We start from the raw sequence: 288,358 nt of genomic DNA, 5'->3' as shown, positions 1-288,358 counted from the left end.
CCACGCAAACTACAATTTAGGTTTGAGGATTATAGAATCTGTAGAGATTTTTTTGGGGGGGAGGTTGGAGGGGGCTTCAAAGAAACACTGTCATCTGGGCATCTGCTGTAGTTTTTTAAGTTATTTATTTGACTGAAGTCTTGCCTCTTTACCCTCCATTGTCAAACGAGTATACAGAAAAAATATTTCTAAAATCAAATCATCTCGTTATGGTTTATTTCCTCACATTTGTGGGTTATTGTTGATAGTGATGGTATTAGGTGTTGTTGAGTCAAATCTGACCCTTCGGGACCCCATCTAGCAGAGTAGAATTCCCTCACAGTGTTTCCAAGGCTATAATATTTACAAGAGTAGAAAATGCCAGCTCTATCTACAGTAGAGATTCTGAGTAGGTTTGAACCACCAACTCTTTGGTTAACAGCTGATTGTTTAACTCTTGCACCTAACATACATATTTGTATACTTGTATATAAGAGATGAAATCAGAGGCACTCTAATTAAAGCAAAGGTCAAACGTCTGTATCCCTGAATATTTTCCAACTCTCACTTTCTTGATAAATCAAGTGTTCTTACTCCTTCAATCTCTATAAGCTAGGTTTTAATGTAATAACAACCTCTATGACTCAGTAGTCCAAAAATAATGAAAGTTTATTTCTCACATTCTATTTATTTATTGCACATCATCAGGGGCTCTGTTCCACTTCACTTTACCTTTGAGATAAAGACTGACAGAACTTCCACCATCTAGTACATTTCCTTTCACTATGGGAAGAAAGCCTAGTGACTCTACCCTGACCATTGAATGTTTCTACTGAAAATTATAGGCATACATTTTGTTTATAATTAATAGGCCCTCTGTGATGGTTTACTGTTAAGTGTCAACTTGGCTAGGTCATGATTCTAAGTAGTTTAGCAGATATCATGTTATAATCATTTGGGAGCTGGTGTGCTGAGCAGCCAATCAGTTCAAAGGGGATTTTATTTGTGGGTGTGGCCTGCATCTAATACATATAGATGGACTGGCAAAGGACTCTGGCTTGCAACCCATTCATCAAGCAGCCTGAAATCTTCCTCCATATTTGGTGTTCATCAATCCCTAAAACCAAATGAATCCTGAAAAGCATTTACTTACCATGCTTCCTAGTTCATGGCTTTGGGACTAGTCAGCACCTGCCAATATGAGAGCCATTTCCTTGAAATAAATCTTTCTATATCTATTCATGTATGAACTTCAGTGGTTTTGCTCCTATAGAGACCTCAGCCTTAAATACTACCTTAGAACATAAAGGGGCCAGGAATTTCACTGGCCATATACCCAGAATAATGACCATAAACCCTGAATAATGTGGTGGGGTGAAATAATATTCTCTCTTACACATATATATGAGTGTCAAGTTTCTCTAGTCTACCCTAACTAGCACACACACAAAACAAACTTTCTGGACTAGAGTAGGAATTGAAGCTGAAAACTGCCCCCTACTGTGGGCTAAAAACAGGCCCAGAAAAGGAAGAGATGACATTTGAAACTTAAGCTACATTTATGAGTTAATTCTGAGACACATACCCCCTTGAGCATGTTAACTATGGCTAATGAAGAAAAAAGGCTATTCCGACAGTTTTATGTTCACTAAGTGAAAAATGCCACCAAATTGAGACTTTCTCTTTAACCAGCTGTTAAGGGCACACTAGCAGTCAAAAGACACCTGATTTGAACTATAGATTTGAAACTGATATTCAGACCTCTTGTTGTCTAGGCTTTCAGAGATTTCTTTGCAAATTGGACATTAGGCATCTAGACACTGTGCTTGCTTTTAGTTAAGGATGCGCATTGCATACGCTACTTAGAGCATTTGTTAGGGCATCTCTACTAGTATCTGGATTTCATTTTTATAAAACTACATGAAGAAGAACACTTTATCAGACTATTAACTACATAGGTGTTGCAAATGGGACATCTTACTTGCAGAAAGTGAAGAAGACTTGAAACACTTACTATAAAGATCATAAGGCAAAGAAGGGGGTGAAGGGAGACTCCGGATAGGGCAAGATATGACAAAATAACAATCTATAAATTATCAAGGGCTCATGATGGAGGGGGGAGCAGGGAGGGAGGGGGAAAAAGAGGACCTGATGCAAAGGGCTTAAGTGGAGAGTAAATGCTTTGAAAATGATTAGGGCAAAGAATTTACGGATGTGCTTTATACAATTGATGTATGTATATGTATGGATTGTGATAAGAGTTGTATGAGCCCCTAATAAAATATAAAACAAAACAAAAACAAACAAACAAACAAAAAGATCATAAGGCTGCAGCATTCCATAGGGATGACACCTCAACATAAAGAAAATAAAAATATTCCCAACCTGACCAAGAAGTAACATCACACTAAATGGAGAAAATACAGAAATCGTCAAGGATTTGTAGCCACAATCAAACCCATGGGAGCAGTAGTCAGAAAATGAAATGATGTTTCATATTTGACAAACCTGCTGTAAAAGATCTCATTAAAATTTTGGAGAAAGGGATGAGTCGAAGAAGGTGCAGTTGAGCACCAATGAAACGCACAATATTCCTCTGGTTCCTTGAGGCTTCCTCAGCCCCACCACCATGACCCCAGTGATGCCTCTCACTGTGGGCTAGACTGGTGCACGTGCACAGGTACAGATAAGAGAGTATGCTCCTGACAGATAATTCAGGAATGGGAGTAGTGATACCAGGAGAAGCGGAGGAAGGTGCAAAGAGGAGGGGAGGAAGGGGTAATCATTCAAAATGATCAGCGCACAATCACCCCCCTTGGGTGGGCATAAACAAAAGAATACGTGAGGGAATGGAGACAGCAGTGGTGTAAGATATGAAAATAATAATCTAAAATTTATCAGGGGGAATAAAGAAGAGCTGATACAAAGGGATCAACAGAAAGCACATGTTTACAAAAATAATGATAGAAACATATGCACAAATACACTTCATATCATTAATGTATGGATTGTTATAAGAGTTGTAAGACCACCCCCCCCGAAGAATTTATTTCAGAAGATGGCACTGAATCTGCACCTCCGGGAGAGGGACATGTCTGATCAGAGCACACAGGAGTGGATGAAGGGGGAGGAGGAGAGAGTGGAGCACATCCTGGCCCACCAGGTCTTGAGGACGATAATCCCACTCAGAGAAGCCAGTCCAGAGAGAGGACAACATGGTTCGACCCACTATAAGACACGATGTACATCACTAACCCATAGCCCTATAGGGGATAAAACTGGAGACACAGTGTGGGACTTGCACCTGATCTGATCATGCCACACTGAGGCAAAACAATAAGCAGGTGCAACAGAACAGCAAGAGTACGGAGGAATGAGGTCCCCAGAGAATGCCAAAGGTGGATTTTGGGACCAGGGCATGGTCCCCCAACAGATTGGACAGGAAAACACTTCTCAAAGCCAACAAACAGTCCTTGAACTAACTACAAGCTTTTCTTTCTTGTTGTGGTTTGTTTTGATTTTTATTGTCATTGGTTTGTTGTGGTTGTTGTTTTGCTTTATATTGTTGCTCGGTTTTGCTCTGTCTTGGTTTTGTGCATGTTATTATCTTCGCAGGTCTGTCTAAATAAAATAGGCTGGATGAATATAATCTGTAGGAGAAAACAATGGGATGGGAAATAGATCTATGTGGCTATATTTATAGGTTTAGTATTAAGGTAGCAGGTGGACATTGGGCCTCCACTCAAGTACTCCCTCAATGTAAGAATACTTTGTTCTATTAAACTGGCATTCCATGATGCTCACCTTCCCGACACGATCACTGAAGACAAGGCAGGTGCATAAGTAAATGTGGTGAAGAAAGCTGATTGTGCCTGGCTATCAAAAGGTATAGTGTCTATGGCCTTAAAGGCTTGAAGGTAAACAAGTAGCCATCTAGCTCAGAAGCAACAAAGCCCACATAGAAGAAGCACACCAACCTGTGTGATCACAAGTTGCTGAAGGGATTAGTTATCAGGCATCAAAGAACAAAAATCATATCATTGTGTGTTCACTTCCCTGATACGATTGCTGAAAACAAATTGGTGCATAAGCAAATGTGGCAAAGAAAGCTGATGGTGTCCAGCTATCATAAGATATAGCGTCTGGGGTCTTCAAGGCTTGAAGGTAAACAAGCAGCCATCTAACTCAGAAGCAACAAAGCCCACTTGGAAGAAGCACACCAACCTGTGCGATCACATGGTGTCAAAGGGATCAGGGATCAGGCATCATCAGAACAAAAAAATCATATCATTGTGAATGAGGCGGGGGGAGTACACAGTGGAGACCCAAAGCCCATTTGTAGGCCACTGGACATCCCCTGACAGAAGGGTCTTAGAGAGGAGATGAGCCAGTCAGGGTGTGATGTAGTAGCAATGAAACATACAACTTTCCTGTAGTTACTCAATGCTTCCTCTCCCCCCACTGTCATGATCATAATTCTACCTTACAAATCTGGGTAGACCAGAGGATGTACACTGGTACAGATAGGAACTAGAAACACAGGGCATCTAAGACAGATGATCTCTTCAGGACCAGTGGTGAGAGTGGTGATACTGGGAGGCTGGAGGGAGGGTGGGGTGGAAAGGGGGAACCGATGACAAGAATCTACATATAACTTCCTCCCTGGGGGATGGACAACAGAAAAGTGGGTGAAGGGAGACATTGGACAGTGTAAGGTGTGACAAAATAATAATTTACAAATTATGAAGAGTTCATGAGGGAGGGGGTATTGGGAAAGGAGGGGAAAAATGAGGAGCCTGTGCCTGGGGCTTAGGTGGAGAGCAAATGTTTTGAGAATAATAAGGGCAATGAAGGTACAAATGTGCTTTACACAATTGATGTATGTGTGGATTGTGATAAGAGTTGTATGAGGCCCTAATAAAATGATTTTTAAAAGGGGAGAAAAAAAGATTTACAGCTTTAGAAACCCTGAGACAATTCTTTAAAAAAGTTGTAAGAACCTAAATAAAATAATTGTTTTTAAAATAAAATAATATTTTAATAAAATAAATAAATAAAATGTTTTGGGTTTATTTTTAAGCAAAGATGTCACTTGAAGGACTAAGGTGCATCTGATCTAAGCCCTGGTATTTTAAACTGAGTGATATGTATCTGGCGGAGAGGTGTCAGACCAGATAGAGAAACTTGAGATAGAGAAGTGTTGCTGTGGACCAATGAGTGTACCTTTACTGTTTACTGATCATGACTTATGGTAACCTGTTACCTCCCCTAATAAACAAACTTAATTTTGAGTATTTTGTGTGACCATTGCAATGAATTATGGAACCCAACATAGATGTAGAGTGGTGTGGGAAGTATGGTTGGTGCCAGAATAGGTAAAGAAGGATGGAAGGTGGAGGCATGTCTGACCTCAGCTATCTCAATGCACCCGTTTTTGGCAAAAACAGCATGCCTTTCTTGCTCCATGCACATTACTCAACTGACCTTGTTCCATGCAACTTTTGTTTGTTTTCTAGAATGAAGAGGGACATGAAAGATCAGCAATTTGATGATATAGAAGAGGTGAAGAAAAAAAAGAGGGAGGTGCTGTCAGCCATCCAAACATGAGTTTGAAAAATGTTTCCAAGTACGGAATTGCATATTTGAAAAATGTATTAAGTGTAATAGAGCATACTATGAAGGTGATAAGATTGTTTTGTAGAAAAAATGTAAATACATAACCCTGAAAAAATTTATGTTTTTTTTCTGGGTACCTCTCATATATCATATCATTATAGTTCAATCACATGAAGCAGTATTGTAAAATTGCTACCACAGTTTTCAAACATTGTTTTCCTCCTGAACTCCTTGACATGGTCTACCTTTTACCGCCCCACCACCACCACCACTGTACACCCCCCCCAGTCAGATACCCTTATTCTACTTGCTGTCCTTATAGCTTCATCAATCCTGGGTTTCATATACCGAAAAACATAAAAATATATAACACAAATTCAAGAGTGTGATCCCCAATGACATAACACATTTGAGCTATACCCCAATATGAATAAACAAACAAAATGTTGAAAACCAGATCAGGTCCAGGATACATCAAAAGGGGAATCAACTGACAAGGTTTTACCCATTCAAGTCTGATTTAGCCCTTTGAACTTCTACATTCATCTATCCAATGCACTCTGCTTAGTAACCAAAATAGAGGGAGGTCACTGGAGGCTTATTTTCTATGTAGCTTCCACAATTGTTTGGGGTTTTATTTTGGGGTATACTTTTCTGTATATGAAATCCAGGATAGGTAATTCTAAAGAGACAGTAACTGAATTAATGGTTTCTTGGAGGTTTGGTAGAGGAGATTGGGGGAAATGGGGAGTTAGTAATAATAAATATTGCTGTGATTATTGTACAACTCTTTAATATGATTGAGCTGTTGAATTGTATGATGTGTAAATTATATGCCAATAAAACTTTAAAGAACATTCTGACTGTACACATTCATATAAGGCAATTGAATATGCACGCAAAATGAAATCTTACCTCTGCTTATCATGATGTTGTCTTTTGGTCCAGTTGTTTGGGTTTTCTATACATCAAGTTGTCATTCATACTCAAGTATGCAGATGTGTCAAGTAAGGTTTGTCATTTGCACATCACAGGTTGTTAATAAGCCTTCTTCCTCCAGATGTCAACTTCTTCTTCGTATAGTCCAGCTTCTCTGATTATTTTCTCAGCATAGAGATTGAATAGGGATGGTGAAAGTATACACTCCTGAAACACCCCTCCCCTGATTTTAAACCATGTTGTATTCCTTGTTCTGTTCTTATGAATGCCTCTTGGTCCATGGACAGGTCCCACATGAGCACAAAGAAGTGTTCTAAAACTTTCAAATGGTGGATTTATGTTGACCATAGTTTATTATGGCTCACAAAGTCAAATGCATTTGCATAATCAATAAAGCATCTTTGGGGTATTCTCTAGTTTCAGCCCAGAGCCATCTGACAGCAGCAATGATATCCCTCATGGATGTCCTCTTCTGAATTCAGTTTGAATTTCTGGCAGCTCCCTGTTGATGCACGGCTGCAACCACTGTTGAATGACTGTCAGCAAAAGTTTGCTTGCATGTGCCATTAATGATATTTTAAAAATAATTTCTGCATTCTCTTGGGTCATCTTCCTTTGGAACGGGCCCAAATATGGATACCTTCTGGTTGGTTGGTCAGGTAGTTGTCTTCCAAATTTCCCGGCATAGAAAATTAAGTTTTTCCGGGGCTTCATTAGTTTGTTGAAATATTTCAATTGGCATTCTGTCATTTCCTGGGGAACTTGCTCTTATGCTAATGCTGCTTGGACTACTTTCTTTCAGTATCATTGGTTCTTGATCATATACTACCTTTTGAAATCGCTGAATGTTGAATAATTATTTTTGGTACAGTGACTCTGTATTCCTTCTATTGTCTTTGGATGCTTCATGCACCAATCAATAGTTTGCCTATAGAACCCTTCAATATTGTAACTCAAGGTTTGAATTGTTTTCTTTAGTTTTGTCAGCTTGAGTTATGCTGAGTCAGCTTGAGTTATGCTTGAGTCAGCTTGAGTTATGCTTGAGTCAGCTTGAGTTATGCTCCTACCTTTTGGCTTTCTAACTCAAGATCTGTGCATATTTCATGATAATACTTTAATTTCTATTCTTCAGTAGACTTTAAAATTTTCTGTTCAACTGTTTGACTTCATCATTTCTTCTGTTTGCCTTAGCTACTCTATTTTCGGAGTCTCTTCTGACATCTACTTTGATCTTGTCCTTCCTTCTTCTCTTTTAATGATCTTTTGCCTCCTTGATTATGATATTCTGGATGTAATAATACTACTTATCAGGTTTTCTATCATTAGTGGTCAATGTGTTGGTTCTCTAAATTCGGGTAAAATATACTCAAAGTTTTATGTTGGCTCTCATGGACATGGTTTCAATTGTATTCAACTTCAACATGACCTTTTATATAAGTAATTGATCTGTTTGTTCTATGGTAAGCCATGGCCTCATTTTGGAAGAAATTCTTCAGGATCTTGATTCCTTTTCTTTAAAATTTCCATTACAAGCTCTGCTCTTGTCTACAGCTGATCTCATGGAAGAATTCTGGCACTCATTAAGCTAAAAGTTTGCTCAATTTTAATTTTTCAGTCAGAATTATGTAAACTGAACCAATTGAAATGTTTATGGGTTGGCTATTGTCTCTGCTGTTAATCATTGGTTCTTTTCAAGTGCTGCATGAACAGGATTAATTTTTCCCCTCAAACATTGATGTGGATTGTCTGTCATGGGAGGCTTCATCTTCACCATCATCTTATCCCTTCTTAAAATGAATTTTTTATTTGTAAATTGCTGACTTCTATAAGATATTGCCATCACAAACTTTGTAAAGTATCACTAATTTCACCATTCTTCCAGCCAAAGAATTTTAAACAAAACCCACTGCCATCAAGCCAATACTGACTCGGAATGACCCTATCAGGCAGGGTAAACTGCCCTGGTGAGTTTCTAAGACTATAACTCTTCATGGGAATAGAAAGCGTCTTCTTTCTCTAGTGGAGAGGCTGATTGTTCCATACTGCTGACTTTGGGGTTAGCAGTCCAATACATAGCCACTATGCCACTAGGGTTCCTCTGTCAGCCATGCTCCTCATAGATCTGATGTTTGTTCTTGCTTCAATTCTAGCAGCATTCATGTTTTTCTAATGGTTTTCTTAAGTTTTTTTTATTGTGAACTGGGATAAGTTTTAAAGAACAGATCATATGTCTATATTCAAAAATTCATACAATGCTGACTCAACTCATCATCCCTCATCCCACTTCCTTCCTCAATTTCCTATTTCCATTCTTTCTCCTTTCCTCTGAATTTTGTCTTCAGGAAAATGCTGCCCTCTTTATCTCAAATGGTTGATTATTCTAATGCTGATCTGAGTTTTTTTCTAGACTCAGTCCCTATCTGATCAATAAGCCTGGATTTTTTTATTTTGAGTTCCATCCCCCATTTTTCTCGCACTCTATCCAGGACCTTCCAATGTGCTCTTTTTCAGAGTAGTTGGTAGTAGTAACTGAGCATCATGTAGTTCTGGTCTCAGGGTTGTGAGGATTGATGTCTGTGTGGGTCATGAGTCCATTGGACTAATTATTTCCACTTGCCTTTCAATTGTAATTACCCCCCCCCCTTTCCCTCTGCATGGGAGAGATCAATTGTTGCACCTTAAATGGATGCTCATGTGTTTTTAATACACTGGTCACTACTCATCAAATTAAGATGTAGAATGCTGCCTTTGTGAACCATGTTATGCCAAATGACCTTGGTGTCCCCTGAGACTATGATCCTAATCCCCCAAACACAGTGACTCATTCAATAGGGGCTCTTTTCAAAGTGATGTCATATTCTTTGCAGTGTCTCAAACTAGGTCCTGTTCAGACACGTTATAACAAGTTAGTACAAGTTTATTTTACTGTAACATTTTTCAAAACCACACATAACTTGGTTTAATATACATGTCCATGACCTTTTTCAGAGCCCGTGTGTGTGTGTGTGTGTGTCATGAGTTCTCTTATGATAGGGAATCCCAACTAAAACAGAAGGTTAGCATGATTGCTGTGAATTCTTCCCCGAGGGAGTGAATAGATACAATGTGGTGAAAGCATGACATAGAGTATTTTGTGCCAATAAGAAATAAGAGATTAAATAAACACACAAAATATATATTGACCTAGAAACATAATGCTCAGTGAAAAAGTAAGAAACAAAGAGGTATATTGCATAGTGTCACTTATATAAGTTAAGAATATGAGTACATAAAAATAAAACAACAGTACAAAGAAAAGACCAAATTCAAATGAAAAACACATGCGTTAAAATAGCAATCACAGGATAAGAGGAAGGAAAAAGAACATGAGATATGGGGTTAAAAATAATAACATGAGCATAGCCCACTATATGGATTGGTGTTTTAGGGAATCCAGCGTGCCATGGAGCTTCCAGAAATGTGTTTCTAAACTGACCCCACTGCTCAAATCACTTGCCTCACCTGGGCTGTAGTTTCCTCAGCTTTCAAACAAAGAATCCTATCCTGACTTATGCTTCGTGGTTCTTTATACCCATCTGGTTTCTTCCTTATGAACCACCATGAAACCTTGGAACTTATAAAAACTAGCATGAAAACGAGTGGTTGGATTGGCATACGTCTCTCTACACAGGGTGGAAATGTCCCCAGGAAGTGTTATGAGAAGGATCGCTTATGTTTTTCAGCAGTTCCATACTGTAAATGACATCAGTGCCTTTTATTTTGAATGAGGAAAAAAGATATCCATTTTCATGTATTTGATTCCTGACCTGTGATTGACAAGAGAGAGGATTCTGGAAATAAAATTGTCCCAGGTGCCGGATGAGTCCTATACTTCAGCCACATGTGATGAGATGGAAACTTTGGTTAGAGAAGAATGCCCCACCAGAGGATGGTGGGCTTCAAAATTGGATGCCTTGAGGAAGCACAAGGGACCTCAGTCCACAGTGTCCTCTTCTCAGCACAGTTCTTTTGATTCCCCAAGGCTGAGTCTATAGAGCCAATGTTTTGGGAATGGTACAGTAGCCAAAATACTCACATAAAGAGTTCCATTTATCATGCAAATTGCTATTTCCCTTCAGTGGCCTTGTCTTCTAACATGTCCCTCTCCCCTACCATGCTTTGTACAGTTGGATTGTGAAGATTTTCCCAGATTTGGAAGAGGTTGGGAGGAGGAAGGAGAAAACAAGCTTCTGGAATGGCAGCTCTTATGTGTCAAAAACATCACCAGACTTTGTCTGATCATAAGTCATCCCTGCACTTACCAAAGATGATTAAGAATCCTGAAATTTGGGACTTGAATCCTGACCGTATTAACAGCATGTTTAATTAGCAGCACAGGAAATGTGGTGTCTCTCATTATGTTCCCTCAGGAAACCTCAAATATCACTTCTGCAAAGATGTCGTCTCTGGTCAAATCACTCAAAGTTTCATCCTTTTGTAGCACTTACTGCACTTATACTTTACATTTGTTTGTATGCTTTTGTTGTAATAATTATTAAAATTCATCTCACCCATTAAAAATTCAATTTCATAAAGGCAAAGATGGTGTCAGTTTTGAATATTATGAATCAAAATCAACTTGATGGCAGTGAGTTTGTTTTTTTTTGGTTTATACAGTTTTAAGGAGCCCTGGTATAGTAGTGAGTTATGCAAGGTTAGCAGTTCAAATCCATTAGCCACTCCAAAAGAGAAAGATGTGGACATGGAAGCCCCAAGAGGAAATTTTTCTGTGTTCCATAGTGTCACTACAGCTTGGAATAGACGCAATGGTAGTGTTTTTTTTTAATACAGACTTTACTATACCAGATACTTTTCCCAATGTTTTACAAATATTGTCTTTTATTTATAATAGAAATGCCATAAGACATTGACATCATCCTATATATGGAGGAAACCCAAAGTGGCACAGTAATTTGTCCCAGCTTATGGAACAAATAAGAGAGAGTATCAGGATTCAAACCCAGAGTCTTAATCCCAATGCAATATTTTCAGTCATTATGCTATGTTATATGCCCACCATTGTATCCCCAGTACTTAACACGATGTCTGGTAAGCATTATGTGTTCAATAGACATTTGTAAAATGAATTCCTGGATAGTGACCTTTTTATTCCTAAGTCAAGCAACTCGAAAAAATTTTAATTCTCTTATCTTGGCCTATAACTCATATCACACTACTTATTTATAAGAAAGGACCTAGACCTGGTGGCATAATGGGCTACACACTGAACTGCTAACCACAGGATAATAGTTGGAAACCACCAGTTGCTCTATGAAAGAAAGACGAGGCTGTCTTTACCCCAAAAGATGTAAAGTGTCTGAAACCCAAAGAGGCAGTTGTACACTTTCCTATAAATTTTCTTTGAGTCAGAATTGACTTGATGGTAGTGAATTTGTTTTACATATGATATGATGGTTATAAGCCCCTTGGTGCTTTTTTGTTTGCATTGTTTTGGTGTCTTCTTCCTAATCTGTTTCAGTCTAGAAGTCCCACTCAAACATGCCTGCCATGGTTAACCGTGCTGATGTTTTCAGCATTGGGGCACAGCTTCCAGCAGCCTCACAGTGGGCAACATATTACAGTATAGCAAATGGAGAGACAATTAGTGAGAACAAGCTCTAAGTAATATAAATAGAGAAAAAATGCATGGACACATATAGTAATATTATTTCTTTAAATTAGAGATAAAAAGAAAATCTTAAGATGGAAAAGAAATATCAAAGGAAATTAGAAATCTTTTTTGAATATTATATAATCAAAGTAATGAAGAAAATCATAGATACCTGAGTAAATGCAATAGACAGTTTTTCTCCTCTTAAGTGCTTTAAAATATGGTATAATGGTTGAAAGGAAATTTATAACATTGTCAGGAGGGTCTTTCAATGTGTGTGTGTGCAATTCTATATTACAAATCTGGCTACCAGAGGATGCACACTGGTACATATAGGAACTGGAAACACAGGGTATCCAGAACAGATGATCCCTTCAGGACCAGTGCTGAGAGTGGTGATACCAGGAGGTGGAAGGAAGGTGGGGTACAAAGGGGGAATCAATTATGAGGATCTATATATAACTCCCTCCCTGGGGTACCGACAGCAAAAAAGTGGGTGAAGGGAGACATCAGACAGTATAAGATATGACTAAATAATAATAATTTATAAATTATCAAGGGCTCATGAGGGAGGGGGCAGCAGAGAGGTAGGGGGAAAATGAGGAGCTGATATCAAGGGCTCAAGCAGAAAGCAAATGTTTTGAGAATGACGAGGGCAATGCATGTACAAATGTGCTTGACACAATGGATGGATGTATGGATTGTGATACAAATTGTCCGAGTCCCCAATAAAATGATTTAAAAAAATTTTTAAATGGCTTACTTTTGTGGGAAAATGTAATTGAAATATAATGGAATTTTATCATGAATTTTCGGAAGCATCTCCAAGTATGTGTGTGTGTGTACACAGACGGAAATGGAAATATAAAGGGATATATTGGATGGTAACCGCCATTTGGCTGCCAGTTTGTCACACTGTGGTGGCTTGTGTGTTGATGTGATGCTGGGAGCTATGTTCCTTATATTTCAAATACCAACAGGGTCACTCAAAGTGAACAGGTTTCTTCAGAGCTTTCAGACTAAGAATAGACTAGGAAGAAGGAATAGGCTTGTCTGTTTCTGATGACTTAGTCTCAAAAAGCCATTTGTACAAAATAGAAACATTGTTAGGTACTACAAACTTCATGGAAAGAAACAGGACATTATTAGACATAGTGCCAGCAGATGAGCCCTTCAGGTCAGAATACACTCAAAATAAGACTGAGGAAGATCTACCTTCTCAAAGTAGAGTCCACCATAATGATGTGAATGCAGTAAAGCCAGTAAGAATAAAGCCTTTGAGACCTTAATTTTCAGATGGTGAACAACTCAAAATAAGAAGAAATAGCTTCAAATATAAATTAATCATCAGAAATTGGAATCTATGAAATATGAATCTAAGGAAAATTGGAAGTCATGCAAAATGAAATGGAATGCACAAAAACTAAATTCTAGGCACTCTTGACCTAAAATGTTGCCATTTTTAATCAGAAAATCACATGGTTACTATGATGGGATTGATACAATCAAGAGGAATGGCATGGCATTCTTACACAAAAAAGACATTTCAAGATCGATCTTGAAGTTCAATGCTGTTGGTGATGGGTTTTCTATCTGACTTCAAGGAAATACAATTAATACAACTATTATTCAAATGTATGCACCAACCATCATAGTTAGTGGTGCAGAGAGTGAAGAATTTTACCAAGATCTTCAGTCTGAAATTGATCAAACATGGGATTGAAATTCATTGTTAATTATTAGTGATTAAAATGAAAATGTTGGAAACAAAGTAGATAGCATAGTAATTGGAAAAATACAAACTTTGAGATAAAAATGAAGCCAGAGAAGGCATGGTAGAATTTTTCAAGACCAATGACTTCTTCCCATGTATCTTTTTTTTTTTACACAATAAAAGGCAATAATAAACTTGGACTTCTCCATATAGAATGCACAGAAATAAAATGGACTGAATCTGGGGGAATAGACTATGGAAAAGGTCAATATCAGCTGCTAAAACCAGACCAGGGTCTGACTATGGAACAGATTATCAATTGCTTTTATGTAAGTTCAGGATAAAGGGGAAGAAAATTAAAACAAGTCCATGAGATCCAATCTACAACGTTGAGCCTATCCCACCTGAATTTCGAGAACATCTCAAAAACACAGTTTACACATTGAACACTAATGACAGTAGATTTGATGAGCTTTGGGAGGACATCAAGAGCATCATTCATGAAGGAAGCAAAGGGTCATTACAAAGAGAGGAAAGAGAGAAAAGGTCACAGTGGATGTCAGAAGAGGCCCTGAAATTTGCTCTGAATCACAGAGTAGCTAAAGCAAATGGAAGAAATTATGAAGTAAATGAGTTGGATAGAAAAATTCAAAGGGCAGCTTGAGAAGACAAAGGTAACGATAATGAAATGTGCAAAGATATAAAGTTAGAAAACCAAAAAGGAAGAACACCCTCAACATATCATAAACTAACAGAAAGGAAAATAAAATTCAAGCCTCTAGTTGCAATACTGAAATATTTTTATGGGCAAACTATTGAATGATGCAAGAAGTACCCAAAAAAGATGGAAAGAATACACTGATTCACTGTACCAAAAAGAACTAGTAGATATTCAACCATCTCATTAGGTAGCATATGATCAAGGACCAATGGTGCTAAACGGATAAATTTAAGCTGCACTGACAGCATTAGGCAAAAACAAGACTCCAGGTATTGATGGAATACCAATTAAAAATGTTTCAGCAAGCTAATGCTGCACTGGATTCAGCATTGGTCTATGCCAAGAAATTTGGAAGACCTCGCCAAGTGACTGCAAGACATACATCCAAAGCTCCAGGAATGGATGGAATACCAATTGAATTGTTTCAATAACCTGATGAGGCTCTGGAAGCACTCAGTCATCCACGCCAGGGAATTCGGAAGACGGCTACTTGTCCAAATGATGGGTAGAGATCCATATCTGTACCCATTCTAAAGAAAGGAGCCCCAACAGAATGTTTACATTATAGAACAATGTCATTAATATCACATGCCAGTAAAATTTTGCTGTAGATCATGCAACAATGGTTACACATTGACAGGGATCTTTCAGGGGTTCAGGTCAGATTCAGAACACATGGAACAAGGTATACCATTGCTGACATCAGATGGATCTTGACTGAAAGTAGAGAATATTAGAAATATGTATACTTGTATTTTATTGATTATGCTAAGACATTCAACTATATGGATAACCTTGAGAAGAATGAGAGTTCCAAAACACTTTCTTGTCTCATGTGGATCCTGGACATGGATCAAGAGGCAGTTGGGCAAGCAGAACAAGGGTACACTACATGGTTTAAAATTAGAAAAGGTGTGCATCAAGGTTCAATTGGTATGCTGAGCAAATAATCAGAGAAACTGGATTAAATGAAGAAGAATGTGGCATCAAGATTGGAGAAAGGCTTATTAACAACCCATGTTTTGCAAAAGACACAACCTTCTTGCTGAAAGTGAGGAGCACTTGAAGCACTTGGTGCTGAAGATCAATGATTGTAGCCTTCAGTATGGATTACAATTCAATATTAAGAAAGCCCCAATATTTAAAACTAGATCAATAGTTAGCATTATGATAAATGGAGAAAAGGTTGATGTTGTCAAGGATTTCATGTTGCTTGGACCCAGAATCAATGCTCATGGAAGCAGCAGTGAAGAGATCAAACAACACAGCACTGAGTAAATCTGCTGCACATGACCTCTGTAAAGTGTCATAAAGCAAGGATGGCACAGTATTATTCCCAAGGTATTTTTAATCACCTCATATACATGTGAAAGTTGGATCTTACATAAGGAAGCCTAAAGAAGAATCAATGTATTTGAAGTATGGTGCTGATGAAGAATATTGAAAGTGCCATGGACTGCCAAAAGAACAAACAAAATTTATTGGATTCCAGGTACAGCCAGAATACCCCTTAGTGGCAAGGATGGATAGACCTAGTCTCACATACTTTGATCATGTTGTCAGGAGAGACCAGTCTCTGGAGAAGGACACCATGCTTGGTAAAGTAGAAGGGCAGCAAAAAAAAGAAGCCATTTGGTAAGATACATTGACAATGTAGCTTCATCCAATAGGCTTAAGCATAGTGTAAGAATAATACAGGACCGGGCAGTGTTTCGTTCTGCTGTACACAGGGTCACTATGAGTGAGAGCCAACTTGAAGGCACCTAAAAAGATGATGGTAAAGTCTCTATAGTCACTTGAAATAATATAATGTCAACCCCAACATTAATGTAAAAAATAAGCTCATAGTTTAATCACTAGTACAATCACTAAAAATATTACACGAAGAATTTTTCTCAGAAAAATTTAACAGAGGTTTTCGTCAGAAATTCCTGGAATATGGACGTGTGAGCATATCTATTATCCAAGGAAAAGCAACCAGATATTGGTAGATTCAACTTTGTAAGAACTGCAAAGCAGTTGGAGTGTTGGAACAAGAGAATGCTGTATCAAATAAATAGAAACAAATTCTATATCAGGACCCCCCAAATATGAAAAGCAAACACTGAAAAAATTAAAGAGGGATATAGATAATTCTGAGACCATAGTTGGAGATTTCAATGTACTACTTTCAATAATGGGTAGTAGTTCTAGAACTACGATCATTAATGAAATAGAGGATTTGAACAGTACTATAAACAAAGAAGACTGAACAGATTTGGAGAGAGCATGGCATTCAACAACAGGACAGTGCATATTCTTTTCCAGTGCACAAAGATCATGTACCAGGAGTGAGTACTTCCTAGGTTATGAAACAAGTCTCAATAATTTTTGGAAGATTGATAGAATCTATTTTGATACATCCAGATATCTATTTTGATCACAATGGAGTAAAACAAGAAAATAATAACAGAAGGGAAATATGGAAATTACACATATGGTGGAAATTAAAAACACACTATTAAACAACCAATGGGTAATAGAAAATTTAAAAGGGAAATTTGAAAAAAAAATTACTGAGTGATGTGTGAAAATGAAAGCAGAACATAGGAAAACATAAAAGCTTCAGCTAAGGCAGTGCTCATAGGGATTGTTTTATCTCATTCTTCATTTCTGGTACATTTATTTGAAAAGTTTTATGAATAATTTCACATATCATACATTTCAATAGTGCAATCATATTCAAAAGTTGTATAATCATAAGCATAATCAATATTAGGGCATTTCTTCTGCCTTGTACTCATTTTTCTTAGCTTCCCATTTGCTACCAACCTCCCCTGCCACCCCCCTAGGAAAACTATTAATCCAGTTTTCTCTCTCTTGATTTGCCTATTCATATACAGAAAAATATACAAAATAGAAAATATATATACAACAGTGATGACAGAAAAAAAAACAACAAAAAGCCTCGAGAGAAAAAGAAACAAAGTATTAAAAACTGGAACAATTATACTTGGATCAAGAGGGAGATTAAATGTCAAGGTGTCACATTTTGACCTAATTACAACTGTAGTCATCCACCCTGCAGTGCACTCTGTCTGACAACAAAACCATTTCCTTCCCTCTGTATAAAAAGAAAGCCATTCACCTCCCCAGAAAAAGATTCACTGGAAGTTTAATCATGATGTTGCAAATGGATTTGGGGTTTTCACTGGTTATTGAAAATTTAAGCTCTAATGTCATTCCTTCCTCCAGATTTGGAATTTATTACTTATATTTGGATCACACAGGTTGGTGTGTTTCTTCCAGGTGGACTTAGTTGATGTCTCCTCTGGATGACTGCTTATTTTAAGACAAGCCTTTAAGCTCCCAGATGATATTCTTTCTCTTAACTGGGCAACATCTAATTTCTTAACTATGCTTTGCTATAGAATCCATATCTTTAGAGATCTCTTCATGAAGGTAATTATTGATCAGAGCAATGTTATAAGACTAATTGTTCTTAGATTGAGGCTACAATTATGTGTGAGTTCAGAATCCATTCATATACCTATGGTTTATATATGTCCCTGGTTCACTTTAAAGACATTGTTGTGGAGGACTTCCAGGAAGATGGTGACGGACTGACATATACCAGAGGGTCTCCACAGAATCCAGCCTAGGAGAGTTGCTAAGAAGGAAATTCAACACTGCTGAATGTAGGAGGAGCATCATAAAGATAAGTAGGCAAAGGCCCACGGGGTTTTGAGGGAATAGGGGCTTTGGGCTTACCTTAGTGGAGGCTGGCTGGAGCTTGACCTTGGCCCTTCCACTCTCTCTGCTGGAGCCAGGACAATTTGGAGTCTGTAGGGGGGCTTGGTTCAAACACAGCCACAGTTTGACGCTGCCTGCCTCGGGGCAGGGACTGGACACTTGCAGTTCCATGGGCAGGGATTGGGTTCAGCTACATGTTACTTTTGTTTTCCTCTCTTCACTATATCCCCGCACAGTCTCAGGGGGCTTCCTTTTTAACTTTTTCCCTCCTCTTTGTCTCTTTCCTGTTCTCTCACACTCCACTGCTGACCTCCAGAACACTCCCCTTAACTTAGGGCATTTATGCCTGTGCCACACCCAGCTAGGTGAGCTCTACCCTGTGCAGCTAGCCCGAGGCTGAGGAAAGCTCTGCTGACCTCCACCAGGGGATACTCTGCACAACATCTTACGAGGGAATTCCTGCCTGTGGCCTGGGAGTCTAAGGCAGCTTGGCCAACACTTGTCAACATTCCAAGCTGCTGCAGGAACCCCTGTGCAACCTCTGTAACACTAAAAAGGCAACCCACTAGCCTTTTGGGACACTCCTCTGAAAGGGAGGCCACAGGAGGATACACTGGTAGGTCAAATTCCATAGTGACATTAGCTGTAGGAAGTTTGAAGAAGCATTCCTACAAGTCATCCAGAGAACCAATGCTCTTCGATTCCCTGGAAAATGGCACCTGGCTCCTCTAAAACAACACAACACAGACAGCCTTCAGCCCCAATGACTTCAACGAAAAACAGAAGAAGCAAAAGACAATGGCAGAAGATGTCCTGAATATAATGACATGTATAGAAGAAGCAGATATTGAGCTGCCACAGAAAGAAATTTTCAGAATGCTGCTTGGAGTCATACAGGATGTGAGTGACACAACATAGAATTAGGATGAATTGATAGAGGAGATAAAGGCCAGGGCTTAGGGAGGAGATAACAAAAACCAGTAGCAGAAACATGGACCTCGAGAATCGACTGGAGGAAGCAGAGACCCGCATCAGTGACTTGGAGGACAATCAAGCAGACTTTAACAAGAGTGAGAAAACATCTAATAAGATCATCAGATAAGCTGAAGAAAATCTAAGAGATATGTCTGGTGCTATGAAGCAGAACAACATTAGACTTATTGGCTTACTGGAGGAAGACACAACAAAGAAGTCATCTGCAACAATACTGAGAGAATTCTGGGAAGAAAACTTCCCCCCGCTTAATGAATGAAAACCAGGCAACCATTCAGGAGGCTGAAAGAACACCAGCTATACTGAATTCCAAGAAGAACTCACCAAGGCACATAATAGCTAAACTATCCAACATTCAGGAAAAGGAGAAAATCATGAGAGCAGCTAGGGAAAAACAAGAAATCACATATAAAGTTTCCCAAATAAGAATATGCTCAGACCTATCAGCAGAAACTATGAAGAAGAGGAGAGAGTGGAGTAACCCAAGAATACTCTACCCAGCCAAATTATCAATCAAGAAAGATGGAAAAGTAAGAGTCTTCCCAGTCAAGGAAAAACTCAAAGAATATGTTAGAAGAAACCCAGCCCTGCAAAAGATCCTTGCAGACCCAGTATGAGCAGAAGAACAACACTCATCAAGCAAAAATAAGAGACCGCCACATAGAACAACCTCACCCAGAGGGCAAAAATAGAAAAAAGACCCCAAGATAGCATTGGCTTAAGGATGGAAAGAAGTCAAGAATGATGCACACACACACACACACATGCACAACACACTAATGAGAAAGGAAAGCAAGCAAAACCCAACACAAAAGATATAAGATGACATCAAAAAGTCCACAGATGGAGATAATAGCCTTGAATATCAATGGCCTGAACTCAGGTATTAAAAGACTGAGACTAGCATACTGGCTTAGAATACACAACCCATCAATCTGCTGCCTACAGGAGACACATCTCAAGCCTACAGACAAAAACAGACTAAAAATCAAAGATTGCAGAAAGACATACTAAACAAACAGCAATTCAAAATAAACAGGGGTTGCAATCCTAATCTCGGATAAAATGGACCCCAACGTGCAAACCATAAAAAGAAACAAGGAGGGACACAATATAAGGGAGTGGTAGACAAAGAACCACTAAGCAATGTAAACATATATTTCTGGAATGAGAGACCTGCTGAACATGTCAACCAAACACTCCAAAAGATGAAAAAAGAAATCACAGCCTCAACAGTTATATTGGGTGACTTTAATACACCACTCTCTGAGAAAGATAGATCACAGGGAGAGAAATCCATCAAGGAGGCTAGAGATCTAAACACTACAATTAGACAATTTGACCTGATAGATATTTGCAGTTTTTCATCCAAATACAAAAAGTTCACATTCTTCTCAAGCCCACATATCACATATTCAAAGGGCATAAGGCGAATCTCCATAATTTAAGCACATTGATATCATACAGACCTCTCTCTTTGACTACTGTGCCATAAGGCTGGAAATCAACAAAAGGAAGATGATGAAAACAAGCGCAAACAATTGGAGGATAAATAACTCTCTACTGCAAAAGGAGTGCATACTGGCACAGATCAGACATGAATTAGGAAATTTCTAGAAACCAATGAGAATGAGAACATGACGTATCCAAACTATGGGACACAGCAAAGGCAGTTCTCAGAGGAAGTTTTATAGCACTACATGCACACCTGAGAAAGGAAGAGAGACTCATGATTGATATGTTGGCACAAAATTCACAACAACTAGAGCAGTCAGCAGGACAATCCTACTAACAGCAAAAGAAAAGAAATAATAAAAATCAGGGCTGAGACTCAGGAGAGGGAAAATAAGGAAACTATGGAAAAAGTTAATGCTGTTAAAACTTGGCTCTTTGAAAGGATAAATAGAATCGACAGACAACTGGTAAACCTAAGCAAAGAAAGGAGGGAACAAATTTCAATAGCAAGAATGAGGATTGAAAGAGGGGACATTACTATAGACCCTAATAAGATCAAAAGGATAATTACACAGTACTATGAAGGATTGTACTTCAATGAATTCAACAATTTGGAAGACATGGACAAATTCTTGGATAAACAATCCCTCCCTAGACTATCCTCAATAGACATCAAGAATCTCAACATACCCATAGCAGTAGAAGAAATAGACAAGGCGATCAAGGGATTACCAACAAAAAATCCCCTGGACCAGATGGATTCACTAGAGAATTCTACCAAGCATTTAGGGAAGAACTAACACCAATCCTACACAAACTCTTCCAGGACATCGAAAAAGATGGCAAACTCCGGAACACCTTCTATGAAGCTAGCATAACTCTGATACCAAAACCGGGCAAGGATACCTCAAGAACTGAGAACTACAGACCACTATCCCTAATGAACATAGATGCAAAAATCCTTAACTAAATATTGGCCAATAGAATACAAAAGTATATAAAATGAATCATTCACCATGACCAAGTGGGATTCATACCAGGGATTCAGGGATGGTTCAACATACGAAAGACCATTAGTATTATTCATCACATTGACATGAAAAACTATAAGAAACACATGATAATATTGATAGATGCAGAAAAAGCATTTGACAACATCCAACACCAATTTCTGTTTAAGACATTTGAGAAGATAAGAATGGAAGTAAAATTCCTCAAGACAATATAAGCTATATATGAACAACCAACAGCCAACGTGGTAGTTAATGGAGAAAAAACTAACACAAACCCACTGAAAAAGGGGAGCAAACAAGGATGTCCCTTTCCCCACTCTCGTTTAATACCATGCTGGAGGTTTTAGTTAACAGCATAAGGCAAAGAAAAGTCATAAAAGGTATTCATCCCAGGAAGAAAGGGGTGAAACTATCGTTATTTGCAGATGATATTTTATATATAGAAAATCCCAAAATTTCCACAAGGGGATTATTGGAAGCAATAGAATTTGGCAGAGTGGCAGGATACAAGATCAACAAAGAGAAGTCCATCGGACTGTTATTTATACACGTCGGATAAGACCACAGAAGAGGAGATCAAAAAGGTGGTAACCTTCACAATAGCCAAACACAAATTGAAATATCTAGGTATATACCTGACTAAAAGTACAACAGATCTATATGGGGAAAACTACAGAACACTATTACAAGAAACAAAGAGCAACCTCAACAAATGGAAGGATATCCCAATGCTCGTGGATTGGAAGATTCAATATAGTCAAGATGTCAGTTCTGCCAAAGCCACTAAATACATTTAATGCAATCCTGCTACAATTACCCTCATCTTTCTTCAATGAAATGGAAAAACTGATTATGAACTTCATATGGAGAGGGAAGAAGCCCAGAATTAGCAGAGAATTCTTCAAGAAAAAGGACACAGTGGTCAAAACTGCATGGTATTGGTTCAATGACAGATACACAGACCAATGGAAAAGAACTGAAAACCCAGATATAAAATCATCACCATACAGACAACTGATCTTTCATAAGAGCCCCCAAAATATCCAATGGGAGGCAGATGTCCTCTTTAACAAGTGGTGCTGGAATAAATGGATATCTACCTGCAGAAAAATGAAGCAAGACCCTTAACTCACTCCATGCACAAGAATAAACTCAAGGTGGACCACAGACCTTGAAGTTAAACCCCAAACTATTAGGGCCATCAATGAGGGAATTGGGACCAACTTGAAAACTTTGGCACAGGGAATACATAGGCTATCAGAAATAGGGAAGGACACAAACACAGAGGAGGCACAGATGGACAAATGGGATATACTGAAGAAAAAACACCTGTGTACATCGAAAGAATTCACCAAGAGAGTAATAACAGAGTCCATGGACTGGGAAAACATCTGTAGCAATGACACATCAGACAAAGGCCTTATTACTAAAATCTACAACATTCTACTAGCTTCCAAAGAGAAACAAACTAATTGCCCACTGATGCGGTGGGCAAAGGACATGAACAGAAGTTTCACATGGGCAGAAATTCGAATGGCCAACAAACATATGAGAAAATGTTCCCGATCTTTAGCTATAAGAGAAATGCAAATTAAAACAACAATGAGGTACCACCTAACACCCTCAAAGGCAGCCCAATTCAAAAAACCAGGAAGCAACAAGTGTTGGAGGGGCTGTGAGGAGACAGAAACTCTCATTCACTGCTGGTGGACCTGTAAATATGTAGAGCCACCATGGAAATTGATCTGGCGATATCTAAAACAGATGGAAATCACGTTCCCATACGACCCAGCAATCCCCCTACTGGGCATATACCCAGAGGAGGCAAGAAACAAACCAAGGCCAGACATCTGTGCTCCAATGTTCATTGTGGCACAGTTCACAATTGCAAGGAGTTGGCAACAACCCAAATTTCCATCAACTGACGATTGGATTAAAAAGCTGTGATATATAGAAACAATGGAGCACTACACATTGATAAAAAGCAGTGATGAACGTATGTAGCACATCGCTGCATGGGAAGAATGGGAGGAAATCATGCTATGCAAAGTAAGTCGAGCACAAAAAGGACAAGTACAACATGGATCCGCTGAGGTAAGCTTTAAAAAAAAAAGGCAAAAGGGGCATAGGGGAAAAGCTAATGTATAAACATTCCTAGGGTGAAGACCAGGTAATATGGCAGGGACCAGACCAAATACAGGGATACACATGGTAGACAACTAAAAAGGAGGTGGGGAAAGGAAAAAAATAATAAAAAAGAACGAGGTAACGGGGGCACGGTAAACTAACCCACCCAAAGGGAGGGTATTGTTTATATCTCCACAGGGAAAGAAGGACCAGATTTCAACTCAGTGCTCCAAGATGTGAATGCAACCTGTAGGCGTGGAGTAGGAAACCAGTGGAGCGGTCAGGGGAAACAGCCCAAATCCCAACTAGTATGTGGACACTTGGCCCTCCCCCAGAAGAATTTATTTTAAAGGACGGCATTGAATCTGCTGCTCCAGGAGAGGGACATATAAGATAGGAGCACACGGAAGCAGATGAAGTGGGAGGAGGAGAGAGTGGAGCACATCCTGACCCACCAGGCCAGTATGGACGATGTTCCCGGTTAGAGCAACCAGTCCACAGAGAGGACCACATGGCCAGCCCCACTATGAGGCATGACGTCCCTCACTGACCATAGCCCTACAGAGTACAATACTGGAGACACAGTGTGGTTACTGCACCCGATCTGATCCCGCCACATGGAGGCAAAGCACTAAGGGGGTGCAACAGAACAGTAAGGGAATGGAGCAGCGAGGTCCTCAGGGAATGCTGAAGGTGGACTTTGGGGGGAGGGACCAGGGCATGGTACCCCAACATACTGGACTGGAAAATACTCCTAAAGGCCAACAAAAAGTCCTTGAACTAACTATAAGCTTTTCTTTCTTTGTTGTCTTTTGTCTTGTTTTTTTGGTCATTGTTTTGTTGTATATTGTTGCTTGGTTTATCTCTGTCTTGTTTTTGTGTATGTTATTATCTCCACAGGTCTGTTTAAATAAGATAGGCTGGATGAACAATCCGGAGGAGAAAACAATGGGACCAACAGTTCCCAGGGGACATGTGAGAGGGGGAGGTGGTGGGAAAGGTAGTGGTGTTAACAAACCCAGGGACAAGGGAACAACAAGTGTTCCAAATCGGTGGTGAGGAGGGTGTGGGAAGCCTGGTAGGGCAAGATCAAGGGTAATGTAACCAAAAGGAATTGCTGAAACCCAGGTGGGGACTGAGCATGATAGTTGGACAGGAAGAAAGTCAAAGGAAATAGAGGAAAGAGCTGGGAGGGAAAGGGCATTTATACAGTTCTAGATAAAGACATGTACATATGCAAATATATTTATATATGAGGATTGGGAAATAGATCTATGTGGCTATATTTATAGGTTTAGTATTAAGGTAGCAGAAGAACATTGGACCTCCACTCATGTACTTCCTCAATGCAAGAATACTTTCTTCTATTAAATTGGCATTCTATAATGCTCACCTTCCCGACACAACCACTGAAGACAAAGCGGGCGAATAAACAAATGTGGTGAAGAAAGCTGATGGTGCCAGGCTATCAAAAGATATAGTGTCTGTGGTCTTAAAGGCTTGAAGGTAAACAAGCAGCCATCTAGCTCAGACGCAACAAAGCCCACATAGGAGAAGCAGACCAGATTGTGTGATCATGAGGTTTAGAAGGGATCAGGTATCAGGCATCATCAGAACAAAAAATCATATCATTGTGAATGAGGGGGGGGAGTGTAGAGTGGAGATCCAAAGTCCATTTGTAGGCCACTGGACATCCCCTTACGGAAAAGCCTCAGGGAAGAGATGAGCCAGTCAGGGCGCAATGTAGCAGTGATGAAAAATACAACTGTCCTCTATTTCCTAAATGCTTCCTCCCCCACCCACCCACACACACTATCATGATCCAAATTATCCCCTGCAAATCTGGCTAGACCAGAGGATGTACACTGGTGCAGATAGGAACTGGAAACACAGGGAATCTAGGGCAGATGATCCCTTCAGGACCAGTGATGTGAGTGGTGATACTGTGAGGGTAGAGGGGGGAACCAGTACAATGATCTACATGTGACCTCCTCCCTGGGGGACGAACAACAGAAAAGTGAATGAAGGGAGATGTCGAACAGGGCAAGATATGACAAAATAATAATTTATAAATTATCAAGGGTTCATGAGGGAGGGGATAGCAGGGAGAGAGGGGAAAAATGAAGAGCTAATGCCAGGGGTTAGGTGGAGATCAAATATTTTGAGAATGATGAGGACAATGAATGTACAAATGTGCTTTACACAATGTATGTATGTACGGATTGTGCATGTATGTATGTACACAATGTATGTATTTACAGATTGTGATAAGAGTTGTCTGAGCCCCTAATAAAATGATTTTAAAAAGAAAAAAAATGATAAAAACAAGAATAGTTTTGTTGTAAGAGCCCCTAATAAAATGATTTTTTTAAAACGAAAAAAAAAGACTTTATTGTTATTTTATTGGTGAGCATTATTAAACCATTGGGTATATGGTAGTTCTATTGATATTAATTTAGTCAACAGTATGGAATTTAAAATACTATTGATAAAAAGAAAGTATACACGTATAGGGCATATTTTTAGATCAAACTACATGAAATGTTGTTTTGTACAAATTAATAACTTAGGTGACTGGATACTGTTTACAAAATGAGGGTTGAAGATAGGCAAAATTTTCTATAATGCTCATCCACAAAGGCAAAAAGAGGTCTGCAAGAAGAAAATATGTCACAAAAAGGCAAGGAGTGTCTGAAAATATCAAGTATACAGCTGTCTGGACTTGCAATTTATTGGGCAGCCTCAAAGCAAGAATTTTGAACCCAAACCCAGTGACTTCCACATCTATATCCTTGGGATAGTAGTCCTTGATTCCTCTTGTGTTTTAGTCTTAAGGCCTTAAAAGGACATTTATAGAAAAAAAGGACTACAGGAGAAAAACAAGAAATATTTCAAATGAATAACCTAACCTTACAAACTGTGGTAACCAAAAAATAAGGTTCAACTGAGCTCAAATCTCCCAGAAAGAAACAATGACCAAAGGAAAATGTTGATATAAATCAAGAATAGAAAAACAATAGAGAGAATAAATGAAACCATAAATTGTTTCTTTGAGAACATTAATAAGATCATGAATCTTTATCTAGAGTGACAAAAAAGATACAAATAACAAAATCTGAAAAGAAAATAAGATTATTATTGACCTTACAGAAATAAAAAAGAATTCTAGCAGATTACTATGAATTGCATGCCAACAAATTAGATAATCTAGAAGTGCAGACATTTCTAGCAGTACATACAGGACCTAAATTGACTCAAGAAGAAATAATACATCTCAACAGTCTCATGAGAAGTGAAAAGAATTCATCAGTTATCAAAAACTTTCTAAAAATAAAAGTCCCAAACCAGATGATTTCATTGGAGAATTCTTTCAAAAATGTAAAGAAAAATTGACTCCAAGCCTTCTTAAACATTAGAAAATTCCAAGAGGAAATAATCCTTTTTTGTTCATTTTAGTTGTTTTTTAACATATATATTTGTAAAGGTTCACAATTATCACCACAATCAAGTTCAGATCATTTTCTTCATTTTTGTATCCATTGTTGTTAGCTCCCCAATTTCCTTGTCACCTTCCGTGTTATAACCCTAAGGAGCTATTAATGTATTAATTTAGTCACTATCTCTATAGCATTGCTTACCCTGTATTTTACGTACAGAAAAAACTCAGCAGCAACATCAAAATAAAACAGATAAACTTAATTTGAAAAGAAAGCAGAAAATTGTAAAACCTAGAACAAGTTAAAGTGGGCCAAAAGGAAAAGCAAGTCATAAAATGTTAAACTTAAAGCTAAGTATTTATGGAGTAGTGTGGTGTAGTGGTTGGGCTTCAATCGCATACTCGGCAGGAAAAAAACTATCCGCATCTCTGGTCAACAGTACTAGGAAGCTCAATGGAGACATAATCCACAGGGGGACTCTAGAAATGGATTTTGATCTTTCTCTGTCATTCATAATCTTCTACGAACTGGGTGCTCAAAATTTAAGCTTCAATACAATTTCCTCCTCTGGTCTTGGATTTTATTATTTACATGGGTTTGTGTTCTCCTTCCATTCCAATTTAGCTGATACCTCACTTAGATAGTTGCTTCTTTAAGACAAGTCTTTAAGGCTTCAGATAATATTCTTTCTGTTTTCATCAAAGGCCACAAGAAAAACAAAACAAAACTATATACCAATATCATTTCTGAATATAGTTGGGGAAAATCAATAAAAAACTAGCAAATCAAATACAATATATTAAAAGGATTACATGCAACCGTCAAGTAGGAGTTATTCTAGGGATACATGATTTGTCAACATTACAAATCATTACAAAATGTCCATTAACATCTATTCAATTCCTACTCACAACACCCTTATATAGGGTTTCCAAATCTTATATCACCCTTTTATAGGTTTCATAACTCTCTATAGGAGTAGGTACCTTCGTCCACTGAGTTTGAACTGCCAATAATATGTTGAGCAGTCTAATGATTACCTGACAGTGATACCAGAGCTCCTTAGTCAATGTATTATACCACATTAATATAGTGAAGCGCTGTCATTTCAATCAGTGGTAGAGAGGCATTTGATAAAATCTAATACTCTTCCATGGTAAAAGCACTCAATATCCAGCAATATAAGTGAAATTTCTAAATATTATAAAGGAATTTATTTTTAAAATCTTAGTGTGGTAGTTACATAATCTGATGTTAATTTGAGGATTAAGATTATAGGGGTGGAGTATAGTATATATGTCAATATATAACAAAATGAGGCCTCTGTGTAGGTCTGGCCTTCTCCTGAGAATTCTAGGAACTCCAGGATTTCCTTGTTGGAGGCAGGAGACACTGTCATTCTCAGCTCTCTCCCTGAGAGACTCTCTACTTCAAGACACAGGGGGTTATGCTGATGGAAGCCAGAGCATCGGAGATGCAGAAGCCACATGGAGACCCTGCCCAGCACTGAGATGCTTATACCGCCAGTGGATCCACAAGACTTCCCACCCACTGGTCTGTCATCTTCCTGCATTCAGCATCATTGCATGTGCTTCGTGAGTTTGAAGATGACTTTATAGAATGGTATCAGACATGTGGGATAATATTAGGCTTATGGACTTGATGTGGATTGTTCTGGGATGTTTTATCAATATTCAAATGATCTTGTATATAAAATGATTATATACATATGAGTGTGTATGAATTTGTTTCTCTAGTCAACCCAGACTAACACACACAGCTTATATAATAATCAAGAGAGTAAGACCAAAAGCTTTGTCTTTAAGATCTAGAACTAGGCAAGAATGCCCGTTTCCACTACCGCTATTTAATATTGTACTAGAAATTCTAGAAGAATCTTGGCCTGTACAGGTTTGTGTAGATGGATTCTTGGTTTAACTACCAAGTAAAGTTCAAACACCAAGCAGATTTTTTTCTAACTTTGCTGTTCTGGTACTGGAAACTTTGAGCTTGGAAACATACTACCCAAAATGATCGACAAATTCAATGCCATCCCTATAAAAATTCCAATACTCTCTTTTTTTTTTAACTGAAAAAAAAAAACGAACCCAAAATTCAGATCAAATCGTGAAGGGCCCTAACTCGTCAAATCACTCTAATCAAAAACAAAGGAGAATTCATACTTCCTGATCTCACAGCATATTATAGAGGTAGAAGAATCAATATAGTCTGATATTGGTATAATAAAGACATTATTCGGTGCAATAGATCTAAGAGTTTAGAAACAAACTCATAATCTGTGACCAATCCATTTTTAATAAGATGCAAAGCCCATTGAGTAGGAACCATTTCTTTAATAAAATGATTCACATACAAAAGAATGGTGTATCCTCAACTAACACCATATATGAATAAAACTGTGAAAGAAAAAAGATTCCAACCAAGAACTATACATCCAGAAAAACTGTCCATCAAACATGATGGTAAAATTAGGACATTTACAGCTAAACAGAAATGTGTAATCCCTTAGATCTACCTAACAAGAAATGCTAACACAAGTCCCTTGGGCAGAGAAATAAAAATGTCAGACAACTACCTGAGTTTAAGATACATGATAAAATCACTGAAAAACCAACCCAGAAAAAGAATTCTCAAAACTAAAATAAGCACACAAGACTGAAAATAACTAGAGGTGTCAATTTGTACAAGATGACAATTACAATGAAAAATGAGATTAAATATTATAAACATTCTAAATGAAGAGGAGGTCAGGATGATTCCAAGATAGAGCAGAAGGTTTTATACTCATGAAGATAAAATAAGTGAATAGATACTCAGGCTGCATAGATGCAGGAGAGAAAGATGGAATACACCCATGGATACATATAGGTTTAAAGAGGATATTTGTAGATGGATATTTACCTTTGTTGTAAATATGTCTATAAATGCAGTGGCACATAGAGGGAAAGTTACGAAAACTTAGACATAAACAAATACCTTGAGGACATGATTACTGAACTTCTGGGCTCAGGACCATAGTCTCCAGGGGCACCAAGATCAGCCGACATAATGGATTCCTTAAAGAGAATGTTCTATATCCTACTTTGGTGAGTAGGAATCGGGGTCTTCCATGCTTGTGAGCAGCGATCTAAAGTGCAACCATTGTTCTCTTTCTGTGGAGAAAGAGGAAGAATGATGAAAATGTTGAGAACATGAAAACAATTAGTTCAATGGACTAATGGACCATGAAAATAATCATTTCCATGGCCCTAAGACCAGAAGAACTAGATGGCATCCTGCTACCAAAGCTAATAGCTCTGAAAAGGCATCACAACAGAAGGTTCTGAATAGAGTAAAAAAAATGTGGGGCAGAACTCAAAATCAGAAAAGATCAGGATCACTGGTCTCACATAAACTGGAGGAACCCTTTAGACTAAGGCCTTTAATCATGTTCAAGTATGGAACATCAGTCACTCTCTTGGCTTAATTTTCAGGCAAACAATAGACATGTCTCTAAGGGGAACAATAACACTAGTGAGGTAAGAACATCTTAGAATAACCAATCATTTGAGATGACAAAGTCAGCGGACCCCCAAGGACACAGTTCAAAAGGGCTAGGAAAGAAGGAGGAATGGAAACAGGGAATACAGGAAGGACATGGGATCAATGATGAATACATCGAGGGGATTGAAACAAAATGTGTAGGAATTTCTTGACCTACCTTGGTATAGTATTGAAGAAGGCACCCAAAAACTTAGGGAAATTGGTATTTTGGAAGGATCTATCAGAATAATCCCATAGACCCAAAAAGGAAGTAGCTCGAGGACATACCTTTCACAACCATAACGAAGAAGTTTGTGAAGCGGACCCCAGCAACTCTGTAGACTCCTGTGATTGCTATTATATCTATACCAGGATGAACAGTGGGAACTTCCCTAGGGAAACTCTGACATTTGCTTACAATGGGGTTGATTGGGCCCCATGGTGGTAAAGGGCAGTTATCAGAACTGAATCAACTGAGAGAGGGTGGACATGGTTATCATAATGGACAGTGAGTTTTCCTTAACACGCAAAGCAACCTGTCTCATGTGGACTTATGGCATTAGCTACTTAGCCACGGTGCCCCTTGGGAAACCTGGGAAACCTACTAAATATTTATGTGATCTATACAGGCAGAAGAATGCTACATCAGGTGAACAGCAGAATAGAGAATCATGAGTACTCAATCATTTCCCAGACCTGAGCCAGTTTACAGACCCACAACCCCTTGGAATGAGAAGGCCAGGCCCCGTTGAAGGAGGACCCTGCTATATCACTGAAAGTCTTTACTGTTAGTCTTTCTTCTAGCCTTCCCCAAAGGGACCTACAGCCTTTCACAAGAGTAACTGTTCACCAGGGGAAAGAAAATAATCAAATTTTCCGGGGATTACTGGACACTGACTTTGAACTGACACTAAAGCAAGGAGACCCAACATGTTCCAAAGGCCCGCCAGTCAGACTGGGATATATACAGGTCAAGTTATCAATGGAATTTAAGCTCAGGTATACTTCATCGTGGGTCCAGTGGGTCCCAGAACCCATGCTGTTGTTATTTTCCCAGTTCCACAATGCATCATTGGAATAGACATACTTAGTAACTGGCAGAACCCCTATGTTGGATCCCTGAAATTTGCAATAAGGGCTATGATGGTAGGAAAGGCCAAGTGAACACCATTATAAGTACCATTGCCTAGGAAAATAGTAAACCAAAAGAAGTACCGCATTCCTGGAGGGATTGCAGAGATCATTGCCACCATCAAAAACTTGAAAGATGCAGGGGTGGTGATTCCTACCACATCCCCCCCGTTTAACTCACCTATTTGGGCTGTCAAGAAGACAGATGAATCCTGGAGAATGACAGTGGGTTATCGTAAACTTAACCAGGTGGTGACTCCAATTGCAGCTGCTGTTTCAGATGTGATTTCATTCCTTGAGCAACTTTATCTATCTATCTATCTATCTATCTATCTATCTATCTATCTATCATCTATCTACCTATCTAAAACATTTTATTAGGGGCTCATACAACTCTTATCACAATCCATGTAAACATCAATTGTGTAAAGCATATCTGTACATTCTTTGCCCTAATCATTTTGAAAGCATTTGCTCTCCACTTAAGGCATCAGGTCCCCCTTTTCCCCCCTCCCTCCCCGCTCCCCCTCCCTCATGAGCCCTTGATAATTTATAAATTATTATTTTGTCATATCTTGCCCTGTCTGACGTGTCCCTTCCCCCCCTTTTATGTTGTCCGTCCCCCAGGGAGGAGGTTGCATACAGATCCTTGTAATCGGTTCCTCTCCCTCTACCCTCCCAGCATCGCCACTCACACCCCTGGTCCTGAAGGTGTCATCGCCCTGGATTCCCTGTGCCTCCAGCTCCTATCTGCACCAGTGTACATCCTCTGCTTTATCCAGACTTGCAAGGTAGAATTTGGATCATGATACTTGGGTGGGTGTGGGGGGAATGAAGCATTTAGGAACTTGAGGAAAGCTGTATTCTTCATTGGTGCTACATTGCACCCTGACTGACTCATCTCCTCCCCTAGAACTCTCTGCAAGGGAATCTCCTGTGGCCGACAAAGGGGCTTTGGGTCTCCACTCTGCACTTCCCACTTCATTCACTATAGTAAGATTTTTTTTTGTTCTGATGGTGCCTTATACCTGATGCCTTCAACACCTCCTGATTGCACAGGCTGGTGTGTTCTTCCATGTGGGCTTGTTGCTTCTGAGCTAGATGGCCGCTTGTTTACCTTCAAGCCTTTAAGACCCCAGATGCTATCTCTTTTGATAGCCAGGTGCCATCAGCTTTCTTTGCCACATTTGCTTATGCACCCTTTTGTCTTCAGCGATCATATCCTGGAGGTGTGCACCCAATGATATGATTTTTTTTGTTGTTCTTTGATGCCTGATAACTGATCCCTTCAGAACCACGTGACCACACAGACTGGTGTGTTCTTACATGTGGGCTTTGTTGCTTCTGAGCTAGATGGCCGCTTGTTATCTTCAAGCCTTTAAGACCCCAGACACTGTATCTTTTGATAGCTGGCACCATCAGCTTTCTTCACAAAATTTGCTGTTCACCCCCTTTGTCTTCAGCGGTTGTGTCGGGAGGGTGAGCATCATAAAATGCCAATTTAGTAGAAGAAAGTATTCTTGCATTGAGGGAGTACATGAGTGGAGGTCAAATGTCCTCTGCCACCTTAATATTAATATAAATATATGCACATAGATCTATTTCCCCAACCTCATATATATTTGCATATGTACATGTCTTTGTCTAGACCTCTATAAATGCCATTTGCCTCCCAGCTCTTTCCTCTATTTCCCTTGACTTTCCTCTTGACCCACTATCATGCTCAGTCCTCACCTAGGTTTCAGCTATACCTCTTCATTACATTACCCTTAATCATACCCTACCTAGCCTGCCACACACACCTCAACACCAATTTGTATTACATGTTGTTCCCTTGCCCCTGGGTTTGTTAACACCACTTCCTTTCCCCCCACCTCCCCCTCTCCCATGTCCCCCCGGAACTGTCGGTCTCATTGTTTTTCCTCCAGATAGTTCATCCAGCCTATCTTATTTAGACAGACCTGCAGATAATAATACACACAAAAACAAGACAGAGCAAAACAACAACAAACCACTGACAAAGAACAAAACACAACAAGAAAGAAAAGCTTGTAGTTAGTTCAAGGATTGTTTGTTGGCCTTTAGGAGTGTTTTCTAGTCCTTGAGCAACTTAATACTTCTCCTGGTACTTGGTATGCAGCAACTATTGGTATGGTCAATGCCTTCTTCTCAATACTAGTCCCAAAGGAGCACCAGAAGCCGTTTGCCTTCAGCTGGCATGGATAACAATGCACTTTCATAACTTTCCCCCCAGGGGTACATCAACTCTTCCACCCTGTGCCATTTAGTAGTAGATCGCCTGTCTCTTCCACAAAATGTCACACTAGTTCATTATATTGATGGCATTATGCTGATTGGACCCAATAAGGAGGATGTATCAAAGACTCTAGATTCATTGGTGCAACATCTGTGTGCAAGAGGTTGGGAAAGCAACCTCACGAAGATGCAGGCACCTCCACCTCAGTAAAATTTCTAGGTGTCTAGTGGTGGGGCATGTCGAGATATTTCTACTAAAGTGAAGAATAAGCGATTTCATCTGCTCCCCAACCCCAACAACGAAACAGGGGGCACAACACCTAGTGGGCCTCTTAGGATTTTAGAGGAAACATATCCCTCACTTGGGTGTTCTTCTTTGACCTATTTATCAAGTGACAAAAAAGGCCTCCAATTTTGAGTGGGGTCCAGAACAAGAAAAGGCTCTTCAACAGGTTCAGGCTGTAGTGCATGCTGTTTTGCCACTGGGACCATATGATCCAGCTGAACCAATGGTGCTAGAGGTGTCAGTTGTAGATAGAGATGCAATGTGGAGTCTTTGGTAGGCCCCTATTGGTGAATCACAGCGTTGAGTATTGGGATTTTGGAGTAAAGTACTGTCATCTTCTGCAGAAAACTACTCCCCTTTTGAAAAACAGCTGTTGGTCTGCTACTGGGCCTTAGTGGAAACTGAATGCGCCACCATGAGCCACCAAGTCACCATGAGATCTGACTCAAAGAGTCATAAAGTTGTACGTGCACAGCAACATTCCATTGTTAAATGGAAGTGGCACATACCAGATCAGGTTAGAGCAGGACCCTAAGGTACAAGTAAGCTGCATGAAGAAGTGGCCCAAATGCCCACAGTCTCCACTCCTGTCACAGTACCTTCCTTCTCCCAGTCTGCACCTATGGCCTCCTGGGGAATTCCTTATGATAATTTAAGAACTGAAAAGTCATGCTTGGTTTACACATGGCTCTGCATGATATGCCACTCATAAGTTGACAGCAGCAGCACTACAGCCCCTTTTTGGGATCTCCCTAAAGGACAGTAGTGAAGGGAAATCCTCCCAATGGACAGAACTTCATGCAGTACTCCTGGCCGTTTAGTTTGCCTGGAAGGAGAAATGGCAAAATGTGATGTTGTATATTGATTCATGGCCTGTGGCTAATGGCTTGGCTGGATGGTCAGGCTGGATGATTGGAAAATTGGTGACAAGGAAGTGTGGGGAAGACGTATGTGGACGAACCACTCTGAATTGGGCCAAGGAAGTACAGATAATTGTATCTCATATGAACGCTGGTCAAAGGGTTACCTCTGAAGAGGAGGGCTTTAACAATCAAGTGGATAAGATGACACGCACTGTGAAGACTGATCCTCCTCTTTCCTCTGCCACTCCTGTTATCGCCCAATGGGCACATGAACAGAGTGGACATGGTGGCAGGGATGGAAGTTATGCAAGGGCACAGCAGCATGGACTTCCACTCACCAAGGCTGACCTGGTCACTGACACTGCTGAGTGTCACAATTGCCAGCAGCAGAAACCAACATTAAGTCCAAGATATGGGGCCATTCCTCAGGACGATGAGCCGACAACCTGATGGCAGGTTGATTACATAGGGCCACTTCTGCGCTATAAACCATTCACCCAATTCACAATAAAAGTTATTAAGTAACTAAATGGATAAACTACTCTAATTAAGAGAAAAGATTTCCCACAGATGGGCCCTGGGTCATCACTCCACACTCCCCCTCATTCATAATGCTATGACTTTGTGTGTGTGTGTGTGTGTGTGTGTCTTTGATGCCTGATACCTGATCCCTTTGACGTCTTGTAATCTCACAGGCTGGTGTGCTTCTTCCGCGTGGACTTTGTTATTTCTCAGTTAGATGGCCACTTATTTATCTTCCAGCCTATAGGACCCCAGATTCTATATCTTTTGATAGCTGGATACCATCAGCTTTCTTCACTGCATTTGTTTATGTACCCACTTTGTCTTCAGTGATCATGTTGGGGTAGGCTGGTGTAATTCTTCCATGTGGGCTTTGTTGTTTCTCAGCTAGATGGCTGCCTGTTTATCTTCATGCCTTTAAGACCCCAGGAGCTATATCTTTTGATAGCCGGCGACCATGAAAAAAAATGAGGAGCTGATACCAAGGCTCAAGTAGAAAGCAAAGTTTTTGAGAATGATGAAAGAAAGTAATGTAAAAAAGTGCTTGACACAATGAATGTATGCATGGATTATGATAAGAGTTTTATGAGCCCCCAATAAAATGATTTTTTAAAGAGAAAAAATTGTCAGAGGTGAGTAACAAAAAAGTCAATACACTCTTTAAAAGAGACACACTTATAAAGAGAAAAAGTACAATTAATAAATAAAGTTAACAAAATTTAAAATCACAGGGTAGCCACAAAGAAAATTAATAAACCCTTTCACCACAATAAGAAAGAAGAAAAATAAGCAGGAGTAATAAACAAAATCAACAACAATAGAAAACATTTTATTAGAATAAAGAACCTTTTAAACATATGATTAAAAATGAATTCAGCACAGAATTATCTAAAAATCAAAGAAAGCATCACACCAGAATTTAAAGCTCCCCAAAATGAAAGAATGAAAACAGTAAGTTCATGCATATCATTAGTTACCCTAGATAACATGCACCAGTGAAAAGAAAAAAAGTTGCAGAGTCGGTACGAATGCAATGTTCATCAATATACTACTTATAAGAGACTCGCTTGAGACACAAAGATAAAAATAAATAAAAAATCAAAGAATTAGAAAAAGATACCAAGCTATGGGCAACAAAAGAAGTAGGAGTGGTAATATAAACTTTTAACAAAATAGACTTCAAGGTAAAAACTGGTTTATAGAATGTTCTTTCTATATCCTACTTTGATAGCAACTGGAGTCTTAATAGCTCATGGCTGAGCATCTAAAATGCACCTCTTGGTCTCTCTCCATCCAGAGACATAAAGAATGGTGAGAATTTAAAAACACAAGGAACAATTAAGTCCAATGAACTAATGCATCACAAAATCATCAGCCTACATGACCCCCATACCAGAAGAACTAGATAATGTCTGGTTATAGCCACCACCCCCTCTATAAAGATTCACACTAGAAGACCTTGGACAGTGTGGGAGGAACATGTAGAACAAAATGAAGAGTTATAAAATAGATCAGGCTTCCCTGGTCTGATAGAGACTGGTGGAACTGCTGAGACTGGGACTACCCTTCAGCTCTAGAAATGAACTCACTCCCATGTTAGAATAATCATCCATTTAAGCAACAAAGCCCACATGGAAGAAGCACACCAGTCTGTGCGATCACGTGGTGCCAAAGGGATCAGGAATAAGGCATCATTCGAAAAAAATAATCTTACCATAGTGAATGAAGGGGGAAGTGCAGAGTGGAGACCCAAAGCCCATTTGTCGGCCACTGGAGATCCCCTCACAGAGGGGTCTAGGGGAGGAGATGAGTCAGTCAGGGTGTGATGTAGCACCGATGAAGAATACAGCTTTCCCCCAGATCCTGGATGCTTCCTCCCCCCAACTACCATGATCCAAATTCTACCTTGCAAGACTAGATAGAGCAGAGGTTGTACACTGGTGCATATAGGAGCTGGAGGCACATGGAATCCAGGGTGGATGATACCTTCAGGACCAGGGGTGTGAGGGGGGATGCTGGGAGGGTAGAGGGTGAGTGGGTTGGAAAGAGGGAACCGATTACAAGGATGCACATGTGACCTCCTCCCTGGGGGACGGACAACAGAAAAGGGGGTAAAGAGAGGCACCGGATAGGGCAAGATATGACAAGACAATAATTTATAAATTACCAAGGGCTCATGAGGGAGGGGAAAGAAAAGAAAGAGGACCTGACGCAAGGGGCTTAAGTGGAGAGCAAATGCTTTGAAAATGATTAGGGAAAAGTATGTACAGATGTGCTTTATACAATTGATGTATGTATATGTATGGACTGTGATAAGAGTTGTATGAGCCCCTAATAAAATGTTTTTTAAAAAAGGAATAAAAGTACAGCATTTTCTCTGTGTCAAAGTACAGAGAAAGGATTAGGAAAGAAGGGAGGATGGAAACAGGTAATATAGGGAGGAAGTGGGATAAGTAATGGGACATTGAGGGAATTGCAAGTGAATATATTGAAACAAAATGTTTGTGAACTATTGAATATAAAACTGATTATGTGTTTCATAAGCCTTCATCTAATTCACAATAAAACGTTTTTGGAAAGCAGCATAAGGGAAGGTGCGGTTTGGAGCACCATCTTCATTGCTCTTGCTCCCCAGTCACTCCCTCTAGGGGTCTGGAACTGTATTTGGAAATGCTGCCCCAGTCTTACCACACCATCTACACCTTCACCAGGAAGAACCACATTCCCTTTGAGCTACACATCATGGGCCTACTCAAAAGGCATCATGTGAGTAAGGAGTTCTTCTGGGATAGCAGTCTGCAGAGAGTGCCTACCCTCAAGGATGTGGACTTCATCTTGACAGAAAGTGTGGCCTTCTTGATCTACCTGAGCCTTGAGTACAAGGCGGAGGACCCCTGGTATTCTCCCGACCTGCAGGCATGGGCTCCTTCTGCAAGTATCGGAGCTGCCACATCAACTTTATCTGGAACACCTTTGGTGTGCTGCTGCGGTGGACATGGATACTGGGCTACTCATTGGGGCCCTGGTCCCTAAGGAAAAGTTGGGATGCAACTGGGCCTCCATGGACAAGGTACTGATGTAACAGGAGAACAGTTTATAGGGGACAAGCTTTTCCCTCAATGGCCACCAAGTCACCCTGGCTGACCTCCTGGCTCTGGGGGAGCTTTTGCAGCCAGGTGGATCTTGGCTATGATTTGTTTGAGGGGAGACTGTGACTGGTAGCCTAGTGTGAGTGTGGTGGGGGGGGGGTCTTCCTGGGTGCTTAGCTATGGCAGGAAGCCCAGAGCCATAGCCTGACCATACTGGAACAGGTGGGTAATTAGACTAATCCAGAAACCTTGCTAGAGACCCATCAGAGTTGCTGCCGCAGAGGACTGAAGGCTGACTGGTGCAGGCACTAATTGAGTCAACAAAGCAGCAAGGTACAAAATCAACATAAAAAATCAGTTGGAATCCTAGAGGAATGTATTCTAACAAAGGGAACTCTGAAAATGATAAACATTTGCCATAGATGCTGAAAAGACTAGGTACTTAGGGATAAACTTAAGAGATACAAACAACTTATAGTGAGAAAACTACAGAACATTACTGCAAGAAGCTAAAAGTGACCTACATATATGGAAGATGATACCTTGCTCATAGATAGGAAGATTTAACATTGTTAAGTGGAACTACTCAAGGTAATCTATAGACAGAATGCAATCACAATCCAGATCTCATATTTTTAAGGAGATGTAGAAAACTATCACTAACTATACGGAAAGGAAAGAGACTCAAGATATGGCAAGTACTACTGAAGAAAAAAAAATTGGACGTCTCACACTTGTCAATAGCGAAATCTAAGACTGGTAAAATGACAGATATATTGACTAAAAGAATAGAACTGAGAATCCAGAAGTGAAGACATCCATCTATGGGTAGCTGATCTTTGATGGAGGGCTTAAATGCATTAAATAAGGAAAAGATAGTCTCTTTAACAAATTATGGTGACAAAACTGGACTTCTATTTACAGAATATTAAAACAAGAGTCATACCTCATAACATATCAAATTCAATTAAAAACGGGACAGTGTTGAAACCTAACAGTATAAAGAACATTAAAGAAAAGATAGGAACACATTTGTGGGCTTTAATTTGTGGCATAAATAGATTATCAAACATGTAAAAGAACAAATAGAAGATAAACAAGATGGCTAGGACCTTCTAAAATTAATTATGTATGTTCGTCAAAAGATTTTCCCAAAAGAGTGAAAAGAAAACCTATAGATTGGGAGGGGGGGTTGGCAATGATATATAAAGCAAGAGACTGACCACTAAAATATATGGAAAATGTAAAACTCTTCAACAACAATTTTAAAAAGGGAAAAGTACACAAATAGATAAAAAATAAAATAGAAAACCTCGAATGCTTGTGAAAGTGTGGAAAATTGGAACTCTCATATACTGGTAATTAGATTATAAAATGGTGCAACCATTGTGGAAAATGGTATAGTGTTTTCTTTAAAAATTGGAATGGAGACTTCAGACAGGGCAAGATATGACAAAATAATAATTTATAAATTATTGAGGGCTCATGAGGGATGGGGGGTGGGGAGGGAGGGGAAATAAAAGAGGACCTGCTGCCAAGGGCTTAAGTGGAGAGCAAATGCTTTGAAAATGATGAGGACAATGAATGTACAGATGTGCTTTACACAATTGATGTTAAGTATGGATTGTGGTACGAGTTGTATGAGCCCCTAATAAAACGTTTTAAAAAATTGGAAATAGAAATTCCATTTGATCAAACAATCCCACTAGCAGGTATATATCCAAAAGTCATGAGAACACAGAAATGTATGCACAGATATTCATTTCAGCTTTATGCACATTAGGAAAGAGATGGAAACAACCTAAATATTTATGGGAGCAGAAAGCTGCCCAATATCTCACCTACAGTGTTATTTGGTCTCCTTGAACACCCAACAAGATGGCTGTTATCCAGGGGGAAAATGGAAAGTAACAGTGTTGGCACAGATACTGGTGGGGATGTTAAATGAGCAACTACTCTTGAAAATAGTTTGGCAGTCCCTAAAAAATTTAAACCTTAAATTCCCACAGGGCCCTGAAATTCTTCCCTTAGCATATGCTCTAGAAACTTTGATTCAACAACTCCAACAGATATTTGTGCATTGATGTTCATTACAGCTTTATTCACAACGATGAATGGATTAACACAGTGTGGTAAATCCATACAATGGAATGTTATTCAGTCATAAAATATAAATGAAATTTTTATATATGCTACCACATGGGTGAGCCTTTAAAATACTGCATTAAGTAAAACAAGTCTGACACAAAAGGATATTGTAAATACACACACAAAATATCAAGAATAGACAAATTCACAGAGACAAAATTTTACTAATAATTATCAGGGGGTGAGGGAGGTTGAAATGAGGAATTATTGCTTAAGGGGCATTGAGTTTTATTTGGGATGAAATTCTTATAGAACATCCCTTGCCACCCCCCAAAGAATACATCTGTGCTTTGTTGTGATGGGTAAAAATTCCCAGGCATAACTTTCCTGGTCCTTTCCTCACCAATTAAGTTTTTTATTTGCTTAAAATGTATTCCTAATAAGTTCCTATATTCTTCCTGGTGTGCTAGTTTAATTAATGTTCTCTAGTTTGCCACACTGTGTTGCAATATCCATGACCATGGCTACCAGAGGAACTCACAAATTTTATGATGAAAGATTAAGGAAGCTGACAAGTTGTCATGCTGACAAGAACTGCTCAGGTTGAGTTGTTCATCGGGACACGTTACAAGGTTCATTCAGTTCTGCTAATAAATGTCCAAAGGGATATACCACTCCAATGGAAGCTTCAACCTGAAGACCATCAGCTCAAGCTCCATGGGTCAGCAAACCCAGCTCCCTGAATTAAATGTCCAGAGGCATCCCACGCTGTAAGCCAACTCCTGCACAAAAGCACTCAGCTTTACTTGCTGCATGGGTTGGGAAGCCCACTACTTTGTTGCATGCTCTGGTTCCTGGTTCTGCTGCTGCTCCTGTGATGGTCTAGGTATCTTGTGGATCCAGGACGTTCAGTGTGCATGGTTCTCAGGTCAGAGGATGTGCTCCCCTCCTGGATCTGATTGGCAATGTGATCCTTCCTCCTGCTGATCAGAGGGCCCATTTTATACACAGCAGAATGAGATTCCAGGGAATTCTGGTCCCAAATATTCACCCACAAATCCGATCAGTATTCTCCCCCACCTTCTTACAAGCCATTTGGTGGGAGTAAGAGACTTTGGCTAGAAAGCCACATTAAATTATTCACTGTCCTTCCTGAAAATTGATCAAGAGTCCCTTTTGGAATCCCTCTTAAAAGGCAGTTGCCATAACCTTCCCAGCTGACCTCTCTATCTTGAATTTAATTTTCCCAGCAGATTCCCCTCAGAATCCCTTGTTTTGATTGGACCTCATCCTCTGGATCCTATTGGTAAATCCAAAATGTCCCCAGTTATGATTTGTTCTATAAAACAATCTCCATTAGCTTTGATTTTGCTTAAAAGACGTATGGAATGATCAATTATTTGAACCAGTTGATCTCTCACAAATTTTTTGGCACCCACAGAGTTGAAAGCTGAGTCCAAGATGTTCGTTCACCAAAATCACATAAAAAGTAAATTAATTGATGCCAAACCATATGAGATCCCAACTTCAGTGGCCATTGCATTTATGGTTCTGGTTCCTGGATTTCTGCCACAGTTTCTTCTTTTCATGATGGGTGGCAGTCTTCCATCTCTTGCAGAATTTTTTGAGGGTTTCCGGCTCTTAAAAGACTTAAGCCATCTAAAAATGGTCATTTTATCTGGGATATCATTCTCAAACACGTTGCAAACCTTCAATGATTGGGAAGTTGCCCACTTGAGTTTTGTTTTAAAAACATTTTTATATTAACTCTGACTTCAACTTCAGTATTTTCCATGACACTAAAAGTCTCCTTTCATTTGAAGGCACCCTAATGAGACTAAGGCAAGTGTATCACTGAGAAAACTTGTCTGCAGCCATCCACTGATTGCAGACTTGTTGAAACATTTCATTTGAAATAAACCCATGAATATATTAAATGAACCCCAGTGTCAATACGCTGTGATTTACCTTCATTTTTAGCATTCTTCACCAACATCATAATTCAAAATCATCAAATTTTCATTGACTTTTCTTATTAATTACACAACTTTCTCATACATATAAGGCAATTAAAAATACCCCAGATTAGGTCATCTTAAATCTCAAAATAGCATCTTTGTTGTTGTTATTGGTTTTTAACATTTTCAAGAGCTCTTTTTGCAGATCTGCTCAGTGTCATTTGATTTCTTGACTACTGATTCCGTTGACATTGATTGTGGATCCAAGTAAAATGAAATCCTTGTCAATAGTGTTTCTCTATTTATCATGTTGCTGCTTACTGATCAAGGTAAGAAGATTTTTGTTTTATTTATATTAAGATTTAATTAATACTGAAGGGTGTAGTCTTGGTCTTCTTCAGTAAGTACAAGTCCTCCTTGTTTTCAGCAAGTAAGGTAGTGTTATCTGTCTAAAACAGGTTGTTAATAAGTCTTCCTCCAATCATTCTGCGAAATTCTTCTATATTCAATATGTATGGTGAAAGAATTCAAAACCAATGCACATCTTTTCTGATTTTAAACCATGCACTATTCCTATAGTAGTTACATAATTTTGTGTCAACTTGAAGATGTAAGTGTAGGGGTGGAGTCTAGCCCGTCAATCAGGTCACAGCATGATAGTGCCTCCTTGTGGTGTGACCTTCTTCTATGGAGGGTCCTGGGAACCCCCTCCCCTCTCTCTTTGCCTTCACCTTCCTGTTGATAAGTCATGATGAGACCTTTGGGAACCCTGTAGATGCTTCCACAACCATTGGATCCACACAACTCTGTACCCACCAGCCTGTGACCTTCCTGCATTTGAAATATTCCATGTGGCTGGGTGAGTCTGAAGAGGGACTTATGGACTAGTATCAGACTTATGGACTTGAGTTGGACTGGGCTGGGTGGTTTTATTGGTACATTAGTACTTTTTAATATAAAGATTTTTCTTATATATATATAATTGGCTCTGTATTTTTTTTACTAGTGAACTAGGCCTAACACAATCCCCTTTATATGTTTAGCATATGATTCTTGATCGATGTATAAGCTCTGCAGAAACAAAACTAAGCATTTTGGAATTTCCATTCTTCACAATATTATCCATAATTAGTTATGATCCATGCAGTCAAATGCCTTTGCATGGTCAATAAAATATCAAGCAAATATCTTTCTGGTACTCTCTGCTTTTAGTAAAGATCTATCAGACATCAAAAATGGTATCCTTCATTGCACGTCTTCTGAATACACCTTGAATGTCTGGAAATTCCCTATAGATGTACTACTGCAACTACTTATGAATTTTCTTCAGCAAAACTCTACTCACATGTGATTTTAATGATATTGCTCAGGGATTTGCTCATTCTGTTAGAACTCTCACAAATATGGATCTCTTCCAGTTAGTTGACCAGGTAGTTCGCTTCTAAATGTCCTTGATGTGCAAGCGAGCACCTTCAGCATTTCATCTCAGTTGGTATTCCATTAATCTCTAGAACCTTGTTTTAGCCAATTCCTTCAGCATAGCTTAGATTTCTTCTTTCAATACCATCTATTCTTGATCATACCTCACTTCTTGAAGTGCTTGAACGTGTACCAATTCGTTTTGGCACAGTAACTCGGTGTATCCCTCCTGTCTTCGTTTGATTCTTCCTGCATTGCTCAATGTCTTGCCCATAGAATCCTCAATATTAAAACTTGAGATGACTTTTTTTCTTCAATTCTTTCAGCTTGAGACTTGCAAACCGTGTTCTTCCCTTTTGATTTTCTAACTCCCAGTCTTTGCATTGTTTTATAATATTTCTCTTTGTGTTCTTGAGCTGCACAATGAACTCTTCTGCTCAGTTCCTTGGCTTCATTTCTTATAGTTGCTTTAGCTTCTCAGAATTCTAAGGCCAAGTTTCATAGTCTCTTCTAACATCTGTTTTGATCTTTTCTGTCTTCTTAATTACCTTTTGGCTGCTACATGTATTAATTCATTGATGTCATCCTACAACATATTCAGTCATTATTATTCAATTTGCCACATGTATTCTTGAGATGATCTCTACATTCAGGCGATATATCCTCATGATTGTATTTTGACTCTCGTGGACTTTCTTCTATAGTCTTCAGCTTCTACATGAACTTGCATACAAGCAATTGATGGTCTGTTCTGCAATCAGTTCTTGGCCTTGGTCTGACTGAAGGTATTGAGCTTCTTCATTGTCTCTTTCCACAGATGTAGATTTGATTCCGGTGAGAGTTCTATACAGTACAGTCCACATATGTCATTGCCATTTTTGTTGAAAGTTTGGATTTACAATGGATAAGTCATAGATCTTATCCAATGGATAGTCAAAATTCTATCAAGCAATCTCAAGCACCATTTCTATCACTGAGGTCGTATTTTCCAACTACTTATCCTTTTTATTTCCAACTTTTATGTTCCAGTCAGCAGTAATATCAATGCATCTTGATTATATATTTGATCCATTTCAGACTGCAGAACTTGGTAAAAGTCTTCAGTGCCTTCATCGTTGGCATTAGAGGTTGGTGAGTCAATCTGAATAATATTTGTATTAATTTGTCTACTTTATAGGGGTATAGATATTATCCTATCACTAGCAGTGTTGTACTTGATTAGGCCTTCAAATGTTCTTTATGACAACAATTGCCTCACCACTCCTCTCCATTTGTCATTCCAAGCATAGTATCCCATATGAGTGTCTGATTCAAAATGACCAATACCAGTCTATTTCAACTCACCAATGCCTAGCCTACTGATCTTCATGGTTTTGATTTTATTTTTTGTGACTTCAAATTTTCCTAGATTTGTATTTGGTTCATCCCACCTTCAGATTTTTAGTGGATTTGTGCAGATGTTTCTTCTTATTTCGAGTTGTGCCTAAAAGCCTTACTCCACCCATGTCATTAAGGTCAAGTCTACTTTAAGGAGCCAGAGTTTTTAATCAAGTGTATTTGGAGTGCTTCCCAACTGGAGGCGCTTTTCTTCACAGTCAAGGAACTGATGCTATTCATGTTTGGGGCCAATTTTTTCAAAGGCCATCACCAGTTCCTTCTTCCTCGTCTGCCTGTCTGGTGAAGCTTATCCATATTGAGTGGCCCTACTGGTATTTGAAATATCAGTGGTATAACTTCCAGAATTACAAAAGCATAAACGCTACCACAGTATAGCGGACTAACTATTGGTAGCTTTATATGAATAGATCATATGAAAGCACCAGGATGTTCAATCTGTACTCCACAGCAATGTCATTGGTTTCTTGATCTAGAGCGGGTCCTCTGCTCAGTCATAAATTTATGTTATTACTTCAGGAAATATTGTCATTAAAAATGTAAAGTTGGGATTGCATCAAGCATATGATTTTAATATTGCATCAAGCATTTGATTTTATGATGTGTTGTTGCTTGCTTTGTTCATTACTAAAATCTTAATGAGGCAAAATTATATCTAAGACTTCCTTTTATAGTAATCTTGTATGGAGAGTGTAAAAGGGTAGCTAGACCGCACCATCTCAGAACTTCTTTACCAAGTAAGAGTTTTGCATAACCAATGAACTTTGCATTACCAAAGAACAGGTCAGTTTGCATAAACTAGATGTTATGCTAAGTATTTTGTATCCACTAACTCTTTTTCAAAACAATGTTAGGAGGCAGATACAAATAATATGGAAAAGTAGTAAAATGAGGTTCAGCGAGGTGAAATGACTTACACCTGGTCATACAGTGAGACCACAGTCCCAGGATATGATCCCAAAGTTAGTCTTTTAACTTACCCACTCCATGACCTGCTATTTTTCAGCTTCAGTTCTGCTAAGGGTGTACAATGGTCGTAAGATGATATCAAGAAGTTAGCGTTTTGTGGAGCAAAATACAGCTTGAATTTACAGGTCCAGCATATTGAAAGTATTTATATAAGAGATTCATATATAGGAAACTTAATATGGCAATCATGTTGACCTCAATTCCCTTGACACAATTTATTTATTTTAAATGCCAGCTTTACTCAGATAGAATTCATGTTTTGTATATAACAGTGATATAAACCAAAAAAGAAAAGTAAGTCAGAACCCATTGCCCTAAAGTTCCAGGTCACATACGCACGAGTTTATTGTAAACAAAATGTGTTTAAACATGTCTTGGTGATCAGTGACTGACTGCAAACAATTTGGTGAGAAAAAGGCAAGTTGTGTCATGAGGGAATTCTGTTCTTATCGCAATTCACCTGTTCATTATTTGAGTCAGTTTTGGGAGGGGGTGTCAAACTAAACTAATATTGGAAAGGAACACAATCTGGGTCCCTCAAGGTTGTCAAAATTGCCATTTTGATATGATATAGATCGAAGAGCTCAGAGTTCTTCAGGGATGGATTAGAGAATAGAGATGACAGCACCATCTTCAGAGAGTACATGCCTAGATGGAGGGTACATTAAGAAACAACAGTTTTGGTATTTTTTATTACGGCTTTTTATGATTTTATAGCAATACTTTTTATAAACTTATCTTTGTACCACAGGTGCATGGCTTTAAGGCATAGACATTCATTATCTCACAATTTAAGAGGCTGTTGTTAGATGCTGTTGAGTCGATTTTGACTCATAGTCCATAGACCCTATGTACAACAGAACAAAAACACTGCTCAGTACGGCTCCAGCCTCACAATTGTTAATATATATTTGAGCCCACTGGTCCAGTCACTACGCCGATCCATCTTGTTGTGGCTATTTCAGGGACTAGTCTCTCCTGATAACATGCCCAAAGTATGTGAGATTGAAGTCTTTCAATCCTCACTTCTAAGGAGCATTTTGGCTGTACTTCTTCTGAGACAGATTTGTTTGTTCTTTTGGCACTCCATGGTATTTTCAACATTCTCAGCAAGCACCATCATTCAAATGCATTGATTCTTCTTCAGTCTGCCCTTTCACATGTGTTAGGTTGTTAATCCTTCCTCTACTCATGCTTCTGAATTGTTCTTCATTAGCCCAGTTTCTTGGATGATTTGTCCAGCATCCAGACTGAACATGTTTGGTGAAAGGATACAACCCTGATGCACACTCCTCTGGATTTTACACCAAGCAGTAGTAAGAAGGCTCTTGCTGTTGTTAAGTGCCATAGAGTCGTGTCCTACTCACAGAATGCTTAGAAGAAGCCAGGGGACTTCTTAGAAGTGAGGATGATGAAACCTTGCCTCACATACTTTGGACATGTTAGCAGGAGAGACCAGTTACTGCTAGCTTCTTCTAAGACAGTTCTGTTGGTTTAAGAGTCTAAAAGGCCAAATTTGGGACACTAGCCCTAAGAGAAGGATTTCTCTCTCTGTGGACTCTGGGTCCTTGTTTCCTTGGAAATCTAAATATGGTGTGGCATTTATCTTTCCCCACCTCTGCTTCTTTCCTGTGTTCTTGTTCTATCCCCAGAGAGATTAACCCAAGATACACACTGAGCTACTGCTCTAACATTAGCCATACAAAGAAAACTCATTCCCTAATGGGATTGTAACTACAGGTTGTATTAGGATTTGCAAAACATATTTTTTGAGAAACACATTGCAATTCATAACAATTAACATACCATAAATATTCACCCTTTGAAAATGTCTACTTTGGTGACTTTTGATATATCCACAAAGTTATTCAGTTTGTCTCTTGAAGCCCTGTTTGTGGAACTAGATTCTTTGTGACAGCAGTCAATCATTGCTTAATGTATTACTATTTGACTGTTATGCTTCTAAAAATCAAACCCTGAATGTTCCCATAGCTGCTCTAGGGTTTCTCTTTGTGTGACTAATTCAAATGAGCATTTTGGTTGGCTCAACTCAAGCATGAACATTTCTTTGTATTTCTTTTATCAGGTATTAATTAACCCTGTTCAGACATCCTAGAGAAAATATAACTGTGAGGTACATGGGAGAAGCATCACCCATTCCTACTGGCACAAAACCATCACTATTACCAGATATCCTAATGATTAAACTTCCAGGTTCATTTTTTTTCTGATTAAGACAGTGGCTGTTAAATCTGGGACCACAACCCTCTGGTGAGTCAGCATTTTACCATGAGAGGCCTACAAATCTAAGTGTGGAGAAAGTATTATATTTATTTCAAAGAGCTATGTCCTCCCCATATATTTACCCCCTTTCTCAAATGTAGATGAGTGTTACTGTGATTAATATAGCACAGAAGTTTCAGAACATATGGCTATCCCTAGTGACTCTTTTTGTAATCTGTAGTTACTAAAAGTACAACTATGTACTATGATGTGATCATTGAAAGTGTTGATTGCCAAAAGGATGCTTGAGTGTACTAAAAAGACCGTTTAGAGACTATGAGTTACATAGTAGCCCCCACCCCCCACAGGGTACATATTTACCATTTGGTAGGGCATAAACGCATTAGCACACTTCATCACCACATATAATTTGATTGTTTCAGAGTAGACTACTGATGGTCAACTCAGAGATAGTTCTAAACAGGTTTAGATCCTGGTTCAGAGGCCAGCCTTGGAGGTGCCGTTCATTCTAGAGGAAATTAGCTTACTTTGTATTATGGCAGTGCTTAAACTTGAACAGATTTGTTTGACCAACACCACTTCAAAGAGCCAAACCCTGAATGTTCTTCAGCACTACGGCAAGACATTCGATGTGGAACTATAGGGCTCTGACCACCAGGGGTGGGGACAAAAGGCAGGCGGTTGACCAATATATGAACAATGACAAATTTGCCCACTTCTTGCCTGAGAAGGCATGGAGCTCATAATGTCTGCCCCCAAACTTTTTCATCATACAGTTTTGAGAAGACCTCCTTTTCTTGGAGGTTCTTACTTCCAATTGTTCTTTCCCTAAACTTCTTTGCCTTGCACTTGCCTGCAAACCTTGCCCACCCCATCCAGCAGAGCCCCACATTTGATCCAAAGTCATTCAATCAGCTTGGATTGTCTGTGTTTTTCTGGAGGGGTTCCCTCTCCAAAGTTGCCAGAATGTCTCAATATTCTTGGAGCTTGTCCTCCGTTTCCGAAACTTCAGGGCGTCCCATAGGCCACAGCCCTGACTTCAAATGCACATTGACCTTTTCCTTTCAACCAAACACCCTCCTCCTTCTCCACTGCATTGCACCAGAGCTTTCTCAAGCCAGTTGTCTTGCTCCAGGCATCCCCCTGCCTGTGGCTTGGGGTTAATCTCTGGTCCCTTCCAAACCCACCCCATGTGATTATGTCTTTGTTTCGGATCCAGGAGAGTAATCATGCTCAGACTGGGTCTCCACTAGCCAAAGCAAAGGAGACATTTGAAGAAACAATCAGTCAGTCCCTGCAGAAGGGAGATTTTGGTTGCTTTACAACCAACTGATTGCCTCAATTCTCCTTGCTGCTTGCCCTGACCTTAGGCCAGTAAGTGGCTACTTTCCCTAGCACTAACAAGGCAAGGGTACAATGACTTAGGCTGCTTCACAAAAGGCCAGACCCCAAGAGGTGCTTCAGAGAATTGATTTTCTTCACATTGTACAGTAAAGGCTCTTGAGAATCATGCTAAAACCTTTGGCTTTCTCTAACCTCTGCCTGACTGCCACCTAGTGGCACAAAGGAAGGGTAGGGTAGTAAGAGGGACCTTCCAGGGTACAAACAGTAAGTGAGAAGGTTAAAAACAATAATAAAACCAATGATACATTAGTCAGATTTATCATCTTGAGTGGATAATTAATAACCATGTCTGTGATAAGCTGTTCCTCTCTTTGGTGTGCCACTGACTCCAACTCCGCATTCATGTGGCTCCCTCAACCCCTTTGAAAGGACTATATTAAAGCTTGACTTTTTCTTCAAATTTCTATTCCCCTTTCTCAATCAAAATCTCCCTGTGCTTATAGAGGCTAATGTACATACTATTAAGTATTAAGTTAGCAGACAGACTTCGGGCCTCTACTCAAGTCCTTCCTAAACACAAGAACACTTCCCAACCCCCCCCCCCCCAATAACCTGGCATTCTTTGACACTCACCTTCCAGATACGATCACTGAAGACAAAATGGGTGCATAAGCAAATGTGGGGAAGAGAGTGGATGGTGCCCAACAATCAAAAGATATAGCATCTGGGGGTTTAAAGGCTTGACGATAAAGAATCGGCCATCTAGCAGGGAAGCAAATAAGCCCACATGGAAGAAGTACACCAGTCTGTGTGATCATGAGGTTTCGACAGGATCAGGTATCAGGTATCAAAAGATTCAAAATGAACAATTAGATCAATGAGAGGAGTTGGATTGGAGACCCAAAGCCCATCTGTAGACAATTGGACATCCTCCCCATGGAAGGGTTACAAGGAAGGGACAATTAAATCAGGGTTCAGTATAGCACTGACAAAACACACATCATTCTGCTAGTTCATGAATGAGTCCTCCCCCCACTACCATGACCCAGTTCTAACTTACAATTCTGACTAGACCAGAGAACACACATTGGTATAGATAAGAGGGTTCAACACATGGAATTCAGGACAGATAAAAGCCTCAGAAACAGTAGTGGGAGTAGCAATATCACAAGGGTAGGGGGATGGGGGGGTAGAGGGGAAGGGTACAAAGGGGGAACATATCACAAGGTTGGATATATAGCCCACCCCCCAGTGGGATGGGTAACAGAAATGTGGGTGAAGGGAGACAACAGACAGTGTAACACATGAAATAACAACAATATATTATTGATCAAGGGTTCATGAGGTTGGGAGGTGGGTGAGGAAGGGGGAAAAAGAGGAGCTGATATCAAGGGCTCAAGTAGGAAGAAAAGGTTTTGGATATGCTGATGGCAACATATGTACAAGTGTGCTTAATACAATTGAGTGATGGATTGTTAAAAGATTTATAAGAACCCCCAATAAAATGAGTAATAATAAAAAATATTCCCTGTTCATTGTTCTATCCACTTCAGGCTCTGCTTTCTATTTTCCATGATGAAATTTTATTATAGAAGGAAACCTTAGATTGGGGATCACTGAAGGATACAAAGGGTACATTACATGCACTTAACTGATAACTGAAAGTTTAATGGTTTCAATTCACCTAGAGTCCCCTCTGAAGACACGTTGGGCAATCTACTTCCGACAACTCGGCCATTGAAAACCCTATGTGGCCATGTGTTAGAAATGACTTGGTCGCTATCGGTTGGTTGGTTTTCTTAGAGTGAGTACCAAGCTCTCCCTTACAGGGGTACCTACATTGTAAGAGGTTCACTTGAAGAATCCCTGCTTTACTTAATGGGTTTTCAAACTCACTTAAAGCAGTGAAGCCCTGTTTTCAAATAAAATATTCCCCGAGACCCATTATACCTAAGGCCTCATCTTCACTGAAAACAAAAGTAACTAAAAATAACTAAAGCTTTTCCCCCTATTTACCCCCTAAAGAAGATACCTCATTACATTTATATCTGCATCCATACATTCTGAGTGTTCCCTTCAATGTTTTTTCCACTAGGAAATCTTTCCCGTCCCTCCTTGATTTAGACAAGTCCCCATGACCAACACTGCCATAGCGCCTTGGGTTTGCCCTTCCATATCATGCATCACACATGTGATTATTTGCTCAATGTCTATCTTGTTCATCTTCAGGACCCCGGAGGCAAACACAATGCCTGGCCTGCTGTAGGTGTTCCAGCCAGCTGCTGAATGAATGAACGCATTTCTGTTACAATAGCCCATTGTTTCCCAAGGGTGGGGGGGTACTGGAGCAATCAGATGAGGGGGCTGAAAAAACAGATTCCTACATTTTATCCTGGATTGTGGACTACAGTGCATGTTTTCACCAGCAGGGAGATGCAGCGTTGTTTGTTTCTTTCTGAAAGGGGTTGGTAGGACAAATAAGTTTGGGAACCTATGCTATAGCCTAAAAGTAAATGAACATTATAAATACCTATTTTCAGATGTCCTGTTTTATTAAAATGATGACCAACTCCCTTACATCATTAAAAAAAAGAGTGGAAAATAAGGACAATCCTACATGCAATTCAAATTTGCAATTTCATGCGGCAGCCACATCCTCGAGTTTCTCATTTCCAGAGGGCAGACTGCCTCCAGCCCCTTCGCTCCATGGTAATCATGATGGCTCTCCTGGATGATGCCTGCAGGTGCCAGTTCTCCTCTCTCTTTCACTACGGACCCCTAAACCATTCTCTGGTTTGGGCTATTTCATATTGACATTTCCTTCAAAGCCATGCCCACTCACGCAAACAGTTCACTTAAACACACACACACATAAACTTGGTGTTTACTAGTTCCTGGGTCTGTGCCAGTCATTATCACAAGCACTTTGCATTTTCTTACGTAAGCCTCATAGCATCCCTATGAGCTAGGACTTATTCTCATCGCCACTTTTATGGACAGGATAACTGAGATGCAAGAGAGGAAACAGAAGGGGAAAATAGATGCAAAATATTGGCATGTATTTAGTCCCTGTCTGTGCTTTATTTCATGATCTAGTAGAATTTTGCTAGATCTGACCCCAAACTTCTTTTATTATTTATTCGGAGTTTCCCTTGAACAGAGGAATACTTTGATTACAGGACTGAAAATAGTTGAAAGTTCTTCTGCAGTGCTTCCTTTTCCATTGATTTCCTTTTTTATCTTCAGCATTTTATTAAGGTGCTCTTACAAATCTTTTAAAAATCCATCATTCAATAGTATTAAGCACATTCGCTGCCAACGACATTTCCAAAACAATTTCTTTATACTTGAGCCCTTGTGTATCAGGTCCTCTTTTTCCCCCTCCCACCCTCATGAATCCTTGATCAATTATAATTATTATTGTTGATTATCTCTTGATGAAGATAAGCTCATCTCACTCACCCATTGCCATTGAGTCCCTGGTGACTCATAGGGACTGTGGAGCAACACTACAGGACAGGGTAGATCTGCCTGTGTGCGCTTCTGAGACTGTGACTCTTTATGGGATTAGAAACCTCCATCTATCTCCCATGGAGAAGCTGGTGGTTTTAAACAGCTGACCTCTGCAGATTACTAGCCCAGCATGTAACCACGATGCCACCAGGGCTCTTTCTAAGATAAATTCATAAGTTTCAAAATTTCCTTCTGAGCGTTCCCTACACTGTCAAGCACAAGGCTACAATAGTTCTCAACAGCGCATTTAGGTAAGCTGCCCCACCTGCCTCCCCCTCTCCACACCACGGCCACACTGGCAGAGAAGCTACTCCTTCCCACAGCAAACCACCAAAGCTGGGACTCCTCACGATTTAGCAGGTTCAGAAATGAAGGAAAAAATAACTCTTGAACAGCAGGCAATACTATTTCAATATTTACAAGGGGTAGATGTGGGGAGAGCAGCTACCAAGGCAGGAGCTGTAGGTGTGACCTGTGTGTTAGTTTGAGTAAACTAGAGAAACAAATGCACAGAAACTCATATGTATGTAAGAGAGAGTTTTATATAAAGAGTTAAGTGTACATTAAGAAAGCATTCCAACCCAGTCCAGTCCATAAGTCCAACATTTGCCCCAATGTCCGACACCAATCCACAAAGTCCTCTCACAAAAGTCCATCTCACAAAACACACACCATGACACTTACTGCAGGAGGAAAGCCGAATCAGTGAACGTGTAAGCATCTCAGTGCTGACAGGGGTCTCCACACGGCGGCTCCAGCACCCAGAGCTGCATCGGGGTAGGTCCATGTGGCTTCTCCTTAGGAATGTCTTGCAGGAAGTGATCCTTGGAAGCTGAAGCAGGGAACTGGCTAAGGCAGCTGCACCCTGGTCCGACCATCACAAAACAGGAGACCAGATAACTCGAAAGGCGAGGCTCACTGAGCCATTTATTTACCTCGCTGCCCTTCAATTAACCCCACATGTGTTTATCGGCCAGGTTGGCACAATAAACCTCAACTATCTCAACCTGCTTTCCTCCACGCCCTCAAATCCCAACCCCTCCCCACCTCACAACACTCCCCTACTGGCTCCACTGCCAGGTTTTCCCTCTCTTTCTCCCCCAGCCTCTAATTTTATAATTTAAAGAATTCTTTTAAGGGTTGTAAAATGTTGAGTTTAAAAATGAAAAGGTGTTGGAAGTTTAAGGAACTATCATTCCCTTCAGTAACCTTCCTTCCTTTCTGTTTCTGATCATGGAGAAAGGCGGCTAATGGTGAAGACTGAGCTTGGTACACCAGGCAGGCCTGGGCCTGCAGCTCAAGGTAGCTGGGGAGTATGACAGCACCAGGAACTCAGAGTGCTTGATGAAACAAAGAGAGGATGCTGCCAAAGGCAAACTCTGTGCACTTTCAATTTTTGCCGGAAGTCTCCCAACCTCCTCTCTCCCATCTCTCCCGCCAATCCTACCTAGGCCGGTGAAAGGAAACCCTCTGATGTCTCTTCACTCCCCATTATCTGACCAGGCCTCCAGGATCAAGCTTTATTTATCAAGGTGTGATTCATATGGAAGGTTGTGGTCTTAGCTCTTCATCACTAATCTCTTCAACCTTCCTCCTTAATTTCAGGAAGTATGTTTGCATCATCTGCACAAGGCAGGTTTTCAGTAGGCCTTGCTCCCATCCTGATGCCACATTCTCCTTCATCGAACCCAGCTTCTCTGATAATTTGCTCAGGATACAGATTAGATAGGCATGGTGAGAGGAGGTGACATTGATGCACACCGTTCATTATTTTAAGCCATGGGTATCTCCTAGTTCCATTCCGGTGACTGCCTCTCAATCCACGTTTAAGTTATGCATGAGCAGAACACAATGAAGTGTCCTGGAATTCCTATTTTTCTCAATCTTATCCACAAAGTGAAATGCCTCTGCATAGTTAACGAAACACACATAAATATCTCTTTCTGGTATTCTCTGCTTTCAGCAGGCTTAAGCAGGTACAAATTAGTACCACCAAATAATGGTCTGTTATCTCTTTAACGTGTTGGAAATCAACGATGTTACTTTGAGGACTAAGGTACACCTGACCCTAGCCATGGCATTTTCAATCACCTGATATGCATGTGAAAGTGGGACATGAATAAGGAAGATTGAAGAAGAATCGATGCACTTGAATTGTGGTGCTGGCAAACACAATTGAAAAGACCATGGACTGCTAAAAGGATCAACTGCTCTCTCATGGAAGAAATAAGCCCAGAGTGCTCATCAGAGGCAAGGATGGCAAGATTTTGTCTTACATACGTTGACATGTTGTCATAAGAGACCAGTCCCAGGAGAAGGGCATCATGCTTAGTCAAGTGGATGGATAGCGGAAGAGAGGAAGACCCTTGGCAAGATGGACTGGCACAGTGGCTGCAACAATCGATTTGAACATAGGAACAGTGGGGAGGATGTTGCAGGACTGGGCAATGTTTTGTTCTGTTGTGCACGGGGTCACTATGGGTTCTAACTGTTTAAATGGCACCACCAACAATAACAAAGTAGTACGTGACACTTAACGTCTGTGCAGTCCCCATTCACATATACGTCTGTAGGCTAGCAGTCTGAATGTCTGGACTACAGACCCTTTCCTTGAGGTCAGAGCTTACATTACACGAGGCTGCTGTACACAGACTGGACCGAGTCTGTAGCGATGGAGGGCCAGCTCCAAACTCCTAACTCAGGTGCCCGTCATCTCCTAAAACTCAGTGGGTCTATTCCCTATGTTTTCCCTGCTGGGGTCCTATCCTGATAGATAGTATCCACTAGGCTAGGAATCTGAGAATCACATAGAATGCACATAAGATAGTACATTTCTGTAAGAAAGCAGTTGCTCCATTTAATATTTTTGTCCAACATTGTATTCCTAGTCTGTGGGTTCCTTATAGTTGGGGACAACTCAGAACTCTTGTCTACAATAATTTGAAGTCAGGCCTTGAGTCTCTTGTATGATCCATTTGGGGAAGGCTCCATATACCCCGTTTTAGTATCTGATTATGCTCTCTTATACACACATATGTATAGCTTCATATAAATCTAACGACTATTGTTTAAAGGAGCTCTGGTGGTGCTGTGGGTTAGGCATTGAGTTGCTAACTGCAAGATCGGCAGTTCAAACCCACCAGCCGCTCCTCAGGAGAAAGATGAGGCTTTATGCTCAGAAAAAACTTTACAGTCTTGGAAACCCTACGTAGGTTTACTGTGAGTGGGAAACGACTCAATGTATGCGGGTTGAGTATTGCTGTTTATGTTATAGATAATTCCAATATTATCGGACACTGAGTACGACCGATGTGATAGATAGATGATAGATAGATAGATAGATAGATAGATAGATAGATACATGTCCACTACATATTGTGATGATTATGTTCTCTGTCATATTGGCTTGGCCAGAGTTCTCAGTGGTTTGGTAGTTAGGGCTTGGTAAGCTTCTATGATGTGAAGTAACACAGTGTATCAATGCCATCAGGGTGTCTACTGAGTAACCAGGCATTTGTAAGAAGATTATAATGGATTACAATCGAAGGGAAACTTCCTCAGGAGTGTGGCCTGTTCCTATATAATTTGATGTTTTGAAGAACTTCAATTCTTGTTGAACTGAATCCTGCATATTGCTCTTTGATCCCTAGCTCTTTAGACTTGAGCCAATGCCCCGTCATATTGTGTGCTAACCCTTGTAGTGATGAGAGCCTGCCATCTACCCTGCTGCCCTTGGACTAATCTGGCTCTGCAGCCATCAGCGGAGTGAGGGAAAGCCTTCGGTTCAACATCTGATCCAGTAACGTGAACTAGAATAGATTTACCAGGTTCTATCCTATAATGGTGGGAGCAAATTTATATATATGTATAATATATGTATATGTACATATGTATATGTACATATATATTATATATGTATATGTAAATATATATACAGAGAGAGAGAGACTGGGGTTTGAGTTTTTTGTTTTAGAAAACTCAGACTTTCAAACTTATCATTCATAATATTGAAGTCTTAGCAAGAATCTTTCACATTCGAGTGTTGCTATGAGCCCTAGGCTACAAATGAAGGTTGTTTTGCTTTAAGCGCTTCCAGAAATATATGTGAGTAGATCCAGCATTTGTCAGTATTTAACAGGCAAATTCTTTTGCAAAGCAAACAAACACCTTTTTCCTGTGTAACTGTAAACCCAGCATTTATTTCCTGGGTAGTTGAGTATTTTGTGAATTGCTTTCCAACTGGAGAAAGGACTTCATCATTATTGACGAAACACTGGGCATGTATTTATTGAATATTCGGTTATGCTGGACACTTTGCCTCTCAGAGCTCTCCATTCTAGTCAGGAGACACTGGCTGAGGCAATAATTCTCATTTTCCAAATACTCATATATAAAAGGTGAACATCTTCGATGCTAATTTCTCACAAAGGATCAATAAGGGTCCGCACTGCAAAGGGCCATGGTGAGGGTTAAATGAGAAAATACGCTTGTAAATGGATTACAACCGAGACAGTCTCAGAGTCAGTGCTCAAGGAAGCTCACGTGGATTGTCGTTTCTGCAGAGCACAATGGAGGGACAGACTGTGCCTTAATGAGCTGTACAAGTTCTCACCGATGAGTAAGCAGTATGAGTTGCGAAAGATGAGTAGGTGTTCATTAAGCAGAGACATGAGGGCATGAAGGCTCCAGAAAAAGGGATAGTGTGAAAAGGCATAAAAGCGCTAAGAACATGGCACCTTCTAGGAACTGTAGTTGTTTGGCATGCTGGAAAGACATAGAACATAAGGAAAAAGGGATTTTTGTAATGGTGGCCAAATTGGAAGGAGCTGGCAAAGCTCCACAGAGAAGGTGATGTTTGGGCAGGTTCTTTCTACATTTGTAAAAATTTGTCTGGCATATGCAAAGAAACAAAAAAGCATGGACAAAGGCACAACGGTGTAAATGTACATGAAATATTTGACAGACTGTTGGAGCCGGAGCTCTGTATTCAGGGAGTAATATCTCCCACGTGGAGGTTTCAGATGCCTCTGGTCATGCTTGGTAGAATAGTGGCGTGGAATCACTTAAAGGCCATTTTCAAAGGGACAATCTTGGTAGACTTTTTGAAGGGCACTGGCTGATCACAGGGGCTTATTAGGAAGACGTTTTAAGGAAAGAGAAAACGTCACTGGGGAGAACAAGTCTAGGGCAGTTGCACTGAGGATTTTCCCCCATCACAACAACGCACCTGCGCCTTGTTTGAGGGTACCAAGGACTGTCCCAGCAGAATTTCATTGAGACTTGATCCCATTCACAGGACAGCTTTGTTATTGCTCCTCCACCGACTTTTGTGTTGTCCCCAAACTCAAAGAACATTGAAAAGGAACATGATTTGAGTCACTTGAGGATACCAAACTACCGTATGACATTGAGGAAGGCCTATCGTACAACCTTGCTTGCTGAAAGTGAGGATGAATCGAGGCACTTGCTGATGAAGATCAAGGATTCTAGTCTTCAGCATGGATGAGAACCCATTGTAAGGAAGACCAAAAGCCTCACAACTGGACCAATAGTTAACATCATGATACAGAAGAACCCTGGTACGCGACCGCATCAGTACTCGAAAGAAAGAATCGGATTTCGACGCGAAATGTCGAGAAAAGTTTGCATCGATGCTCACCTTAAACATTGTTTAAAAAAAGCAGTTCGTGTTTTGGTCGCTCGGCGTTAGTTGGCATTGTTAGTATGCATTGCTTAAACCTTTTGCAGCTGTTTCAAGTATTTTGCTATATATTTTTTAAGTTTTTGTGGCTTTTTGTATTGTTTTTAGATAAAAACATGGGCCCTAAGGAAAAGTTTTTTTAAAAGAATCATCATGATAAGGAACTGGTTAGCCATGTTATCGATATTGTTGATGATCATTTAATAAACCCATTTAGAAAACAGTTAAGGAAACACCAAGAGCAGACCACATTAGACAGAGGTTTTTTTTTGTTTGTTTGTTTTTAGAGAAAGCCAGCCAGGTTCCAGTGAAAAAAGGCAAAGAAGGGAAAAAAAACTCCTGAAAAGCAGCTCCCAGTTGATTTGATGGAAGGGGTTTCCCTTCCAAACAATGCCTCTCTCCATCCCTCCTCTCCACATCCGTGTCCACAGACCCAGACCCTCATCGATCTCAAGGTATGGGCCATACTGTAGTTGTTAAACACTTTTTCAATGTTGTGTTTCTTATTTAAATTATATTATTTAACTCTGAACTTATTTACTTTGAAATTCCTGTCTAATGTTTTGTACAAAAAGGCAGTTAGGGTAAAAAGGTGATGGTCAATAACGGATTAATCCATTTTCTTATGGGGAAAACAGATTCAGAACTAAACTGCATCCCATCTCTATGCTCCTTCTAGAACATATTAGCGTCGAGGTCTGGGGTTCTATTATAAATGGAGAAAAAGGTTGAAGTTGTCAAGGATTTTTTTCTTACTTGAATCCATAATCAATTCTCATGGAAGCAACAGTCAAGAGATTAAAAAAATGTGTTGCATTAGGTGAATCTGCTGCACAAGATCTCTTTAGAGTATTGAAAAGCAAAGATATTACTCAGAGGACTAAGGTGCACCTCTGCATTGCATCATATGCATGTGAAAGTTGACCATTAAGTGAGGAAAACCGGAGAAGCATCGATGCATTCGAGCTGTGGTGCTGGAGAACACTGAAAGCACCTTGGACCTGCTCAAAGGACAAACCGGTCAATGTTGGAAGAAGTAAGGCCTTGCCTCCTTACAGGCAAGGACCGCAAGATTAGTCCCTAGAGGACATCATGTTTGGTAAAGTGGAGGGGCGGTGACAAAAAGACCCTTGATGAGATAGATTGACACTGTGGAGACATCAATGGGCTTCAGCAGAGGAACCACAGCGAGGATGGCGCCGCACTGGGAAGTGTTACATTTTGTTGTGCACATGGTCCCTATGAGTCAGAGTCTATTGCATGGCACCAAACAACAACTTGAAGAGTGGAGAAATCATCAGGGAAGAGCTGGAGAGATGGAACACACCACCTTCACAAGTATGCAGCCCTTGATGGTAGATATGTCAAGAAACATTTGCTTCAAATTTTGATATTTCTATTTATTCAAGGTTTCTATGATTTTGGGGGGTGATACTTTGTCTTGCCCTTGTATGTTATTTGACATATCAGTAGTACTTGACACATTCGACTACTTTCTTTCTGAAAATACTCTTATCTTGGCTTCTGTAAAAGCACAAACAGCTGATGTGGACATCTGAGGAATTTGTGTTTGGATCAATGTATGTGATAAAACTCTTACCCTCCTCCTTATACAAGTCTGTCACTGAACAGCAGGCCAAAATTGAGGTTCCTATTAAATGACCACGCCAATGGCCTCTGTCCTCAAAACTTTTAAAAGTCTTAACTTTAAGAGACCAGAAACCAATGACCAATTTCAATGCCACTTCATCCTTGAATATCCATGGTCATAAGTGATTGCTATGCAGCAGATTCTATTTTAGTGACTTTGCATGCATTGATCTATTCAATTTTTACAAGGTTGCAAACAAAGGAGAATAGACTATTGTTCCCATTTTATAGTTAGGGGCACTGACAAACACATCATGTTAGTGTAGAGTTGGGATTAAAAACTCAGGCAGTCTGATTCCAAAGTTAACCCTTCCTATGATATAGTGTGACAGGCATGTCAACATGAGTGTGAAATCGCCAAGCCTCACATATCACCTGAAGCTACCCAATGCAAGGACAATATTAAACAGAGGCAATCACTCACACAACACCAGTGTAGATGACATTTCAAAATTAATTTTAAGTTTATTAATTTAAAAATCTAGTAATACAGTGACTACATAAATAAGTACCCTAGGTAGGCACTTGTCCTGTGCAAGGAGTGAAATGGCAATCCTGTTATGTTATTCTTAACTTGCTTACAGATGTTAACTCTAAAATGGCTACAGCTGCTAAGTGATGCTTATGATACAAATAAATACACAAGAAGAACCACATCTATTCTTCTCTACTAACAAAAGGTGGCATGGCCTCTGCCGCTTCTCTCCTACTCCCTACCCAACACAAAACACCGGGGGCAGGATGGGAAGGGGAAGCTCCTGCTTCCAGCAGCACTTTGGAAAGGTGTGTCGTAGGACCTGGAGGCAACAGTCTAGCTCTCTGGGTGTTCCCTGAAGCTTGAGCTTTTCGAGAACACCAGGGTGGCAGGCCCTTGAAGTCCTCTTGATTTCCCCCTCCCAAAAGGAATCACTGCTTTAATTCACAATCTGATTACTAATCAGTACCATGGAGATACTGCCACCTCTGGTTGAGGTGGCACCAGCTGTTTAATATGCCTTCCCCTCCCCCAAACAATGTTCTCTGGTCTTTCAACTAAGATGATCTATCCCATTTTGAGAGGGCATGGGAGGGGCTGGGGAGAGAGAGGCTTGATCTCATGAAGGCCACAAGACTCTTGTGTTTCTTTCTAAAGACAGGCTCCCTTTTATTTCCAGCTTGTCAAAAAGATTAGGTCTTTTATGAGTTTTCCTAGTGGCGTAAAATACTCTAAGAAAAAGGTCTTTTCACAAGTGAGGGAATATGGAATTCTGATGTCCTTAGCACTTCTGTCCAAGCACTCATTCATTCCCTTCTGAGGCAACAGATCTAGAGAGCAGCCTTGAGATGCTGACTACGGAGCATATGTAGCTTTCTCACAGAGGTGATATCTCAAGCCAGACTTCAGAGTGGATAATGCTGTTCTGGTATTGGACTCCAAATAGACAGTTTAGGGGTCACCTTCTCTAAGATCCTTGGTTCAAATCCAGGCCTGGTCATTTAAGAGTGGGTGATAGGAAGGTTTAGGATAACAATCCCTACTTGAATTGCCAGCTCCTCCAACGAATAACTCTCTCACGTTATAATCCAACACACAGAAGCCCACGAGAAGGGAGTCACTTGGCAGAGGGAAAAAAAAAATCTACCTTTCTACTTACAGAAAGAAAACTGCCCCTTTATGGAGTTCTTAGATTTTAATTATTTAAACAAAAATTTCTAGCCACAAAACTCTGGCCTTGGGAAACATTAGTTATTATTGAGAAATAAGTGACAGTTTCACTGACAGGTATTCATGCCTTTCTTCAGTAATTATTTAATCTTATATGGAATCAAAATCCAAGTCTACCTTTTTTATGCAGCACCCACTCCCCCCAAGGTTAGTGGGGAAGAGGAGGAGGGATAGTGTCATTAGGGAAAAGTGATACACTACTTCACCCTAAAGCTGACTCTAAAATGGTCTTCTTCCTGCCACCATGGTTGGTAATATCAGCAACCACACCAAAATCTCAAAAGGCAGAACGTTCTGTTCTTAATTTCTTATTTATTCGCTTGGGTGTCCACAACATCCAAGCTACTTGGGATCTGGGCAAAGGAAAGGAGATAGAACCTAGGCTGTCCTTGCCTCCAAAGGGTAGTTCACTGTGTGTACATTTGTGTGTGTGTGTGTGTGTTAGGAAGCGGTGTGGTGGTGGTGGTAATATTTTTTAAACACAAGACGTTCTAAAATCCAAAAAGTATAATTTCATACAAATAATTATTTTGGACCCCCAAACTCCTACTCAAGCAATTTTCTTTCTCTCATTTTCATTCTAGACTAAAATCCCAGGGTCCGGTTTGCTCTGTAACCTGGAAAGAAATGTGCTTCTCTAAGAGACTAGAGTTGGGCTGTGGTGTTCTATCCCCTCTTCCTCCCACAAAAAACGTCAAGGGTCTTCTAGTCTCTTGAGAGGCGATGCTGAAGGACTGACGCGCCACCCCACACAAAGGAGCAAGTTATGCTGTGCATGGCATGAATAATGGACTGCTATTGAGTTGGAGATTTTAGAACACTGTTGACTTAAGCAAAATAAGCCTGCAGTCCAGCTGCAGCTTGAGTTTTCCGGCTTCACCCTCTCCACTCCTGGCTGTCGCCTCTAACAGTGGCCCTTTTCAGACTTCTCCAGGTATAAAACTTTGACCAAATCTTCAAGTTCTGTTCTGCACACACGACTTGAACACATCTGGCTGATCTGAGCTTCCCCTTCAGTGAATATCTTCCACTGGCCTGCAAGAAAAACACAGAGTAGCCAAGAGAATGTAAAAGGAGAGCGCTGAGCAAATCAAGAGTCAAACCAATATATTCAGTCCTTACCCACTCACTCATGCACCCATCAGGGACTTTGGAACACAAATGTGAGAGGGATCCAGAAAGGGGAGGGGGGGCCTGGGGCAGATAGAGAAAATGGGCCATGGGCTTTTCATTTCAACACATAGCATTGGTAAGAGGCCCAAGAATAATATGTAACTTGCTTCTTCAAGAGTAAAATGTAAGTATTATGCCTGGAATCTTGACAGTATATTTAGCATTTGCAAAATGCTCCCTTTTCCATTTGTTGGCGATTTCGGCAGCTCCCTCGACCTAACAAGGTACTGTGGGAAGGGATGCCTGGGATCTGACTGAGGCTTCACTAACTTACCCACGGCCATTGAGTCCAGTCTGACTCACAGCGCCCCGGCCGAGGGTTTCCCAGACTGTACATCTTTACGGGAACAGACAGCCTTCTCCTTCTCCTGAAGAATGGCTGGTGAGGTGGAACCATTGAGCTTTGGATTCGCAGGCCAATGCTTATCCCACAACTCCACCAGGGCTGCTTGTGCTAACCCTTTGGATCCCCAAGTATTGGCTTGGGCTACTTGATTCTGTACAGCTCTTGTCTCTGTTCCTGCCACCCAAAGGGGAATACACATGTATTAAGCCCCTGCTGAATCCTGCACCAGGGCGCTGAATGGCCTTGCTAGCAAGCGGAATGCATGGGGTTGTGAATGTTGCAGACACAATTAGGTTAAAACTTAGCACCCTATCATTTGATCTCCCTTAGGATCCATTGAAATTTGTTACAGTTTTTAATGTGTTCTACTTTCTTTTCCATTGAGGCTTTTATCAGTTTTACTTTGTTACTGTTGTTATTTTTTGTTGATTTTTTTCTTTTAATGTTTTTCTTTATATGCAACCCAGGACAGGTAAGTCTGTAGAGACAGTAGCGGAATTAATGGTCCCTTGGGGGTATGTCAGGAGAGGTTGTAGGGAAATGGCGAACTAATAATGATGAGTATAAGAATGAAGAAAATGTTCTGGGAACGATTGTGATGGTTTTACAACACTTCTTGACGTGATGGAACTATTGACTTGTGTGCTATGCTAACAATATATCAATACAACTTGGGGGGGGCTGCTTGCTCACCTCTGCTTTCACCCAAGTCTATGCTCTGTTCTTTAGCATCCCTAAATTCCCTCCACGGCTCCATATATAGTTCCATTCTCCTCTCCTGGGATCTGTTTCCATGCCGGGCCAATGCAGCTATATCCCTTCCATTATCTGTTATTTATGGTCGTGTTCTTTGCCCTTCCCTGTTTTCTCTGCTGCCTCCATGGAACTGTACCACTGCCAAAGTTTCCCTACCGATTTCCCCATTCTAGCCTGTTACATGAGCAAATATTTTTGCTTACAAGTTCTGTGCTGGACACTGGAAACCCCTTTAGGTCTTGGCCCGTCCCTTTTCTAACCCTCAAGGTCCTTGAAGGGCAAGATGTTCCTTCTCCTGCCATTCCCTGGCTGTGTTAAATAACCTTTGTCAGGAACTTCTCGCCCTAGGCATCTTCAGTTTTCTTATTGCTGTGCTCCCAGTGCTGTAACCAGGAGACCTCTGAGCCCAAGGAAAACCAGCGCCTCCTAATCAGGAGCCTCTTCTGAACCTCTTCTCTCTTCCTGCCTATATGGAGACCTGGCTACCTTCCCTGGGAGCTCCATTTTTTGGCTTCTTTATCCCTTGGTTCCTTCCCTCAGCCCATTCTCTCTGCAAGGCCCATGATATAAAGGAATGGTGCTTGTTCTTCTGATTGGCCAGATGAACCTGAACAACCACTTCATTTCCCACTTCCTTTAACTGCACACAGTTGGAGGTCTATCTCACATTCTGATGGCAATGGGCAAAGAGTCATGTCATTGATCCTGAGACCCCAGATTCTGCCTCCGTCATTCCTGGCTCACATGGAAGGATGTATCGCTCCTTCATCTGAGTTAGTTTTGGTTGCATGCACTGTATGTTCTCCTAGTCTCTGGCAGAAGAGAATAGAAGTGACCACGTCCACCCTATTGCCAGCTGCCTCTTGGCTATCTCTGCTCAACTAACTCTTAAGTAACTTACTCTAAACATGTTCCAAGTAACCCTCATTATTTTCACCAATATCTACCTAGCTTTGGGATTTTCCTTTGGTCAATGGGTATTACCATTCACCCAGTCTATAAAGCTGTTGAATCATTTCTCTGCTTGATACCTGATTTTGCGGACTTCACTTCAGAGCTGTCTCTCCCATGGACCTCTCCCCCTCTGTCTCATCGACTTAATACAATGCAAGAGCTTAGTATTCAAACCATCACCAGCCGCCTTCCTAGCGGCTTTCTTTTTAGTCTACACAACAAGAAGCACCTCTTCCTAAAACTTACACACACACACACACACACACACACACACACACACACACACAGAGCTTCTCAGTGCCTAGTGGTACCAAATACCAAGGCTCCATCTGGCGTGTGAAGTGGAAGAGCTGCAAGGACACTCCGGTATGAGAATACTTTTAAACATGCATGACCACCCAGGTGCAGTGCCCAAAGGGCCAAACAGAGTTTTGATGGAGCCAGGGATAAGATTGACATGCTCTTTCTCTCATCTCCAACACCCAATGCAAAGTTTCCACAACGATCAGAATTCTTGAGAGCTGTCTCCACCCCCTGGAAGCTCTGGGTTGGCTACTCCAGACCTCTTGACCTGAGCAGCATATACCCAGACTCCACCTGAGTTGGTACTCATCACTTCCAAGCCTTTCCATTCACATTTAGGCACCCCAGTCATGAAGGAAGTCACCCAGGGTAGAACTAGCACATCCGCTAAAGTTGCTTATGACTGTTGCTACAGTTCACCGAAGAAGCAGAGGGACTTTCTTCGGGAGGTGGGTGGGCTCTGCTCCATTCAAAACTGAATGCCATTGCCAGGGTGGAGGTAGTAAACAAAGATCAGTGGCACTTACTCAAGGTTGTCCTGGTCACCAGCTTGAAGTGATGGAGCTCCTCAAACATCCTCTTGGAGATCTTCTCAATATGGAAGTGCTGTAGGATGCCTGGAGTCAAGCAAAAAGTGGGGCAGGTGGTCAGGCGCGTCGCTCTGGAACCACCGACTCCCTTTTCTGCTTGGGCTGAGCATATCATCTCATTACTGGGGCTTAGGAGTATCGAGCTGGGCTGTGTAATGTGCTTAACCAAGAACTTGGATGGCTCAATACTTATAATTGACTCCATTTGTTTCCTTGGCTCGATGGCCTCCCCTTGGCTTTTCTAGGGGATGGAGATAAGGGAACTAGTGCTGTTGACTATGGGAACCCCACCCTACCCCCTTCCCAGGAAAAGCAACATGAAATCATGCATGGGTGCTGGTTGGAGCTTCTTCAGCCAAAGGCAGTATAAGAAACGCTGCCCTTGCCCTAAGTCTGGGTAACGTGCCTGCCAAACCACTGGGCAGCTCTCCTGGCTAAGCAATGGGAGCCAGCAGGAGAAGTGCAAGCAGGTAGTGTGTGTAAATGGAGAAGCCACCCCTGTTTTTAAACTCACGGAAAAGCGTATTTTCCTTTGGGAAATAACAGCTCCTTTACTCTTGTTAAAATAAAAAGTGAGGAAAGTTAAAGTGGTTTCTAAAGCCTCAATTTTGTCTGAGAAGGTCTATGTGTGTGTGTGTATGTGTGTGTGTGTGTGTGCGCTTAAATCCGACTACCAGATAAACAACTGAAAAATGCCTTGCAGTTAAAGAGCTGCATGCTACCAGCCCATTTCAATAACACTCAAGATGCCTATAGGGGGTGAAATCAATGAAGAGGAGGTTTTTCTCGGCACAGCAAGCACAAACCTTGACTGCCCAGCCCTGTGAGTAAGAGGCTACTCAGATGCTGTACTGAAGTCGAAACCCATCTGTGTGGGGAAAGAGATCAACAGTGAGCCCTACTGCTAGTAACGTCAACAGGACAGTCCTTTTCCTAGGTGGTCAGCTATGAATGAGCTAGGTAGGTAGATATAGAAAACTCAACATTCCTCAGGGTCGAGCAAAAATAAGCATGGAGGCAAAACATGCCATTTTTTAAAATGTTCTATCTTATTTTAAGGTACCCTGGTGGCACAGTAAGTTGTGTGTTGGACTGCTAAACACGAGGTCAGCAGTTTGAAACTACCAGCCACTACATGAGAGAGAGATGACGTTTCCTACTCTCACAAAAGTTTACAGCCTTGGAAACCCATAGGGGCAATTCAACTTTGGTGGTAGGGGGTGAGAGCAGTGTTTAGTGGCAGGGGGGGCAGGGGGGCGGAGATTCACACTGAAACAAACCCATTACCATTGAGTCCATTCTGATTCATAACAACCTTATAAGATCGAGTAGAATTCCTCGTTAAAATTTCTAAGACTGTGAATCTTGACAGAAACAGATAGTCTTGTTGTTCTCCTAGTGAGTGATCAGTGTGTTGCTTGAACCACCGACCTTGTGGTCAGCAGCCCCCAAATGCATCACCCAGAATGCCACCAGAATCAAAGACAGAAAGATGGTTAAGGGGTGACATGCTTCTCAACATATGATACCTGCATTAGAATCATTTGACTGTGTGTCTAAGATGCAAATGCTTAGAACTTACCCAAAGCCTACTCCATTCACAGCTCTTGAATGGGCAAAAGAATTGTATTTTCAAACACCTCTTTGTGTGGTTCTGATGCACCCTGAAACTTGAGGTGAGTGCCAGTTCATGAGGGATACAGAATCTCAGCTGGTGGTCACACGTTGGGCTGTGATCCACATGGTCAGCAGTTTGAAACCACCAGAAGGTTCGTAAGAAAAAGACTGGGCTTTCTAATCCTGTAAACAGTGTACAGTCTCGGAAACCCACAGGGGTCACTATGAGTCAGCATTGACTCAGCGGGTGTGAGTTTGGTTTGGGAGTTTTATGTCTATGGAATGGTTTAAATAGCAGAAAGATCTCACACAGAGTAAAGTGAATGAAGTTGCTTACGATGGTCAGTGGAATAATCAGGAAAGAAATGGAACAACAGGATTGAAATAATTTGTTCCGTGAGACTGTACTCTTCCTAGGGGCACAGATGATGCCCTCAAAATAAATAAATAAATAAAGGTGTCTTTCTTCAAGAATACATAGAATAATTCTAAAGATTTAACTTCACACTAAATCAACAGCTGCATGTTTGTTGAGCATCGTACAGTAAAGAAAGATAAAATCTAACACTTTGTCATTTATCTCCCCTTTCATCCATTTTAAATTAGTCCTAGTTCTATTTTCTGCTTCCTTTGCGATTGATGTTTTTCTGTTTTACTTTGTTATTGTTGCTAATTTTTATAACGTTTTCCAGGAGAGGTAAATCTGTAGGAACAGTAACTGGATTAATGATTTATTGGGGGTAAGGTAGGGGAAGTTGGGGGGAAATGGGGAGCTAATAACAATGAGGACAAGAAAGAGGAAAATGTTCTAAAATTGATGGTGGTGGTGATTGTACAACCCTTTTGATATGATTGCACTGCTGAATTGTATGATAAGTGATTTATATGGCATTAAAATTTTCCTTAAAAATTAAAGGATCGTGGCTTGCACTCAGGAAGCTCTCAAAGTTAACTGTTCATATTAAAATTACTCACAGAGCTTAAGAAAACACAACAGTACAAAACAGCACTGGTGCCCAGGCCCCATCCTAGGCCAGTTAGTCAGGCTCTTGCGCGGTGGGGCCCAGGCATTGGTGCTCTTTAAAACAAAGTCTACTAGATACCCACCTGTAGAGGAATGGAAAAATAACTCTGGTGCTCACATACAATGGGATATTATGTGTCTCTAAAAACAATGATGAAACAGTCAAACACCTCATGATAATGGAAAGTTTGGAAGACACTTTGCTCAGCAAAGTGAGTCAATCTTTTGAGGGCAAATATTGTATGAGACCACCATTGTAAAATAAACTGATAAAATGTTTTTCACACCCAAAGAAAGAGACTTAGAAGGCTATGAAGCACAGGGGAGGGAAAAGGTAGAAATTATGAGAAGGGAGGAAATATAAAGGGGGGTGTCTTTTAGATTATAGATGAGTCTGATACACAATCAGTGTTTGGTGAGGTGAAAAAGACAACAGTCTTCAAGGATGAATGAATACTTTGTAGCAAAATGCACAATTAAACTTAAAGGTAATAGTCACAAAATTTGTGGGCATATTTTAGTTCTAAGTAACCTGGAAAAGTTTTGACCCAAATAGAAGAATAAGCTGAAATAAAATTAAGGTGAGTCTTCCCATCATTCCTTGTGCCCTCTAATTGCTCACCTTTTCGAATGGTCCAAACATGGACCTCAACCTGAGGTGGTCTCTCAGTCTCCAGTGCTATTTTTCTGGTGGTCTCTCCATCCTCCATGAACACAGATGCATACACTGGCATCGTTTCTTCTCCACAGAAGTAGCCCTTGCTGTCAAAGCTTTGGCTTGGAAGTTCTTCTGGAAACAGGAGGCAGGGAGAGTTTTGTCATGATTTTCCAAAAGCAAAAGTGAATCTCATAGATGTGTGCATCTTACTGTTGTCAATGCCATGCATTTCTCAAGTGTGGAAAATGAACGAGAAGCTTCTGACGGACGTCCCACTCGTACTTCATTTGCCTAGCATTGACTCACCCTGAACGAGCCACCAAATCACAAAGGAGCACACTACAGTCTACAGGATGGCAGAACCCACAGTTCTGTAGAACACAGGCCCCCAAAGGAAATTGGTTTCACTTCCTGCCCTCACTAAGAACTGGACATTCATGAGGAGGAGGAAGAATGTGGCCAGGTACAACTCCCCCGGGCATGAAAATGAACATAGACTTTTCTACACGGGGTCAGGCTTATGGTCTGTCCAGTCCAGTGTTGCCAACAGCAGCTCAGGGCATGGGATGACAGAGGGCCTTGGTTAACTTCCCTGGCATCACTTAAATATATTTAGAAACCATGTATGACCCTCATTTATGTGCATATATTTACCCAAATGATCTATCCAAATTGGCTTGACATTTCTGAATGCTCTTTGATTTGTTTGTAAGGGGAATATTACTAGATCAACATTTGTGCCAGAACCTAGATGTCAGATTAGTCATATGTATGCTCTGTCAAATGAACAGCTCTGAGACACACCAAACATGGCCCAATCCCTCAACTGTGGATCATTTAGTATGCAAACTAGAATGTTGCATTTCAGCTCCCAGACAAAAAAGATATTAGCCCGGTGATCCTCCCTGTTCCCTCCACCTTCCTCTCCTGAACCCAAACAAAAATACCTCCCGGTTGGTTGTTAGTGAGTTCATGTCTTTGCTCGCCTCCAAATCAGCACCCTTCACAGCTACATATTTTAAATGGACATTGGGATCAGGGTCAGCCAAGAGAAGCCATAGACACTCCCCAAATTGGAACCTGTGCAGAAGCCCTCTGTAAGAAGATCCAAACGGCTGGGGATGAAGACATTGAACGCTGTGTACTTGGAATCTGTGCCTCTGATTAGGGAGTCTCGCTGTTCGCCAATCAGACACATTTGGATTAGACATCGTAAACAAATTGTTGTCTTCTGTCTTCTGTAGACTTGATTAACTTTTCCAGCCTGCCACCATTTGGCCACTACAGGGACAAAACCATAGTCTTCTCTGGCTCGATGGCTCAATTTGTCTATTCTCCAAGAATCCAACTGCCTTTTGTGTCTTGTCCTGCTTTTTAGCAATCCGGTGACTCAGTTGGCTAGTCTTTTTGACTCTATGTTAGGAAGTGAACGGCTGTGTGCTAACACATTTTGATTCGGGTGGGGAGGGGGCTGGGAAGAGAGGGAAGTAGGCCCTGACTGTACAGGGGTAACTATATATTCAGGAATCACCTTGAGAGTAAGATCTGGCTAAACTGTGCGATCATCAGCTCAATATTGGCCAGGACTATAAGCAGCATAGGAAATGGATGGTGGCACAAGAAATATTTATGTGCTACAAATTCATCCTGTCCCATAACATCCTCCCCTCCACGAGCTTAATTTCCTAGCCCAGAGAGCAAGACCCCTTAGTAACACAATCCTAACTGGCATTTGGAACTATTTCAAGTAAGTAAAATGTGTCCTCGGAGCTCCCTACTTGGGCACCATCTGCCTCATGGCACACTCTCCACCTCAATGATGGCCATTCGCCTTCTTAGGTTTCCTTCTGGAGAAGCATGCCATGCAGCTCACCTTCCATGAGAAAGCTTCTGTTCTGAGCTCCACTTGTTCTCGCCAATACTAAGAGGCCAGTCCACACATTGCCTGATGAAGGAGATGTACTAACCCAGACCAGGAGTGTTTTATGTTATCACAGGGACCTTTAAGACCATATCCCAACAAAGTACGGAAATTCATTGGCACTGAAGTGGTAGGTTAGGGGTTAGGGGGAGGTTCTACTTTAGAAAGTGGAAGTCTTACACAGCCCTGCAGGTAACTACTGATTTGCAAGGCAAGACCAGGCCAGCCTCTACCAGAGCAGGGTTTTTTTTTGGCCCAAATTTGTTATGGGAATAGCCTGCATTCATTTGTTACCACAAGAAACTTTTGTCTTGGTCAGCAGTGAATTTCATGTATTGCTTATGAGTCAGAATGGCCTCGATGACAGTGAGTTATCAACATGAAATAACTGAATATATTAGTCTTATTTTCTTCTACCATCTCTCCCCCTTCCTCCCTTGTTCCTTTGCCTTATGTCATTAAAATTTTTTTTGCCAAAATAGATATTTATTTATAAATTATGTAACTACTGTACCCATATATTATAAAACAGACATGGAAATATAAATTCTGAAAGGCTGAGAAAAATGAAATTCTAACATTTTTCATTCCATTTTCCTTGGCAAGCATCCTTCTTTGAAGAGGACCTGTATAAGCACTTCAAATTTTATGGTTGGTTTAAGGCAACTGTCTGTATTTGTGGCCGGCCTCCCCCTTATGTCATTTTTAAGAGTCCAATTATGACATGATCTTCCTCTTTTTCACCCCTTCACATCACTCAAGACAACACCCATATCATTTTCTTCAGACAAGTCTTCCCTGACCAGCCTTTCAAAAGTGCTCCCCTCCCCATTCTCTTGATTCAGCTTCATGTCAAACCCATCTCTTGCTCCTGCTCTATCTTTATTCACTGCACCCACCACAACCTAAAGGCATTTGATTGGTTTCTGTTGAGTTGTCTTCTCCCCCTAGAACAGAAGCACTCTAAGGACAAGTAGTCCTTGTCATGTTTGTCTCGATCTGAAGTGCCTGTAACAGTGTCTGACACAGAGTTGACATTAACTCCCTACTTCCAGATTGCATGTGTGACTGGGTACATGCCCTTTGAAGCTTGCTAGGTGCTGCCGGCCTGGAGGAGGTATGCTGGGCTGTGTGGACAGTGAGTCTCGTTAGGCCATCAGGACTATCAGGAATGACTAAATGTGTGCTCGTTTGGGTAGCACATATACTAAAAGTAGGAATGAGTCCACATGCAGACACTGAGAGACAGGTTCATAAAATGGGACAGAAACTCTTTTCTCATTGCAGGTTGCCCAAGGAGTCCTTCATCGCCACTCCCTGGACCAGGGGGGCAAGCAGGAAAGATGGCTCTTTCAGTGCAAGGTTCGTCCATCTTTAATGTATTGCCAACTGAGATTTTAGAGGGTGGTTTTTAACATACATTTATTATGTTTTCTAATTACAAAGGTAATAGAGGATTATGTTAAAAATGTAGGAAATACAGATATACAACAATAAGAGCATAAGAATTATCCTTAATTCAGACACTCAAAGATGGCCACTGTGAACATTCTGCCATACACCCTTCCAATCTTAACATCCTGATATATATCCTTCCAGTATTAAAAAAATATTGATTAAGCATATATAAACATTTACTTTTATTTCAGCTCGTGATATCATGTACATATTGTTTTGTAGCTTGCTTTTTTACTTAATATCTTGCAAACATCTTTCCTTGCCATTAAATCTTGGCCTACAATGATTTAACAGGGTTGTAGAACACTCCACAGGATAGATGTCATTAGATGCCATGAAGTCAATTCCAACTCATTGTGGCACGATGTACAACAGAACAAAACACCACCCAGTACTGAGCCATCCTCGTGATTGTTGTGTTTCAGCCCTTTGTTATAGTCACCCTGTCATTCCATCTCCAGGAGGGCCTTCCAATGTAACGCTGACCCTTGACTTCAACAAGCATGATGTCTTTTTCAAAGGACTGGTTTTCTCCTGATAACTTGTCCAAAGTATGTGTGACAAAGTCTTGCAATCCTCACTCCTAAAGGAAATTTATTTAACCATTCCCAAAATGACACTTTTATATTGGTTCCAAATTTTCATTGTTGTAAATAGTACTGCAACAAACATCCTTGTATTTATTTTGTGTGTGTGTGTGTGTGTGTCTGATCTCTTTCTTAGTATTGGAATGAAGATGCTGAGCCAACTAGTACATACATGAACGTTTTGATAAATATTACCAACTTCAAGGGGCAATTATTTAATAGATGATGCCCATTGTGTATCTGCTTTTTAAACTTTTAAAATTCTTTCTTATAAGAATCAGCTGGATCAATAGACCCTTAAGCACACAATGAAATAAGATTTAGCCTGAAGGTCTGAGATTCAAATTTAAGTATTTTGTAATTAGAAGATTTATCTTATCTGGTGAAAAATTTTTTTTAACTCTTGCACTGTTTTTATAGCCATGTATGTGTTTTAACTATGTTTCATTTTTTTTCAAGTTTTTGTGTTTTTGTTTTTCATGTTCTTAGTGTAAATTAGTGGAACGTTAAAATTTCAGATCATCAAATTTATATTCAATAGTATAAATAATTAATCAGATTACTAAAGTAAACTAATAACTTACCCTTTAATCCCTCCTTGATTTCTCTTCTTCCTCTAATGGGCTACTATCTTCCATTTCACCCACATTAACACTTATCAACAGTCTAGCCTGGCTATCTCATAGCAATTTTAAAAAGAATTTGATTTTCCCAAACAAATTAAACACCATGAGCTGAGGAAGCTCCTTTACAATGTTTCCATCTTACTGCAGAGCCACATATACCTACTGAAGGAATTGCACGTGGCTCACAAGGCACCGTTTCCTGACCCCTGGGCTAAACCATCATTTCTGGAGATGGGAAGCACTTCCTTTTAGAAGCTTTCTGGGTGAGAAATGTGCAGAGTTTTCAGAACCACTGTCCATTGCATCGAAGATGCTCAATGCCTTTCGCCTGCTTGGTCATGAGGAATTGCCTAAGATGAAGGAATCAATGATTTAACCCTCTGCTGACATGTAAGAATGTTTCGTTTTGCATCTGTGCTTTTAGAAACGCTTGGCAGGCAGGCAGAGTAATGATAAAGGCATGTTCCTGGAATTGATTGATTCACAGACTTCTAGCGCTAGACAGGCCCTGAGAAATCATCTCTTTGGATTCCTCTATTTTGCAGAAAAGTTAATGGAGGACACACAGAGAATCTGGCGGATCCAGGTCTTGAATCCTTGATTACAGAATCCAAAATCAACCCCAATACTGCCAACCTCCTGCCATCTAGTCCATTCTGACTCGCGGCAGCCCCATAGGGCAGAGTAGAACTGCTCCAGGGAGTCTCCAAAGCTATGAACCTGTGTGGAAGCCGACTGCCTCGTCTTTCTCTCATAGAATTGCTCCCTCTTCCAGTTAGCATCAGCGTTTGGGTTTTCCAAGGCTCCTTTCCAATACAATATCATTTTTAGCCATCATTGTAAGGCATTCATTCACCTTTTAAAAATGTCATTTTCTACTAGCCTAGAAAGTCACCTGGTTTCTAGGCCTTGGCTTTATTATCAATCAGTTATGTGCTCTGGGCAAGTCATTTTTACCTCCATTTTCTCATCTGTAAAAGAGAAACAATTATGAGCGGATAGAATTTTAGAATTTGAAGAGAATGTGGCAATGAATAATTCCAAACTTCTCATTGTACAGATGAGGTTTCTGAGGCTCAAAGTAGACAGGACATAGTTTTTGCAGTCACACAACAAACTAGAGAATTGGAAGAGTGGGAAGAGAATCCCACCTAATTTGAAATTAAAATTCCATTCAAATGTCATTAGTAACTGAATAAACTGAAACTTATGATCTATTCTATAAAAAATAAGAAAGAAAATTGGACAAGAACCCAGCTCCTTGCACAATAACTCAACCTGCGTCACACCCTACCGCCAGGTAATGTGCTTTCATGAGTGAAATGGTGATGTAATTTAAAAGTGCGACTGTTATTTCTGGTGATCGTGATAATCTCATTTCTCTACTACTTAGAAATGGGACTTGGAACAAATGGGTCGATGGCATGGTACACAAAAGCAAATTCCCCCGCCCCCCATTTTTCACACTAGTAAATTTCTTCCAAGCAACCATCTTATCAGCCTGTCAAGAGAGGAGAGAATTGTTTATTATCATTGGAAGTGTGGCCATTAAAATGATATGTCAGAATGATTATGCTTTTGATGCTCAACTGATATTGAAAACAACCATAGGAGGATCTTAGTCAACCAAAGGCAGGGCCTCCAACCAACGCACCTTTTGACTTTTTACCTGGACACACCTTGCAGCACTTCCCATCTATTTTTTGAGGATACTTGCAGGGGTATCGACTGGGGCAGTGGATTTTCTTACACTCCTGCTTGGTGACATTACAAGTGCACAGCACACACTCGACAATGCCAAATGCCCGGAGGTTTGGATGCCAGGACTCGCCATGGGAATAGGTCTTTCCATTGGAAACACACACTGGAAGAGAACACAGGACTGGAAATTAAAGACTAGTGAGCTGAAATAGACCCTTGTGCTCAGAACCCTCTGTAACCCAGGTGGTGGACTCTATAAGACATCAAGTTTTCTTTGGTCTTATCATTGGCTGTGGGGACATGGACAGAGCAGCCTCCGCACTCAAAACACAGGGTCAACAGCCATCTAGTTTGTTCACCAGCAGTCTCTGGATGCTCAGAAGCGATATATGAGGGAGCTTCAAAAAGGTCGTGGAAAAATTTTATAATTTTATTATAATTTTTCCACACACTTTTTGAAACCCCCTTATATAATAGACCTTCAATCAACATGTGTTTGGTTTTTAATGCATGTGTGTGACAGTGCGTTACTGTGAGTCGCAGATCTCTGACAAAGCATGTAGTGTTAATGCAACTCCATAGAGGATATATAGCCAAAGTCAAGGTCATTCCAGACATGAAAATTTATCAGAGAAATTTGCTGTCCAGTGAGGCTAGAGGCAAAAACTGCTGCTCTTCCCATAGGGTCTGTGTTGTTTTTTAACCCCAGATCCTGAGGAAAATCCATTCAGAATGTCAAATTCTATCAGCACAAGATATGCCAACATAGATGGGTATGGAGTTCAATGGTCCAGACCCACTTTCTAGAGTAGGAAAGAAGGTGTGCCAAATAGAACCTACTTTTTAAGAGACTGTGAAAGGGCAGACTTGTAAGTCTCAACGCAGGGCAGTTTAAATTTCTGTCCCATACCTCATCGCGGTTGTAGAGCTCCTGCTTCCGAGAGTCCTGCCTGCCTCACAGATACCCCTTTGCGATCTCACAGTTGTGGAATGGCAAGGGAAGTCGTGGGCTCCGTGTTTGCTGAGGGGCCTCGGAAAAGCAAGCATCTGAGCTGCATGCCTAGAGGCCAAGGAAGGGAAAGGGACCACAGGAGCATCCGCAATGCAAATCGACCCCAATGCATCTGGCCTCTGCTGCAAGGCATGGAGCTAGGCCCCAGGATCAGAAGCGCACAGGCGTGCAAATGAGAAAATCTGGGAATGAATCCTTTCCCCTTTTTGAAAGCATTAAGTGGTTCTGGAGATTTTGAGCCATGACTGGGGCTGGGCCTGGGACTGGGTGTGTTTCTCGTTAATCCCATCACCTCATCAAAGCCAGGGAGACCTGTCGGCATCCCCATCAACAACATCTCTAGGGTGGGTTGTATCACTTCAGGCGGGGCTAGGGTGGGAGAAAGAGTCCCACTTGGGGCATTTCTAGGAATTGACTGATTTGGCTGCAAGACAAGGGCCTCAGAAGGATGACTCATTGGGCAATTTCTTTCTCATCCAGTCCACTGGGCCATATTAGGAAACATGGACAATGTTGGCTGCCTTTTCTTATCCTCTGCAAGAACTGCTAGAGTTCTGGGCACTCTAACAGATCCATTTCCCACAAAGATTTCCAAGAACCTAAACCTGTAGGGAGGTTCCCAACCTTACAACGAGTCAGGCTAGGTACTTGATACCTAAACTGTAGGGCCCAGGCTATGTACACGATGAAAGGGTAAGAAATGACCAGAATCCACAGGCCAGAAGTGTTGCTCAGTGCCATGCCACGCCCTCCCCTGTTCTCTCTCATTCCCTTCTAGATGATGTGAACACAAGTGTGTGCAATAGGCTTCAAGCACATGTAGGCTGGACGCAAATGTTCAATGGTGGAGTCATGTCTCCAGTTCCAATGCTTTGACTTTAACAAGAAACCAAGTAGATGCATCTCAGAGGACTACATTATTGGTGACAAAGATGAAGGGAAGGCTAAGACATGCTGAGGAGCAGGCCAGGGCTTCTGATGTTGGATAACCGGCTCCTTCGTCCCTTAACAGACTGGGGGAGAGCCTACACTCTGAAGTGGAATGGGGTGATATGGAAATGCAGTCTACTCTCCACCAACCAATTCTGAAGATGATTTTTGAATCATCCAGCTTGGGAGCTGTGAGTTGAGAGTTGGGGGTGGAGGGTAAGGGATTCTCCAGAGAATTATAATAGAAAGGTCCAACGAGAAATACTGCCTCCAAGTCAGTCGGGGCAGGTGAACGAATGTCAACCAGCTGGCACTTTCGTAGGGCATGGAGAGAATCCAGGGATGAACCTCTGCCCCCACAAATGAAGAGGCCTGATGGACAAATCCATTGCCCCACATGTTTCTCTTCTTTAACGTTCTGAAATACTTTGGGAGCAAATGGAATCTATGGGAGGCAATTTAGGATAAAAAAAATCAAATCACATCTGTCCCTAACTCCTCCTCTTTTCACAAATTCCTATCACAATGCCTAGGAATTTACAAATAATACTTTTCAAATCAAACCCAAATCAGTGGTAAATATTTCCTATACTTGTAACAGACCACGGGTGGTTATTATTATTATTAAAACTTATATATTTAAGTGTATTTCTTTTAAGATTGGAAATGTCAAAGGCAGTTTAATTTTTTTTACTTATATTCTGCATTTTCATCTAACTGGCAACTGATATGATCCCCTCACTTTGGTTTGACTAGTGTTTCAGAGATTGATAGTCAGAGGTCTTTGTATCAGATTGTTTTTCAGCATGTTATTCAATCATTTGGTTTAACAAATGTATTGCTTTAACCCATCAGAGAACTGCCTTTGATTTGTTTTTCTTTTAAAGGAAACAAAACATGTTTCTGGTTTTATAAAAAGGAGCCAGCTGAGCTTTTGCTCCAAAGCGCTGGTTGACATGATGCCTGAATAAGTAAGCAGCTATCAATTGTTTGATTGAATTGCTCTTCCCTCCACCCCCACTAGCGGGAAGGGGGGAAAGGCCGGGGCATCTGGTATAGGGAGAAATGGGTCCATGGACAGAGGGAGGCGTGCATGCTACAGGCATTAGTCAGCTGAGGAGCTGCACATTAGGAGCTGCACCTGATCAATTCTCTTGGTGCCAGAGCAGGTTTTTTTATTTCTCACAGGATTACTCCTATGTAAAGACAGTCGCCTCAGATGCTTTCCATCATCTAGGCTGTGTTTCTATGGTGCCCCTTGGGCACAATGTGGGCCTATGTTGTCCTTGGGGGAAGCGTTGGTGGCTAAGTGATGAAGCACTTGGCAGCTGACATGCACTAGTGGATCCTCGGGAAAAGGGTGAGGTTCTCTTTGGTCCAACAGGGTCACCATGAGTCCTAATTGAAACCTCTGAGCGATGCAAACAGTTCACAAGGTTGTGTGCTAACCCAGAGGCTAGAGGTCTGAATCCACCTAGAGGGACTTCAGAAGGATAGCCTGGAGATGCCACCTGAAACATCAACCACTGAAAATCCTATGGAGTATAGGCCTTCCACTGAAGCACCTGGGCTTGCCTTGGGTTGGAACCGACATATGATATCTATTCATCTGTCTATTATTATTATTTTTGATTCCCAGGAATGGATGAGAGCTTCAAAAGAGTTTGACAATGACTACCTTCAGAACGTTGTGTGCCTAACTGGAAAGCAAACCTTCTGAGAAGAAACTCAACAAACGTTTGCAGCCCCCGTGGAAAATGCTGGAAGAGATGCTTCACAAACACAAAGGGGGCTGCCAAGGTCCCACAGATTATGGAATACAGGAAGCAGAGTCTTACTTGTGCTTAGTAATCTGTGTTGGATCGCTGCACATTTTATTTCTACCATATCAACGATCCGGCTTCCAACAGGCCATTCTGTCTTGCTCCCAACCCCTCAGCATCTCCCTATAAATGCTGAGCCTTTTCAAATTTATAATCTTTGGAAGGAATGGTACAAGCATGGGTTTACCTGTGTTTACTTATTAATCTGTCATGAACTGTTTCACATTATATGGTGAAAAACATGTGAGGCTGACTGCAGATTGGCAAATAAGCATATGAAGAGCCATGTCCAGCATGGGGCTTATGGCTAGCTGCTCTCTAGGCTTTTCCTAAATTAGGACCAGGTATAGTGATATATGGATTATGTTATCTGTATTTCGGACAGCCCTAAGCATCCACAGGAGTCACTTGTCCACACAGATTCTGTGGGCTCGAATGGTGGGATATGTGTGAGTATGGACAAGAGAAGGTCCTTTCCCAGTTCCAACCCACTAAAAACTCAGGCTATGGAAGTCCCAATATGGATGCCTCTTACCTTGGCCATGCTTGTGTCTGTTATTGATGACAATCTGTACGATGGTCCCTGATGCTTGCTGGGAATCCATCAGAGCTCCCCTGTGACTTCTGGCCCCAGGAAAACGGGGCAGACTTCCGGCCTGTCTGCTTGCTGGAGGGTCATAGTGAGACCGATGGTAAGAGTGTCTCTGAAAAATGACAAGGACAGTTTCAAGATCCAAACTCCACCAATGAGATGGCATCAAGGAAGTGAAATACCTAAGAAGCCATTAGGTAATTTTATTAACTTTGAAGGATACATTCTGAACTTAACGGCCCATTCACCAAGGCCAATTAAAAACAAAACAGAACAAAACAAAAAAACAACCCAGTGCCATCACATCAACTCCAATTCATAGGGACTAAATCTTTCTGAGAGCCAACAGCCCCATCCTTGCCCCACGCCGTGATTGATGGGTAACACTGTGGTTAGGAGCCCTAACATGTAATCCATTATGCCACCAAGCCTCCTTCCAGTTTACCTAGGGACGGGACCCTGCGAAAGTAGCACCAGACACATGCTGATGCTCTTCCGTCTTCTGATAGAAGATTGGACAAGATTCACAGCACAATTCCAGGGTGGGCAGCACAACCAAACAGACACACAAGGTAAAGTATCAGTCCTACATCCAACAATCACGCGTTTTGGTCTCGGAGTTAACAGGGGTTGAATATGACAAACAGTCAAATTAAAAGCTGTGCAAATTAAGAGGAAAAAGAGAGCTTGTCCTTGGGGCGGGTCCGTGCCTTGGCCCGTGAAGGGTGGATAGACTTTTTACAGGCAGAATTGGCAGTGAATGTTCCAGACAAACTTTTCCAGGTGGAGAAGATGTCGCAGAGAACAGCGTCCATAAAAGAAAATAGTGGAAGGATCCCATCCAGTGTCAGATTCACAATAAGCAAGGTAGGCACCAGTCTACATATGCTTACTGCTTAATCTGGAGTGACCACGTTCTCATTTTATCACCACATCAAAGATGCTGCTTTTCGGTCTGGCTGGCACTTGTCTTCTTCCGAACTCCATAGCACCTTCCTCCAGACTCAAAGTGTATCATGTTCATCAAGTGTTTAATCCTTGACAGGGACAGAGCAGCCATTAAGCAAGGTAAGCACACGTCTCCTTATGCTTACTTACTAATCTCTAGTGAACACTTTCACGTGGGTTTGATCATATGATGATGAAAAATGTGCAACTGATCACTACAGATTAGCAAGGCAGCACAAGGAAGCCCATGATTACCTTGCTCACTAGGTAATCTGCCCCCCGATGAACATTTCTAAAGCAGTTTGGAATCAGATCACAGAGGACACTGAATAACATGCTAAAGGGTGACGATCGTAGTTGGTAAGTAGTAGAGAGAGGGGTGTGGAAGCCTTTTAAGAATGTTTCTGTAAGTGGGGAACGGCTGAATCCCAACTGTATTTCCAAGCAGGGAATCCCCTGATGATGTGTAAGGTAAACTGTAGGGGAGAAAGCGACAGCAGTCAAGGTGCTGTTTCGATGCGATGTTCTGCCATCGTACGTGCAGGCAATGGTGGGAAAGCATACAGGAGGGCACAGGCCCGCTAGACATTGGAAAAGGAGAAGAGTCAGCAGTGCAAGGTAATACTGGAACCTAAGCGCTACAGAGTGGAGTATTTGGTTTTGTTCCATTACAGTTATCCGAAGAGTGTAGGTAGAAACCGTTCATGAAATATTTGCTGAATGGACGAGTGAAAGGTGTGGTCCCTAACAACAACGGGGATCCTTGGAGTACACACAATCCAATCATTGCTCTCTCTGTCAGTGGACACATAGTAAATCCTCTGTTCTGTTACCCACTCCTTTCCCAGGACCTGAGCTAGACTTGGGGTAGTGGAGGCTGAGATGAATGAAGAATGAAGCTATAAGCTCTCAGCCAAAAGACTCTGATGGCTACTAGTGAGGGTGTCCATTAAACAAAAATTATTTCCATTAAAAAGCAAAACCTTTATGTTTCATGATAGAAATAGTGTAGGAACTTTGGGAAGGTAACCATCGTGTCCCTTGACCACATCATCCCATAAAACATGTATCCAAAGCATTTGCCTTAGTTAGACCCATATGTTGCAAACTTGACTTTAAGAACTAGTATTGCTCTCTTGGGTCAGGGAGGGTAGGCACTTGGAGGGGAAGGGGAGAGAGAACAGGATCTGTATTTAAAAGGGGCCTGTGTTTAGCCTTTTGAGGAAGAACACTATGCTTTATAGCCACGGAGAGTCTATGCTACTGGGCAGTTGTCTGAATGTACACAAATAAGGATGGGCATCGGTTTGTTACGCACACCAACCCGATCCTCAATGGCAGTCTTTTTCATTCCCACAATGGCTCATATGTCTTTGTCTGCCCTCATCATCACTCGCAGTCCACAAAGGCCATTACAGACTGTTCTGTGCTTTCAGGAGTTTGGCAGGGTTTTGCTAAAGGAGCCCTGGAATACAGAAAGAACAGTTTGGCTGGTGGGTGTCCGACTACAGCTGAAAGAAAGAAGTTCTGCCTGGATAGAATTAGGGAGGGAAGACCACTTAACTAGGACAGGCTGCAAGTAAATAGAGTTTCCTGGTTCCTGGTGGGGAATACAGAATTAAAACACGATCCTTTGGTACCAGGGATTAGTATATGATTAAGAACCCAAATCAGAAGTACTGTCAGGGAGTTGATTCTGACTCACAGTTGACCCCAGGCAAAGGAAAACTGTACCAGAACATTTCACTTTACAGATAATCACAACTTTCTCCAACAGACTGGCTGGTGGGTTCGAACTGCTGATCTTTAGGTTAGCACCCAAGCACATTAACAACTATACCACTGCCAGGGATCCCTGGTCATTTGATAGCATGAGCAAAATTATTTAAGGGGTGGGGGCAGTCTTAAAGATTGTGAACATAGGTTCTTTACTGGACCAGTCAGTCCTCCAGAACTACATCTTATTTGGTTTTGTTTTACAGAAAGAGACAGGGAGGCCAGGGATGGGAGGAGATCTATTAAGGATCACAAGGAGCAATGGCAGGAGAGTGGCGTGGGGAGAAAGTGTGGAGAGAAGTACTTGGAGGGCAGAAGGCAGGAGAATGTAGGCGAGCTAATGTGTAGTCAAGCGCACGGGCCCAGAACCATCAGGCTAGAGGCAGATCAAAGAGAACCCCAAATCAAAGGAACAAACGAACTCACTGCTAGGGATTGAGTGCTTTCAGACTCACAGTGACCCTATATGGCAGGGTAGAACTGCCTTGTGGGTTTCTGAGACTGTAACTCTTTAAGAGAGTAGCAAGTCTCGTCTTTCTCCGGTGGGATCACAGGGAAGTTCTTTGGCTCCGGTATTCATAACCCCACACTGCTGCTTTTCAACTGCACCCGGAAGCACCCAGGTAGCATTTACAAAAGACCTATGCTTGGGTCCCACCTCTGGAGGTTCTGATGTAACTGGTTTGAAGTGCAGCCTGGGCATCAGGGTTTTTAGCCACGCCTCCAGAGAATTCGAATTGGCAGCTAAGGTTGTGAAGCACTGACACAAAGACTTCGGTGTTGCAGCGGCTGTGGTAGGGGTGGTGTGCGATTTCACTTGAAGAGACATGGCTCTTTGGGGACAGACACTTCTAAACACCTGAACGAGGCTGACCAGTGGCCATGATGATCTGGTCATTTGAAAGTCTTTGATTCATTTACTTGAAGGGCTGCAAAATAATTCAGGCTTTTAAGGTGGCTCTTCCATACCAGGAGGCCCCCGCTGATAAAGATCTGGAAGTCTATTATAGTAAACATTTCAGGTGCATCAAATGGTTTCTAAAATAAGCAGATGCTACTTTGTGAGGAACATTAAAACATTATTTCATATTATTTTGTTAAAGTTGGCTTAATGTTTCTGGAAGTATTTCTGTAGATTTTTTACCCACAGAAATGTATTCTAATAACGAAAACAAACATTTGACTAACTGAAGTTAGCTGTCGACCTAAATGTTTCTGTTTAACGTACCAATTTCACTGAAAGACACACTAAGGAACGGCTCAAGAGACTCCCTGTAGTTTTCGTTTTTCATGTGCTGGAACTCCCCACTATTGTAGAGATTCTCCAGTAATTTTTACTTTGCTTATTCTAAGGTCTAGGATATATTAGTTCTACCGAGGGAAACGAGAGAATACCAAATCTCAGAAAGGGCCCTAAATATCAATATCCTGGTGGTGATATGAGACGGCTTTAAAAATTTCCTATAAAAAAAGGCATTATCATTCTATTCCATTTTTCCATGAGCTTGTGGAAGCCTTCCTGTATGATACCATCATTTTTATAATTATACTATAATTTTGCTGGATGTTACCATTGAGTGAGACCATGTTAGGAGTTTCCCAACTCTGTTCTCCAATAGTTTTACTTGTATATAAATCACACATCATACAATTCAATAGTTCATTCCCATCAGGAAATGATGTACAATTATCACCACGATCCGTTGTAGATCATTTTCTTCACTCTTGTACTCATCATTATTAGCTCCCCATTTCCTCCCAACGTCCCCTGCCACATCCCCAAGGAAACATTAACTCAGTCACTGTCTCTGTAGATTTACCTATCCTGGATGTCATCTACAGGACACATTAAAAAAGGAAAAGAAAATCTAAAACTAACAACAGTAGCAAAGTAAAGCAGAAAAACCTCAATCAGAAAGAAATCAGAACACATTAAACACTAAAACAAATTTAAATGAATCATAAGGGAAATCAAATGATAGGGAGCTAAATTTTAACTAACTGTACCTGCAAAAATTACTTTCCAATGTATTCTACACAATAGCAAGGCTATTCAAATCCCTGGTCCATGGTCAGAGGGGATTTAGCAGGGGCTTAGTCTATGTGCATTTCCCCTTCACATTTTTTTGTAAACTGCAACAGTTTTAAAATGCACCAAAAGGGAGATCAAATGATAAGTTATTTCATTTTAACCTAACTATATCTGCCAGAACTGTCTTTACAGTGCTTTTCATCTGGTAACAGGGCCGTTCACATCCCTGAACTATGAGAGAGGAGATTCGAAAGCTTAATGCACTTTGGCCTTTCACAGTCTTCCATAGCATTCTGAAAACCAGGTGTTCACAATTTAAGCTTTGATGCCATTCTATCCTCTAGATTGGGATTAATTTTCTTTACAATCCTTGGTGTGCTTCTGCCATGTGGACTTAGTTGACACCTCATTTAGATGGCTGCTTGTTGGAAGATAAGCCTTTAAAATCCTAGACACTATTCTTTTTTAATGATTAACAGTTTATTAAGATTTTAAATAGTTATGAAGATAAAGCAATACAGTGAACTTTAGCAAATCTAAAACTTTAAAAATCCAAACCGGATACAATATAGTACGCATATCAATTTCCAGCAGACTCGTCTGTGTTCATCTTAGGGTGAAAGCAAAGGGAAGATTCATTTCTCAGGAATCACTGCCAGCAGGACCTAGTATAGACTGTTCAATAACCCAGGATAGAGAGGAGTCTCCTGTGAGTGAAGCCTACCAATTAAGTCACTGAGGAACAGTCCATGCAACTCAAGCTCAAGGCTTACACATAGGACCAAGGGTGATGTAACAGGGATTACAATGGTTTCCCTGGTATGCAACACGTAACACTATTCTTTCTGCTCATTGGGCACCATCTAGTTTTTTCACCATACTTTGCTATAGCACCCATATCTTCAGTGATCTCTTCATGAGGGTGAGCATCAATCAGGGCCATGCCATAGGAACTAATTATTCTTAGATTTGGGGTATAATTAAGTGCAAGTCCAAAGTACATTTATGCCTTTATGGTTTACCTATGTGTTCGGCTCACCTTGGAAATGTCATTGACATTTCATGTTAAAGAACATTAGCAATCATCCCCCTAGGGCATCACTTCCACTGACATCAAGTCATTGCTGATTCACAACAACCCTATAGGACAGGGCAGAACTGCAAATCGTCACGGGAGGAGGAAGCCTCGTCCTTCTTCTCCGGATTAATTCCGACAATTTCAAGTGAAATCTACAATTTTCTCAATGACTCGATTCCAACTCATCGCGACCCTATAGGACAGAGGAACACCACCCCTGGGTTTTCTGAGACTGTAAATGGTGACGAGGTCAGACAGCCTCAGCTTTCTTCCACTCGGTGGCCGGTGAATTAAAACCACTGGCATTGGGATTAGCAACCCAGTGTTCAACTTACTGTACCAGCAATTTCCCCAAATACAGGTCTCTACAATTATTTAAAAGTTGTATGGTTTTGAAGTACCTTCAGAACATGGTCTAATCGACATAGCCACAAAAACATTATATCTTACTCACTACTAACCAAGACCTATCCCTGTCTGAAGACATTAGTCCAATTTCCTTCCCAAAACATTGTTCTGTCGATGTAAATTAAACATGGATTTTAAAAAAAATCTGTTTCATATTGTTTCTATCCCAAACTCTTTTACTTCTTTAATGGTAAGTCTCTGTGTAATCTATTGGGGGCAAAAGCAGAGTTTGGCTGTGGTCCAAAACAAAATTATGCTTGCTTTAATGTTTGGGCTTTCTATCCCATGCTTATTCTCCCTCCCTACTCACATACCGGGTGCACACGCGTGCACACACACACACACACACACACACACTGGCAATAGGACCAGATCATGTGAAAATATGAACTGGATATCAAGCAAAAACTTTCTGATTTTGGAAAAAGAATCATATTTGAACCATTGGATTCCCATTAATTAAGCTGATGATTTTTAGCTCACTTGGCAAAAATAAACCAATCAGCTGTGTTTCTGCTGACGTGAGGATTTTGAGAGTCTGCGAGACTATCAAAGAGAAAAAGTCATGCAGGATGGTGGGGCTGCAAAGGATATTCAAAAGGGATACTCCTACCTCCTGGTTTCAGCTAGTCAGGAGAAAACACCAACTATGAAGCAATTTTTTTTCTGATTTTGGACATATTGTTTGTACATTAAAATGAATGGAATCCCTCTCCTTTTAATTTTACTCAACTTTCAACACCTGTCCATTCAACACATATTTATTGGATGCGTACTATGTGCCAGGTACATGCTTTTCCCTGACTTCAGATGCTATTTGTTATTCAAATCATATCCCACAATATCTACCCTTTTTAGAACAAAGGAAAATATTTATTTATAATAAAGTAGAACCATCTGGCCATTTTGGTCTACCAGGCTCAAATATTTGTTTCTAAAGATAGGTCTTGAATGCCTTTGAAAATCAATAACTATTTCAAGGCCTGAGATTCTGTTTCTGACCTCTTTTGCTAAGGGAAATGCTAGATTAAATTCAGCCCTATCACTGGCAATTTATGAATGGGAGGATGAAGGTAAAGTGGTGACGTTGGGGGAACTATAAGACAAAGTCAAGGTGGAAGGCTAATTAATGACATTGCCAATAAAACTTTTGAGATGGCCACGTGTTCAGTGTCGGGGTCCTGTTTGTTAGAAAACAAGGCAAACAGCTTAAAATGACTGCACCCTAAATTTCGGTTAGAATGGAATCTGGTTTTCAGCCACCAATTTATACTCTCTCAACATTTTACCTACAACTCAAACAAGGGAGGCAGGAGGTTAATTTAAAGAAGAAATTTACAACATAGACATCAACTCCTGTCAGGATTGGAAAAGAATCTGATTTTAAAGTTTGCTCTAGAAAACAATTAGAGCTGGATGCAGATCTCTTTCCTCAGAGTCTGTCAGCCAAATAACTGCAAAGCGAATGCATGCAAGGGAGCCACTTTTTCAAAATGTTCAGAATACTGTTCTCCATTCCACAATCATTTCAGAAACAACCATGACCAGAAAACATTACTACTAGAGGATACAGTGAATAGACCTCATTCCATCTCACTACTCTGGCTTTCGGTTGGGTGATGGATGGCAAGGTAGGGCCTACCATCCAGGGGCCCATGCGATGACTGAGAAGCACAGCCTAAGCAACACTTTGATGTTTGTATAGGCCTTCTGTTATATTCTTTACCTTCTTCCCACCCTTACTATCCTAGAGCCTGCCCTGTAATCCCCTAGACTTGTGCCTTAATTTTAGCTGATGTCTGCTCTGACGAGCTTTAGAAAATAATGTAGGCTGTGTTTATTGAGAAACTAGTTCATATTCACTGAAAAGTGAGATCACCCAGAAGTTACCAAAAAAGTAAAAGACAACCTTTCTCCTGCCTAATTCCACCCCTCTGAGATTTTCAACTCTAAACATTTTAATCCATGACCTTTCAGATGTATGCATTTACACACACACACACACACACACACACACACACAGATTTTTACCTGAGGAAATGGTAGTAGAATTGCTGTCTTACACCTTGCTTTGTTCACATAATAGCTCTTAGAGACCTCTCTATTTTAATATTTTTCAAAGTACTATATTCTTTGGTACAACTATGTGATAGCTACCCTATAGAATGGGTTAATTTAAGTAATCCCCTATTGATAGGCATTTACGTTGTTCCCATGCATAATGCTTCCATGGTCACCTCGGTACAAATTTTTGTGGAAAGGTGTGATACAGGTCCTCTTATGCGCAATGAACACCTCTATTATAAGCACACTACTATGAGTCCTTTCACATATTCTTTGAGCTGGAACATTTCCTTTTCAGCATTCAAGAAATTCAAAATATGACTCTGGCATGTGCATGTTTTTAAAGAAAAGGATTCTCTTTGGTTAACTACAGTGAACTACAAAGGCACCAGAGTGGCTGTGACCATATCTAGAGAGCTGCCTCCAAAAGTGAGATGAGTGCCGAGGATGGAAATGAGAAGAAGGCTTTGCAAGGTTGAGGAAAGGGAATCGGGCCTGCTACTTCTCCTTTCTCCAACCGCATGGCTGGAAGCTGAGACTTACGAGAGGGCTTCTGTCGATATGTCCAAAATACCTCTGCCCAAAGGGCTCAAAGGCTCTTCAGGATGGAGGACAGGGCAGTGCCCTCTATTCCTCATTGGCAAGGCATCTTGAAAGGGTACCAACTTCTCATCTAGATTAAGGGTTCCTTACGCCTAGAATTATGAGATTTTTGTGCGTGTTCTATATCTTGGCCCAAGTTACCAATTACACAGCGCCCTTAAATGGTTACAGCTTGGTAATAATGGCATTCAGAGTGCTGACAAAGGGGAAGAAACAATGGTGTTAGAAATAAACCCTTGCATTGCTTTGCTGGGATATTAGCCATGGGGAGAGGAAAGTTTGGCCTATTTCTGTGGGGTGTTGAAATTATTTGAGCGGTTCACACTTACTGCTTCTCTGTTGGCAGGTTGCCGGAAGATGTCAGCATCAGAGTGCTCCCATGACAATTCTCCTTCCCCTGTTTATTGAAAGGAAATAGAGAGGGATCACGTACATAAGAAGGAAAACGACCACCCTCGAGACCCAGCAACAATGTTGGTTCAATGGCCCAAAGTTCTCACGATGTTGTATCGCTCTCGTGGCTGTCCCTCACAACAGCGACGCTGCGCCGTTTCTCTGAGTATGCCTCCCTTGCTCGAAACAATTCTGAAGGAAGTTGCGGATTTCCAGCAGATGCCATCTAGAAGCATTATCCACAATGTGCAAAATAAACAGAGAAATGATCCCTTTCTGTGCTAAGAAACCCATCGTCATCATAATCGCTTTTGAGGAATTCATGCCAGTGCGCGGCAGTATTCTGCAGACCATATTTGGCACGGGTATTAAACCACCCTCAAGAGGGGAAATGTTGGAGGGTTTGGTCTGTCATGATTTAATAAATTAACCTTCTTCCGCTGGAGGTTATGATCTGATCTGAAAGTTAAGGTAAAACTTCTTGTGCTAAGGGTGTTCACCTGACAAATATGCATGGCCTTCCCCTCTGCTCCTATTTTTGCCTAAAACACTTTTCTCTGGGTGGACAGGACCCACTGTTTGGACAGTGAACCCCTATCCTTACTGTCTTCAAGAGTGGCTGCCTCTAGGAGGACGATTCTACTCTCATACTTGAGAGCAACACACATAAAACAGGTAAGGGATATCCCTTGGCTGATGAAAGAGTTAAAATGAGAAGAAACTGGATCAAATGGGACAAAGTGTAAAACAAAATTCCAAATGGTTAGGGAATCCAGATTTTCTGGATCCATGGAGACTGGATGAATTCCCAAAACTACTGCCCGAAATACCCTTTACATTTCAACCTAAAAATATCCCCTGAAATCTTTTTATATGAGACAATAGTTTAGCTCAATGATTAAAGAACACCTGCCTTGACCATTGGACTCTTCTGAGCCCTTTCTCTAGAGTGAGTTAAACTGACAACAGTACTCAAAGGGTTAGAAAGGAATCACCGGGGACAGTGAGCTTATGTTAATGCTGGAGAAGCAAACTGTAAAAGAAGGGTGAGGATGATGGCATCTGATTCATACATGTTGAAATGGTTGAATGGGTGTATGTTCGGCTGTGTATATTATCAATAACAGAACAAAAATTAAATATTTTAAAAACAAGAGAATATCTGCCAAGAATGATATCTTGTGTTATCTTTGACCAAACAAGCAGAAGGAGAAGAGCTTGGTCTTGCTAGCAACCCTTACGTGAGCACTTATTAAATGTTATGTTTCATATGTGTTCTGTGTGTGTGTTACACACATATTTCAAACATATAAAAAGACTTCTTCAAAAAGCTTCTTGAAAATGGACTTGAAAGGTAATTTCATTTTTATAGGATTTTTCTAAGCCATCACCTCCACCCGACCCAACATACATGTTTACCAATCTCTGGGAAAGATTAGTCTAAAAGTTGGCAGTTCAAGCCCACGCTGTGGTGCCTCTGAAGGAAGGCCTGTAAACCCGCATCTGAGAAAACACAGTCTTGAAAAGCCTACCAAACAGTTCGACTCGATAGTTTACATGTGCCATGATAATCTCAATCCAACCTGATATTTCAAGGGATAACAAGGATAGCAAGAGGACAAACATTAAGAATGTTCTACTCAAATCCACTGTCCAAACTTTCCAAAAAATTAAGATAAAACACAGTAACACATCCAACTATTCTTCAGAAAATTATGTAACCTCATTGGCATTTATGGCTTGAAAATGACCCCGGAATTAGTTTGATAGTAATATTATAATCAGACAGCCACATAACAAAGTATGGCTTCAACCCCTTCATAATTTAAAAAAAAGAAAAAACCATTTGCCTATGGATAAGGATGATGTTTGAACAACATGATTAACATTTTGATATTGAATAGTACTTACAAAGATTATTGAAATGTTAAATGTTTTGTTACACATGTATCAACCACAACAAAAATAATCTTATCAAAATGCAAATTTTGATGATTTCTCTGATTGCTAAGTTATCAATACTGAAACACCATTTTTGTGATCAAAGCTAGTAGTGGTTTTCCATTCAAGACAACAATCAGCTCTCACTTCACCTTAATAATTAGAACACCTACCCCATACTCCAGGGTAACTGGAGGATCAGTAATGCAATATTGCCTTACATGTGGAAGACCCTGGTTCAATTCCCCTTCAATGGAGGCTTTTGTGTTGTTATGAGGCTGAACAGATTTCTGTGGAGCTTACAGACTATGAGCTAGATAGAAAGGCCTGGCACCTTCCCTCAAAAGACAACGAGCGAAAACTCTATGGATCACAACAGTCAGATCTGTAGCCAATCATGGGACCAGCCCAGAATTGGATAGCATTGAGTTTCGTTGTGTACAAGACTCAACTCCACAGAACATGTTATTGGTTTAAGTACATCATAGTAATTCTCCGGAAAATCATTTAATGTCACCACCACTTACCCAACTTTAGCAGCTACTCTACCATCTAAATCCTTTGATCTCCTTATTCTTCATATTTTTGATCACATTATTCTGAAGTAACCTTTCCACTTCCCACACTCTGTAGTTCCCTGAAGCCTATGAAAATCATCAGCATTTCCATTTAAGATTTTCTTTCAACACGAAGTCTTCCTCAAGCACTTTTAAATGCTCCCCAAAGCCTGAAAAACTTAAAGCATCCTGTAACCTAACAGATAGTACAGAAATTTAGCTAGAAGAGGGATAATGACCACCCATAGTCACATGCTATCATATCATTAATATCAGAACCACAGGAGTTCTGATGTCTAAGTAAGTGTGTCTATTTTATATGTGTTCTGGTGTTATATGTTATTCATATATATATCGCTATCATCTAAAACAATATCTGACACACAGTATTATTTTTGCAAATAATGCTCATGTTCAAGATTTTGGCCCATGTACTCTCCCTCTGCAGGTATTGTTATAAGTGTGCTATGCTAATTTCTTACTGTATTTTCATGTTGCTGCAAAAAATTGCATAGTGTATTTATGAAGATTCTTGGGAGGCAGGAGAAGTGAGGTTAGTTTAAAAAAACCATTAACATGCTTTTTATTTTCCATAAATGTGGTAGTCATGCAGTACATATTTGCTAAAAGAAGCAATTGAGAGGTCGTCTCTGACTACCCTAGCAAATATTGCAATCGCACTGATATTTATTATTCCCCCTTCTATCCTTCCTCCCTGAGCAAATAATCAGAGCAGGCGCATTGTATGAAGAAGGTGGCATCAGAATTTGAGGAATGCGTATTAAAAACCTTCAATATGCACATGATACAAGCTTGTTTGCTGAAAATGAGGAGGGATTGGAGCACTCGCTGCTGAAGAGAAGCATTGCCATCTCCAGTCACAATGGGAGCGATAGGCAGCATCATCATGAATGGAGAAAAGATTGTCAAGGATTTCATCTTGCTTGAATCCTCAATCCATGCTCATGGAAAGCAGCGGTCGAGAGATAAAAAGACACAATGCATTGGATAAATCTGCTGCAAAAGACCTATTTGAAGTGGTGAAAAACAAAGAGGCAACTTTGAGGACTAGGGTGCATCTGACCCAAGCCATGGCATCTTTTAACCACCTCATATTGATGTAAAGGTTGAGCATAGAATAAAGAAGACAGCAGAAAAATTGATGCATTTGAATTATGGTGTTGGTAAAGAATATTGAAAATGGTGTTAACAAACCCAGGTACAAGGGAGCACCAAGTGATCCAAATTGGTGGTGAGGAGGGTGTAGGAGGCCTGGTAGGGCATGATCAAGGGTAATGTAACCAAGAGGAATTACTGAAACCCAAATGAAGACTTGGCATGATAGTGGGACAAGAGAAAAGTCAAAGGAAATAGAGGAAAGAGGTAGGAGCCAAAGGAAATTAATAGGGGTCTAAATAAAGGCATGTACATATGTAAATATATTTATATATGAAGATGGGGAAATAGATCTATGTGCATATATGTATAGGTTTAGTATTAAGGTAGCAAATGGACATTGGGCCTCCAATCAAGTACTCCCTCAATGTGAGAATACTTGGCACATTGTAAATTGGCATTCTATAATGCTCACCTTCCCAACACAATCACTGAAGACAAAGTGGGTGCATAAGCAAATGTGGTGAAGAAAGTTGATGGTGCCCGGCTATCAAAAGATATAGTGTCTGGGGTCTTAAAGGCTTTAAGGCAAACAAGCGGCCATCTAGCTCAAAAGCAACAAAGCCCACATGGAAGAAGCACACCAGCCTGTGTGATCACACGGTGCCAGGATCAGGGATCAGGCATCATCAGAACAAAAAAATCATATCATTGTGAATGATAGGGGGAGTGCAGAGTGGAGAGCCAAAGTCCATTTGTAGGCCATCGGACATTGCCTTACAGAAGGGTCTCAGAGAGGAGACGAGCCAGTCAGGATGGGATGTAGCAACAATGAAACATACAACTTTCCTGAAGTTCCTAAATGCTTCCTCTTCCCCCATTATCATAATCCCAAATCTACCTTACAAATCTGGTTAGACCAGAGGATGTACACTGGTGCAGATAGGAACTGGAAACACAGGGAATCCAGGGTAGATGATTCCTTTAGGACCAGTGCTGTGAGTGCTATTACTGGGAGGGTGGAGGGAGGGTGGGTTGGAAAGGTGGAACTGATTACAAGGATCTACATATAACCTCAGGGAGACGTTGGACAGTGCAAGATATGACAAAATAATAATTAGTAAATTATCAGGGGTTCATGAGGGAGAGGGGAGTGGGGAGGGAGGGGAACATGAGGAGCTCATGCCAGGGGCTTGGGTGGAAAGCGGATAGTTTGAGAATGATGAGGGCAATGAATGTACAAATGTACTTTACACAATTGATGTATGTATGGATTGTGATAAGAATTGTATGAGCCCCTAATAAAATGATTTAAAAAAAAGAATGTTGAAAGTGTCATGGACTGCCAAAAAACTAAAAAACAACAACAAAAAAAACCTCACTGCTAACAAGTTGATGCTGGATCCTGGCAACCCTGTTTAGGACAGGGTCAGATTGCTCCTATGAGTTTCTGGGACTATAACTCTTTACGGAAGAAACTAGAATGCCTTGTCTTTCTTCCACTGAGTGGCTTGTGATTTTGAACTGCAAGTATGGCAGGGGACAAACCCAATCCAGGAAGACATATGGCAGCCAACTAAAAAGAGGGGGAAAGAAAGAAAAAAAAGAAATTGTAGGGGGGGGGGCAGGGCACTGATACACCCAAGGGGAGGGTATTGTTTATGTCTCCACAGAAGGAACGAGATAGGTAGGATAAATAATTCAGAGATGAAAAGAACAGGACCAATGGTTTTGGGGGATACGGGAGAAGGGGAGGTGGGAGAAAGGAAATGGGGAGGGACCATCCCAGGGGCAAGGGAACCACAAGTGGACTAAAATCAATGGAAGAAAGGTGTGTAGGATGCCTAGTGGGGCTCCATCAAGGGCAATGTAGCAGCGAGGAATTAATAAATCTGAATGAAGGACAAACATGATGGTGAGACAAGAGGGAAGGAAATAGAGGAAAGAACCAGGAATCAAAGGACATTTACAGAGACCTAAATACAGACATGTACATATATAAATGCATATATATAATGAGAGGGGAATAGAACTATGTACTCATATCTATATGTTAAGAATTAAGGCTGCAGATGAACATTGGGCCTCAACTCAAGCACTCCCTTAACACAAGAACACTTTGTTTTAACAATCCGGCATTCTGTGATGCTCTCTTTCCTGACATAATCACTGAAGACAAAATGGGTGCATAAGCAAATGTGGTGAAGAAAGCTGTTGGTGTCCTGCTATCAAAAGATGTAGAGTCTGGGGACTTAAAGACTTGAAGATAAACAAGCGGCTATCTAGCTCAGAAACAACAAAACCCACATGGAAGAAGCACACTAGCTTGTGTGATCATGAAGTGTTGATAAGATCAGATATTAGGAATTTAAGACCCAAAATAAAACCATGCCCAAAGTGAATGAGGGGGTGTATGGAGTGAAAACCCAATGCCCATCTGTAGGTCATTGGACATCCCCTCACAAAGGCGTCACAGGGAAGAGATGAGCCAGTCAGGGTGCAGTATAGCACCGATGAAACACACAACTTTCCTCTAGTTCATTGGTGCTTCCTTCACCCCACTATCATGACCTGAATTGTACCTTACAAGTCAGATTAGACCAGTGCATGCACACTGCAACAGATAAGAGCCCGTAACATGGAGAATCTGGGATAGATAAAGCCCTCAGGGCCAACAAGGAGAGTAGAGATACCAGGAGGATTAGGGGAGGGTGGGCTGAGAAAAGGGGGAATTGATCACAAGGATTAATTTGAACCCCCTCAGGGGGACAAATAAAAGAAAATTGGGTGAGGGGTGACAGAGGACAATGTAAGATATGGAAAAAATAATCTATAACCTATCAAGGGTTCATGAGGCAGGGTGGACTGGGGAGGGGAGGGGAAGAAATGTGGAGCTGATATCCGGGGCTCAAGTGGGAAGAGAATGCTTTGAAAATGATGATGGTGGCATATGTACAAATGTACTTGACACGTTGGAGGAATGTATGGATTGTGATGAGATGTAAGAGCCCCTAATTAAAGTATTTTTTTAAAAAAAGAGTGTCGTAGTTATATAATCTGGTTTCAATTTGGAATTTGAGAGGATTATGAGTGAAGTGATGGTGTCTATAAGCCTATTAAGATATAGCCAATGAGACCTCTGTGTGGACTTGGCCTTCTTGTAAGGATTCTGGGAATTCCTGGATTTCTTCTTTGGAGGTGGGAGACACAGATTCTCTCTACTCACTCCCAGAGAGATGCTCTACTGACAAGGCACATGGCCCTGCACTGATAGATCCCGTGCTCTTAGAACTGGAGAAGCCATGTGGAGACCCCTTCCAGCGCTGAGAGGCAAAGACTTTCTATCCACTTTCCTGTGATCATCCTGTATTCAGTGTCATTGCATGTGTTTCGTGAGTCCAAAGAGGACTTTATAAACTGGTATCAGACATATGGGCTAATATTGGACTTATGGACTGGATCTGAACTGCGCTGGGATGTTTTCTCAATGTTCTACTGCTCTTGTATATAAAGTTCTTTCTCATACACATATGAGTGTCTATGTATTTGTTTCTCTAGTCTACCCAGAGTAACACTAAGAGCACTTAGCATATTGGTTAATGCACATTAAAAAAATCCACTGTCCCCAAGTCAATTCTGACTCCCAGCAACTCTATAGGAATGAGTAGAACTGTTCCACAAGATTTCAGAAGTGGTGCTATGGATTAAGTGTTGGGTTGAGGCCTGTAAGGCATGTGGTTTCGACTCGCCAGCTGCTTCTAAAGAGAAAGGCTATCTGCTGCTATAAAGATTTGCAGCTTCAGGAACTCTATATAGGGTCTCTATGAGTCAGAATGGACTCGATGACAGTGGGTCAGGTTAATCGTTAGAGAAGCAGACTGCCTCATCTTTCTCCCGAGGAATAGCTGGTGGGTTCAAACCACTGATCTCTGTGTTAGCATGCCAGTGCCTAGCACACTATGGCACCTGGGCTCTTTCAGCATGCCTCAGATGCTCAATACATGGTTCGCATTAAATTGTGGTAATAAAACAAAATTCTATCAAGTGCTTGTGCCGCAGTGTCACCTCTGTCAAGTGGCTACACATCTGAGATAGAATGGTAGGCAAAGATGGCATGAAGACCTACTTAACCCTGGTTAGCACGGGAAGGGTGAAGATGATCTCATTTTTGTCTAACACTGGACAACAGTGGCCAAAAGTCAGTTAATACACACTGAGGATCTCATGTTGGGGTGGAGATCCTGATATCAAGGCAAGACTTAGAGAAATCAGGCTTGGCTCTTGCCTTCAGGAGATTTAAAAACTGGTCAGAAGTGACAGCATATCAATATAAGAAGGACACACACACAGAGAGCACCAATCAAAAATGTAAATGAAATATATAATTAGATTTTGAGTAGCACCTTAGTCCTCAAAGTGTTATCTTTGAGACTTTAAAGATATGGTTTATCTCAGGTTTTTCCAAACTACTACATCATTTGATTTCTTTTTTTAGATCATTTTATTGGGGGCTCAGGTCATTTGATTTCTTGCCTGTGACTTCCATGGGCATTGTGGAGGATGTCCACCTTTTCTCCATTTATCAGGATGTTCCTCATCTAGCTCCTAGTGAGACTTTTTGTTTTGCTTATGTTGAAGGGTAATCCCTACTGAAGGCTACAGTCTTTGATTTTTACCAGTGAAGTGCCTTTAATCCTCTTCACTTTCAGCCAGCAAGTTGTGTCATTTGCATATTATAAATCTAAATCTGATGCCCTGTTCTTTTTCATGCAATCGACCTTCTTAAATGATTTTCTCAGCATACAGACTGAAGACATAAGATTGATTGATACAACTCTCTAATTGGCACCTTTACTCCTTTAAAGCATGCCCCCAAAGCCGGTCTCTTGGTCTAGGTACAGATTCCACATGAGTAAAATTGTGTTCTGAAATGCCCACTCTTCAAAATGTTGTCCACAGTTGACAATATTTAGTCGACACAAGTGAGTGCCTTTGAACAGTCCCTATCACCCAAGTACACATCTCTCAGGTAGTCTCTGCTCTCAGCCAAGATCCGTCTAATACCAGTAATGTTAGCCTTTATTCCATGCCCTTCTCTGAATCCAGCTTGATTATCTGTTGCTGTTCTGCTGCAACCATTTTTTAATAATCATCAGCAAAAAATTACTTGAGTGTGATATTAATGATACTGCTCAATAATTTTACACTGTTGAGAAAAGATCACCTTATTTCAGAAGGGGCACAGAGGTGGATCTCTTCCAATCAGTGGACCAGGTAGCTGTCTTCCAAATTTCTTTTTATAAATATCTATTTTTAATTGTTTTATTAGGGACTCATATAGCTCATCACAATCCATACATACATCAATTGTGTAAAGCACATTTGTACATTCATTGCCCTTATCATTCTCAAAACATTTGCTCTCCAGTTAAGCCCCTGGCATAAGCTCATTTCCCCCCTTTTTCCTCCCCCCTCCCTCATGAACCCTTGATAATTTATAAGTTATTATTTTGTCATACCTTACATTGTCTGATGTCTCCCTTCACCCACTTTTCTGCTGTCCGTCCCCCAGGGATGAGGTTATATGTAGATCCTTATAATCGGTTCTTGGCATAAATGAATACTTTCATATTGTGTCTGCTTATGGAAGCATCTTAATTGATATTCTATCAATTCCTGGCATCTTGTGTGTTACCAATGCCTTCAGTGCAAGTTGGACTTTTTCATCATATATGCTGCCTCCTAAAATGATTAAACATGGTCTAATTCTTCTTGCTACAGAATCTATATTTTCCTTCATCTTTTGATGTTTCTTTCATCATTCAATATTTTGCCCATGGAGTCCTTCAGTATTGTAACTTGTAATTAACATGTTTTTCAGCTCTTTGCACCTGAGAATTGCTGAATGTAAGCTTCTCTGATGGCTTTCTAATTCCAAGTCTTTGCATATTTCAGTGAAATGTTTTACCCTGTCTTCTTTGGCTGTGTTCTGGAATTTTCTGTTCAGTCTTATTATTCTCCACATATCCTCCATTCAGGCCTATGCACTTTTGATGTCTGTATTTGTAACTCTCTAGCACTCCCATGAAGAGCTCTGTACTCTTAGATTCTTACCACCTCAAAATGGCAGTTTGAGTATCTTAGAGGGGCTCACATCATGGAACTTTTCAATGATATTTGAGTTTGAAATTTGAAGGGGTAATATCAGACCTGAAGGGTTGATGAAGTCAGTTTTCACAATGGAACTCTCATATGACCATATGACAGTCCTTGATACTTTGAAGAATAAACAGGTGCATTTTTGTAATGAAAAAAATTCTTTTTAAAAATTTTAATTTAATTTTTTTAAACATTTTATTAGGGACTCATACAACTCTTATCACAATCCATACATACATCAATTGTATAAGGCACATCTGTGCATTCTTTGCCCTCAGCATTTTCAAAGCATTTGCTCTCCACTTAAGCCCTTGGCATGGAAAATAATTTCTTAGTGTAACTTTCCTGGCTTTGTTCCCACCAATAGAGTTTCTAATTTTCTTACTATAGCTTCATAATAACCCCGCATGATCATCTTGTGTCCTTTGAGAAAATCTACCATGATTATGTCTTTGGAATTCCACAAAACAGGTGCCAGAGCCTTCTGAGCTGAGCTCTCTTGCTTGAATTTCACTGGCCCAGCAGATCCCCTCCAACATCACTATTCTGGTTGTACCATTTTGGAGAGGTCAATACAAGTGTATTGCTTAGAGAACTTATTTGCAGTCACTCGCTCATCACAGAGACATGTCTACACATGTTTGGAACTGGAATTCTACTAGCAATCCCTTTTGACTTACTCTCGTGTATATAGAGTCACTTGTAAATTGCTGGTAGTATTTCCATTGGCTTACCAATTGCAAAGTAATCACAATGACATTCTCTAACCGTTAATGTTCTTGAAGTACCTGCAAAAAGTTTCCATATTTCAATTATGCTTTTCAACTTAGGAGAAATGGAAATGTCCTCTTGCAGTTCTGAGTGTTTTGCTTGACCTGGGAGAGTCTATCTGGAGAACTATCAGTTGGCCTATGTTAAAACATTAGTGATATCTAAGGGACAAGATGTGTAGGGAACAAAGAGTCTGAAAAAACCAGTTTCTTTTGTTTTTTCTCTTCTTCACTTCCCTCACCACCTCCCCCCATGCCCCACCCAACCCGATTCACTGGCCAAATTATCTTCGGTGAATGGGAACCTCTTTTTTCAGCCAAAGATTTTTTTTTCAAAAAAAAGTAAAACAAAAAAAATACAAACTAAAAAACAGTAATTCTAATGGAGACATATGGATTCTAGTTAATTCTGAGGAGCAACAAGATATAATTTAAACCAATTTTTGATAGCCAAATGTAAATCAAATCTCAAACACTGTATGTCAAACAATACTCATTTAACCTTAAAGGCTACATGTGTTGGTTATTCAAGCCTCAATTATACTGAGTGGTACCCTATGGAGTTGGAATGACTTGGCTTTCTGGTAATGGTAGGAAAGAAGAAAAAGTCTTTGAAAAATGGTCCGAGCTAGGCTAAAATTGAGACTGTTTATAACTCCCATGGTTTCCATTAATCTGAATGACCTGAGCAGGTCACACAAGTAAACTTTGTCCTCTCCAAAGGACTGAATGCACATTGAGATTAAGAGATACCCAGGGAGAAAAGCCACAGAGAGGTAAACGATGCCAGCATGCGGCCGTTTTTGAATCATGCAAGACATCATAAATATGGTAGCCGTGGGTTCTGATTTGTCTAGAACAGTCCCAGGTGTATGCTTATTTTTCTGGCAAGAGTTACGTTTAAGATTGCTTCCCTCATTTCCAAAAGTATCTTGGTTTGGCTGATAAATTATATGATCACTCTTACATTAAGGGCAAGACAAATTAGATGAGTTGCTGGGGTAGGGAAAGTGATCTCTGGGCCAAGAAGAGAAAGTGATATCTGTATTTTCATAGAAACAACTTGAAATCATCAACATCAAGGCAAATATTTAAAGGGCTTTTGAGAGAAAGTGGAAGGGAGCAGGGGAGAAGAAATCCATCACAATAACCCCATCTCTGATATGCCAGGTTCTATGGTGGGAAACTTCATAGCCAGGATTCTGTACCCAAACTGTGAGGAAAGAGAGCATGGAAGGAGATGACCATTGGAGGGCTCTACCAACCATCTATGCCTCCAAGTCCTGCTATAAGTTAGCAGACATATTGACACTTGAAGACGACTTCGATGGTGATATCGGATAAGCATTGGCCTGCTAACCACAAGGTTTGAGGTTCAAACCCACCTTGGCAGAATGTTGAGGTCCTCTGCTCCTAGAAAGATGTAAATCCTCCAAACTGCTGTGCATGACTCAAAAGGGACTCGATCATAGTGGGTTTATCTTTCTATCTATCTATCTATCTATCTATCTATCTATCTATCTATCTATCTATCTATCTATCTATTTGGTGCAGGGGTTTGAAGAACACTAGAGCGCCTCTGTGGCACAGGGGTGGAACAATTGAGTGTTCTCCAGCCACTGCCCTGGAGAAAGATGTGGCAGACTGCTTTCCGAGTGCAGACAGCCTTGGAAACCCAATGAGGGCTGTTGTACTCCATACTGTAAGGTCACTATGGTCAATGGGCTTCAAAATATACTGCGATAAGAATTCTACACCAATACACAGATATATGAGTGCCTGATCATATACAGAACTATACTGCATCCACCTGTTTATCTTGTAATGTGCACAGTCGCTTTTCTTTCTTAGCAAACACTTTCTTGTAAAAGAAGGCATTTTATTGCTTAGGCTATCGATATAAGTTCTTAGCATTTTTAACAACAACAAAAGATAATGCTTGAGACATCGTACAACCCACACCAGGGGAACTTCTTGCCAACAGTAGCAAACCAAATCTGAAGAGGACCACAAAAGCGTTTATACAGAAAAATCAAAAGTACTTCTTTAAGAAAAAAAACTGCACTGAGAGCACGTCTTTGTGTGTGTGTGTGCAGAGGAGAATCAAGAGAGAGGAAATACAGAAATCCTTTGTTCAATGGTGCCTCCTTATTTGCACCTTGAACATACATGTTCATTCATTTATTTTTTTCTCTCTTGACTTAAAATGTAGCTTAAGAGGGCAGATACATGCTTCATGTAGGAGCCAATACGACATTCATAGTTATAAAGTAGAACATTAAAAATCCAAGTACCTCCATAAATAAAGTAGAATCCTGTGCTACCCCATCCAGGAACTCAAAATCACCAGCAAGTCAGAGAAGGGAAAGTCAATATCCTACCAAGGCTTCTGCATGGTCAATCCAGTGAGGAAAAAGCTGGAAGGTCCTTCTCCCAGTCATAAGCCCCACATTGGCTTCCCGATGCTACATAATGAAAATGGCACTACTTGGTGGAAGTAGGGTACTTGGATCTGCTTTTAACAGCTAACACCAAGTGAAAAGTCATGCCATATCTTCGTCCGCTTGGAGGAGCCAACAATCTGGGTACTGGGCAAATAGGATTCCGTTGCCTAAAAGACACAGTAGTGCCTCTTTCTGTATATCTTTTTCCTTTGTGTATCCATCAGCCAAGGAAACAAATGAAATTCACTAAATGTTGAAGTCTAAGCTGATGAGTATTCTAGGGAGAATTGTGGGCTCATCCACTGGCTGGCGAGCTTCTGGACAGACCTGGCAATCCCTGGAGCAGTTGCGAGGACAGGGATGGGACTACACAGGAAGAAATAGCTGCTCCGAAGTGCTTCGCATGCATTATTTTTCATGTCCAACCAGACACACACACACACACACACACAAACACACACAATCACCACTCTACATACCAAGAACATGAAAAAAAAAGATATCCACTCCAACCTTTCCAACAGGACGGGGCATTATTGACCCTGAAAAGGTATCTCAGATGGCCAATTAGAAAGGGTCACCATTCATTTGTTAAGGTCAAAATGAAAGGCAATGCTGCCCAACTACGTTTGAAGGGCTTCTTTTTTTGTCTAAAAAGAAACATTCTAGCTGGAACTTGATGACCTCAGAGGGGTGGGGGTCTAGCAAGCATGTGGAGGTGAATTCAGAGCTCAAGGGATGGAAAGAGAATAAAAATAACCTGGAAAGTTTCCACAGATGGAGAAAGCTTCTAATTAGGATTTCAAAGAAGAGGAGAGGTAGGAAAGCCTTGGAGACTGTCCCGCATTTATAAAGAAGAATGATTCACTTTTGACAGGAATTCGTAATGGTAGTCAGACTCGTTCTGAAACGATGAAAAGATCAGAGTGCTTCAATACATCTTAAAGTCTAGGTGAGACCAAACCAACTAGCAATTATTGAGTGAGTTTTTGTTGCTTTAATTTTTTCCATTGCAGCATGCTACTTTGAGGGAAAAGGACGTGCTAAACAGTGATGATTTTTTAAGTGCATAAAAGTTGCTGGATGAAAAATTCTAATTTTCCCCCATTATATTGTCTCAATAGCTGGGCTTTCATCGATATACATAGATTTAGGCAGATGGATAAAAATCTCACAATCAGATCTTAATTGCTGTCCATTTATGAGGATTATTAATTGGCTTGACGACACCAAGTGTGAGTGAGGTAGGGGTGTCATAAGTTTGCACCTAGGATTGTAGTAAGGGGTACCCAGGAACAAGGGAGTTTGGGGTCAATGAATGCCAGTCAAAGACCATAGTGTCAAGGAAACCTCAAAGCAGTGCATCACTTAGAAACAATAACAGTGAGCCTACAGCACCCAGATTCCTTCTCCAGGTAAATGACAGCTTCCTTCAGATGATGGAAGTGCCTCTGTTTGGGGAAGATATAGTCCTTTCCTCCTTTTTGGTCAACCCCTCCCCTTCCAGGCAATCCATTGTCTTCCAATCTTAATACAAGGAATGTAAAAGAGATGGGTTTCTAAAACTGGGGAGAACTTCACTTTGTTAAATCCTCTGCTCCACCAAGCCCAGATATTTCCAATGCCTCAGGAAAGAGAACGCATGGGAGACAATAAGCTAGGAACAAGGATGTTTGGAATGGGAGTGAAGTACCCTAGTCCCTAACCTTTTGCTATTCCTTAACATTCTCTGGTTTCAATCCTAAAGTTATTAATATAATTACAGTTGTCTGAGCATTTGTTTATCCTACCTTTCAGAAGACTGTGCTGAGGCTAAGAACTCTGGCTAAATGCTCAGCTGTTACCTGAAACGTGAGTGGTTTAAATGTGGGTGTACCAGATGTGGCAGTCTGCTTCCATAAAGATTTAGTCTTCAATACGTTATGAGACAGTTCTACTCTGTCCTATAGGGTTGCTGTGAGCAAGAAGCTACTTAATGGAAATGGGTTTGGCTTTGATTTGTGTTTTGTGCTCAGATTGGTTCCAAATACATACAAACAAACAATCCTAGAGTCAATCAGGTAGTGGTTACACATTGAGTTGCTAACTGCAGGGTCGGCAGTTCGAAACCACCAACTGCTTCTCTCAAGGATGGGGCAATATACTTCTCTAAAGAGTTACCATCTCAGAAATGCCTAGGATCAGTTCTGCCTTGTCCCATAGGGTCGCTGTGAGTTGGCATCACCTTGTTGTAGTTGTTTAGGTGAAGGTACAGATCTCATAACAACAATAGAAAAAAAATTTTCTTTTGTTTCCTCCTCACTATTATACCCTTCTCACCCTCTTTCTGGCCCCTAATAATAGAACTAAAATTTGCAGGGGTGAAAATGAATTATTGGTATCCAAGTGAATTAGTGAGTTCCCTTACCATACTACTTTGAACACAATCACAGTATATTTAAATGTTTGTGCTTGTATTTCCTTTCGCTTTCCTCTCGTCCCACTACCATGTTCAGCCTTCATTCTGGTTTCAGTAACTCCTCTCAGTTACCTTGCTCTTGGTCACTCCCTACCAGTCCTCCCCTCCCCTCCCTCCTCTGGTTTTGAACCACTCACTGTTCCCTTGTCCCTGTGTTGAGTGATACCTCCTCCCTTCCCCTACCTCCCACACTCTCATGTCCCTCCAGGACCGCTGGTCCCATTATTTTCTTCTCTCATTATTTGTCCAGCCTGTCTTGTCTAGGTGGACCTGCTGACATAGTAATATGTGCATACACATGCAGATGGCTTTGACAGCACCCAAGTGCTGTCAAACCTTCCTCTAGTTCCTGAACGCTTCCTCCCCTCCCAATTATCATGACCCCAATTCTACCTTGCGGACCTGGTTAGACCAGAGGATGTACAGCGGTGCAGTAGGGATCTGGAGACACAGGGAATCTAAGGCGGAAGAACCCCTCAACACTAGCGGTAGGAGTGGCGACACCAGGAGGGAAGGGGGTGTAGAAAGGGAGGACTGATCTTGGAGATCTATGTGTAACCTCCTCTCTGGGAGCTGGGCAATGGGGAGGTGGGTGAGGGGAGACGCCGGGCAGTGTAAGATAAGATAAAATAATTATTTATAACCTATCAAGGGACCAGGGGGAAGGGAGGAGCGGGGAGGGAGGGGGAGGGGGAAAAAAGGGAAACCAAGCTGATTCCAGGAACCCAAGTGGAAGGTGAATTTTGAGAATGATGAGTGCAACAAATGTATAAGGGTGCTTTGCTCAATTGATGTATGTACGGATTGTGATAAGAGCTGTATGAGCCCCCCAAAAGATTTATTAATTAAAACAATGTTTGTGCTTGAATCAGATTGTGTGTGTATACAAATATACACACACGTATATATAAACACACACACAGAGTCTTCATGTCTTCCAAGTCTAATCTATGGGACTCAAGAATCTTTGTTCAACCATTCTCCAGTTCATTCTCATTTCTTTTGTACACACTCTTTGCTTCTAGACATCTACCATCTTTTCACCTTTATTTTCTTTACACCTGTATTTTCTTAATTGCTGATCTCATTCACCCTATGGCTTAGACCATCACTTTAATCTATTATGACAAAAACTAATTCTACCTTTAGCTCCAATCTCTCCTCTCTCCCTCTCCTCCTTTCTCTCTTCCTCTGCCTCTCTCTCAAGTTTCTGCGTTTCCATTTACATGATAAACATTCTGACCTGATGCTTACTGATATCTGAAATGTTCAGCATGCTCCAACCAGAATTAATCTCTTTTCCCAAGGCTTCTCCGATTTGTCTCTCCATCTCTGTCAATGGGGCCCCCATTTTCGGAGAGAGCTGAGTCACATGGAGCATGCATGAGTTTCTTGAGCTCTGTGACTCTCCTCATAGTCATAATATGCCAATTCCATCCTCTCCCTGATTTCTGCTAAATTTCACTATGTTCATCAAGAGGCTCCCAGATTATTGTGACCCTTTAGAAAAAGTGGTTTTATCTGGTAGGATATCACAGCTATATAGGTCAGAAGTCCAACATGGGTCTCCCAAGCTAAAATCAAGGTGTCTGCAGGACTGCATTCCTTTCTGAAGGCTCTGTGGGAGAATCCGTTTTCTTGCTTTCTCCTGTTTCTAGAAGAACCTACATTCCTTGCCTTGTGGATCCCTTATTCCATCCGCAAAGCCAGAAACATAGTATCTCTCTGCTCTTTTCTCATCCCATCTCACTCTGACCAATTTTAATCTTTAAAGTACTCTTTTTAATGAACAATATTTCCATCCTATCTTCATAACCAGGTGATGGTGGTTTTCTGCAGAAAATATTGGTCAGAACAAAAATAAATGACTGTGAGGACCTATATTCAAGGCTGCTGTTCTTCTCTGCAATTTTCATTGATTTTTATAGACTTCGAAAACATTGGGAAATTCTTATGACGTTCCAAAAATCAAAGTATCACACAAATCATCTCCTCAAATACCCCTTCATTCTATCCAAGATGGTATGAGAGCTGAAATTTTACTGCATTTGTGGACGGGAAATCAAAAGGCTTAGGGCTTCTTTTTCCTAAAACACACACACACAAAATCCAAGATTGGTAAATCTGTAGAGACAGTAACTGGACTAATGATTCCTTGGGGGGCACGGCAGGGGAGCTTAGGGGGGAAATGAAGAGCTAATAAGGATGATACAGAATGAAGAAACTGTCCTAAAACTCACTGTAGTGATGATTATGCAACTCTCCTTGATGTGATGAAACTATGGAATTGTATGATTTGTGAGTTATATACCAATAAAACTGTTGAAATTGGGTTTTTTTAGACTTAAAGGCCAAAGGGAAGTGGTCTTGAACACTGTCAGGTTTGCTTTAAAACATTTCTTTTGCAGTTCCAGTTACCTTGAAGGAAATAACAGAAATATATCAAGTTTACAAAAAGAATTTTCCATGTTTTATTTGGGTTCATTTGAGATGCTTTGGATAAATGTGTCTGCATTGAACAAGTTGTTGGCTCCATCATTTCTCTTACCTCTGTAGTCACATCTACACTTGGAACATTGTCTAGTAAAGACTGCCACCAGTCCCTAACTTATATGTGTTGGTCCTCTCTTACGCTGCTGCAGTAACAGAGAACAAGATTATAGTGTGAACTGAGGCTGGAGAGCGAGTTCTAAGAGTTTTCCTTCACCTCCTTGACTAGGTTGACCTTGACTCCCACAATGTTGGGCTCTGACGGTGCCAAGGACCTTTCCTTTGTAACATAGCATAGCTATTATTTTATACTTATTTGTATCATAATTTGGTACAGGTCTTTCGTCACCACTAAATTCCACGATGGATTCCCTGTCAACTTTGTTTTACACATGTATCTCTAGCACCAGTACAATATCAGGTACATGATGGGTGCTAATAAAATGCTTGCTGAATGAAAGACAGCACAGATTTCTACTTGGGCCTCTTTAGGCCTGGGGAAAGAGAAAGCTGTTGTTGGAGGTGGCTAGGTTGAAGCTTTGGGGAGCACTCTCATAAGATTATAGGTTTATGCCAAAGTACCAGACATAAAGAGCAGTCTTATTATACTTCTATGAATGGATTCCAATAGATATGGTCAAGGTTAAGAATTTGAGACTCTGGAGTCAAACAATCTAGGTTAAAATTCTAGTTCAGCTCCTGGCTACCTACTATGCATCACTTAACTTCGCTGTTGCAGATTCTTTATTTATAGAACCAAGATAATAGTCCCTACTCCTATGGTGAGAACCAAATGAACTATTATACATCAAAGGTTTAGAATCCTACCTGGAATGTAGTATATTGTCTACCAAATGCCAACCTACCTATATATACAGTCAATAAGAACAGACCACACCCACCTGCTATCCAGTCACATCCCACTCGATAATATGCCCTAGTGAATTGCCCCAGATGGTGTCCAAGGCTGTATATCTTAACAGCAGATTGCTGCATCTTTCTCCCCCAGAGAACTGATGGGTTCAAATCTCCAATCATTTAATTACTAGCAGAGGGCTTTTAACTACTGTGCCACCGAGCTCCTATGTCATCAACAGACTTCCCCAAATACTTCTCCCTTGCCTACTGTCCAAGTATATAGCTTTCCTTTCCCTTTGCTCTGGGAAGATAGGCAGGAGATAGGAAACAGAAATGACACAACAGTGGAGGGAGACTGGGTGTGGGTTTGGGCTTGAAGTCTGCCTGCCCAGCCTGTGTGCAGAAGTGCAATCTCCGAAGAGATGTTCTCTTCTGATAAACTTCCCTGGAGGTTCCAGTGGCTGTTTGCACTAAGCTTCCAGTCCCGATGAGGTTTGCTGAACTGCCAGCAATGACACGCACCCTGCCAACACTCTCCTGACTGTTCTAGCCTCAAAGACATGTGTCTAAACAACTGAGGCTGGGGGCTGAGATTCAATCCGTGTCTAAGAGAGGCACAAATTAGTGCTTGGTGACAGTGCAGAGAGGCTGTTTCAATGGGGCTCTTTATATTCAGGTTTGCAAGTTCAGCACTCAAAAGGTCATTTCTTCTCCAGCATTTTTGTCTGCAATTAGGGTGGCCAGAGTTATGGGGAGAAATGCGTTTGGGTTCGCAGCTTTAAGAGGCTTATGCTTATGCAAGAGATACCTTTGTAAAGAGGAAGAACAAAATCATTTCGCCAGGCAAAAACACAAAAACAAAGAGTGGGTGTTTCAAAAATGAGAACTTCAAAGGTGTTTAAATCACATTAGGTACAACAGAAAGATGTAAAGAAACTGGAGGCACGGGGGAAAAAACAACCATTTTTATAAAAGTGCAAGAGTTAGTCTTTATAAGGCAAGATGAAAGAAAATGGCTTATTTGGGCTAGAGAAGAAATGGCGAAGAAAGAATTTAATGAATCTTCCAAGTGTATGAAGGAACAATATGTGATCAGTAATAACCAGCTTTTATCTGCTTCTTCTGAGGAGATGATAAAAGAAATTTAAATTGGGCCAAGAAAATTGTAGAGTATGTAGTGAGTCCAAGGCTCTGTTACCACAATATGAACTAGAAATAGAGTTCTGTGTATGGAGATTAAATATAAAGGCAAGACTATTGGATACAGGGGAGAAGGTACAATTCTACTTCCCATTAATCAATAAAATAATTATAAAAGGAAATAATTACGACTTAAGTGATGACTCCGTTAGGCCCTCTCCCAATGCTGCCATCTCTGTTCATCTTAAAGGCCTTTCCCTCTCCATGGATGAAAAAACCAAGGTTCTGACCGTTCAGTAACTCGTCCTAGATAATGCTGAGTTTGTGTCAGAGGTGGCTCCAGAAGCCTTCTGGCTTCAAAAACTATGTCCTTTGCATGGAACCATTTTGTTTCTCGGATGCATGACATGTCTTTTGTGGTTTCTTTTCTTTTCTTAATTGTCCTTCAAATATCCTTTTCCCAAACAAAACAATCCTATAGCCTAACAGCTAGATTCTAGAGGTCAGTTGGTTCTTTCAGCAACCATGCACATGCATCCACCTTTGCTCATTTTTGCCACTTCTTTTTCAGGCTGACTCTAACCCATGTGGGACAAAGAAGAGAAAGGAAGTGAGGGGACAGAGAGTTGGGGAACAAGGTATTGATGTCCCCTGGCTGGCAATTAAGAGCGTCACTGTGGTTCATACGCACGCGCGCGCACACACACACACACACACACTCACATACACACACCTTGTGAAAAAGACCCAAGGTCATATTGAGACATAAATCAAATTGCCATTAGCTGCAGAACTGATAGTACGGACCCCAACTCCTGGTGACCTTGTGTCAAATTTGGCTACAATGAAATCCACATGTACTTCTAAGGATTGGTATAAAGAGCATATTAAAAGTGCTAAGTATACCCTGACAGTCATAACAAGGTCAGTTCTTTAAAAAAATCAATTTAGTGAGAGAGAAAAATGACCTGGAGGTCAAGAATTATACTAGGTAATTTATTGACCATGAACCATTGCATGGTCAGAATCATCTACCACAGTCGGTCAATCACTTAGGGAAGTGGCAGTGGGAGATATGTTAATATCTTATTTTAGAAGCGCAAAATTCAAGTCATGACTAACCTTCCAGTATTAATACCAAATACGACAGCATGTCTCCGTTCAAAGGGCATCTACCTTATGCCTAGCACAGAGAGGGACATAAAGATGAGACAGCACTAATTTTGACCCTATGGAGCTTAGATGCTGACAGGGATAAGACGTGAGGTAAATAAGATTTGAGGATTTGAGGTTAGAAAGGACACAAACCATGAAAGGCGCAAGGTGGCAAGCTGGTAAATGTCCCTGGAGAAGCAGAGGCTCAGTGCTGAGCGGTTCCTGAGAGGAAAGAGGGTTTCACCGAGTTTGCAGGATGACGAAACTCTGAAGGACACACGTGCAGTTTAGTCTGGCCTTTGAAACATGAGCAGAATTGATGAGTGGAGAAATTAGGGATGGAGATAGGAATGCCGAGAAGAGAAAGTCCTTCTGGCAGGACCAGCAGTAGCTCTGCAAGCAGAGCTAGAGGAAAAGGATTTCCTGGAAAGAGGCAGCATTCATTCCTCTCAACCTTTGCTGCACACGTGCAGTGGTTAACCAGGCAGCCATGTTGACTCCTTTGCCTCACAAGTTCTCATCGTAAAAATATCCACTACTCATTCACCCAAAGCTATTACTCTGTGATTTGAACTTGACTGCCCTGGCCAAAAGAGTTGGCAACTGCCCTGAATTTGCTTACTCTTCTGTTCGTTTGCTCTCACTTCACCTCGTTAGTAGGTTCCATTTAAGTGCACCCAACACAGATGCAACACCATGGTTGCTGGCTTTCCCTAGTTAGCTGCAGAGTCTTTGGGATCAGTTCTTGCATTGCTAATCTATGGACCACCAGCAACCAGATGAACTCCAGGACCTATTGAAATCAGATTCCTGGGGTCCAGGCCACCAACTCTGCATCTCTAGAGGTACTGCTCCCAGCATCTTAATTTTGCTTGTGAAGCAAACTTCAATGTGAGAAAGACTGGGTTAGAGGTTACAGGAGAGAACCATGGAACAAAAAGAAAAGAAACCAGGGATAACATGACTGGAACTTGAAGGGCACTGAAGAGAACTATATAAGCCTATAAAGGTCAGTTAAGGAAAAACCACAAAAGATCTCCATTGTCAGTGTCAGAGGGTTGATGTGTATTCTCCTGACAACAGGCAATCATACCTTCAAGTGGCCAAGAACTGTGATTGAGAGCCTGGAGTCTGAAACAAGACTGCTTGGATTCAAATTTTTGCTCCTCAACTCACCCGCTACATGACCTGGAATAAGCTTCTTAACCTCTCTGGCCTCCATTCCCTCATCTATAAAAATGGAGACAAAGAGAGTTTGTACTATATAGGATGGCCATGGGGTTAGAGTTCACACTTAGGAACAGCTTACAATTGTGGCTGGAATGTAGTAAGTAAAATACATATTTGCAGGAAAAGGTTTGGGCTGGACTTCTTAACATAGTTGAAGATATCTTTGGGGAAGAATGTACAAAGGTTATGTATTTTTGTTTTAACAGTAACCAAGTCGCTTCTGATTTGCAGTGATCCTATAGAGCAGAGTAGAACTAATTCTGTGGGTTTCTGAGACTGCACTCCTTATAGGAGTAGAAAGCCTCATCTTTCTCCCAGGGTATAGCTGCTGGTTTTGAACTGCTAACTTGTGGTTAGCAGACCAACTCATAACCAACCCACTACACTGCCAAGACTCCCAGAGTAATATTTAAGAGTCAGCTCTCTCCCAGTCCATGCAAACCCCATCACTTCAAACTCTACCTTAGTAGTTCTCAAACGTGGCTGCACATTGGAGTCACCTCCCCTCAATGGTCTGGGTATCAATATACAAGGGGATCCCATATGTACCCATCCTTGAGTATCAATGCTCTAAATATATTTAGCTTTTTTTTTTTCATTTTTTCCTTATTGAGTCTTACTATGAAAGACTGCTAAATCACCTCTCTGAATTTTCTCATTTAAAATGTACTGCCGTCTTTGAAGTAAGTGCTGATATCACCTTCACTTTACAGATTTACTTGAAAGGTCAAGGTAAGTGGCTCATGGTCACCAGGTAGAATGTAACAGAGTTGAGAAGAGAACAGAGTCTGGCTCCAGAGACTCCACTCTCTACCACTACTGTGCCCTATGTTCCCAGACCAAGAACCCGCCCTCTCTTACTTCCCAGGTTACTACACTAACCCTGTCTCTCCATTTGTATTGCTTCCCCTCTCCCTCCAATCAAGTTTGGACACAACACTCCGGGAGCTCTTTTGACACATGAATGGGATTATATCATCCTGGCAACCTTCCAGTGGATTCCCATTGCACGTGAACCCTGAAACCCCAACTCCTTTCCTTCCCAAGGCTTGCAAGGCTCCACATGATAGGACTTTTAGTCACCTCTCTCTAACCTCAGCGTATGCCAGTTTTGTTCACGATCACGGCATTCCAGGTACAGTGGTCCTTTGGTTCCTTGAACGCTTTAAATCTTTCCCTGCCTGGGGCCTTTGAAATGTCTCTTCTCCACCTGGAATGCTCTTTCTCCAAGTGCTTTGCCTGGTGGCTTCCTCTCATCTTTCAGGATTGCACTTAAATATCACCTCCTCAGGGAGGACTTTCCTGACCACTCAACTGAGATACCTTGATCACAAATTCTCTATTTCACTCTTTTGTTTCTTCCCTTCCTCGCACTTTCATTGTTTGCGTTTTAGGGATCCACTTGTTTCTTTGCTTATTACTTGGTATAATGTGAGCCCCACAAGAATAAGGGCCCTATCGTTGCTAATATATATTCCACATATGATTGTGTAGGTTGTACACCACACTAGAGTGTCCACAGCTAAGGTAGTTCCATTCACGAAGATTTTTCTGAAGATGGCAGTAAAGAGTCTTAAGCATCTCAAGTATATTAAGTAAAGGGAAAAGAGGCCATACTATCTATGGTACATCACATGTGCCATATTTTGCATATAATATGCCCACTCAAAAATGTGTGCCTATGTAAAGCACACCGTGTGTACAGGAAAGCAATACCCAACGTGTTTATATGACTTGCAAAAATGTATGGCTTGAACATTATTTACTTTAAAAAGATATGTCTGTGCTGTTTACAAATGCATAATCTACTTCCAGCACAGTGCTAAGCATATACTAGGAGAAGGTATTCAGCACATAAGTTGTTTGGTTGGAAGTATAAAAACTAAATAAAACGAGGAGGGGGGCATCTGATCAGAGCACACAGGAGCAAATGTCAAGGAAAGGAGAGAGAGTGGAACACATCCTGGCCCACCAAGCCCCGAGGATGGTATTCCTGCTCAGGGCATATGCACAGAGAGGACCATAGGCCTGGCCCCACCACAATACACAACATCCCTCACTGACCCATAGCACTACATGGGACAATACTGGAGGCACGGTGTGAGAATTGTGCCCAATCTAACCCCACCACACCAGGGCAGAACACTAAGGGTTTGCAAAAGAGCAGCAAGGGGAGCAAAACAATGAGGTGCCCAGGGAATACAAAAATTAGACTTTGGGGGCAGGTCGTGGCACCTGATCATACTGGATTGAAAACCCTCCTAAAGGTCAACAAACTGAACTGGAACTATTTAGAGGCTTTTCTTATTGGCTGTTGCTGGTTTTTTGTTGTTCTTTTGTTTCTTTGTTTTGCTCTATCTTGTTTTGTGCTTAGTATTGTCTCTGTATGTCTATCTAGATAAGATAAGTGGGATAAACAATCCAGAGTAGAAAACAAGGGGACCAACAGTTCCAGGGGGACACTTGTGAGGGGGTGGTGGGGGAATGGCAGGGGGGTGTCAACAAACCCAGGGACAAGGGAACAATACGTGATTTAAAATCAATGGTGAGGAGGGCGTAGAATGCCTGCTGGGGCTTCATCAAGGGCAATGTAGCCGAGAGGAATTACTAATAGCCAAATGAAAGCCAAGCATTATAGTGGACAAGAGGAAAGTAAAAGGAAATAGACAAAAGCACTAAGAGACAAAGGATATTTATAGAGCTCTAAATATAGGTATACACATATGTAAATATATCTATAAATGCATAGATGGATAGGGAAATAGATCTATGTACCTATATATATATATATAGAGATATATGTTAAGTATTAACGTAGCAGATGCACATTGGGCCTCTACTCAATTCTCCCTCAATTCACGAGCACTTTGTTCTAATAACACATCATTTTGTGATGCTCATCTTCCCAACACGATCACTAAAGACTAAATGAGTGCATAAGAAAATGTGATGAAGAAAGCTGATGGTGCCTGGCTATCAAAAGAAATAGCATCTGGGGTCTTAAAGGCTTGAATATAAACAAGTGGCCATCTACTGAGAAGCAACAAAATACACATGGAAGAAGAACACCAGCCTGTGTGATCATGCACTGTCAATAGGATCAGGTATCAGGCATCAAAGACCCAGAACAACAAATCATATCAATGTGAATGATGGAAAGCGAGGAATAGAGACCTAAAGCCTATCTGTAGACAATTGGACATCCCCTTGCAGAAGGGTCACAAGAAAAACATGAACCAGTCAGGGTGCAGTATAGCACCAATGAAACATACAAATTTCCTCCAGTTCTTTAATGCTTCCTCCCTCACCCCCCAACTGTCATAAAGTCAGTTCTACCTTACATATCCAGCTAGACCAGAACATGTACTCTGGTACACATAAGAGCTGGAAACACAGGGAATCCAGGACAGATAAACCCCTCAGGACAAAAAATGAGAGTAGAGATACCAAGAGGGGATGGGGAAAGTGGGGGGAGAAAGGGTGAACCAATCACAATGATCTACATATAACCCCCTCCCAGGGGGATGAACAACAGAAAAATGGGTGAAAGGAGACAGTGGTCGGTGTAAGACATGAAATATATATATATGTATGTATGTATGTATGTATGTATTTATATATATATACATATACATACATACACACACACACATATATAAATTATCAAGGGCTCATGAGTGAGGAAGGGAGCCTGGGAAATGAGCTGATACCAAGGGCTTAAGTAGAAAGAAAATGTTTTGAAAATGATGATGGCAACATATATACAATTGTGCCTGACATAATGTATGTACGTATTGTGAAAAGAGCTATATGAACTTCCAATAAAATGAATTAAAAAGGAAACTAAAGAAATTAAACTCATTACCATCGAGTCAAGGTTGACTCATAGCGATCTAATAGGACAGGGTAATTTCCAGGACTGTAACTGTTTACAGGAATAGAAATTATCATCTTTCTCCCTCAGAAGTATAAAAAGAAGGCATAATTCGAATTGTGACAGTGGGAAAGGGTAAGAAGGGAAGGATGACAGCGAGTGCTGGACAGATTTGCTAACTTGAGATAAGGCAACAAAGGAGGAATTAAAGGTGATTATGTTTGATCCTAGAAACCTGGGGAAATAATGATGTCATTATTTATTTATAGAATCCAAGAAGAAAAAAATGGTGATTATTCCACTTGTATATAATTTGATGAGAAGATGATGCTTTTCACTTCGTTTTATTGAGTTTGTCCTCAGTTTATTGTCCCTGCCCTGCACTCTCTTCAGAAAGGGTGCATCAATGCTTTGCAAGGTGGATTCTTCCTTTTAAGGCCCTGTATGCAAATGGTATGTGTTTTACAAGACAATCACTTAGCTACCAAGATAGAAGGGTTTAAGATGGGAGAGATAAAGATCCTCACTTTCACCTTACATGGCTCCCACCCTTCTTCTCCTGGCTCACTTAGCCCAGTTTCTTTCAAGTGCTGGCTCTTAAAATCAGTGCTTTTCTTATGGTGAGTGAAAGCAACTCTAACATCTAAGACTACAATTTATAAAAAAAAATTCTTTTCTGCAGGTCACTGGACAGGCAATTTCCTCTATTTCCGTCTACTCAGGATGGCAGCGCCCTAGTTTGTTTGGGATACAAGACACTTACCTCTGCATACCCTGCAGCAGGAATCTGGAACAGAGACTGGGAATGCACAGGTTAATTTGGGGCAGGTCTTGAGACCACAATAGACATTTCCCTCCTGCCAGAGAGAAAGAGAATTAAGATCAGACGAATCTGGAATCTGTGGAAGGCTTATTAGTTCATTTCCTAACAAGGTGGCAAAATATGGATCAGGCTTCTATACTGCCCTCACATAGTTGTAGGCACTTCCCAAAGTCTATTAGTCATTAACCAACCCCCTCCCTTTCACCATTTCTTCATACCAGAGACTAGGCAACAAAGAGTTGTCCATAATTCCAGTTTATTTGAGCATTCTGACTCAAGGTGGTCCAAAATGCTTGGTGTGAGGGCTTCCCCGGGGTTCTACAGACCACCCAGCTGTTCTTGTTCTTCTCTTCTCTGTTTCTGGTATCCTTTAACCCCCAACTTGCCCCCACTAGAATGCTGGAGATTTTATAGAATGAGGATTTCTGTGACTGCTGCCATCTGTAATATTCACATGCGACTCTCTCCCAAATCAAAGAGGGAAGCCCCCGAAGCAATGCAAGACTCTGAATTCCACTGCTCACTTCAGCCCGAGGCAAGGGAGAGGCTCTAATTTACCTGCTGGTTGGGTCTATATTTGTAGTCTCCCTTCCCTAAAATTCTATACTGTAGACAGTCTTCTCTAAAACATGATCTTTCTTCTTAACAGCACATTTTTATAGGGCCAGAAGGGATCTTGGGAGATCATTAGGAAGGCTTAGTCATAGTTAAATTCTCCCACACCACAGAGATGCTATAGTTTAATGGAAAGAAAGACAATTAAATCCTAAGGGAAGAGAGTCTATAACGTACCCTGGCAATCTTTGTTCGCCTTTAGTGTTGGTGGTGATGGTTGCTGTTGAATTGATTCAGACTCATGGCATCCCTTGTGGACAGAGTAGAAATGTGCTCCAGAGGGAAGTAGATGGCCAAGCTTTACTTCATGTAACTCTGGATGGATTTGAACCACCTACCTTTATGGTAAGTAGCCCAACACTTACTGATCTGTGTCACCCAGGGACTTTTTAATGCCCCTTACAGAGTGAATAGTTGGTTTTCATTACATCGATTTTGATTTTTTTCAGACTTCAATTTAAAAAACCATTTTCTGATTCTATCAATTATATTCTCTGGACTAGAAAATTAAATAAAGCTATAACTGGTATATTTTATTCTGGAAACACATATAGTTCTTTCAATGAGGCAATGGCTCAGCAGTCAACATAAGCAAGCATTTAGTGAGGGTTTTCTCATTGCACGTCATCAGGGATGAACTGGCTAGCATAAGACTAGATACAGGAGCCAGCAGGCTCCCTCTTTTCTTGTGAGTTGAATCAAGTGGCCATGGATGGTGACTGTGACTTCCCACCGGCAGGATTCCAAAAGTGTCAAGGACCGAGTCTTTCAGAGGATGTGACTACTTGAGTGGTGGAACTACTGTGGGGAAAGGGAACAGATGAAGCATCAGCTTGCCTTTTCCCATTCAAGCACTCCTAAAGCTTGACAGGATCTGACCCCTTCACAAAGAATTGTTGAGGGTTATATGAGGATCAGGGAGTCCAGATGCGAAGAGAGGATGACAATTTAGATGCACTTTTTCTGCCAACCAACCGTACCAAGGCACAAGGACAGAGAGAGCTCTCTTATTTGGGTAGGGCCTAGCAGAAACATCGAGATGCAGGGTCTTACCGAACAGCTGCACTGGGTACACTGGTTGGGTTGCCGGTTCTGAAAGAGCCCTTCAGCCATGAACAGCTCACCATGTTGATAGGTGGTCCCATTGTACTCACACGACTTGCTGGTCACTTTATTGTTTGTTGAAGGTAAGGAGTCTTCTGGGACAGGGTGAAGAAAAAGCACACCGATTGTTGGCATCATCACAAAGAATTTCATTAAGCTCAACAGTAGACAGGCCTGTACTACATACAGGGAATTAAAAGACAATCCTTGCACCAGTGGCTTTGACCTCTCAGTAACACTTTAGGTCAGGGAGACTAGCAGATGGAATTATCTATCATTCATCCATTCTTTCACTGACTGTGCACGCATGAAACACCTACCATGTGCAAGGCACTGGTCTACACAACTGAGAAAGAGCAAGTGCAGTGAACAAGAAGTGGTTGACTGAGCTAACAGTCCAGATGAGTGTGATATTAACTTGTCTTAAGGAAGATTATTCAGTGTACCATTATTCCTTCTTCCCCACTGTTCGTTCAGAACAAAATCGATCTACCATAAGAACCATAATAACTTTATCCCCTTCATGTTTCCTGTCCCCTGGTGCTGGCCTGTACACTAGTTCTAGCCTCTGAAGTCTTTATTTAATTCTCTTCTCTCCCTAAGAGTATCTCGCCACCCTCCACTGGTTTTTTGCACCAATTAAAATCCTATCCGGGTTTGATCAGTTCAAGGCCCATTTCCTCCAAGAAGCAGTCCCTGATAGCTCAGACCCACCATCTAGACCTCTCAGGTCATCTCAAATATGGAGCTCACAGATTGATACTTGGATATACTTATAGCTCCTATTTGTGAATTATAGTAACCTAGCAAGCAATTTACAATGAGCATTAACATCCCTTATCACAATAAATCTTGACTTCCTTTATCATTTGAGGAGGGGGGGTAGCTTATGATCTTCAGTGACTTATCTAAGGTCACAAAGAAAAATTAATTCTTTCTTTCTGACCACAGATCTCATCTTCTTTCTATCAGACCATGCTGCTTCTTGCGGGCTTGGTCGTCTGTGTTTATGTTTATTTTCTCTATGACATTTACCACAAGGCTGCCACATTATAAAAAAGTCAATTCATGTGTTGGGTTAAAGCTAGCTGAATGGCAGCTGAATGGAACACACAAACTCAAACAAAAATGAACAATCCCTCATTAAACTAATGCTTGTGTGAATCAACAACAGATATCAACAGAGCTTGAGAAAACAAACACTTGTAGGATAATGGAGAGTTGTGTTTTTTTAAATATGGCTCGGATAGTGCTATCACCTTTCATTCCCCATATGTCAAAACCAGAAGGGAAATGAGTCAATTTTATAGTAGGTAAAATATACCTCAATAAACTATGTTATTAAAAACCAGAATGAAATTATTCTCTGGTTGTTGGTGAGGATGACAAAGGTCAATATAATATTATCAATACTAATAGCACATTTATTGACTCCTCACTATATCTTAGGCTTTTGCATGCATTCTCTTTCTATTGGATCTTATGAATAAATTCTGATATAAAGAAACTTATGCCCATTTTGAAGAAAAAGATACTAAGGTTTCAAAGATTAACTGATTTACCAAGAATACACAAATTGTAAGTGGCAATTCCAAGATCTGAACTGATACCTGATTCTAGAATCTGTCTACTTAGCTACTATCACTTAAAGTCCCCATCATTTAAACCTGTAAAATGAAGGCACCGTAATATTTAAATCCAAATACAATGGAGCATGAAGAATGACTGGATTTTCCTTCCAGAAAATGAATACCCAACTTTCTTTCTTTTTTTAAATCATTTTATTGGGGGCTCATACAATTCTTATCACAATCCATGCATACATCCATTGTGTCAAGAACATATGTACATTTGTTGCCATCATCATTCTCAAAACATTTGCCGTCTACTTGAGCCCTTAGCTAACTTTCTTTTTCTTCTATGATTTGATAACTAACTGAATGCTACGTTTTGCTATTTAAGTGGTTCTTGCCTCAATTTCTGAGTAACCCCCTCTCTGAACATTAATGACATATTATAGACCTTTTAGGGGATAAAAAAAGTTTATTTTTCTCTTAAAATAAAGTAGTGCCTCTTAGAATATGTTTATCTCATACTAAATGATCCTCTGGTTTCACCCCTTGCCTTTGAGTGCGAACAACCAAACAGCTGCAGTTGGTAGGCAGGAGTACAAGCCATTACAGAAATCAATGGCAGGAGTAGAGCCATTTTCCCCCTGGGCTCTAATTGTACTAAATATCAAACTTTGTGGTGAAGGAAAACTAGAATGACCTACAAAATAATATTTGTCATGGCTCTTACAGGAGCTGGGAGATTTTTGGAATGCCAAATACATATATTTGAAATCATTTCACCTCAAAGGAATGTGGATTGATTTGTTTAAACTGGGCCTCCCACCCAGGAATCAATGGCAAGGCAATTGCAAGATGAGGTTTTCCAAGGGAAGAATGACCTTTCGAGCTTTCCTTGAAATAGTCTTCTGAGTAACCTGGCACTGGAGGTTATTAATCCACGCAATGGGAGATGGGGGAAAAGCAAAGGAGAAGAAGAAAGAAATAGAAGCAAGGGAAGAGAAGACAGTTATGACTCTGCTAAATACTAGTTTTATATAATCAAATTATCTTACCATCTTTTCATTCTTATTTCATTGATCTAACATTCCTAATGGTACAAAAGGGAAGTATTATGAAAATAAGTCTACTGATATTCCTTCTTCCTCCAAGTCAGTGCTCCTTTATAGAATGAACACGAACACCAGTGGGCATGATCACTAAGTTGTAGTCCTTTTGGGTCTCAATATTTGTACCTCATCATGGGTTATGGAAACTCAAATCTCCCTGTATCATTTGAGGCCTCAAAAGGCATGCTTCCCAAGAAACAGAAGCAAGGAAAGCCACTTCTTACTCTACCCTATCAATTCCCAGATTTTTTCAAGGTGGCTGGGCTTCTAACCAACTATCTTTAGAAACCTTTCAGTGATCCTGGCTGGAACTGGCAAAAACTCAGTCTGACGTAAAGATACCTTCAAGGCTCCTCTGTGGAATGCTCCAAACAGAAATGATCAGGCTGCACGGTTTCTAGCCTCCCTCAATTCCCCTGCTCCCAGTCTAATTTCCAAAAAGCACTATGCGCAGGAGTGGAGCATGACTGACAATGAGAAGAAATGGCTGCAAAAATCTACTAATCACCAGAAACTGGAATATAGAAAGTATGGATGTAGAAAAATGAGAAGTCATCAGAAACGAAAATTAGAAATCATTAAAAAGGAATTGGAAGTCATTTTTAATGCTAGTGAGCTGAAATAGGCTGGTATTGACCATTTTATATCAAAAAGTCATATGGTTTGCAATTCTTGGGATGACACGAGAGCAATGACCTTGCATCCATCATCTCAAAGGGCATTTCAAGATCTATCTCGAAGTTCAATGATGACTGTGATAAGATTATATTTCTACCCATTCACGGAATCCAATCAAAACAACTAGTATTCAAATGTATGACTCGACTACTAAAGCTAGTAATGAAGAAATTGAAGGATTCTAGTAATGGCTTCCATCTGAAATTGCTCAAACATGCAATTAAGATGCATTGATATTTACTGGTGATTGGAATGCAAAAGTTGGAAACAAAGCGAAAGGAACGTGATTTGGAAAATATGGTCTTGGTGATAGACACTAAGCTGGAGATGACATGATGGAATTTTTCAATACCAACAAAATGGTGACTAAAAACCTGGACTTCTCGAGATAGAATACATAAAAATCAAATTGACTACAGCTGTGGGAAGAGATAATGGATAAATCAATATCAACAGCTATAAGGAAGCCAGGGGTTGACTGTGGAACAGACCACCAATTGCTCATATGTAAGTTGCGGAAAAAATTGAAGAAAATGAAAATAAGTCCACATACTAAGTGAGCACCATTAGCTCAACAAAGCCTAATAGGTCCTGCTCCCATGGTCAAGAGGAAATCTGTCCTTATTGGATGAGCAGGCACAAAAGAAGGCATTCAATGAAAATATATTAAGATGACATGGAAAGGAAATGATAATGTATTTAAATAACATTTAGCAGTGAATAATGAGAGGAGGACAACTACTCACAAATTGCCAAACTCTATCCAGCAAAAAACGTGTTGTCAAGTGCTTCCATAAGGATTCAGACTAGAATAAGGAAGAACTCCTGGCTGAAACAGTTATTAGAAACTAAAATCATAGACCAATAAGCGGTATAGGCCAGTAGGGCATTTTCTTTTCTTTTGTTTTTAAACCATTTTGTTGGGAGCTCTTACAGCTCTTATAGCAATCCATACATCCATTGTGTCAAGCACATTTGTACATATGTTGCCATCATCCTTTACAAAACATTTTCTTTCTACTTGAGCCCTTGCTATCAACTCCTCATTTTTTCCTCCTTCCCCCACCCTCTCACCCTCATGAACCCTTGATAAATTATTATTATTTTTGTATCTTACACTATCCAATGTCTCCCTTCCCCCATGTTTCTCTTGTTTGTCACCCTGTGTGAGTGGTGGGTGGGAGTTATATGTTGATCATTATGATTGGTTCCTCCCCCCTCTCCCCACTACCCTCATGGCATTGCAACTCCCATTATTATTCCTGGAGGGTTTATCTGTCCTGGATTCCATGTGTCAAGAACTCTTACCTGTACCAGTGTACATGCTATGGTCTACCTGGATTTGTAAGGTAGAACTGGGGTGATGACAGGGGTGGGGGAGCATTAAAGAACTAGAGGAATGTTGTGTGTTTTGTCAGTGCTATGCTGCACCCTGACTGGCTCATCCCTTCCTTGTGACCCTTCTGTGAGGGGATGTCCAATTGTCTAAAAATGGGCTTTGGGTCTCCACTCCGCCACCATTCGCATACATATGATTGTTTTTTTGGGGGGGGTCTTCTGATGCCTGATATCTGATACTGTTGACCCCTCATGGTCACACAGGCTGGTGTGCTTCTTCCATGTGGGCTTTATTGCTTCCCAGCTAGATGTCCGCTTGCTTATCTTCAAGCCTTTAGGACCCCAGATGCTATATCTTGTAATAGCCGGGCACCATCAACTTTGTTCCGCATATTTGCTTATGCACCTGTATTGTCTTCAGCGATTGTGTCAGGAAGGTGTGCATCTCAGAATGCCATGTTATTAGAACAAAGTGTTCTCACATTACGGGAATACTTGCGTTGAAGTGCAATGTCCATGTGCCGTATAGCATTTTCAGTGTTCTTTGCTGTTTGGGGATTCTTCAGAAGTGCCTTGGGGGGAGAAAAAGAAAATCTCTCCCCTACTTCCACTTTAATAGTATAGCTTCAATTTTATGGGTTAGTGTGTCTTGAGTTTTTATGATTGCATCTGAAGAAAGGATTTGCTTAAAAGGATTGTAAAAACACTGGCTTAAAAGCTCTTCTGAAATTTGTTCTTTTTAGATTAAAATCTTTTTTGCTGTGTGTGTGCATGTGTGTATTCCTAGCAATTGATTTTTAATCGAATAATACAATAGTAAAAATGTGCAAAGAATATAAACAGCAGACAGAAAAACAAAGTACAAATGGCTCGGACTAATAAACTTCATTCCTAAAAGAAATTAAAATGGCACAGAACTACCTTTTTTTCTAATTAGGTTTGCAGAAATCCCAAAGTGTGACAAATAAGCTTTCTTGGTGAGGCTGTGAAAAAGTCCTGGTGGTGTAGTGGTTACACAATGGGCTGCAATCTGCATTGTCGGTGGTTCAAAGCCACCAGGAACTCTGTGGGAGAAAGACCGGGCTTTGTACTCCTATAAACAGTTATAATCTTGGAAGCGCATAAGTGGTAGCTATAAGTCAGTATTGACTTTATGGTGCGAGTTGGTGAGGCTGTCAGGAAGTAGCGCTCAGACTATGGATGTCAATTGATCAATATCCATCTATTTAAAATACATATATTTTTGACCCAGAAATCCTTTTAAGGATTCATCCTGCACATAAATCTGAATATGTACGCAATGTCCCTGGAGAAAGACATTGTGTCTGGTAAAGCAGAAGGACGGCCAAAAGAGGAAGGTCCTCAGTGAAGTGCACTGTCACAGTGGCTGCATCAACGGGCTCGGGCAGAGGAACAATTGTGAGAATGGCACAGGCCTGTGCAGTGCTTCGTTGTGCTGTGCACAGGGTCGCTATGGGTGAGAACTGACTCAATGGCACCTAATGACATGTACACATGTAGGCAAAAGCTACTCACTGCCACAATGTTTATAATCATGAGAGACTGGCAAGAACTTCGGCGGTTCTCAGTAGATATCTACTTAAATACGTGATTGTTCATTAATACAATGAACGATTATATAAAAGAATGGAATCCCTAAGCAGTTCAACAGTTACCCTTCTCAGTTGCTAATAAAAATATTAGTAGTTTCCGTGTGCTCAGAGACAACTAAGGAGAAAGGTTTGGTGATACACTGCCAAAAAATCAATGACTGAAACCCTAATTACATAGTTCCTCTCTGACACACATGGAGTTGCCATGAGTCAGCATGACTGCATGGTAACTTGGACATTGGTTTGTTTGTATAAAAGAATGAGTAAGCTTGCTATGTGCTGATATAGAGATATATTATTAAATTACAAAGTGAGTAGGACAATGATTGTGAATGATAGGCTACCTTTCCAGTAACAGAGAATGTTTTTTTAAAGTATATATTCCAAACTCCAACCTCACCACTATTCGGTTGATTGCAACTCAAATTGACCCTATAGGATAGAGCAGAACTGTCTCCTTTAGGTTTCTGTGACTGTAAGTCTTTACAGGAACAGAAAGCCTCATCTTTCTCCTGCAGAGTGGATGGTGGGTTCAAACTGCTGACCGTGTGGTTAATAGCCCAATGTGGTTAATAGACCACTGCATCACCAGGACTCCTATATATTCCTATACACTAATATTTTATAAAGAAAATATGGAAAGATATAGAATAACTTATGAAAGTTGTGCAAGAGATCATGTGTTCCAGGGGGAAAAAATAAGAATTGGGTGGATGTGAGAAAGGGGAATTGTACATTTTAATGCCCACTTTTATAAATATAAGTTGTTGTTGTTTTTATAATTACATCATTTTATTTTGGGCTTGTACAACTCTTATCACAATCCACACATGTATCCATTGTGTCAAACAATTTTTGTATATTTGTTTCCCTCATCATTCTGAAAACATTTGCTTTCTCATTGAGCCCCTGGTATTTGCTCCTCATTTTTCCCCTCCCTCCCCGCTCCCAGTCCCCATGAACCCTTGATAATTTATAAAGTTCTTCATCATTTAGTCCAGCTTTTCATATTATTTGTTCAGTATATCCCTTTCTTCTGTTTAAGTGACTGCGTCTTGGTCTATGTACAAGATCCACATGAGCACAATGAAGTAGTCTGGAATTCTCATTCTTTGTAATATTAACCATAATTTGTTATGACCCACACAGTCAGTATGCATAGTCAGTAAAACACAGGTAAACACCTGTGCAATATTTTCTGTTTTCAGCCAAGATCTATCTGACATAAATTATGATATCCCTCATCCCATATCCTTTTATGAATATGGCTTGAATTTCTATGTGTTGTTTAGTGATCTTCAGCAAAATTTTACTTGCATGTGATATCAAGGATATTGTTCAATAATTGTCTCATTCCGCTGGGTCACCTTTCTTTGAAATGGATGCGAATATGGATCTCTTCCAGTCAGGTGACCAGGTAGCTGCCAAATTTCTTGGCCTAGAGAGAATAAGCGCTTCCAGTATTTCATTCATTTGTTGAAAATTCCCTTTCATATTCCCTCATTTCTTCAAGCACTGTTTTTGGGGTACATTCCATCATCACACCTTGAACTTCTTTCATTACCATCAGTTCTTGATTATAAGCTACCCCTTGAAATGGCAATGTTCAATTAATCGATTCTTTTTGGTACAGTGACCCTCTGTTTTGCTTCCATCTTCTTTTGATGCTTCCTGCATCATTCAATACTTTGCCCATAAAATCCTTCAATATTTTAATTTGAGGCTTAAATATTTTCTTCAATTCTTTTAGCTTGAGAAACGTCAATCATGTTCTTTCCTTTGGTCCTCTAGGTCTTTGCACATTTGATTAGAATTGCTTATTTTGTCTTCTCCAGTTACCTTTTGAAATCATTTGTTCGACTTTTATTTCATCATTTCTTCTGTCTTCCTTAAACTAGTCTATGCTTAAAGTAAGGCTCAGAGTTTCTTCTGACATTCATTTTTATGTTTTCTTTCTCTCACTTATTTTTCATGACCTCTTTGCATTCTTTGCATATGATGGTCTTGATGTCATCCCAGAAGTCCTCTTGTCTTCAATCATTAGTATTCAATTTATCAAATCTATTCTTAAGATCATCTCTGAATTTAGATGGGATATATTGAAGATCCTATTTTGGCTGTGGTAGACTTGTTTTAATGTTCTTCACCTTCAACTGGAATAAGCATATGAACAACTGACTAGCTGTTCTACAGTCTGATCTTGTTCTAAGGCAGTGGTTCTCAACCTATGGGTTGTGACCTCTTTGGAGGTCAAACGACCCTTTCACAGGGGTCACCCAATTATGACAGTTATGAAGTAGCAACAAAAATAATGTTACGGTTGGGAGTCACCACACCATAAGAAATGGTATTAAAGGGCCGCGACATTAGGAAGGTTGAGAACCACTGCTCTAGAACCTGCCTCTGTGATAGAAATGACAGTGAAAATCACATGATAGAATTTTGCAAGACCAACAATTCTTTCTTGTAAATACCTTTTTTCAAACACTGAAATGGTGACTATAAATGTGGAGTTTGGCATGTGGAACATATAGGAAAGAGATACAACGAGGGAGCTCAATATCATCAGTTAGAACAGTGGTTCACAACCTTCCTAATGCCACAAGCCTTTAATACAGCTCCTCATGTTGTGGTGACTCCTAACCATAAAATTATTTTCATTGCTACTTCATCACTGTCATTTTGTTACTGTTATGAATCAGATTAGTTTTCCATTTGTGGAGGCCACTTTTGGTTTCTTGTAATAGTGTTTTTTGTCATACAAATCTTTTGTTTTTTTCTTACCACTTTTCTATTGCCTATTTAGTGGAACATATTTGACTTTTCCTTCTCTGATAGGTTTTTGCTTTACACAGATTTTGTTTTTATCAGGTCTTATTACATGATTTGTGAGCGTGCCAAAATCTTAACACTGTTCTTACCAAGGAGTCTTCTGGTTGTATTTCTTCTAAATGATTTCTTTTTTCTTATGGCACTCTAAATATGTATGTATGCGTATATCTATCACCAGCACTTGTCTGCCAGTTTGTTGTACTGTGGTGACTTTTGTGTTATGATACTAAAATCTATGTCACTAGTATGTTAAATATCACCAGGGCCAACCATAGTTGACAGGTTTCAGTGAACTTTCTACACTAATCAGAATAAGAAGAAAGATGTGGCAGGATTTTTTAAAGCCAGTGAAAACCTTATAAATAGCAGTAGAACACGATGTGATATGGTTCTAAAAGATGAGTCTTTTAGGTTGGAAGGCACTCCAAACATGACTGAGGAAATCTGCCTCCTCAAAGTAGAGTGGACCTTAATGGACATGGATGGAGTAATGCTTTCAACTCCTCCACTTGTTAATATGGCTCTACTGAAAATGAGAATAAAAAGCTGCAAACATCCATTAGTAGACAGAACATAGAATGAACAAAGTATGAATCTAGGAAGCATAGAAGTTGTGTAAAGTAGAATTGAACACATAAAGATTGATATCCCAGGTATTAATGAGCTGAACTTGCGGGTGATATTAGTAATTTTAGATCAGATATTTATATGGTCTACTATGATGAGAATGAGAAATTAAAGAAGAATGGCATCACAATCAACATAAAAAAGAGCATTTCATGATCTAGACTGAAATTATCTAATCTAGATTGAATATTACTATATCGAGACTGATACAGGAATATTCATAGGCCTTCTAGGAAGATTAGTTAATAAGATTATTATAAAAATTCACATACCAATCACCAATGACCAAGACGATGAAATGAAAGATTATTACTGACATTTACAGTCTGAAATTGATCAAACATGCAATTGTAATGCATTGGTAAGTACTGGTGTTTGGAATGCAGAGCATACAGCAAGGCTGCAACACATTTCACAGAGTAAATCCATCCCAAACAGTTATAACAACAGGGTAACATTGTTCACATTGAGACCAGGTATGTTCGGATGATGTAAACTCTTTCTGTGCTGGGCTTCTAATTAAATGGAACTACTTTCTTCAAAATACGAACCCTGCATCAAAGACCAAAATAAATCATATCATTGTGAATGAGGGGGAGTGTGGAATGGGGACCCAAAGCCCATCTGTAGCCAACTGGACATCCCTTTATAGAAGAATCATGGAGAGGAGATGAGCCAGTCAGGGTGCGGTATAGCAACCATGAAACATACAACTTTCCTCTAGTTCCTTAATTCTTCGCCCACTATTATGATTCCAGTTCTACCTTATAAATCTGGCTATACCAGAGGATGTACACTAGTACAGATAGGTACTGGAAACACAGGGAATCCAGGACAGGTGACCCCTTCAGGACCAGTGGTAAGGGTGGTGATTCCAGGAGGGTGGAGGGGAGGTGGGGTAGAAAGGGGGAACCAAGCACAAGGACCTACATATAACCCCCTCCTTGGGGGACAGACAACAGAAAAGTGGGTGAATGGAGATGCTGGACAGTGTAAGATATGACAAAATAATAATAATTTATAAATGATCAAAGGTTCATGAGGGATGGGGGCAGGGAGTGAAGAGAAAAATGAGGAGCTGATATCAAGGGTTCAAGTGGAAATAAAATGTTTTGAGAATGATGATGACAACAAATGTGCTTGACACAATGAATGGATTGTGAAAAGAGTTGTACGAGCCCCCAATAAAATGATTTTTTTTAAAAAAAAGAGGAGCCCTGGTGACATAGCGGTTACACATTGGGCTGGGATATGAAAAGTCGGCAGTTCGAATCCACCAGCAGCTCCCATAAATGGAAGCCCACAGGGGGTTGCTATGAAATAGCACTGACTCCATGGCAGCAAGTACTTTCTTTGGAAAGAACTTTATAATTTCCAAAGCTTCTCAGAGCTCCCTTCCTCTGTAAAAACTTTCTGTAGGCTATCACATTGAGGTCCTTCCAGGGTTCTTCACATTAATCTTACTAATTCATACATACCAAGGTGCTAAAGGAAATTCTTAGGACATATCTCTTATAACAAATGAAATTATGAAATGGACATTTTGTCCATAATGAGAGTATAGAGGAGTCTGAACTTCCTAGAACTTAGCTCTCATGACAGAGGATGTCTGGACAATGTAGACTCTGAGATGTATTGTAGTGAGAAGAAAGGCCATACTTCAGAGTGTCCTTTTGGGGTTCGAATTCCCACTCCACTACTAATTAGTTCTCACTTGGTAGCTGAGAAAACCACTTACCACCTCTGAGCTTCAGTTCTTCCATCTAGAAAATTATAATGTGACTTTTCTAATAGGGTTGTTAGGAGAATCCAATGAAACAAGACACATAATGTACTCAGCAAAGTACTTGGTTCATATCCGTGTTCAGTGCTGTTGCTAGTTTCCGGAAACTTGAGTCAATCCCATGTTATGGATACCCAAAGTTTTTCAGAATAGAATTGTACCATAGGGTTTTAAGAGGTTGGGACCTTTAGAAGCAGATGACCAGGCCTGGCCTTTGAGGTACTTCTGGGTGGCTTCAAAAAATCAACACTTTTTAGGTAGTAATTGAGGGATTACCAGTTTGAAACACCTAGGAAGCTCAATCGTCAATAAATTCCATTATTGCTACTTTACCATGCGTGATAAAGTATAGGGATGCTGGGAGGCAAAATTTTTTTTTTTAAATCCCAGACTAGTAAGGGAAGAAATACAGAACTGTTTAGTCTTTGAATACTCTTCCTCTTATCTCATGGGCAGACCCTGCTTCTGTATAAGACCTGCACTGAACTCCAAGGAAGTGGTGTCACATCTCATCATGAGTATAAATTGTGAATGCCTGCAATCACATTGACAAATTTGTTTGTACATTTGCTGTCCATGTGGTCAAACTACTGTCCTTCAGTGCTCTGTAGGACTTTTAAAAGATTTCTAGATTCTTATTTGGACAGCTGAAGTATTACCTTTACTGAGAATCATTTGATGGCCCAGTGCATGTATAAAGCCTTATACATCCCATTCCACAACACATCCCATTGTGGAACCAGTCAGGTGTTGTTTCTCTAGCCAAGGACTGAGTACGTGCAGAGTCATTTAGTAAACCCATAGGCTCTACATTAGATTTCCTGAGAGTCCCAGGTGCATCTCTTTATGGTCAGAAGGACCATATTTGCAATTATGAGTGTTCCTAGAGGGCAAGGAAGAGAGAAAGGAAAACTAAGAACTCTCCAGGTAACTCCCACCCACCCACACTCCCTGTATCTTAGCCATTGTTTCCAGTGTCTTGTCATATGTGTCCCAGAGCGGCTATGAAAAAGTACAACTACTAATTACCAAATACCTCTTGATCCAACATTTCACATTGATTACTATGGTTAAAAAATGCACATTCCTGATTTATTTTCAACATTAACAAATACGGAGGTGAAAAGTCGGAATAATGCTGGCTGTGATCATTATGGTCCTGTGTCAACTTGGCTGCTCCATGCTTCTTGGTGGTTTGGCAGCCATATAATGATGAAATTAGATAGTAATGTAATGATGGCACTTGGTAGTCCCATAATGATGTAGGCATCCTCCATTGGGAGATCTAATGCAATCATCCTCCATGTTCTCATAGTGTTAATTTTCACACAATCAATCTGGTTGATATTTGAGGAGTGCCTGTTAATTGTTGATTAGTTTGAACATCATCTTTCATTTGGATCAGCATGTGAACAATTTTTTGGAAAACACTTCATATTTGTGTTTAGAAAACTTCATAGCCCAGCGATAGTCTCACTCTTCAAGAAAGACTTGCCTGACTACTTCAGCCTTTGATGGTCTTTTGGTAGGCCAGGACAGGAAAAAAATACAGGTAGACCAGGCTGAGTATGATCGGTAGGAAAGGTACGATAGTATGACAGGTGAAACTTCCAAAAGTGGCAACTTTGTTCTGTCCCAAAACTCTATACTATGCTCTATCACTGTGTCTGACAGCCCCCAATTTCAAGCATTATTTAGAGAAGGTTCCTATGTTTAAGAAGACACAGAAGGAAGGAGCAGTCCCCTGATAAAGAGCAAGACCGTGTGGGGAACCAAAAAGTAATGGACAGTAAAAATCACAATGAAAAATCATTTCACATTGACCAGGATGGTTAGAATAAGAAGAGACGGGCATTGACAACTGTTGGCAAGGGTGTGGAAAAATTAGAATCCTCCACTACTGGTTAAAATGTAAAATTGAGTAACCACTGTGGAGACCTGTATGGCAGGTCATCAAAGTTATCTTTATGATCCAGTTATTCTACTCCTAGAAATAGATCCAAGAGAAATTAAACCATATGTCCATGAAAATAATTGTACACAAATGGACGCAGAAACAATATTCACAATAGTCAAATATTGCATGTAACCACTTCTATAGAGTCAAGAGCAGGTTTTCACACTAAAAGAAAAAGACTTTAGTGGTTACGCGGGCTAGGAAGGGAAGGCAGGTAAGGGGAACGTAGCCGAAAGGCACAATATTCAATAAGAGGGAGATAGGCAAACAGGACAAAACAACAAGTGGTTTTGATTTGCTGTTGAATGCAAAACCGATGATCTGCTCTGTTAACCTTCACCTAATTCACAACAACAAAAATTTTGTTTTAAAAAGGTTAATATGACCCAATGACCCATCAGTTGATGAGCTGATACATAAAAAGGGATACATCCATACAATGGAGTATCATTCAGAAATAAAAATGAGTAACGTGCTAGTGTGCTACAACATGGATGAACCTTGAAATCGTGCTAAGTGAAAGCATCCCGACTCAAAGGCCCACATATTGCATGATTCCAGTTATAGGAAATGTGCAGAATAGGCCAATCCATAAGGAAAGAAAGCATGGTGACCATGGGGCTGGAGGGAGGAAGGAATTGGGAGGAACTGAAAATGGTCATGGGGCTCCTTTTGGGGATAATGAAAATAATCTAGAATTCTGACCCGGGTTGTATAGTGGGTTACATATTGGACAGCTAACTGCAAGGTCAGCAGTTTGAAACTAGCAGCCGCTCCTCAAGAGAAAGATTAAGTTTTCAATTCCTATAAAGAGTCACCATCTTGGAAACCCACAGGCACAGTTCTATCCTGTTGTATAGGGTCCTTATAAGTAGAATCAACTCAATGACAGTGAATTTTAATTTGTTTTTATTTTAGTGCCAGTACCATCTTGTTAATATACTAAAAATCACTGAAGATAAATTTTAAGAGGGTGAATTATATTCCAATAAAGCTGTTGCCATAAAAGCTAAACATTGTTATTCATCCCATAATGCAGACAAAGAGGCTGAGTACCAGATTGGGGTGGGTCTGGATTTAAAAAAAAAAAAGGTGGTGTGTACTCTGGTCACAGGGAAGTCATGCAGAAGAGAACAGTAAAGAGAGAAATAGTTGTAAAAGAGCCGGGGGAAAAAAAAAGAACCGGGGAAGCCAATCCCATGCCATAATTTGTTTTTCCCAGAACCTCTTGGGGATGGGATACTTTCCTGGAGAGATGGGGAATATCTACCAGGCAGCTGATATAAAGGACAAGGTGATGGGCAGGAGAAATGTTCCTGCTTGAAGCCACACTTTCAGCAAGACAAGTGATCTCCCTGCTCCCACTGCAGTGAGGTCCCAGGCCAGGAAATTCCTGCAACAGATTCAGCAGATCACTCTGCACCTAAGCAGACAGACATCATACTGTCCCAACCAAGAAGGTGTCAAGTGAAAGGCAGCAGCCATAGGCTGGTCCAGCTGGGAGAAGAGCGTGAAAGAAAGTGCTAAAAGCTCACACCCTAGTCTATTCCCAGTCCTTTCCCTCCTCATCCAGAACCCACCTGCATGCTGTTTTTCATCCTGCTTCCTTTACCATTGCAGCTCCTGTCAGTCAGTAGCTGACCCTGTCTGAATGCGCAGTCCTGGTGGGGACGGGGGAGGGGTGCTGCTGGAAGGATGGTGTGAGGAGATGATCTGTGCAGCACAAGGAGTGATAGCATACTGGATGTTGGTTTTCTTGTTTGATTGCATTTCAATTTTGGACAGGAACAGTGTCGTTATATATTCTTCAAGATCTTGCTCTTTATTTGCTATGCAATAAGGCTGCTATCACTTTATATACATAGGCGTCTGCTTTTAAGAACTTTCTGCATTTGGTTGTGTGCATGTGTTTGGAGGGGGATAATCAATTCATCAACTTGTCTTCACTCAACTCATGCACTGGCAGCAAGTCGATGCCCACTCATAGCGATCCTATAGGACAGGGTAGAGCTGCTGCCTTTGAGTTTCTGAGACTGTTTCTACGCCTTATTGGAGTATAAAACCCCATCCTTCTTCCTTGGAGAAGTTGGTGGTTTCAAACTGCTGAACTTGAGGTTAGCATCCCAATGTGTAACCACTACACCAGCAAGGCTCCTTACATGGGTATATGGTAAAAACAAACACAATTTTTATTTTAAATGTGAGCAGGAAGGAACATTTTGGAAAGAAGTAGGAGGGAATGAAGTAGGGAAAGAAGTAGGAGGCAAAAAAGTAGGAAAGAAGTAGGAGGCAAAGGACATTTATAGAAGTCTAAATACAGGTATGTATGTATGTAAATATATTTATATACAAGGATAGGGAAATAGAACTAGGTAAAAATATTTATAGGCTTGGTATTAAGGTAGCAGACAGACCTTGGGCCTCTACTCAAGTACTCCCTCAATGTAAGAACACTTTGTTCTAATAACCTGACATTCCATGATGCTCACCTTCCTGACATGATCACTGAAGATAAAATGGGTGCATAAGCAAATGTGGTGAGGAAAGGTGATGGTGCCCAGCTATCAAAAGATATAGCATCTGGGATCTGAAAGGCTTAAAGATAAACATGCAGTTATCTAGCTCAGAAGCAACAAAGTCCACAGGGAGGAAGCACACTAGCCTGTGTGATGAGGTGTCGATGGGATCAGGTATCAGGTAACAAAGACCCAGAACAAAATCTCATGTCAATGTGAATGAGGGGGAGTGCGGAGTGGAGATCAAAGGACCATAGGTAAACAATTGGAGGTCCCCTTACAGAAGGGTCAAAAGGAAGAGATGTGCCATTCAGGGTGCAGTATAGCACCAATGAAACTTATAACCTTTCTCTAGTTTATTGATCCTACCCCATCCCTGCCCTGCATTATCATGACCCCAATTCTACCTTACAAATCCGGGTAGGCCAGAACATGTACATTGGTACAGATTAGAGCTGGAAACACAGGGAATCTAGGACAGATAAAATCCTCAGGACCAATTATGAAAGTAGTGATACCAAGAGGGGAAGGGGAAGGTAAGGGAGAAAGGGAACCGATCACAATGATCTACATATAACCCCCTCCCAAGGGGAGAGACAATAGAAAAGTGGGTGAAGGGAGACATCAGTCAGTCTAAGACATAGAAAAATAATAATTTACAAATTATCAAGGGTTCATGAGGGAGAGAAGGTGAGAGAGGGAGGCAGGGAAAAATGAGGAGCTGATACCAAGTGCTCAAGTAGAAAGAAAAATGTTTTGAAAATGATGATGGCAACAAATATACAAATGTGCTTGACACAATGGATGGATGCATGGATGGATGGATGGATGGATTGTAATAAGAGTTGTATGAGCTCCCCAATAAAATGATTTCAAAAAGTAAATAATAGTTTTACGCTATGTTCAACCCTCATTGTGTAAATATTGCTCAGTCATCTAAGATGTTAATCTGTACAAATCTATGGTCTACATATTTTTATCCAACCCACCCCCCCACAAATTCTTTCCTATACTTTCTTTTCCTTGATAGTGTTTTCAATTCTATACCAGTAGCTAAATTAATGGTAATAGCAATAGAACTACTATATGCTCCATGGGAATAATTTATAATATCCTTCAATAAAATAATAATGATGTCTTTAAAGAGAACCCAAGGCATATGTAAACAATAGATACATGAATGGATTTTGAACTCACACTTAATCATAGCCCTAACCTAAGAACACTTAGTTCTTATGACATGGCCCTGTTCAATACCTGCCCACATGAAGTGATCACTGAAGCTATCGGGACTGTGACAAAGTTGTTGTTGTTAGAGCCAACAGTTAAGTTCCATGCCATAGCAACTGTATGGATAATAGAAAGAAACACTTCCCAGTCCTGCACCATCCTCATAATTGTTCTGATGCTTAAGTCCATTCTGGCAGTTAAAATATCAATTCATCTCCTTGAGTGCTTTCCTCTCTTTCACTAACCCTCTACTTTACAAAGAATTATGTCCTTCTCTAGGGACTGGACTCTCTTGACAACTTGTCCAAATTATGTAAAATGCAATCTTGTCATGCCAGCCTTCCAAGTGCACTTTGTGCACACTTCTTCCAAGACAGACTGGTTTGTCTTATGAGCAGTTCATGGGCCTTTCTGTCAATATTCTTCTCCCGTACCACAATTCAAATGTGCTAATTCTTCTTCAGTCTTCTTTATTCAATGTCCAACATTCAGTTCTTTCAGATTAAGATATTCTGGGTGTGTTCTTTCTTTTGGGTTTTATAATTCTATGTCTTTTCACAAGTCATTATAATAGTTGGTTTTGTCTTCTTGAGCTGCCCCTTGAAATTTTCTATTCACCTCTTTGACTTCATCTATAATTAGGAGCACATGTCACAGTCTCTTCTGACATCCACTTGCATCTTTTTCTTTTCTTTCCTGTTTTTGTAATGACCTTTTGTTTTCTTCACGAATGCTGGTCTTGTTATCTTCCCACAGCCCACCAGGCCTTCTCATTCGTGTCTGATGAGTCAAACCTCTTCTTGAGATGGTCTCGAAATTCAGGTGGGATAGATTCAAGCTTGTATGTTGATTCTCATGGATTGGCTTTAATTTTCTTCTGATTTTTCCTGAACTTACATATGAGTAATTGATGGTCTGTTCCAATGTCAGCCCCTGGCCTGGTTTTAGCTCCTGATATTGAGTTTCTCCATCATCTCTTGCCACAGATGAAATCAATTTGATTTCTGCGTATTTCATCTGGAGAAATCCATGGATTGTTGGCAAAAAGTATGCTATGAACAAGTTGTTAGTCTGCAAAATTCTATCATGTTATCTCTAGCTTCATTTCTATCACCAAGTGCATATTTTTCAACTACTGTGCCTTTCTTTTTGTTTCCAACTTATGAATTCCAATTGTGAATTATCAATGCATTTGCTTCCATGCTTGATCAATTTCCATCTGAAGTCTTTGGTAGAATTCTTCCATTTCTTCATCACTAGCTTTTGTGCTTGGTGTAGAAACTCGAATCATAGTTGTATTGACTCAATTTCCTTGAAGATGGATTGACATAATCCTATCACAGACAGCACTATATTTCAAGACTGATTTTCAGTGGCCTTTTTGACAATGAATCCCACATAATTTCTCTTGATGGTGTTGTTTCTGGCACAGAAAATCATGTGATTTTCTGATTCGAAATGGCAAATACCACTCCACTTCAGCTCACTAATTCCTAAGGTATTAATATTTATGCCTTACATTTCATTTTTTAAAACTTCCAATTTTCCTAGATTCATACTTGACACATTCCAGGTTCCAATCATTAACAGATTTTTATAACTGTTTCTTCTTACCTTGAGTCATGCCCCATCAGTCAATTAAGATCCCCAAGGGTCCATTTCCACAGGCTTTATCTCACTCATGTCACCATGGTTGACTCTACTCCAAGAAATCAGTTCCTCCTTAGTGACATTTTATGTGCCCTCTAACCTGAGAGTCCCATCCTCCAACAGTGTTCTAGTTCCATTCATTAAGCCTTCAGTACCTGACAATGTTTCAAAGCTATGCATAGGTTTTCAGCATCTCTTTCCGCTCCAGTAGACATTCAAGTGCTGTTATAGTTATCTGTTCTTAGTCTGGAAGCTTCCCAGAAACCTGCTCACTTTGGGCGTTCCTGCTGACATTTGAAATACCAGTGGCATAGCCTCCAGCATCATAGCAACACAAAAACCACCACAATATGACAAACCAAAAGACCAGTGGTGGTAGAGCTAAGTGGTATGAAGAAATCAGCAGGTCCCTGTCTATCTGAAAGATTAGCATCTGTGTCTTAAAGACTTGTCTTCAAATAAGCAGCCATCTAAGTGAGACATCAGCTAAGTCCATACGGAAGAAGCACACCAGACTATGTGATCCAACTATTGTAAATAATAAAAACCCAAACCGGAGGAGACAACAATATTAGAGCCTAAAATCTGAACACCCAGTTTGCAGAAGTCTGTGAAAGCCCAAAACCCATTTTCAGGGTCTTCCACATTGATTAATCACCACTAATTATAGATCAGGGATGGGAAAGTCCTTGTTATTTGACAGAGTACAGATTAAGGCATATTCCTGTAGGTCCAAATGTGATACCTTGTGATTTGATATCCCTCTTGATCAAATGTATAACTGTTCAGGTTTTTAATATTTTCTAATTTGTTTTCAATGGATGTTTTTCTTTTTCCGCTATCATTGTGGTTGGATAGTTTTTGTGGTTTTTTTGTATATTTTTTATTTTTTCTGTATATGAAATTTAGGATAGGTAAACCTACAGAGACAAATAGTTTCAAAGAGAAACAGCAGGAAAGGTGGTGGGAAATGGAGGGCAACCACAACAGGGACAAGCAACAATAAACATCAACAATAGACATCCTGGAATTGGTAGTGATGTGGGTGGTACAACTCTTATGAGTGTAATTGAACAATAAAAATATGTTTTATGAGAATTGTATGTTGGTGAAAGTGTCAAAAATAAATAGACTAATTATTTTGTTAATGTGAGCAGAAGGGATATGGCTCTCTTCTAGGAGGAAACCTTTAAAGCAGGTCACTAATTGTCCATGGACTGCCAGGAAAAAAGAAACAAAAAATGAAAATGAATTTGCCTTGAAAGAATTATTGTCAGAACATTCCTTAGAAGTGAGACTAGCAAAACTTTGTCTCATATATTTTGGACACATTATCAGGAGGGACCAGTCCCTGGAGGACATCATGCTTAGTAGATTAGAGAGTCAGCAAAAAAAAAAAAGAGGAGGGCCCTCAATGAGCTCGATTGACAAAGTGACAGCAACAATGGGTTAAAGCATAACAACAATTGTGGAAATAGTGCAGAACTAAGCAGTGTTTTGTTTCTGTGCTTCATGGGGTCACTATGAGTCAGAGTCAACTCAATGGCACCTAACATCAACATTCAGCCTGGCCTCTTCTTCCTGCTTGAGGTGATAAAGGAAGTTCCGGAGGACCAGGGATCAGCCAGCAAGGTCTTGACATGAGGAAAGTATGGGATATCTCTGCCAATCCAAGCACACTGCACAGGGTGAGCATGAAATAAACTTTGAATGTTTAATTTAAAAAAATAATAAAATACGAGATAATGTCTGGAATGAGCTCAAGGAGGGAAGGAACTACATGCAATAAAGTCCATTTATTGTGATTATCTTCAGTTTGCCAAGTGCATTCCATTGGAAGATAAAAATAAGTTTATAATTGTGTCTACTGCTGAGGTTCAGTGTCCAGAAATTGCTATCTCCCAGAAAGGTTCTACACATACAAGAAAAACTCCATTGCTTTGTGATTCTCAGTTTCTAATGCAGCACATATGGGCTGGCAATATCAGTCGCCTGCTCAGGGACAGACACACAGACCTGAAGTCCTATGCAGGAAGCAACATCATAGTCACACCCAGTGAGGATCGCAGTGCATCTAAAAGATACATTTTCTGAGGGTATATCACCTACTAAAGGATGCTCTACTTCAAATCAGTTGAGCCTGATCTCCACTCTGCTCTCCTGATTCATGCTAACTCAGTCATCTCTACCGACTACTCTTTGCTTACTCATACCCTACCTAGACTTCAAACTTTGTCAAACACACTCAGATTTCTCACAGCTACTCTGGTGGCCTGGCTGTAGCCTACTAACAGAGCAGGCCTGCTAACAGAGAGCCTTTCGTTATACATCAAGTGATCAACATGTGTAAAGGAGGCAGGGTCTATGTCTTAAATGTCTTCATTTCCTGCTGGCTCTAGCACTGGAATGGAACATGATACAGAGGAGTGAGCAATTAAATGGTGGTGACATATGCTTAAATGTTGCAAGTCAAGCTGTAGAGAAATAGATATGCCTCTCAAAAGTGGCTCTGAGGTGAGTTACAAAATTCTGAGGGTCGAAAATTATGTGCATTCCTCTGGGAAGATGGTCTAGGGGTTATAGCAGCTTCTCATCGTGTGCCATGACCCAAACCAGGTAGACTAACTATTGCGATACAAAGCAATGGCTCTACGTGTAGCACTTCCATCACTTCATATATCTGGGGGCCAGTCAGTCCAGTTTTGAGACCTCTCCAAAGCCAAATTCACTGCCATTGAGTCAATGCCGACTCAAAGGAACCCCGAAGGGCAAGGTAGAACTGCCCCTGTGGGTTTCTGAGACAGTAACTCTATAGCGTTGTGCATATTAATTTTCGTATTTCTGTTTGCTGACAGAGCCTGGGTGGCATTGGGCTGCTAATCACAAAGTTGGTGGTTCAAACCGACCAGCTGCTTCAGAGGAAAAAGGGGAAGCTGTGTACACCCCTAAAAATATACAGTCTAAGAAAAACCCTATATGGGGTCACTGTGAATCAAAGTCGACTGACGGGCAGAAAATTTAGTTTGGGGGTTTTGGTATGCTGACAACACTAACTGGTTAAAGCATCTGATGATCCAGTCTTCAGTAGGAACCTCTGTCAGGTTTGCTTCTTCCATTTTATTGAACAGCTTTATCATTCACTCCATTATTCAGCTCATGCACGATGCCAATCTCATTATGTAAGCCTTCTAGAATTTCCCTTGCATCCCTCCAAGAGGAAACTGGAAAGGCCCTTCTCTTCTGACAGTTGGAAATGAATCCCAGAGATGCTATTTCGTGCCAAACAAGAATGCAAACTTGGTTCTCTTAATGTAACCTAGAGCCACAAAACATGACAACTAAATCAGCCCACTAAAATATAGTCCAATAAAGGATAAGCACAAAGCCTTGTTTTCAGGGTCCAATTCCTGAGTCGCACAGTTTTGACTGAACCTTTTGGATTACATAGCCTGATAAAAAGTGGTGCGAGTGACGATACCGGGAGCGTGGAGGGAAGGTGGGTGGAAAGGGGGAACTGATTATAAGGATCTACATATAACCTCTTCCCTGGGGAATGGACAACAGAAAAGTGGGTGAAGGGAGATGTCGGACAGTGTAAGACAAAATAATAATAATTTATAAATTATCCAGGATTCATGAGGGAGGGGGAGAGAGGGGGGAAATGGGGAGCTGATATCCAGGGCTCAAGCAGAAAGCAAATGTTTTGTGAAAGATGATGGCAACAAATGTACAAATGTGCTTGACATAATGGATGGATGGATGGATTGTGATAAGAGTTGTACGAGTCCTCAATAAAATGATAAATAAAAAGAACACCTTCAAAAATGGATCCTTATAGATTTATATGCCTTCCTTGTTACGACAGTTTAGTTTTTCTGTTTGTTATTTCTAAATCTCCCACGGTGCAATGAATGAACCTGTGCTGTAAATGGCACTGTGAAATCAAACTGTTAAGCATGGCATCTCATTGGTAGACCTTATGAGGGACAGGTTTTGTGATAACCTGTGCGATTCAGTGCTTGCCTGCTAACAGAGAAGTCAGGGCTTTGAACATAGCAGCCTTTGCACTGGAGAAAGGCACGGCAGGCAGTCTGCTCCTGTAAAGATGCACGGCCTTGGGGGCCCACGAAGCCACTGTCCTCTGTCCTACAGGGTCACTGTGAGTGGGAACTCTTTCCAGGGCAGTGCGTTTGGTTGTTTTATCATCCATGGAAATGTGGGCTAAACCTAGCGTATTCTTTAAGGCTGCAGTTTTCTGTGCCTGCCTTTTCCAGACCAACACAACTACCGTGTTTTGTCAGCTTTACTATGTTCCTTTGGCTGCCTTTGGGCTTTTAAAAATAAATTAGTTCAACTACCTTCCTCATCACCCTAAATAAATGAAGAATGAGTTTCACTATCATTTGGTTAGTTCTAAAGCTTTGGGCGCCAGGCTTTTATTTTAAAGTTCAGCGACCTTTGGAAATGGACAAATTAGTCACTACCCTCAGGCAACCATTTACAGAAACAATGTGAGGCATCCAGCTGAGACAGTGGGGTGTGCAGTCGGGCATTCCTTTGCTTTGCCCACACCAGCAAACTACTCTTCAAGATGCTCTTGGCAAACAAAGTTCTATGACTGCAAGGCAGTTGGTTCAAGACCTGTATTCTAATAATCAATATCCCTTTTATTATGTTACATAGTCTTAGAAAAATCACACAGTAAAGAAACCTGTTTAACTACAATCCAACATTTCCTATGACGGGCTTTCTGAGCCCCTAGATTCTTCTTTCTTTCCTCAGCTATATAGCCACTATTAACTATCCGGGGAATGTACTTTGAGAAGTCCTGCCCTTCATCATAGCTAATAACTAGAAATTCTAGGGATCTGGAGACTGCCATTGCTAATGGGAAAAAAAGAGTCACTGCTATCAAATTGATGCATAGTGACCCCATGGGACAGGATGAAAATGCTCCTGTGAGTTTCTGAGACTGTACGTGTTTACGGGCGTAGAAAACCCTGTCTTTGAACCCTGCCATTACATGGACACTATAAACTACTGGATTCAGTGCCCTAGTTCCACACTTCATCAGTCAACTTCCAGCAAATACCTATCATGTTTCTTCTCGGTGGCTCTTTTTAGCATTCCCTCTATCTTTGCTTCTTTCTCTCATTAGTGAGTGCTGTAAATCAAGCAAAAATGGGCCCCCTGTGGAATACGCCATAGTCTCAATAAAGTGGAATTCCCAAGTCAGCGCATCCAACAACAGTCCAATGATATCAGGCACTGGGGAGACAGAGAAGTTAAGCCCAGGAGTTTGGATGGTCCCCCTATATGATGAAAACCACTGAAAGGATTTAAGCAGTAAAAATGGTTGGGATTTTACTTTAAAAAAATGGGTCTGGGATGGCAGGAGGAGAGGATGGTGAGGTGGGGGGGCAGGACCTGTTAGGCTAGTGAAAGAATTGACTGCGATCATATTACATGCTAAAGGAAGAAAAGGGGCATTCAGTACTTGAGGATTAATTGAGAAAACTTATCCCTAAACACAAATTTTGTTGTGTTTGGAAAAGTGTTAGCAGCAGGCTTCAACAAAGGATCCCTAGAGGCCACTAGCAGAGACTGCAGGGAAGGCGGTGGCAAGAGAAGGCTCCAGGCTGCTGGAACCGTCGGGAAGCTATTAGGAAAATGAAGTCCACCTCTTCCTGGACACCAAAGCAGGCAGCTTATCTGCTATGTCACAGAATTGCTAGAGGAAAAAAAGAATACCATGTTTCCCTTCCTAGGACATCCTTTACGAACCAAAGCCCAAGTCCCAGCTGGGAGGAGAGCAGCTTAGGTGAGAGTACATAATGCAGGGGAGGGAGATGAAATATGTTATGGAATTGAGATTCAGAAGAGCTGCACAGATCACTGGAACAATTGCCATAGGATGGTGATTCTCTCTCAGGAAACAGAGACGTGACTCGTACAAAGTTGTCAGTCGGAGGTGACTCCATGTCAGTAAGTTTGGTTTTCCGTCTTTTGTCTTGTTGGTCAAAATTAAATGAGAAATTTCCATTTGAAATGGGGACTCCATTTGGGGGCAGCAGCCAGATGGTCATAGAATGGCCCACCACTTCACGAGTTGTAGAGATCAGAGGTAAAACAAGTCAATAAGGTTTCAAAGCAACCCAAAGGTCATCCATTACTGTAGACCAGTAATGTTCAAGGGGGAGAAAACATACCAGAGTGTCTGATGGGAATGATTTCCATCCACACAAAGTTTCCCCATTCCTGACTGAGACTCACTGTGTAGAATGAAAGATGGTACTGACGACTGCATACAGCACACATAGGCAGTGAAGAAGCAGAGAAGAGAATGTGGCCTACATTTTCAGCAACAGCCATCTAATTGTCACGGTATCCATTTCAACCCATGTGATGCAGAGTAAACCTTCACTCCATGGGAGTTCCAATCATTAGAAAGTAGATTGCTCGTTTCTCCCGGGGAGAATTTGAACACCAACCTTTCCACTATTGGCAGAGCACTTACCCATTAATGCCACAGGGACCTTGCCACCAACTCTATTCTGACTCATCGTGACACTATGGGATAGAGTCGAACTTTTCCTTAGGAATTCTGAGTCTGTAAATCTTTATTGGAGCAGATGGCCTCTTCTTTCTCCCAAGGAGTGACTGGTGGGTTTGAACTGTAGATCTTGCAGTTAGCAGTGCAATGTCTACACCACAGCGCTACCAAGGATCTTCATGTCACACTAGCAACTTATATTTACCAGCTTGTGCTTGTGTGAAGCACACTCTGGCTTAGCACTTTTATGTTCCATCTGATAGTCACTCTATGAGATGGGTGCTGTTCCTATTTCTATTTATAGTTAAATAAATAAGCAAGCCAGAATGAAAATAAGGGCCTCTGACCACAGAAGTGAACCACACTATAGTAAGTGACATTATCATAAACTACTGCTAAGATAAAATAACAACCAAAAGAAAATATTTTCCGTCAATCTCTTTGCTTTTCCTGTTTTTCTCATTTTTTTCTGAAAAGAAAACCTCTCTCTCTCTCTCTCTCTCTCTCTCTCTCTCTCTCTCTCTCTCTCTCTCTCATGTAGAAACTCTACAAAAATATAAGGTAGATACTCAAAAAAGAAGTACTCAGCGACCTTATTCCATGTTAGCCTCAAATGGTTCGGGAAAGTCAAGTAGAGGAAAAGAGGGAGGCTATTAGAATGTTGTGCTGTGCCTTCTCAAAAGAATGTAGAGGGAGGGAATGTTTAAAAGCAGCAGGTTACCTTTCTAGTTACTGGGTCAATGCCTTAATCCGGTGTCTGTAGACCATCAAAACTCTACTGAAAGGGTGGGTCAAGAACCAACAGCATTAACGTTGGTGCTGTCAGGGAAGTATTGGACTGCTCATCACGAGGTTGGTGGTGCAAACCCACCAGCCACAGCACATGAGAAAGATGAGACTGTTCCTGTGATGATTACAGCCTCAGAAACCCTATGAGGGGTTTCCAAGAGCTGAAATTGGATCGATGGCAGATGGATTTGTTTGGGGCTGGTTTAAGAGTTATTTAAGGACTCCCTGGGTGGTGCAAAGAGCTAACTGAAAGGCTGGAGGTTGAAGTTCACCGAGAGGTGACTCAGAGGACAGGCTTGGTGGTCTATTTCTGAAAAATCCGCCATTGGAAACTCTGTGGAGCACAGTTCCACTCCAATACACATGGGGTGGGCATGAGTCAGAGATGGCCTCCAAAGCAACTGGATAGCTCGTTAGTTAGAAATGCAGACTCTCAGACCTCCACCCCGAACCTCTGGAATTAACATTTGCACTTTAGCAAAATCCCCAGTGATTCATGCGCACATTACAGTCTGCGCAAACACTGTTTTAGGCCTTATGCTTCTAAAGCTCATCTTACTCAGAACCTTCACTGATGTCCTAGAAATGAGTCAGCTTCTCAAAGGGTATCATGCACACTTTCATTCCCAGTCCTGGACACACACATGCTAATTTCTATTCCTCTATCTTGGTTCTAATGGTGTGTAAAGGCAGAAACCCTTCGCTCCCATAACCTCCAACAAACAGCCCAACTTTTTTCTCATCTCTACAAAAAACATCAAAGTTCATTAAATTACAGTCCGAGACCATGGGAAAGGCCAAGCAGCTACTCAAAATCACAAATACTTGTTTAGGATGACAACAATGGTTTTCACCTGGCAAGGATTTTAACACACCTTCCCCGAGAGATCATTGGCCGTATCTGGTTGGAGACCTATTTGGTTATCACAACTCTAGGAAAGGTGCTACTGGCACCTGGAAATATTAAGTAGGGGCTACACATCCTACACTGCAAAGGACAGCCATCCACAACACATAATTAACTCACCCAAATGTCAGTAGTGGCAAGGTTAAGAAACCTGGGACTGCAGGAAATATCAACCTAAGCCAAATTCAAAACCAGTACCATTGAGTCAACATCAACTCATAATGACCCTCTAGGGCAGATTAGAACTGCTTGTATTGAGCTCCTGAGTTTGTAAATATTTATAGGAGAACACAACCTCATACTTCTCCCTTGGAGTGGCTTCTGGGTTTGACCTGCTTACCTTTGGGTTAACAGCCCAATGCACCACCAGAACTCCTTGAAAAAGTAATAATAATAATAATTCACAGCCATCGAGTCAGTTCTGACTCATAGTGACCACCCCACCACCCATCACCCTACGCCATGAGTTTCCAAGACTGTAACTGGTAACGGGAATAGAAAGTTCAGTAATAACTAATACAAAATACAAAGAACCTGACCCCTCAGTGATGAAAACACAAGTAAAAAGAATGATGTGCTGGAAGGGCTTTCTCCATTATTACCAATGGTGACAGGGTGGATATTATAAAGTCTCTAATTTCTCTTGAAAGGATGATGTATTCTTTTGGTTTAGGGTATTGATCTTTCATCTATCTGAAGTTCATCTGCAAGACCTCACCATATACAACTAACTACTTGAGAAGTCATGATGCACAAAGAGCATGTTTCATCCAAGGATCAATTTTCAGACCTAGGATCCAATGAAACAAACAAAATGCCAATTTTTTCCTTTCCCGCAACCAAAGACATATACAACAAAGTGATTAGAATGAAGCTGCTAACCATGAGGTCAGTTGTTTGAATCCACCAGTCACTCCACTGGAGAAAGATGAGGCCGTCTACTTCCATAAATATTTAAAATCTTAGAAACCAAGAGTGGACGTTCCATCCTTGTCTTTGAGGTTGTTATGAGTCTTAATCAATCTGATGGCAGTGACTTTGAGTTTAGGTAAAGGAAAAAGGCTCAACCAAGAAGTAGGTACAAACCATACCAACCAAGAAGGTTAACATAATCGTTCTATGCGGTAAGGACTCTGAATGTCCAGGTATAAGCCAAAGAGCACACAAATCTGTTGCCAACAAGACAGTTCTGCCCATCAAGTCCCTATAGGACAGAGTCTAACTGGCCTGAAGGTTTCAATGGTGGTATAACTTTAAGGGAAGGGGACTGCCATATCTCTCTCTCATGGAACAGCTGATGAGTTCAAATGCTGACCTTTCAGTTAGCAGATGAGTGCTTAACCACACCATCCCCCCGGGAATAAATGAAAGGGTGTGAGATTTGTGATACAGTTCCCATTTTAATGACAACTAGTTCCCTTTTTGTTTTCAAATACTGATTAACAGTTTCATATTCAGAGAGAGTTTTACAGGACCATTGATCATCATTTCACCAAATGTCATCTCTCACACATCCCCAACTTCTGAATCAGAAAGCCTGTAACTGTCCTTGACTATAGGTCCAAACACCATGTGAAATACAAAATATGGTAGTAGGGATAGGGGAATTTTATTTATTTTATTAAACTTTATCTTACCTCAAGACACATCTCTTTCAGGATGAAGGCATACAAAGCTTTCTGAGTAGAAAACACTTGAATATTTAGAAAGTGTTGGTGAAGACTTTGGTCTAATACTCAGCTAGCTTGAGTCCGTCTCACTAAGAAGCATGCATGCTTGAAGAAATATTCAGTCATAACCTCAATGCAGTGTGTTCATCAAATCCCTCCACCCTGTCTACCTCTAGTAGCCCAGTTAGATTATAATTCAGTATCAGCTACCCTGTTGTATATGGTGGTGTGCTGTGATTGAGTTCTAGTCCATGTACAAGTTTAGAAATTACTTATATAACTTTCAGATCTGTCCGAGAAAACTGCCCATGCAACCCCCTTGAACATTTTGTCCTTTAGTATAATGACCTGGACAGAATTGTGAAGCCCTATAGAGGATAGTGGGCACTAAAGTGAAATGAGTGGGAAGCCCTGAATGACTGCATGTACCAGAGCCCACCTTTTTTTACCAACAGTCCCATGTTGGACACTGAGATAAAACAAGCGATGTATCCTGCCTATTTTTGTATGTCTTTACAAGATTATTCCATCTGCAAAAATCATGGGCCTTAAGATATACTATGCCCATGGGCCTTAAGATGTACAATGGCATTGATCTCTCCTATATTTTCTATTGTTCATGTTCCATCTCCATCTTCCATACTGAAAACTGCTCCCTATAACACTAGGGGCAATAAGTGCCCAGAGTTCACATGCTTTGAATGCCCTCTCAGTTCCAAATTCCCATTCAATGTAAACTAAAGGGAAATCAAAACCAGAGGCAAGGGAGATCCAATTGCTCTCAGGCCTGCTTCCCAGTGGCAATCAATCCTTGGATCCATTGGCATGAAAGACCTGGCTCAGGCGCCTGACTTTGTTTTAATGGCCTGGTCTACACATTTTAAAGATGGTTCTTGTAATAGAGCTTTAGTTCCTGTGTCAATGCCAGTGACCTCCAAGACTGAGGAAAGCCTGGTAGGATGGGGAATAAGAGACAATTAGGTCAGATAACCTAAGGGCTAGACAAGAAAAGCCATGAAGAAAAAAACCTGGAAAGGAGATCTTGGAATGTGTAGTAGTCATTAAGGTTATTCCTCAATATTCCAGTTCTCCTTTTAGATACATGGTAGGATTGTACTTCTCTGACTCCTAGAAATCAACATAGTCTTGTGGCTTGATTTGACCAATGACATATCACTGTTCTGCAGCCCTTTTGAGCAGATATGTTTAAGAGACAGAACACAAATTACTATAGGAGGAGGTACCAAAAGAAAGGGATTTTTTAAAAAAGCTATGTATTTAATTTAATTTTTTATAAAACAACCCTTATCACCTTCAAAGTACAGTTCATTCCGCTTAAAAGATTTGTCAAATCTCTGATTCCATTCTTGAAAACATTTCAAACTCATGCGTTCAGATGGCTACCCGTATCTATCTCTTTTTTTTCTTTACCTCTCCTGCATCTTCAAATCATTGTCCTTTCATATCCCTCTGCATTTGCGAAAACATAAAGAAGTGGCACAGACTGAGATCGGGTGAGTAAGGTGCATAGGGCAAGAGAGGCATGCTGGTTTTTGCCAAAAACTGGTGCACTGAGATGGCTTCGTGAGCAGGTGCATTGTCATGGTAGCAAAACTAGTTGCCCATCTGCCACAAATCGAGCCTTTTTGTCACATGCTGCTACACAATCTTTTCAGAATCTCTAAATAGATAGCTTAACTAACGTAACAGTCTGACCTACTCAAATGAAGTCCAAATGTACTATCCCCTTCACATCACAAACAAAAAATAAAACAAAAACCAAATGAGCATTGTCCTGATCTTTGATGAGCTTTTAGGGGAGTGAGGTGACAATGGCATCTTCCACTGACTTGATTGATGTTTGCTTTCAGGGTTGTAAGAAGAGCACCATGTCTCATCACCAGTAATGAATGACCTTGGGAAAAAGTCTGGGTCACTTAGGAGCTGTTCTTTAAGTGCATGGCACGTTTCCACTCGATGCTCCTTTTCCTGGTCATTCAGAACCCAAGGCACACATTTTCACAGTGACCCTTCTCATACCCAAATCTTCTGTTAAAATTCTCTGAACCGAGCTCCAAGATACTCCAGATAACTTCACCATCTCTTCAAGGGTTCATCATTGGTCTTAGAGAAAAAATGCACAAATTTTTGTTGACATGTTCATCCGTTTGGGAAGTTCATAGATGTCCAGGATGAGGTTTGTCATCTATTGACATTTCACCTTTTTTTGAAACAAGAATACCCCTCATACACTTGAATTTTTCCCCTAGTGCTGTCCTTGTAAGCTGTGTTTAATATCACAATAGTTTCTGCAGCATCTCCCCTTCCCCCAGGAAGGAAACAAAATTTCACAGCAGCATGCTCTTCTCTTAAATCAGCCACCACAAAAAATGAGGTTTGAGTGAAACTGCTTGTATGAAATAATTCACTGTGGCCAGACAGAACTTTCCCAGGCGATACACCTGCGTGCACTAACTCAGAGCGAGTTGCTGGATGCTCACCTAGTGGGAAAAATGCATACTACAAGAACTTCACACAGCGGAGCGTTTTGCTGTCTTTTTGAGGGGTACCCCCTCGTATTCCCTTTCCCCACAATTGGAACTAAATTCCAAATGGTGACGGTTCTGTCAGTCTGGATCCCCAAGGTGAAAATAAAATGTGCCAGCCTAAGATGAAGATGTAATATTAAATGAGAAATAAACTTTTGATGTTTTCAAACATTGTGATTTGAAGATTATTTGTTAGTGCGTAAATCTAACTGATTCTTATGTTTGAAAAGTCCGAGTGGTATAATGATTATGTGTTTGGCTGCTGACCGCAAGATCTTTAATTTGAAGCCACCAGCCACTCCGTGGGAGAACAATGGGGCTTTCTACTTCCATAAATTTGGTCTCAGAGACCCACACAGGTAGTTCTACTCTGTCCTATAGGGTCACCACGAGTCAGAATTTACTTGATGGCAGTGAATTTTAGATGTTTGTTAAGTGCCCAACATTTAGGGGAAGATGGACTTCCTTACTCCAAACGGGAAGAGTGAAAATACTTCCAACATTTCAACATATCTTCCCCCCAAAGTAAAGAGTGAAGATACGACTGTTTTAGCTCCAAAGTGATACTTAGGTAATGCTAGCAGCTGAAACTAGATCTCACCACTAGTTTGATTTAACCTGTTCTAAGAAGAGCAGAGGGTCACTTGACAAAGCTGGCCCACCATCAGTCTTTCAATGAAGTTTCATTGGCACAGTCAGGGTGCAGTGTAGCAACAATGAAACATACAACATTCCTCTAGCTCTTCAAAGCTTCCTCCCCCCACTATCATGATCCCAATTCTACCTTACAAATCCAACTAGACAGGAGGATGTACACTGGTACAGATAAGAGTTGGAAACTCAGGGAATCCAGGACAGATAAACCCCTCAGGGCCAATAATGAGAGTAGAGAAACCAGGAGGGGAAGGGGAAGGTGGGGTAGAAAAGGGGATCTACATATAACCCCACCCCCCCTGGGGAACAGACAACAGAAAAAATGGATGAAGGGAGACGTCGGACAGTGTAAGAAATGACAAAATAATAATAATTTACAAATAATCAAGGGTTAGTGAGGAAGGGGTTTGGGAAGGGATAGGAAAAATGAGGAGCTGATACCAAGGACTCAAGTAGAAGGAAAAGGTTTTGAGAATGATGTACAAATGTACAAATGTGCTCGACACAATGGATGGATGCATGGACTGTGCTAAGAGTTGTATGAGCCCCCCAATACAATGATTAAATTGGTTACATTGTCTATGGCTCCTAGCATGCTGCCCTGGAGGGCAGAGGTATGGAAATAAAGACTGAATGGCTTGCAAAGCCTGAAATATTTATTATCTATCTGGCTCTTTTAAGAAAAAGAAAAAACATATGTGCTGACCCTTGACCTAAAAGAAGCTGAAGGAAAACAGAGTTACAGTGTGTCTGGAAAAGAAATACACACACTGCCACTCAGGGGAAAGAATATAGACTCTTAGAAGTCATGTATCCCAAGGCATACACAAATCAAGAATTGGTTTGGGCAGGGTTTTTCTTGGTGTTTCTGGCCTGTTTAGAGACAGGGTGACAAAGGAAGTCCTAATCCAAATGATTTCCAACAAGTTCGTCTTTGAAATTCTTTTGTATCAGACTGGGGACAGGATCTGAACCAAGGATATCCACAGAATATATCAGGATTAGTGAACCTGACAGTCCTCAGGATGACTCAGTGGAAAGTTGCTCAAGTGTTTGCTCAAAATGATTCACTGCCTAGAGATTACATGGCAAGTGAGATTCTTGGGCTAAACAGATTGGTCCTGTTTGTCCATCTCTCTGAACTCATCACAGGGTAGGAAGGCTCTTGGAGGGTCTGAAGAGGGTCTCAGCCCTCTGGACTTGACCTCTGCTATGGCCACTGGCTGCCCTTTGAGGGTGGGGGTGTAGATGGCGTGGCCGGAATGCTAGGAATCCTGGGCTGGCTTAGCAAGCACTCCAATTGGCTTGGTGTCCTACATGCTCCAAAGGCTTTCTCCAGTGTCCTTGGCATTCAGAGACTCTACTTGGGCTTAAGATTGTTTAGAGCTGGGCGGCTCCCTGAAAGCCCTCTATCACAGCACCAGATCTGCTCCTTCATTAGGTGGTACCAGCAAATGAGTCGGCCATTCCATTGTAGATGGGAAGCCAGCCATTTGCTCCCTTCCCTCTGCCTGGCTCTTAGCAGAGCTGCCTGGAGGAGTCAGCTGCTTGGCTGAAACACAGTCTTTGGTGGCCGTTAACAGGTTTTGCTTCAATTCAACTCTTGCTGAGGTACTATGCTTGGTACTGGGTTGAGGGTCAAGGCCAGAGGTAGAAAACAGAGAGAGGAACAGTACAAAGCAGAATATTTTACCTCAGCCTACAACTCACTTTGCTGGTTGTTCTTGAGGTTAGTTTTGAATAGATGGTTTCTCTCCTGTTTTTTAAAGTGTCCAGGAAGATGTTCGGTTCTGTTGTACATAGCTGGAACCAACTGGGTGGCACCTCACAGCCACAGTAAGATGCCGTCTCCTAAGTTATGCTTTTACTTCCAGAGGAGTGCACGTTGCCAGGAAGAAGGTGAAGAAGAGATGTAAGCCCTCCCTGGTTGCCAATAAATCTGGAGAAGTCAGAATACAGATGGGATCTGGAGTACAAGATGCCAGAACATTTTCATCAGCTTGCCAAGCAACTCTCGAAAGTGTTCTAGTCTGTATCCTTGACCTGAACCCCTGCCCAAGCTCGGGCTACACCAACAGAGCCCCCACCCCCACTCCCGGGTTAAGACAACAGGAGCACTGGCCAGCTAGAGCCCAGAGTGAGGGAAACGCAGGCTTTCCGGTAAACCATAACACAAAAGATACCAGTTCTATCAAAAATGCATTGCAAAAGCATTTGTTCAGAGCCTACTTTTTGTCCTTTGGGATATGAAGCGATAAAGAGATTTGTGGTCCCAATTCTTCCCAGCCACCCGGAAGGGATATCTCAGTTAAAAAGGAGCTGCCAACCACAAGTCAGAGCTCAAACCCACCAGCCATTCCTCCAGAGAAAGACGAAACTGTCTGCCTCCAGAAAGATGGATGGTTTCAGAAACCCTTAGTGGCAATGGATCTCTAAGCTATAGGCAGTGAAGAGAGAGGACAGGGAGATGGAGAATTTACTCTTTTCCAATTTATCCATAAAGGAGTTATGCCAGAAGCACGACCCAAGAGGCAAAAAGATCAAGGTTCCAGTCTCCATTTGTGACCAATGAGCATTGTGGCTGAACTAAGTGATAGTCTCTCCAGCTCCTTATTTGTTAAATATGGGGACAGAAGACTGAATAAAACTCCTTAAGTGATCATTTTCAGTGGATGCGGAAGTTAGGATTCTTGGCCTCAAGAAGTTGATGTTCTAGTTGCAAGGCAGGAAACAAACAGATAGGGGTACATTTATTGACAGAAGTAAATACGACAAAGCACAAATGTATCCACTATTCTCAACTTGCTCACTACCATGGCGTTGATTCGGACTCATGACAACCCTAGAGGACAGGATAGAAATAAATGGCCCTGTGGGTTTCCGAGGCTGTCAATCTTTCCAGGGAGGGCAGTCTCACGTTTCTCCAGAGGTTTTAAACTACTGACTTTGAGCTTAGCAGCCCAAAGCACAACCCACTATGCTACGAGTGCTCCTCAAGTGTCTATTTGAATTTACATGAAGTAACACTAAATAAAATGTAAAAATGTAGTTTCTGAGTCACAGGAAGCACATAGCGTTTTTCATCACTGCCAACACGAAAGCACTGGTAGAGACCACAATTAGCAAGATGGTCCGAAGACAGAGAAATTCATCTCCTTGCCTTCTAAATCTGGGCTCCTGGTGGCTGTTCAGCTGTGACCAAGGCTGACCTTCCCAGATCGTGGGACTCAGGGTCTGGCCACATTATTGCCTTGCTCAGGGAGTTCAGCTGCTCTGGCGACCGCCACATTCCCTATTGTCTCTGTCACTCTGCTCTTTCCTTAGGGCTTTGGGGGGTCATAGCCAGCGAGTCCTCTCAAGAAAAATTCCCTTTTAAACAGACCTATGAACAATCTAGATAATCCAGCAATTCATGCATCTTGTAAGGGCTCCCTGGGCTACTTGCCCAAGAGCCAGGGCATGCAAAGTCCAACCAAGACCAGTTTGATTGATCAGTGAAAGTCAGCATTGTCTTTATTCTTTGGGAGAAGCCTGAGTTCTGGTCAAAACGAGGAGAAAGTCCTTATGTGCACTCTCCACAGCACTATTAATAGTATGAAGGAGGAACGGATTCTATCCAATTTAATTCCAAAGCCTGATTTCAAATCAAAACAAAGCAAATGAAGGAAAGTGAAACAAAAGAACAGCAAGGCAAGGACAGGGGCTCACCAGGGTTCCTCTCCTATGCAGGACTGGAGGGAATGCTGAGTGAATGTGAAAGAGCACACACGCCTGGTAGCCAGTTTCAGAGGCTACACTTGAGGATCACGTGTGTCAGGGGGACAAAGAATGTGGGGGTACAGACTTAGAGGCATTGGGGGTGGGGATAGGGCTCCCGCAGAGGTGGAGTCTGGGTTTCTTTTGGTGGGAAGAGGAGAATTTCCCTATTGTCCAACCACCTCATTTGGGGAGGGGGAGGAGGCCCCAGAAGGACACTGTCAACACACAGGTAGTGTTAATGGCTGATATTTTAACAATCTAAATTCGCTGCCCCAGGCCACCAGCTATTCCTGCAAAGGGTGCAATTTCTTGAAAAATCAAATAAATAGCTGAAGGCACTCTCACACTGAACTTGAGCCCAATTCAGTGTCAATCAACAAGTTTCCATTGAGTGCTAGACAAGCCAAACCCTCTCCAAAAGGGAACATAGAAAACAGTGTAAGTTCAATTTGGGGGCAGCTGGATGATTTTATGTATCCATCCTTTCTTTATCAGTTTCTCTCTCTCTCTCCCTCTCTCTCTCTCTCCCTTTTCTTTCTGTCTTTCTTTCTTTCTGTCTTTCTTTCTCCTTCCTCTCTCATCCCTTCCTTCTTTTTTCCTTTCTCCCCATTATTCTCAGGCTACGACTTTTGTTCTCTAATCCCACCCCGCCCAAGTTAATTTGTTTCTAAAGTATCTCCCTGGCTCTTACCCTAAGTGCATTCTGTGTGTTCCCAGAAACAGACAGGGCAGACCTCTTCTTCTCTTGTATGTTCCTGGAGACCAATGAGGGCAGACCTGCTAGGCTGGGCCTCAAGGCAGGTTTGCATCACTTACAAAACAAGAGCATTCCACCTTCCCTGGGTTCCCAGTGGAGTTTGACAGAGTAACACCCAAATCTATACAAAATAATGTTATGAGGGAAAGTGCCTTTTGACAAACTCAAGACTGATTAATTGTATTATCCCAGTATTAGGGTGTGGCCTAGGCATCCACTTGAATATAGCCAGAGAATACAATAGCGAATCCTCTAACTCCTTATTACTTTGGCCATAATGTTCTCACTTCTCTCAACTAAACTCTGGTCCTGCAATATCATATAATAACAATAGTATGCTTTTATGAAGGGCACACTATGGGCTCGATCCTGTACTAAGGAGTTTACATATGCAAGGGAGCTTCAAATTTTTCCTGGAAACATCCCCAAATCTCTCAATTCCATTTCTCCACAAACATTTGAAAGGCCTCCCATATTAATTCATTTAACCTTCAGGTCAATCCTTTAAGGTATGAACTATTATTATTCCATCACACACACTTACACAAACACACAATTTCACAGGCAAAACTCTATGTGTGCACACAGAATATAGTCCCTCTTCAAAGGGAGGCCTCCTATGGAAAGTCTACCAACTGATGTTTGGAATTCTATATGTGGTAATTACATATTCTTATGTCAACTTGAGGATATTAAGAGTGAATGGGTGGAGTCTAGCCTGTTGATAAGGTCACAGTCTCATGGCTCCTTGTGGCCGTGACCTCCTGAGGCTTCTGGGAAGCAGGATACACTCTTTCTTTGCTTGATCTTCCTGTTGATGAAGCACATGGAGTCATGCTCATGGCAGCCAGAGTCCTGGAGATGCGTCCACCACCATTAGATCTACAGGACTTGGCACCCACTGGCCTGTGACCTTCCTGCATCTGGCATCATGGTGAGTGGCTACTTGAGTCTGAAGAGGAATTTATGGACTTTTTTAAAAATCATTTTATTTGGGGCTCATCACAATCCATACATCCATCCATGCTGTCAAGCATATTTGTTGCCATCATCATTCTGAAAACATTTGCTTTCTGCTTGAGCCCTTGGTATCAGCTTCTCATTTTCCCTCTCCCTTTCTGCCCCCCCCCCCTCAGAAACCCTTGATAATTTATAAATTATTATTATTTTATCATATCTTACACTATTTGACGTCTCCCTTCACCCACTTGGCTGGGATATTTTGATGCATTTTTTTAAATTTAAAGCTCTCTCTTACAAACATGAATGCCTCTGGATATGTTTTTCTAGTCAATCGGGCCTAACCTACTATCCTGAGTGAATTATTTGACTGAAGTATTGACCATTCTTCCTGGAAGGGAGCCAGGTGAGGATTTGAGGGACTGAGAGAAAGAGGTACAAAAAGATGTCCCAGAACACAAAAGACAAATTCTCTCTACATGCCACTTTTGGGGTCAGCTGCTTCAACCAAGTCCTTTGACACTGGGCATACATGAACCAAGTCTCTTCTTCCCAAACAGACAACACTCTAGTCATGGGTCCTGCATGTGCTGTAACATGTGTTCCTCTCACCTCCACCTTTTCCAGATCGCAAAGTTCAACCTGTCTGTCAGAACCCAGCCCTAATGTCGACTCCTCTCTGAGGCTTTGCCTAGGCCCTGGCCCTGATAGAATGTGCCCTTTTCCTCCATCTCTGCATGCACTGTCTCATGTCCACACTTCTACTAGAACACTCATCATCTTATACTTCCATGATCTCCTTATGCCTGTCTCTTCCCCTAGACTAAGAAGAGCTCCTGGGAGAAGGGAAGGTCTTTTCATTATTGCTAAATTGTCAGCACTAAACATGGGGCCTCTCCCATCATTTGTATTTGGTAACTGAGATAGTTAAGGTTTATTGTGCCAACCTTGACAATAAAATCATGTGCTACTAATTGAAAGGCAGAGAATTAAATGACTTGGTGAGCCTCGCCTTTTTAGTCTTCAGGTCTCTTGCTTTTTGATGGTTGGACCAGAGTACGGCTGCCTTAGTTACCTGCTTCAGCTGGCAACGCTCACTTCCTGCAGGACATCCCTGAGGAGAAGCCATGTGGACCTATCCTGATGCAGCCCTGGGTGCTGCAGCAACTGTGTGGAGACTCCTGCCAGCACTGAGAAACTTACACATTCACTGACTCGACTTTCCTCCTGCATTCAGCGTCATTGCGTGTGTTTTGTGAGATGGAGCAGGACTTTGTAGATTGGTGTCAGACAGATGGGCTAATGTTGGACTTATGGGCTTCAACACACTGGCTTGGGATTCTTTCTTAATGTATACTTACCCTTTATATAAAACTCTCTCTTATATACATATGATTTTCTGTGGATTTGTTTTTCTAATGTATCCAGACTAGCACAGTAATTGTTTGTAAAATGAGTGACAGGATGGATGCACTCAGACCACTGACTTCTGGCATCACCTTCTAGTTAGGAGAAGACTCCCTTCCCTGGGTTTTGCGGGTTGGCTGCTGTCAAGTATTTCCTAAAAATGGCACAACTGAGCTCTTGAATGGGACAATTATTCACTGAATTGTGTTCCAATGCATTTTGGAACGTATACCATTCCTGGTTCCTACACAAGGAGCCCTGGTAGCTCAGTGGGTAAATCCCCAGGCAGGCTCTACCCAAGAAGGTTGGTGGCTCAAACCCACCTCTCATTCATCATGACAAGGAAGAAACTACACACTCTCATTTAATATATAAAATTTCAGAAGCTCTGTGAAGCAGTTCTAGTCTATCCTATAAAGATGAGTCAGAATCAGCTTGATAGCAGTGACTGGCTGGGTCTTTCCTGACCACTAATATGTCAATGATATTCCTTAGCACTGTTATGACTACAACAGTTCTTTGCCACAGCCAAGCCATACAGGAGGAAATAGGTCTGTTTCTCCCTAATTGTCACGCGGCACTATGGCAATGATGTAGAATCCAGGTGGTCTCAGAGGCCTCTTTTAGTAGGGCCATGGCGTGCTCCTGCATGAGGTGTTATATGACACAGCCCAGCCAACATTGGAGTAGTCAGAAAGTCAGAACCAGAGTGCCTTAATCAACAGAGAACCATACAAAGTGGAGAATTCTGCTCACTATTTTTATGAGTTTTGGAACAAGGGGACCAGAGCCAGCCCCCCCCCCCAAAAAAAGCTTCATGCTCTCAAGAGATTATTCCATTGTTTCTAAGTACATTCTATCTATTACCCCATAATACTTCCTTGAGAAGGTCAGTAGTCTTGCCATGCATTCACTTGAAGCACCTTGAAAAGCTAATGAGGAGGAAATCAAAAGGAAAGGCAGCAATGCGACCATATTGTTTAGTCCTTCTTCCCAACCCTGGTGGGGTGTAGTGGTTACTCATTGCCTGCAATCCACAAGTTCAGCAGTTCGAAACCACTGGCCTGCTCCTCTGGAAAAAAAGATAAGGTTTTTTTACTCCTGTAAAGAGCTTCAGTCTCAGAGATTCACAGGGGAAGTTCTACTTTGTCCTATAGGGTCACTATGAGACGTCATGCTCGGTGACAATGAGTTTCGTTGCTTTTTTTTTGGGGGGGGGGGTCATTTCATCGCCATTAAACCTGTAAGTTGTTCACTTTAGAATCTAAAGTTTAGACCCTCTCTCACCCCCTTGACCCCCCACCCCAACACACACACCACACACACACATACAACTTTTCAGGAGGCTGGTGACATCTGGGTATGATGCTGCTGTGGTTGTTATCTATTGGAGTCCCCTAGTACCACCCTCATCTTCTCCTCGTGTAATATTGAGACCTGAGATTTCAATTGATTCATTCACTCCGTGAACAAGGCTTGGCTTATCAAAGCATTTTATCACATCAGCTTTTGCTTTGTGCTCTCAGTGCAAACCTGGAAGGAAGGTAAGAATAATCATCTTTTATTTTATAAGCTGAGACACCAGGCACAAAGAGGTTATCTGGTTCGGTGACAGTCTCATGGGGAGAAGAGAGCTGGGCACATGCACCTTTTCTCTCTGCCTTCTTCCTCCCCAGATGTCACAGATGGTGCTAGTCCCCGATGGGGGAGAAGTCATGGCTTAGGCTATAGAACCTTCTTCACAGAGATGGTCCTGTTCATTCTAATTTTCTAGAGGTTAAAAGGCTCTTCTAGTCAGCAATAGAAGCCTTGAGTCCTTGGCTTGATCCAGATGCCAATGTATTTTTCATTCGGGGCATACCTAATTCCAATGGCGCCCCTAAAGGCTCTCTGAGTAAATCTGATGCAAAATACCTCTTAGATGTTGAAAAGAAACGAGGTTACTTTGAGGACTAAGATATGTTGGACCCAAGACAGGTTATTTTCCGTTGCCTTATATGCATATGACACTTGGACATTGAATAAGGAAGATTGAAGAATTGATGCATTTGAACTATGGTGCTTGCAAAGAATATTTTAAAAAGCATGGATTGCTATAAAAAACAAACACATATGTCTTGGAAGGAGTACAGTTAGAATGATCCTTAGAGGTAAGGATGTTGAGAATTTGTCTCACGTACTTTGGACATGTTGTCGGGAGAGACCAGTCCCTGGAGAAGGATATAGTGCTTGGTGAAGTAGGGGGGCAATGACACAGATGGACTGACACAGTGCCACATCGATGGGTTCAGACATAAGAACAGTTGTGAAGATGGTACAGGATGGGACATAGGGCCTCTGTGGGTCAGAACCAACGTGATGGGGCCCAACAACAGTAAAAATGTAGCATCAATAAAGTATATTATAAAGGTGAAGTGGTGATTATGAAATGCACACCTCTGTCGCTACCATGCAGACAAAAACAAAGCATTGCCAGAAAGCATCAAAAAGCCCCCTCTATGGTGGCAGAGGGAAGGGGGGGTAGAAAGGGGGAAGTGATCACAATGATCTACATATACTCTCCTCCCGGGGGGGTAGACAACAGAAAAGTGGGTGAAGGGAGACATCGGACAGTGTAAGACATGACAAAATAATAATAATTTATAAATTATCATGGGTTCGTGAGGGAGGGAGGTGAAAAAATGATGATCTGATACCAAGGGCTCAAGTAGAAAGAAAGTGTTTTGAGAATGATGGTGGCAACAAGTGTGCAAATGTGCTTGACACAATGGATGGATTATGGATTGTGGTAAGAGTTGTATGACCCCCAATAAAATGATTTTTTAAAAGCCCCCTCTATGACACCTATCTTTCCACTGGAGTTAACACCATCTTATGGTAATGATGTTGTACTATAATTTTATCACCTTCGTGAATATCCCTAAGCAGTCTAGTTTAGATTGCCTCTTTCAAACTTTACATTAATTAAATCACAGTAGATGCATTTTTGTGTGAGTGTTTTCCTTCTTTCATTCCATATGATAGTTGAGCTTTAACACATAAGCACAATAGGCATGTGCTCTAGAAATCTTAGAAATATGGACAAATAAAAAGATGTCTGTTATGCCTGTTCATGCTGAGAAGGAGCTTTCTTAATAGGAGCTTTGGTGGGTCCTGGGCTAGGGATTGGGTTGCTAACTGCTAGTCAGAAATTCAAACCCACCAGCATCCCTGGGAGAGAAAGATGAGGCTGCCTGCTCCTGTAATGCTTTACAGCCTCAGAAACCCTGTAAAGGGTCACTATGCATTGGAATTGACTCGATGAAAGTACGTTTTTTTAAAATAGTGTTATTTGCATGTAATTCACATATCATACAACTCAATAATTCAATCATATTAAAGAACTGCCCAATCATTACTGCAGTCAATTTTAGAACATTTTACTATTTTGTGTGCTTATTGTTATTAGCTTCTCATTTCACTCCAACCTTCCCTCCCATGCCCCTAAGAAACCATTTATCCAATTACTGTCTCCGGAGGTTACCTATCCTGGATTTCATTATCAAGAAAAACAGACCACCAACGCTATACATATAACATTTTTTTACATTTTATTAGGGGCTCATACAACTCTTATCACAATCCATACATATACATACATCAATTGTATCAAGCACATCTGTACATTCTTTGCCCTAATCATTTTCAAAGCATTTGCTCTCCACTTATATATATATATAACATTTTAACCTAAACACATCTGCCATAATAAACTTGACAATAGTCTCTGTCTCCTAATAAAGCTATCCACATCCCTCGACTATCGTCGGAGGGGATTCACTGGAGGCTTCAATTACTGTATGGACCCTCAGATGGATTTGGGGGCTTCCACTACCACCCATAGTTGAGGAAAGTGAGTGTTTAGCTTTCATATGCAGAAGCTCATCTCTGCCCATTGTCTTCCCCCTCCCCCATTAAAGGAAAAAGTCCCCTATCCTCCTCTAAGATCCATTCTTCTTCCTGAAGCTTGTAGTCTTTCTTTCACCAGGCTCAGTAATTACAGTTTTCTTTCAACATTGCCTCATATGTTTTATACCCTGATCCTTTAATAATCTTTCTAATAAAGCCGGATTGAATGGCCCCAGACATGATTTCCCTCAGAAACTAATCTTCGAGGAAGCCATTGAGGAAATATACTTTTCCAGATGAAGATAACCAAGAATGAAGGTCTACCCCCATCAATTTGTCCAAAAGCAGATGATAGAAGTTGCCACTAATCAAGTCCCAATAGAGAATGCTCTCTGAAGTTCTCGGGGAAACATTATTGAGTATGTCTTGTTTCAAAACCCAGCAATTCACACAATCATCACTGACAGTTCCCACTCGTCATGCTTGTCATTGCAAAAACCATTATGGCTTCGAGAATCATCCTTATCTTATGAAACATGGGTTCTGAAAAGTAAAACATTTGTTGTGTCCTGGTTTCACAACCTAATGTCTTCCACCAGGTTCTTTTCCAAGTTTATTCTCCTCTCTTGCTCATTTAAAAGGGAAAATAAGAGGGAGAGGAGGGGGAAGGAGAGGGAGAAAGCAAGGAAGGAGGGGGGAGACGAAAGAAAAAAATGGATGGAGGGAAGGAAGGAAGGAAGGAAGGAAGGAAGGAAGGAAGGAAGGAAGGAAACCACAGTTCTCACCTGCTCCTTCTCAATCCCATTGTAATGATAAATGAATACATCATATGAAGCATATAAAGGATATTGTAAATTCTGACTTTGTCTTAGTTCCCTGAGGGGCTCAATCTTGTTGTAACCTTTATGTTTAAAGAACAGCCTCTACTCCCAAGTTTGCTAGCTTTCATTTTTCCCTGCTTAAAAAATTTTTTTGACCTTACATCCTACATTCTTCCCCTTGTGCAGACACGTTATTTCCTTTTTGAAAATACTTCCTAGCCTCTCTAACTCATGTATTAGTTCATTGTAAACACTCTGTAAGCATCCTTACATATACTGCTGGCCAACTTCTCACTCGAAGACTTCAGCCTCTGGGTGGCAAAGGCAAGGGACAATGCATAAGATATTTGTAACATAGACCACATTGATGGCCAAAAATGGAGTCCTGTGAGGAGGTGGATTCTGGACTACATGTCAATAACTCACGCCCTAAGTCTGCCAGTTTTTAAAATCACTTTTAGGGAATAGCTGACAGTGTAAAACTCTTAAATACAAAACTCAGACGCGAAAATCATTCTAATACAGACTGTTATTTGTTTTAGTGGCTGTGAATAATCTGGCAATCCTTTGGGGTTACAGTTATTTTGTATCCAAAACCTTGAAGTGAAACCTTTTGGCTCTAGGGGAAAGATAGCAAGGATATTTGGTTACTTCTGGAACATATTGGTTTTGAATTAACAACCCCAAAGTGAAAAACTTTAAGAACTGGCAATTCATCCTAGAAACTCTGCCACAGATATATTACATATATTAATATTACAGAGGCCCTGTGCTCTGCACAACGGTGGAGAAGGTCAAGCCTGACGTCTTAACCCCCTCGTTCTGTTTCACTCCCACCCAAACCCTTCCAGGTATCAGTAGTCTTGTGATGCCCCCAGCGTAAGCTCTCCCATCTCTACAATAAAAAAAAATCTTTTGTCTAGAGCAGGGTTCTTAACTTGTGGGCCATGACCCCTTTGGGGGGGGTCGAACAATCTTTTCACAGGGGCCGTCAATTAATAACATTCGCAAAATTATGGTAATGAAGTTGCAACAAAAATAATTTTATGGTTGGGGGGTCACCACAACATGAAGAACTGTATTAAAGGGCCGTGGTATTAGGAAGGTCTAGAGCTTGGGTTGAGATTAACTTTGAAATGTTAGTAAGAGTTAAGTTATAGCTTTCAAAGATCGTTGGCTGTCATTGAGTCAATTCGGATTCATAGTGTCTTTATAGGGGAGAGAAAAGAATTGCCCCTATGGGTTTCCAAGACTTTAACTGTGGGAGAAGAAAGCCTCATCTTTCTCCTGAGTAATGGGCAGCTGGTGGTTTTCAACAACTGACCTTGCCCTTAGCAGCCCAACATGTAACCTATTACCCCACTAAGGCTGTATTTCAAAGCTAGATGAGTTTATCAAGATTCACAGTCTAGATGAAAGAGATTAAGCTAGAATAATGATAAGAGTTTCTGGCACTGGACAGTTTAGTGAGGAAGAGAGGTGAGGAATCAGGAAGGTTGATAGGCGGGATGGACTGGTCTCAGAATCACAGGTCATAGAAAATCAAGGTAATGATCCCGTGCCTACCTTACTCAGAAACTAGTACTGGTTCAAAGGTCAAAAAGAAACGGGAAGGAGAGATCACTGAAGGATCATTTACCTCTCTTTTCCTTTAAATAGCCTCGATGTGATTTTTATTTCCAACTAAGTTGAAAACTGACTAAGCTGAAAACACTGCTTTTATTTCCAACTATGTTGATTGCTTTTCCCTTTGAGAGTTCCATTTGTTTATCAGCAGAAATTCCTGGGCTACTTCTGAGAAATGCCATTCATTTCTAGCCAACAATAAGTCATGGATAATGGGTGGGGAAGAGAGGGTAACTCCCCACAGGGGTCCTTCTTTCTGGACATGATGACCAGGGCCTCTGAATGAGGAAGATGACAAAAGGGAAAGGCTTTGGGTGGGAGTGTTAGGAAAGCAGAGGAGGTAGACTAGATCTAAATGTCATACAGGCAGAGTGTATTTGGGAGGTGCCTGTGCTCCCAATTCTCAAGGAAACAATGTAGTCCTGTTGCCCATGGTGCAATACAGAGACCCAGTCCCTCCTACTCCCAGATCTCACCCCATATTGCTCTTGATGGGCACTTCTCTTGACCCCTTTTATCAAAAACTCCATTGGGCTCTATTATCACAGTGCATTCCCTCGTCTATGCATCGGCATTAACTGGAGTACTAGTTTAAAATGCACAAGCTCCACTGCAGCCCAATTGAATCAGACTTTTCAGTGTCAGATCTAGGCGTCTGCATCTCATTAAATCCCTCAAGGTACCCTGAAGTTTGAGTATCATCAGTGTGAGGTCTTGTGCGAAAACGGCCCAATACCCTCATGAACTTCTCAGGCTAAGACACTGTCTGTACCAGGAGTTCATTGCTCTAATGTAAGTGACCTCTAGAAATCAGACGGCACAAACCAGCACTTCCAGAAACACATACCAAGAAACGCCAGTTCTCTACACAAACACAGGTCCTTTGGCTGAATAAAAGATCCCTGATGGCACAGCAGATAACCTCTTGGGCTGCAAATTACAAGGTCAGTAGTTCTAACCCATCATTGACTCCCACAGCAGAAGATGAGACATTGTCCTTGGAAACCAAATGAGCGGTTCCATTATGACCCACAGTGTCATTATGAGTCAGAACCAACTTGATGGCAGTGAGTTTGCTTTTTATGGCTGAATATAATTGGAAATGGATGTATTCCATATATGTCTCATATAGATTTGGAATGTGTATTAATGGGCTGAAAGCGCTGAGAAGTCTTGAATTAAATGAAACCTGTCGAAATTCCTCAAATCGAGCATCTTGAGGATTTACTTGGCCACATAAATGCTTTCCCGGTAAACTCTATAGCATTCCATAAAATTGGGTTTCGTGGAACCAACTTGGGGAAATACTGCCTTCACCCAGGAAAATGATTGTCCTATGGGAAGTTTCTTGCATATGAAAAACAAATGGGAGTTTTATTTGGAGTAGATGAAACCTCTCAACATCTCTTATTACCTAAAAGTTTGTTCCCTATTTTACATAAAGACTTTTGGTGTGTTAATGGGAAATCACATTCTTTCAAAAAAGAAACTTAAATTTCCCAAGATTAATCAGACACAAACATCAACATCATCTCACCTCGAAGGAGGCAAGTTGTATGTCATTTTTGACTTGCCCCACAACCCCCACCTCACCCCTGCAGAAGATTTTAACCCTTCGTTTTCTGCATCATGCTCAAAGATTAAATTTTGTTTAAGAGGAAAATAATAGGTGTAAATCATAAAAGACCGCAAAAAGGGTCCAAAAGGAACAGAACAATCAGTATGCATTTGGGGAGTCCAGTGATAAACACCTAGGAGGTGGAACAAACCTGCCATTAAAAACCCCAAGAAACATAGTTCTGTTCTGAAATACATGAGGTCTCTGTGTCAGAATCTACAGCAACTGGGTTGGTAACTAACTGCGAACACTTCCTGAGGCAATCCTTCAATGACCATTATCAGAAAACAAAAAATATGATACTATTAGCAAAACCTCACTATACAGAGGCCATTGTTTCATAGTCCTCAGGCTGTTTATATAAATATGAAATGATCCTGACTGGTCATCATACTTCATATAGTTACTGTAGTCATCTTACTCAGGGAAAAACATGATAAGTGACTCTAATATTGAAAAAGAATTGACCTTTTTAGGGGAAAAAGGCAAGCAAACAGACAATAATTCAAAAAAGAAGGATGAGCAAAGAGAGGAATAAAGATCAGACATGAGTCAACACAGTCTAATTGAATGAGAGATTGAACTGTGTAGGGCAAAAACTCATGGGTTGTGGCACTTGCACAGACTCCTCATTATAGCAGTGTTTGCAGTACTGGATCATTGAGAAAATTAATAATAGTGCAATTGACATATACCCAAGGGGGATGACTGACAGCACTGTACTTCTTTGCTTACATGGGGTTTTGCTTTAATGCTTGTACCATGCTTTTATGTGATTTTGTTTTGTTTTTGTTTGGAGGTGGGGTGGGGTATTGTTCTGGTTGTTTGGTTGATGATTGCTGGATGGCTGCTAATTATGCAGTTAATAGTATAGGGTAGTGATTTTATCATATTATAACTGCCATAGTAAACCTGAGATGTGTAAACCTGATAAACAAGCAGATGGAGTCTCAGCTCCTACTTAACTCTAGCCCCAATTCAACACTTAGTTCTGAGAAAATGGCCCTGCTTGATACTCACTTCTGTGAAATAATCACTGAAGATAGGGGTGCTACAGCAAAGTGTGGTGAAGAAAGTGGATGGTGGCCGGCTATAAATCAGAATAATATCTGGGGTCTTAAAGGCTTGTATTCAAACAAGAAGCCATCAAAGGGAGGAGTCAACTCAGTCCACACGGAAGAAGCATGCCAGCTTATGTGATCCAAAGAAGACAATTACAAAATTCAAGTATGGCAAAAGGAAAAGTATCAGAGCTCAAATTAAGAATACCCAATTTGTATAGGGCAGTGGGAGCCCAAAACCCATCGGTAAAATATCTGGTCAGACTGAGCCACTGGCAGATCAGCTCTAGCCACAGACAAGAGTCTCGCACACCCTTGCTTTCAGGCAGAGACCATTGAAACCTTGACTATGCTGAATGGAACTCCATACTTGGCCAGATGACCTCCCTATAGACCCGAACTAAAGTGGTTCTCTGTGCAAGTATCCCTTACTTGTTCCATGACAGAAATTTCTTCCGTGGCTTTTGGAATATTGACGAGGGTCTTTTCTTTCTTACTCATCATCTGCGTTTTGATCTTTATATTATTATTATTTTATCCTTACCGCCTTATTTCAAATTTGGTTTTTATTGTTTCTGTTGCGTTTCCCAGTTTGTGACCCATAGGATGAGTGGATGCATAGTGATAATAACGGATATAGGGACTGATAGGGGATGCAGAGGTAGAAGTGGGTGATAGGGGCAGAAGGTGATTTGGGGAGTGGGAAATGGATGGGAGCAGGGAGGGAGTACTAGAACTGACTGTGATTTCACAACTTGTTTTAAAGGAGATTTACCACTGGGGGAGGTTGTTCTAAAATTGATATGGTAATGATTGTACAATTCTCCTTCAAATGACAGAACTATTGATGTGGATGCTATGTAAATTATGTGACAATAAAACTGTTAAAATAAAACACAAGATCAGACAGCAGCAATCAGAAGTAACCAAGAGAAAGGCAGGCAGCTGATGCTCTAAAGAGCTCAGCTAAGCCGAGCAGAAAGAAGATGGGTTGGTTTTAAAACTTGAGGAATGTTTCTCCATAAGTTAAGTATAGAATTACCGTGTGACCCAGCAATTTCATTCCTAAAATATCCCAAACAGGAATTCAGATACTTGTACAGCAATGCTCAACGCAGTACTATTATAGAAGCCAACAGGTGGGAGTATCCAAGTGTCCATCAAGAGAGAAACAGTTAAACAAAATGTGTTAAATACATAAAATTAAACATTGCTAAGACAGAGAGAAAAAGGAAGTTGCAATACATGATACAGCATGGAGGTATTTTGAAAACAACCTGCTGAATGAAAAAAGTCAAACAGTGAAAATCACCTTTTGCATGATTCTCTGTATAGGAAATGTCCAGAGTAGATAAATTCATGGAGCTAGAAAGCAGATTAGTTATTACCAGGGAGTAGGGATGAGGGCAGGGAGGGAATGACTATTTGACAGGTGTTTAATTTCCAACAGAGGTAATAAAAATAGTTCTGGGATGAGATGGTGGAGTTGATACACAACATTGTGGATGTGCCTCTTGTCGTTAGCTGCCTCAGGTTAATTCTGACTCATGGAACCCCAATGTGTGCAGAGTCAAACTGCTCCATGAAGCTTTTGAGGCTGTGATCTTTCAGCAGTAGGTCACCGGACCTTACTTCTTAAGCACCTTTGTGTGAATTTCAAGCAATAACTTTGCAGTTAGACATCCCGAACTATTTACATCACCCAGGGGGGCCTGGGAATATACTTGATGGTTCTAAATTGGGTATTTTAAAATGGTTAATTTTGTTATGTGTCCTTTACCACACAAACACACGTTTTTAAAAGCTCTCTAATTTTCACTAAAAAAGTATTTAGAGGAGGAAATATAGTCATAGACATAAACCCCCTTTGACATAAATACGTGGGGTGGAAGGAAAGCAAGGAGTGTGAAGATAGATTAGCAATTGTTGTTAGGTGCCTTCCAATTGGTTCTAGCTCAAAGCGACCCTATGCACACCAGAATGAAAGGTGACTTCTCCTGTGCCATCCTCACAGTTACTTCTAGATTCCATTCCAATGTCTCTTTTTCCCTGACCCTCTTCTTTGGCTCGCATAATGCCATTTTCCGGGGACCACTCCTTCCTGATAACAGGTCCAAAGTGCAGAAGATGAAGACATGCCATCCTCCCTTCTACTTAGGATTGCACTGGCTATCCTTCCACTTAGATGTGTTTGTTCTTTTGCCAGTTCATGGCATATTTAATACTTTTCACCAACAATCCGAAGGTATCAATTCTTCTTCAGTCTTACTTAGTCATTATCCAGATTTCATGTGTATACAAGGGTCTTAAAAATAACCAGGGGTTGAGTCAGGCACACCTAAATCTTCAAAGTGACACTTTTGTACTTTAGTACTTTAAAGAGATCTTTTGCCAAAAAAATGGTATTTAAGTTCCATATGTTGATTTGTAGGTTCAAATAAAGTGAAATCCTTTTACAGCCTCAATTTTTTCTGTACCGTGATGCTGCTTATTATAAGAATCGATTGTAAGGACTTCTGTTTTCTTTATGTTGAGGTGTAATCCTTATTGAAGACAGTAGTCTTTGATCTCCATCATCAAGATCTCCATCAAGTCCTCTTTGCTTTCAGCAAGCAAGGTTATGCTGTGTGTTCAATTAATTTGGCCCTTCTAGTCAAAATCCATTTTGTGATGTATTATAAATTCTAAACTCTATGTCTGTGGTCATAATCTCATTTGGGAAGGAGGACTCTGTTATGCTAATAGACAGGATTACATTGGGATGAATGCATTCTGAACCTCCACCTTACTAGAAAGTGTGAACCAAGTCACTACCCTTTGTTTCCTTTGGGCAAATTGTCCTGCTGAAAGACAAAAACCACACCTCCCAATAAGAATGAGTCATCTCAGGAGAAGAAAGAATCCTAGGCCCATCAAAAGAAGAGCCATGAGTGGACCACTTGTGAAATAGCTATATCTGAAGTAGTGGTGGCATCAGAGGCTGAGGCAAGGAAACCATGAGGCCAAGCAGAAAAACAGCACTGAGATTATGAGACTCTGAGACAGACTTTCTGGCTAAAGAGGCCAAGGGACCATGTGACAGAAAAAGTGTCAGCTCCTGATGAGAAGAGTCATTGCTGTGGGCCAATAACTGCATCTTTACTATTTACTGATCCTGACTTGTGGTAATCTGCTAACGTCCCTAATCAAGCCCCACAATTTTGAGTTTTGCCTGAGTTTTGTGTAGCTATTGTAATGAACCCAGCAGAAATGTAGATTGGTAAAAATTATTTTTTTAAAGTAGATTGGTAAAGAGATAGAATCAGAAACTCACACAGGCAGTTCTGCCCTGTCATATAGGGTCACTCTGAGTCAGTATTGACTCAATGGTAGTGAGTTTGGTTTGGTTTGGTTTCTGGAATGAATGGTTAGTGTCAAAAAATAAAAGTAAAGAAAGGTGAAGGGTAGAGGCAGATCTGCTTTCTGTCTCATGGCAATAGGGAAGTCAGAGAAGGTCAGAGGTGACCCCCATGCAGTTTCACACAGCATCGCTGGTTGTTAATGAGTTTTCCTCCACATATGATGTCATAATCTTGCTCCTATAGAAGGTTTCTCAGATTATTTGCTCAGCACACAGGCCAAATAAATAATGTGCAAGGTTACAACCTTGATGCACACAAGTCCTCATTCGAAACCACGCAGCATCCCTTTGCTCTCTTTGAACAACTGCTTCTTGATCTGTGTGCAGGCTCTGCATAAGCCCAATGAAATGCTTTTCCAGGTCCATTCTTCGTGACATTAGCCATCATTTGGTGTGATCCACACAGTTGGTGGCCGTTGCATGCTCAGCAAAACACAGGCAAACCATCTTCCTAGTATTCTCTTTCATTCACGATCCACCTGAAACCGACAGTGGAACTTCTCATTCCATCTCCTCTTCTGAACCTAGCTTGAATCCCCAACAGATTCCTGTCAACATACTGCTGTAATCCTCAGCAAAATTTTACTTTTATGTAAGTTTAGTGATTTTGTGATAATTTCCCCCATTCTGTTGATTCACCGTTCTTTTGAATGGGTACAAATATGCATCTCTTCCACTTGGTTTGCTGGGTAACTAACCTCCAATTTCTTGGCACAGAGAACGAGCCCTTCCAGTATTCCATCAGTGTACTGTAAAGTGCTTTCAATATTCCCTCGAGTCCTGGAATATTTGCTTTTCTCTGATGCCTTCAGTGGACACCTTGCAAGTCTTCCTGCCATACCATTGGTTCTTGATTGTGTGCTACCTCTTGAAATGGTGGGTAATCAAGCAAGCCTTCTTGAATTCCTTCTATATTTGTTTTCTGCTTCCTGCATCATTCTGCACTTGACCCTTAGAGAATCCTTCACTATTCCAACTTAAGTCCTGATTTTTTTTCTTCAAATCTTTCAGTTTGAGAAATGTTAAGTGTTTCTTTATTTTCCATTTTGATATTTGCACAGTTCACTATAATGTTTTACTTTTTCTTCTCCTGCCAGTCTTTTAAATCTTCCATTAAGCTTTTTAACTCTATCAGCTCTTCAACTCAATTTAGCTACTCCACACTGAAGAACAAGTTTCAGAGTCTTGAAATCAATTTTGGTTTTTTGTTTCATCTTTGTCTTTATAATTACCTTTTTCGTTCTTTGAATATAATGTCCTGGATGTCATCTCACAATTCAGTTGGTCTCTGATAATTAGTGTACCGGACATCAAATTTAATCTTGAGATGGTCTCTTAGTTCAGGTAGAATTTATTTTCATTTCTTTGGCTTCAACCTGAAGTTGTATGAGAAATTGATAGTCTGCCAAGCAGTTTTCCCTAGCCTTGTCCTACCTGATAGTATTAAGCTTTTCCATCTTCTTTTTCTTTAAAGCATTTTATTGGGGGCTCATAAAACTCTTATCACAATCCATGTATATAACCATTGTGTCAAGCACATTTGTACATTTGTTGCCCTCGTCATTCTCAAAATATTTCCTCTCCACTTAAGCTCTTGGTATCTCATTTAAGCCCAGTTTCTCATTTCTCCCCTCCCTCCCCGCTCCCCTCTCCCTCATGAACCCTTGATAATTTATAAATTATTATTACTGAGTCATGTCGTACACTGTCTGATGTCTCCCTTCACCCACTTTTCTGTTGTCTGTCCCCCAGGGAGGATGTTATATGTAAATCCTTGTAATCAGTTCCCCCTTTCTACCCCACCTTCCCTCCACCCTCTGGTATCGCCCCTCTCTCCACTGGTCCTGAAGGGATCATCTGTGCTGGATTTCCTGTGTTTCTGGTTCCTATCTCTGCCAGTGTACATCCTCTGGTTTAGTTGGATTTGTAAAGTATAATTGGGAGCATGATAGTGGGGGGGGGAGGTGAGGAAGCTTCTCCATCATCTTTACAGATTTATTTGACTTTTATTCCTGTATATTCCATTCAGCATGGTCCATGATTATAGTCACCATTTATGTTGTTAAAAAAAAGTATTAGTGATTATGGACCCAAAAACTTAGTGATTGTAGACCAAAAAAAAAAAAAGTTTAGAGTGGTTAAGTGACTTTTAATAATCATTCTAAATTGTCAATTAAGTATCTTTTAATAATCATTCTAAACTGTCGAAATTCGAATTCCACGTACTGATCTCATCATTGACATTCTGGTTTTCTGCTATTGTGTGGAGTTGTGATGTGACTTTTTCATATCAAATTGGTACATGTGGTTGTTACTATAAGAGGTTCCATTGAGTGGGTTTTGACACACACTGATCCTATGCGGAGCAGAACAAAAAACTGCCCGATCTTGCTCCATCTTCAACAATTGTTCCCATGCTTGAGCCCATTGATGCAGGCACTGTGTAATTTCATATCCTTGTGGCCTTCCTCTTTTTCACTGCCTCTCTACTTTACTAAACATGATGTCCTTCTCCAGAAACTGGTCTCTCCTGACATGTCCAAAGTACATAAAAGAAAGCCTCTCCATCCTTGCCTATAAGGAGCACTCTAGAGGTACTTCTTCCAAGACAGATAGGCTTGCCTTTTAGCAGTCCATGATACTTTCAATATTCTTCTCCAGCGCCACAATTTAAATGCATTTGTTCTATTTTGTCTTCTTTATTTAATGTCCAGTTTTCACATACACACGAGGCAGTTGAAAATACCATGGTTTGGGTACAGAAAGGAAGATACTGATATAAAATGGAAATGTCATTAATTGATATACAATATTTTTCCAGCAATTTAAAAATTTTCATAGCCAGTAACTGAATATTAAACACCTTAATACAACTGAAATCAACACACCATGGATGACTACAGTACTGTGTACTATTCTCCCCCCAATCGCTTGTCAGTTTGTTTTCATATTTCTGTGAAGCATGAAGCTATGTGACTGGTATTTCGGAACCAGCAAAGTCACCAATGGTGGATAGCTTTCAACAGAACTTACCAACTGGGAAGAAGGGAGCACCAATCCTTCTGAAAATTAGTCACTGAAAAGTTTTTTAATAAAAGAACACTATCTTATACCATGCTAGAAGATAAGCTACTCTGGTTGGAAGGCACTCAAAATACATGTAGGGAAGGATTACCTCCTCAGTGTTCAGTAGATCTTAAGGGCATGGATTGATTACAGCTCCCAAGGCCTTCATTTGTTGATGTAGCACGACACAAATAGAAAGAAGCACTGAAAACATCCATTCATAATTAGAGTGTGGAAATAGTCTGTATGACTCCAAACTTGGAAGGCAGCTACTTGGCCAACAACTGGAGGAGACCCATCTCCGTGTCCATTCTAAAGAAAGGTGTATCAATAGAATACTAAAAAGATCCCTATTGCCGCACACAAGTAAACCTTTGCTGAAGCTAGTTAAAAAATGGTTGCAGCACTTCATCAACAGGAAACTCCCAGAAGTTCAGGCCAGATTCAGAAGAGAACAAGGAGTAAAGAACGTCATTGCTGATGTCAGCTGGGTCTTGACTGAAAGCAAAAAACCAGAAAGTGTTTACTAGATTATACAAAGGCATTGGCTATGTAGAGAGCATCACTCATTCACTGCCATTGACTTGTTTCTGACTCACCACGACTGTAACTCTTTATGGGATTAAGAAGTCTCATCTTTCTCCTGATGTGAATATAATAAATAGAAATTCCAGAACAAATAATTGTGTTAATGTGGAGCCTGAGACGAAGCGAAAGTTGTCCAAACAGAGCACGAAGATACCACATCATTTTACATCAGGACAATGTGGGCTAGGGTTGTAACCTTTCACTATGCTTACTCAATTTGGACACTTCACAAATAATTAAAAGGTCTTCTAGACTATGTAAAGAAGAATGTAGCATCAGGATTGGAGGAAGGCTTATTAATTAATTGATTTGCTTGCGGAAAGAGTGCCTGAAGAACGTGCTGATGAAAATAAAGCCTACAGCCTTCAGTATGGAGTACACTTCAACATAAAGAAAACAAAAATCCTCACAATTAGACTAATAAGCAGCATCACAACAAAAGGAGAAAAGGTTGAAGTTATAGATAGTTTCATCTTATTTGTATCCAAAATCGACGCTGATGGAAACAACAGTCAAGAAATCAATGTATAGCCTTGGGGAAACCTCTACAAAAGAACTATCTCACGTGTTAAATAGAAAACTTGTTATTTTGAGGAACAAGATGGACATGACACAGATATGGCATTTTTCAGTCACCTTATATACATGTGAAAGCTAGACAAGTGATATGGAAAACCACAGAAAACGTAGACCTCTAAATTACGATGTTGGCGAACGAACAAATCTGCCTTGGCGGAAGGGCAGTCAGAATATTCCTCAGAAGCGAGAATGCCAAGACTTTATCACACATACTTTGGACATGGTATCAAGAGGGACCAGCCCCAGGAAAGGAGACCATGCTCGGTAAGGTAGAGGATCAGCAAAAAAGAGGATGGCCGTTAATGAGATTAACTGACACAGTGGCTGCAACACTGGGTGCAAACATAGTATGGACTGAGAGGATAGCACAGGAATAGACAGTATTTCATTCTGTTGTACACAAGATTGCTACAAGTCCGAATTGAATGGATGACACCTAACAAAAATAACAACAGCAGATAAAGACAGCATGATGCGAGATGTATCTCTCGGCAAACGACACTGTTGCTGTCCCAATTAAAACCACACCAAAGAACTAAATTTCTTTACACCTAACAGAGAGAGAACATTGTAGTCTTTGGAAACCTGATAAAATCAGAACGTTGGAAAAGTTAAGACTGTTCTTTGATGATCCGGTAATGCTGGAATGTCTCTAAAGGAATTCAATTTTTTATTAATAAAATTTATAGCAAATTTTACTCAAATGACCACCAAGAAAACCTCTTAGATAATACAATGACTTAGGCTCTCTTACCCCCTATAAAACTCTTTTAAGTAAATAAATTTTTATATAAAGAATAAAACCCCGTAAGTCATAGGAGGAGGTCTTTAAGAATTTGTGGGAAAAGACTATTATCGTCTTTTCATTTTATTTTTTCACAAAGCTTTTTAAAGCGTCCTCATCGCTTTTCTCCTTCCTTTACCTTCTTTTACAGTCCCATAAAAGAGAAGATATGAAATTTTATTCCTACAAATATTTAATCATCAGTAGTATAGAGAGTCCTGCTTAAGAGATGGGATAGATTTCATGTCTTTTATGACTTTTTTGCAGATGTGACTTCTCCATTAGGAATGATCCATCTTCCATTTATCGCCAGTTTCTTTGAGCTCAATTGAGTCTTATGTAATGTACCCAAGACTTGACCTCTCACATGGAGACTTGGGAAGATGCTATGATTTTTTCCTCTTTAGCTCTTTATGGGAATTAATATTGATTTCACTCTGATCATTCTGGGAAAACAATCTACATACTCTGATGTTCGTGGTCTAGTAGGAGTTGCAGGAGATAGCCTCAAACTCAGGTAGGCATCCTGGAAATTTCAGAAGGAGGAGGACCTTGAGAATGACCAAAGCAACTTGGGAGAGTTGGTATTCCCTCCAGTGGAACATGAACTTGGGCTAGATAGAAAAGAGAACACAGGACAGCAACCCAAGGTAGTGGTTTTATCTACTCTTTTACAGTAACGTTGACTTAGGTAGGAGTTCATATTAAATATAATCTTGGCTTTAAATATTCTATTTTTCAGTGACTATGTATCCTGTTTCATCACAGGGCCGTTGTTGGCTTAAAATAGAACATCAGATCCTTTTTATTTGAACAAATACTTGTGTAGCCCTGAAGGCACGAATTTATTCATACCTAACATTCACTGGGATGAAAGGCATACAGAGGAGTCATTGCATCCGTTGCCCCATCTCAAAGCAAGACTGTGGAAACCTTGTCTCAGATGGGTGGGAACAATTTTTATTTCCAGATATATTCAGTAAGGAGACTAAAATTCACCTTTGTCAGTTATTCTAGGATTTAATAGCTACTACATCCCAAAGTCCTTCTTTATATCCAAAGTCATTCTTCTCCAGTTTTGGCCTCAACAGAATGAAAGAGCACTCCGTTGCAATTTTGCTTCACTGTGACTAAGAGAATGCATTAGAAATCTCCCTGTTCCAAACAAGGAAATGGATAGACAAACTGTGAAAAACTAAAAAACGTTTTAAAACTGTAAAATCAGGAACCCCACAGTGGCACTCATGGCTAAACACCTGACTACTTGCTGAAAGGCTGGCGGTTTGAGCCCACCCAGAAGAGCTTCGGGGACACATCTGGCTTGGCTTGGGACTTGAAAAACTATAAAATCATGCTCAGAAACAAAATGAACCCCTTAGTGGAATAAAAAATAGAAGGAACGTGCAGCAATAAATACAGGATAGATACTAGGAGCCCACTGGTAGCTGGAATCATAATTGAGAGTTGAAGCCAGAGATTTATACCATCCAGTGATTTCCTGTGTAAAGCTGGTGACAAGGGACACCCTCCTCATCTGTAAAGTGAAGGGTGCAGCTCTGTCAATGTAGAGTTGTGACCTTAAACTCACCATTTTCCTAAAGTAGGCACCTGTATCCAATATGTCCTGGTTCAAAATCAAAATCCAGGATGTGCACTACACAAAATAAAACAGAGGCAGACACAGATGGTTCAAGCACAAGAGAGACCAAGATGAGATAACAATATATGACTTAGGGCAGAAAACCAGAAGCAGCACCCACAAGAAAGGGCTCATAGAAGGGAAAATTCAATAGATACGTGTCTCTCTAAATAAAAATTGCAGAAAGTGAAAGAAAATACAGAACTAAGAAATTCTATCCAATGCCCAACCAAATTCTGAAGCCAGACATGAGAAAAATATATAAATATTTAATTAATCTGAAAAGAACTATCAATAAGCATTTAAGTACTTTAAAGAAACTAGGGGGAAAAAAGAAAAAAAAAGAAACTAGGAAGTTGGGGGGGGGGGCGTAAAACCCTGGCATGGTGGGGGTCCAATGGAAAGGGATCCAGGATAATCATACATGTAGTACCTCAATACCTACCTTGCAGTGGCATGACAGGATCTGATCCGTTGAGCAAAGATCTGCACTTGGAAGGTCCCCGCCTGGCATCAATCCCATCAAGCCCAATTGAATAAGATATTGAACTGTGTAGGACAAAAACTCAGGGGTTTTGGCTCATGGGGGAACTGTACTCGCCTACACACCTCATACCCACACGGTCTGTCAGTGCTGGATCACTGGGAAAACTGATTATGATAATAATAGTGCAATCGACTTATGCCCCCCGGGGGGTGATTGATAATGTTAGACTTCTTTGTTTATATGGTTTTTTGCTTTACTGCTTGTAGCTTGCTTTTCCCCCACTTTCGTTATTTTTTTTCTTTTTGGGTGCGTGTGTGTTCTGTTTGTTTGGCTGCTGGTTGGCTTGTGGCTTCTATTGAGGCAGTTGGTCTTAAAGGAATCTGATTTTGTCATATTACAACCACCAAAACAAACCTGAGATGTACAAGCCCTATGGACAAGCAGCTGAAGTCTGGGCTCCAACTTAACTCTAGCCCCAATCCAAGAACACTTAGTTTTGATAACATGGCCCTGCTCAATACCTTCGTGAAAGGATCACTGAAGACAAGGGTGCTACAGCAAAGTGTGGTGAAGAAACTAGATTCTGTCTGGCTATCAATCAATAGAGTCTGGGGTCTTAAAGGCTTGTATTCAAGTAAGAAATCATATAAGCAATGAGTCAACTCAGTCCACATGGAAGAAGCACACCAGCTTGTGTGACAATTACCAAATTCGAATGTGGCAAAAGGTATCAGAACTAAAATTATGAACACTCAAATTGTAGAAGACTATGGAGGACAGTGGAAGCACAAAACCCATCTGCAAAGTATCTGGTCAGACTGAGCCGCTGGTAGATCTGCTCTAGCCACAGGCAAGTGTCTCAAACAGCCTTACTATTAGGCAGGGACCATGGTATTCTTGATTGTGCTGGTTCGAACACTATAACTGGCCAGTTGTTCTCCTTATAGACCTGACCTGAATTTGTTCTGGGTGAAAGTATCTCTTACTTGCTCCATGACAGAAAGGTCTTCCCCGTCTTTTCCTTCTTCCTCATTATTTGCATTTTTCTTTACATTATTATTATTTTATCCATATAGCTTTATTTCAAATTTGTGTTTTATTGTTTCTGTTGGATTTCCCAGTTGTGAAGCACAGGGAGAGTGGATACATAGTGGTAATAACTGATGCAAGTGTTTACAGAGGATGCAGGGGTCGGGGTGAGTGATAGGGAGGAAAAGGGGATTTGGGGAGTAAATAATGAAGGCAGGAGGGGGAAGGAGCACTAGAACTGATTGTGATTGCACTTTAAAGGTGATTTAACACTGGCAGGGGAGGTGTTCTAAAATTGACGTGGTATTGATTCCACAATTCTCCTTGATGTGATTGAACAACTGAGCTATTGAATTGTATGATATGTATATTATGTGCCAGTGAAACTTTTGAGGGGAAAAACACTACAGACAAGAAAATAGTTTACTAGTTCAATTTCCCTCACTTCTATGATTTTTTTTATTAAAAAAGAGATAGATCTTGAAGAATGACAACAGAAAATAATAAATCTAACTAGATGGTAACTCAGAAAAAAGGGAAAGAAACAAAGAAGAGAACAGAGTCCCAAGAGAGAAGAACAAAAATTTATAAGAGAGTAACATGTCGATGTAAAAATAACCTATTAAAGAAAACTTGAGTGAGACCATATTCATTGAAAATGCATAAAAATCCAACAGAAGACTTAAAAGGTAAGCAAAAAGAAGCTAGAGAAATAATTCATGAACTGGATGGCATAACTGAAAGAATATGTAATTATGGAGATTATGCAAAGATAAAAAATAAAGATGACATTCAATTAAATATAGTAACATACACAGAAAACGAACTAGAGAATGAGAAAAAGACAGAATGGGCCAGGTGATCTTCACAAAAATTAAGATTATTGAGGCAAGATTTGAGTCCTTGGCTAGAAAATATTATGCTCCGAGCAGGTTAAATAAAATTAAATTATACCAATAGAAGTACTATGTAAACCAGCCCTCTGAATCCTTCGTACCTGCCTGGACAAAGCGAAGGCAGGAACACAAGGAGAAACCTGGACACCAACGTTGATTGCCACACTTTTACAAGCACTGCAGGGTGAAAACAGCAGAAATGTTCACCAGTACATGAACGCATGTGCAAAATGTGGTGTATACATACAATGGAACATTACATTGATGTACAGAAAAACCATTCTGATGCATGCGACAACATGGGTAATCTTGAAAATGAGTTGAGTGAAACGAAAGGATAAAGTACGCAGAAAACTAAGAGGTTAATGAGGGGGATAAAGAAATGTTTGAGGGGCATTTCTGGTGTTGAAAGTGGAAGAAATATTTTGGATGAAGAGAGTGATAAAAGTGGAGATCCCCTCACAGAGGGGTTTAGGAGAGGAGATGGGTGTCAGTGTGCGAGGTAGTACCGATGAAGAACACAGCTTTCCCCCAGATCCTGGATGCTTCCTTCTCCCAACTACCATGATCCGGATTCTACCTTGCAGGACTGGATAGGGCAGAGGTTGTACACTGGTGCATATGGGAGCTGGAGGCACAGGGAATCCAGGGTGGACGATACCTTCAGGACCAAGGGTATGAGGGGCGATGCTGGGAGAGTGGAGGGTGAGTGGGCTGGAAAGGGGGAACTGATTACAAGGATCCACATGTGACCTCCTCCCCGGAAGATGGACGGCAGAGAAGGTGGGGGGGAGAGACTCTGGATAGTGCAAGATATGACAAAATAACAATCTATAAATTATCAAGGGCTCATGATGGAGGGGGGAGCGGGGAGGGAGGGGAAAAAAGAGGACCTGATGCAAAGGGCTTAAGTGGAGAGCAAATGCTTTGAAAATGATTAGGGCAAAGAATGTACGGATGTGCTCTATACTATTGATGTGTGTATATGTATGGATTGTGATAAGAGTTGTATGAGCCCTAATACAATGTTAAAAAAAATTAACAATAAAAAATTTTTTAAGTGGCACAACATGAAAAGGTCTTCGATGCCATTGAGTTCAGAATGTGGTAGTTGTTTTGTTGGTGGATATTTTGGTGTATACCCTTTCCCCACAATAAGTAAAAGGGAGAAAAAGATAAGAAATTGTACATCTCATTATGAAACTAAAGCCCATCAAAGAAAAAAATCTTAAAAGCCAGAATAGAAAATATACCACATACTCAAGAAATATCACTAAACAGCAGACTTCTTATCAGCAAGCCATGAAGTAGTTTCTTTAAAATGCTGAGGCAAAATAAACGTGGACCTGAAATTTCACACTCAACCAAACTATCATTAAAATATGAGGGCAGATAGAGAGATTTTTGTATTTCAGGAAACTTTATTACCATTGCCCACAGAAAGGGGTATCTACATTTATAGTTAAAAGGAAGGAAATAGAAAAAGAAGAAAAGAAAATTACCAGCTGAACTTTTCAAGCCCTAAAGACACCAGTGTTTGTTTTTTCCCAATCATTTATTTTTGGGGATTTAGGATCGCAAGTCTTATAGCACTTTTTTTCCCTCTCAAATAACATGTAGTTTCACTTCCTCCCATACTTGCTTCCTGTGAGGTAGTTCTGCTAGTTGATAGCCATACTTCATCCTGTTTTAGTTTACACATGTTCCTATGACATTAAATCACTTTTAAGGAATTTTGGGAAAGAAAGCTGGTATATTTTTGGATAGGGTACCAGGAAGATCAAAGACTTTAAAAATAAATAAATAAAAGGCTATCTGGAATAGGCTCTTTATCAGAAATTTATTTTTATTTACCAAGGCCCTTTGCATACTACACTATTATAATCCACTTTCTATAAAATAAGAAACAAACACACTCAAAAGTCGTAAAACGAAATTAAGTATTCATTCCAAAACCTAACTTTTAGGGTGTTCACGTGCCCAGTCAAGCTCTATAAGCATATACTGTAATTGCCAATACTCAGAATGATAAACTTGTGGTATGATGTGGTCTTTGCCATCTGGAAAAGAGATTTCTATAAAGAGTTTTAAAAAGTTCTTGGGAAAATTGACTGAAAAGATAATGAAAATTTCCAGGAAGGTTTAGAAGTTCCCTGGTATGGTCAATGAAATATATTTACTGATGCCGGAATATGTATTGAACTATTATTAAGGTGGTGACCAAAAAAGATTTGGACAAGCAGCCATCTACGTGAGGCATCAAGTAAGTCCACATGGAAAAAACGCACCAACCCGTGTGATCCAAAGATTATAAATAATAAAATCCAAATCTGAAGGAAGGAAGGGCATCAGAGCTTAAACAGTGAACACCCAGTGTACAGAAGGCTATGGATGGCACATGCTCAGTAAAGTGGAGGATTGACACAGTGGTTGTAACAATGGGCTGAAGCATCGAAACAATTGTGAGGATGGCACAGGACCAGGTATTGTTTCCTTCTGTCGTGCATAGGATCATCATGGGGTGGAACTGACTCGGAGGTACCTAAAAATAGCAACATGGATGATAGCAGCAGCCCAAAATCCGTTTGCAGGGTCCTGCCGTGGGTAAGGCCTCCAGTGCATCACTTCCAACCATAGTCGAGGAATGTGAATAGCTTTTGTTGTCAGACAGTATTGTAAACTTGATTATGGCAGATGTAGTTAGGTAACATGCAATACCTTATCATTTGCTCTCTCTTTTGACTCTTTTACTGTTTGTGGTAGTTGCATAATCTGTTGTCAATTTAAAATCATTAAGAGTGAAGTGGTGGAGTTCAGCCTGTCAATCAGGTCGCAGCAGGATGACCTCATTTGGAAGAGCGAAGGAGATAAATAGTTCACTGGAAGTGGGACACACACACACACACACACACACACACACTCTACAAGACATTCCTGCTGACAAGACACATGGAGCTACGCTAGAGTGCTGTAGCTGGAGGAGTCATGTAGAGATTCCTGCCAGCGTTGAGATGCTTCCACTGCCACTGAATCCACAAGACTTTCCACCCACTGGCCTGTGATCTTCCTGCATTTGGTGTCATTACATGTGCTTCATGAGTCTGAAGAAAAATTTATAGATTGGTATCAGACATATGGGCTAATATCGGACTTATGGACTTGATATGGACCGGCCAGGGATGCTTTCTTTATGTACAATTGCTCTTTGTGATAAAGTTCCCTCACAAACATATGAGCCTCCCTGGATTTGCTTCTCTAGACTACCCTGACTAACACACTGGTGTTTCATATTTTTATATAGAAGAAGAGGAAAGACACATGGATCAAGCCTCCAGTGAATCTCCCTTCCGACCAGGGACCGGGGATGTGAATAGACTTAGGATCATGTAGTGTGCAATGCAAAGCAGATTATTGAAAATCTATTAGGTTCAAATCTAACACCTTTTCATTTGCTCTCCCTTTTGACTCATTTTAAATTTGTTGTAGCTTTTAACATATTTTGCTTTCCTTTTGATTGAAGTTTTTCTCTGGTTTACTTTGTTATTGTTCCTACTGCTGTTTGTTAGGTTTCTTTGTTGTTTTTTGTATGTTTTCCAGTGTATGAAGTTGAGGATAGGTAAATCTATAGACAGTAACTGGATTAATAGCTTATTGAGGGTCTCAGAAGGGAGGTTGGAGAGAAATGAGGAGCTAATAACAATGAGTACAAGAAAGAAGAAAATGTTCTGGAACTGACTGTAGTGATGATTGTACAACTCTTTTTAATATGACCAAACTATTGAAGGGTATGATAAGTGAATTTTATGCCAAAAAAAACTTTTACAAAGAAAAAGAAAATCCAGCTTAAAAAAGGCTTGGAAGTTTCGTCTTAAATGAAAATTCCATTCATGAAATATTTCGGTTAATTGAGTTTTCATTGAACTTTATTCCTAGCTTCATTCCTACCATTTTTCCCTAGCACTTTTGGTTCATCTCCTCTAAAAGCACCATCTGTGGCTTAGACTAGTAATTCCTCACCATTTTCAAGTTAGACACACCCCTTTAGGAATACCAAGAAAGTGATGGATATTTTATACAAATTTGTATGTATACATATTTACACCCAACCCTGTGAACACTTTTAAGAAGCTCATTGCCACCACTATCGCCCCTCAATAAAGTCCACCAGTGCACCCAAGTCAAGAACTGCCATCCTAGAGTGACAGGACTACATCGCTTCCACGCTCTAATGCTCAAGATGGTCACTTAACTTTTCTTCAGACTGCTTTTGGGCCCGCAGGCATCCCTCAAGCTATTCTGTGCTTACACACCTTGCGGTCAGATCCCAGTCAGATGTGAACAAAGTTGCATTGAGGGAGCCCCGGCCTCAGACAAACACCCCAGGCACAAATCTTAAAAGTAGACGCTGTAACAACCTTGTGAAAAAGTCTCTGTCTGGCTCCCTGTTATAGTCGCCCTTAACAATGTGTACATAATAACTGTACAGTCTCGAGGAGGTGGCTATGCAGCAGGCAGGCAGCTTTATACTGTCATAAACCTTACTGGTTCAATTCCTTTGCATCATAAATGCCCCCTCATCATTTAGAAGCCATGCCGGGATATAATTCAAGCATTCATTGGATAGGGCACTCACTGCCATGCTATAGCTTCCCCGATGCCCATTGCCCATGGTAGGAAGAGGCTGTTTGTGGCAGAAAATCTTTGAGCCACAAATCCCTTCCCCCAATTGACAGTCACCTTCAAATGATTAAAAGCCCAATGAAAATCTGTTACTGGGTACCCAATAACTTATTAGAGCCTCAAATATGCCCCTTTTGGTTTATAAACAGTACTTAGGGGCCAGTTTGGGCTGCCTAAAAGTGTCCTATTGTTATTTCTGTCTGGAAGTTTCCCTTCTGGGGAACTGGGGAGATGAAGTGGGAGAAGGAGAACCACAGCTGGCAAAGAAAGAGGCAAGTTTGTGTACCTGTACAGCGAGGGCAGCACACATGCGGAATATGCACAGGAGACAGGCAATGGAGGGGTGGACATCTGATTCGGCTGCAAAGCACATTCCCGTTCTGAAGGGGGGAAAAGGCAAACAGGAAAAAAAATCTTTCAAAGGTCACTCTGATCATGCCAGTTTGGGTAACAGTCGTGCAGGGAGAGACTCAATCAGACAGTGAATAAGACGCTCCCAAGAAGCTGAATGAAATCAGCATTTTATTTCCTTTTCTCATCACTAGCACCTCTACTGGGTTGGATGATAGCTTATTGGTCTCTTTTGCTGTTGTTGAGATCTCTACCGCTCCAGGTTTCAGAACGTCCCAATAACTGTGGGTGGTTTACACAGACCTGGCTCTGATGAATTAACCTCAGTCCCCCGTTTTCAACTCAAGTCATTTCCAGGAATCTAGTCTGATTGCATAATAATTTTTCTAGTGCCATGGAAGAGAAGGGCAAAGAGGTATACCCTAATAACTAGAAACTAGAGTCTATATAAGTGAGTCTTGGTCTAGTATGCTGGGTGATTCTTATCCTCATTTCCCTTTTAATCCAATTTTTTTCTGAGAACTTAAATTTGGAATTGGACTGGGTAGCTAGCATGCTGAGTGGAGTGAATGCGGCCCTGCCTGATTTGCAATCACAAGATCCCAAGTTTAACAACTCAGAACAATTGCTGGAACAAAAGACAACTTTGGAAATAAATTTTTTCATTTATATTTTCCATCCATAAAGGCTACTTGTGATTTGTCATGCTGTTGTGGAAGAAGGTAGTGAATAGGGTGGAGAAACAGAATGCGTGGAGTACTTGAACTATTGGCATTTAGAACATATTAACATTTTCACTTTCCTGCCGACAACAAAGCCTCGGTCCCTAAAGGTTAGCTGTCCATCTCCAATGTGCTGGTTCAAGAATCCGAAACTATCATGTCCAACAGCAGTGGCCAGATGCCCCACTTAATATATACCCTAGCAGACTTCTTTGACCCACATCTGTATCACCTTCCTACCAACCTTTTGCTTTTTAATGTACTTTCCAGAATCGATTTCTGAAATGATGCATCTGGAAACACCCCCAAATCTTTAGATATCACATTCCTCAGAATTGAGGTGGAATCATCTTGAGGTGTGGTCACTAAAGCACACCAGATACCACACCCTTCCTGATGAGATCCTACCTGAACCATCTTCAATGCTTCCATGCTGAATTCTATTCTAGTCAGTACACTGATTAATAACAATAACCATCATGATGACGACGGAGGTGACAATAGCAGTGACCAACATTTCTTGAAGGTTTGCCATGAGCTAAGCACTGTTTTTATGACTTTAAATGGACTTATCAGTTTAATACTTACCATAACTCTATGAAATATTATTATTGTTATTTCTTGCAAAGAGGATGCTGAAGGCACTCAGAGAGGTGGTGTAACTCATCCAGCAGAACAAGGCTCACATGTGGTAGAGCTGGATCTGGAAATTGGGTCTGGCTTGACTCTAGAGCCCCACAGTCTCTTACCATCACCATGTGCCATGTGGTAAAGGTTAGGTTCCCAGATGCTCAGACTTCTGACAGCTCCATTTTGTGTGCAAATTGAAAAAGGATCAGGATTGCAAATGATTGTTCTTGCCATACTTGTGCACTAGGGAAAGGTTGCAGCTCTTCAACAGGGTCTCAATGAAAGTTCAGTCTTGAAAATATTCTCGATATGTTCAAAGGTTCCACCTCTCAAGACCTAGTATGTCTTAGTTATCTAGGGCTGCACTAATCGAAACATCACATGTGGGTGGCTTTAATGAACAGAAATATATTTTTTGAAAATTTAGTAAAGTACACATCCAAATTCAGGGTGCCAGTTCCAGGGGAAGGTTTTCTCTGTCAAATCTGGGGAGAAGGATCCTTGCCTATTCATCAATTCCCTACCAATTTTTCAGTGATGTGGCATCTATCTTCCTCTATCTAGACTTGCTTATTTCTGTGACTGTTCTGCTCTGTTGATATCTTAAAAGAGATTGGTTTAAGGCACAATTAACATAACAAAACCTTATTCCCAAAATGGATTATATCCATAGGTATCAAGATTTGCAACAATATTTGGGGGGATATAATTCAATTTAAATTTGGCCTCCTTCAGTACTTCTCAGCCAGAGAGGTCTTGGCTTCTCCTTTGGTCATGTCATTCTGGGTTAGCACAACTGGTGAGAGGCATGACACTGATCAGAGACAAAGTACTATTAAACATCCAATTAGGTACGAGACAGCCCCCCCACCATAAGGAATTATCCAGCCCAAAATGTCAGTAGTATAATGGCTTAGAAATCCCCAACTAGTATATAATGGCAAAGGCTTACTCAGAACAATGAACTGCAACTGTGATTTGCGGTCAAGACTATGAAAGAAGATGAAACTATCAACTTTGCCTGTTGTAAAGCCTCTTTGAATGCTTGGACAGAAGCCATGGCCAATTGTTATTGGCTGAGTCAACAAAAAATACATTCTCGTCATGAACCCATTTATACTCCTCAATCTTCTCTCTAGAGACCAGATTTAAATATAACTTACAAAAATGCTTTTTTTAAACAACTGAGCTTTCCCTCACTACTACTATCAAGATATTCTACCATGTTTACTTGCTATGCATCCAAAAGACTCAATAACAATGTTTTCTCTTATTGTTATTATTTTTAAGAGATCAAAGTATATGGATATACATAGCAATTTCTCAGAAAGCCCATGAAAGTTAAGTCAAAAGGCAATAAAGGGAAAAGATAGAGGATATTTCTTTTTTAAGGGGAGAGCGTGAACGCAGTCCCCCACTACCACAAATTATGCAGTCGAGTTTCCCACATTTGGGGAAATCGCAGGGGTTAGCACATCCAGAGTGTGATAGATAAGCCTCACCCTGGGAAAACCACCTTCCAGATCATGGTATCTCCCCTGCCAGGTAAGTATAGATAATTCATTTTCCTAGCAGTCTGATATCTACCTTCTTTTATCACCTGAAATTCCTGGGCACCTAGGTATTGAAAGCATTTCTGCATGCTGAGGAGCAAAAGGGAAAATCACATGTCATGAGATGAGGGATTGTACCTCTGAGCAGATGCAGTTCACACAGTAAACCAACCCATAGGGTTCCAGGTAAGGATGCCATATCTCACCCACTCTGTACTTCTTGTCTTGAAACACACAATATGTCTCTGAATCTGTGGGGAAGGAGATGGAGAATATGTTTATTAGAAAAGAAACCAAGTAACAAAATTTGAAGGCAATCACAGTTTACAATAGTTTCAGTGTACATCAATGAAAAAGGCAGAAGGGACATTTTAAAGAACCTCTACCATGGACTCAGTGGGTGTTTTACATGCTTTGTTCATTGAATCCTCACAATGACCAAGTAAGGTTATGGTTTATTATTATTCCCATTTTACAGATGAGGAGAAAGTAGTCATATAACCAATACATGACCGAGGAGGGACTCAAACCAAAGTTGGTCTGACAGTTAAGCCCAAATTTTAACAACTACTGTGCTATAATGCTAAAGTAAAGGAGAATAATATCATATGTCCTTTTGAAAAACATTGTATTGTTCTCCCTTTATTTGAAAATGAAAGTTAATGAGTAAAACACCGATATATAAGAATGCTCTGACAGTTGCTTGTTGTTGGTATAAGGGTGATATGCCAAATATATAGTGATGCTAGTTGTTAGGTGCCATCTAGTCAGCTTCAGCCCACAACACGATGCACGACAGAATGAAACACAGCCCTATCCTACACTATCCTCACACTTATCATGTTTGAGGCCAATGTTTCAGCCATGATGTCAATCTCTCGTGTTGAAGGGTTTTTATAAATCTGTCCCTCTGATTTGCCAAACATAATGTCTTTTTTCATAGACTAGTCTCTCCTGATAACATGTCCAAAGTGCATAAATCATCTCACTCTCTTCAATTCTAAGGCCAGGCTATACTTCCTCTAAGATAGATTTCTTTGTACTTCTGGCAGTCCACAATCCATTCAATCTTCTTCACCAGCACCATCGTTCAAATGCATCCCTTCTTCTCTGGTACAGCTTTCACACTGAATATGATACCACTGAAAATACACGACTGGAGTCAAGATCACCCTAGTCTTCTTCAACACTTTAAGAAGGTTTTGTGCAGAAGACTTGCCCAGTGCAATATGTCCTTTGATTTCTTGGCTGTTGCTTCCATGTACATTGACCAAGGAACCAAGCAAAATGAACATCTTGACAGCTTCACATTCTGATAGGTCCACATATTTGACTTTTCCCATAAATGCTTATGATTCAATTAGGAAACACATATTTGAGCACATACTCTTTGCTAGGCACTATATGAAGTTCTGGGGATAAAATTATGAGTAAAATTCCACAGTTCCTGTTCCCACTGAACTACAAACATCTGCACACACAAGTAACTATTAATTATCCCAAAACTGTGATAGAAATTTTGGGAGCTACAACTTCTCTTGTATCTGTTACTTGAGCACATATCATGTTATTTGTTTTATTTCTCCATTTGGTTACAAGAGCATCAGAAATAGGTAATATTCATTCTTTTATCTATCTATCATATGGCCACCAATTGTCAAATGACTGGTGAATTGAATTTCCAAATTAAGTGTCTTCCTTTATAATTCCAACCTCTTTTATTTCTTACTTTCTATCATAAAAAACTAAAAATAATCAATATTCCTCATACAACATACTTCCTTGAGGATCAAAAATCACAGACTAAAGAAAAGACAGATTAGAAAAAATTGGGAGACAATATTTCTAATAAATAATAAACTCAGAATTAGTATATAGAACATTTTCATCTTAATCATTCAAATCAATAAGTAAAATATTTAAAAATTTCATAGAGAAATACTATAAGGATATTAACATGCAGAGAAGATATTGGAACAGATGATAAACATATGAAAAATTAGTCAACCTCACTAGTAATCGGAGTTTTAAATTAAAACTACACTGAGGACTTTGTGAAAAATCTCCTACTTTTGAGGATGTCTGATAATTGGTCATTTAAGACTACCATATAGTGCCATTTTTACTCCCTTTGCTTTTTGTGGCATGTCTTAGTCCTGTATAGTTTTGCCTTGGTGAATGAGCATTATTGAAAGTTTTTCCATGTTTCAAACCCTCATTGCATAACAGTGTTCAGTTATTTAAGTATTTAATCCATGTAAGTGAACATCCATAAGTTTTTGTCTAAAAAACTTTACTATATATGTGTATTCTCTTTTTTTTCCAGAGATTTTAGATGTTATGCCATGGGCTAGATTAATGAAATTATTATTGGAACTATAAAATATCTCATCAAAGTTACTTAAATTATTTCTCAACAAGTTGATAATTCTCCCTCTAAACTGGACCAAGTATATATATAAAGTTTAGGTATAAAAATCAATTTGGGGCTCATATTTAATCATAATCCCTAATCTAAGAAAAATAAGTTCTTATGATGTGGCCCTGCTCAATATTTGCACTCATGAAGTGATCACCGAAGATATGGGTTCTATAGCAAAGAACGGTGAAGAAGAACGGTAGTGCCCAGGTATCAGAAAGAATAACATCTGGGGTCTTAAACATTTGTCTTGAAACAAGCAGCCCTCTAAGTGAGGTGTCAGCTAAATTCACATGGAAAGAATATATCAGACCATGTGGCCCAAGGATTATAAATAGTAAACTCCAACATCAGAGAAGATAATTGTAGTAAAGCTGAAATTCTATGCACCCAATGAAAGCCCAAAATTTCATTTGCAAAGTTTCCACATAGATTATACCTCCAATGAATTTCTTGAATCTGTTGACCAGGGATATGAATAGTCTTGCCCTCCAAAAGAGTGCTTTCTTAAGTGGATTACTACTAGGCTAAAATTTAACATTATTATTTGTTTTCCTTTTGACCTATTTTGAATTTGTTCTAGTTTATGTTATCTTCTGCTTTCTCTTGGATTAAAGTTTTTCTGTATTTAATTTTTTTGTCATTGTTGGCTTTGGGAGTATAATTTTCCTTATATGAAATCCAGGATAGGTCAACCCATAGAGACAGTCACTCGATTAATAGTTCACCAGGGTTGTGACAGGAGAGGTTGGGAGGTAATGGGGAGTTAATATTAATGGGTAAAAGAATGTTCTAAAATTGATAGTAGTGATGACCATACAATTTTAAAATATATTTAAACCTCTCCATAGTATGGTACATGAATTAAGTATATGTCAATATAACTTAAAAAACTTTAACTACTAAATTAAATGCCCCATGTTACTTATTGGTTGAAAGACTATCACATGCTCTCACTGCCCACAGATTCATTGCAGTGTAATGTACAAATCTTTAATTTCAACTTCCTCAGAATAATGAACAAAGAAAAGTTGGACTTGAGTCTTAATGAGCTTTAATTGTATGACCTTAAGTAAGTCAATTAAATTCTACCAGCCTCCGTTTCCAACATCTGTGAAATATAGATGATCCCTCATCCAGATATTGGCTAATTAATTGAAGCTCTTTATAAAGTACAAAGTGCTACAAAACATAAAGTGCTTTTTATATTAAATTTTCCTAATTGGAAATTCAGTAGAGTAAAGGTTGCAAATTATAAACCATGCAGAAATGCATGCAAGAACACAATAAAAACAAAGAACTATATAGAGAGCAATGAAATGTTACCATTGGGGAGGGATGCTAAGCAATCATTGCAGGGAACCTAAAGGGAGAATAAAATACAGTGCTATAAGCTTCTGACCAGCCATTGGTGAACCGTGCCATGGACTAAGTACTATGATTACTTCTGAGACACTGATCTTATAGGACACATGGCATCCTCCATGGGCCACACCAGAAGGACTTGAATTGGAACCGCAATGGAATGAACTGGGCCTTACCTCCAAACTACCTGTGGCCACTGGACTCAGGAGCACTCTTTCCTGATAAGGAAGAAAGCAAATGATGGCCACCTTAAGACTGTGGAAATGGTGGTCATTGAACTTTAGGTTGGACTCCTGATTTAGTGAGCAACCAATGAACGTGACCCCAGAACCACCATATAGTTAATATCTCAATGCTCCCGTTGCATGAACATGACAGGCATTAATCTGATAGGCAAGGAACAGCCCATGTGAGGAATGTTACAGAAAATTTCCCACCAGCACCAACCCCTATGGGCAACATAAATAGAACTTAATCATTTAAGAATTCAATCTGTACAATGCAACAATGCATGGATTGCAGTTCACAGCTAGGTTATACTCCCATAAACTCCTCATATCAACATTACCTTAAATTCTAAGTCATTGGATAAAATATTGATGCTATCAATGCAAATGCCTTAAACCCCAGGGAGATGATTGACAATGTTCTTTTTTGTGTGTTTTGTTTTGAGGTATGTTGTTGTTGTTGCTGTTGTTTGGTTTTATTTGTTCTCATAAAATGATAATGTGACTGCTAAAGTAAACCACAGTTCTTCATAACTCCTGGATAAGCAGATGGATTCTAGATTCCCACTTAAATCTAGCCCCAATCCAAGAACAGTTAGTTCTTATAACATGTCCCTGCTCGATACTCCCCTTCATGGAGATCACTGATGATAAGGGTGCTACAGCAATCTGTGGTGAAAAAACTAGATGGTGCCCAGGTATCAATTGGAATAGTGTCTGGGGGTCTTAAAGGTTTTCATTCAAACAAGAAATCATGTAAGTGAGACATCAACTAAGTACACATAGAAGAAGCACACCAACATGTGTGATCCAAAGATGATGATAATGAAATCCAAATATGATGAAGGGAAAGGGATCAGAGCTTAAATTGTGAATGCCCACTTTGTAGAAATCCATATGCAAAGTGTCTAGTCAGATGAAGCCTCTGGCAGATCTCCTATGGCCACAGATGAGGGTCAAGAACAGCTTTACTATCAGACAGAGATTATTGTAAACTTGATCCAAGGTTGACCTGCCTCTTGACCCAACTTGAATTTGCTCTAGGCTCAAGTATTTCTTGCTTGTTCCACAATAGAATATTTTTCTCTGACATTTTAATATTTCTGATGTTCCTATCTTTCCTATTTTTTATTTTATCTTTATTATTATTATTATTGTTGTCTTTTTTCTTTGTTTTGTTTTGTTTTATATCATTTCTGTTAAATGTCCCAGTTTATGAAGCACAGAAAGAGTGTATGCATAGAGACAATATGGTGGGGAGGGGGACAGAGCTGGGGGCAATTAGAGAGCATATAATGAATAATGCAGGTAGAGGAGGCAGCACTAGAACTGATTGTGTTGATGTATATGCAACTCTTTAAAAGTGATGAAATTATTGAAGTATAGGATTTGTGAATTTTCTATGAATAAAACTATTTTAAAAATAAACTTTACCCATAATCCCACAATATTGTCACTTTTAGCCTTTTGGTAACACATAAATGGTCCATGAGTTGAAGAAGAAATCAAAAGAGAAATTTAAATGTATTTTCTACTAAATAAAAGTAAAAAATAGAAAATGGGTGGGGTCCAGCTGGAATAGCACTTAGACAAATCCAGCATTAAAATACCTACATTAGAAAAGGAGAGAATATGTCAAATCAACACTTTAGGAAACTAGAAAATGTACTCTAATATAAAACCAAAAACTTACAGGCGAAAGTAAAAAATAAGTAACAAATCAATGAAAGTAAAAACAGAAAATCACTAGAAGAAAAAATCAACAAAATAGAAAAATATGGCTCATTGAAAAGTTTAATAAAAATTCATAAAGCCCTAGCAATCCTGGCAAAGATAAGAATGGAGGAGACTCAAGTTGTCAATGCTGGGGACCTAAAAGAACTCCACAACAGACCCTATAGACATAAAAAGGATAGAGAGAGAATATTATGAACGACTTTATGCCAATAAATTCAACAAAGATACAAATTAAGAAAACTCACTCAAGTAGAAATTTATCACCTGGATTTCCTCTATCTTTTTATAAAAGTGAATTTTTAGCTGAAAACATTTTCACAAACACAATTCCAAGGTCAGATGACTTCACAGGTGAACTTGATCATACCATATCAGAAAATTTAAGAGAAAAAGCAGAGTAAAAATTACACAATTTAAGAGGAAACCAGATAAAAATTTACAAATAAAGAAAACTACCACCAGCATCCTTCATGAAAGGAGACGCAAAAATTACATACAAAATGTTAGTAAATAACCTAAAATTATATAAATATATTAAAAATATATTATGTCTTGAGTAAGAGATGTTTATCCTGTGAAGACAAGGCTAGTAAAATATTTGAAAATCCTTCATTGTAAAACAGCTTATCAAAAGATTAAATCAAACTAAACCAAACCAAATCCACAGCCTTTGTGTCAATTCAGACTTATAGTGACCCTATAGGGCAGAATAGAGCTATTTCATAGGGTTCCTGAGGCTATAAATCTTTATGGTAGCAGACAGTCTTATCTTTCTTCTACAGTAAAGATGGTTATTTTGAACTTCTGACCTTGTGATTAGCAGTGAAATGCTTAATCCACAGTAACACTAGGGTTCCTTGTCAACAAACTGAAGAAAAGACATGTATACACTCGAATATAAGCTGACCAGAGTATAAGCCAAGGTACCTAATTATTACCTGGGAAACCAGAAAAACTGATTGAATCGAGTATAAGCCTAGGATGGGAAATGCAGAAGGTGAATTAACACAGAGACCAGAGGGGAGAGAGAGCACAGCCACAGACACATCTTTACCAGTTCAGCTGCTGGTGTAAGTGAATCACTACGGGTGTTTCTGCGAATTGGAGCCCGTCCACGTCCACGTCATAGGACAGCTCTGATTGGTTAGATGTGAATAAACAAACATTCAAAGCCCTGCAATGTCAGCGGGGCTTTGAATGAACAGTGGAGGAACGGCAATTACCCTTGAGATGTTACACCTTGCTGGGGTACCATAAACCTGTGTATAAGCCAAACCCCAGTTTTTCAGCACATTTTGTGCTGAAAACTCGGCTTATACACAAGTATATACAGTAATTATTTTACTAATTGCCAGGGAAAAAAAACACAGTATGAAGGAGAGCTCCTCAACATGATAAAAAAAAGCATGTAAAAAAAGAGATTTAAAGTTTTTCCTGGAAGATTGGCAATTAGGCAAGAATATCTATTTTACCAGTGAAGCAAGACAAGATAAAGAAATAAAAGTTATGCATACTAGAAAGAAGGAGTAAAACTAGAAAAGTAGGAAGTAAAAACTGATTAAATGATTGTCCACATAGAAAAGCCCAAATAATCTATTTTAAAAGTTGTTATAAATAATAAAATAATTTTGAGGATCTGTAAAAATTAACAAGGTAATTGAATATTTTATTTGGTAAGCCAAATGCAGTAGATTAGCCAAACTGATTTTGGAAGAAAAAAGTTAGAGGGCAGGTGAATACACAACTATATTGTTCAAGACAACTCTTTATGCAAACTGTTCTATCAGAAAAGATAGAGTGTAAAAATAGACTCACATATATGTGATCAATAGGTTTTCAACAAAGGTGAAAATATAATTCAATGGGAAGGAGTTTTTTTTCAATGATTGGATAGTCCTGCAGAAAAATAACAAAAAATGAACTTTGACCCATATTTCACACTATATTAAAAATTAATTCAAGATGGACTATAGACTTCAATATAATGTATCAAACATTGAAACCTTTGGAAAAGAACACATAAAAATATCTTTTTGACCTTGGGTTAGGCAAAGAGTTATTAGATATAACAACAAAAGCATAAACCATAAAAGAATTATTGACAAATGTTTTCCATCAAAATTTGAAACATCTATCCTTTGACAATATTAAGAGGATGAAAACTGAAGCCACAGGATAGGAGAAGATATTTGCAAATCACATTTCTGATGAAAGAATTTTTCACATGTACAATTTTGTGACCTCCATGACATCACCAAGATCTGTTCCCAAATTTTCTACCACCATAAACAGAAACTCAATCGATGCCCACTCTCCTTCCCTCCTGCCCCTAGAAACTATTACTAAGTTCTGATTTCTATATACAGATATTTCACTATTCTAGGTATTTCATATAAGCAGGATCATACAATATTTTTCCTTTTACAACAAACCTATATGCTGATATGAGTGAACTTATAGCATACTATCAGGACTTCATTTCTCTTCTGTTGAGCAATAGGAGGAAGTACTCCCCCACAAAAATGGATTTTTTTCAAAGCTGTTTATTTTACAAAACAACCTTATCACCTTCGAAGTACTCTCCGTTACACTTAATACATTTGTCAAATCTGCTATTCCATTCTTGGAAATATTTCGATGTTGTCAAATGGCTGTCCTTTCATATCCTTCTGCATTCTCTAAAACAAACACAAGTCACATGGAGTGAGGTCAGGTGAGTAAGGTGTATGCGGCAAGAGAGGCATACTGGGTTTTGCCAAAAACTGGCACACTGAGATGACTGTGTGAGCAGGTGTATTGTCGTGGTGGCAAAACCCACCCCTCATCTGCCATAAATCAGGCTGTATTTTTAATTAAAAGATAATTTTATTAGGGTTTTTTAATAACAATCCATATATCAATTGTATCAAGCATATTTGTACATATGTTACCATCATTATTTTCTAAACATTTATTTTCTTTTTGAGGAATCAGGTCTTTTTTTGTCACACAGTATTATGCAATCTTTATAGAATCTCTAAATAGAAACCTTGATTAACAGTTCGACCTGGTGAAATGAACTCCAAATGCACTATCCCCCTCACATAAAAAAAAAAGAGCATCGGGAGTACTGGGGGGGGGGTGGCTACTTCCTAGTATATCATTGTATGCATATATCGCATTCTGTTTATCCATATATTTGTTGATGAGCATTAAGGGTGATTCCACCCTTTGGTTATTGAGAATAGTGCTACAATGAACACCAGCGTTCATGTATCTGTTTTCCAGTTTCTTGTGTATACATCTAAAAATGAGAAAACTGTATCGCAGGGAAGCTCTATACTTAACTAACTCTTCAAGGAATCACCAAATTATTATCCACAGTGACTGTACCATTTTATATTTCGATCAGCAAAGTATGAGCATTCCAATTGCTTCACATTAAAGGCTTATACCTAGAACATAGAAATAAATCTCAAAACTAAAGTATAACAATTCAGTTAAAGAATAGGAAACCAGCTGGTATCGATTTTCAATCAAAGAAGACATACAGATTCAAACATACCATCTGTCATCAAAGAAATGCTAAGCAAACCATGAGGAGATATTTCAACCAACATATTAGAATGGTTGGACTAAAAATAAGACATGACAAAACCAAGTGCTGACAAAGGTTTGAAACATCTGAAACTCATACTTTAATGGTCAAAATGCAAAACAGAAAATAGCAGTTTCCGATGAAATTAAACAAACACATATTATATGACTCAGCATTCTGACCCCTAATTATCAATGTGAGTGAAATACAAGTTATATTCACACAAAAACCTGTACATAAATGTTCAAGTGGCCTTATTCGTATCAGGCAAAGCTGGAAACAACAAATGTCCTTCAACTTGTGGGTATCTAAACCACATACAGTGGAATATTATTCCAAAATAACAAGGAATGAATTGATGCACAAACAACAGATTAATCTCAAAGGCATTGTGCTAAATTAAAAATTCAGACTCAATCTACCTACTCTATATGATGTATTGAAAAAGGAAAAACTATAGGGCTAGAAAATAGACTAGTGGTTGACAAGGCGTGGGGATTGAGGAATTGGGGGGTCAAACAACCCTTTCACAGGGGTTACCCAATTCATAACAGTACCAAAATTACAACTATGAAATAGCAACTAAAATAATTTTATGGTTGGGGGGGGTCACCACAACATGAGGAACTGTATTAAATGGTCACAGCATTCGGAAGGTTGAGAATAACTGGACTACAGGATAAGATTTTAAATGATGGTTCTGTTTTGTATCATGATTACGACAACAGTTATATGACTGGATGTGGTGGTGACAACTCACAAAGCTATACTCTAAAAAGGAACTTTTCCTCTATGTAAAGTAAACCTTACTAAAAGTTATATTAAAAGACAAGCCAGTCAGATTGCAGGGTAGCAACAATGAAGCCTACAACTTTCCTCTACTTCTTAAATGCTTCCTCCCCCCACTATCATGATCCCAATACTACCTTACAAATCTGGCTGGACCAGAGGATGTACATTGGTACAGATAGGAACTGGAAACACAGGGAATCCAGGACAGATGACCCCTTCAGGACCAGTGGTGAGAGTGGCGAGACCTGGAGGGTAGAGGGAGGATGAGGCAGAAAGGGGGAACCGATTACAAGGATCTACATAGAACCTCCTCCCTCGGGGTTGGACCACAGAAAAGTGGGTGAAGGGAGACATCAGACAGTGTAAGATGTGAAAAAATAATAATTTATAAATTATTAAGGGTTCATGAGGGACGGGGAAAATGAGGCGTTAATATTAAGGGTTCAAGTAGAAAGCAAATGTTTTGAGAATGATGCTGGCAACAAATGTACAAATGTGCTTGACACAATGGTTGGATTGTGATAAGAATTGTATGAGCCCCCAATAAAATGAATTAAAAAAAACAATCATATCCCATCAACAGATAAGTGGATAAACAAAATGTGGTATATATATGTGCAGTGGAATATTATGAACACAAAAAGAATAGCAATGAATTCTTGAAACATTACAATGTGGATGAATATAGAGAACATAATGCTAAGTTAAATTTGTTGATCACACAAATAATATGTGATCTTACTTGAATAAGAAAGCAAGAACATATAAACAAAGACCAACCTTCATGAGCAGTTAGTACACACACACACACACACACACACACACACACGAGGAGGCTTCAAAAAGGTCATGGCAAAAATGTCTTGGAAAAATGTAACTACAGGATAATAGAATTTCTCCATGAACTTTTTAAAGCACTCTCATATATATGTATATGTCTGTGTGTATGTGTGTGTGTGGCATTGAGAGGTAGCAATAAATGCACAGTTTGAACAAAGTAAACAGTAGAAAATAGCAAAGTACACCACTGACCAGGGGTTTGAGTGACGATACTGGGAGAGTAGAGGGAGAGTGTGCTGGAAAGAGGGAACCGATTACAAGGATCTACATGTGACCTCCTCCCTGGGGGACAGACAACAGAAAAGGGGGTGAAGGGAGACGTCAGAGAGGGCAAGATATGACAAAAAAAATAATTTATAAATTATCAAGGGCTCATGAGGGAGGGGGGAGCTGGAAAGGAGGGGGGGAAAAGAGGACCTGATGCAAAGGGCTTAAGTGAAGAGCAAATGCTTTGAAAATGATGAGGGCAAAGAATGTACAGATGTGCTTTACACAATTGATGTATGTATGGATTGTGATAAAAGTTGTATGAGTCCCTAATAAATGTTTAAAATAATAATAATAGTAGATAATTTATCTAGGGTTCATGAGGATAAGAGAATGGGGAATGGAGGGAAAAAGAGGAGCTAATAATAAGGTGAAGTAGAAAATGTTTCAAAAATGACAATGGCAACTTATGTACAAGTTTGCTCAATATAATTGATTTATGGATTGCTTAAAAAAAGAAAATGAGTTATAAAGCCCTGATCAGGTCTAGTGCTCCCTCTGGCTCCTGCCTTTGTTATTTACTCTCGAAATCCCCTTTCCCTCCCTATCACTCATCCCTCGCCCCTGCATTCCTTACAACACTTTGTGTCAGTTATTGTCATTACTCATCCATGCCTATGCTTCACAGCTGGGAAGCCCAATAGAAGATCATGAAAAACAGATCATACTAAGCTGGTAAGGCTAAGAGACTATTAGTATAAAAACAAAAATACAAATAATATGTCAGTGGGGAGAAGACCCTCATCAGCATTCAAAAAGCCAGGGAAAAAATTTCTGTCATGGAACAACTAAGAAATGCTTGCGAGGACAAATTCAGATCTTGTCCATAGGGAAGTGTACTGGCTGAAAATAGAGTTTGATCTAGCATAATCAAATTACCATGGTCTCTGACTGCTAGTAAGGCTGTTCAGGACTCGTGCCTTTGGTCAGACTATAGACTTTGCAGATGGGTTTTGGGACCCCCATGGTCCTCCAACGCCTTCTATAAGAACACAAATTGAGTGTTCATAATTAATCTCTGATACTTCTCTCTTTAACATATTTGAATTTTGTAATTGTCATCTTTGGATCACACAAGCTGGTGTTCTTCTTCTGGAGGGATTTAGTTGATGCCTCACTTAGATGGCTGCTTGTTTGAATACAAGCTTTTAAGACCCCCCGATACTATTTCAACTGATAGCCAGGCACCATCTACTTTCTTCACCACCGTGAAGTTTTAAAAAAATTGAAAATCGTATTGGTGAGAGGGGGGGGGGGGGGGAGTCAGGAAAGTTGCATTTAGGAAAGTATTTCCATCACAATGCACTTGCTCCTTCTTGGAAGGTAGCAAGGGAGAGTTTCATTGGGAAACCTTACTACAACCTTACCCCATCCACCTTACAACCCTGATATTTGCTCCCCAAACTCAAAAAGGAACATGATTTGGGCTCCTCAAAGATGCTCAAACAGTTGCTTGGATTTGGTGTAGATCAAAGAGCACAGTAGTCTTCAGAGAAAAGTTACAGAGATGGAAACACCACTTTCGGAAGTGTATAGACCTAGATAGAGAGGAACTTGTGAGAAACAATAGCTTCACATGTTAATATGCTTATTTAATAAAGGTTTGTAGGATTTCATAGTAATACTTTTACTTATCCTCATGTGTGTGCATATGCATATATGTGTGTTAATGCATGTGAAACTATTTAATATTTATTAATATAAATTTAAAGTACATAGGGGGCACAGTCACAAATTCTTAAGGACATAACCAAATACCTTGCAAGATTGGTTTCCTAGGTTTGAAAGCTTAAGATGATAGTATCATGGACAGTCCAATCAATTGACATAATATAACTCATAAAGTGTATGTTTTACATCCTAGTTTGATGAGTAGCACCTGGGGTCTTAAAATCTTAAGAGGGGCCATCTAAGATACAATTATTAGTTCCTAAGAAGAAACTAGTCTACAGGAAGGAATATGTCTACAGGACCCATGGCCTCATCTACCCTGGAGACCAGAAGAACTAGTTGGTGCCAAGCTACCACTACTGATCATTCTGATCACTGTCACAATGGATGGATCCTGATAAATTGAAAGAAATTTGCAGGACAGAACTCAAACTTAAAATGTGTTGACTTACAGGCTAAAACTAGAAACCTCTTAGAGACGATTGCCCTGATATATCTTTTAAGCCTGAAACAACTTGAACTATCCCTTCAGGTCACCTTTTAACTAACTAACTAACTAACTAACTAACTAACTAACTAACTAACTAACTAACTAACAAATTAGCTCATAAAATGTATAGTATCGCATACGTGTATTGTGCACCTTTAAAAACCATCTATACGAGGCCCAAGGGTCAATAATTTTTGTAAAGCAAAGATGGAGGAATAAGAGGACAAGAAAACTATGTTACTGGAAATGAAACAACCAGAATGCAATTAAGAACTACTGACACATTGAGGAAAATGTAACTAATATCACTAGACAATATGTGTCCCTGCCACTGAGTTAATTCCAACTCATAAGAACCCTGTAAGAGAGAGTCGAACTGCCCCTTTGGGTTTCTGAGGCTGTAAATATTTTACAGGAGTAGAAGACCTCAGCTTTCTTCCTCCGAGTGCCTGGTGGGCTTGAACCGACCAGGGTCCATTAATGATTGCTAATGGGAACCTAATTTGCTGTGTAAACTTTCATGAGAAGACAATAAAATATTCTTTTAAAAAGGGTGATGCACATATGTATCATCCCAGTAATCTTCTTTCCATCTTTTTTCTATACATTTTATGTTGAAAGGTTTAATGACAAAATCAACAGCATTTAGTATATACATTCTGTAGACTTCCTTTCTAAAATTAACACATTATTAACATCTTGTGCCACTAAATATGTCCCAAATCTGATGCCTCGTGACTTGATTCTACAAAAACTCAAGTACACAGTTGCACCATAATTTACTAATCAAGCCCCTATTTGGGGATATTAATTCTATTTTCAAATTTTCCATTATATATATATCCTTACATTTAAACCAATGTGTGATGCTTTATTATTTTCTGAATATAAATTCTTAGAAGTGGATTTATTAGATTAAAAGGTTTTTTTATTTTGGTTTTTGTTTTTTCCTGGTTTTATTATTATTTCAGTTTATTATTAATTGGGAGTTAGTATATATATCATATCATTCCATAGTTAAATCAAAAGCTTTTTTAATCCTTTCAAATTCTTGGACCATATTGCCAATTCCACATGAAGTTGTACTAATTTACCTTATCTGAAACAGTGGTTGAGAATAACTAACTTTGAGTATTTTAAGTGTTTAAAATTTTGCCAATTTGGTAGAATGGTGGGAACACAAATGAAACCAATTTTATTTCTCAGCAAGGTGGACTATGATTGCATTTTAGTAATCATTTTTATTTCTCCACAAATGTTCACACACACAAGCATATATTGCTGGTCTCTGTGTGGGAGGTGAAAATATTTATCAGTTGTAGGAATTTAGAAAATCAAAATTACATTTTAGATAAGACTTGTGTGTTCTTCTGCAAAGTCTTAACAACAATACCATATTCTTGCTATAGAGACAAATGAAACCTCTGGCCCACATCATTCAGCAAATGGAGTAAGAAAAAAATTTATAATCCCAGTATCTTCAACGAGTGATAGATGACCATGAATTTGAAGACTGACATCTAAATGAGGCATGTTTCTTCACTTTCCACATGTTTGGTGAGAATAGAGTGACTGCTTTGCTACACGAAATTTATAGTCTCACTGAAACACTGAAGGATTCTGGGTATTTCAGAAATAATATGAGTATATATATGGAAGCAAATATATTCATATATATTCATGAATGTGGTTAGTTCATGTGGTGGTAATACATTGTTGGGTGCCATGAAGTCAAGTTCTACTCAGAGCAACTGTTGAACCCCCAGGTGGGGAAGAGTTTTCTACCAAGGGCCATTTAGATATTTACTTATAACATCAGTCATGAGCCATATTAAATCATCAACTTAAAATTGACCTGCTTGCATAAGCTAATGTGGTGAAGAAAGCTGATGGTGCCCGACACAATGGATGAATGTATGGATTGTGATAAGAGTTGTACAAGCCTCCAATAAAATTACTTTAATAAATAAACTGCTATATTTGGTCAAATATTTAATTAAAACCCCTAATATATTAGTGAGATATATCTATAATATATATATATATAATATTAGCTGGTTTTGTTGATTTCATGGGCCTTAGCTGCAGTCTTTATGGTCATAGATCAGCAGACCTCTTCCTACAGGGATAACGAGTATGTTTGAACCATGGCTCCTTGTTAGAACATTAAACTACATAAACAGCCATAGTTGTATGAGTTTTGGACCAGTAATATTAGAATGAATGATTCTGTATTGTTTTGCTTGCTTGGAATAGCTCACTCAGAAGAATTATATTATATTATATTATATTATATCCACCTCTTTTTTCCTGACACAATCACTGCAAACAAAATGGGTGCATAAGCAAATGTGGAGAAGAAAGGTGATGGTGCCCGGCTATCGAAAGATATAGCATCTGGGGTCTTAAAAGCTTGATGGTAACAAAGTGGTCATCTAGCTCAAAAGCAACAAAGCCCACATGGAAGAAACATACCAGCCTGTGTGATCATGATGTGTCGATAGCCTCAGGTATCAGGCATCAGAGGAAAAAAAATGTCATATCATTTTGAATGAGGGGGAGAGCGGAGTGAAGACCCAAAGCCCAACTGTAGGCAACTGGACATCCCCTTACAGAAGGGTCATAGGCAGGAGATAATCCAGTCAGGGTACAGTGGAGCAACAATAAAACATACAACTTTCCTCTAGTTCTTAAATGCTTCCTCCCCTCACTATCATGATCCTAATTCTACCTTACCAATCCAACTAGATCAGAGGATGTACACTGGTACAGATAAGAGCTGGAAACACAGGGAATCCAGGACAGATAAACCCCTCAGGACCAATAATGAGAGTAGTCACACCAGGAAAGTAAGGGGGCAGACAACAGAAAAGTGGGTGAAGGGCGACATGGGATAGTGTAAGACACGAAAAATAATAATAAATTATAAAGTATCGAGGGTTTGTGAGGCAGGGAGGGTGGAGAGGGAGGGAACAAAATGAGAAGCTGATACCAAGGGTTCAAGTAGAAGGAAAATGTATTGAGAATGCTGATGGCAACAAACGTACACATATGCTTGACACAATAGATGGATGGATGGATTGTGGGAAGAGCTGTACAAGCCCCAATAAAAAAGAAATATAGTTTGCTATGAGTTTTCACTATCACCTATATGATTTGCATGATTGGATGATGGAAAAAAAATTAGTTAATAAAAGCAAAGGATCACAGATACAGACATGCCATCAAAATATGAGTTTCAAATGAATTTACATACAGATTTGTAGAAATCTCAGTCAATTGTTAATAGTTCTAACTTGCTTAAAAACAATAGGAAAGTCTATTTCCAAATAGTCTGGCACCCCGGAGAAGTAGTCTTTATTCACAGCTAAGACAAATTACTTCACTGACACTATTAAGTGGTGTCATGTACTCAAGATTATATTTATCCATCAAAACCACAGGTAACCCAAATAATATTGTTTCAGCCACTTCCCACCAAATTCATACCCTAAAGTATATTGTGCGACCAAGTGTAAAGATGGAGGGATGTGAACTTTTCTGCATTAAATTAGTTCCAGAGCTTAGGGGGTACATGTTAAGGGTCAATGTCAAGGGTTAAGAAGCTAGGGGTGCAAGTTCTGAAAAAGAAACAAACTATAGGGTTAAATTAGGATGATGAAAACAAAAATCACCACTGGCATTCATTGCACATTTCCTCTGAGCTACGCCCTATTCTAAGGGCTTTTATCTGTAAATTCACTATCTTATAAGGTAGGTCCCAATAGCATCCACCTTATAAGGCATGTCTCCATAGCATCCTCATTTTACAGATGACAATACTGAGACAGAGAGAAGTATGGCAGGGTTAGTCCCATTATAGAACTGGGATTCAATTTGCTAAATGAAGGACTTCCACATATATTTTTGCCTATTTTTGAGGTAAAATTTGTTGTCTGTTTGTAGTAATTACATAATCTTTTGTCAATTTGAGATTTAGCCTGTCAATCAGGTCGCAGCTTGATGACTTCATTTGGAGATGCTAAAGAGATAAATAGCCCGCTGGAGGTGGGACACACATACACTCCCTACGAGATGTTCCTTCTGACAAAACACATGGAGCTACACTAAAGCCTTGGGAGCCAGCGTTAAGCTGCTTCTACTGCCACTGGACCCACAAGATTTTAAACCACTGGCTGCATGAGTCTAAAGAGGAATTTATAGATTGTTATTTTGTCATATCTTGCCCCATCCAGAGTCTCCCTTCACCCCCTTCTCTGCTGTCCGTCTCCCAGTGGCCGACAAATGGGCTTTGGGTCTCCACTCTGCACTTCCCCCTTCATTCACTATGGTATATTTATATTTTTTTGATGATGCCTTATACCTGGTCCTTTTGGCACCTCGTGATCGCACAGGTTGGTGTGCTTCTTCCATGTGGGCTTTATTGCTTCTGAGCTAGATGGTCGCTTGTTCACCTTCAAGCCTTTAAGACCCCAGACACTATCTCTTTTGATAGCCGGGCACCATCAGCTTTCTTTGCCACATTTGCTCATGTACCCGTTTGTCCTCAGCGATTGTATCATGGAGGTGTGAACCCAATGATGTGATTTTTTTGCTCTTTGATGCCTGATAACTGATCCCTTCGGAACCACGTGATCACACAGGCTCGTGTTTTCTTCCATGTGGGCTTTGTTGCTTCTGAGCTAGATGACCGCTTGTTTATCTTCAAGCCTTTAAGACCCCAGATGATATATCTTTTGATAGCCGGGCACCATCAGCTTTCTTCACCACATTTACTTGTTCACCTGCTTTGGCTTCAGCAGTTGTGTCAGGAGGGTGAGCATCGTAGAGTGCCAATTTAATAAAAGAAAGTATTCATGCATTGAGGGAGTGCTTGAGTAGAGGCCCGAGGTCCTTCCGCCACCTTAATACTAAACCTATAAATATAGACACATAGATCTATTTCCCCATCCTCATATATATATTTGCATGTACATGTCTTTGTCTAGACCTCTATAAATGCCCTTTGACTCCTATCTCTTTCCTCCATCTCCCTTGACTTTCCTCCTGCCCTACTACCATGCTCCGTCCCCACCTGGGTTACAGCTATGCCTCTTCTTTATGTAACCTTACCCTTGATCATTCCCCACCAGGCCTGCCACTCCCCACTCACCACTATTTTGGGTCCCATGTTGTTCCCTTGTCCCTGTGTTTTTTAACACCACTTCTTTACCACCCCACCTCCCACTATCCCAAGTGCCCCTGGAACTGTTGGTCCCGTTGTTTTTCCTCCAGATAGTTCATCCAGCCTGTCTCGTTTAGACAGACCTGTGGAGATAATAACATGCACGAAAACAAGACAGAGGAAAACAAAGCAACAATATAAAACCAAACAACAAAACAACAACTGAACAATTATTTTTTTAATATAAAGCTCTTTCTTACACACATGAGTGTCTATGAATTTGTTTTGCAAGTCTACTCGGAATAACACACTATTCTACCTATGAAGGTCAACTTTAATCACTGTTTAAAGCCTCATGTGTTGGTTGTAGTGAAGTAATGAAGTCATCCTAAGATAAAACTCAAAAAAACTCATTGCCATTGAGTTGATTCTGACCCTATAGGACAGTAGAATATGTATTGGTTTCTGAAACTGCAAATCTTTGTAGATGTAGAAATTTTCACCATTTTTCTGAGGAGTAAAGTACCTGGTGGTTTTGAACTGATGACCTTGTGGTGAGCAACATGAAGTGTAACCTACTATGCCACCAGAACTCCTGTAAGACTATATAAAATGATACTGTTGGCACAGGTCATATTTTGTTTTTTTATATCTATCTCTGCCAAAATAAAGTCTAAAACAATGCCCATGCTCTCAAAACCTTGGAAATCTAGTTGGAAAAAACAATATTACCCCATCTAAAAGTTCTTTTTGATTTCCTTTAAACCTACACACACTTTTCTCATAGTACCCACTTGGTATTTATCCCATATTATGGCACCAGTGTCTTCCAAGTTATGCTACTTAAGGGTAAACTTTTCTTATTCAAGCAATAACGTCTGATAGAAATCTGACTCTACATGTCAACATTATGAACTGTCATCAAGTCCATTGGTCCTATTATCTAAGTAGTACAAGATTTGGTCACAGGTTCAAGACAGAAATCCACAAACCCTAGAAGCAAAATCAACAGCTGGAAGCAAGCTAGAAGATGGACAGTAACACTATAAGTGCTAATAAACAGTGTTTATGGAGTTACTGACTCTCATTTTCCCCCGCAAGTGCATAGTAAAATGAACACTATAATTTCAGAGACATGTTTTACCATGGTTAACCAAGATTAAGGGGTCAGGACAATTACAACTTATTTCTCCGTGAATTCATTGAAAAATAATCAATTTTTATACAGCGTGATAGTCGATTCTAAGACATGCTTAGAAGCTTGAAGTTTAAAAAAGTTTTAGCATCACTTCACAGGGAATTTGTTGAGTTACACAGTATAGTCAACCACAATTAAAGTCCCAGTGTGTTCATTGTGGATTAGATGTACAAGTAACCTGACTTCATTGAAACAATTATGCCTCACCAATTTCTGGAAGATAAAGGCAAGAAAGTATGGGGATCTCTTGCCAATAAATAAAGTGAGAGATAACACCTGGTGAATGAATTGCATACCACTAACTCATGGTATCTGAAAGCAGAACTTGGTCCCCAAGAAATTCCAGCTAGCCTTTGAGATGGGGCTCCCACCTGCACCAGGTTACACTTGCCCTAATGAGAAGTAGAAGCTTAAGGGCCCCTATCAGCAGTAACAAAAAAATCGCAAAGTAAACAAGAGAGATGTGTCATGAAAATACCAATGTTTTGCCTACTCATTATTGCTCAGCTCTAAGGACTAGGTCAAAAGGGCAGTAACTTCAGCATCAGTCCAAAAGCAAGAAAGCATTCCCATGAATTCCCAAGAACTATTTTTGATACATGCTATTACAGTAGACACATCGTCAAGTAAGTGTTACAATAATATTTATTCTATGAAAACACATACGATCAGTGGAATAAATTTGCGCTGTTAACTTTATGAGTGGACAAATTAAGTAAACAAATTCCTTTTTAAGTCTTTTATCAGCTACTAGAATGGTGAAGAAAAAACGAAGGCCTAAGTACTTTTCATCTGTCATTTATCAAACTTGAAGAGGAATGAAGGAGGGGGAGATATGATCATTAAGGGGCTGGGTGGGGAGAGTCTTTTATCTCTCTGGTCATTGGATTTCTAGATTTCAATTCTCTATCAGAATTCCTCAGGGGTTTTAGATTTCATTACCAGGCCGTGGAAGCCCTTGAAAAAGATAGCCGTTCTCTATCCTACATATACAGCTTACAGTGAATTATCTTATTCATATTCGCCTGATTAATTGTCCAAATTAATTCCACTTATTATACATTGAGTGACCTATGAACATCATACTGTTCCACTCCTGGCTGTATGACTATTTTACTTGTCAACTAGCAGGTGGGAAATCTCAAGGTAAAGGAAAGACTACATATTCCAAAGAGGTTTGACAGTTGAGCAAGGTGAGATCATTGGTTACCATGAGAACTGGAGATTTTCCATGAAATTTCAATTCATCATGTTCTATCTTCCATTAACATGGATAACTGGGAGTTGATGGTATTGTCATTAGTCTTTACTGTGTGACCATGGGGAGATCATATTACAGCTGGTGAAACCTGGCCAGGATTTTATTCTGGATAAAACCATATCTTCCATGCTATATGGCACAGAAATTTGGTTTGTTTTTTAATCCATGATCTTGTTCTCCCTATCAACATCTCAGCTACCAAGTCTATGCTAAAGAGGTATGCTTACTGTTTGGTCAAGAATACAAGTTTTATTCATGAATCAACTTTGTATCCCCTGAAATTGTTATCTACACAATGTAGCTTTTATTTGAGACACATAAATTTTCTCTTCACTGCTGCTAAGTGCCAACAAGTCAGTTCCAGTACACAGTAATCTCTTCACAACAGAACATAACACTGCCAGTCCTATGCCATCCTCGGCCATTGCTATATTTGACCCAATTATTGTAGCCACCGTGTCAATATGACTCATTGAGGAGCTTCTTCTTTCTCTCAGACTCTGTTTTACCAAGTATGATGTCCTTCTCCAGAAACTGACCTTCCTAACAACGCATCCAAAGCCCAAGTCTGTTTATACTTCTTCCAAGACAGATGTGTTCCTTCTTCTGGCAGTTCATGTAATTTTAATATTCTTTACCTACACCATAAGTCAAGGGCACCAGTTCCTTTTCAGTCTTCCTTATTCACTATCCAGGTTTCCATGAGGCAACTGACAAGAAACATGGCTTGGTTCAGATGTAACTTGGTATTCAAAGTGACATCGTTATAACAATTTTAAAAGATCTTGGAAGTAGATCTACCCAATGATTTGCTGAATGCTGTTTTCGTGAAGATTGATTATCTTTCCTACAGGTGCATTTAAGTGAATCCAACTGTGAATTGATATAATAAGCCTTGATCCATTGGTTTCTTCAATAGGCATGTCTCTAGGGTGAACAATAACACAAAGGAGATGTGCACTACTGACAACAATGAATCATACATTAAAATGGGAAGAGTGCTGTTACATACCTAAGACTGCAAGCAATGCCACGAAACAAAATATGCAGAAATTATTGCCTGGAAAACCAAGTTGCTCTCTAAACTTTCATTCAAATCACCATCCAAGGTTTTTTCTTTAAAAAAAAAAAAACGTGCGACATTGATAGTTAAGATGGTTTCATTTTCGTAAAAAATAGCACATATGCATAGCTGAGCTAAGAATAAGGACCAAGAAAGAAAGAAAGTAAAAAGGGCCAACCATGGGCAAAATGGGGGTGCAGTGGTTAAGTGCTCCAGCAGGAGAAGGATGGAGTAGTCTGCTTCCCTAAAGATTTACAGCCTCGGAAACCTAAAGCAGTAGTTGCGCTCTGTCCTATACAGCCACAGTGAGTTGGAATCGACTTGAAGGTAGTGAGTATGGGTAGCCTCACATGCGGAACCCTTGTGGTGCAATGGTTAAAAAGCCCAGCTGGCAACTGTAAACTCCAGTGGTTTGAACCCACTAGCTGCGCCATAAAATCTGCTTTCTTAAAGATTCTAGACTTTGTAAATCTCATGGGAAGTTCTACTTTGTCCTATAGGGTCACTATGAGTTAGACTCTGACTCGAGAACAGTGTGTATAGTTTTGGCTGAAGGATCCTTACATATTGTGACTACATGTGACTTTTGTTGTCTTTAAGCTTTTCTCTATCTTCTGTTTACCAGTGAGGTTCTGTTTTTCCATTAGAATAAAATGATGGTAATACAAAGCTTGTTTAAGGCATTTGATGATTGAGAATTCAGTCCGTACACCCATTATCAAGCATCCATTTCTTTGCATTGTCATGTTCTATCCTCCAATTAACTTAGACTATCTAGGGGGTAAAGTACACGTGTCACATTTCCTTAGCACTTAGAGGAAGGCACTTATTGAGTTATGATTTCATATTTGCCTTCTTCCTTTACAGAGAAATTTAAACAAATTTTCTCTACACACTTTCACCCAAACTATAATCAAAAGGTTTTGGAAATTAATAAAAACAAATGTCAAGCAGGCAATTCTTCTGTATTTAATGAAACCAAGACAGCAGATAGTCTCCTTTTACCTCCCACAGTGTGCTTTATTGAAACAGCTCATGATCAATACTATTGAGTGACCAGAAGGTGGGAATAGCGTTTGTAACTGGAACTGTAAATTGCCTCTCTCCAGCAAGCCAAAATCTCTCTTTTTAGCCTTCCAGGATGCATAAGCCAAATTTAGAGTACAGGTGCTATAATCCACCAAATCAAGTGTTAAAAACATCTACTCCTTATACTTCCTTTCCGATGGCTTCTATTTTGTTACATCTCTAGACATATTACCGTGCAATCATTCTTTCATCTCTGACCTGTATCTAATTCTTTCAGAAGTAGGCAAGCTATAAATCTTCAAGGAACAAGACTCTTTGCAATGACCTTGTGATACTGAAGGTCAACTAACTATCCAAGGCAAGGGCCCTTGCTTTTTTGTCGCACATATCCAGCCCCTATTCTTGAGTCTTTGAGCTTTCTGTCTAGAGAGCAATCCCTCGAAGTTTATTTGTAGAGAGTCTTTCATTCAAAAAGCATCGGTGACTCGACTAGTGCTATAGAGCAACAACAGAAACCTGCTCTTCTGACTTTCAGCACAGCCTTCTTTCCATTACATTAGAAGGTCATTCCAATCCTGAGAAGGCAGAGACATTTAAGAAGCATAAACATAAAGACACATACTTTCAACCTTCTTCATGACTTTCCTTTGGCTTAGCTTGTTCGGGTTCCTAAATAATTTCAATCCTGGTTGTTGTCTTTTAACAACCGAATGCTGTGCTGCCTCTTAGGAATTCTGGTTACAGAGTGCTTTATTTATTCACTTGCACAGCGGGGATGCCCTGTGCAAAGGCCTGGGTTTCTCTTCAAGAGAATGGGCTGACTTCCTCAGAAAATTGCCCAGAGGCAAACTGTTGTGCTGAGTCTGGAGCCCAAGGTATTTTTTCCCTTTGCCTCTAGCTTGGACATGCTGGCTCCCCTTGTACACAGTCACTCGACCACACTGAGTTGTATGCTTCACAGCTGAAAAGGCAGGGGATACTACCGCTTAGTTCCCCAGGGAGCTGGACCCTAATTATGTGCCAGTTGTCGTGTTAAGCGCTTGGTGCCCACAATTCCTTTTATCCTTAAAGTGAGTATGTTGATGGTGATTATGCTCCTATTTCCCCCTTTCTGCTGACAGTACAACTAAAGCAAGAAAGGTGAAGTAACAGTCCCATGGTAGGTAGAACGTGGTACAAGCTGAATGTTGAATCTAGCGTGACCTCAGAGCCAATGCACCACTCACTGGCCTGGCCACAGCGAAATAAGAATGCACGTTGAGAAACAAACACAGAAGAATATCTAATTTTATAAGATATTCTTCCTTTTTTTCACTCTATCTACCTAAACGTATAAAGGTGAATAGGTCTCTTCTTTGTTTGCTTCTTTCCATTGCCCAATTATGACTTCAAGTCTGCAAATGAGAATCTGGGAGTAGAAAAGCCATGCCTTTCTGCTTGGTTTTCACAATTGGCAAAGGGTTTCAGTGGGCTCCTTAAGGCTACTGTTCACTGTCGTAAGCTTTCTAAATATCTCTTTCCATCCCTTTCATTTTTCAATGACCCATCCTTGAGAATCCAGAGATGCAAAGTGAACCAAATATGAATGGTGGAAGCTTTTCTCCTGAGGAGAATACATGGGAGAGAATCTGGCCCATTGGAAGAACCAGCTGACTCACCTTATAAAACAGGAGAGGACTCCAGGAAATTCTTGGAACAGTTTCGCTCCCCCAGAACCTTTGCCAGAGTTGGCACAGTCTGGTCCGTTAGAAATCCATAAATGAATATCCCTAACAGCTCAATTCCTCAACCTCGCTTTGATCAATAGTTCATTACCTAAGTTAGAACTGCCAAAAGGAGCAAATGCTTAGTCGTTTTGTCCCATATTTGCATGAATATTATGAAATGAATGTTACGCTTCTTTGAACTTCAAAAGAGCTTCCTGGCCTCTTTGATTGCAACTTTAACAACCACATAATGAAGTTATAGAAAGACCTTTTCCCAGCTAAAGACCTCAAACCTTGCTAACTAACACTGGACAGTAACAAACTTTACACAAGCAACAAATAGCTCCTTCTTCCATTGCAATGCACCTTAATTGCTCGATCAGTGTTTCCTGGTTTCCTGAGATGGTCTTCGCTCTTGTGACAGCAACTGTAACAAGGGCTAATTAGGTCCCAGTCCTTGGCAGCACCCACCGCCTGTCCTTGCGAATAGAGCTTTCCACAATTAAAGCATCCTTTCCAGACCTCCTTAAAATTCTACAACTGAATACACATCACTGACCATAACACACATAAGACTGTGCCCCTCTTTCAATACTGCTATCCATAAACCATACTTGACCCAGAAGCTCACAGTGTAACCAGCCCCTGAAAGAACAAAATTCTTGGTTTCCTTGGATACAATAGGATCAAGCAGCAGAAAGCAGACACTTTACTGAAGTCCCGGATTATGGTTTGCTGACTTAAAACAAACAAACAACAACATCCAAAAACCCTGTTTTTCCTTCATCCTCTCTCACTTCTCTAGAAGTAAAACCAAAACCAAACTCACTGCCATTGGGTCAATGCTGTTGCCTAGCAACCCTGGGGTGAGGGGAGAACTGCACCTGTGGCTTTCTAGACTGCACCTCTTTTTTTAAAAGTTTCATTAGGAGCTCTTACAAATATTATTACAATCTATATACCCATTAGATCAATGATAATTGTACAATGACTGCCCTCATCATTTACAATACATTTTCTTTTCTTGTTTATAAATTTTTATTAAAATATCATTTTACTGGGGGCTCTGACAACTTGTATTACAAGCCATACATCAACTGTACCGGACATATTTGTACACATGCTGCCATCGTTTTTTTATCTAGTACCTCTTAACAAGAGTAAAAAGGCCCATCTTTGTTCTTCAAGGAGTGGCTGGGGGTTTCAAATTGCTGATCTTTGGGTTAGCAGCCCAACTGGATTACAGAGTAAAAGAATGAGAATGCAAATGTCTCTTTTCTTTAAAGGAGCTTGCCCCTGCTCCAAGAGTGATATTTCGAACTGTAGAAATTTTGTTCAAGTATCAGGGTAAACAAAAATAATATATTTAGTACTACTACCTAGAGTTTTTTTTAAAAAAGCTTCCTATTGTACATCATATATGAATATAACTTCCAGATGAATAAGAAACTATGAGTAAAACCCACAATGAAGAAAGCATTAGGAAAACATGTCAGGTGGGGAAGATCTTCCAAGGAGTAACAAGAAATCTGGAAGCCATGAAATAATGAATGACACTGTTGTTTACATAAACTCATTTAACTCATCTCTGTGGAAATATCAGCAGTCCAGGTGGCTTAGTGAGTTACTCAATGGGGTGCTAACCATGAGATCAGCAATTCAAACCCAGAGGCTCCTCCCCAGCAGAAAGATGAGGCTTTCTCCACCTGTAAAGACTGACAGCCTTGGAAACCACCAGGAGCAATTAGACTCTGTCCTATAGAGTTGTTTTGAGTCAGAATTGACTCAATGGCAGTGAGTTTGACCTGCAAAAATACAACTGAAAGTTTAAAACAAATGGAATACTCAAAAAATAACATTTGAAAATAAAGTACATACCCTTAACTATAATAAGCTATTACAATCCATAAGACAAACTATCTAACTGAAAAACAATCAATTCACTGAAGAAAAATTACAAGTAACGTCTAAAATAATAGTAACGTTACTCTACTTCAGTCACAGAAAAATACCACAGCAAAATAAAATCATTTATCTCTATTAAATTGGATTCCAAATATAAAGATCAATACTTTTGGTGAATGAATTAGAAGTACGGTCTTATACAGATAATAAAATCTATAAATTGAGACAGCTTCTATGAGGGGAATTTAGCCATATTTATCAAGTTCAAAACTAAATAAATACACACCATAACCTAATAGTCCCTTACCGAGGTACCTAAAGATGTTCATTAACACATTACTAGTAATAGCAAAAACTAGAATCAAACTGAATGTCTATCAATACAGCCAAAAAGTCACACGCAGTGCTATCCAATGGATTCTGGCTCATAACAACCACGCAGGGCAGAATAGAACTGCTCCTTAGGGTTTCTGAGACTGCTAACACTTTATGGGAACAAGCAAACTCCTCTTTCTCCCAACACTTAACCCACTATCACACTGAGACTTCTTACAATCTACCAATAAAACCATAAAGCCAAATACACTGTATCAAGTTGATTCCGACTCACAGAGATTCTATAAGACAGAATAGAGCTGTTTCAGTGGTTTTCCAAGGTTATACATCGTTATATGAGCAGAAAGCTTCCTCTTCCTCCTTTGGAGTGGCTGGTGAGTTCAAACTACTGACCTTGTGGTTAACAGTCCAATGCTTACTAATTCATTATACCACCAAAGTTCCTTTATATACCAATAGGGACTAGTTAAGTACAGGATATCATATTTATGCAAATAAAAACTATAAAGGCATTTAAAGAACATGACTATGAGTTTTTATGCTCTAAATCCATTATTGAGTAAAAACAAAAAATATATCTATACATATATACCTTATATATATACACACATATACATATACACATACATTAAAAACTGAAGCTCACGGCTGTAAAGTCAATGCCAACCCATGGCAATTCTATAGGGCAGAGTACAACTGCTCCTGTGAGTTTCTGAGATTTTAACTTTCTAAGGGAGTCGAAAGCCTCATCTTTCTCCCATAGAGAAGCTGGTGGTTTCTAACTTCGGACCTTGTGATTAGCAGCCCAATGTGTAGTCACTACATCATTAGAGTTCCTCATAGTGTACACACACACACACAATCTTATTTTTGTAACAAGAAAAAAATCTTAGCATGCATTTATGCTTTTATAACAGGAAAAGAGTTTAGAAGAACACATAGCAAACTATTACTAAGGTTATCTCTGGAGAGTGGGATAAGAAGTTGAGGAATACATATTCTCGATGAAGCCCAGATAATTTCATTTCTTTTATATAAAAACATCCACTAATTTTTCAATTTTGGAAATTTTAAAACATAACCAATATCCGGGACCACTAAATTTTCAGTAAGTAGTGCTTCTAATGGTACCATGATATGGCATGACAGCAATCATTTATATAACCATTTCTCCATGAACTGGTATTTTCACTGCATTTAACTTACAGCTACAATGCAAATCACCATGCCTATGTTGTGTCTGTCAGAAAACAATATATATGTGTAAATGTATATATGCGTGTGTGTGTATCAAAGCAACATATCTATATGGTACATATTTGAGATTTAGTGGAGATGACTTTGCAAATGTCTTCAAGACCCCAAGCTTGCATGAGGTCCCATATAAAATTATGCGGGTGGCTCATTGGACTAGAAGCATGAGACACTACACCAGAATTGATGTCTAGGACCATCTGTTACATAATCGCTTTGACACATACTGATTTTTAGAAGGGCTTGGGATACATTTTTGAAAGACGGGGCTTTCTATTCCATAAATAGTTAGTCTTGGAAACTCACACAGGCAGTTCTGCCCTGACCTATAGAGTCGCTATGGTTCGGCATCGAATCGATGGCAATGAGTCTAAGACAAAGAACATGTTAGAAAGTGATAGGTTCTGGGTGCATAAATATTTAAGATCGTTCTTTGGTCTGTCAGGTAAGCTCTAAGTTGCATAGACAGTAATTCTCTGTAAAAATTGAAGTCTTCCGAGAAGAGAGGGTCTTCTAAGAGTTACAAGCTTCCTCCCCGTGCCATCAGAAACAAGGCATCAGGGAAGTTCCGCTCTGTTTATGGAGGGATTCTAAAGCGCAGCTGATGGTGAGCTGCACTGAGAATGGCTGGACAGCATTATTAGCACGTTCGTAAGAGAAGAGGTCTGAGATGAGCTATATTCAAGTGGAAGGAGAAGAAGGTAGTTTGAAGAACACAAAGGGAATGGGCTAACCAAGCTAGCCTCTTGCACTACTAAAGTATCTCATATCCCAATCATACAAATATCACCACAGAGCACTATGCTTAAAAGCACTGTTTCTCCCAGGAACAGAACTAAATTTACTATGCAAAAGGTAGTGACACAGAAACACACATCACAATGTAATAGCTTGGCATGGTTCTCCCTGTCAACAAGTTTCCTGCCTAATACATTAAATGTATGCTGAGAAAGAAGATACTTGTTTAAATGATTGCTTCAGAGGGTGTGGCAGCGCCTACCAAGAATCTTTCCGCAGTTCCTTCTAATGAATATATCTAGTGGAGCAGAGAATGTCTCCTTCGACCAATTCTACTTTGTGCTGATTTGAGGCAGCCTAAAAGGGGAATTTGAGCTATGGCTTGTCCTTCGAATTTGGAGCAAATGTCCACCGCTTTGGGGAAGTGCTGGACAAAGAAGAAAAGCCCATCCTAGGCAAAGGCAGTGAGCAGACATTTCCTAAGACAGATGTCTGTGGTTGCTCATAAATCTCCCATAGGTGACCGTTAATAGGGTTAATTATTCCCCCTTCTTTCCACTCTCTGCTTTCTCCAGTGTGTTTGGCCACCACATGGATCACTGACTTTCTAGAAATATCCTCTGACTTTGCAGGGACATTCATTTCAATCAATAGCATCCAGTTTACTAACAGTCTCTGGAATCACAATTTCCTCAAAGGATTTTTCATCTGAATTCAATTCATGGGGAGGTCCTTTCCCTTCCATATTTTAAGGCAGAAGGGAATAGACAGTCTCCGTCTTTATTATTTCCTTCCTTCCTTCTTTCCTTCCTTCCTCTCCTTCTCTTTCTTCTTCATCATCACCATAAACTGAAAAGCTCTGCTGAAAAGTCTGAAACATAGGGGAAAATCCAGCTCATCTGTCAGACATTTCTAGAGTTACGTACACTGGAATGAGATTTGTAAAGGTTAGAACAGGAAAAGGAAAATAGGCTAATGTGTCATGTGATCGACGAGATGAAAACTCTATGAGAATCAGAAAACCAGTCTCAAATGCAGTTGGCCAGCTTCAAAGCTCTCGTTCTTTTATCAACTCATGCACAAACCAGTAACATTCACTTTCCTCCTGTAGAATAATGGCATGGCCACATTTGGGCTAAATCACAATCCCTACAGATCATAACCACATTTCCAAAGACTTTTAAAAAGAAATATCCATACACAAACCCCCTCCAAAACCACCCACAAACTTCAGCTACTTACGTTTTACTTGCTCTGCTTTGCTTCCTTCTAGGAAAAGAAAGAAGAGGGAGCAGAAAAAGATGTGTTTCATGCCTCCCATCTTCCACTTTTTTCTCATTGTGTCCACTGTAAGTGGCAACTAGGAACCTTCCGAGACCTGCTGTACAGGAGCTGTGGAGAAGAAAGTGTGGGGTGGGGTGGGGGGTGGAGTAAAAAACAGTGAGACTTAAGACAGATACTGTGGAACTAATGGAAATCATTGATACGTAGGCTTCTAACTTGCTAAAAAAGAGAGAGAGGGGGCAAGCACAATTTTTGAGCACTGACCTCTCCTGGTTTCAAAGATCATGGACAAGCATGCAAGTTAACGAACATACAATCCTACACAAGCCTTGGGCTAAGACAGGGCAGAATAAACTTTGAAATCCTCCTTCCACCATGAATCAAAGTGATTGAAGGTGATCTTTGGCAGAAAAGGAGAGTTCAAATTTGCAACACTGCTATTTGGGCAAATAAAGCCAAAGTCAAAAATGTGAGACCCGGGCCATTTCTGAAATGAAACTTAAGTAATTTTAGCTCCACGCCTACCATTACTATTGGCCTTTCAGGGCTGTTTCTCCTGTGTCTTCTATGTGGTCTGTGTATAAATCCCTTCAGTATGTCTATGGATGTTAGGAAAAACAGATGCAATTATCAAAGAGATCCCATTGAACACCTGAAAATTGTATTATTGCTCAGTATGGCTCAGACATATCCCTCCACCATAAAGGCCACTGTGAAATGGACATTTTAAATGGGCTCTTTTAAATCAGATTTAGGCAAATTTAAATTTAACTTATTCATAGTGCACTACCATGCGAAAGACCACAGGTTATGAATTCTATCTTCAAGGCAGCTATAATTCATATAAATATGACACTTGTATTTCCATTCCAAAGGGTGGAAACTTTAACGTTGGAGCAGCCAATCCCAGAAAGCTTGCTATATACATAGCTCATATCAAGTCGCAAGTCATTAAACCACAATAGGCAACTTGAAAATGTTTCCATAGCCTAGAAACCCCACACTCAGTCTCAAGTTAACCCTAAGTAGAAATGAAATCCATTGATCTTTTCCAAAGGGTCCAACTTAAAGATTGAGCATTAACAAAGCAAAGGAATGCAAGAAGAACGTTCTGGAGAATTGAAATGTCTTTGAGCTCTGAAAGTGAGGAGCCTGGTGGAGGAGTGGTTACAGTTCCAGGCCACCAGCACCCCTGCAGGAGAAATACTTGAGGAGCAGACAATGAATGTTGGAGGAGAAAGGAAGCATGAGAACTGATTGTGATGATATATGTACAACTCTTTTTGAAAGCGATTCCACCATGGACGTGTAAGATATGTGACTATAAAGAAAACTACTACTACTGAAACAAGAAAGAAACCCACCTTGACCGATGGTTACCATGGGTGAAGGAGAAAGAGATGTTGCTTAGAGGGCCTTGAGTTTATGTTCATGGTGGTGGAATCATTTAGAAAGGATAACAATAACAGTTGTGCAACACAAAGAGTATGATCAATGACACTGAATTGTAAAGGTTATGGACTTGGAGAATGTTTTATTGTGTGTATTTTTGCCACAGAGAGAAGAAAATAATTATATGAGTAATAATGAGTACAAGAAAGAAGAAAATGTTCTAGAATTGATTGTGCTGATAATTGTACAACTCTTCCTGATATGAATGAATTACTGAATTGTATGACATGTGGATGAAGTGCCAATGAAATTGATACTGAAAATGAAAGAAAAAACGATGGGGCATTTTACTCCCTTTAAAGAGTTACAGTCTCACCCCCCTCCCCCCACAGAGGCAGTTCTACCGGATCCTACAAGGTTGCTGTAAGTCGTATTGACTCGATGTCAGCAAGTTCGTTGTTTGGGTTGTGAGCTCTAACGTGGATGTCACAGCTTCTACTTACAAACCGAGAAGTTAGCTCAATCACTGAAAAAATTCCATTTATGAAGGTCTCAAGGAAGAGAAATTAATCACAGAGAACAGTTTGTGCTATCAGGAAGGATAAGGAGCCTTGGTGGCATAGTGGGTTACACGTTTGGCTGCTAATCACAAAGTCGGCAATTCAAATCTGCCAGCCATGCCACAAGAGAAATATGAGGCTACTGAGCCTCAGAAACCCACCTGGGATGTTATCCCCTGTCCTATAGGGTTGCTATGAATCAGAATCAACTTGATGGCAGTGAGTTTAGCCTTTTGTTTGTCTGTTTGTTTTGGTATCAGGAAGGATTGAAAACACCCACCTGCCTTGTCTATCTCCTTCCTGCTCCCTAAACAAAGAATATGTTCTTCTAGAACATGTTCCTAACCTTACAAAGCCCTGGGTTTTGACTTCTTAGTCTCTTATGTGAATCTGCGGTTCACTTTCAAGTCACTCAGAATGACTCTGTCCCTTTTGAGCCCTTGAAGCAAATCATTTCCATGAAGAATTTACCAGCATTACCTGCCTTTGTGTGGCACTTCCTAAGCTAACTTTCATAACTTTATCCTTCAAACCTCTGACCAAGGTGTTTTTTTTTAGGTGCTGAAATCCAATGTATTACAATCACTTATGGGTCTCAGGGGGTGTATTTTCCAAACTGCAGTTTTTGGGGCTCCTCATGCAAGAACCAACAGGGTTGTTTTTCTTGTACAATGGTTGGGCGATTTAGTGAACAGTAGCATTGCTTCATAACTCTGACTGGCAGGGAAACGACTCTCAGAATCCCTTTGCTTTTCTTGGGTCCCAACTAATGGTATGAGCAAATAGTAACGTTGGTGACCAGAGGGCAATTAATCTCGTTTGGCCTTCCTGTCATCTGTGAAGCCTCAAAGGCTATGATGGAGAGAACACCCGAAAACAAATCACCTCGTCAATTTTCGCTGTTGAGTTACAAGATCCCCAAACCTTGCCCTGGCACTGTTCTTTGTAGAACTATAAACTGAGTAGGGTGCCCTTTCCACATCGCCCCTTAATATCTTTCACTTAGTTGGTTCTCCCCAGCACCAGCACCACCCCTTTGGGGAAGAAAGATTCAAGACATTTGTTGAAAATGCAGCAGTAAATACCAGCAAGCGGCGTTCGGCAAACGCGTCAGGCGTACTCTTGCAACGAGCCAAACTGTCCTTTTTTTCAAATTATATTTTGACCCAGTTAACTGGAGTTATTTCTGCATTAACTCTGTCTGCTTCACACTGGCTGATGTGCCATTGAACTTGCAGGTTACTTAGAAATGCAGTCATTGCCATGTGTCAGGGGAGAGATGGGGGAGGAAGCCTAGGACCCAACCAGAAAGCAACAAAGAAAACAAAAGCCTGCAACTAGCAGGGGGTGAGGGCAAGGGAGTTTAACAAAAGAGCAAAAAAACCTGTCACATACCAAAAGACCACTTTCTATTAAGGTACAGATGTGAAACAAGCATTCACACTGCTCACTTGCAGCAAGTAAAGGGACCCACTGCCCTGTGCTCAGCTGTAAACTATAAGGCAGTCTGGGCCATCAAGTGATAGGAGTCTCCCCTCAGAGCAAGTCTCAGGGGTAGAATGAAGCCAAGTAGTGATCCCCAAGAGACTATGGGATGAGCACCTATCAGGCAGCCCTTCAACTTCCAAGGGGCCCCTTTAATCCTCTACAGACACTTGACTTGACCTTGTCATCTGACATCCACTCTCCTTTGTGGAGACAGGCCCCAGGGCAGCAAGTTTCTTTCTGACAAACAATAAGAAGACCTTGTTGCCTTGGGGCCCCTGTCCATCAGCTGAACTCCTCTGCCCCTCTCCCTGCACAAGAAAAACCTCACTTCAAGGGTGGCCAGGGAAGAGTGGCAGATGCAGCCCTGGCTCTCTGTATTCAGTCTTCACTGCTGCTGCTGGATGACAAGCAATGTCTTGCATTTGGCTCACACACCGCCTTCCTATCTATCACTGGATTTTACTCTTCATAACAAAATGGGCTCCCTGGGGCCCAGGGAACTCCAGTGACTGACTGGCTCAGGCTGTGGGAGGGAGGGAGTGGTTAAGGCTGAGAGGTTCTCAAAATTAGGCTTTGGGACTTGGAGCCCTACTTCTCTGCCTCCTGAGCCTAGTGTCTCAACACCCCATTCTGGTGGTCTGCCTCCCCATCCCCCCACACACACTACCCTCAACCCTGCCTGCCATGGGTCAGGCGTCCCTTGGAGAGAAGAGCCTCTAGCCCCAACAGCCCCATTTCATTAACATTTGGCGCTCATTAATCACCCACTGGGGCCTGGGCACTTCAGCAAGTGAGAAAACAGGCTTGGGACATAGGTAGCTTCGCAAAGGACCAAGGAATGGAGAAAGGCAGGCCGAGCGGCGAGTAGTGAGTTCGAATCCCGAGCCCCCAACTTGCCCCCATTGCCCCCAGTCCCTCCCTTTGCCCTGCCACGGGCAGCTGGGTTGGGGGTTGGTAAATGGGGGCATGATCCAGGGCACTCTGTGGGAACCTCCAGAGGCCACTGTGGTGAACAGCTGACACCCCACCTGTGCAGCACGGCGGGAAGAAGGGTGGTAGGCGCGGGCGCAGGGCACTACTCACTGACCTGGGCACAGGCCTCCTCCGGCTGCCACGCGGGCACGCGCGCCGAGCTCCCCGAGGCGCTCCTCCGAGGTTGAGGGCTCGCAGGTTGTGGCGAGAACTAAAGTGCGCGCCGTGGGGTGGGGTGGGCAAGAGGGGGTGGGAGGGGCAGAATCACCGCCCTCTCCAGTGAGCGGGGGCTCGCGGGGCTCGCCAGGGCAGAGCCCAAGGCGCGGGCGCGGGCGGGCGCGGGCGGGGCGGCTCGGGGCCACCTGCCTGCCGGCAGGCTCTTCCCTTCCTGCGGCCGGAGTCGCGCCTGAGCTGGAGTCAGGCGCCCTGGGCGGAAAGTTGCTCGTGGCCCCTCGCCGCGGCTCCCAACCTAAGCGCCCCTGTCCTCAGAGGCACAACGGCTTTATTGCTGCTCCCCTCTGACCCGAAAGTTAAGAAATCGGGAGAAAGTGCGAGGCTCTGCCGGCGACTTTCCCATCACGCCGCTTTCCAACTGCCCCCCCCCACCCCCGCCCTTCCTTTGGCGAGGAGAGCATTAGGGTCTTAAAGGGGCCGCACATCTCCACCAACCCCTCCTCCCTCTTCCCCTAGGACTCACCTCTGAGATCCCCTCCATTCAGGTCCTCCCGCGAGGGCACCCCCACCCCCCTGGCTACTTCCCAACACCCCTGCCTGGAAGCTGGCAACCTCCCTGGCACAATGGAGTTCCTGGATGCACCTTGTCTGTGGTGCACAGGGCTCTGCAGGAGAGCTTATAATGTGGGACAGAGGGGAGTGGAGGGGCGAGGTTTTCCCAGCCTCCCATGGTGACAAATTGGCAAGGCTTTGGTTTAAAGGCCAGGATGTGTGTAGGTGGGGGGGGGGGTGTTAAAGAACACAGAAATCTGTTTTCCCCCAGCTCAAGGCCCACAGGGAGGCCCTGAGGGACCCATCATCCAGAGGCTTCTGAAGAAAAGTCAATAGTCACAATGGCATTGCTGAAGCTCTACAGCTCTCCATACAGACTGCTCCAAAGTTGTGTTGATTCCACCAATCACCTTTGGGCAAAGGTGAGGGGAGATGGGATTTGGTGGGGGATCTTCTGGACCACTCCTGGCCATCTTTTCAATTCACAGATGGGGGAATTAAGGCGGGGAGGTGACAGACTCAAAGTCACACAGCTCATAAATGACAGGTTTGTGATTCCAATTCTGATGGCTTGACTTTCGGCCCATTCCTCTCTCTTGTTTATCTATAACGTATCGATGGCAAACGTGGGAAATGGAGGCTACCCCCCCCCAAAAAAAAACAACACACCAGAGAGCAAAGGAAAATTGAAACAAGAATGATTGTTCCTGGAAAGTGACTCATATCCCCGCTCTCACCCCCCCCAAATTGTTAATACCATGCAACTAACCCCTGAATAGCTGGACATGTTTATATCACCCTTAAGAAAGGAAAGGGGTCCCTTTTGAAATATTGCCTTCAGGGCCCTAAACGTCTAGGCTCCATCTTGTGTCTAAGGAACCATACATGGTTACATGTGTTCAATGTGTGCTGTAGTTACAGTGTGCCCAAATAGATTGCGAGGATGGGGAAAGACCAGTTCGTGTTCCATTCGGTTATACATATGGTTGCTGTGAGCTGGTACGGGCTCATGGGTACCTAATGAAAACGTATTGCACCATAACACATTGCATTTGTGGATATTTTGCCTTCTAATTATTCTTTCAACATTTAAAGCACTGATTTTGTCTCATTACAAATTCTTTAAGGTCAAGGACTGTTCAATTTCTTTTGTATCTGCATCCCCCACACTTAGAGATCATTAAGGAAAATGGGCTTCAGGAAACAGCTTGGGAAAAACACAGGTCCTAGCACTGAAGTCAGTAAACTAACTCCAGTTGAAAAGCTCATCTATTTGCCCACAACCACTTGTTCATTTCGCTTGATGTCGTAATCCACTTACTGCATTAGAAACTGTCCTAAAACCTAGTATCTTAAAAAAAAATTACTTATTATCAAATGGCTCAATTGAACTGGGCAAGTACATAGAGTGGCTAGTGGAGATTTTCTGACAGGTTCTTCAATAGTGCAAATGTTAGTGGTCCTTGTATTAGCTCCAGGCTTGACTTCCGAATTGAGAACTGGGATGAGGGTGGATTTTAATCTAGACTTCTTAACAGTCTCATACAAATTAAAATGATAATTACCTGCATGCTTTATTTTGTCTGTTTATTAAATGGAGATGGGAGCACAGATCATCCCAATATTCATTTTCCTCAACTTTCTGTGGATTTGCAAGGAGCCCTGGCAGTGATCACCAAAGTCAGCAGTTTGAAACATTTCTGTGGGAGAAATATGAGGTTTTCTTCCCCAGTAAGCAGTCACAGTCTCAGAAACTCAATGGCAGTGAGTTCGGTTTTTATAGACTTGAAGGCAGTGGTAAAAAATATTATAGTGGTATACTTAATACTCTTCGCTCAGTTTTCTCCAATAGCAACATCTTCCATAAATAAAGTACAATATGACAAATGGGACATTAACACTGATACAATCAGTTCACTCTGTTCTAATTTCACCAATTTTACATGAACGTATTTGAGTATGTATATAGTTCTTTCCATCAACATTGTTTTTGAATCTTTTCAGTATACTTTTTCAATCTGTATGGTGAGCAAATAGCCAAAGAAATAGTCAAAGACTATGGAAATGAAGAACACATCATTAGGACTGGGAGATGGCTCCTTAACATGTGATATGCAGATAACACAACCCTGCATGGTGAAAAAAAGAGGACATGAAGCATTTACTGATAAACATCAAAGAACATAGCCTTCAGTATGAATTATAAGTAAACATAGAATACCACAAATCCTCACAAAGGGGCCCATAAGCTAGATCCTGATAAACAGAGAAAAGGTTGAGTTGTCCGGATCACAAGGATCTGCATATAACCCCCTCCCTGGGGAACAGACAACAGAAAAGTGGATGAAGGGAGACACTGGTCAGTGTAAGACATGGGGGGAAATGACATAAAAATAATAATTTACAAATTATCAAGGGTTCATGAGGGAGGGAGGGAGGGAAATGAGTTGATATCAAGGACTCAAGTAGAAAGCAAATGTTTTGAAAATGATGATGGCAACAAATGCACAGATGTGCTCAACACAATGGATGCATGTATGTCTTGTGATAGAGTTGTATGAGCCCCCAATAAAATGATGTTTTTAAAAGGTTGAGTTGTCAAGGATTTAATTTGACATGGACCCACAATCAATGCCCGTGGTAGCAGCTGTTAAGAAACCAAAGGACGTGTTTGGTGAATCTGCTGCAAAAGCCCTCTTTAAAGTGTTAAAAGGAAAAGATGCCACTTTGAGGACTAAGGTGCACCCAATCCAGGCCATCGTTTAAAATTCACATTTATATGAAAGCTGAACAAAGAATAAGGAACCTTGAAGAAGAATTTATGCATTTGACTTACAGGTTGACAAAGAATAGTGAATATCTCACGGACTTCCAGCAGAATGAGCCAATGTGTCTTGAAAGCAGTGCTCCTTGGAAGTGACACTAGGAAGCCTTTGTCTCACTTGCTCAAGCTATCAGAAGCAGCACATCAGACTTGGTAAAGTGAACGGCCAGTGAAAATAGGAAGATCCTCAATGAGGTGGATTGACACTTGGCAATACAATAGGCCAAAGCGTTGCAACAATTGTGAGGATGGCCCAGAAGCGCAGTGTCACCATAGGGTCATAACAAGTCAGAGAATTGACTTGAGAGCATAAGGGCAACAGCAATGTGTTAAGAGCATGTTAAGTTGATAACAAACTACTCTTTTATTTCTTAACTTGCTATACCATTTATATTCCCATAACTCATATATAAAATTTTTCATTTCCTTATGCCCTCACTAGTTTTAGTTAGCATTCTCATTATTTTGCATTTTAGCCACTCCTCAAGTATGTAGTATTATCTCATTGTGTTTTAATATACATTTCCTTAATACTTAATGACTTGAATCATCTTTTCTTGTGCTTATTTGCCCACTGTTTATTCTCTTCAATGAAATTCGTCCTGTTTTTCTATTTTATAATGACTGTTTCCAAGTTACATTGTTTGTATTCTTACAATTGAGTTTGGAGATTTCTTTTTATATTCTGGATACTGAGCCTTTGCCACAAATATAGTGTGCAAATATTTTCTCTCTGTCGCTTTTCTTTTTCACCTTCATCACCTGGGCTTCCGCACTGATATTAGAAAAGTTTTCATATAGATGAGGTCTTGTTTCATCAATTTTTCCTTAGATCATGCTTTTGGTGTCAACTCTTTGGCGTGCCCAAGATGCTGAATATTTTATTCTGATTTACTTTCCTCCTAAAAGTTATGCAGTTTCAAGTTTTCCATCTAAAGCTGAGCTCCATTTTAAGTTAATTTATTCAAGTTGTAGAATTTATGTTGAAATTCACTTTTGAGGGAGGTGGTTATGAATTCCAAGTGCTCCAGTGCCATTGGATGAAAAGTCTATCTTTCCTCCATTCAATTACTCCTGTACCTTTGTCAAACATTGGTTGGACATATTTGTGTGAGTGTATTTCTCGATCTCTATTCCATTCCATTAATCTCTGTGCATATTCTTCCTCTGATACCATATTACCTTGATTACTATAGCCATACACACCAAACCAAAATCCATTGTCATCAAGTCAGTGTGAAGTCAATTCTGTATTTAAGTGTAAATATCATGTAGATTGGTTCCTTTCCAATTTTTTTCGATTATCCTAGGTCCTGCACCTAGAGTGTATTTTGGAAAAATATTGTCTCTGTCTATTAAGAATATATATATTCTTATATTAAGAATATTATATTATATATTCTTATATTAAGAATATTATATTATATATTCTTATATTAAGAATATATATATTCTTAATAGACAGAGACAATATATATATATATATATATTATTGTCATTGGATAGAAATTGCATTAAATCTAATGACCAAGTTAGGGAAAATAAAAACTTTACTATTTTTGAGTTTTCCAGACCATGTTTCTCTATTTATTTAGTATTTGATTTCTTTCATCAGTGTTTTGCCATGTGTGGCATGCATATCTGCATATATATTTTGCTAGGTGCATGTCTACATATATCACTTTATTTCCAGCAATTGTGTTATTGTGTTCGAGATTTTTGTTCCTACATGTTCATTGCATATATATGTGAATGTGATCGATTTTGAAAGGAAGATGTACCCTGAATGCTGCTGAACTCATACTCATTTTCTGAACAACAGGGTGAAATTTATTACAGAAAATTAAATACTGAACAATGTTTTGATGACACAAATATTACCTTCTGAAAGTTTCTGTTCCAACCTAACGCAGAAAAATCAGGTTATTTTATGAACCTTCCAAAATTGACAGGGCACACAAAGAATAGTATATTACAATATAGATTCATCTCTTTATTTAGAAAACAAGACCAATTTCATACAAACTCACTCACAGTCACGGAGTCAATTCTGACCCACAGGGCTCTGTGGGAAGGGGTAGAACTGCCTCTGTGGCCTTCCAAGACTGTAACTCTTGATGGGAGTAGAAAGCTTACTCCTCTACCAAGACTGACTTAGAGTTTCCATCAAGTAGATACTCAGTTCAATATGTAAAAGCAGAGAACTCATTCTGTGACATTTTTAGGACCTATATTTTAACACTATCTCCTTTTTCACTTACAAGCATTTTGCTTTGTGTATTACAGAACTTTCAATCATCCCTTTGCTGACTTTCTCACTGTGGCCATTTCTAAATTGTGCTTAAACAAAATCAGTTTCCGTTTGTATGGTTCACCAAATATTTCCAGCTTTCCTTTCTTTTCTCTCCTTTTTTGGGGCACAGTGTAGGATGTTACCTCTCTATCCTTTTCTGGAGCAGAGTAGAAGCCTCATATTTTTTTCCTACAGAATAACTGGTGGTTTCGAACTACTAACCTTTCATTCAGCCACACAAAATGTAACCCGCTTTGCCATCAGGAGTCTTTGAGTCTAACTGGAACAACCAATTAATATGGACTCTCGTGGCGATGGAGGGATGCAAACTTCCAGGTCAGAGTCTCAAAACCACCAGCTACTCCACTGGAGAAAAGTGCAGTTATCTGCTCCGGCAAAGATTTACAGTCTCAGAAACCCAATACAAGGCTACTGGGAGTTGAAATTGGCTTGATGATAGTGCTTGCTTGGTTTGCTTGGTTAACTACCAGTGGAAACAATTCTGTTTCCTAGCACTTTATGAAAACCAGGGACGTACCCAGACAGAGTAACTTATGGAACAGTGGGGGAAAAAGTTCATAGAAGGGGGTTATTTTGTTTGTTCTAGTTATTTAAGCCGTCATTTTCTATTTATGCCTGTAAGTTATTGTAGCTGCCAAAAATAGCCTAGAGGGTATTTTGGGTTTATTCTTTGTGTTATAGCTGAATAATATTTTCATAGAAAATTTAAGTGATTCTTTTTTCCAGAGGAGCTCATCTCTGGATTTATCTTAAAGGCAACTGAAATTTAAGATTCGGGTTTACTGAATATTTCAGGTCAGGAACATACATATATACATACTTTTTATTCAAGGTAGATCCATGGTGTTCAGAGTTATATATATAAACTGGGAAAGGGGAGAAGTACCTTCCTTGACCCAAATTTCAGTGTCTTTGCAATCACTGCCACATGTAGATAGCATAAGATGCAGAACTTCTGATTGAAAATTGGTTTCACGTATTTAACTTCATTTTTGAGCAGTATTCCGATGTTATGTGTGGAAAACTTGTTAACAATGAATGTCATGAAAATGAACTGGAATTATAATCGATATATGCACCGAAAAATGCAATACAAAGAAAGTTGGCATTATAGAAACTGCCTCCAAACCTCTATTGCTAAACCAAACCAAACCTACTACCATCAAGTTGATTCCATATCATAGCAACCCTATAGGACAGGGAAGAACTGTCCCCTTGGGTTTCGGAGACCGTAAATCTTTACAGAAGTACACAGCCTCATCTTTCTCCCCCAGAGAAACTAGTGGATTCGAACTGCTGATCTTGAGGTTAGCAGTCCACCTCATAACCAGACAGCTAGGTTCCTGCTACAGACTGTTTAATCATCCCTTCAAGCTGAATTTCCTTATTCTAAGACCACATGCTACCCATCCACCACCACTCATCCACTGCCATAGAGCTGATTCAGACTCATAAAGACCCTACTGTGTGTCCTAAAAATGCCATACTCTTCCCAGGGTGTTCAGTTTTCCCCCAAGGACCAAGTAACAAAACCAGCAGAGGTAACTGTCTCATTGTCAGAACCCCCACAATCTAGTCGTCCTCAGGGAGGGAGAGTGATCCACTCAAATAAAACAATATTTTGAATGACAATTTGTCATTAGCCAATACTTTGAATCCTAATACATCATAAAAGCTCCCTGATCCAGTTCCCTGATATGAAAAACAAAGGATAATAGTGATATCACTATGGACACTCAGTATGTGGGGGATGTTTACTTGTGTTTTATTGATTATGCCAAGCCATTCGACTATGTGGATCATAAACCATATAGCTTTGATAAGAATAGAAATTCCAGAATAAGAAGTGAATAAGAGGAAGGACCTCAAGAAATGAGACATCAATTAATATTAACATGGACTAACACAGTGGCTACAGCAATGGGCTCAGACTTAGGAACAAGTGTGAGGATGGCGTAGAACCAGGCAGTGCGTTCTGCTGTGCATAGGGTCGCTATGGGTGGGAATCCACTTGATGGCACCTACCAACAACAACAATGTATGTGGACTGCCTGGCATACCTCATATACAAAACTCATTGCCATGGAAATGCCAGAAATGCTACGGGACAGAGCAGAACTGTCCAGTGGAATCTGCAAGGGTGTAAATCTATGCAGACGGTGACTCACATCGTTCTCCCTGGAGCGACCTGTGAGTTCCAAACACCAACCTTGAAGTTAGCAGTTGAGTGCTTAACTCCTGAGCCACCAGGGCTCCTCCCTGGCATATAACCCATTGCTGACTCATAGTGACTCTATAGGACAGAGTAGAACTGCCCCCCCCATAGGATTTCCAAGGCTGTAAATCTTTGTGGGGGCTGTTACCTCTTTCTCCTGTGGAGTAGCTCATGAGTTTGAATGCTGATCTTTAGCAGTCGACCACTTAACCACTGAACTACCAGTGCTCCCACCTAGCATATAAACATTTCAAAAGAAAAAGTATTACAAACTCACTGCCATCAATTTGACTCCAACTCACAGCAATCCTACAGGACCGGATAGAACTGCCCCTTGTGTGTTTCTGCGACTGGAACTCTTCCAAGAGTGGTCTTTCTCCTGTGAAAGCAGCTGGTGATCTTGTGGTTAGCATCCCAACACGGAACCACTACACCCCCTAGCATATAGTGTGTGCCGAGCTTTGTACTACCAAGCCCTGCTGGCTCACAGCCCCTGCACATTGGTGAATTCTCTGCAACAGCTCACAAAACAACTATGGAGCACCTAGCACATGGTAGGTGCTTAATAGTAGTTTCACTTTCCGCCCCGCCCCCTTTCATCCACTCAGTCCAAATGTGAGAGCTCTTTATTACACATTCAGAAAAGTCCTTCATTAGCTACTCAAGCTTCAGTTTGCCTATCTTTAAAAGAGAGTAGGGATAAAAGCAGGAAGAGGAAACCAATAATTAGCCCAATTTTCCACCCTTGTTTTCTAGGCCAGGAGTAAGTTGGGAAGTAGAGTGCCAACACACGTTCAAGGGGAACAGAAAAGAAACTGATGCCAGGCGAGATGTTCTTCTCCCCTTGCTCACGGGTGCACAAGCACCAGGAATTGTCCTTGTGCCTGGAAAGTATCAGGATCTCCAGCTTCATGGCACACACACTAGAAACGAGACACACACAACTCAAAAGCACCATCCTAGGAAACCACCGCAGCAGCCTCAGACTCACAGTACTTGTTGTGGGATAAAGAAATTGGTTTGGCCCTTTGGCTCTAATTTCTGCAAATATACCTCAGAAGTCCAGGTGCCTCTGTTTTCTAAAATCAGCTGATGTGCAACGAACTTCACTAAGGCAGAGATTGGGATGCTTTGAATTGGCATCGCTATGCCTGGAGGCTTTGCATTAAGGTGCCGATGACTGGGGCACCTACGCCTGGGAGTGCTGTCTTTGGGGTTTGAGAACGCTCAGGCATGGGAGCGGTTGCAGCACATCCCTGGGGATAATAGGATCATGGAAGTCTGTGAGACTGAGACCTCTCACAGACCTTGCCAGATGCATTTCTTCACTTGTGGCCTTTTTGGCTGCAATAAAGGAGCATAGATAAGTATCGCAGGAAGGTTCCTCATGAATTTTGTGAGCTGTCCCAGAAAATTAACAAATGTGCAGGAGCCATACACCAGCGAGGGTAGACAGCACAGAGTTGTGATGTGTAGACCCAGCTCTGGAGGGCTGGCTGATAAAAACTCCTCACTCCCCAAACCAAACTCACCGCCATTAAGTCTATTCTGATTCATAGCGAGTCTGTAGGAAGGACAGGGGAACTCTGTCCTTGTGGGTTTCTGAGACCGTGATTCTTGTTGGTCTTGTTGTTGTTAGATGCCATCAAGTCACTTGTGATGCATAGCGACCCTATGCACAACAGAAGCAAACAAGGACCGGACCTGCATCAGCCTCACAATTTTTCCTGTACCTGAGTCCATGGTTGCAGGCACTGTGTCAAGCCATCTCACTGAAGGCCTTCCTCTTTTTCGCTGCCCCTCCACTTTACCAAGCATGATATCCTTCTACATGTTCAAAGTATGTAACTCTTTACTGAAGCAGAAAGTCCTGTCTTTGTCCTGAAGAGCGGCTTGTGCTTTCAAACTACTTACCTTGCAGTTAGCAAGTCCGATGTGTAACTACTCTACCAAAGGAATCCCCCTTTGGGACCTGTCCAAGGGGACTAGAGAGGAGGAGGGTGCTGGTGGAGACCAACTTGTCTGAAGTCCAGAGAGTGGCAGACTCCAAAAGTACCCCAGATATCAGGGCATAAAGTCTGACCTAATTCTGGAGATTGGGGGAAGAATTGCCACTGACGTGCTAGAAATGTGGGAGGTTGGGTCTGGATCCACCTGCAGCTGTGACTTGGATTTGTGCTGATCCTTGCTAAGCAGTTAGTGAGCAATGTTGGGTTTGGCCACCGTGCTCCTTTTTAAAGTGCTGTTTGTAACAGAGTCCTCACACCCATTCTCCCAGTCCTGAGGAAGGAAAGTTTGCTTCTGATTAGGAGAAATGCTAGCAACTCATCGATAGAGCTGGCTATAAGCCAGAGCATTAGAGCAGGGACCAGAGTATCCAGGAAGCAGTGATTGCAAAAGGCTGACTGCTAACCTCAAGATCAGCAGTTCGAATCCACTAGTTTCTCTGGGGGAGAAAGATGAGGCTGTGTACTTCTGTAAAGATTTACGGTCTCCGAAACCCAAGGGGACAGTTATTCCCTGTCCTATAGGGTTGCTATGATATGGAATCCACTTGATGGTAGTAGGTTTGGTTTGGTTTAGCAATAGAGGTTTAGAGGCAGTTTCTATAATGCCAACTTTCTTTGTATTGCATTTTTCGGTGCATATATCGATTATAATTTCAGATCAGTTTCATGACATTCATTGTTAACAAGTTTTCCACACATAACATCGGAATACTGCTCAAAAATGAAGTTAAATACGTGAAACCAATTTTCATTCAGAAGTGCTGCATCTTATGCTATCTACATGTGGCAGTGATTGCAAAAGGCTGACGAGGGCTGGCTCAAGTGTTTTGCCTGGCATGAACAGGGATTTTGTCCCAACATTTGAACGTATGCAAAACCATCTTTAAATTTTGGTCTTAGGAGCTTTCCCATATAAACCTTGATTTCCAGTTCCTCTTGAAAACGGCATTTCTAGGACGACTGCGCCGAGGGCCCTGCATAGTAACACAGGCCAGACAGCAGAGGCCTGGAGACTTTCAGAGAGCATTTGTACTTCTCCTTCTCACGGTCCCCATCACTCTCTTGTGTGGCCCTGTGGTCACCCTCAGATGTGCTTTACTCTTCACACCTACACAACCCCGAAAGGCATTGGAGTTTAAATCAGTGGTATACTTATAACTGCTGAACAATTAACATGAAAGGGAGGACATAAAAGGCCTGATTTGTAGTAATTGCCCTTTTCTGTGGTGGAAATAACCCCAACAAGGTCAATTGCAAGCTACTAATGTGAGCTCCTTTAACATGGAGTTCTTCCAAGATGATGCTACCAAGCTGGTATGAGCTGATTCCAGAACATCGCTGGTTTGAACCCATGCCATACACACCCCCCCCCAAAAAAAAAAGCTTCAGCAAAGAAAGTAAGACGATCAGGGGACTGATTCACGATGTCTTTTTCCTAAGTCAATGGTCAAAAATCAACCAGAAAGGGTCAGATTTTACACCTGACATAGAACCCATCATTAACGCCACCCTGCTTTCTTTGTTCCCTACCTCTTTTTGAAAATACCAGGGGCAATTATTCAGTCTTTGGGCACACATAATCCAAGAAGGAAGTGTGGGTTGATGAAAGGTTGGTCTTAGTTTGACAAAGTCAGAAGACAAAGCACAGGAGAAACCCTGACAGTACAGCTGAGTTCTTCCTGTCAACTGAATGCTGCCCTGGTTTGCTTCTGAGGAGATGGCGTTTATGGGAGGAGACCTGGGAGAACAGTGGACTGCTTATTGAGAAACTAAATTTGAAGTGAGATGGAAACAGACTGTGAATTCCAACCCATAATCTCTTCTCCCACTAGAGCTGTGCGGCTGCTGACGTCATATGCAGTTGACAATGATCACAATCAAGGGATAGCTTCCTCTCCCATGCCACACTGCAATGGATTGAGACCCTACAAACCAAAGCAACCCCACTGCCACTGAGTGGACTCTGAATCATAATGATCCTATAGAAAAGAGTATAACTGCCCCTGTAGGTTTCTGAGACTGCAGCTGCTTACAGAAGCCTAAAACCTCATCTTTCGCTTCCCCTGGAGTAGCTGGTGGTTTTGAACTGATTACTTTGTTACGAGTCCAGCTCATAACCCACTAGAAACATAAACACAATTTAGATCATGTGCACCTTATAAACAAAACAAAATATGCAAGGCCTTCCGGTGCACCCTGAGTTGTAGAAACCCAATGTGACAGAGGGAAAATTGAGGCCCAGAGATGGGAAGGAAGTGACACAACCTCGTCTGGAAGCCAAGTGTTTCTGACAGCCAGCCTGAAGTCTGCTTTTTGTTTGGTTTTGGTTTTTTCTCTGCTTCAACCCTACAAGGACTTGCAAGGAGTTAAAAAGTGAAAGATTCAGTCTACCAACTGGTTGGGCTGCCAAGCGAGCAACATGAATTTTTTTAAGTGAATCAACTGTCTGTTTAGGCATCGTGTAGACACAGACACTCATCTCCAGTTTTCTCCGTGTTTGAATTATGTGAAAACCTAGCGGAGAAGCTGCACGTCCAGGGAGCTTCGCCAAGAAAGTCTTATAAACTCTAAACAGCCACTCACATATTGGCCATGTAACCAATGTCTAAGTCTTTTTTAAAACCATTTTCACATTAGAGAAAAATATATATATGTATATAATGTTCTTGCCACAAGAGAAGAAGCATCAGAACCCATAAGTTCTTAAACTAAGAATTAGGGTTCTAGGTTCTAGTCTTGTCTCTGTCTTGGACAAGTCACAACCCACCCCTCCAGCTCCCTGTGGGCATCACTTTCTCCATCTGTAAAGTGTACATAGTGAACTCCCTGATCATTCCACTTCCTTTACGATCTAGCAGTCCTTGAGTTGAAAATCATATGCCCAGTGCACATCCCCTCTGTTGACTGGCTTGTGTTTCTCTGGCTATAGAACATTCTGGAACCCAAGGACCAAAGACTTGCTGTGCTGCCGAAAGTCTACAAGACCTGCTAGTTGGTGTTGTTCTCCATAGCAGCTGGTTTTTACAGGAGGCCCCAAATGTCTGTCCGCATTAGGTACCCCTCCTCTCCCTGCCTTTGAATGTTCCCAGTAACCTCTCCATCATAAACACCAGCCAACAGAGAAAATAAAAATTTCAAAGAATCCTATTTTTCAAAATAAAAAGCCTAAATCTAAATGAACCTTTTACTAGATTATGGGCTCCAGTGCTTGTTCCTCAAGGGACTCTTGTGAAATTGGAGACAAAAATTGAGAACAATCAGACAAAGAGAAATGTCAAACTAAAGATTTAGGTTTATTTCATTTTATTGTTTTCAAATCTACCAAGGGATTTGGTGGGGGAGTAAGGGTGGGGCGATCCCAAACACAGAGCAACTCACTCCCAGCTACAGCAACCCACTCCCAGCTACAAAGTCCATGTGCTAACCCATGTTTTTTCTGTCACTTAGAGTTCAGCTTTCCTCAATATTAATGGAACTTAAGCAAAACAAGAGTTCCTTGTATGCTTTCTCCCCCAGCTCCCTGCCTGCTAAGTCCTGTGCAAACTTGCAGGAGTTTCCAAGCACACAGCAGTGAAATTATCAGGACTGGACTCATGCCAGTACAAACCAATTTATTGGGGTCCTGAAATTAAATAAAACCTAGAAAGCTTGATTAATTGTGGCACAACACAGCAAGGAGCATTGCAGGGGGGTGGAGGTAGAGGGGAGTGGGAGGATGAGGGTGGGAGGAATAAGGCCTGAACTCACGCCGAGACTCTGTTCTCCATCCTGATTTACAGCACATTGAAAGAAAAGTTGCTTCTGTGAACAGGACTGCATGGCTCCTACTACGTATTAGTCCATAACAAGAATGTAGCTTTCTAGTCCAGCAGAGAAAGTGGTAGTTAGTGGGTCTTAGCTTACCTATGTAATCAGCCAATCCCATAATAGTAGTTCTTGGGATTAATTTTGTTTAATTTAATTATCATCTTTATGCAACTCATTTGACAAGCTCGCATTTTTTCAAAACAACATTGGCTAAATATGCCTTTTGGAGAGACATTGTTGAGATTCAGTATGTCTCTGGTTTCTGGGAACAACTTACCGCATGAGACGAGGAGAAGGAAAGTGACTATATGGCGAATTGTTATGATTCAGCATTATATTTGTGCCCCTACCCCCATAGGCTAAGGCCTTTCCCTTCAGTTCTTAACACCATACATGATCAAACAATTACCCACAAGACACCTCATCCCAAGGTACTGTATCTAAAGGCTCCTGAATTGTCTTTGATTGCTATTACAGACCTACTCAATAAGAAGACATTCACACCACTTCCTTTCCTCCGCCTCCACCTCTCCCATGTCCCCCCAGAACCATCGGTTACAACAAGAGATCCAAAATCAACAGCAAGGAGGGTGTACGAGGCCTGATAGGGTTTGATCAAGGGCAATGTAGTCGAGAGGAATGACTGAAACCCAAATGAAGGCTGCACACGATAGTGGGACAAGAAGAAAGTAAAAGAAATAGAGGAAAGAACTAGGAGGTAAAGGGCATTTATAGAGGTCTAAATACAGGCACATACATATGAAGATATTTATATGACATGGGGGAAATAGATCTATGTGCATATATTTATAGATTTAGTATTAAGGTAGCAGATGGACATTGGGCCTCTACTCAAGTACTCCCTCAATACAAGAACACTTTGTTCTATTAACTGGCATTCCATGATGCTCACCTTCCCGACACGATTGCCGAAGACCATGCGGGTGCATAAGCAAATGTATTGAAGAAATCTGATGGTGCCTGGCTATCAAAAGATATAACATCTGTGGTCCTAAAGGCTTGAAGGTAAACAAGCCACCATCTAGCTGAGAAGCAACAAAGCCCACATGGAAGAAGCACAGCAGCTTGGCCTGTGTGATCATGAGGGGTCGATGGGATAGGCATCAAAGAACAAACAGTCCTATCATTGTGAATGAGGGAAAGTGGAGATCCAAAGTCCATCTGCAGGCAACTGGACATCCCTTTACAGAAGGGTCACCGGGAGGAGACAAGCCAGTCAGGGTGCAGTGCAGCAACGATGAAACATACAACTTTGTTTAAGTTCTTAAATGCTTACCCCCACCCACTATCATGATCGCAATTCTTCCTTACAAATCCAGCTAGACCAGAGGATGTACACTGATACAGATAAGAGCTGGAAACACAGGGAATCTAGAACAGATAAACCCCTCAGGACCAATAATGAGAGTAGTGATACCAGGAGGGGAAGGGGAAGGGGGGGGGGAAAGGGGGAACTGATCATAATGATCTACATATAAGCCTCTCCCTGGGGGATGGACAGCAGAAAAGTGGGTGAAGGGAGACATTGGACAGTGTAAGATATGACAAAATAATAATAATTTATAAATTATCAAGGGTTTTCGAGGGAGGGGAGACAAGGAGCGAGGGGAAAAATGAGGAGCTCACACCAAGGGCTCAAGCAGAAAGCAAATGTTTGGAGAATGATAATGGCAACAAATGTACAAATGTGCTTGACACGATGGATGGATGGATTGTGATAAGAGTTGTACACGCCCCCAACAAAATGATTTATAAATTTTTTTTTAGAACTGAAAAAAAAGAGGATGTTATCCATCTTGGCAATAAGGTGATTCTTTACAGTGCTCACTTATCAGCAAATGAAAGTTTCATGCTTCTGCCCAGTTGTTTTAGAACAACTTAGAGCATGAGAGAGAGAGAGCGCTAGAGAGAGAGAGAGAGAGAGAGAGAGAGAGAGAGAGAGAGAGAGAGAGAGAGAGAGAGAGAGAGAGAGAGAAGAGAAGAGAGAGAAAGAGCTAGAGAGAGAGAAGACAGAGAGAGAGAGAGAGAAGAGGAGAGGAGAGGAGAGAGAGAGAGAGAGAGAGAGAGAGAGAGAGAGAGAGAGAGAGAGAGAGAGAGAGAGAGATTTGTCTAACATATTAGCTTCTAGAGTGCCATCTTCAGTTCTGGCTGGTTCTCTTTGTCAACACCAAACCCTTCTTGAATACCTGCAGGGCTGGCATTCCTTTTTAATGGTTTTCTTGTGAATTGGGTGGAAGTTTACAGAGCAAATCAGTTTTCCTTTCAACAATCCATAGGCCTTTTATGTCATGTCACTGATTGCAATCACTACACGGTAACATCACTCATTCCAGTTCCCTGTGGCTTCCATTTCATTCCTTCTTCTTCTTTCCAAATCCTTCCAGCTCTTGGACTTTGCCCTGCGCTAAATGCTGCCCTTTTGATCTGGAATGGTTGATTGGAAGCATGTATACTTCCCTCATGCTATTTTTTGTCTTATAGACCTGTGTACTTTTGGCTGAAAACTGAGTCATGTGGCTAATTTAATTACTAGACTTGACAAAGGGGTTCCACTAGTTTCCATATGACCCTATAAGCTTGATATATTTTTTATGATGTTGAATTGTGGTTCACATTTTTGTGCCACCCTATCTAGGATTTTCTAATGTGGTCACTTTCAGAGCAGTGGGTAGTGGTAGTTGAATGACCATGTAGTTTTTACCAGGGGTAGGAGGCAAAGAGATAGTAATACACTATCTAGAAGGTTATTAACATGCTTTTCCATTTGTTTGAAATGAACTTATATATCAATAAGGAATCGAAATTCTCTTCTGTTTTCCTTTTCGTATTTTTATAGCCACTCAAACCAATGTTTATATCTGAGGAGTAATATTAGAATATTGATTTGGGCATTATACAAAAAAGGGGAGATTAGAAAAAATTATGAAGGCAAAGAAAGACATTGGGATGAGAACCAAGGTAACAGAGATAAATATTATATACAGAATCCTGAAATAACAGTAACAAAAGTAACGTAAGAATGGACACATAGATAAACATGCAAGCTAAACAGATGTGGGAAGAAGAATGAGATTATACTCATGTATATATAGAGAGAGATTTGACAGACTAATTCATTTCTATGTTCACCCATAGTGGCTCTATAGGGCAAGGTAGAACTGGCCCTGTGGGTTTTATGAGGGCTTAAAGCCCTGTCTTCCTCCCATAGACAGTTCATGGTTTCAAATTGCTGACCTTGCAGTAGCAGCCAAATATGTAACCATAAAGACACCCAGATTCACTGCTGGATGGCAGTGAACTTTTTAAAAATATATATTTTTAATTCAAATATACTCATATATCTATGAATATAATAGAGCATAAGAAGGCAAATTTATTAAAACTTTTGAAACGGAACCAACAACTTGAAGGAATGAGTTGCTGGGCCTGGAGTTATAGAACCACAATCTCATGGGATATCAAATTTAATTGGCTTGGCATAGTCCAAAAAGATAAGGTTCTACTTCCCACTTTAGTGAGTAGTGACTGGGGTCTCAAGCACTTGTGAGTGACAATCTAAGGTTGGTCTCGATCAGAAGCTAGAAAGAGTGAAGAAAATCAAAAGCAAAGGAATCAAAGAACAAATGGACCATAGAGACCTCAACTTCCATGAAAAGGACTGAGTAGATGGTCCCAGGGCTGACAATTTGTTGTATTGTTGTTAATTTCCCTAACTATCCTCTTACAGTCTCGACTGAACCTGTCCCTCCTCCTGGGACTCTACCCATGATACACAACAAAAGGGCTAATGGGTGGCATTGGAGAAAGCCCCCACTATCTTGTTCTAGTGGATCTTCTGGCATCATTTACAGTAGGTCACAGTCCATGCTGGACTACCAGTTAACTCTGTTTGTGTCTTATACTCTAAGTACATTACAATATTATTTCTTCATTGCTGGTGGCAGTGGCGAGAATGGAAATCTTATTGGAAAAACACCATGTGCTTTTCATGAGAACAATAACAGCATCTCCTTTTACTCCTACGGGCAGCACCACAGCCCAGGGCACTGGCACTGCATGCAGGTTCCCTGGGTAAAGTGCAAAGTATCCAGAACAATACATGATACCAATGGGTATACAGGAAGTATGCACCCAAGAAGACAGATCTGGCTGATGAGGAAACTATTTTTACCCCGAGGTTAGGCAAGATCCTAGGGATTCGAATTGACCTCCACCAGGAATCAACTGAACCTTTGTAATAGTTACCATAATAGAGAAAGGAAGGAGAGAAAGATGCAAAGAAGAACAACAGCTTTAAGTATGTGACATGGGGTGGAAAGATCTTTATACAAGATTTCAGCAGACCCACCTTCCAGTACTAGTGTTGCCATTAGGTTCTTAGCTGCCCTTAATCAATTCTCTTCACTCCTCTGTATTCCCCCTTCATCTGGACCAACGCTTCCCAGTGTGGGTGCTACCATCTCCTGGGGTGCTGATATGATGGGAGTGGAACTGGGCTGCAAAAACAGGTACCTACACTTTATCCTGGATTATGGGCTACAGTAAAAACGTTTTTAATTATCAGGGGACACAGTAAAATTTTTCCTGCAAATGGGGACAGTAAACCAAATAAGTTTGGAACCTATGAGCTGTACAATCAAAAGACTGAATTAACTAATCTCAGGGATTATCTCCCAATTTTGAGATTCTAGGGAATGGTAATTTTTTTTCCAGAAGAATACCCTTTAAAAATTAACAGTTTTATTGACATATGATCCACATGTCAAAATTCAGTGGTTCAAACATACTAAAAGAGTGGTATGATAATCATTACAATCAATTTTAGAACATTTTCTTCTTCCTTGTACTCATTATTATTATCTCTTCATTTCTCCCCAACCTGCCCAACCATAACCCTAAAAAAAACCATTAATCCAATTACTGTCTAGAAATTTAGCTATCCTGGATTTCATATAAAGAAAAACATAACAAAACCAACAACGATAACAAAATAAAACACAGGAAAACCTCGATACAAAAGAAAGCAACAAATAAGAAACACTAGAACAAATTTTAAATGTGTCAAAAGGGAGAACAAATGATAAGGCATTAATTTGAACCTAACTGTATCTTCATTAGTCCCCTTTCCAATGCACTATGTCTAATAGCAAGTCTATTCACGTCCCTGGTTAATAGCTAGAGGGTATTCACTGGAGACTTAATCCATGTAGAGATGCCGCAAATGAATTTTGGGCCTTCACTGTCACCCATAGCATACTGAAAACCAGGTGCTCAGAATTTTTTCCCAATTATTTCTTTTTTTTCCCTCATTTTATTGGGGGCTCATACAACTCTTATCACAATCCGTACATACATCAATTGTGTAAAGCTCATTTGTACAGTCATTGCCCTCATCATTCTTAAGGTGCTCAGAATTTAAGTTCTACTGCTGCTCCCTCCTCTAGTCTTAGGTTTTATTAATTACAATCCTGGGATTGTATGCTTCTTCCATATAGACTTAGTTGACACCTCACTTAGATGGCTGCTTGTTTTATGAAACGCTTTCAAGATCCCAGAGGCTATTCTTTCTGCTAGCAAGGCACCATTTTTTTTCTTTTTCATTTTGTCAATTTTATTGGATCTTCATCCACGTATCACATAATTCAATAGTTCAACCATATCAATAAGAGTAGTACAATCTTTACCACAATCCATTTGGAACATTTTCTTTTCCCCCGTACTCATTGTTATTCAAGTAATTTTTTTTCAATTTTGGCAAAAAGTACACACGACAAAACATTCTCCAATTTATCAACTTCCACATGTATAAGTCAGTGTCATTGATTATATCCTTCTTGTTATACAGCCATTATTGCTATCTCTCTCCAAATTGGTCCACCACCAATAAATAAACTCAATGCCCTATAAACAAATATTCTTCCTCCTTCACCTTTGGTAAACTTAGGTCAAGTTTGGTTTCTTTAAAAATTTATTTAGTAGTTTTCATGATATAATATTCTCATATCTTACACTTTAATAGTTGAACCACTTCATCTTGTTTCTTCACTACACTTTGCTAAATTATCAAGGGTTCATGATGGAGGGGAGAGCGGGGAGAGGGTGGGAAAAATGAGGAGCTGATACCAAGGGCTCAGGTAGAAAGCAAACGTTTTGAGAATGATGATGGCAACAAATGTGCAAATGTGCTTGACACAATGGATGTATGTATGGATTGTGATAAGAGTTTTATGAGCCCCCATTAAAATTATTTTTAAAAAAGAATTATTTTTAGATTTGGACTATGATTGTCAGCTCAAAATTGTTGTTGTTGTTAGCTGCCATGGCATCAGCTCTGACCCATAGTGACCCTGTGCACCACAGAATGAAATACTGCATGGTATTGTGCCATCCTCACAATTATTCCTATGCCAAAGCTCAATGATACAGCCACTGTGTCAATCCATCTTATAGAGGGCCATCCTCTTTTTCGCTGCCCCTCCATTTTACCAAACACGATGTCATTCTTCAAGGTCTGGTCTCTCCTTACAATATGTCCAAAGTATGTAAGACAAAATCTTGCCATCCTTACCACTAAGGATCACTCCGGCCTTACTTTTTCCAGTACAGTTTGTCTTTTTAACAATCAAATGTACTTTCCGTATTCTTCTCCAGCACCAGAATGCAAATACAGCAATTCTTCTACAGTCTTCCTTATTTAATGTCCAACTTTCACATGCGTATGATTCCATGGAGAATACCATGGCTTGGATCGGGCACGCTTTAGTCCTCAAAGTAACATTGTAGCTCTTCAATACTCTAAAGAGGTCTTGTGCAGCAGTTACCTGCACAACGAGGACAGTAAATGTACAACACATCTTTTGATCTCTTGATTGCTGCTTCCATGAATATTGATTGTGGATCCAAGTAAGACAAAATTCTGGACAACTTCAACCCTTTGCCCATTAATCATGATGTAACCTGTTGGTCCAATTGTGAAGATTTTCGTCTTCCTTATATTAAATTGTAATCCATACTGAAAGTGACTATCCTTTATCTTCATCAGCAAGTGTTTCATTTCCTCCTAACTTTCAACAAGCAAGATTGTGTCATCTGCATATCAAAAGTTGTTAAGAAGACTTCCTCCAATCCTGATGTTGCACTCTTTTTCATATACTCCAACTTCCCCATCAGGCACATGGTAATTCTTTTGATATTATAATTAATATCAATCATTCTACAGCCAATATTATAGAATTTAAATACTGTTGAGAAAAGGAAAGTATACAATGTTTTAAGAGGAATCGATGGAATATCAATTGATGTTTGAACAGCTGATGAAAAACTGGACACATTAACTTATTTATGCCAGGACATTTAGAAGACAGTTATTTGGCTCACTGACTGGAGGAGATTCTTATTTGTACCCATTCCAAAAACAGCTGACTCAAAAGAATGCTCAAATTATAGAACAATATCATTGATATCACACGCAAGTAAAATTTTGCTAAAGATCATACAATAATGGTTGCAGCAGTCCAGAGGTTCTGAGCAGATTCAGCAGAGGACATGAAACAAGGGACATCAATCCTGATGTCAGAAGGATCTTGACGTAAAGCAGAGAATACCGTAAAATATGTTTATTTGTGCTTTATTCACTACGACAAAGCACTTGACGGTGTGGACCCTAACAAACTATGAATAACCTTGAGAAAAATGGAAATTCCAGAGCACTTCATTGTGCTGCTGGGGAACTTGTACATAGATCATGAAGCAGTTGTGTGACTAGAACAAGGAAATACTGCATGTATATTTAAAATCAGGAATGATGTGCAAAGTAGAACTGAATCAATGGAAGACTGAATTAGTGAACTTGAAGACAAATTTTAAACATTACTCCATTTGAAAACTCAAAATTCTCTACCCTCAAGTCGATTCTGGCTCATAGAAAACCTATAGGGCAAAGTAGAATTGACCCTCTGGGTTTCGGAGACTGTAAATCTTTAAGAGAGTAGAAAACCTCATCTCCTATGAAGAGCTGGTGGTTTTGAACTGCTTGTGGTTATTAACCTAACACTCAACCCCCTACACCACTAGGCCTCCGTTAAAATGTTGAAAGAACAATAAATTCTTGAGAGGGACGCTGGCTTATTCAGGCCTTACAGGGGCCTAAACGCTTGCTTGCTCACTCTTCCCACCCTGAGCAAGGGCATGGAGGAGCAAAGCCCTCCCAGTCCAATACCCAATGCCCTGTACCTCTTATACTTCAGAGCTTTATTTTCTCTTTGCCCGGTACCTATTGCCAATGCCAGGCCATGTTGGAGAGTGGCCCAGCTGCTGGTGCAGGAACTGGAGCAATATCATTTGTTGCCGAAGAGTTTGGGTTGGACGGACAATGAGCACAAGAGCTAAGATGAACTGATCATGTCCAATAAACATGTGGCTTCTGATCATGTTGCAAATCTGTCAGCAGATTGGTCCATTTTGGATAAAGAAATTCCACCCAGTATTTCAAGAGGACTTCTTTACTTGGTACAAGAAGAGTCTTTGCTATGTACAGCAACAGGTGCCTTAATTTGATGAAGCGTTCTGCTTTGTATTAATAGTTTAGTTATTATAATTGTGACATAATGTAAGAATTGTGGAAGAAAGGAGATATGTAATTATAAACCATCCTGTGAACTATAAAATTCTCTACAGGTAGCATAGAGCAATTACTCTTATTACAGAAGCATGTAATAAGTCCTTCTGCATGTAAAAACATTGATTTAGTTATAGATGTTAAACTATAAAAATCTTTACCTTAAAAAAAAATCTTTACCTGATTCTGAGTTGTGTTGGAGATTTCAACAATGTGTGTTCTTAATTTTCTATTTTGTAGCTTAGTTTTTACTGAATCTAATAAACTTTTAAATGCTAGCAGCATTTCTTTTAAAAATCATTTTATTGGGGGCTCTTACAGCTCTTATCACAATCCATACATCCATCCATTGTGTCAAGCACATTTGTATACATGCTGTCAAAACATTTCATCATCATTTTCAGAACATGTGCTTTCTACATGAGCCCTTGGTATCAGCTCATTTTCCCCTCCCCCACTCTCCCTCCATCATGAACCCTTGATAATTTATAAATTTTTTTCATGTCTTACACCGACCTCTGTCTCCCTTCACCCACTTTTCTTTTTTTTCTTTTTAAAATCATGTTATAGGGGGCTCATACAACTCTTATCACAATCCATACATGCACCTATTATGCCAAGTACATTTGTTGCCATCATCATTCTCAAAATATTTGCTTTCTCGTTGAGCCCTTGGTATCAGCTCCTCATTTTCCCCTCCCTCCACTTCATCCACTTTTCTGTTGTCCATCCCCCTGGGAGGGGGCTATATGTATATCATTGTAATTGGTTCCCACCTCTCCCTGCCCCCCCCCCCGCTTCTCCTTATCCTCCTGATATCGCTACTCTCATTATTGGTCCTGAGGGGTTTATCAGTCCTGAATTCCCTGTGTTGTGAGCTCTTATCTATACCAGTGTACATGCTCTGGTCTAGCCAGATTTGTAAGGTAGAATTGGGGTAGAAGAGATCTATGTACATATATTTATATGTTAAGCATTAAGGTAGCATATGGACATTGTGCCTCCTCTCAAGCAGTCCCTCAATGCAAGAACACTTTGTTCTAATAACCCAGCATTCTGTTATGCTCACCTTCCTTAACATCATCACTGAAGACAAAATGGGTGCATAAACAAATGTGTTGAATAAAGCTGTGGTGTCAGGCTATCAAGAGATATTGAATCCGGGGTCTTAAAAACTTAAAAATAAACGAGCAGCCATCTAGCTGAGAAGCAACAAAGCCCAAATGGAAGTAGCACACCAAGCCTGTGTGATCATGAGGTGTTTATGGTATCAGATATCTGGTATCAAAGACCCAGAACAAAAAATCATATGAATCTGAATGAGGGGAAGGGTGGAGTGGAGACCCAAAGACCATCTGTAGAAAAGTGTGCATCCCCTTACAGAAGGGCCACAAGAAAGAGACGAGTCAGTCAGGGTGCGGGATAGCACCAACAAACATACAACTTTCCTTTAGTTCATTAATGCTTTCCCCCCACCCCCACTATCATGACTCAAATGCTAGAAATATTTCTTTAAATATTTAGATCCTGACATTATGTAACTTCGATAGGCATTTGAAAACATGCACCAAAAATGTGCAATTCCATGGCTCTTTTTTTAACCAGCTTATTATTTTCACAAAGTTATGTTGTAGCAAAATTAGTGAATTACCATTTTCTGTTATCTTGGTATAAGTGAAGAAGACTAAATGTGTTACTCTGGGTAGACTAGAGAAAAACTCCATAGAAACTCATATGTGTATAAAGGAGGGTTTTATATAAAGAGTAATTGTACACTAAGAAAGCATCCCAACCCAGTCCAATCCAAGTCCATAAATTCAATATTAGCCCATATGTCCAATACCAATCTATAAATCCTCTTCAGACGCATGAAACAAATGCAATGATGCCGAATGCAGGACAATCACAGGCAAGTGGGTAGAAAGCCTTTGGATCCAATGGCGTTGTAAGCATCTCAGCATGGGCAGGGGTCTCCACTGGCTTCTCCAGTTCCCAGGGTACGGGGTTTATCAGTGTAGTGCCATCGTTTTTGACAGTAGAGCGTCATCTCAGGAAGTCAGTAATGAGAGAGAGTCTCTCTCACCTAAAAGGAGGAAATCCAGGAATTCCCAGAATCCTTAGAGGAAGGTCATGCCCACACAGAGGCCTCCTTGGCTGTATCTTGATTGACAGGCCAGACTTTCCCTCTTCACTCTTAAACCTCTCAAATCCCAAATTAACACCAGATTATGTAACTACCACACTAAGTATATGTATGTGTAATGACTTATGTGTAAAATGTAGCTCCACTGCTAATGGGTGATTGTTGGTGGTTTAATCCTGAGCATACATGAAGTTAATCCCATGATGATTTTTGATAAGGGCTGTAGCCGATGTGATACTGCCTTTTGGATGCAACACTAATGTACGACTTTGACTGAGAAAGAGAAGCCCTCCCACTTGGTTCCATCGTGGTTTATTAGTGCTCTATCACCATGCCACACTGTAACTTGAATCAGGATGGTGTTCATATTCTTCCTATGTGTCCCTCTTCACTTTGTTATGTTAGATTGCTATATAGTAGCATCTTGGGTAGCCTGCTCAAATGTGGTGATTCTATAATGAGCACTGCTCTAAAAGGGGCAGACCACTGAAGACTTCACTGATAAAATACAGTGAGCTACCCTAGCATAGGGGCCATATTTCTCTGTCCTATTGTAATGCCATGAGAGAATATCATGATGATGGTGGTGTTAATGAATCCATTCATGCAAAATTTAATATACTTGTTAGTTTGGGGCACCCAAAGCTCATTAGAGGTTTCATGTGATGTACTTTCTCCGTTCTTCTTTCAGCTTTGAGAGACCAATTTCTACTGCAGCTCATAACCCGTGTTCAAGGATTTTCTCCTATAAAGGAAGGCAGATTATTTTTCTCAATATTTGTTGGTAGGTCAAACAGGAATGGTAACTTGGGATTTGTGTTCAGATGCACACATCCTACATAGGTACTCCTTCTTGTGTGCAGGATTATCTGATGCTAGAATAAGAGAAGAGCCATTTAAGTTTAATTTGTCAGTATTTCCTAGGAAAATTTAAAGTCATGTCAGTATTAGACAAATTAATTTGAAAACTGAAGGCTATTTAAATACCTAAATTTTGTGAGGGATTTCCATATACATCAAAGAAATTTAAAATTTTTAAACAAAAGCCATCCAGTTTAGAAACCTGGATCAGGTGAGAGTAACTCCTTTTGATCTTTAATAATTCTATGATGAAAAATTAAAAGTGTACTTTGGGGCTTTGAGTCAAGGTCTTTTTGATGGTCCATGCCTACTAATAATTTTCAGTGGATCGCGTTAAAGGTCCTGGAACCTTTGATCTCTATTACCTCACTTATGAGTTGACAGTAATACCTACCTCACAGGGATGTTGTGAGAATTTAAATGAGATGTAATGTATGTTGAAAGCACTTTGTACATTTCAAGTTAGTTGTTGCTGTTGCTCTTGTATCTGAGATGTCTAATAAATCATCAGGGTTATTTTGTTAAAGTATGTTAGTTGGTAAAACTTTGAATAACACATTATGACAATAAGAAAATAAATTCGTTAAAAGAATGAAAACATTTCAAGAAAGCCAAAGAATTATATGGGACACTATCAAGAAGAGTTTACATGTGATCAGTAATCTAGGTCAGGAAGAGACAACAAAAACACAGAGAAATATATTTTCAAGTTGTTGCAAGAAAATTTTCCTAACATGCTAAAGGACAAAAAGATAGGATTGAAGAAGCTGAGAAAACCACAAATAGAATAAATTCCAAAAGAAACCCACCAAGATACATAATAATTACATTTTCCAAAACTAAAGACAAGAAAATAATCTTCAGAGTAGCTCAGGAGAAAGGGGAAGTCATAAACCTAACCTTTGCAGAAACCACGTGGACAAGGAGGCAATAGTCATATATATAAATATAGATATATGTCTATATATAAAAGAAAATAAATGAGAATCATATACTTAGCAATACTGACCCTCAAAGACAATGGGGAAATTAGGGCATTTCTAAGTAGATAGAACTTAAAAGATTTGTAAAAGTCAAATCAACCATACAAGAAGTACTAAAGGGAGTTCTTCAGAGAGATTACCAGCAACAGCCAAAAGCAACTTAAAATTAACATGCATGCAGCCACGCAGAGGACAAAAATAGGGAGTCAGAAATATCAATTTGTAATGAAGACAATTATGAAGTAAAAAGAGAATCATGTAGTTACACGACTTCCAAATGGAGAAGTCAGTAAATTTCAAGAACTTGTGTGAAGGGGAACGTACCATATATACCCGTGCATAAGCCGAGGTTTTCAGCACATTTTTAATGCAGTTTTTGTGGTAAAACCAGGTGCCTCCGCTGATAGTTGGGGTGGATTATACACAAGTATGTACAGTAATATACAATAAGAGGGAAGATGGCAAAAAATATATAGCGACATTTTCTTCATACTTGAACCCCTGCCATCAGCTCCTCATTTTGTTCCCTCTCAAGTAGAAAGGAAATGATTTGAAAAAGATATGGCAACATATGTACAGATGTGTTTGACACAATAGATATATGTATGGATTGTGATAAGAGCTGTAAGAGCCCCCAATAACAAGATTATATATATATATATATATATATATATATATATATATATATATATATATATATAGTGACAGGAGAAGACAGTAGCAGAAGTGCAAGCGTTAAAGATAACAGAGATAAAAGATGTTATATACACAATCCTGAAATAATAATCTCTGAGTAGATGCATGGATATACTAAGCAGGCTAAATGAGTATGAGAGGGAGAGGGAGAGGGAGAGTAACCCACATATGTTTGACAGAAGATATTTATACATGGGTATTTAACTTTATTACAAACATATCCATGAACATGGTGAAATATAAGGAGACAAATTTATGAAGCTTTTTAAACACTCGAGACAATTGGTTTAATAGTCAACAATGACAGTGTTCTACATCCAATATTGTTAGTGAGTGGAGTCTTCAAAGCTTGTGGGCAGACATCGAAGTTGCAATTATTGGCCTCTCTCTGTCCAGAGGAAAGAAGAATGATGAAAGCCAAAGATACATGGACACTATTACTTTAACGGAATAATAGACCATGTGGACATCAGTCTCTATTTCTCTGAGACTAGAGGAACTAAATGGTACCCACTAACAACTCCTCTGAAAAGGATCACATTAATAGGTGCTAGATAAAGTGGGGTGGAGTGGGGGAGGGAACTGTGGAACAAAATTCAGAATCATGAAAAAATCAAGCCTACTGGTCAAATAGAGACTGATGGAACGCCCTGAAAGTATAGCTCTTGGTCACCCTGTGAGTCTGGAACAGACCTTGCTCTCAGGATTCAATTTGCAGCCAAAGAACAACCTTCCATTTGGGATCATGGGAGCAGCATTTACTAAAAAATTGAGAAGGGCTAGGAAGAAAGGAAGAATGAAACCTGGAAAAAAAGGGAGGAGCTGGGATAGATGATGTTATGTTGAGCGGATGACAATGAATGAGATGAAACAGTTTATACGAATCATTGAATGTAAAACTAATGATGTGCTCTGTAAATAATCATTCAATTCACAGTAAAATTTTTTAAATAAATAAATGTACTTACATTTTTAAAAGGAAAGAAAACTGATTGATGTTCCTTAGTATGCGTGCTCCCCTTATTATTTGGTAAAATAACACCAACTTTTAGCTGGACACTTGCTTAGCTATAAAAAAAACTATTTTTAGCAGCTACATTTGGTCATGTGAAGAAGTTTAAACAGGAAAGCCTTTGAAAATCTTCTCTGAACGATAGCATGCCTGCCCCCCTTTTCTTTAATTTTTCTACCCTTTTTCCTATAACTTGAATGTCATCATTTTATTATTTTTTAAATCAAACACTTTTGGTGGGGGGGGGCTTTTACATCTCCTATCACATGCCATACATTCATCTAGTGTGTCAAGCACATTTGCACATATGTTTCCATCCTCATTTTCAAAGCATCCTCTTCCAACTTGAGCCCCTCATATCAGCTCCCCATTTCTTCTAGCACCCTCCCCACCCTCTCTCCTGCATGAACCCTTGATAAGCTATAGATTATTATTTTCATATCTTACATCTTCTTCCATCATCCCTCACCCACTTTTCCATTGTTCATCCCCCTGAGAGGGGGTTATGGGTTCATCCTTGTGATTGATTCCCCCTTTGCCCCCCCCCCCCACCATCCCTGAATCCTCCTGGTATCTCTACTCTCATTGTTGGTCCTGAGGGGTTTATCTATCCTGGATTTCCTGTTTTGCGGGCTCTTGTCTGTAGTAGTGTGTATGCTCTGGTCTAATCTGATTTGTAAGGTAGAATTGAGGTCATGATAGTGGGGGAAGAAAGCACCAAAGAACTAGAGAAAAGTTGTGTTTCATCGGGGCTTTATTGCTCCCTGACTGCCTCATTTCTTCCCTGTGACCTCTCTGTAGGGGGAAGTCCAATTATCTAAAGATAGGCATTGCGACACCACTCCATTACTCCCCCCCACCCCCATTCTCCGTGGGTATGATTTTGTTCTAGGTCTTAGATCCCAGCGACACCTCATGATCACAAAGACTGGTGTGCTTCTTCCATGTGGGCTTTATTGCTTCTCAGCTAGATGGCCATTTATTTATTTTTGAGCCTTTAAGACCCCAGACACTATGTCTTTTGATAGCCAGGCACCATCAGCTTTCTTCACCACATTTGTTTATGCATCCATTTTGTCTTCCATCATGTTCAGCCTTCCTTCGGGTTTAGTAATTCCTCTCAGCTACATTGCCCTTGATTAAGCCCCACTAGGCATCCTACGCCCATTGATTTTAGTTCACTTGTTGTTCCCTTGTTCCTGGGTTGGTTCCCCCCACCCTTCCTTTCTCCCACTTCCCCTTCTCCTGTATTCACCAGGAACCATTGGCCCGTGCTTTTCATCTCTGAATTTTTTTATCCCATCTATCTTATCCAGATAGACATGCAGATACATCAATAAGCACAAAAACCCAGCAAAGCCAAATAAAACACAAAGAAATTCAAGACCAACAAAACAATACCAACAACTAAACAACAACAACACTAAGAAAGCCACTGACAAAAATGGAAAGGCCTATAAAATAATTCAAAGTCTGTTTGTTGGCCTTTACGATTGTTTTCCAGTTGAGTCTGATGGGGGGGGTGCCACACTCTGTCTCCAAAGTCCATTTTTGGTATTCCCTGGGAATTTCATCACTTTGCTCCCCTTGCTGCTCTGTTGAATGCCCTTAGTGTTTCGCGCCAGCATGATGGGGTCATATTGTTCACAGTTCCCACACTGTGTCTCCAGTGTTGTCCCCTGCAGTGCTATTGTTTAGTGAGGGACACCATCTCTCATGGTGGGGCCAGCCCTATGATCTTCTCTGTGCATTGTCTGCTGTGAGCAGGACTATCATCCTCAGGAATATTGTTCTCCCCTCCCTCTCCATCCCTTTTCATTTCTCCCCTGTGTTTTAATCAGACGCACCTCTCTCCCCAAGCTGTAGCCCCATTTCTGCCCTCTGAAATGCATTCTTCTAACGGGGTCAGTGTCCACATAGTCGGGATTGGGGCTGACCCTATAGACCTATCTATTGGTTCCCTGGTACATGCTGGTATGTTGTATTCATGTCTTGGTGAATTGGGTTGAAGCCTGGTTTCTCTCTCCCTCTCCTTTAATCATCATTTTAATTTTTTTTGTCTTTTTATTTTATTTATTTTTATTATTTTTTAATTTTTTAATCTTTTTATTGGGGCTCATAAGGCTCTTATCACAATCTGTACATACATCAATTGAGCAAAGCACCCTTATACATTCGTTGCACTCGTCACTCTCATAATTCACCTTCCACTTGGGTTCCTGGAATCAGCTCGGTTTCCCTTTTTCCCCCCATCCCCCTCCCTCCCCGATCCCACCCCTGGTCCCTTGATAGTTTATAAATAATTATTATATCTTATCTTACACTCCCCGGCGTCTCCCCTCACCCGCCTCCCCATTGCCCATCTCCCAGAGAGGAGATTACACATAGATCTCTGAGATCAGTTCTCCCTTTCTACACGCCCTTCCCTCCTGGTGTCGCCACTCCCACCGCTGGTGTTGAGGGGTTCGCCTGTCCTAGATTCCCTGTGCCTCCAGATCCCCACTGCACCGCTGTACATCCTCTGGTATAACCAGGTCCGCAAGGCAAGGTAGAATTGGGGTCATGATGATTGGGAGGGGAGGAAGCGTTCAGGAACTAGAGGAAGGTTTTGAGTTTCATTGTTGCTACACTGAACCCTGAGTGGCCCATCTCCTCCTCACTACCCCTCTGGAAGGGGTGTCCAGCTGTCTACAGGTGGGCATTGGGTCCCCTTCATGCACTCCCCCTCTTTCATGGTGATGTGATTCTCACCACCACCCCACCTTTGTTGTTGGAGACTTGGTCTCCTCTGTCCTTCATGGTCAAACTATGTTGGTGTGCTGCTTCCGTGTGGGCTCGGTTGCTTCTGGGCTAGATGGCTGCTTGTTTGCTTTCAAGCCTTTAAGTCCCCAGACGCTATATCTCTCAGTAGCCGGGCACCATCAGCCTTCTTCACCACACTTCCTTATGCACACTTTCTTCTTCAGCAATTATGTGAGGAAGGTGATCACACAATGATTGTTTTTGTTCCTTTGTATCTGCTACATGGTCCATTCAACACCTTGTATTCGCTTAGGCCGTGTGCTTCTTCTGCGTGGGCTTTGTTGCTTCTGAGCTAGATGGCCGCTTATTTGCCTTCAAGCCTTTAAGATCCCAGATGCTATATCTTTTTGATAGCCGGGCACCATCAGCTTTCTTCACCACGTTTGCTTACACACACGTCTGTCTTCATTGATCATGTCGGGAAGATGGGTATCCTGCAATGACCGTTTAGCAGGGCGAGGTGCTATTGTATTGGGGGATTATGCATGAGGAGGCCCAATGTCCATCTGCTACCCTACTACTGAACCTATAAATATATGCATATAAGTCTATTGCCCCCATAATCATAAATATATTTACATATGTACATGTCTGTATTTAGGCTTCTCTGTATGCACTTTGCCTCCTACTCCTTTCTTCTATTTCCTTTCGCTTTCCTCCCGTCCCATCACCATGTTTAGCCTTCATTCTGGTTTCAGTAATTCCTCTCAGTTACCTTGCTCTTGGTCACTCCCTACCAGTCCTCCCCTCCCCTCCCTCCTCTAGTTTTGAACCACTCGCTGTTCCCTTGTCCCTGTGTAGGGCGACACCTCCTCCCTTCCCCTACCTCCTACGCTCTCATGTCCCTCCAGGACCATTGGTCCTGTTGTTTTCTTTTCTCATTATTCATCATTTTATTTTTTTAACAGTTTCACTGGTGTATAATAAAGAAAACATACAATTCAGTAGTTCAATCACATTAGGAAGAGTTGTACAATCATCACCACAATCAATTTTAGAACTTCTCTTTTTTCATGTACTCACCCATTTACTTCCAATCTCCCCTGTCATATCGAGCTGCTTTCTCTGTAGAATGACTATCCTGGATTTCATATACAGAGAATCATTTTTAAAAGAAAAGAAAAAACTAAAAACAACAGAGAAAAATCTCAATCCCAAAGTAACTAAAACAGGGGTTCTCAGCCTTCCTAATGCTGCAACCCTTTAATGCAGTTCCTTATGTTGTGGTGTCTCCCAACCATAAAATTATTTTTGTTGCTACTTCATCACTGTAATGAATCGGGCAACCCCTGTGAAAGGGTCATTCGACTCTAAAAGGGGTTGCAACCCACAGGTTGAGAACCACTGAGCTAGAAAATATTAAAAGCTAGAACAAATTTTTAATGGGTCAAATGGTAGCTAAAAGCTTAAGGGTTTAAAATTTTAACCAAAGTGCATCTGCAATAATCCACTTTCCAATGCATTCTGTATTATAACAAAGCTCCTCACAGCCCTGGCCTATGGTTAGAGGGGATTTACTGGAGGCTTAATCCACGTACATTTACCCTTCACTTTTGTTTTAACTGAAACAACTTAAAAGTTGGTCAAAAGGGAGATAAGATATTACATTTTTACCTAACTATATTTGCCATAATCAACTTTACAGTGGTTTTTGTCTGATAGCACAGGACTATTCACATACCACAACTTCGGTTGGCGAGGATTCACTGAAGAATTAATTCATGTGTGGAACCTGCAAATGGATTTTGAGCTTCCACTGTCATCCATAGCCTTGCAAGTGAGGTGTTCACAATGCAAGTTCTGATACCATTCCATCCTGTGGATTGGATTTTTTAAAATTTAAATCCCTGGATCACACAGGCTGGTGTGCTTCTTCCCTGTGGACTTAGTTGATGCCTCACTAAGATGTCTGCTTGTTTGAAGACAAACCTTTAAGACCCAAGACACTATTCCTTCTGATAGCTGGGCAGAGTCTAGTTTCTTTTTTCAATTAATTATGCTGTATTCATTATTTTAAAGATCTCTTCATTCACACCACCTAGAGATGATTTCACCCACTGCTCCATTTGGCAGCAAGTCTTCATCTCTTCAGCAATGGTGAGGTGGATACCTTTTCTTGAGGGCAGAGAAATCCATGGTTTGTTGACTTTTCCAAAAATGAAAATGTTGGAAAGCCGGTGGCAAAACTATTGCCATTGACATCTTTCACATGAGTCATATCAATAAAACCAATATGTCTCCTTTTATTGGTTATCACACCAACTCTTGCCAGATTAGCACCTCCAGTCACCATACACATGTTACCAGTGCCTAACTTGATGAAATCAGTAATCTTTCCAGTCTCCAAATCAATCTGAATGGTGTCATTCGCCTTGGTGAGAGCATCATGAGTGATAAGGTGAGGAATTCCTTTTGTGCCCACAAAGACCTTTCTTACTTTGCACAATTTGTACTTTGCCTCCTCCGGTGTAATACAACAAATAGCAAAGCAGCCTTTGGTGTCATAGATCAGATGGAAATATATTCGAGTCTTGTCAATACTGATGACATCCATAAAACCAGCAGAGTGGGTTATATCAGTTCAGATCTTTCCATTATTCCATTATTTTTATAGAATTTTTTATCACTTTATTTTGGTCTCATACAGCTCTTATCACAACCCATACATACATTTATTGCATCAAGCACATTTGTACATATATTGCCATCATCATTTTCAAAACATTTTCTTTCTATTTGACCCCTTGGTCTCTGCTCCTCATCTTTTCCCTCCCTCCCTCCCCCACCCCCTCCCTTATGAACCCTTGATAATTTATAAATTATAATTATTTTTCATGTCTTACACTGTCCGATGTCTCTCTTCATCCACTTTTCTGCTGTCTGTCCCCCTGGGAGGGGGTTTTATGCAGATCATTGTGATCAGTTTTCCCTTTCTCCGCAACCCTGGTATGGCTACTCTCATTATTATTTCCTGGGGGGTTAATCTGTCATGAATTCCCTGTGTTTCCAGCTCTTATTGGTACCAGTATACATGCTCTGGTTTAGCCGGATTTGTAAGGTAGATTTGGGGTCATGATATTGGGTGGGGGGGAGAAAGCATTAAAAAACTAGAGGAAAGTTGTATGTTTCATCGGCGCTATAGTGCACCCTGAGTTGCTCGTCTCTTCCCCAAGACCCTTCTCTAAGGGGATGTCCAATTGTCTACAGATGGGCTTTGGGTCTCCACTCTGCACTCCCTCTCATTCACAGTGATATGATTTTCTTGTTCTGGGTCTTTGATACCTGATACCTGATCCCATCAACACCTCATAATCACACAAGCTGGTGTGCTTCCTCCATGTGGACTTTGTTGGATCTCAGATAGATGGCCACTTGTTTATCTTCAAGCCTTTAAGACCCCAGATACTGTATCTTTTGATAGCCAGGCACCATCAGCTTTCTTCACTACATTTGCTATGCACCCATTTTGTCTTCAGTGATTGTGTCTGGAAAGCGAGCATCAAAAAATGCCAAATTATTAGAACAAAGTGTTCTTGCATTGAGAGGATACTTGAGTAGAGGCCCAATATCTGTCTGCTACCTTAATACTTAACATATAAATATATATACATAGATCTATTTCCCTTTTGTTACATATATGCATGCCTGTATTTAGACCTCTATAAAAGTCCTTTGCCTCCTAGATCTTTCCGCTATTGCCTTTTACTTTCCTCTTGTCCCACTATCATGTTCAGCCTTCATTCAGGTTTCAGTACTTCCTTTCGGCTACATTGCCCTTGATCAAGCCCCACCAGGAATCCTATACCCTCTTCGCCATCGATTTTAGATCATTTGTTGTTCCCTTTTCCCCTGATTAGTTGACAATCCCCTTCTTTTCCCCCACATTCCCCTCTCCCATGTCCCTCCAGAAGCATCAGTCCGATTGTTTTCTCCTCCGGATTGTTTCTCTTGCCTATCTTTATCTAGCTAGACATGCAGAGACAATAATGAGCACAAAAACAAGACAGAGCAAAACAAAGTAACAAAAGAAAACAAAACAACAAAAACCAAGGACAAAAAAAAGCCTATAAATAGTTCCAGGTCCTTTGTTGACCTTTAGGAGTGTTCTCTGGTTGAGTCTGATGGTGTACCACGCCCTGACCCCAAAGTCTATTTTTGGTATTCCCTGAGGACTTGGTTGCTCTGTTCCCCTTGATGCTCTGTTGCACAACTTTAGTGTTTCACCTCGGTGTGGTGGGGTCATATCAGGCACAATGCCCACACTGTGTCTCCAGTGCTGTCCCCTGTAGCACTTTGGGTCAGTGAGGGATGTTTTGTCTAATGGTGGGATCGGCCATATAGCCCTCTCTGTACATTGGCTGCTTTGAATAGGAATATCATCCTCAGGGCTTGGTGGGCCAGTATGTGTTCCACTCTCTCTCCTTCCCTCTTTGTTTGCTCCTGTGCCTTTTCATGATTCTTAATGTATCACTGCATGCAACTTTTAAAAATGTCTTCTCTTGTCAGAGTATACTTAAGTGTATTTCTTAAGAAAATGATCAGTGGGAAACATACCATCTCAGCCTGTGGGGAACAATGGATCAGAGAGGAGCAAACACACCAGTCATTTTGTCCAGCCTCCAATGCTTTGGAGCAGATATCTTAAGATGTTTCTTGGGCTGAGGATCCATGGCTGCATTGATTACCTTGTCTAGTTTTTTCATCCCACTCTGTTATAGCACCCATATCCTCAGTGATCTCTTCATCAAAGTGGTCTTCAGGCAGGGCCATGTCATAAAAACTAATTGTTCTTAGATTAGGGCTAGAAATAAATGTAAACAAAAAAATCCTTTCATATCTCTATGGTATGTATGCCTTTGGTTCATCTTAGAGACATCAATGTCTTTTGATGGTAGAGAATATTATCAGTTAACCCCTGGGGCATAAGGTAATGCTGTTGATAGTGTTATTAATTTAGTCAATGGTATAAAGTTTAGTACACTGTTGAGAAAATGAAATTATATGAATAAAGGCCAGCTGTGAACCACAATACATGAATTGTTCACTTGCACAAAGTTAAGTGACTTGGCACTCGTTATACAAACAATGGGGATTGGTGATAAGACAAACCTTTCAGTAATATTCATTCACTACAGCAAAGCCACATCTACAAGATTAATACATGACTTAATAAAGCAAGGAGGGCATTAAAACAGTAAGTCGCTGGTAGTCCCAGGCCACCATTCATTGTACGCCCTCAAGGCAAGAGATCCAAACCAAATTCCAAAGTCCACCAATTCTATGTCATTGAGATAGAAGTCACCTGTTTCTTCTAATACTAGGCAGTTTCAGTCGTAAGTCCAAGAGCTACAGGTGACTCTGAGGTAAATCCCAATCATTTGGTGGGGTTTCTACCTCAAGTCCTTCTGGCATGGCCTATGAAGGATATTATGTGTCTCCAAAAAATGGAGTTTAAAAGTCCCAATAATAGAAAATGGCCTTGGTCACCTAGGTCTAGCTAGAAACTATGTCAAAAGTTTCCAATTAGGAACATCATACCAAGTGTATTCTCCCATTAGATTCTATATAAGTATTGTTAAGCATTTCTTTGTGATGAGAGATTGCTGTCTACCCACCAGCAGGTATGTCATTTTCTTCTCCAAGACATATATGACATCCTCCCCATCATCTTAACTTGAATTTCCAGTAAGTGTCCTTATCACTCTGGTAGGAGTGTCTGTGGGTTTGGGGCGACCTTAGTACAATTTTGTATGGCAGCAACTGAATGGTCTTCTCCTCACATCTTGAAACAAGGACCCTAGCTGAGGTGAGGTGTCCTCTGTCAAAGTGGTTTTGAAAATGAACATATAGAGTGGGTGATAAGTGTTTCATCGATACTAAGAAGACTCCCTACCTTACTGGATGGGAATCTGGATTAAAAGATTTACATGCCCTGGGAACAGAGGTCTGTCTTCATTTTGGCGTTTATCTTATAGTACTGGCCTCATGCAATATTTGTTCTTTTGTAATTGGAGAACTTCACTAGGCATAATGGTTTCCAGGTCCCTCCATGTCATGAACTGTTAATCGGTTTCATCACTATGTTTTAGGGATGCATAGTGTTCCATTGTGTGTATGTACCAGTTTCTTTAGCAATTCTTCTACTGCTGGGCATTTGGGCTGTTTCCAGCTTCTTGATACTGTGAACTGTGCTGTAATAAATACAGAAGAGCATGCGTCAATTCATGTAATACCTCTTACTTATTTGTGGCATGTGCCCAACTGAGGTGTTGCTGGGTTGTATGGTCCTTCAGTTGTTTTTGGTATCACCAGATTGATTTCCGCAATGGTTGTAGATATTTACAAACCCACCAACTGTGTATGAGTTCCAATCTCCATACACACTCTCCAGGATTGTGCTGCCCCCTAATTGTTTTTGTTTTATTTGTATGCACTATCATTGTGGGTGTAACATGATATTTCAATATTCTTTTGATTTGCATCTCCTAGGTGGTTAGTGATTGTGACCATTTCTTCATGTTAGGCATTTGAGTGTCATCCTTTCTGAATCGTGTATTTATGTCCTTTGCCAACCTTTTAATTGGATTATTTGGGATTTGTGTGTGTGTGCTTTTATTGAGGTGTCACAGAATTTTATAGATTTTGGTAACTAGTCCCTTATATCTTGTGTCATTGCTAAAGATTTTTTCCCAATCTGTAAGCTCTCATTTTACTCTTTTGATGTTCATATGTAATTTTAATACACGTATTCATTTATTTTGGCTTCTACTGTGTGTGCTTCCTTTATTATTTTTGGTAGTGTGTGTAAAGGTCCTACAATAGGACCTTTAAGTTTGTCCCAGTTTTCTCACTCATGATCCAAATAGCTCTGGGGTTTACATTTCTTGAGTACATTTTTGTGCATGGGGTGAGGTATAAGTCCTGTTTCATTCTTCTGCAGATGGATATCCAATTTTCCAGCACCATTTGTTGAAGAGGATGTCTTTGCACCACGTAATGGTTTTGTAAAATCCTTTTCCAAAAATTAGTTGTCTGTAACTGGTTGCTTTTATTTCTGGGTTTTCTATCCTATTCCACTGGCCTATGCATCTAGCATTATACCAACACCAGGCTGTTTAGACTACTGTGACTGTGTAATAGATTTTGGGGTTGGGTAGTGCAAGACCTTCTACTTTGTTCTCTTTGAGAAGCTATTTGCTTACCCTAGAAAAGACCCTAGGTCACTTCCCTGTCCATATGAGATTTATAATGAGTTTTTCCATTTCTTAAGAATGACATTGATATTTGGATCATAATTGCATTTTATTTGCAGATTTTCACAGTATGAAGTCTTCCAATCCATGACCACAGGATATTCTTCCATGATTACATTCTTAAAATCATGTTGTGTAGTTTTTTTTATATATACAGGCCTTTTGTGTCTTTGGTTAAGTTTATTCCTAGGCATTTCATCTTTCATGTGGCTATTGTAAATTGTAATGTTTTATTGATATCTCTTTTAGAGCTCTCATCACTAGTATGTAGGAACCCAATTGATTTCGGTCAAATTGCTCAATTATTTCCAACAGTCGCTTTAAAGAGTCCTTGGTATTCTCTCTACTTAAAATCATATTGACTGCAAATAGTAAGATGAATGACACCATTTTAGACCATGAGCCCAAGGTTATTTGTCACCATATAATAAGAAGCAATAATGTAGAAAGATTCTGGGTTCCTTATATCAAAGAGTTCCCAGGACTAAGACTTCAATATATGAAAAGGAAACAAACCGCTTTCATGTAAATAAATAATAATAGATTTTTTCCACAGATATTTTGAGCCCACCACTTATCCGTTTACTGCTTATGTATGTTGTTCTGTGGTTAAAGTGCTCACCTGCCATTCAAAGGGTCAGCAGTTTTGTCCCACCAGTCACTCCATGGCAGAGTGTTTTGGCTTGGAATGTCACAAAAAGTATGCTTATTTAAAGGTTATAATTCTATATTTTAAAAACTCGTATTTTAAATCCATGAAAATACTACAAATGGAATATCACATCTTATAAAATTGGATTTACTTTCACTTAATTACACAATCTTCCTAAGTATCATCAATTATTAGGTATTAATCAATGATTTACATTATTGTGGCTGCATAAAACTGCGTGTGAAAATCTTAGATTATGTATCAGGCTCACATTGATGAATCGTTACTTTGCTTCTATTTGAACTTCAAAACCCAAAAATCTATTCCTTCCTTTCTGTCTTTCTTACATTATTTCAGCTGTGATATCCCTGTTTGAAGCAAGGGATTACTTAGGGTGAATCTGCCTGAATGGAAGGGTAATGGAGTAACAGGAAACACCTGGAAGGAAAATGCATGCTGACTAATATATCAAAAAATCATCCAGATACAAATTCAAAGGCTTTTACCCTATCAAACTCTAAACATGGCATCCACTGGTCAAAAGGGATTCTGTATGGGAAAGAGGAGAGTGGGGATGGCTCCATGACACAGAGTCCAGATACTAAACCATCATCTCCAGGAACTGATTTTGGAGAAGCATCATCTTTGTAGTAAAAATATAGTATATCATTTAGCCTGTTTGCTCCTTCCTTCTTCCTGGTAATTTTGCTCAGAAAACAGGATAGATGGGGTGGGGAAAGTTTAAGAAAGAATGTGGTTCCTGGCTCAACATCACCATTAACATCCTTTAGTCATGTTTTAGATTATCTTGCCATTTACTAAAGAACATTGACTCGGCTAAAGTTACACCGTCATTAGTGCCAATGCCATTGGAATCTAAATTTGCTAACATATTTCCCGTTCTGTGTCGCAATTGAGTGTCTCACACTACTACTGACTTAGAGGCAAAATTTGGGGAGTGAAGAATTTTACTGGAGAATCTGGGTGTGAAGTATATTTATAAGAAAGGAAGCGGTTTGTACGGTTTACCACATTATTTAAAGATGGGATTTGCTTTGAGGATCCTCTTTCCTTTCAATTCCCTAGTTTATAGCTTATGGCGTTCTTTGATTTAGGGAATAGACCAGTCAGGTTTCAGGGGAGGAAGAGCAGAGAGAAGCATTTATTGATTTATCTTTGTAAGCTAGTTGCTTCCTAGTCCTTTAATTTAGCCCTTAGTCTTCCAATGTATAAAAAAGGCTTTTTTTCCAACTGATGTAATTTCCTGTGAAAAGTGTTTCAAAGGAGAAAGAGGGGGTAAAACTATTTTTGAAAAATATTTTTTATTCACCCTCACCACAACAGCATTGAGATTATACAAAAACAAAGTAACTATATATTCAAGGAGAGTTATAGTGCCAATTCATTTCAAAGTTACTATATCTTGCAATTATATTCTTAATAAACATTTTATTTTGGAGTAATTTTAGATTTACCGAAAGATTATGATGACAGTATTGTTTCCCCTAGAGCTCACTGCTTACATAAGCTGTTGCCTTTGTCAAAATTAAGATGTGAGGATAGGTAGGTTACTGCTAATTAAATTGCAGTATTTAATTGCATTTGGCCAATTTTTCTACCAATATCCCATTTCTATTGCAGTATCTGATGCAGGAACCACAGTGCATTTAGGATATGCTACCTTAAGTGAGAAGAACCAGAAAATTTGAGAGGTACTTAAGAGAAAACCCTTAATACCTAAAGCAAATTATGCATTAGATTTTGTAGTTGCTTTGTGAGGGAGAAATCTGCAGGTAATGAGAGTAGAGTGGGAAAGGAGATAGAAGATTTGAAAAAGAATGAACTTTAATGTAAGGGGGATTTTTTTAAAGAAGGACTTTTAATGATTAAAATACTTTTGAATAGTTTAATTAGAAGAACTTTTCCTTTTCATGAGAAAAAACATGATGGACAAGTTCAAGAAAATGTCACAACATAAAGAGACCTGGACTGTGTGAAAGAACTGTTGGGTCGGCAGTAAGGAAACCTGAGTTCTAGTATCAATCTATCACTTGACAACTGTGATCTTCTAAAATTCACTAAGTGGATCTTGGCCACAGTTTTTCATCTATAAAAGGGGAGCCAAAAAAATAAAAGGGGAGCCAAGTTTACTTACTTTCTCTGTCTCAAAGAATTGTTTTAAGGAGCAAATGGGATCAAGTATATTAATAGCCTATTGAGTAAAAGAGAAAAAAGAACTATTCATTTGCAAAAATCAAAATGTGATTGTGTGTGCATCAAAATTGGTTGATTTTCCATTAGAAATTATTCTCAAAACTTGCATGTCTTTTGTTTGTTTTTCAGGATTCCTTGTTCTCTGGTGATAAATGAGTCATGACCTATCAAAGTTTAGCTATTTCCAATTCCAAAAGCAAAGCATCAGGCAATAATAATAATCAAAGAAAATAGAGCTGTGTCTGCTTGTCATCCAACGAACAGCCAAAAAAGTGTAAACTGAAATCAACTCTGTATAACACTGGACTAATAGCAGAAAGGTTGGTGGTTCAAAGCCCTCCAGAGACATCTTGGAAGACAAGCCTGGTTAACAGCCTTGAAAAGTGTCTGCAGCAGCTCTATTCCGAGTATTTGAGATTATTTTCAGTTGGAACTGTCTGAAGAAGCAATCACAAAACCAGCCAAGCAAAAAGTTCTATGTGACTTTTTTAATCTGTGCACTAGATCTTTAGGTTTTGGGGGCATCATAGGATGTGATGGTTGATGGTATGTGTCTATGTGGCTCGGCTATGATTCTGAATGGTTTGGCAGACATTGGGCTGGTTGTTCTTCCATAATGTAATATAATGTAATCCATAATGTAAACACTTTCATGATGAGAGCTGATATAATGCGTTCAACTCCAGGTGAGATGTGATGTGAACATCCATTTAGTTGAAAGCAGAGTTTGCTTATGAGTACAGCCTACCTCAAGCTGATGCCAGGGACTGACATGGAGAACAAATGTTTTGAGAATGATGAGGGTAACGAATGTGCAAATTTGCTTTACACAATTGCAGTATGTCTGGATTGTGATAAGAGTTGTATTAGCCCCAAATAAAATGATTAATAAAAAGAATATGCAGGAAAATGGATTCAGCAAGGCTCATTTTGTCCTTGGCTCCTGCATCTCACAGGTCCTCATCTCCAGCAGCCTGTAGTCTGACCTGTCCATTTAGGGATTTGTCAGCCTCTGCAAGCACATGAGTTAAGAGAAGGCTCCAGCCTGATGCCTGACCCACAGAAGTAAGGGTTACCAGCCTCAACAATCGCCACTTGTGTGTCACTTGTTTATATTATGGTGGCTTGTGTGTTACTGTGATGCTGGAAGCTATGTCACTGGTATTTCATAACAGCAGAGTCACCCAAAGTGAAGAGGTTTCTGCAAAACGTCCAGACTAAGAGCAATCAATGAAGAAGGAATAGGCTGTCCACTTTGGAGGAAATAACTACTAAAATTATGGATAACATGAAAATATTCTGATTCCGAAAATGTCATGGATAGAATCAATACCGTCGGAGGTAATGCCAGAATATGAGCCCCTCAGGTCAGAGGGCACTCAAAATATGGACGTAAAATCTAACTATCGCATGTCCTATCAACAAATAAGGGTCATTAGAGTAGACCATAATGATGTGGAAGAAAGAAAACTCATGGGAGTAAAGTCTTTGGGACCTTCATTTGTTGAGAGGGCATGTGGTACTTTCTATGTCAACTTGAAATTGTATGAAAGTGTAAGGGTGGAGTACAACCTGTCAATCAGATTACAGCCTAATGACGCCTCCATGGAGGTATGCTCTTTCAATAATGGAGAAACTTGGGACATCTCCTCTCTCACTTGCCCTTTGCCTTCACCCTTGCTAAGACTGTGTCTGCCTCCAGGGGTCACCCCATATGGGCCGCCCAACCATGAGAGCTGACAGTGCTCTGCCACATTTCCACAGACCTCGGATCTGCGTGACTCTGCCCCCAATGCCCTGTAATCTCCTTGCTTCCCATTTCACCTTTTGGTATCATCAGCCTGCAGCTACATGAGTCTAAAGAAGGGCCCCCAAGCTAGCATCAAACCTTTGGACTTGAGTTAGACTGGGCTATAGCACTTTATTTTTTAACAATAATTTTATTTAAACAACAAGATGCTTGATTTAAAGGGAAAATCATCTAAGCATTATTTCTGTGAGAGTAATTTGCTCCTACTTAAAGACAGATGGTCTTACATGTACCAGTTACTTCCAAAAAGGATAAAATTGTCCTTTGGTTTACAATGATAAATGAAAAACATTCATGGATTTTTTTATGTCGATGTTTTTGTTTTGCTTTTGTTTTGTTAAACAGTAAGAGCAAAATCACTTACTAGACTAGAAAGAGAAGTGGTGAATGAGCATGCTACTAATGGAGAAAAGAGTGTTTACAGGAAACCAATGTTTTCCCCATCCCATCTCCACTTGATGGCAATCCAAACATACTATTGGCCCTTTGGTTAAAAATAAATAAAGGGAAATGTAGTATGCTTGTGCACATGTTCAATAAAGGAATGGGAAAGAAAAAATTTAAAAATAGAGAAAACTATACTGTAGTATTCAGGATGTGGTGGATGAACAGAGAAACGGGATTATATGAAGAAGAATGAGGCATCAAGATTGGAGGAAGACATAGTAACAACCTACAATATGCAGATGGCACAAGCTTGCTTCCTAAAAGTGAGAGGACTTGAAATACTTGTAGATGGTAATCAAGGATTGCAACTTTAATTATGGATTTCAAGTCAGTGTAAAGCAAAGATCCTCACAACTGGACCAATAGATAATAGCAAGATAAATGGAGAACAGATTGAAGTTGTCAAGGAACCACAATTGCATGGATCTGCAATCAATGCTGATGGACGTACCAGTCAAGAGAACAAAGGACACATTGCATTGGGTAAATCTGCTGCATAGACCTCTTGAAAGTGTTGAAAAGCAAGGGTGTCACTTTGAGGAATAAGATGCACCTGACCCAAAGCATGATATTTTCAATCACCTCATATGTATGTGAAAGTTGGAAATTAAATAAGGAAGACCAGAAAAGAGTCGATGCATTTGAATTATGGTGCTGGCAAGGAATATTGAATGTACCATGTGGTGCCAAAAGAACAAACAAATACCATATACCTTTGAATGAGTACAGCCGGAATGCTACTTAGAGACAAGGATGGTAAGACGTGGTCTCGAGTACTTTGGACATATTGCATGTTGCCAGGAGAGACTAATCCCTGGAGAAAGCCATCATGCTTTGTAAAGTAGATGGTCAGGGGAAAAAAGGAAGGCCTTTAACCAGATTAATTGAAACAGTGGCTGTAACAATAGGCTCAAAGATAAGAACAATTGTGAGGATGGTGCACAATGAAGTGTGCTGGAATCCCCATTCTTGTCAAGGTTATCAGTGGTTTCTTATCATGCACACACAGTCTGTAAAGCCCAAGTAAACATATTTCTGATATTACCTGCTCTTGGTCAAAATTCATGTGACATGAGCAAAGAGAACCTTCATTTTATGTCTTTTGAGTACAGCTTATAGTTCTGACAGTTCCCTGTCAATGTACTACTGCAAAATTTTTTAAATTATCTTTAGCAAAGTTGTACTTACATGTGATACTGTTTTATCATTTCTACATTCTGTTGGATAACCTTTCTTTGGGATGGGCACACATAAAGAGCTCTTCCAGTTGGTTTTCCAAATTTTCCCAGTAGCTGTCTTCCAAATCTCTTGGAATAGACTAATGAGTGTTACCTCAGTTTGCTCAAACAAGTCCATTGGTATTTCATCAATTCCAGAAGCCTTTCCCCCCGCTAATTCTTTCAATGAAGCTTGAACTTCTTTCTTCCCTACTATTGGTTCTTGATTATATGCTACCTCTTGAAATGTTTGAACGTAGAGCAATTCTTTTGGGTACAGTATTCCTTCCATGGCTGCAACAGTTGGCTCAAACAAGAAAAAAATTGTGAAAAAAAAAAAAAGAAAAGAAAAAAAAAAGAAAACAATTGTGAGGATAAAGACACATTTACATATCCAAGAAACTAAAAAAACTACAAGTATGGATAAATCCAAAGAGATCCACATGAAAAAATATTATAATGAATATTTCTATTATAAAATTTTAGAAGAGAACACTGATAAATATATATGCATCTAACAACAGAGTCTCTTGGTCTCATTGAGTTAATGAAAGAGGAATTTAAGTTGAAAGATGTTGGGGAAAATGGGATTTTGGATGCAGATCACTGGAGATGAGGGAGATTGATAAATAACTCTAGAAATATTCATAGGAATCCATTTGTATGTAATCTCTGAATTCTAAGCTGCATATGGATAAGATTAAGCTCCAAGAGGCAGTGCCAAAACTGGCAAGGAGCTATAAATGGAATATTTTCCAGAATTCTCAGAGGGATGAAAGATGTTTTCTTTCTTAACAGCCAGAGTAGAGAGACCGTCTTTATTGAGCACCCATGATGAAGAGTAGAGCCCCCAAAGAAATACTCCTTAGTAGTGGGGCTAAAAGGAACCTTCGTGGCCCTGTGAGTGAGGCATTAGGCTGCAAACCACAGGGTCAACAATTTAAAGCCACCAGCCAAACCTCTCCATGGGTGAAATATGAGGTTGCCTGCTTCCATAAATATTTACATTCTCAGAAAAGCTATATATATTTGGATTTTATGAATTGGAATTAACTTGATAGCAATCGGTTTAGAGAGAGGGACTGATTAAAGGTTATTGTAAAAACCCCAAAACTCCTCTCTTCCCCTAATTTTATAAAATGGCTTGAATGGATCAAGCTGATCTGTCAGTAACATCCTGTTACCAACACAAATGTCAACACTTTTAACCATTCACTATATCCAGTATTTAATTGAAAATACTAGTTATGTCACACAGAAGGAAAATGTGATCCATGATCAGAAGAAAATCAGTCAATAGAAACAGACTGCAAAATTAAAAAGAAAAATCATTTCCAATGAGTGCAACCCATAGATTACAGAGTAGAACTGAGTTCCATTGGGGTTTCTTGCCTACAATTTTACAGAAGCAGAGAACCAGGTCATTTTTCTGAGGCTCCACTTGGTGAATTAGAACAATCAAACTTTTGGTTAGTAGCTGAGCCCAAATCATGAGATAATGATGTGAATAAACTTGTACTTTAATGTAGCTGTCATATGCACAAGGATAAGTTTAAAACATATGACTAAAAAAGCAACTGTCAGAAAGGAAGAAATACAGTGCTCTCAATTTTCATATGACATGCATATTTACATAGAAATTCCTGTGTAATCTATAAAATAACTAGTGAAACTAGTGAGTAGATTTAGTAAATTCACAAGATACAGTGATATTCTAAGGTTTTTCAACAGTTTTATTGGCACATAATTTAAATATCATAAAATGAAATACTTAAGAATAAAGTTAACAAAAATTGTGCTAAGATCTTTAAGCCCAAAGTACAAAATTTTGAGAAAATTTTAAATATCAAAATAAAGGAAAGGAAAGAATAAAGATGCCATGTTCATGGATTGAACTACTCATCTTAAGAAATCAAGTCTCAGATTGATCTAAGATTCAATAATATCTCACATATAATTCCATGTAGCTTTTCTTAGTAGAAATATAAGAGCAAATTTTAAAATTACTCTTGAATGAAAATCACATACATGAACAAAGCAGTCTTGATAAAGAGCAGAGCCAAAGTACCTGACTTCAATGCTTACTGTAAAACTACTTTAAACGAGATCCTACAATATTGACATAAGGATTCACAAATGGAACATGAGGAAGTTAGTTTATTGTGCCAACCTGGCTGATAAACCTATGGGGTTAACTGAAGGGCGGAGGGATAAATGACTCAGTGAGCCTTGTCTTTCTAGTTCTCAGGTCTCTTGCTTTGTGATGGTCGTACCAGGATGCAGCTGCCTTAGCAGTTCCCTTGCAAGGCTGACTTCAGCTTGCAAAGCTGACTTGCTGCAAGACATCCCCGAGAAGAGGCCACATAGACCTTCCCCAATGCAGCCCTGGGTGCTGGAGAAGGTCATATGGAGCCCCCTGCCAGTGCTGAGATGTTTACACATTCCTCGACTCGGCTTTCCTCCTGCAGTCGGCATCTTTGCATCAGTTTTGTGAGATGGAGGTGGACTTTGTGTTCTGGTGTGGGACATATGGGTTGATGGGCTAATGTTGGACTTGTGGGCTTGGGCAGCACTGGGTTGGGATGTTTTTTGATGCGCACTTAACCTTTATATAAAACTCTCTCTTATACATGAGTGGCTGTGAATTTGTTTCTCTAAAGCACCCAGACTCACACAGAGCAATAAAACTGAATAGAAATTCCAGGAAGAGTCGGATATTTACACAATCGCGGTTTTTAACAAAGATGTCAAAACAGTCCAATGGTAAAACTAAGGTCTTTAAAAAATAGTGCTGTAAACCTAGACATCTTAATACAAATAAGTACATAAGCCTTGGCCCCTACCCTGAACCATGCACCCCAAAAAAGTTTGATATAGATTATATTCTTAAATGTAAAGCTCATAGAATAAATACATAAAACTTTTCTTAGGATACGGAGAATAATATTTATAACAGGAAAAAAAATAAACGCAAATTCATGAAATGAAACTCCTTATGAAAAGAAACTATTTTTAAAATGGATGTACTCTACATGTATGCCTAATCTTATCATTTTATAAAAGTGAGATCATACAGGATTTGACTCTTTTTTAATTGACTTATTTCACTAAGCCTAATGTCTTCAAGGTTTACATGTGTAACATGTCCCAAAACGTCACTTATTTTTCTGGTGGGGTGGGGATAGACCAAGTTCCACTGCTTGAAAACTAGTGAATTTTTGTTTGTGGTAGTGGTAATGGTTGAACAACCAATTAATATAATATTTATCATTAAACTACACCTCTTTAAAATATTGAAATTAAAATACCAAATGTTGTATTACAGATTTATATGCAAAAACATGAAAGACTAACAACTAAGCTGCTTATGTACAACCAAAAACCTTGTGGGGATTTGTTTTCTTGGTTTGGAGGTGTAGGGTCATGATTGGATGAAACATGTCAGTCACTGTTTCTCAGTAGTCTATTCAAACGCATTATCCATTGTATAAAGTCTTGGGTCTTAGAAGTTTTCAAATGCTTATCCAAGCTACAGCAATAGATCTCCAGAGGAAAGAGAATTGGGAATTAGAGAAGTAAATATTGCCTACGTTAACACCTGCCTCCTATGCCATGAGGTCATAAGAGCGGGAAGGTACCTGGCTATCATTAAACATTTCTTTCAGTGGAATTCAGAACTTCTGGAGCTATTGAGGCTGGATGAACATTTGAACATATTTCCCAGTGATAATCTTTTCACCTTAAATATTAAGTCAAAACAAGTCCCCGAAGTCTGCTTTGAATCAAACAACTCTTTTCCATGTCAATCACCAACCATTTAGTTAGCAGCTGAGTATTTAACCATTCTGCCGCCAGGGCTCCTTAATTAGTAAACAGTATCTGCCTTGCATATTTCGCTTTTTCAAGAATTATCCCTATGGGATAAAATTGGAAATAGCATATTAAAAGCTTAAATGAAAAGCTTAGGGGACAGTGGGTTTATATTAATGATGGTGGAATTATTTGGAAAAGAATATCGAGAATAGCTACACAGCAAGAAGAATGTTAACAAGGGTACTGATTTATGCATGCAGAATATGGCGAAATTGTGTACTCTTTATTCTGTATATTTTCACCAAAATAAAATCAATTAAAAAAGAGAGAAGACACATTAGGAGAAAATATTCACAAATTGCATAGCTGGTAAAAATTGTATCCAGGGTATATAAAGACAAATAACCAAATGAAAATGGGCAAAAGCTTTGAAATAATCTTCACAAAAGAAGATCTATGAATGACCAATAAGCTCATGAATATCATTAGTTATAAGAGAAGGTAAAATTAAAACCACAATGAGATATTATCACACATTGGTATTGTACGGTCTACCATTTCATGTCTGCCTTGCCACCTTTGAGACTCTCAGGTCCCCAAAGGCTAACCATGAGTTTCTTTGCTCTTGCCAGATATGCCCCTACAACCATCTAACAGCTGGACTAATGGCACCACAGTTAGTTGTCAACTAATGGATTTCTTCTCCCTGTCAGTCCATAAAATTATTCAAACAAACCTATCACACACTCCCATGGAAACCAGGGAGAACCCTATTATCTTCTTACTACAAGGCCTAATTCCCACAATCCATGCGGATTCACTCTATTCTTAAACACAATTAAATGCTGTCAATCACATTTTCCCAGCATCAAGTGTCCTGTGCTTGGTCATTTACTACTAGTTAGGGTGGGGATACCACCTACACCAGTAGGATTAATAAGAAAGGATCTGTACAATGTCAACAGGAATGTTTAAATGGACGGACAATATCAACGTTGATGAGTATGTGAAGTATCTGACACTTGTACACATTTTTGGTATACAATAACTGTGGAAAGATGTCTGAAAATGTTTTAGAAAATGAAATGCTACAAAATGATGGAGTTATATCCTTGGAAATGAAGTCAATGTTACTAAATCGTTTCCTTTTAATAATTTATTGGCAAATAATTCACATATACAATTAAATAATTTAATCACATCAAAATTTGTGCAATCATCACCACAATCCATTTTATAGAATTTTCTTCATTCATCTACTCATTGTTGTTAGCTCCCCATTTCCCCCAGCCACCCCTGCTAGACCCAAAATGAACTCTCCAGCTACTGTCTCCATAGATTTGGCTCTCTTGGATTATATATACAGAGAAACATTAAGGCAAGCAAAGAAAAACTAACAACCATAACTATATAATACAAATTTAAATCTTAATAGAAAAGAAAGCAGAAAATATTGAAAACTAGAACAAATTTTAAATAGATCTAAAGGAAGATCAAATTATAAAGCGTTAATTTTTAACCTAACTACATCTGCAATATTCCACTTTCCAATGCATTCTGCATGATAGCAAGGCTACTTACACCTGGGGAATCAGATGGGATTCCCAAGAGGTTTAATCCATGTGTACTTCACCTATATTTTTAAAAACGAAAACAATTTAAAAATGGGTTCAAAAGTAGATAAACTAATAGGATATTACATTTTAACCTAACTATATCTTCCATAATCAACTTTACAATTCTCTCTGTCTGATATGACAAGGTTATTCATATCCCTCAACTATGATAAGAGGGAATTCACCAGAGGCTTAGTTCATGTGAGAATCATGAAAATGTATTTGGGGCTTCCACTGTCATCTATAGCCTTCTGAAAGTCAAGTGTTCACAATTAGAGCTCTGATATCATTCCATCCCTCTGATTTGGATTTTATTATTTACATTAAGATGTATTGTTTAAATCAATTATTTACATAATAAAGCTTTAAATAATGTAAATTATAAACAATTTTAATTTTATTTTTATTACTATGATTATTATTTATAATCCTTGGCTCACACAGGCTGGTGTGATTCTTTCATGTAGATAATTGACACCTCACTTAGATGGCTACTCATTTTAAGACATGCCTTTAAGACCCCAGACACTATTCCTTCTGATAGCCAGGCACAACCTAATTTCTTCATCACACTCTGCTATAGAATCATATATTCAGTGATCTCTTTGTGTGTTTGAGGATAAAGCAGAGCCATATAATCAGAATTAAGATTGGGTCTAGAATTAAGCGCAATATCAAAATCCAATATATATATATTGGATTTTGATATTGCACTTAAATATATATATATATATATATATATATATATATATATATATATATATATATATATATATATATATATATATATATATATATATATAGTCTCTGGCCTATCTTAGAGACATCATTGTGTTTTCATGTTACAGAACTTTATCAGTCATTCTTCTGGGCATCACTTCTACTGGCATTAAGTCAATATTTACTCATAGCTATCCTATAGGATAGGATAGAATTGCTTCTGTGAGTTTCCAAGACTGTAAATCTTTATAGGAGAGAAAGCCGAATCTTCCTCCCTTAGAGCTGGCTGGTGGTTTCAACTGTTGACTTTAGTACCAGGAATTTTCTCCTCTTGAGTTCTATGTAAGTTTGGCTAAGTGTTTTGTTTTGGTTTCTTGATGGTAAGTTGGTGCTGAGCCCTGCCTCAAAGTAACCTATAACCTTGGACTGAAGACTAGGGTATTCTGATGGGAGAGGAAGCATAGAGTGGCCACCCTGGGGCTATAGAAGTGATGGCCATCGGACCTTGGTGGTGGGCATGGGGGACCCTGGATTGGTGGGTGTCCAATGGAAAGAGACCCAGAATCACCATATATTTAGTGCTTCAATGCTCCCATTGCATTGATATGACACGTGCTGATCTGTTGAGCAGAAACCTGCACTTGTAAGAACAGATCCAAGAAGCTTTCCTCTGGCGCCAATCCCCATGCTTATGGTAAACAGAGCGCAATCGGTTGGAAAATCAAACTGTTCAGGGCAACAGCTCATAGGTTGTGACTAGAAGTGGACCTGTACTCATAGAATCTTCATTCCGACAGTGTCTGGAATACTGTGACTTCGGAAAAATTGTGGACATTATCAATGGAATTGCCTTATACCCCAGGGGGAGAATTGACCATGTTCTTATTTCTTTGGGTGTTGTTTTTTTGCCTCTTTAAAAAAATAGTTTGTATGTTTGTTTATTTTCTGGTTGGTTTCTTGCTGGTGTTGTATTTGGTTGTATGGGGCTTTGATTTTGTCATAATAAGATCACCAAAGTAAACCAGAATTATGCATAACCTGTGGACAAGCAGATGGATTCTGGGATCCCACTTTCCTCCAACCCCAATCCAAAAACAGTAAGCTCTGATAACATGGCTCTGCTTGATATTCACTTTCTTGAAATGATTACTGAAGATGAGGGCACTACCGCAAAGTGTGGTGAACAGAGCAGATGGTGCCCAATTAGTAGATAAAATAGAGTCTGGGTTCTTAAAGGCTTGCATTCAAACAAGCAGTCATCTAAGTAAGGACACAACTAAGTCCACATGGAAGAAGCACACCAACTTATGTGATCCAAAGATGACAATAACGAAATCCAAATATGAGGATGAAAAATGTGTCAGAGGAAGAAAAAAGTATCAGAGATTAAATTGGGAATACCCAATTTGAAGAAGGACACAGAGAGAAATAGGAGCCAAAAACCAATCTACAGAGTAGCTAGTCAGATTAAGCCTCTGGCAGATCCCCTCTCACCAAAAGCAGGGGTCTCAAAGAGTTCCACTAGCAGACAGAGAGCATTGTAAATGTGATTGTGCTGGATCTAACTTGATAGTTGTTCAGTTGACTTCCCTCTTTTGTTTCAAAATATTAAAAAAATTATATTGAGGGGGCTCGTACAGCTCTTATAACAATCCATCCATTGTGTCAAGCACATTTGTTCATATATTGCCATAATCACTTTGAAACATTTTCTTTCTACTTGAGCCCTTGGTATCAAGTCCTTATTTCCCCTCCGCACCCTCCCTCCCTCATGAACCTTTAAAATATATAAATTATTATTATTTTTCATATCTTACACTGACCGATGTCTCCCTTCATCCACTTTTCTGTTGTCTGTCTCCCTGGCAAAGGGTTATATGTAGATCATTGTGATCAGTTACCCCCTTCACTCCCACCTTACCCTTACCCTCCTGGTATCTCTACTCTCATTATTGGTCCTGAGGGGTATATCTGTCCTGGATTCCCTGTGCTTCCAACTCTTATCTTTACCAGTGTACATGCTCTGGTCTAACCAGATTTGTAAGGTAAAATTGCGATCATGATAGACTGGGAGGAAGCATTACAGAACTAGAGGAAAGTTGTATGTTTCATTGGTGCTATACTGCACACTGACTGGCTCATCTCTTCCTGTGACCCTTCAGTAAGGTAATTCCAATTGTCTACAGATGGGCTTTGGGTCTTCACTCTGCACTCCCCCTCGTTCACATTGATATGATTTTTTTTTTGCTCCGGGTCTTTGATGCCTGATACCTGATCACATAGACATCTCATGATCACACAGGATGGTGTGCTTCTTCTATGTGGACTTTGTTGCTTCTCAGCTAGATGGCCCATTGTTTATCTTCAAGCCTTTAAGACCCCAGATGCTATATCTTTTGATAGCCAGGCACCATCAACTTTCTTCACCACATTTGCTTATGTACCCATTTTGTCTTCAGTGATCATGTCAGGAAGGTGAGCATCACAGAATGTCAGGTTGTTAGAAAAAAAAGTGTTCTTGCACTGAGGGAGGGCTTGAGCAGAAGCCCTAAATTCATCCACTTCCTCAATGTATCGCCATATAAATATATGTACATAGGCCAATACTTCTATGTTTATTAATTAATGTATTTACATAGGTACACACTTATGCTTATGCCTATATCCATAGCTTTGCTTCCCAGATCTTCCCTCTGTTTACTTTTACCTTCCTCTTTGCCCACCATCATGCTTACTCTTATTCTGGCTCTTATTAATTCCTGTCAACACCCACAGGATCTCTACGTCATCCTCATTGTTGATTTTAATGCCCTAGTTGTTCCCCTATTTATGGTGTTGTTTGCTCACCACTTCCTTCCCCCAGTTCCTCCTCCCTACCAGTCCCTCCAGAACCATTGGTCCAGTTGCTTTTTCCTCAGGCTTGCTTTCCCTGCCAATCTTTTATAGTTAGGCAAAACAATAATGGAGACAAAACAAAAAGAAAACAAAAAACTTGCAGAAACATCCTTAAAAAGCATACATAATTCCAGATCTGTCCACTGACCTTTATAACTATCTCCCCATGGGTTCTGGGAGTTTCCAGGAAATGCCACTCCTAACCAGAAATCTATTTGTGGGGGGGAGGTCCTCAGAGGCTTTGTGACTTTGGTTTGCTAATGTTGATCTGTTATGTTCTCTTCTTGGTTCATCCCACTGTGTGGGTGTGTGTGTGTGGGGGGGATGTCAGACCTAACTCCCCATCATGTAGTTGACCTCCCTCTCCCTCTTTGATGCAACCTGAATTTTCTCTAAGCTCAAGTATTTCTTGTTTGGTCCATGACAAATATCCCTTCCTTGGCTTTTTAAATATTAATGGTGGGGTTTTATTTCTTAGTAATTATTTTTATCTTTATATTATTATTATTTTATACTTACCACATTATTTTCTTTTTTTTGTTTATGTTGGTTTCCCCAGTTTTTGAAGCATAGAAGAAAACCCCCATAGAGATAATAATTGATTCAATTGGCTTTTAGGGGATGTAGGTGGTAGGGTTTTGAGATAGGGTGGGTGAAGGGACTTGGGGAGCAAACAATGAATGCAGGATGGGGAGGGAAATCTAGGGCTGATTGTACCTATGTGTATACCACTCATTTTAAAAGTGATTTTTATCATGGAAGTTAAAGCTATGTGAATACTATATGAAGAAAACCATGAAAGAAAAAAAGGAAAGAAACCAAACTTGACTAATGGTTATGATAGGTATAGAGGAAAGAGCTGTTGAGTAAAGGGTGTGGTAGTTAGATAATCTGGTGTCAACTTGAGAGGATTACAAGTGAAGGGTTGGAGTCTGGTCTGGGCATGGCCTTCTCCTGAGAATTCTCGGAACTGCTGTATTTTCCTCCTTGAGGAGGGAGACACCTCTCTCTCCCTTGATGCATTTCCTTTGAGACTCTCTACTGACAAGGCTGACTCCCTGGGAGGCGTCCCTGAGGAGAAGCCACATGGACCCATCCTGATGCAGCCAGAACCTTGAAACTAGAGAATCCATGTAGAGACCTTGTGAGTGCTGAGATTCTTACAATGCCACTGGATCTACAAGACTTCTCACCCACTGGCTTAGGATCTTCCTGCATTCAACATCATTGCATATTTTTCATCAGTCCCAAGAGAACTTTATAGATTGGTGTCTGACTTATGGGCTAATATCAGACTTATTGACTTGATCTGGACTATAAGGAAGTAGAAAAGGTTCTAGAATTAACTACAGAGACAATTGTACAACTCTTCTTGATATGATTGAATTATTTAATTGTATGGGATGTCAATAAAGTGCTAATAAAACTGTTGGCTTTTCCAAAAAATTTAACTAGAGAGACTTCTGGGAAGATGGTGATGGATTAACACATACCAGAGGGACTCTGCAGAAACCAGCCAAGGAGGGGTACTAAGAGGCAAACTCAACACTGCTGGATCACAGGAGGAGCACCATAAAGATAAGTAGGCACAGATCCAGGTTTTGAGGAGCCGGGGGCTTTTGATGAACTACAGTGGAGACTGGCTAGGGCTTGATCTTAGCCCCGCCAGTGTCAGCCAGAACCAGGACCATTTGGATCTGGCACGGTGGCTTAATCTCAACACATCCACAGTTTACCACCACCTAGCGGCAGGGACTAAACCCTTGCAGCTCCACGGGGAGGGATCGGGGCTCAGCTACATTTTTACTTTTGTTTCCCTCCTCTCTATGCACCCCCCGGTCTCAGCAGGCTTACTTAAAAATTTTTCTCTCCTCTTTGTCTCTTTTCTATTCTCTCACGCTCCACTGCTGACCTCCAGACCACTCCCCTTAGCCTAGGGCATTTACGCCTGCCCCAAACCCAGCTAGGTGAGCTCTACCCTGTGCAGCTAGCCTGAAACTGGGGAAAGCCTTGCTGACCTCCACAGGGGATACTCTGCCCAGCTTCTTTCCGGGGAAATCGTGCTTTTGTGGCAGAGGGAGCTCCTATTTTTCCTCTGTTGCCCCAAGTGACTGTGGGACCTGCATCCCGCCTAAGACAGCTCGGGCAACACTCATTAATGTTCCAAGATGCTGCAGGAACCTATTCCAAACCTCCGCAACACCAAAGCAGGCAATCTAACAGTTTTCTGGGGCACTCCCCTGAGGGAAGCCACCGGATGATAAGGTGGTAGGTTAATTCCATAGTGAAATTAGCTGTAGGCAGTTTGAAGAAGCATTACTACAAGTCTCCCAGAGAGACCCAGTGTTCTTCGACCCGCTAGAAAATGGCACCTGGGTCCTCTAAAACAAAACAATGCAAAGAGTCATCAGCCTCAACGACCACACCGAAAAGAAACAGGAGGAAAAAAGGCAATGGCCGAAGATGTCCTGAACATAACGACATGCATAGAAGAAGCAGACATTGAGTTGCCACAGAAAGAAATTTTCAGAATGCTGCTTGGAGTCATACAGGATATGAGTGAAACAATACAGAAAAAGGATGAAATGGTAGAGGAGATAAAGTCCATGCACCAAAGGGAAATACAAGAGCTTAGGGAGGAGATAACAAAATCCAGTAGTAGACACACGGACATTAAGAATCGACTGGAGGAAGCAGAGAACCATATCAGTGACTTGGAAGACAGCCAAGCAGACTTTAACAAGCACGAAAAAAAATCTAAAAAGATCATAAGAGAAGCTGAAGAAAACCTAAGAGCTATGTTGGATGCTACAAAGAAAAACAACATTAGAAATATCAGATTACTGGAGGAAGAGCAAACAAAGAAGTCATCTGCAACAATAGTAAGAAAATTCTTGGAAAACTTCCACAGCTTAATGAATGAAAACCAAGCAACCATTCAGAAGGCTAAAAGAACACCAGCTAGACTAAATCCCCAGAAGTCACCAAGGCACATAATAAACTATTGAATTTTGAGGAAAAGGTGAAAATCACAAGAGCAGCTAGGGAAAACAAGCAATCATATATAAAGGTTTCCAAATAAGAATATGCTCAGACCTATCAGCTTAAACTATGAAGAAGAGAAGAGAATGGAGTAACATATTCCAAAAATTGAAGAAAAACAATGAAAATCCAAGAATAATATACACAGCCAAATTATCGATCAAGATAGATGGAGAAGAGTCTTCCCAGACAAGGAAAAACTCAAAGAATACGTTAGAAGAAACCTAGCCCTACAAAAGATCTTTACCAACCCAGGATGGGCAGAAGAACAACACTCACCAAGCAAAAATAAGAGACTGCCACATAGAACAGCCTCACCCAGAGGGCAACAAAGAGAAAATAGACCCCAAGATAGCATTGGCTTAAGGATGGAAAGAAGTCAAGAATAATACACACACACACACACACACACCCCACACACTAAAGATAAAGGAAAGTAGAAAATCACCCAACAAAAAAGGTATAAGATGATATCGCAGAGTCCGCAGATTGAGATAATGACCCTGAATATCAATGGCCTGAACTCAGGCATTAAAACACTGAGGCTAACAGACTGGCTTAGAAAACACAACCCACTAATCTGCTCCTTACAGGAGACACATCTCAAGGCTACAGACAAAAATGGGGTGAGAATCAAAGGCCGAGAGAGGCATAACAAGTAAATGGAAATTCAAAAAAGGCAGGGGTTGCAATCCAAATCTCGGATAAAAATTGACCTTAAAGTGCAAACCATAAAAAGAGATAAGGAGGGACACTATGTAATGCTCAAGGGAATGGTAGACAAAGAACAAATAAGCGTTGTAAACATATATTCTCCAAATGAGAGCCTCGCTGAATACGTCAACAAAACACTCCAAAAGGGAAAAAAAGAAATCACAGCCTCAACCATTTTAGTGGGTGACTTCAATACTCCACTCTCTGAGAAAGACAGACCACAGAAAAAGACTCTCAAAAAGGAGGCTAGAGATCTAAAGAGTACAATTAGCCAATTTTACCTGATAGATATTGACAGAGCTTTTCATTCAAATACAAAAAAAATCACATTCTTTTCAAGGCCACATGGCACATTTTTGAAGATACACCACACACTGGGGTATAAGGCGAATCTACATAAATTTAAGTACATTGATATCGTAGACTTCTCTCTCTAACCACAGTGCCATAAGGCTAGAAATCACCAAAAGGAAGATGAAGAAAGCAAGAGCAAACAATTGGAGGATGAATAACTCTATGTTGCAAAAGGAGTGCATACTGGCACAGATCACAGATGAAACTGGAAAATTTCTAGAAACCAAAGAAAATGAGATCATGGCATACCAAAACTTATGGGATGCAGCAAAGGCATTTATCAGTGGAAGTTTCATAGCAATACCTTCATACCTGAGAAATGAAGAGAGTCTCATGACTGATTCCCTGGCACAAAATTTGCAACAACTAGAGCAGAGTCAGCAGGACAATCCTACTAATAACAAAAGAAGAGAAATAATAAAAATCAAGGCTGACATTCAGGAGAGGGAAAATAAGGAAACTATGGAAAATGTTAATGCTGCTAAACATTGGTTCTTTGAAAGGATAAACAGACCACTGGTAAACCTAACCAAAGAAAAGAGGGAACAAATTTCAATAGCAAGAATGAGGAGTGAAAGAGGGGACATTACCATAGACCCTAATGAAATTAAAAGGATAATTACACAGTACTACGAAGAATTGTACTTCAATGAATTCAACAACTTGAAAGACATGGACAAATTCTTGGAAAAACAATCCCTCCCTAGACTATCCCCAAAGGAAGTCAATAATCTCAACAGACCCATAGCAATAGAAGAAATAGAAAAGGTTATCAAGGGATTACCAACCCCCAAATCCCCTGGATCAGATAGCTTCACTGAAGAAATTACCAAGCACTTAGGGAAGAACTAACACCAATCCTACACAATCTCTTCCACAACATAGAAAAAGATGGCAAACACCTGAATGCCTTCTATGAAGCTAGTATAACTCTGATACCAAAACTGGTCAAGGATCCCACAAGAATCGAGAACTACAGACCAATATTCCGCATGAACATCAATGCAAAAATCCTTCACAAAATATTAGCCAATAGAATACAAAAGTATATAAAACAAATAATTCACCATGAAAATGTGGGATTCATACCAGGGATGCAGGGATGGTTCAACATACAAAAGACCATTAGTATCATTCGCCACATTGACCTGAAAAAAAACACATGAAAATATCGATAGATGTAGAACAAGCATTTGACAACATCCAACACCAAATCCTGTTAAAGACAATTGAGAAGATAGGAATGGAAGGAAAATTCCTCAAGACAATACAAATTATATATGCAAAACCAACATAACAAAAGCTCTACCAAGGGAGTACTGGAAGCAATATAGGAGTTTGGCAGAGTGGCAGGTTACAAGATCAAAAAACAGAAGGCAATCGAACTGCTATACACATCGGATAAGACCACAGAAGAGGAGATCAAAATGGTGGTACCCTTCACAATAGCCACACACAAATAGAAATATCTAGGGATATACCTGGATAAAAGAACAAAAGATCTATATGGGGGATACTACAGAACACTAGTACAAGAAACCAAGACTGACCTCAACAAAAGGAAGAATCTAAATATAGTAAAGATGTCAGTTCTATCTAATGCACTATATTAATTATGCAATCCGGATACAATTACCCTCATCTTTCTTCAAAGAAATGCAAAAACTGATTACCAACTTCATATGGAGAGGGAAGAAGTCCAGAATTAGCAGAGAATTCCTCAAGAAAAAGGACACAGTGGGAGAGCTTGCTTTACCTGACTTTATCACATACTATACAGCCACAGTTGTCAAAACCACATGGTATTGGTATACTGACAGATACTCAGACCAATGGAAAAGAACTGAAAACCCAGAAATAAAATCATCAGCATATGGACAACTGATCTTTGATAAGGGTCCAAAAATATCCATTGGGAAGCAGATGCCCCATTTAACAATTGGTGCTGAAAAATATGGATATTTACCTACAGAAAAATGAAGCAAGACCCTTATATCACTCCATGCACAAGAGTAAACTCAAGGTGGATCACCGACCTTGAGGTTAAACGCAAAACTACTAGGGCCATCAATGAGGTAATTGGGACCAACTTGAGAACTTTGGCACAGATAATACATAGCCTATCAGAAATAGGGAAGGGCACAAACACAGAGGAGGCACAAATTGACAAATGGGATATACTGAAGACAAAACACCTGTGTATATCGAAAGAATTCACCAAGAGAGTAATAAGAGAGTCCATGGACTAGGGAAACATCTTTAGCAATGACACATCAGACAAAGGCCTTATTAATGAAATCTACAATACTTTGCGAGCCTACAATAAGAGAAAAACGAACTGCCCACTTGAGAGGTGGGCAAAAGACGTGAACAGAAATTTCACAGAGGCAGGAATCCTGATGGCAAACAAACATATGAGAAAATGTTCCCGATCTTTAGCCATAAGAGAAAAGCAAATTAAAAGAATAATGAGGTACCAACTAACATACTCAAAGGTAGCCTACCGTATATATTTGAATATAAGCCGACCCGAGTATAAGCTGAGGTCCCTAATTATTACCTGGGAAAGTAGAAAAACTGATTGACTCGAGTATAAGCCTAGGGTGGAAAACGCAGAAGCTACTGGTGAGTTTCAATAATCAAAACAAATGAAAATAAAATTACTAAAAATTGAGACATCAGTGGGATAATGTATTTAAATGTTTATTTTAAATAAAAACATAAATAAAAGAACAATAAGTCATTTAACATTAGTAAACCAGCACAGTAAGTGGAAAATACGTTCAACATAACAATAAGGTATCAACAATGATACCTTAAGAGTACTATTCCCTGAGCTCAATCAGCAACCAAGTTAAAATGTAAAGAGTTAAAATCCTTCAAAACTGGATTCCTCATCATCATCCGTATCCCAATGCAGAGCTTCAGCTGGTGTAAGGTCATCACAGACGCTGTCCTCACTGAGATTGCTGTCATCACCATCACCGCTGTCATTTTCATACAAAGCACAGTCTTCACTGCCATCCACAGCATTACTAATACTATATTTCTGGAGGGCACTTCGCACCATGTCTTCTGGAATGTCTTCCCATGCATCTCGAACCCACTTTGCTATTAACTCTATGTCAGGCTTTATGAGATTTCCTCCTTTTGTTAGTCGGGCTTGACCATATGACATCCATTCATGCCACATCCTTCACACATGGTCTTTAAAAGGCTTATTCAAAGATACATCCAGAGGCTGCAGTACAGATGTAAGACCAACTGGAATAATGGCTAAAGTAACTTTACTAGATTTTGCCCATTTTTTTTATGTCATCTGATAGGTGGGCTCTGAACATATCCCAATTTCTTCCAGCCATTTTTTTGTTCCGTCTTCATCCATCCATCCTTTAACATGTGCATGCACAGTAATTCTTGGTGGGAAATTGATCTTTTTAGGCAAGGTCTTTCTTTTAAAAATAATGGCATGACGCAGTTTAGTTCCATTAGCCAAACATGATAGAACAACCGTAAAGTGTTTGTTTTTTTCATTTCCTGTGGTTTGGAGAAAAATGTTTTTTTCTCCTAAACTCGCCACAGTTCTGTTGCTTGGAAGATCAAAAGTCATGGCACTTTCATCCATATTCCTAATATCTGCCAGGTCATAATTATAAATCCTTCTTTGTTTTATAATAAATGACTGGAATGACATAATGTTTTCTTCAAGGTCTTGAGGCAATTTCTGGGAAATCTTTGTTCTTTGTCTCAAACATAGTAAACCAAGGCTATTCATGAAGCAGGTACACCATCCTGCTGACACAGCACATTTTTCAATACCTGGTGCTTTATATTTGTCATCCTTAGCCATTTTTAAAGCACATATGCAGATTCCCATGCGTGTTATGCAGTGACCATTTTGATGACAGTCCATAACCCGTTTATGCAATTCACTTTCTATAGCCCCATAAAAAGACATTAAACCATGACGAGCTTTTTTAGCTTTTGGAATCTATTCCAAGTCAGTCTTCATTTTCTGCCACTCCTCGCTTGCTTTTCATCAATACAGAATGCCCTACTTGCAATACTGTTATTGCGCTCTTCTGCTCTTGACACAACCTTCATTTTGAAACCAGCCTCATATGACTGGCGTTTTTGTTTTGGTTCAAGAGTATCAATTTCTAATAGGATAAAAAAACAAGACTTTGAAAAAGATCTTTCATGGTAATGACTCCCCCCCCCCCCCATGACATGTTAGCTGGGAGGAGGGGCGGGAGTCTGTGCTGGCAGGGTATGCAGGATGTGAATTAACACAGAGACCAGAGGGGAGAGATGGAGCACAGCCACAGGCACATCCGTACCAGTTCAGCTGCCAGGATAAGTGAATCACTACGGGTGCTTCTGTGAATTGGCTCTGATTGGTTAGATGTTAGTAAACAAACATTCAAAGCCCTAAAATGTCAGCGGGGCTTTGAATGAACAGCTGAGAAATGGCAATCACACGCAAGATAGCGGGCGCTTGTCCTGTTACCTTGGGGGGGGGACAGCGAAATGTTACACCTCACTGGGGTACCAATGACCTGTGTATACACCAAACCCCAGTTTTTCAGCACGATTATATACTGTAACTCAAAATATCAGAAAGTAACAAGTGTTGGAGGGACTGTCAGGAGACCGGAACTCTCATCCACTACTGGTGGACCTGTAAGTATATACAGCCACTATGAAAATCGATTTGACAGTTTCTAAAACAGATGGAAATTGAGCTACCATAGGACCCAGAAATCTACCTACTTGGCATATACCCAGAAGAGGCAAGAAACAAACCACAACCAGACATCTGTGCTCCAATGTTCATTGCAAGGAATTGGAAACAAACCAAATTTCCATCAACTGACGAGTGGATTAAAAAGCTGTGGTGCATACATACAGTGGAGTACTATGCATCACTAAAAAGCAGTGATGAACTTATGAAGCACATCACTGCATCGGAAGAACTGGAAGAAGTCATGCTAAGCAAAGTAAGCCAAGCACAAAAGTACAAGAACAATATGAGTCCATTGAGGTATGCTAAAAAAATGCAAAAGGGGCATAGGGAAAAACTATTGTATGCAAACATTCCTGGGGCAAAGACCAGATAATATGGCAGGGGCCAGACCAAATACAGGGATACATATGTTAGCCAACTAAAAAGAATGTGGGGAAAGGGAAAAATAAATAAAATAATAGCAATAATAATAATAAATAAATGGGTAGCAGGGGCACAGGGCAATAACCCACCAAGGGGAGGGTACTGTTTATATCTCCACAGGGAAAGAGGGACCAAATTTCAATCCAGTGCTCCAAGATATGAATGCAACATGCCGATGTGGAGTAGGGAACCAGTGGAGAGGTCTGGGGGGCCGGCCCCATTCCCAACTACTAAGTGGACACCTGCTACTCCCTCCAGAATAATTTATTTCAAAGGACGGCATTGAATCTGCAGCTCCAGGAGAGGGGTATATGTGATAGGAGCACACGGGTGCCGATGAAGGGGGAGGAGGAGAGAGTGGAGCACATCCTGGTCCACCAGGCCTTGAGGAAAATGTTCCTAATTAGAACAGCTAGTCCACAGAGAGGACCACATGGCTGGCCCCACTATGAGACACGACATCCCTCACTGACCCATAGCGCCTACAGGGGACAACGCTGGAGACACAGTGTGGGAATTTTACCCGATCTGATCCTGCCACACTGAGGCAAAACACTAAGGGGGTGCAACAGAACAGTGAGGTCCCCAGGGAATGCCGAAGGTGAACTTTGGGGCCAGAGCTTGGTGCCCCAACAAACAGGACTGGAAAACACTCCTAAATGCCAACAAACAGTCCTTGAACTAACTACAAGCTTTTCTTTCTTGATGTTTTTTTGTGTCATTGGTTTGTTGTTGTTTTGTTGTATATTGCTGCTTTATTTTATTCTGTCTGTCTAAATAAGATAGGCTGGATGAACAATCTGGAGGAGAAAACAACGCAACCAACAGTTCTGGGGGGACATGGGAGAGGGAGAGATGGGGGGGAAAGACAGTGGTGTTAACAATCCCAGGGAAAAGGAAACAACAAGTGACCCAAATTGGTGGTGAGAAGGGTGTAGGAGGCTTAGTAGGGCATGATCAAGGGTAATGTAACCCGGAGGAATTACTGAAACCCAAATGAAGACTGAGCATGATAGTGGGACAAGAGGAAAGTCAAAGGGAATAGAGGTATCAGTTATCAGGCGTCATTATAACAAAATAACATATCATTGTGAATTAGGGGGGGAGTGTGGAGTGGAGACCCAAAGCCCATTTGTAGGCCACTGGACATCCCCTTACAGATGGGTCTCTGGGAGGAGATGAGCAGGTCAGCATGCGATGTAGCAATGATGAAACATATGACTTTACTCTAGTTCCTAAATGCTTCCTCCCCACCCTCTATCATGCTCCCAATACTACATTACAAATATGGCTAGAACAGAGGATGTACACTGATACATATAGGAACTGGAAACACAGGGAATCCAAAGCGAATGATCCCTTCAGGACCAATGGTTTGAGTGGCAATCCTGGGAGGGTGGAGGGAGGGTGGTAGAGAGGGGGAACCAATTACAATGATCAACATATAGCCTCCTCTCTGGGGGATGGTCAACAGAAAAGTGGGTGAAGGGAGATGTCTGACAATGCAAGATATGACAAAATAATAATTTGTAAATTATCAAGGGTTCATGGGGGGGGCCTGGGAGGGAGGGGAAAAATGAGGACCTGATGCTAGGGGCTTGGGTGGAGAGCAGATGTTTTGAGAATGATGAGGGCAATGAATGTACAAATGTGCTTTATACAATTGATGCATGCATGCATTGTGATAAGAGTTGTATGAGCCCCTAATAAAATAATTTTTAAAAAATTAACTATACGGAAATTCCATAGAACACCAAATAGAATTGACCTTAAAGGGAAATCACTTTGACACATGATAATCAAATTTTCTAATATTATTGATGAAGAAATAATACTGAAAGTTGCACCCCAAAAAGGAACAATTATAAACCAAGGTCAAGTGATCTGGAAAAGTTCAAATTTTTCCACCAAAACCATTCAGAGAATAAGGAAATCAAATGATATATTCAAAATACTGAAAAAAATCCCACCAAGAATCCTATATCCAGCAAAATTATCCTTCAAATATGAGGGAGAAATTAAAACCATTACAGACAAGCAAAAACAAGGAATTTATGAAAACACAGCTACGAGGTTACAGAATAGCACCACTGAAACTTACAACTTTTCTCTAGTTCTTTAATGTTCCCTCCTCCACACTATCATGACCTAATTTGAGCTTACAAATCTGGCTAGACCAGATCATGTACACTGGTATAGATAAGAGCTCACAACACAGGGAATCCAGGACAGATAAACCCCTCAGGACCAATAATGAGAGTAGCCATACCAGGAGGGTAAGGGGAAGATGGGGGTAGGGGAGGAGAAAGGGGGAACAGGTCACAATGATCTACCTATAACTCCCTCCCAAGGTGACAGACACAGAAAAGTGGGTGAAGTGAGATATTGGTCAGTGTGAGACATGAAAAAATAATAATAATTTATAAATTATCAAGGGTTCATGATGGAGGGAGGGGTGGGAAAGGAGGGGAACAAAATGAGGAGCTGATACCAAGGGCTCAAGCAGAAAGGAAATGTTTTGAAAATAATGATGGCAACAAATGTACAAATGCACTTGACAAAATGGTTGGATGTATTAATTGTGCTAAGAGTTGTATGAGCCCCAAATAAAATGATTTTTAAAAACCACATGGCCACTTAAAAAAAATTAAAAGGCATTATATGGACAGAAAATCTGTAACAATAGATAACAACTTTAAAATAGAAAATAAGTTATTATGGAGAAAACATTCTACTGAAGCAAAACTCAAAGCGAATCGTACTAAATAAATTTAAACAAGGAAATCCTAGAAAACTTTCTGCTATAAAGACAAAAATAAATACACAAATAAATGAGTGCAGCAGGAACAGAGCAAAAAATAAATACTCTAATGGAGAAAATATCGAATGGTTCATAAAATACAACAAACTGCTTTAAAATTGGAACAAAAACCACAATAAAGCAAATATTCTACAAAGAAAAAATTCAAATTTCAACAAAACATATAAGAAAGACAACCAATGTACACTGGTGCATATAGGAGCTGGAGGGAATTCAGGGTGGATGATACCTTCAGGACCAGGGATATGAGGGGCAATACTGGGAGAGTAGCGGGTGAGTGGGTTGGAAAGGGGGAACCGATTACAAGGATCTACATGTGACCTCCTCCCTGGGGGATGGACAACAGAAAAGGGGGTGAAGGGAGATGCC

At 40.3% G+C, this 288,358-nt stretch overlaps 1 protein-coding gene, 1 non-coding gene and 1 pseudogene across 9 annotated transcripts; all 3 read right to left on the bottom strand.

Annotated features, from left to right (window-relative positions):
* Positions 1-61,787: 61,787 nt before the first annotated feature.
* CHRDL1 (chordin like 1) lies at positions 61,788-222,818 on the bottom strand. 8 transcript variants are annotated; one of them, XM_075538152.1, is made up of 12 exons: positions 222,337-222,818; positions 217,768-217,917; positions 187,625-187,737; positions 184,517-184,610; positions 119,109-119,254; positions 117,381-117,474; positions 90,362-90,429; positions 81,067-81,235; positions 76,720-76,929; positions 70,438-70,602; positions 67,112-67,201; positions 61,788-64,087 (listed from the first exon to the last, which is right to left on the bottom strand). In XM_075538152.1, exons 2-12 carry the CDS (start codon positions 217,862-217,864, stop codon positions 63,957-63,959), a joined length of 1,377 nt encoding a protein of 458 aa, XP_075394267.1. In that variant the 5' UTR covers positions 217,865-217,917; positions 222,337-222,818; the 3' UTR covers positions 61,788-63,956. The 8 variants fall into 8 exon arrangements, with proteins under 8 accessions (XP_075394267.1, XP_075394269.1, XP_075394271.1 ...); XM_075538154.1 differs by having other exon boundaries at positions 70,438-70,605; positions 76,735-76,929; XM_075538156.1 differs by having other exon boundaries at positions 76,735-76,929.
* Positions 187,323-187,486, bottom strand: LOC142435436 (U1 spliceosomal RNA). The gene has a single exon (XR_012781493.1). It is a non-coding gene; the product is annotated as a U1 spliceosomal RNA (small nuclear RNA).
* Positions 222,819-255,301: 32,483 nt separating the features above from the next.
* LOC142433093 (small ribosomal subunit protein eS4, X isoform-like) lies at positions 255,302-257,921 on the bottom strand (annotated as a pseudogene).
* Between the last annotated feature and the right edge of the window lie 30,437 nt (positions 257,922-288,358).

The sequence above is a fragment of the Tenrec ecaudatus genome, chromosome X, assembly GCF_050624435.1.
Source record: "Tenrec ecaudatus isolate mTenEca1 chromosome X, mTenEca1.hap1, whole genome shotgun sequence".
NCBI classification, from domain to species: Eukaryota; Metazoa; Chordata; class Mammalia; order Afrosoricida; family Tenrecidae; genus Tenrec; species Tenrec ecaudatus.
The sequence above is the reverse complement of the archived record's forward strand: the minus strand, read 5'-3'. Positions and strand labels throughout refer to the sequence as shown.

Bases quoted from the DNA above. Each gene is read 5' to 3' on its own strand.
- CHRDL1 (XM_075538149.1), bottom strand. From the start codon at position 217,864: ATGAGAAAAAAGTGGAAGATGGGAGGCATGAAACACATCTTTTTCTGC. The intron at 90,430-117,380 runs GTAAGTGTCTTG...TTCAATAAACAG, and splicing joins CTGCTGCAGGGTATGCAGAG to GGGAAGGAGAATTGTCATGG. The intron at 81,236-90,361 runs GTAAGTGTGAAC...GTCATTTTTCAG, and splicing joins AACCTGCCAACAGAGAAGCA to AGACACTCTTACCATCGGTC.